This window comes from Spea bombifrons, chromosome 3, assembly GCF_027358695.1.
Source record: "Spea bombifrons isolate aSpeBom1 chromosome 3, aSpeBom1.2.pri, whole genome shotgun sequence".
NCBI classification, from domain to species: Eukaryota; Metazoa; Chordata; class Amphibia; order Anura; family Pelobatidae; genus Spea; species Spea bombifrons.
The window spans coordinates 66,339,712-66,628,069 of record NC_071089.1 but is presented as its reverse complement, the minus strand read 5'-3'; the positions used below and the strand labels follow the sequence as shown (position 1 = coordinate 66,628,069).

Sequence of the window (288,358 nt, the reverse complement as noted above, 5' to 3'; positions counted from 1 at the left end):
AACTAAAGAATCGTGGCTTGTAAGGGTAAAGACAAGGTGGCTTATGTTTTGGTCTATGTTCTTACTGTAAAAAAAAAAACACAATAAATAAGCTAAAGAAGGCTAGCATGTAAGGGCAGAGACAGGACGACTTATGTTTTGGTCTACCTACTTGTTGACAATCACCAAACGAAAAACAGAGACAAGAGACAGTTCAAAGAGAAGCACCACGGAAGGGAACTCAGGATCTCAAGTGCCCTAGTCCAACACCTTACGCATGACACTACAGACACTAGCAAACCTGTTCCCTGCAAACAATCCATTGGTTTTTCACTTCAATGCAATCTTGTAGCTTGCCTTCCTCCCAAACACACCAAAAAAATCAATTGGAGTCAATTGAACCCAGAACCTCAACCATTGCACCACAGGGAACAGGTATCAGATACAATCCTTTAGTTTTACCTTTAGCTAACCTGACTCCCAAACAAATGTTTTGGTCTATGTTCTTACTGACTCCCAAACAAATGCACCTCAATGCAATCTTGTAGCTTGCCTTCCTCCCAAACACACCAAAAAAATCAATTGGAGTGAATTGAACCCAGAACCTCAACCATTGCACCACAGGGAACAGGTATAAGAAACAATCCTTTAGTTTTACCTTTAGCACCGAATAAACTAAAGAATGGTGGCTTGTAAGCGTAAAGACAAGATGGCTTATGTTCTTACTGTAAAAAAAAAACCAAAAAAAAAAAAACTGATACAAGCACAATTGAGGCATTGGGGAATCGAACTCAGAACGTCAAAGATCCAAGTCCAACACCTTAGCCATTACGCTACAGAGACTGGCCATTAGTGTGCAGAGAAACAATCCTTTAGTTGTTAGCCCTACACAGTCCTTTAGCTGGCCTGACTTCCAAACAAACACACTAAATAAATTAAAGAATGGTGGCTTGCAGGGGCAGAGACAAGATGGCTTAAGTTTTTGTCTACGTGGTGATCCATAAGCCTTAGGGAATTGAGCCCAGAACCTCAAGAATCACCTAAACCTAAACTAAAATCACTCTAACGCCTAAACCAATACGCTACAGAGACTGGCACAGTCAAGTATCTCTGGCTTGGCGTTGTGGTTAAGGTGTTGGACTTCCACCACGTTGCTTGCAAGTTCAATTCCAGCTACAGCTGGCTTGCTCCCACGCCAGTAATGTCGCTGTGGCGAAAATGGTGGTAACCGGGAGAAAAACTAGAATGTTTCTCGTTATTAATGATTCATTTAACAATTTAATAATTAATAATAATTAATAAATAATAAAGTGCCAAGCAATATGATACCCAATATGATAATTCTAATGCACCAATCAGGTGGCTAGCCCTGATTGGCTGAGCCTAGTCAGCTGACTCCAGCAACCAATCAGGAGCCGACCCAGGTTCCCCTCTCTCTGATTGGTCAGCCCTGGTCAGGTGACATCACCCACCAATCTGGAGGCTAGGGCTGAGGGGCAGCCCCTGATTGGCTGAACCTAGTCAGCTGACTCCAGCAACCAATCAGGATCCGGCCCAGGTTCCCCTCTCTCTGATTGGTCAGCCCTGGTCAGGTGACATTACCCACCAATCAGGAGGCTAGGGCTGAAGGGCAGCCCCTGATTGGCTGGGCCTAGTCAGCTGACTCCTGCAACCAATCAGGAGCCGGCCCAGGTTCCCCTCTCTCTGATTGGTCAGCCCTGGTCAGGTGACATCACCCACCAATCAGGAGGCTAGAGCTGAGGGACAGCCCCTGATTGGCTGGGCCTAGTCAGCTGACTCCTGCAACCAATCAGGAGCCGGCCGAGGTTTCCCTCTCTCTGATTGGTCAGCCCTGGTCAGGTGACATCACCCACCAATCATGAGGCTAGGGCTGAGGGGCAGCCCCTGATTGGCTGAACCTAGTCAGCTGACTCCAGCAACCAATCAGGAGCCGACCCAGGTTCCCCGCTCTCTGATTGGTCAGCCCTGGTCAGGTGACATCACCCACCAATCAGGAGGCTAGGGCTGAGGGGCAGCCCCTGATTGGCTGGGCCTAGTCAGCTGACTCCTGCAACCAATCAGGAGCCGGCCCAGGTTCCCCTCTCTCTGATTGGTCAGCCCTGGTCAGGTGACATTACCCACCAATCAGGAGGCTAGGGCTGAGGGGCAGCCCCTGATTGGCTGGGCCTAGTCAGCTGACTCCAGCAACCAATCAGGAGCCGGCCCAGGTTCCCCTCTCTCTGATTGGTCAGCCCTGGTCAGGTGACATCACCCACCAATCAGGAGGCTAGGGCTGAGGGGCAGCCCCTGATTGGCTGGGCCTAGTCAGCTGACTCCTGCAACCAATCAGAAGCCGGCCCAGGTTTCCCTCTCTCTGATTGGTCAGCCCTGGTCAGGTGATACCACCCACCAATCAAGAGGCTAGGGATGAGGGGCAGTCCCTGATTGGCTGGGCCTTGTCAGCTGGCTCCAGCAACCAATCAGGAGCCGGCCCAGGTTTCCCTCTCTCTGATTGGTCAGCCCTGGTCAGGTGACATCACCCACCAATCAGGAGGCTAGGGCTGAGGGGCAGCCCCTGATTGGCTGAACCTAGTCAGCTGACTCCAGCAACCAATCAGGAGCCGGCCCAGGTTCCCAACTCTCTGATTGGTCAGGCCTGGTCAGGTGACATCACCCACCAATCAGGAGGCTAGGGCTGAGGGGCAGCCCCTGATTGGCTGAACCTAGTCAGCTGACTCCAGCAACCAATCAGGAGCCGGCCCAGGTTTCCCTCTCTCTGATTGGTCAGCCCTGGTCAGGTGATACCACCCACCAATCAAGAGGCTAGGGCTGAGGGGCAGTCCCTGATTGGCTGGGCCTTGTCAGCTGGCTCCAGCAACCAATCAGGAGCCGGCCCAGGTTTCCCTCTCTCTGATTGGTCAGCCCTGGTCAGGTGACATCACCCACCAATCAGGAGGCTAGGGCTGAGGGGCAGCCCCTGATTGGCTGAACCTAGTCAGCTGACTCCAGCAACCAATCAGGAGCCGGCCCAGGTTCCCAACTCTCTGATTGGTCAGGCCTGGTCAGGTGACATCACCCACCAATCAGGAGGCTAGGGCTGAGGGGCAGCCCCTGATTGGCTGAACCTAGTCAGCTGACTCCAGCAACCAATCAGGAGCCGGCCCAGGTTCCACCTCTCTGATTGGTCAGGCCTGGTCAGGTGACATCACTCACCAATCAGGAGGCTAGGGCTGAGGGGCAGCTTCTGATTGGCTCAGCCCAATCAGCTGACTCCTGCAACCAATCAGGAGCCGGCCCAGGTTCCCCTCTCTCTGATTGGTCAGCCCTGGTCAGGTGATACCACCCACCAATCAGGAGGCTAGGGCTGAGGGGCAGCCCCTGATTGGCGGAACCTAGTCAGCTGACTCCAGCAACCAATCAGCAGCCTGCCCATGTTCTGCATCTCTGATTGGTCAGGCCTGGTCATGAGATGCCACCCACCAATCAGGAGGCTAGAGCTGAGTGGTTGCTAACAATAGCTTTTTTCTCCCTCACCAAACAACAAAAAATAAAAGGTTGAAACGGGGAACTGAACCCAGAACTTCATGGACTGTAGTTTGGCTCCCTAGCCGTTACTCTACATAGCCATATGGAAATAGCACTTTGCTTGTCTCCCACACAAACACAATAAATAAACTAAAGAAGGCTAGCATGTAAGGTAAGAGACTGGACGACTTATGTTTTGGTCTACCTGCTTGTTCACAATCACCAAACGAAAAACAGAGACAAGAGACAGTTCAAAGAGAAGCACCACAGAAGGGAACTCAGGATCTCAAGTGCCCTAGTCCAACACCTTACGCATGACACTACAGACACTAGCAAACCTGTTCCCTGCAAACAATCCATTGGTTTTTCACCTCAATGCAATCTTGTAGCTTGCCTTCCTCCCAAACACACCAAAAACATCAATTGGAGTGAATTGAACCCAGAACCTCAACCATTGCACCACAGGGAACAGGTATCAGAAACAATCCTTTAGTTTTACCTTCAGCTAACCTGACTCCCAAACAAATGTTTTGGTCTATGTTCTTACTGACTCCCAAACAAATGCACCGAATAAACTAAAGAATCGTGGCTTGTAAGGGTAAAGACAAGGTGGCTTATGTTTTGGTCTATGTTCTTACTGTAAAAAAAAAAAACACAATAAATAAGCTAAAGAAGGCTAGCATGTAAGGGCAGAGACAGGACGACTTATGTTTTGGTCTACCTACTTGTTGACAATCACCAAACGAAAAACAGAGACAAGAGACAGTTCAAAGAGAAGCACCACGGAAGGGAACTCAGGATCTCAAGTGCCCTAGTCCAACACCTTACGCATGACACTACAGACACTAGCAAACCTGTTCCCTGCAAACAATCCATTGGTTTTTCACTTCAATGCAATCTTGTAGCTTGCCTTCCTCCCAAACACACCAAAAAAATCAATTGGAGTCAATTGAACCCAGAACCTCAACCATTGCACCACAGGGAACAGGTATCAGATACAATCCTTTAGTTTTACCTTTAGCTAACCTGACTCCCAAACAAATGTTTTGGTCTATGTTCTTACTGACTCCCAAACAAATGCACCTCAATGCAATCTTGTAGCTTGCCTTCCTCCCAAACACACCAAAAAAATCAATTGGAGTGAATTGAACCCAGAACCTCAACCATTGCACCACAGGGAACAGGTATAAGAAACAATCCTTTAGTTTTACCTTTAGCACCGAATAAACTAAAGAATGGTGGCTTGTAAGCGTAAAGACAAGATGGCTTATGTTCTTACTGTAAAAAAAAAACCAAAAAAAAAAAAACTGATACAAGCACAATTGAGGCATTGGGGAATCGAACTCAGAACGTCAAAGATCCAAGTCCAACACCTTAGCCATTACGCTACAGAGACTGGCCATTAGTGTGCAGAGAAACAATCCTTTAGTTGTTAGCCCTACACAGTCCTTTAGCTGGCCTGACTTCCAAACAAACACACTAAATAAATTAAAGAATGGTGGCTTGCAGGGGCAGAGACAAGATGGCTTAAGTTTTTGTCTACGTGGTGATCCATAAGCCTTAGGGAATTGAGCCCAGAACCTCAAGAATCACCTAAACCTAAACTAAAATCACTCTAACGCCTAAACCAATACGCTACAGAGACTGGCACAGTCAAGTATCTCTGGCTTGGCGTTGTGGTTAAGGAGTTGGACTTCCACCACGTTGCTTGCAAGTTCAATTCCAGCTACAGCTGGCTTGCTCCCACGCCAGTAATGTCGCTGTGGCAAAAATGGTGGTAACCGGGAAAAAAACTAAAATGTTTCTCGTTATTAATGATTCATTTAACAATTTAATAATTAATAATAATTAATAAATAATAAAGTGCCAAGCAATATGATACCCAATATGATAATTCTAATGCACCAATCAGGTGGCTAGCCCTGATTGGCTGAGCCTAGTCAGCTGACTCCAGCAACCAATCAGGAGCCGACCCAGGTTCCCCTCTCTCTGATTGGTCAGCCCTGGTCAGGTGACATCACCCACCAATCTGGAGGCTAGGGCTGAGGGGCAGCCCCTGATTGGCTGAACCTAGTCAGCTGACTCCAGCAACCAATCAGGATCCGGCCCAGGTTCCCCTCTCTCTGATTGGTCAGCCCTGGTCAGGTGACATTACCCACCAATCAGGAGGCTAGGGCTGAAGGGCAGCCCCTGATTGGCTGGGCCTAGTCAGCTGACTCCTGCAACCAATCAGGAGCCGGCCCAGGTTCCCCTCTCTCTGATTGGTCAGCCCTGGTCAGGTGACATCACCCACCAATCAGGAGGCTAGAGCTGAGGGACAGCCCCTGATTGGCTGGGCCTAGTCAGCTGACTCCTGCAACCAATCAGGAGCCGACCCAGGTTCCCCGCTCTCTGATTGGTCAGCCCTGGTCAGGTGACATCACCCACCAATCAGGAGGCTAGGGCTGAGGGGCAGCCCCTGATTGGCTGGGCCTAGTCAGCTGACTCCAGCAACCAATCAGGAGCCGGCCCAGGTTCCCCTCTCTCTGATTGGTCAGCCCTGGTCAGGTGACATCACCCACCAATCAGGAGGCTAGGGCTGAGGGGCAGCCCCTGATTGGCTGGGCCTAGTCAGCTGACTCCTGCAACCAATCAGGAGCCGGCCCAGGTTTCCCTCTCTCTGATTGGTCAGCCCTGGTCAGGTGATACCACCCACCAATCAAGAGGCTAGGGCTGAGGGGCAGTCCCTGATTGGCTGGGCCTTGTCAGCTGGCTCCAGCAACCAATCAGGAGCCGGCCCAGGTTTCCCTCTCTCTGATTGGTCAGCCCTGGTCAGGTGACATCACCCACCAATCAGGAGGCTAGGGCTGAGGGGCAGCCCCTGATTGGCTGAACCTAGTCAGCTGACTCCAGCAACCAATCAGGAGCCGGCCCAGGTTCCCAACTCTCTGATTGGTCAGGCCTGGTCAGGTGACATCACCCACCAATCAGGAGGCTAGGGCTGAGGGGCAGCCCCTGATTGGCTGAACCTAGTCAGCTGACTCCAGCAACCAATCAGGAGCCGGCCCAGGTTTCCCTCTCTCTGATTGGTCAGCCCTGGTCAGGTGATACCACCCACCAATCAAGAGGCTAGGGCTGAGGGGCAGTCCCTGATTGGCTGGGCCTTGTCAGCTGGCTCCAGCAACCAATCAGGAGCCGGCCCAGGTTTCCCTCTCTCTGATTGGTCAGCCCTGGTCAGGTGACATCACCCACCAATCAGGAGGCTAGGGCTGAGGGGCAGCCCCTGATTGGCTGAACCTAGTCAGCTGACTCCAGCAACCAATCAGGAGCCGGCCCAGGTTCCCAACTCTCTGATTGGTCAGGCCTGGTCAGGTGACATCACCCACCAATCAGGAGGCTAGGGCTGAGGGGCAGCCCCTGATTGGCTGAACCTAGTCAGCTGACTCCAGCAACCAATCAGGAGCCGGCCCAGGTTCCACCTCTCTGATTGGTCAGGCCTGGTCAGGTGACATCACTCACCAATCAGGAGGCTAGGGCTGAGGGGCAGCTTCTGATTGGCTCAGCCCAATCAGCTGACTCCTGCAACCAATCAGGAGCCGGCCCAGGTTCCCCTCTCTCTGATTGGTCAGCCCTGGTCAGGTGATACCACCCACCAATCAGGAGGCTAGGGCTGAGGGGCAGCCCCTGATTGGCGGAACCTAGTCAGCTGACTCCAGCAACCAATCAGCAGCCTGCCCATGTTCTGCATCTCTGATTGGTCAGGCCTGGTCATGAGATGCCACCCACCAATCAGGAGGCTAGAGCTGAGTGGTTGCTAACAATAGCTTTTTTCTCCCTCACCAAACAACAAAAAATAAAAGGTTGAAACGGGGAACTGAACCCAGAACTTCATGGACTGTAGTTTGGCTCCCTAGCCGTTACTCTACATAGCCATATGGAAATAGCACTTTGCTTGTCTCCCACACAAACACAATAAATAAACTAAAGAAGGCTAGCATGTAAGGTAAGAGACTGGACGACTTATGTTTTGGTCTACCTGCTTGTTCACAATCACCAAACGAAAAACAGAGACAAGAGACAGTTCAAAGAGAAGCACCACAGAAGGGAACTCAGGATCTCAAGTGCCCTAGTCCAACACCTTACGCATGACACTACAGACACTAGCAAACCTGTTCCCTGCAAACAATCCATTGGTTTTTCACCTCAATGCAATCTTGTAGCTTGCCTTCCTCCCAAACACACCAAAAACATCAATTGGAGTGAATTGAACCCAGAACCTCAACCATTGCACCACAGGGAACAGGTATCAGAAACAATCCTTTAGTTTTACCTTCAGCTAACCTGACTCCCAAACAAATGTTTTGGTCTATGTTCTTACTGACTCCCAAACAAATGCACCGAATAAACTAAAGAATCGTGGCTTGTAAGGGTAAAGACAAGGTGGCTTATGTTTTGGTCTATGTTCTTACTGTAAAAAAAAAAAACACAATAAATAAGCTAAAGAAGGCTAGCATGTAAGGGCAGAGACAGGACGACTTATGTTTTGGTCTACCTACTTGTTGACAATCACCAAACGAAAAACAGAGACAAGAGACAGTTCAAAGAGAAGCACCACGGAAGGGAACTCAGGATCTCAAGTGCCCTAGTCCAACACCTTACGCATGACACTACAGACACTAGCAAACCTGTTCCCTGCAAACAATCCATTGGTTTTTCACTTCAATGCAATCTTGTAGCTTGCCTTCCTCCCAAACACACCAAAAAAATCAATTGGAGTCAATTGAACCCAGAACCTCAACCATTGCACCACAGGGAACAGGTATCAGATACAATCCTTTAGTTTTACCTTTAGCTAACCTGACTCCCAAACAAATGTTTTGGTCTATGTTCTTACTGACTCCCAAACAAATGCACCTCAATGCAATCTTGTAGCTTGCCTTCCTCCCAAACACACCAAAAAAATCAATTGGAGTGAATTGAACCCAGAACCTCAACCATTGCACCACAGGGAACAGGTATAAGAAACAATCCTTTAGTTTTACCTTTAGCACCGAATAAACTAAAGAATGGTGGCTTGTAAGCGTAAAGACAAGATGGCTTATGTTCTTACTGTAAAAAAAAAACCAAAAAAAAAAAAACTGATACAAGCACAATTGAGGCATTGGGGAATCGAACTCAGAACGTCAAAGATCCAAGTCCAACACCTTAGCCATTACGCTACAGAGACTGGCCATTAGTGTGCAGAGAAACAATCCTTTAGTTGTTAGCCCTACACAGTCCTTTAGCTGGCCTGACTTCCAAACAAACACACTAAATAAATTAAAGAATGGTGGCTTGCAGGGGCAGAGACAAGATGGCTTAAGTTTTTGTCTACGTGGTGATCCATAAGCCTTAGGGAATTGAGCCCAGAACCTCAAGAATCACCTAAACCTAAACTAAAATCACTCTAACGCCTAAACCAATACGCTACAGAGACTGGCACAGTCAAGTATCTCTGGCTTGGCGTTGTGGTTAAGGTGTTGGACTTCCACCACGTTGCTTGCAAGTTCAATTCCAGCTACAGCTGGCTTGCTCCCACGCCAGTAATGTCGCTGTGGCGAAAATGGTGGTAACCGGGAAAAAAACTAGAATGTTTCTCGTTATTAATGATTCATTTAACAATTTAATAATTAATAATAATTAATAAATAATAAAGTGCCAAGCAATATGATACCCAATATGATAATTCTAATGCACCAATCAGGTGGCTAGCCCTGATTGGCTGAGCCTAGTCAGCTGACTCCAGCAACCAATCAGGAGCCGACCCAGGTTCCCCTCTCTCTGATTGGTCAGCCCTGGTCAGGTGACATCACCCACCAATCTGGAGGCTAGGGCTGAGGGGCAGCCCCTGATTGGCTGAACCTAGTCAGCTGACTCCAGCAACCAATCAGGATCCGGCCCAGGTTCCCCTCTCTCTGATTGGTCAGCCCTGGTCAGGTGACATTACCCACCAATCAGGAGGCTAGGGCTGAAGGGCAGCCCCTGATTGGCTGGGCCTAGTCAGCTGACTCCTGCAACCAATCAGGAGCCGGCCCAGGTTCCCCTCTCTCTGATTGGTCAGCCCTGGTCAGGTGACATCACCCACCAATCAGGAGGCTAGAGCTGAGGGACAGCCCCTGATTGGCTGGGCCTAGTCAGCTGACTCCTGCAACCAATCAGGAGCCGGCCGAGGTTTCCCTCTCTCTGATTGGTCAGCCCTGGTCAGGTGACATCACCCACCAATCATGAGGCTAGGGCTGAGGGGCAGCCCCTGATTGGCTGAACCTAGTCAGCTGACTCCAGCAACCAATCAGGAGCCGACCCAGGTTCCCCGCTCTCTGATTGGTCAGCCCTGGTCAGGTGACATCACCCACCAATCAGGAGGCTAGGGCTGAGGGGCAGCCCCTGATTGGCTGGGCCTAGTCAGCTGACTCCTGCAACCAATCAGGAGCCGGCCCAGGTTCCCCTCTCTCTGATTGGTCAGCCCTGGTCAGGTGACATTACCCACCAATCAGGAGGCTAGGGCTGAGGGGCAGCCCCTGATTGGCTGGGCCTAGTCAGCTGACTCCAGCAACCAATCAGGAGCCGGCCCAGGTTCCCCTCTCTCTGATTGGTCAGCCCTGGTCAGGTGACATCACCCACCAATCAGGAGGCTAGGGCTGAGGGGCAGCCCCTGATTGGCTGGGCCTAGTCAGCTGACTCCTGCAACCAATCAGGAGCCGGCCCAGGTTTCCCTCTCTCTGATTGGTCAGCCCTGGTCAGGTGACATCACCCACCAATCAGGAGGCTAGGGCTGAGGGGCAGCCCCTGATTGGCTGAACCTAGTCAGCTGACTCCAGCAACCAATCAGGAGCCGGCCCAGGTTTCCCTCTCTCTGATTGGTCAGCCCTGGTCAGGTGATACCACCCACCAATCAAGAGGCTAGGGCTGAGGGGCAGTCCCTGATTGGCTGGGCCTTGTCAGCTGGCTCCAGCAACCAATCAGGAGCCGGCCCAGGTTTCCCTCTCTCTGATTGGTCAGCCCTGGTCAGGTGACATCACCCACCAATCAGGAGGCTAGGGCTGAGGGGCAGCCCCTGATTGGCTGAACCTAGTCAGCTGACTCCAGCAACCAATCAGGAGCCGGCCCAGGTTCCCAACTCTCTGATTGGTCAGGCCTGGTCAGGTGACATCACCCACCAATCAGGAGGCTAGGGCTGAGGGGCAGCCCCTGATTGGCTGAACCTAGTCAGCTGACTCCAGCAACCAATCAGGAGCCGGCCCAGGTTCCACCTCTCTGATTGGTCAGGCCTGGTCAGGTGACATCACTCACCAATCAGGAGGCTAGGGCTGAGGGGCAGCTTCTGATTGGCTCAGCCCAATCAGCTGACTCCTGCAACCAATCAGGAGCCGGCCCAGGTTCCCCTCTCTCTGATTGGTCAGCCCTGGTCAGGTGATACCACCCACCAATCAGGAGGCTAGGGCTGAGGGGCAGCCCCTGATTGGCGGAACCTAGTCAGCTGACTCCAGCAACCAATCAGCAGCCTGCCCATGTTCTGCATCTCTGATTGGTCAGGCCTGGTCATGAGATGCCACCCACCAATCAGGAGGCTAGAGCTGAGTGGTTGCTAACAATAGCTTTTTTCTCCCTCACCAAACAACAAAAAATAAAAGGTTGAAACGGGGAACTGAACCCAGAACTTCATGGACTGTAGTTTGGCTCCCTAGCCGTTACTCTACATAGCCATATGGAAATAGCACTTTGCTTGTCTCCCACACAAACACAATAAATAAACTAAAGAAGGCTAGCATGTAAGGTAAGAGACTGGACGACTTATGTTTTGGTCTACCTGCTTGTTCACAATCACCAAACGAAAAACAGAGACAAGAGACAGTTCAAAGAGAAGCACCACAGAAGGGAACTCAGGATCTCAAGTGCCCTAGTCCAACACCTTACGCATGACACTACAGACACTAGCAAACCTGTTCCCTGCAAACAATCCATTGGTTTTTCACCTCAATGCAATCTTGTAGCTTGCCTTCCTCCCAAACACACCAAAAACATCAATTGGAGTGAATTGAACCCAGAACCTCAACCATTGCACCACAGGGAACAGGTATCAGAAACAATCCTTTAGTTTTACCTTCAGCTAACCTGACTCCCAAACAAATGTTTTGGTCTATGTTCTTACTGACTCCCAAACAAATGCACCGAATAAACTAAAGAATCGTGGCTTGTAAGGGTAAAGACAAGGTGGCTTATGTTTTGGTCTATGTTCTTACTGTAAAAAAAAAAAACACAATAAATAAGCTAAAGAAGGCTAGCATGTAAGGGCAGAGACAGGACGACTTATGTTTTGGTCTACCTACTTGTTGACAATCACCAAACGAAAAACAGAGACAAGAGACAGTTCAAAGAGAAGCACCACGGAAGGGAACTCAGGATCTCAAGTGCCCTAGTCCAACACCTTACGCATGACACTACAGACACTAGCAAACCTGTTCCCTGCAAACAATCCATTGGTTTTTCACTTCAATGCAATCTTGTAGCTTGCCTTCCTCCCAAACACACCAAAAAAATCAATTGGAGTCAATTGAACCCAGAACCTCAACCATTGCACCACAGGGAACAGGTATCAGATACAATCCTTTAGTTTTACCTTTAGCTAACCTGACTCCCAAACAAATGTTTTGGTCTATGTTCTTACTGACTCCCAAACAAATGCACCTCAATGCAATCTTGTAGCTTGCCTTCCTCCCAAACACACCAAAAAAATCAATTGGAGTGAATTGAACCCAGAACCTCAACCATTGCACCACAGGGAACAGGTATAAGAAACAATCCTTTAGTTTTACCTTTAGCACCGAATAAACTAAAGAATGGTGGCTTGTAAGCGTAAAGACAAGATGGCTTATGTTCTTACTGTAAAAAAAAAACCAAAAAAAAAAAAACTGATACAAGCACAATTGAGGCATTGGGGAATCGAACTCAGAACGTCAAAGATCCAAGTCCAACACCTTAGCCATTACGCTACAGAGACTGGCCATTAGTGTGCAGAGAAACAATCCTTTAGTTGTTAGCCCTACACAGTCCTTTAGCTGGCCTGACTTCCAAACAAACACACTAAATAAATTAAAGAATGGTGGCTTGCAGGGGCAGAGACAAGATGGCTTAAGTTTTTGTCTACGTGGTGATCCATAAGCCTTAGGGAATTGAGCCCAGAACCTCAAGAATCACCTAAACCTAAACTAAAATCACTCTAACGCCTAAACCAATACGCTACAGAGACTGGCACAGTCAAGTATCTCTGGCTTGGCGTTGTAGTTAAGGTGTTGGACTTCCACCACGTTGCTTGCAAGTTCAATTCCAGCTACAGCTGGCTTGCTCCCACGCCAGTAATGTCGCTGTGGCGAAAATGGTGGTAACCGGGAAAAAAACTAGAATGTTTCTCGTTATTAATGATTCATTTAACAATTTAATAATTAATAATAATTAATAAATAATAAAGTGCCAAGCAATATGATACCCAATATGATAATTCTAATGCACCAATCAGGTGGCTAGCCCTGATTGGCTGAGCCTAGTCAGCTGACTCCAGCAACCAATCAGGAGCCGACCCAGGTTCCCCTCTCTCTGATTGGTCAGCCCTGGTCAGGTGACATCACCCACCAATCTGGAGGCTAGGGCTGAGGGGCAGCCCCTGATTGGCTGAACCTAGTCAGCTGACTCCAGCAACCAATCAGGATCCGGCCCAGGTTCCCCTCTCTCTGATTGGTCAGCCCTGGTCAGGTGACATTACCCACCAATCAGGAGGCTAGGGCTGAAGGGCAGCCCCTGATTGGCTGGGCCTAGTCAGCTGACTCCTGCAACCAATCAGGAGCAGGCCCAGGTTCCCCTCTCTCTGATTGGTCAGCCCTGGTCAGGTGACATCACCCACCAATCAGGAGGCTAGAGCTGAGGGACAGCCCCTGATTGGCTGGGCCTAGTCAGCTGACTCCTGCAACCAATCAGGAGCCGGCCGAGGTTTCCCTCTCTCTGATTGGTCAGCCCTGGTCAGGTGACATCACCCACCAATCATGAGGCTAGGGCTGAGGGGCAGCCCCTGATTGGCTGAACCTAGTCAGCTGACTCCAGCAACCAATCAGGAGCCGACCCAGGTTCCCCGCTCTCTGATTGGTCAGCCCTGGTCAGGTGACATCACCCACCAATCAGGAGGCTAGGGCTGAGGGGCAGCCCCTGATTGGCTGGGCCTAGTCAGCTGACTCCTGCAACCAATCAGGAGCCGGCCCAGGTTCCCCTCTCTCTGATTGGTCAGCCCTGGTCAGGTGACATTACCCACCAATCAGGAGGCTAGGGCTGAGGGGCAGCCCCTGATTGGCTGGGCCTAGTCAGCTGACTCCAGCAACCAATCAGGAGCCGGCCCAGGTTCCCCTCTCTCTGATTGGTCAGCCCTGGTCAGGTGACATCACCCACCAATCAGGAGGCTAGGGCTGAGGGGCAGCCCCTGATTGGCTGGGCCTAGTCAGCTGACTCCTGCAACCAATCAGGAGCCGGCCCAGGTTTCCCTCTCTCTGATTGGTCAGCCCTGGTCAGGTGATACCACCCACCAATCAAGAGGCTAGGGCTGAGGGGCAGTCCCTGATTGGCTGGGCCTTGTCAGCTGGCTCCAGCAACCAATCAGGAGCCGGCCCAGGTTTCCCTCTCTCTGATTGGTCAGCCCTGGTCAGGTGACATCACCCACCAATCAGGAGGCTAGGGCTGAGGGGCAGCCCCTGATTGGCTGAACCTAGTCAGCTGACTCCAGCAACCAATCAGGAGCCGGCCCAGGTTCCCAACTCTCTGATTGGTCAGGCCTGGTCAGGTGACATCACCCACCAATCAGGAGGCTAGGGCTGAGGGGCAGCCCCTGATTGGCTGAACCTAGTCAGCTGACTCCAGCAACCAATCAGGAGCCGGCCCAGGTTTCCCTCTCTCTGATTGGTCAGCCCTGGTCAGGTGATACCACCCACCAATCAAGAGGCTAGGGCTGAGGGGCAGTCCCTGATTGGCTGGGCCTTGTCAGCTGGCTCCAGCAACCAATCAGGAGCCGGCCCAGGTTTCCCTCTCTCTGATTGGTCAGCCCTGGTCAGGTGACATCACCCACCAATCAGGAGGCTAGGGCTGAGGGGCAGCCCCTGATTGGCTGAACCTAGTCAGCTGACTCCAGCAACCAATCAGGAGCCGGCCCAGGTTCCCAACTCTCTGATTGGTCAGGCCTGGTCAGGTGACATCACCCACCAATCAGGAGGCTAGGGCTGAGGGGCAGCCCCTGATTGGCTGAACCTAGTCAGCTGACTCCAGCAACCAATCAGGAGCCGGCCCAGGTTCCACCTCTCTGATTGGTCAGGCCTGGTCAGGTGACATCACTCACCAATCAGGAGGCTAGGGCTGAGGGGCAGCTTCTGATTGGCTCAGCCCAATCAGCTGACTCCTGCAACCAATCAGGAGCCGGCCCAGGTTCCCCTCTCTCTGATTGGTCAGCCCTGGTCAGGTGATACCACCCACCAATCAGGAGGCTAGGGCTGAGGGGCAGCCCCTGATTGGCGGAACCTAGTCAGCTGACTCCAGCAACCAATCAGCAGCCTGCCCATGTTCTGCATCTCTGATTGGTCAGGCCTGGTCATGAGATGCCACCCACCAATCAGGAGGCTAGAGCTGAGTGGTTGCTAACAATAGCTTTTTTCTCCCTCACCAAACAACAAAAAATAAAAGGTTGAAACGGGGAACTGAACCCAGAACTTCATGGACTGTAGTTTGGCTCCCTAGCCGTTACTCTACATAGCCATATGGAAATAGCACTTTGCTTGTCTCCCACACAAACACAATAAATAAACTAAAGAAGGCTAGCATGTAAGGTAAGAGACTGGACGACTTATGTTTTGGTCTACCTGCTTGTTCACAATCACCAAACGAAAAACAGAGACAAGAGACAGTTCAAAGAGAAGCACCACAGAAGGGAACTCAGGATCTCAAGTGCCCTAGTCCAACACCTTACGCATGACACTACAGACACTAGCAAACCTGTTCCCTGCAAACAATCCATTGGTTTTTCACCTCAATGCAATCTTGTAGCTTGCCTTCCTCCCAAACACACCAAAAACATCAATTGGAGTGAATTGAACCCAGAACCTCAACCATTGCACCACAGGGAACAGGTATCAGAAACAATCCTTTAGTTTTACCTTCAGCTAACCTGACTCCCAAACAAATGTTTTGGTCTATGTTCTTACTGACTCCCAAACAAATGCACCGAATAAACTAAAGAATCGTGGCTTGTAAGGGTAAAGACAAGGTGGCTTATGTTTTGGTCTATGTTCTTACTGTAAAAAAAAAAAACACAATAAATAAGCTAAAGAAGGCTAGCATGTAAGGGCAGAGACAGGACGACTTATGTTTTGGTCTACCTACTTGTTGACAATCACCAAACGAAAAACAGAGACAAGAGACAGTTCAAAGAGAAGCACCACGGAAGGGAACTCAGGATCTCAAGTGCCCTAGTCCAACACCTTACGCATGACACTACAGACACTAGCAAACCTGTTCCCTGCAAACAATCCATTGGTTTTTCACTTCAATGCAATCTTGTAGCTTGCCTTCCTCCCAAACACACCAAAAAAATCAATTGGAGTCAATTGAACCCAGAACCTCAACCATTGCACCACAGGGAACAGGTATCAGATACAATCCTTTAGTTTTACCTTTAGCTAACCTGACTCCCAAACAAATGTTTTGGTCTATGTTCTTACTGACTCCCAAACAAATGCACCTCAATGCAATCTTGTAGCTTGCCTTCCTCCCAAACACACCAAAAAAATCAATTGGAGTGAATTGAACCCAGAACCTCAACCATTGCACCACAGGGAACAGGTATAAGAAACAATCCTTTAGTTTTACCTTTAGCACCGAATAAACTAAAGAATGGTGGCTTGTAAGCGTAAAGACAAGATGGCTTATGTTCTTACTGTAAAAAAAAAACCAAAAAAAAAAAAACTGATACAAGCACAATTGAGGCATTGGGGAATCGAACTCAGAGCGTCAAAGATCCAAGTCCAACACCTTAGCCATTACGCTACAGAGACTGGCCATTAGTGTGCAGAGAAACAATCCTTTAGTTGTTAGCCCTACACAGTCCTTTAGCTGGCCTGACTTCCAAACAAACACACTAAATAAATTAAAGAATGGTGGCTTGCAGGGGCAGAGACAAGATGGCTTAAGTTTTTGTCTACGTGGTGATCCATAAGCCTTAGGGAATTGAGCCCAGAACCTCAAGAATCACCTAAACCTAAACTAAAATCACTCTAACGCCTAAACCAATACGCTACAGAGACTGGCACAGTCAAGTATCTCTGGCTTGGCGTTGTGGTTAAGGAGTTGGACTTCCACCACGTTGCTTGCAAGTTCAATTCCAGCTACAGCTGGCTTGCTCCCACGCCAGTAATGTCGCTGTGGCGAAAATGGTGGTAACCGGGAAAAAAACTAAAATGTTTCTCGTTATTAATGATTCATTTAACAATTTAATAATTAATAATAATTAATAAATAATAAAGTGCCAAGCAATATGATACCCAATATGATAATTCTAATGCACCAATCAGGTGGCTAGCCCTGATTGGCTGAGCCTAGTCAGCTGACTCCAGCAACCAATCAGGAGCCGACCCAGGTTCCCCTCTCTCTGATTGGTCAGCCCTGGTCAGGTGACATCACCCACCAATCTGGAGGCTAGGGCTGAGGGGCAGCCCCTGATTGGCTGAACCTAGTCAGCTGACTCCAGCAACCAATCAGGATCCGGCCCAGGTTCCCCTCTCTCTGATTGGTCAGCCCTGGTCAGGTGACATTACCCACCAATCAGGAGGCTAGGGCTGAAGGGCAGCCCCTGATTGGCTGGGCCTAGTCAGCTGACTCCTGCAACCAATCAGGAGCCGGCCCAGGTTCCCCTCTCTCTGATTGGTCAGCCCTGGTCAGGTGACATCACCCACCAATCAGGAGGCTAGAGCTGAGGGACAGCCCCTGATTGGCTGGGCCTAGTCAGCTGACTCCTGCAACCAATCAGGAGCCGACCCAGGTTCCCCGCTCTCTGATTGGTCAGCCCTGGTCAGGTGACATCACCCACCAATCAGGAGGCTAGGGCTGAGGGGCAGCCCCTGATTGGCTGGGCCTAGTCAGCTGACTCCAGCAACCAATCAGGAGCCGGCCCAGGTTCCCCTCTCTCTGATTGGTCAGCCCTGGTCAGGTGACATCACCCACCAATCAGGAGGCTAGGGCTGAGGGGCAGCCCCTGATTGGCTGGGCCTAGTCAGCTGACTCCTGCAACCAATCAGGAGCCGGCCCAGGTTTCCCTCTCTCTGATTGGTCAGCCCTGGTCAGGTGATACCACCCACCAATCAAGAGGCTAGGGCTGAGGGGCAGTCCCTGATTGGCTGGGCCTTGTCAGCTGGCTCCAGCAACCAATCAGGAGCCGGCCCAGGTTTCCCTCTCTCTGATTGGTCAGCCCTGGTCAGGTGACATCACCCACCAATCAGGAGGCTAGGGCTGAGGGGCAGCCCCTGATTGGCTGAACCTAGTCAGCTGACTCCAGCAACCAATCAGGAGCCGGCCCAGGTTCCCAACTCTCTGATTGGTCAGGCCTGGTCAGGTGACATCACCCACCAATCAGGAGGCTAGGGCTGAGGGGCAGCCCCTGATTGGCTGAACCTAGTCAGCTGACTCCAGCAACCAATCAGGAGCCGGCCCAGGTTTCCCTCTCTCTGATTGGTCAGCCCTGGTCAGGTGATACCACCCACCAATCAAGAGGCTAGGGCTGAGGGGCAGTCCCTGATTGGCTGGGCCTTGTCAGCTGGCTCCAGCAACCAATCAGGAGCCGGCCCAGGTTTCCCTCTCTCTGATTGGTCAGCCCTGGTCAGGTGACATCACCCACCAATCAGGAGGCTAGGGCTGAGGGGCAGCCCCTGATTGGCTGAACCTAGTCAGCTGACTCCAGCAACCAATCAGGAGCCGGCCCAGGTTCCCAACTCTCTGATTGGTCAGGCCTGGTCAGGTGACATCACCCACCAATCAGGAGGCTAGGGCTGAGGGGCAGCCCCTGATTGGCTGAACCTAGTCAGCTGACTCCAGCAACCAATCAGGAGCCGGCCCAGGTTCCACCTCTCTGATTGGTCAGGCCTGGTCAGGTGACATCACTCACCAATCAGGAGGCTAGGGCTGAGGGGCAGCTTCTGATTGGCTCAGCCCAATCAGCTGACTCCTGCAACCAATCAGGAGCCGGCCCAGGTTCCCCTCTCTCTGATTGGTCAGCCCTGGTCAGGTGATACCACCCACCAATCAGGAGGCTAGGGCTGAGGGGCAGCCCCTGATTGGCGGAACCTAGTCAGCTGACTCCAGCAACCAATCAGCAGCCTGCCCATGTTCTGCATCTCTGATTGGTCAGGCCTGGTCATGAGATGCCACCCACCAATCAGGAGGCTAGAGCTGAGTGGTTGCTAACAATAGCTTTTTTCTCCCTCACCAAACAACAAAAAATAAAAGGTTGAAACGGGGAACTGAACCCAGAACTTCATGGACTGTAGTTTGGCTCCCTAGCCGTTACTCTACATAGCCATATGGAAATAGCACTTTGCTTGTCTCCCACACAAACACAATAAATAAACTAAAGAAGGCTAGCATGTAAGGTAAGAGACTGGACGACTTATGTTTTGGTCTACCTGCTTGTTCACAATCACCAAACGAAAAACAGAGACAAGAGACAGTTCAAAGAGAAGCACCACAGAAGGGAACTCAGGATCTCAAGTGCCCTAGTCCAACACCTTACGCATGACACTACAGACACTAGCAAACCTGTTCCCTGCAAACAATCCATTGGTTTTTCACCTCAATGCAATCTTGTAGCTTGCCTTCCTCCCAAACACACCAAAAACATCAATTGGAGTGAATTGAACCCAGAACCTCAACCATTGCACCACAGGGAACAGGTATCAGAAACAATCCTTTAGTTTTACCTTCAGCTAACCTGACTCCCAAACAAATGTTTTGGTCTATGTTCTTACTGACTCCCAAACAAATGCACCGAATAAACTAAAGAATCGTGGCTTGTAAGGGTAAAGACAAGGTGGCTTATGTTTTGGTCTATGTTCTTACTGTAAAAAAAAAAAACACAATAAATAAGCTAAAGAAGGCTAGCATGTAAGGGCAGAGACAGGACGACTTATGTTTTGGTCTACCTACTTGTTGACAATCACCAAACGAAAAACAGAGACAAGAGACAGTTCAAAGAGAAGCACCACGGAAGGGAACTCAGGATCTCAAGTGCCCTAGTCCAACACCTTACGCATGACACTACAGACACTAGCAAACCTGTTCCCTGCAAACAATCCATTGGTTTTTCACTTCAATGCAATCTTGTAGCTTGCCTTCCTCCCAAACACACCAAAAAAATCAATTGGAGTCAATTGAACCCAGAACCTCAACCATTGCACCACAGGGAACAGGTATCAGATACAATCCTTTAGTTTTACCTTTAGCTAACCTGACTCCCAAACAAATGTTTTGGTCTATGTTCTTACTGACTCCCAAACAAATGCACCTCAATGCAATCTTGTAGCTTGCCTTCCTCCCAAACACACCAAAAAAATCAATTGGAGTGAATTGAACCCAGAACCTCAACCATTGCACCACAGGGAACAGGTATAAGAAACAATCCTTTAGTTTTACCTTTAGCACCGAATAAACTAAAGAATGGTGGCTTGTAAGCGTAAAGACAAGATGGCTTATGTTCTTACTGTAAAAAAAAAACCAAAAAAAAAAAAACTGATACAAGCACAATTGAGGCATTGGGGAATCGAACTCAGAACGTCAAAGATCCAAGTCCAACACCTTAGCCATTACGCTACAGAGACTGGCCATTAGTGTGCAGAGAAACAATCCTTTAGTTGTTAGCCCTACACAGTCCTTTAGCTGGCCTGACTTCCAAACAAACACACTAAATAAATTAAAGAATGGTGGCTTGCAGGGGCAGAGACAAGATGGCTTAAGTTTTTGTCTACGTGGTGATCCATAAGCCTTAGGGAATTGAGCCCAGAACCTCAAGAATCACCTAAACCTAAACTAAAATCACTCTAACGCCTAAACCAATACGCTACAGAGACTGGCACAGTCAAGTATCTCTGGCTTGGCGTTGTAGTTAAGGTGTTGGACTTCCACCACGTTGCTTGCAAGTTCAATTCCAGCTACAGCTGGCTTGCTCCCACGCCAGTAATGTCGCTGTGGCGAAAATGGTGGTAACCGGGAAAAAAACTAGAATGTTTCTCGTTATTAATGATTCATTTAACAATTTAATAATTAATAATAATTAATAAATAATAAAGTGCCAAGCAATATGATACCCAATATGATAATTCTAATGCACCAATCAGGTGGCTAGCCCTGATTGGCTGAGCCTAGTCAGCTGACTCCAGCAACCAATCAGGAGCCGACCCAGGTTCCCCTCTCTCTGATTGGTCAGCCCTGGTCAGGTGACATCACCCACCAATCTGGAGGCTAGGGCTGAGGGGCAGCCCCTGATTGGCTGAACCTAGTCAGCTGACTCCAGCAACCAATCAGGATCCGGCCCAGGTTCCCCTCTCTCTGATTGGTCAGCCCTGGTCAGGTGACATTACCCACCAATCAGGAGGCTAGGGCTGAAGGGCAGCCCCTGATTGGCTGGGCCTAGTCAGCTGACTCCTGCAACCAATCAGGAGCCGGCCCAGGTTCCCCTCTCTCTGATTGGTCAGCCCTGGTCAGGTGACATCACCCACCAATCAGGAGGCTAGAGCTGAGGGACAGCCCCTGATTGGCTGGGCCTAGTCAGCTGACTCCTGCAACCAATCAGGAGCCGGCCGAGGTTTCCCTCTCTCTGATTGGTCAGCCCTGGTCAGGTGACATCACCCACCAATCATGAGGCTAGGGCTGAGGGGCAGCCCCTGATTGGCTGAACCTAGTCAGCTGACTCCAGCAACCAATCAGGAGCCGACCCAGGTTCCCCGCTCTCTGATTGGTCAGCCCTGGTCAGGTGACATCACCCACCAATCAGGAGGCTAGGGCTGAGGGGCAGCCCCTGATTGGCTGGGCCTAGTCAGCTGACTCCTGCAACCAATCAGGAGCCGGCCCAGGTTCCCCTCTCTCTGATTGGTCAGCCCTGGTCAGGTGACATTACCCACCAATCAGGAGGCTAGGGCTGAGGGGCAGCCCCTGATTGGCTGGGCCTAGTCAGCTGACTCCAGCAACCAATCAGGAGCCGGCCCAGGTTCCCCTCTCTCTGATTGGTCAGCCCTGGTCAGGTGACATCACCCACCAATCAGGAGGCTAGGGCTGAGGGGCAGCCCCTGATTGGCTGGGCCTAGTCAGCTGACTCCTGCAACCAATCAGGAGCCGGCCCAGGTTTCCCTCTCTCTGATTGGTCAGCCCTGGTCAGGTGATACCACCCACCAATCAAGAGGCTAGGGCTGAGGGGCAGTCCCTGATTGGCTGGGCCTTGTCAGCTGGCTCCAGCAACCAATCAGGAGCCGGCCCAGGTTTCCCTCTCTCTGATTGGTCAGCCCTGGTCAGGTGACATCACCCACCAATCAGGAGGCTAGGGCTGAGGGGCAGCCCCTGATTGGCTGAACCTAGTCAGCTGACTCCAGCAACCAATCAGGAGCCGGCCCAGGTTCCCAACTCTCTGATTGGTCAGGCCTGGTCAGGTGACATCACCCACCAATCAGGAGGCTAGGGCTGAGGGGCAGCCCCTGATTGGCTGAACCTAGTCAGCTGACTCCAGCAACCAATCAGGAGCCGGCCCAGGTTTCCCTCTCTCTGATTGGTCAGCCCTGGTCAGGTGATACCACCCACCAATCAAGAGGCTAGGGCTGAGGGGCAGTCCCTGATTGGCTGGGCCTTGTCAGCTGGCTCCAGCAACCAATCAGGAGCCGGCCCAGGTTTCCCTCTCTCTGATTGGTCAGCCCTGGTCAGGTGACATCACCCACCAATCAGGAGGCTAGGGCTGAGGGGCAGCCCCTGATTGGCTGAACCTAGTCAGCTGACTCCAGCAACCAATCAGGAGCCGGCCCAGGTTCCCAACTCTCTGATTGGTCAGGCCTGGTCAGGTGACATCACCCACCAATCAGGAGGCTAGGGCTGAGGGGCAGCCCCTGATTGGCTGAACCTAGTCAGCTGACTCCAGCAACCAATCAGGAGCCGGCCCAGGTTCCACCTCTCTGATTGGTCAGGCCTGGTCAGGTGACATCACTCACCAATCAGGAGGCTAGGGCTGAGGGGCAGCTTCTGATTGGCTCAGCCCAATCAGCTGACTCCTGCAACCAATCAGGAGCCGGCCCAGGTTCCCCTCTCTCTGATTGGTCAGCCCTGGTCAGGTGATACCACCCACCAATCAGGAGGCTAGGGCTGAGGGGCAGCCCCTGATTGGCGGAACCTAGTCAGCTGACTCCAGCAACCAATCAGCAGCCTGCCCATGTTCTGCATCTCTGATTGGTCAGGCCTGGTCATGAGATGCCACCCACCAATCAGGAGGCTAGAGCTGAGTGGTTGCTAACAATAGCTTTTTTCTCCCTCACCAAACAACAAAAAATAAAAGGTTGAAACGGGGAACTGAACCCAGAACTTCATGGACTGTAGTTTGGCTCCCTAGCCGTTACTCTACATAGCCATATGGAAATAGCACTTTGCTTGTCTCCCACACAAACACAATAAATAAACTAAAGAAGGCTAGCATGTAAGGTAAGAGACTGGACGACTTATGTTTTGGTCTACCTGCTTGTTCACAATCACCAAACGAAAAACAGAGACAAGAGACAGTTCAAAGAGAAGCACCACAGAAGGGAACTCAGGATCTCAAGTGCCCTAGTCCAACACCTTACGCATGACACTACAGACACTAGCAAACCTGTTCCCTGCAAACAATCCATTGGTTTTTCACCTCAATGCAATCTTGTAGCTTGCCTTCCTCCCAAACACACCAAAAACATCAATTGGAGTGAATTGAACCCAGAACCTCAACCATTGCACCACAGGGAACAGGTATCAGAAACAATCCTTTAGTTTTACCTTCAGCTAACCTGACTCCCAAACAAATGTTTTGGTCTATGTTCTTACTGACTCCCAAACAAATGCACCGAATAAACTAAAGAATCGTGGCTTGTAAGGGTAAAGACAAGGTGGCTTATGTTTTGGTCTATGTTCTTACTGTAAAAAAAAAAAACACAATAAATAAGCTAAAGAAGGCTAGCATGTAAGGGCAGAGACAGGACGACTTATGTTTTGGTCTACCTACTTGTTGACAATCACCAAACGAAAAACAGAGACAAGAGACAGTTCAAAGAGAAGCACCACGGAAGGGAACTCAGGATCTCAAGTGCCCTAGTCCAACACCTTACGCATGACACTACAGACACTAGCAAACCTGTTCCCTGCAAACAATCCATTGGTTTTTCACTTCAATGCAATCTTGTAGCTTGCCTTCCTCCCAAACACACCAAAAAAATCAATTGGAGTCAATTGAACCCAGAACCTCAACCATTGCACCACAGGGAACAGGTATCAGATACAATCCTTTAGTTTTACCTTTAGCTAACCTGACTCCCAAACAAATGTTTTGGTCTATGTTCTTACTGACTCCCAAACAAATGCACCTCAATGCAATCTTGTAGCTTGCCTTCCTCCCAAACACACCAAAAAAATCAATTGGAGTGAATTGAACCCAGAACCTCAACCATTGCACCACAGGGAACAGGTATAAGAAACAATCCTTTAGTTTTACCTTTAGCACCGAATAAACTAAAGAATGGTGGCTTGTAAGCGTAAAGACAAGATGGCTTATGTTCTTACTGTAAAAAAAAAACCAAAAAAAAAAAAACTGATACAAGCACAATTGAGGCATTGGGGAATCGAACTCAGAGCGTCAAAGATCCAAGTCCAACACCTTAGCCATTACGCTACAGAGACTGGCCATTAGTGTGCAGAGAAACAATCCTTTAGTTGTTAGCCCTACACAGTCCTTTAGCTGGCCTGACTTCCAAACAAACACACTAAATAAATTAAAGAATGGTGGCTTGCAGGGGCAGAGACAAGATGGCTTAAGTTTTTGTCTACGTGGTGATCCATAAGCCTTAGGGAATTGAGCCCAGAACCTCAAGAATCACCTAAACCTAAACTAAAATCACTCTAACGCCTAAACCAATACGCTACAGAGACTGGCACAGTCAAGTATCTCTGGCTTGGCGTTGTGGTTAAGGAGTTGGACTTCCACCACGTTGCTTGCAAGTTCAATTCCAGCTACAGCTGGCTTGCTCCCACGCCAGTAATGTCGCTGTGGCGAAAATGGTGGTAACCGGGAAAAAAACTAAAATGTTTCTCGTTATTAATGATTCATTTAACAATTTAATAATTAATAATAATTAATAAATAATAAAGTGCCAAGCAATATGATACCCAATATGATAATTCTAATGCACCAATCAGGTGGCTAGCCCTGATTGGCTGAGCCTAGTCAGCTGACTCCAGCAACCAATCAGGAGCCGACCCAGGTTCCCCTCTCTCTGATTGGTCAGCCCTGGTCAGGTGACATCACCCACCAATCTGGAGGCTAGGGCTGAGGGGCAGCCCCTGATTGGCTGAACCTAGTCAGCTGACTCCAGCAACCAATCAGGATCCGGCCCAGGTTCCCCTCTCTCTGATTGGTCAGCCCTGGTCAGGTGACATTACCCACCAATCAGGAGGCTAGGGCTGAAGGGCAGCCCCTGATTGGCTGGGCCTAGTCAGCTGACTCCTGCAACCAATCAGGAGCCGGCCCAGGTTCCCCTCTCTCTGATTGGTCAGCCCTGGTCAGGTGACATCACCCACCAATCAGGAGGCTAGAGCTGAGGGACAGCCCCTGATTGGCTGGGCCTAGTCAGCTGACTCCTGCAACCAATCAGGAGCCGACCCAGGTTCCCCGCTCTCTGATTGGTCAGCCCTGGTCAGGTGACATCACCCACCAATCAGGAGGCTAGGGCTGAGGGGCAGCCCCTGATTGGCTGGGCCTAGTCAGCTGACTCCAGCAACCAATCAGGAGCCGGCCCAGGTTCCCCTCTCTCTGATTGGTCAGCCCTGGTCAGGTGACATCACCCACCAATCAGGAGGCTAGGGCTGAGGGGCAGCCCCTGATTGGCTGGGCCTAGTCAGCTGACTCCTGCAACCAATCAGGAGCCGGCCCAGGTTTCCCTCTCTCTGATTGGTCAGCCCTGGTCAGGTGATACCACCCACCAATCAAGAGGCTAGGGCTGAGGGGCAGTCCCTGATTGGCTGGGCCTTGTCAGCTGGCTCCAGCAACCAATCAGGAGCCGGCCCAGGTTTCCCTCTCTCTGATTGGTCAGCCCTGGTCAGGTGACATCACCCACCAATCAGGAGGCTAGGGCTGAGGGGCAGCCCCTGATTGGCTGAACCTAGTCAGCTGACTCCAGCAACCAATCAGGAGCCGGCCCAGGTTCCCAACTCTCTGATTGGTCAGGCCTGGTCAGGTGACATCACCCACCAATCAGGAGGCTAGGGCTGAGGGGCAGCCCCTGATTGGCTGAACCTAGTCAGCTGACTCCAGCAACCAATCAGGAGCCGGCCCAGGTTTCCCTCTCTCTGATTGGTCAGCCCTGGTCAGGTGATACCACCCACCAATCAAGAGGCTAGGGCTGAGGGGCAGTCCCTGATTGGCTGGGCCTTGTCAGCTGGCTCCAGCAACCAATCAGGAGCCGGCCCAGGTTTCCCTCTCTCTGATTGGTCAGCCCTGGTCAGGTGACATCACCCACCAATCAGGAGGCTAGGGCTGAGGGGCAGCCCCTGATTGGCTGAACCTAGTCAGCTGACTCCAGCAACCAATCAGGAGCCGGCCCAGGTTCCCAACTCTCTGATTGGTCAGGCCTGGTCAGGTGACATCACCCACCAATCAGGAGGCTAGGGCTGAGGGGCAGCCCCTGATTGGCTGAACCTAGTCAGCTGACTCCAGCAACCAATCAGGAGCCGGCCCAGGTTCCACCTCTCTGATTGGTCAGGCCTGGTCAGGTGACATCACTCACCAATCAGGAGGCTAGGGCTGAGGGGCAGCTTCTGATTGGCTCAGCCCAATCAGCTGACTCCTGCAACCAATCAGGAGCCGGCCCAGGTTCCCCTCTCTCTGATTGGTCAGCCCTGGTCAGGTGATACCACCCACCAATCAGGAGGCTAGGGCTGAGGGGCAGCCCCTGATTGGCGGAACCTAGTCAGCTGACTCCAGCAACCAATCAGCAGCCTGCCCATGTTCTGCATCTCTGATTGGTCAGGCCTGGTCATGAGATGCCACCCACCAATCAGGAGGCTAGAGCTGAGTGGTTGCTAACAATAGCTTTTTTCTCCCTCACCAAACAACAAAAAATAAAAGGTTGAAACGGGGAACTGAACCCAGAACTTCATGGACTGTAGTTTGGCTCCCTAGCCGTTACTCTACATAGCCATATGGAAATAGCACTTTGCTTGTCTCCCACACAAACACAATAAATAAACTAAAGAAGGCTAGCATGTAAGGTAAGAGACTGGACGACTTATGTTTTGGTCTACCTGCTTGTTCACAATCACCAAACGAAAAACAGAGACAAGAGACAGTTCAAAGAGAAGCACCACAGAAGGGAACTCAGGATCTCAAGTGCCCTAGTCCAACACCTTACGCATGACACTACAGACACTAGCAAACCTGTTCCCTGCAAACAATCCATTGGTTTTTCACCTCAATGCAATCTTGTAGCTTGCCTTCCTCCCAAACACACCAAAAACATCAATTGGAGTGAATTGAACCCAGAACCTCAACCATTGCACCACAGGGAACAGGTATCAGAAACAATCCTTTAGTTTTACCTTCAGCTAACCTGACTCCCAAACAAATGTTTTGGTCTATGTTCTTACTGACTCCCAAACAAATGCACCGAATAAACTAAAGAATCGTGGCTTGTAAGGGTAAAGACAAGGTGGCTTATGTTTTGGTCTATGTTCTTACTGTAAAAAAAAAAAACACAATAAATAAGCTAAAGAAGGCTAGCATGTAAGGGCAGAGACAGGACGACTTATGTTTTGGTCTACCTACTTGTTGACAATCACCAAACGAAAAACAGAGACAAGAGACAGTTCAAAGAGAAGCACCACGGAAGGGAACTCAGGATCTCAAGTGCCCTAGTCCAACACCTTACGCATGACACTACAGACACTAGCAAACCTGTTCCCTGCAAACAATCCATTGGTTTTTCACTTCAATGCAATCTTGTAGCTTGCCTTCCTCCCAAACACACCAAAAAAATCAATTGGAGTCAATTGAACCCAGAACCTCAACCATTGCACCACAGGGAACAGGTATCAGATACAATCCTTTAGTTTTACCTTTAGCTAACCTGACTCCCAAACAAATGTTTTGGTCTATGTTCTTACTGACTCCCAAACAAATGCACCTCAATGCAATCTTGTAGCTTGCCTTCCTCCCAAACACACCAAAAAAATCAATTGGAGTGAATTGAACCCAGAACCTCAACCATTGCACCACAGGGAACAGGTATAAGAAACAATCCTTTAGTTTTACCTTTAGCACCGAATAAACTAAAGAATGGTGGCTTGTAAGCGTAAAGACAAGATGGCTTATGTTCTTACTGTAAAAAAAAAACCAAAAAAAAAAAAACTGATACAAGCACAATTGAGGCATTGGGGAATCGAACTCAGAACGTCAAAGATCCAAGTCCAACACCTTAGCCATTACGCTACAGAGACTGGCCATTAGTGTGCAGAGAAACAATCCTTTAGTTGTTAGCCCTACACAGTCCTTTAGCTGGCCTGACTTCCAAACAAACACACTAAATAAATTAAAGAATGGTGGCTTGCAGGGGCAGAGACAAGATGGCTTAAGTTTTTGTCTACGTGGTGATCCATAAGCCTTAGGGAATTGAGCCCAGAACCTCAAGAATCACCTAAACCTAAACTAAAATCACTCTAACGCCTAAACCAATACGCTACAGAGACTGGCACAGTCAAGTATCTCTGGCTTGGCGTTGTAGTTAAGGTGTTGGACTTCCACCACGTTGCTTGCAAGTTCAATTCCAGCTACAGCTGGCTTGCTCCCACGCCAGTAATGTCGCTGTGGCGAAAATGGTGGTAACCGGGAAAAAAACTAGAATGTTTCTCGTTATTAATGATTCATTTAACAATTTAATAATTAATAATAATTAATAAATAATAAAGTGCCAAGCAATATGATACCCAATATGATAATTCTAATGCACCAATCAGGTGGCTAGCCCTGATTGGCTGAGCCTAGTCAGCTGACTCCAGCAACCAATCAGGAGCCGACCCAGGTTCCCCTCTCTCTGATTGGTCAGCCCTGGTCAGGTGACATCACCCACCAATCTGGAGGCTAGGGCTGAGGGGCAGCCCCTGATTGGCTGAACCTAGTCAGCTGACTCCAGCAACCAATCAGGATCCGGCCCAGGTTCCCCTCTCTCTGATTGGTCAGCCCTGGTCAGGTGACATTACCCACCAATCAGGAGGCTAGGGCTGAAGGGCAGCCCCTGATTGGCTGGGCCTAGTCAGCTGACTCCTGCAACCAATCAGGAGCCGGCCCAGGTTCCCCTCTCTCTGATTGGTCAGCCCTGGTCAGGTGACATCACCCACCAATCAGGAGGCTAGAGCTGAGGGACAGCCCCTGATTGGCTGGGCCTAGTCAGCTGACTCCTGCAACCAATCAGGAGCCGGCCGAGGTTTCCCTCTCTCTGATTGGTCAGCCCTGGTCAGGTGACATCACCCACCAATCATGAGGCTAGGGCTGAGGGGCAGCCCCTGATTGGCTGAACCTAGTCAGCTGACTCCAGCAACCAATCAGGAGCCGACCCAGGTTCCCCGCTCTCTGATTGGTCAGCCCTGGTCAGGTGACATCACCCACCAATCAGGAGGCTAGGGCTGAGGGGCAGCCCCTGATTGGCTGGGCCTAGTCAGCTGACTCCTGCAACCAATCAGGAGCCGGCCCAGGTTCCCCTCTCTCTGATTGGTCAGCCCTGGTCAGGTGACATTACCCACCAATCAGGAGGCTAGGGCTGAGGGGCAGCCCCTGATTGGCTGGGCCTAGTCAGCTGACTCCAGCAACCAATCAGGAGCCGGCCCAGGTTCCCCTCTCTCTGATTGGTCAGCCCTGGTCAGGTGACATCACCCACCAATCAGGAGGCTAGGGCTGAGGGGCAGCCCCTGATTGGCTGGGCCTAGTCAGCTGACTCCTGCAACCAATCAGGAGCCGGCCCAGGTTTCCCTCTCTCTGATTGGTCAGCCCTGGTCAGGTGATACCACCCACCAATCAAGAGGCTAGGGCTGAGGGGCAGTCCCTGATTGGCTGGGCCTTGTCAGCTGGCTCCAGCAACCAATCAGGAGCCGGCCCAGGTTTCCCTCTCTCTGATTGGTCAGCCCTGGTCAGGTGACATCACCCACCAATCAGGAGGCTAGGGCTGAGGGGCAGCCCCTGATTGGCTGAACCTAGTCAGCTGACTCCAGCAACCAATCAGGAGCCGGCCCAGGTTCCCAACTCTCTGATTGGTCAGGCCTGGTCAGGTGACATCACCCACCAATCAGGAGGCTAGGGCTGAGGGGCAGCCCCTGATTGGCTGAACCTAGTCAGCTGACTCCAGCAACCAATCAGGAGCCGGCCCAGGTTTCCCTCTCTCTGATTGGTCAGCCCTGGTCAGGTGATACCACCCACCAATCAAGAGGCTAGGGCTGAGGGGCAGTCCCTGATTGGCTGGGCCTTGTCAGCTGGCTCCAGCAACCAATCAGGAGCCGGCCCAGGTTTCCCTCTCTCTGATTGGTCAGCCCTGGTCAGGTGACATCACCCACCAATCAGGAGGCTAGGGCTGAGGGGCAGCCCCTGATTGGCTGAACCTAGTCAGCTGACTCCAGCAACCAATCAGGAGCCGGCCCAGGTTCCCAACTCTCTGATTGGTCAGGCCTGGTCAGGTGACATCACCCACCAATCAGGAGGCTAGGGCTGAGGGGCAGCCCCTGATTGGCTGAACCTAGTCAGCTGACTCCAGCAACCAATCAGGAGCCGGCCCAGGTTCCACCTCTCTGATTGGTCAGGCCTGGTCAGGTGACATCACTCACCAATCAGGAGGCTAGGGCTGAGGGGCAGCTTCTGATTGGCTCAGCCCAATCAGCTGACTCCTGCAACCAATCAGGAGCCGGCCCAGGTTCCCCTCTCTCTGATTGGTCAGCCCTGGTCAGGTGATACCACCCACCAATCAGGAGGCTAGGGCTGAGGGGCAGCCCCTGATTGGCGGAACCTAGTCAGCTGACTCCAGCAACCAATCAGCAGCCTGCCCATGTTCTGCATCTCTGATTGGTCAGGCCTGGTCATGAGATGCCACCCACCAATCAGGAGGCTAGAGCTGAGTGGTTGCTAACAATAGCTTTTTTCTCCCTCACCAAACAACAAAAAATAAAAGGTTGAAACGGGGAACTGAACCCAGAACTTCATGGACTGTAGTTTGGCTCCCTAGCCGTTACTCTACATAGCCATATGGAAATAGCACTTTGCTTGTCTCCCACACAAACACAATAAATAAACTAAAGAAGGCTAGCATGTAAGGTAAGAGACTGGACGACTTATGTTTTGGTCTACCTGCTTGTTCACAATCACCAAACGAAAAACAGAGACAAGAGACAGTTCAAAGAGAAGCACCACAGAAGGGAACTCAGGATCTCAAGTGCCCTAGTCCAACACCTTACGCATGACACTACAGACACTAGCAAACCTGTTCCCTGCAAACAATCCATTGGTTTTTCACCTCAATGCAATCTTGTAGCTTGCCTTCCTCCCAAACACACCAAAAACATCAATTGGAGTGAATTGAACCCAGAACCTCAACCATTGCACCACAGGGAACAGGTATCAGAAACAATCCTTTAGTTTTACCTTCAGCTAACCTGACTCCCAAACAAATGTTTTGGTCTATGTTCTTACTGACTCCCAAACAAATGCACCGAATAAACTAAAGAATCGTGGCTTGTAAGGGTAAAGACAAGGTGGCTTATGTTTTGGTCTATGTTCTTACTGTAAAAAAAAAACACACAATAAATAAGCTAAAGAAGGCTAGCATGTAAGGGCAGAGACAGGACGACTTATGTTTTGGTCTACCTACTTGTTGACAATCACCAAACGAAAAACAGAGACAAGAGACAGTTCAAAGAGAAGCACCACGGAAGGGAACTCAGGATCTCAAGTGCCCTAGTCCAACACCTTACGCATGACACTACAGACACTAGCAAACCTGTTCCCTGCAAACAATCCATTGGTTTTTCACTTCAATGCAATCTTGTAGCTTGCCTTCCTCCCAAACACACCAAAAAAATCAATTGGAGTCAATTGAACCCAGAACCTCAACCATTGCACCACAGGGAACAGGTATCAGATACAATCCTTTAGTTTTACCTTTAGCTAACCTGACTCCCAAACAAATGTTTTGGTCTATGTTCTTACTGACTCCCAAACAAATGCACCTCAATGCAATCTTGTAGCTTGCCTTCCTCCCAAACACACCAAAAAAATCAATTGGAGTGAATTGAACCCAGAACCTCAACCATTGCACCACAGGGAACAGGTATAAGAAACAATCCTTTAGTTTTACCTTTAGCACCGAATAAACTAAAGAATGGTGGCTTGTAAGCGTAAAGACAAGATGGCTTATGTTCTTACTGTAAAAAAAAAACCAAAAAAAAAAAAACTGATACAAGCACAATTGAGGCATTGGGGAATCGAACTCAGAACGTCAAAGATCCAAGTCCAACACCTTAGCCATTACGCTACAGAGACTGGCCATTAGTGTGCAGAGAAACAATCCTTTAGTTGTTAGCCCTACACAGTCCTTTAGCTGGCCTGACTTCCAAACAAACACACTAAATAAATTAAAGAATGGTGGCTTGCAGGGGCAGAGACAAGATGGCTTAAGTTTTTGTCTACGTGGTGATCCATAAGCCTTAGGGAATTGAGCCCAGAACCTCAAGAATCACCTAAACCTAAACTAAAATCACTCTAACGCCTAAACCAATACGCTACAGAGACTGGCACAGTCAAGTATCTCTGGCTTGGCGTTGTGGTTAAGGAGTTGGACTTCCACCACGTTGCTTGCAAGTTCAATTCCAGCTACAGCTGGCTTGCTCCCACGCCAGTAATGTCGCTGTGGCGAAAATGGTGGTAACTGGGAAAAAAACTAAAATGTTTCTCGTTATTAATGATTCATTTAACAATTTAATAATTAATAATAATTAATAAATAATAAAGTGCCAAGCAATATGATACCCAATATGATAATTCTAATGCACCAATCAGGTGGCTAGCCCTGATTGGCTGAGCCTAGTCAGCTGACTCCAGCAACCAATCAGGAGCCGACCCAGGTTCCCCTCTCTCTGATTGGTCAGCCCTGGTCAGGTGACATCACCCACCAATCTGGAGGCTAGGGCTGAGGGGCAGCCCCTGATTGGCTGAACCTAGTCAGCTGACTCCAGCAACCAATCAGGATCCGGCCCAGGTTCCCCTCTCTCTGATTGGTCAGCCCTGGTCAGGTGACATTACCCACCAATCAGGAGGCTAGGGCTGAAGGGCAGCCCCTGATTGGCTGGGCCTAGTCAGCTGACTCCTGCAACCAATCAGGAGCCGGCCCAGGTTCCCCTCTCTCTGATTGGTCAGCCCTGGTCAGGTGACATCACCCACCAATCAGGAGGCTAGAGCTGAGGGACAGCCCCTGATTCGCTGGGCCTAGTCAGCTGACTCCTGCAACCAATCAGGAGCCGACCCAGGTTCCCCGCTCTCTGATTGGTCAGCCCTGGTCAGGTGACATCACCCACCAATCAGGAGGCTAGGGCTGAGGGGCAGCCCCTGATTGGCTGGGCCTAGTCAGCTGACTCCAGCAACCAATCAGGAGCCGGCCCAGGTTCCCCTCTCTCTGATTGGTCAGCCCTGGTCAGGTGACATCACCCACCAATCAGGAGGCTAGGGCTGAGGGGCAGCCCCTGATTGGCTGGGCCTAGTCAGCTGACTCCTGCAACCAATCAGGAGCCGGCCCAGGTTTCCCTCTCTCTGATTGGTCAGCCCTGGTCAGGTGATACCACCCACCAATCAAGAGGCTAGGGCTGAGGGGCAGTCCCTGATTGGCTGGGCCTTGTCAGCTGGCTCCAGCAACCAATCAGGAGCCGGCCCAGGTTTCCCTCTCTCTGATTGGTCAGCCCTGGTCAGGTGACATCACCCACCAATCAGGAGGCTAGGGCTGAGGGGCAGCCCCTGATTGGCTGAACCTAGTCAGCTGACTCCAGCAACCAATCAGGAGCCGGCCCAGGTTCCCAACTCTCTGATTGGTCAGGCCTGGTCAGGTGACATCACCCACCAATCAGGAGGCTAGGGCTGAGGGGCAGCCCCTGATTGGCTGAACCTAGTCAGCTGACTCCAGCAACCAATCAGGAGCCGGCCCAGGTTTCCCTCTCTCTGATTGGTCAGCCCTGGTCAGGTGATACCACCCACCAATCAAGAGGCTAGGGCTGAGGGGCAGTCCCTGATTGGCTGGGCCTTGTCAGCTGGCTCCAGCAACCAATCAGGAGCCGGCCCAGGTTTCCCTCTCTCTGATTGGTCAGCCCTGGTCAGGTGACATCACCCACCAATCAGGAGGCTAGGGCTGAGGGGCAGCCCCTGATTGGCTGAACCTAGTCAGCTGACTCCAGCAACCAATCAGGAGCCGGCCCAGGTTCCCAACTCTCTGATTGGTCAGGCCTGGTCAGGTGACATCACCCACCAATCAGGAGGCTAGGGCTGAGGGGCAGCCCCTGATTGGCTGAACCTAGTCAGCTGACTCCAGCAACCAATCAGGAGCCGGCCCAGGTTCCACCTCTCTGATTGGTCAGGCCTGGTCAGGTGACATCACTCACCAATCAGGAGGCTAGGGCTGAGGGGCAGCTTCTGATTGGCTCAGCCCAATCAGCTGACTCCTGCAACCAATCAGGAGCCGGCCCAGGTTCCCCTCTCTCTGATTGGTCAGCCCTGGTCAGGTGATACCACCCACCAATCAGGAGGCTAGGGCTGAGGGGCAGCCCCTGATTGGCGGAACCTAGTCAGCTGACTCCAGCAACCAATCAGCAGCCTGCCCATGTTCTGCATCTCTGATTGGTCAGGCCTGGTCATGAGATGCCACCCACCAATCAGGAGGCTAGAGCTGAGTGGTTGCTAACAATAGCTTTTTTCTCCCTCACCAAACAACAAAAAATAAAAGGTTGAAACGGGGAACTGAACCCAGAACTTCATGGACCGTAGTTTGGCTCCCTAGCCGTTACTCTACATAGCCATATGGAAATAGCACTTTGCTTGTCTCCCACACAAACACAATAAATAAACTAAAGAAGGCTAGCATGTAAGGTAAGAGACTGGACGACTTATGTTTTGGTCTACCTGCTTGTTCACAATCACCAAACGAAAAACAGAGACAAGAGACAGTTCAAAGAGAAGCACCACAGAAGGGAACTCAGGATCTCAAGTGCCCTAGTCCAACACCTTACGCATGACACTACAGACACTAGCAAACCTGTTCCCTGCAAACAATCCATTGGTTTTTCACCTCAATGCAATCTTGTAGCTTGCCTTCCTCCCAAACACACCAAAAACATCAATTGGAGTGAATTGAACCCAGAACCTCAACCATTGCACCACAGGGAACAGGTATCAGAAACAATCCTTTAGTTTTACCTTCAGCTAACCTGACTCCCAAACAAATGTTTTGGTCTATGTTCTTACTGACTCCCAAACAAATGCACCGAATAAACTAAAGAATCGTGGCTTGTAAGGGTAAAGACAAGGTGGCTTATGTTTTGGTCTATGTTCTTACTGTAAAAAAAAAAAACACAATAAATAAGCTAAAGAAGGCTAGCATGTAAGGGCAGAGACAGGACGACTTATGTTTTGGTCTACCTACTTGTTGACAATCACCAAACGAAAAACAGAGACAAGAGACAGTTCAAAGAGAAGCACCACGGAAGGGAACTCAGGATCTCAAGTGCCCTAGTCCAACACCTTACGCATGACACTACAGACACTAGCAAACCTGTTCCCTGCAAACAATCCATCGGTTTTTCACTTCAATGCAATCTTGTAGCTTGCCTTCCTCCCAAACACACCAAAAAAATCAATTGGAGTGAATTGAACCCAGAACCTCAACCATTGCAACACAGGGAACAGGTATAAGAAACAATCCTTTAGTTTTACCTTTAGCACCGAATAAACTAAAGAATGGTGGCTTGTAAGCGTAAAGACAAGATGGCTTATGTTTTGGTCTATGTTCTTACTGTAAAAAAAAAAACCGATACAAGCACAATTGAAGCATGGGGGAATCGAACTCAGAACTTCAAGGACCCAAGTCCAACACCTTAGCCATTACGCTACAGAGACTGGACATAAGTGTGCAGAGAAACAATCCTTTAGTTGTTAGCCCTACACAGTCCTTTAGCTGGCCTGACTTCCATAAATCTAAAATGTTTCTCATTATTAATGATTCATTTAACAATTTAATAATTAATCATAATTAATAAATAATAAAGTGCCAAGCAATATGATACCCAATATGATAATTCTAATGCACCAATCAGGTGGCTAGCCCTGATTGGCTGAGCCTAGTCAGCTGACTCCAGCAACCAATCATTAGCCGGCCCAGTTTCCCCTCTCTCTGATTGGTCAGCCCTGGTCAGGTGACACCACCCACCAATCAGGGGGCTAGGGCTGAGGGGCAGCCCCTGATTGGCTGAGCCCAGTCAGCTGACTCCAGCAACCAATCATTAGCCGGCCCAGTTTCCCTTCTCTCTGATTGGTCAGCCCTGGTCAGGTGACACCACCCACCAATCAGGAGGCTAGGGCTGAGGGGCAGCCCCTGATTGGCTGAGCCCAGTCAGCTGACTCCAGCAACCAATCAGGAGCCGGCCCAGGTTCCCCACTCTCTGATTGGTCAGGCCTGGTCAGGTGACATCACCCACCAATCAGGAGGCTAGGGCTGAGGGGCAGCCCCTGATTGGCGGTACCTAGTCAGCTGACTCCAGCAACCAATCAGCAGCCGGCCCAGGTTCCGCCTCTCTGATTGGTCAGACATCACTCACCAATCAGGAGGCTAGGGCTGAAGGGCAGCCCCTGATTGGCTCAGCCCAGTCAGCTGAGTCCAGCAACCAATCAGGAGTTGGCCCAGGTTCCGCCTCTCTGATTGGTCAGGCCTGGTCAGGTGATGCCACCCACCAATCAGGAGGCTAGGGCTGAGCGGTTGCTAACAATAGCTTTTCTCTCCCTAACCAAACAACAACAAAAAATAAAAGGCTGAAGGTGGAATTGAACCTCATGGATCGTAGTTTGGCTCCCTTACCGTTACTCTACATCGCCATATGGAAATGGTGCCTTGCGTGTTTCCCACAGAAACACAATAAATAAACTAAAGAAGGATAGCATGTAAGGGCAGAGACTAGACGACTTATGTTTTGGTCTACCTGCTTGTTGACAATCACCAAACGAAAAACAGAGACAAGTGACGGAGTAAAACAAGAGATGCTAGTTTCGTTTCCTTTCCTTTTTTATTAAACAATACGGTTAGATCTCTCAACTTTTCCTCACACGGTGACCGATAACGGGACTTTCTAAAACTCTCCATTTCGTATTGTGTGCGGCGGGATTTATGTCTTTCTAACACATACACACAGGGCGTATTAACATCAGTATAATTTGATCTCCCGGTTTCCACTCACAATATATTTTTTGTCTACATATGATACACTTACCTTGGAGCCCCATGAAGAAGAAGAAGATGGCCACGAGATAACGAGGCAGCAGACGAACTGACGTCAGACGCACGGACGCCGAGAAACCAAGATGGCGCCGCGCATGAATAAAAGAAACACGAACACACAGAAGATACTCCTGAAGAAGCCACATTCGGGCGAAACACGTTGAGAAACAGCTCATTTTACTTATATGGACTTTTATTACTCTTTTATACAGCAATAGTACCTCCGGTTGAGTACTATTTGTTTATTTTATTTTATTTTATCTATCTATTGGGGCCCAATATAATACTCAAAATACAAAAAAGTGAAGCGCAATATTCTAATTAAATATAAATATTACACCTTCTGGTAAAGTGGTGCTGCAAAAACACAGGAACAAACTCCCCAAAATGTTCCAAGTTAAATACAATCAAAACCACACAAGTGTCTGCGCACCCAAATAATAAGTGAGTGAATTATATGTGCAACACAAAAATAATATGTACAAAAATACCCTTCCAGCGAGAGTTCCCACACACAGTATCCAAAAGGTTCGTATATAAAAGGAAGAGAAAAGAGAAAGAAAAAAAATTATGGTGTAGTATATCAAAGTGTAGTATAAAAAAAACGCTATTAAGCAGATCGGACCCTTACAATTTAAAGGGCATAAATATGCCCATACATAGAGTGTAATGGTCTCCTTAGGAGCTTCTTTATCCCACACTGGTACTTGTAGATAAAGAAGGTAGGCAGCGGAGGGGAGTAGGTAAAAACGATAATTTTAATGTATAAAAGAAAGGCAAACTTGTTGTCCTCCGTTTCGGATGTCACAGAGTCCAGGCTTCAAACTTCGTAGCAGCGCTACCACAAAGAGACGCCGTCTTAGTCCTCTGATCCACTTCCGTAATGCTACTCCTCCTCCCGATGTCGTCAACACGCACTACGCGTTTCGCTTATCGCTTCATCTGGTGCATGCACTTGACGCTCTGCCTACTGGTTTATAAAGCAGCCGGTCTATCCGAATTGGTGTAGGGCCGCTGTGTTATGCCAATAAATTCAAGATCTTTTGGATCTTGGTTATGGTGGGTTAAAAAGTGGATAGGAACACTATGTTTATCGTATCCATTTCTGATGTTTCTCTGATGTTCTTCTACTCTAGTGTTTTTTAAAAACGTACTTTGATATACTACACCAAATTTTTTTTTCTTTCTCTTTTCTCTTCCTTTTATATACGAACCTTTTGGATACTGTGTGTGGGAACTCTCGCTGGAAGGGTATTTTTGTACATATTATTTTTGTGTTGCACATATAATTCACTCACTTATTATTTGGGTGCGCAGACACTTGTGTGGTTTTGATTCTATTGGGGCATGTGCCCGGAATAAATTTTACTTCTACATACACTTTTTTCGGGTGTATTATTAACTGATGCACATCAACACCGGCTGAAGATTAAGTGGGATCCTGAGATTTCTGAGGAAGCAGAGGAGGAACAACATTGAAAGGCATCCAGGTTTACAAGCTCGACACATTTTCATTAACTGTAAGTGTGCATTCATCCTGGTGTGTCCCAGCATATAACGGTACTATACCATTGTGTTTTCGTATGTTCTATGCTTCCCCCCACATATATCTTACACACGGACCCTGAGGTGCTGATCAGGGGAGGGCTGGCAGCCTAAGGCCTGGGGGGCAAGTCTAGTCAACTGGCCCATTGCACCATCAAAGCGGCTGCGAGCGACATTGAAAGCGGCCGTCGTGCGGCAGTCACTCCACCAGCGCCTAATGAAATTAAAGTGGCCGGCATGCACACACCGCATGCCTAAGCTCTTCATCACACCCCTTTTAAGACGTGGGAAGAGGAGCTGAGGCATGGCCATTGGGTCTGACAGCCGCATGATGCAGGGGCGTACCTAGAGTATTTGGCACCTGTGGCAGATCCTGTATGTGCCCCCCCCACACACACACACTTTAAAACTGCATAGTTTCTATGGTTAGGCAAACATTGACAGGGGTACAGCAAAATTGTTATCATTATATACTTAGGGATTATGCGGTACCACCGTCAACGTGTGCCTATACATTGAGCCAGACACTGACAACCCCTATCACTATATACTAAGCCAAACATTGATGTGGTGTAGGCTTACCACTTTAGTGACCGGCATAGTATATAGTAGGGATGCACCGAAATGAAAATTCTGGACTGAAACTAAAAATTCAGCATTCACTTGGCCAAAACTGAAAAAAAAAAAAAAAAAAACCTTATATATATATAACAACAATCACAATCCTATCATGTCCAGGTTCTAGCATGTGCTGGCTGACTTAGCATGATAGGAGTGTGATTGCTGTTTGCAATTATATATATAAATATATATATATATCTATTAATACTGTCATTGAATTATTCTGTCCAATAAAAGTGTTAACACACCGAAGTTGGACCAAAAAATAATTTATAACAGCAATCACACTCCTATCATGCCTAGGCAGCCACTACATGCTGGAATCTGGGCATGAAAGGATTGTGATTACGGACTCCCTATGCCAAGCTATCCCCCAACACTTACACATCCATGCTATCTGAAACCCTCATTCACAAACATTCAGCATAACACCCATCACTCTCACACACTTACATTCAGCATAACACCCATCACTCTCACACACTTACATTCAGCATAACACACATCACTCTCATACACTTACATTCAGCATAACACCCATTACTCTCACACACTTACATTCAGCATAACACCCATCACTCTCACACACTTACATTCAGCATAACACCCATCACTCTCACACACTTACATTCAGCATAACACCCATCACTCTCACACACTTACATTCAGCATAACACACATCACTCTCATACACTTACATTCAGCATAACACCCATTACTCTCACACACTTACATTCAGCATAACACCCATCACTCTCACACACTTACATTCAGCATAACACCCATCACTCTCACACACTTACATTCAGCATAACACCCATCACTCTCACACACTTACATTCAGCATAACACCCATCACTCTCACACACTTACTAATCCACTCTCTCCTACCTTTTCTTCTTTCACTCTCACTTTTCCTCTTCCTCCTCTTCTTCTTCTACTTCTACTTCTTCTTCTTCCTGTCCTGTGCACTGAGCGCGGAAGACGGTGGGCGTGGCTTCAGTGTTGCTGCGCGCACCGTTTCTGGAGGCGTGCCGGCATGGTGGCACCCCTCAGATGAGCGGCAGCCGGGGCGGACCGCCCCCCTCCCTCCCCCGCCAGGTACGCGTGACGGCCGCATTCAATCCTGCTCGCGGCCGCTTAGTTTTTAACTTTGCGGCCGCATTGAATGCCTGTCTGCCGGTCGTCCGTCCGGCCCACCGGCCCGGATTTAGGGCGGCCTGGGGGGCAATTGCCCCCCTGCCCCCCGGCCCAGCCCGCCCCTGGTGCTGATTGATACAAGGCTTGACCATTATACAATACATTGTGAGTGCATATTAGGCTGATCTATAGAGAGAACGCTGTCATTAGGATTTTAGTTTTTTCAGTGAAGAAGCCGGTCAGTTACAGACCGTTCAACAGCATTTTCTTTGCTATGTAAGAAGACTCCACATTTAGATGTAAATTCTAATTTTTCCTCTGAAATCTTGTGTGTGCAATTAAACATGCAAGACTTCAGCGGAGGGGGAGGGGTGACGCAACTAAATTACTTTATAGAAGTTATGAAATACAGCCAGCAATGTATTTATCTGCCTCCTCCATTTTGCAGCAGGGGGACGGATGCCTTTCATCTAGTTTAGGATAAGTCACAATGTACAAAATTCACATTGTGGATAGCTGTATTTCTAACGGTTAATGGTAGTTAAGCTGTGCTGGTGACAGTTCCACAGGTACATTCCATCTAAAAAAGCTTATGTGATGCTACATATTTTTTCTATATGCCCAGTAAAAGGTGTCCCTTTCTGCTAAAGACTCCCTTCATCTTATTAATATGCAATCAAACTATCAACAGCGCACAAGATTGGGCAATTTATTTTTAAATACATTGGAGGATGAAAACACCCAGGTATAATTCTCTGAATTGTTTCGTTTCCAAAACACTGGTGTTGATCATGAGTTTGATTGTTTTGATTTAGATGAAAGCTTAAGGCAAGGTCTTTGTGGATGGCTGAAAGATAAACTGAATCCCAGCACATGAGCTGTAGCAACTGGGTTAATCTGTTTTTCATAACCATATTTTTTCAAACAAAATCATTAAAACCATTTAACATGTCACAGCACATCTTTAGGTCCAAATATTGGACAGCAGTGTGTATTTATAGGAGGAAGGACACGCTATAACTCAAGTAAAGTCAAATGTTGATGAAAAAAAGTATTTGTCCATGTCCCCAGTCCGATCCCCCCCCATATTAAAAAAAAGAAGACTTAATCCACCCAAGTAAGAAACGGCACAGGGCAGACACTGGCAGGCAGACACAGGACTGACCCCTCAATATTAGAAAAAAATAGAATTGATTCCCCAGATTAAGAAAGGTGGAAGAGGACCAGCAGCAGCAGAAGGGCACTGGGCAGTGGCGGAACTACCGGGGTCGCGACTGCGACCGGGCCCCGGCGGCAGGGGGGCCCAAGCCAAGGGGCCGCCCGAAATCGGGCAGGGGCGTCCAACATGCGGCCCGCGAGACCTCGAGGTGCGGCCCGCGTAAGATCGGCAGCCAGGGCAACCGATCTTACGCGAGCCGCACCTCAAGCTCTGCTACTTACTTGTGGGAGGGTCTTCTGGACTGCACAGAGGAAGCGGAGTTCACGTGACATCCTACTTCCTCTGTGCTTTAGCAGAGAAGGCAGAGGGAGGCCGCGCCCCCTGCTGAAGTCTGTGAGCGGCATCGAGGAGCTGCAGTGCAGGTAAGGGGGTGGGGAGGGTGTTTGAATGAGTGTGTGTGATTGAGGGAATGAATCTGTGAATGAATGATTATACGAATAAATGAGTGTGTGTGTGATCGCATGGATGTGTAAGTGCTGGAACCTAGGCATGATGGGACTGTGATTGCTGTTAGCAATCACACTCCTGTCATGCCAAGTCAGCCAGTACATGCTGAAACCTGGCCAGCTGCCCCCCTTGTGTAGTGATGCTGCCAGCATTATAGGGTCTGCACTTAATGCCACCCTGTACCAGCATGTACTGGCTGACTTGGCATGATAGGAGTGTGATTGCTAACAGCAATCACATTTCCATAATGCCTAGGTTCCAGCATTTACTGGATGGATGTGTAAGTGCTGGAACCTAGGCATGATGGGACTGTGATTGCTGTTAGCAATCACACTCCTATCATGCCAAGTCAGCCAGTACATGCTGAAACCTGGCTAGCTGCCCCCCTTGTGTATTGAGGCTGCCAGCAGTATGGGGTCTGCACATCACTTACAGCCACCCTGTACCAGCGTGTATTGGCTGACTTGGCATGATAGGAGTGTGATTGCTAACAGCAATCACAGTCCCATCATGCCTAGGTTCCAGCATTTACTGGATGGATGTGTAAGTGCTGGAACCTAGGCATGATGGGACTGTGACTACTGTTAGCAATCACACTCCTATCATGCCAAGTCAGCCAGTACATGCTGAAACCTAGCTAGCTGCCCCCCTTGTGTAGTGATGCTGCCAGCAGTATGGGGTCTGCACATCACCTACAGCCACCCTGTACCAGCATGTACTGGCTGACTTGGCATGATAGGAGTGTGATTGCTAACAGCAATCACAGCGAGCACAGTCCCATCATGCCTAGGTACCAGCATTTACTGTCATATTACAAGTCATATTGCTAATTTTGTCCAATTGTGTGTTACCTACTTTTATTAAAAATGTGAGTTTTTATTATTATTTTTAAAGGTGGGGGTCATTTTCGGTTTTGGCTAAGTGAACCCTCAATGTTTTGGTCCAGAATTTTCATTTTAGTTCATCCCTAGAATAAATCTAGGGAATCCTGAATTTGTAGTCGCAAAACTTTCTAGGCCCAGAAATCAGTGAGAGGAAGAGTAAAGGTTTTGTGTCATTTTACTTTATTTTAATCTGCATATTTTATTAAAGGCCATATTTTTTGTCACAGTGAAAAATTAGTGCGGCCCGCGCACGTATACAATTCTGATGAAGTGGCCCACTGCAGAAAAAACTTGGACACCCCTGGATTATGCCCTTTGTACATGCGCCCCTTTTTCTTTGATTTTTTTACAGATATGATTCAATATGTAAATTGAATTTGTTGAATTTGTTGAAAAAAAATTGTTGGGTAAAAATCATGTTTTTTTTGGGGGGGTGAGGGGGTGGGGGGGGCCTTAACAGATTCTCGCACCCGGGCCCTGAGGCGTCTAGTTACGCCTCTGGCACTGGGTCAGAGCAAGCAGGCACTGGCAGATGATTATTCACATGCAGCCCCTTGGAGCAGGACTGAATTTCCCCAATATTACATAAATTAAAATAATTGATCATCCAGAGTAAGGATGGTTTAAGAGTAGCAGCAGTAGTAGTAGGGCACTGGTCCTGGGAAGGCGGACATTGGCAGATGCACATACAGCCATGGAACAGTGCCTGAACGTGGCTGCAGCTCCAGTCCTTCAAAGGAACAATCCTGTAACCTGGCTGGGGCTCTTAATCAGCCAGCAGAGCCCTGTTTTTCCAGACAGCACCCTAACTACAGGTGGGATAACACAGGCGGGGGAAGCCCATTGTATCCCTTAATCCCCTCCCCCCTGATACATTGCCTGTGTACTGATGGGATTTGTGATGGGATGTGAGTTGATGGGATTGGGGTTTGGGTTCGGTGCACATTGAGGACGAGAATGTTAATAGAATTAAGGATCCATATAAGTTCTGTGTGGTTTTAATAAAAGTTCTTGTTTTAGTACGAATGGTAGTCTGACTGTTCCTTGGATAGCAGGAGCTATCTGTATGAGGGTGCTGACAGGCCTCCAACAGGGGTACCCAGCCTTGGGCACGGTGACCCTGTTACAGCTGGTAGTAGAATAAGTGCATGGAAATAGTTAACATATTGTCATTTGAAATATCCTGGAGTGTCTAATTTTAAAAAATATATGACCGGCCTCAAATATGTCGCAAATAGCACAATGGCAAAATGGTTTTGAAATAGCAATATGCTACTTGTACCTGGTACCCTATAACTTGCAAAAAGACATAAAAGCATTGGGTATTTCCAAACTCAGGACAAATAGTAGTAGGTTTTTTTTTATTAGCGGTAGATGAGTACAGGTCATAGTTAACCATAGTTAATAATTTTTAATAGTAAATTAGATGATATGATCAAACTAATGGTATCTAAAGAAATCCCTTCTTGTCCCGAAAAACAAACAAACAATATACTGTATTGTGTAGGTTCACTAAATGAAAGAGAAGAAAATTAAACACGAGCACAGCAGAAATGTTTAAACAGCCATTGTCAAAACAGGTACAAAAATATACAATAAAAAACAGCTCTGCCCTTAAGGGGTTCATATGTGTTTATTTAGATTATTATTAATTATGTTTATTTTTGGAGAATGGATGTCTTCTCTACCAATCAATGATTGGGATGTCCCAGGCATCCGATTCCTATAAGAAAAGAGAAAATGATGAAGTAGTTAAATTCTTCTTACTTTACAATATATTGTATACCTTGCTAATATTTTACTGGATGCACTGTCAAATATTACTGTCATCTGTATACATGTTCGCACATCTTTTTTTTTTTTTTAAAAATTATATTTAAGCAAGGCCCTCCTAACCTTTTGTTTTTGCACGTCCAGCAGATTTATGACAGCATTATATTCTTCACAAAGAAATAATATGAAAGGTTTTTAATTTGCAATAGGAAACGTAATAAAAATTATGTAGGATATTAACCCCTTCAAGACCGGGACGTACCTGGTACTTCCTGGTCATAGGTCACCCCCAGACCGGAACGTGCCAGGTACGTCATCGATGATGCGCGATCCAGCGTCGCTATGAACGCTAGGACCACGAGGGGCGGCTGCTACTGACCACTGGTTGTCCCCAGCGATCCGTAGCAGCCACTCCCCCTCAGTTCCGTGCATGTGATCGATTTGAAGCAAATCACGAGCACGGAATTAAAATATTTTTTAAAAAACTGCTGTCTTCAAGGGAAGACGCAGTACGCAAATGCGAGTCCTGAAGGGTTAATACAATAAAATGACATGAAACTGCACAACATGAGAATAACACAGGCATCTAGTGCAGGTCACACACACTGAATAGCAAGCTTGGGCAAACCCTAGCCAAAGTATTCGTAAGAGTTAACCAGACCCGGAAGACTCCATAGTCTTTATCTATAAAGGTACTGATCCATTCTATTTGACGTCATATTCCAGCACTCAGCAGTGAAGCACCACGACACAGCAGTGAGGCAGAGGCCTTGCACTCCCACCGCAGTACTTGAGCAGGGTAAGTGGACTATAAAGGGGGAGGTGGTAGATAGAGTGAGAATGAGTGAGAGAATGAATTAATGTGTGGATTAATTGTGCGATTGAGTGAGAGAATTAATTAATGTGTGGATTAATTGTGTGAATGAGTGAGAAAATCAATTAATGTGTGGGTGAATTGTGTGAATGAGTGACAGTGTGAATTAATGTGTGGGTGAATTGTATGAAAGAATGAATTCATGTGTGGATGAATTGCTTGAGAGAATGAATGTTTGTGTGAATGAGTGAGTGACTCCATTTACTTTTTATACACTGATATAATTTCAGTGCTAAGGTTATTTAATAAAATCCTTTTTCACGAATAGACTCTCTTTTCATGTGTTTTTCTGCTTGGGCAGATAGATGGGCAAATAGTTATTATCTGCTGACACATTTTATATTTCTATGCTTAGAAAACAAACAGACATAATATATATGGGCAAATTGATGCACGCTGTTGTGTACACAATTTTGTACCGAAAAAACTTCCTCTCCATGTTTAATATGCAGTGTTGGCACTTTAAGGTCTACAACTTGGTTTCATGCTGAAAATTGGGCACTCGGGCCCAAAAATGTTCGCCATCACTGTTCTATACCCTTTAAGCCAAAAACAGGAGCAGTAATGGATAGACTGTCACAATACACACATATACACTACTCTTACAAATGAATGCCCATAAACACACATACATGACCTTGCACACATACATACGCATATTCACACTTGCTCTTAAACATAGACATCGTGGCCTTACCCTTGCATGCACACACTTACTTTCCCTAACATACAAGCACTTTCAAAACACACTCACAAACACTCTCTCTCCCCTTTCTCATACTGATTTCCCTTACTCATAATTACCTCAACTACAGGAGAACTCCGTTAGAGCCTCAGATTAGTCTCTTTACCGGGGGGAGACTCACCATTCAGCTTTTTAGTGGTTCTTCAGCATGCCAAATGTGCTTTAAAGCATCTATGGTGCCCACACTAACCACAATTACAGATCTGCATTGGCCATAAGAACAATTCTGTGCTACATAGATGAAAGAACCTCACTTATGTGGCTCTACCAAAAATCCACAGTGTTGCAGTAATTCACTAACAAATGAATTCTTGGTGAGGAAACACTTAACCATACCATGCCTTAGATATGTCTACTTTGCCTTATTGTAAATCCGCCTACATCCCAGTGATGGACAAATAACACCTGACTTAGTTTTAAAAAGTGATGTTAAGGTGATATTTATAATGACCAGTTTCCTAATGATTGGACTATTCCATTGGTTGCTAAGGAGGTACCACTGCTTCTAACTTTGCTCCAGATATGCTCATTATCAATAAACCCTGGTGGGACTCTATAGCTAAAAAAAGAACGCGTCATAACTGCATTTTAAGTTTTCAGTGTCTCATCAAATTGAGAAAACTGCTCAGTGGCCTTTAATGGTGCATGATGAGTTGATTCTCCCCTTTAAGTTCACCACCGATGAAAAAGGACTTGACGATGACAAATCCGGATACCAGCCACTGTGCCTCCTGAAATGCCTTATACCCCTTTATGCCACTCTGCCTCTGGAAATGCCTTTTAACCCCTATATGCCACTCTGCCTCCAGAAATGCATTATACCCCCATATGCCACTCTGGCACATAGGGGGTTAAAATGCATATCATGGGACAGAGTGGCATATAGGGGTATAAGGCATTTGTGGAGGCAGAGTGGCATATAGGGGGTTAAAAGGCATTTCTGGAGGCAGAGTGGAATAAGGGGTTAAAAGGCATATCATGGGGCACTCTGCCTCCAGAAAAGCCTTATGCCCTCATACAACACTCCCCCCCCCCGACTTACCAGTGCTTCTGACTCCCTGGTATCTGGTGGGGGCAGCTGTTGGAGTCCGCCGGAACTTCTATGACCGAGCACCGGAAGATCATGTCACGCCGGTGCTGTGTCATAGAAGCTACGGCGGAAGTGCCAGCAGTAGCGGGGGTTTTCTGCATCCATCGAGCAGACGTTCGCCGGCTGCCAGAGAGAATTCCCCGCAGCACTGCGGGGAATTCTCTCTGGCAGTCGGGGAAGATGCGCGATGCGCATAGACAACCTGCGCACTGCGCACTTTCCCTGACGCTCCGTGATAGACGCCTGGTGGAATGCCAGCAGCAGCTGAGGTTACCAGACAGGAGGGTCCAGGTCCCCTGCAGCACTGCGGGGGATCTGGATCTTAGTCTCATAGTCAGACCTCTATTTGAGGTCTGATTAGAAGACGACCTCGATTATAAGTATTTTTCAGAGCATTTGCTCTAATGAAAACCTTGTCTTATAATCGAGCAAATACCGTATATAGCGTCAGTATTAAGTGAACTTGTACATAATTATGTACAATGTATCTTGTGTTGCATTCAGTCTCTGAACAGTGTTAAAAAGTTATATTGCTGTATCACTTCTCTATTTAAGGGGTAAAAAGTTTGAGGGCAATTTAAAGTGGCAATAGTTGCCAAATTAATAAACATTAAGTGTATCACTTCTCTATTTAAGGGGTAAAAAGTTTGAGGGTAATTTAAAGTGGCAATAGTTGCCATTGTTTTTTCTTTCCATGCATCATCGTTGTAGACCGCCACTGATGCAGTCCTTTTATTGAGAGGGAGTTTAATTTTGTGGTGGCTGTTTGCCTTCTGGCATGCAGAGTTGGAATTAGCACCCAGTGCTTTCTCTGGTAGTAACAAGGTTACGGATTGGACATATATATATGTTGTTTGCCTGGGGTGGGCTGATATACACTGTGACAGTGTGAACCCCAGGGAGATGATTAGCATGGCATCTGAGTACAGCTGCTATGCAGATTATACATATGGGTCCCTGGGGTGGAGCAATTGGAGCGCAGGGTGGGCCAATGCTCCATTCCCCCATTCTGTGGAAACTCCATGCCGGGTTTTCCAGGAGGCAAGAAATCTGCAGGATCCGGTCCGGGATTTCTATGAGGCCGGCGTCAGGCCCAGGTGCTGGGCATTAAAAACCCCTGGAGCCTGATACTCAGGGAGACTGTTGGGGGAAGAGGAAGTTTCCCTGAGCTCCCAGGGCAAGGAGAGGCCCTGAACAAGATCATCCCTGAGCCAAGTGAGGCAATACCTGCCTGGACTCTTTTGTGTGCTGTCTGGGGGAGGTTTTCCAGAGCCTGGCGTAGCTGGGTCTGGTTGGGAGGTTGAGTTAGTGGGTGATTAGGCTGGTCAGTCTAGACCAGCATAGTTAAGTTAGAGAGGGCTCCAATTGGGAGCTAGGTTTTCTTTTTATGATTTGGTTTTTGGGGTTCAAGTGGTTAAAATAAAGCGCTGTTTTGTTTAAAGCTGCTTTTCCTGACTCTGATTGCCCTAGAGGACCGTGCTTAGGACCCCTAAAAAGTGACATGTGTGGCCCTCATGCTACAGGGTTTGTCACAACACATATATAGAGATAGATATTTTAATCCGGATATCTCATGATTCCGGTATCAAAATCGTGAGTGGTGGCAGACTACCTGGGGGGATACAGACAGGATTTGGGGGTTCATTTGATATAACTTATGCCTTGTTAAGGGGTGAAGTTAGTAAATCCAGAGGCCTGATGCTAGTAACCCCCTCATGCCCACGCCCTCCACACAGTCACGGCTTGACAAGTAGTCCTGACCGTGACACACACAGCAGCTCTTGTTCTGCCCAGGGAATCAGGAACCCAGCGGAGTCATGTGAATTTACGTCACGTCACTTGACCCTGCTCCGTTCATGCTTTCCCTGGGTGGGACAAGAGAAGTTGTTTGCACAGAGTGCTTGCACGGAGTACGAAAATGCGAAAATCAGGAAAAGATGGTGGGCTGATTTCGTGGCGCAATGGGCCACTTGACTAGATTTGCCCTCAGGCCTTAGGTCGCCAGCCTTTGGGATGTGGTGGAACAGGAGATTCGCATCATGGATGTGCAGCCAACAAATCTGCAGCAAGTGCATGATGCCATCATGTCCACATGGACCAAAATCTCTGAGGAATGTTTCCAGCACCTTGTAGAAAGTATGCCACGAAGAGGGAGGGAAGTTCTGAAGGCAAAACAGGGTCCAATCTGATACTAGCAAGGTGTTCCTAATAAAGTGGCCAGTGAGTGTATTTGTGACAGGTAACGATAATTGTTGTCTAATAAGAGAGCATTGTGGAGTGTAATCCCACTGAATTCCTGACCATTACTGCCCACTCCTGCAACGTGTGTTCCACTCCTGGCCATTTCTGCAACGTGTCCAATCCTGCAAACATTCTCATTCACAGATACGTATTCCCTGAATCACGCGTACTTGTTAATACACCCTCCCCCACCCCCTTATATGAACTGCAGATCTTTCAGTGCCGCTGGCAGGCTTCTACAGGGGCAACTGCTTCCCTCTGCGTTGCTCACACTCTGTGCAAAGAACTTCTCTTGTCCTGCCCAGGGGAAGCAGGAACAGAGCAGGGTCATGTGACGTAAATTCACATGACTCCGCTGGGTTCCTGCTTCCCTGGGCAGAACAAGAGCTGCTGTGTGTGTCACGGTCAGGACTACTAGCCAAGCCGTGACTGTGTGGAGGGCATGAAGGGTTTAATAGCACCAGGCCTCTGGATCATGTGACGTGATGTAATTTCACGTGACTTAGCTGGGTTCCTGCTTCCCCTGAGCGGCACAAGAGACGTTGTGTGCGCGAGCAACGCAAAGGCAGCCTTGCAGAAGTGTGCGGGATTACAGGGACCCGCAGGTATATTGTCTGACCGCCCTCTGCCCGATGCAGTGCTCTACTGTGTTGTTGTGATGTCTCTATGGCCTAAAATGTTTTAATCACTGCATTCAACAGCAATACAAAATGCATAATGTATATGATAGTTGAAAGACCCCTTTACATTTTATTGTTGTCCTTTAACATTTGCCTCTTCCCTCACCGACCAGCTCCTTACCTTGCATAAAATAAATATGGCTACATCTTGAGCTACCAGATCACATATGCTTTGACCTGTTGTCAGGTCATGAGCTCTGTCCAAACCAGCCACTACTTCTACACCCCTCTGCTTTTAAGTTTCTGGTATTTTTCCCCTTGAAAAATCCTTCCTTTTGCTGAATATGGTTGATTTGATATATTTTGGGGTACAGTGTTACTTAATGGTGCATATCTTTGGGTGTATGAAACTCTGTGTGCAAGGGCTGCAATTACTGATGATATAGTGTAAAGGAGACCTTTTTTTCCCTCACACGAGGATCAGAAATTACATCATATCTGCTGCCTGAATTTGGTTAACCCAGTAAGGAAACAGAAAAAGAAATCTGCTTTCGTATGATAAATCAATATGAAGAAGGCATTATATTATATTAATGTAAATACATTACTTAATTATCTTGAAAACTGTGAACCATTTTAAAAACACAAGATACAGAACTTATGTTAATGCTTTCTCAATGAACGGTTATCAAATAGACTTTGGATACCTTTGAATATGTTTTTCTTGCATAACTCACATTTTTAATGTTTTTGTTAATATAATATAATATTGTATGTAGTGAAGGAAATATACATAGAAATGTATCAGGTGTGCCCGCTCTTTACAAAGCAAAATAACATTCTGGGTCGGTGCAGGCGCATGGATTCTGATGCATAGTTTAGTTTTTCTTCTTGAAAACTTGGAGGCAAACCTGATCTTCACAGGTTAATTCCTAGAACAATAACTTACATTATTACCCCTCTTGCTGTAATTTCCCCCCAAAATGTGTTAGAACATGTTTTTGTTGAAATGGCCCAGAGATAGTTATACTGCAGACAATTTAAGGATCTAATCTACAAGGGCAAAGTTCTGTTCCCTTTTGTTCAGGTGGGTACTGGTGAAAAAACTCGCAAACTTTGCATTTCCCCAAATCACTTAAACATTCATGATAGACACAAACACTTATTCACTCATTCACACAAATCATTAACACATACTCATTAATGCAGTCCCACAAATCATTCAAGCAATCCATCCACACATGAATTCATTAATTCTCATACGCATTCACACACTTCATCCACACGTTTACTCCATCAGCCCCTACATCAATCTGGCCCTGGGCCACCCAGCCCACCAGGAAAATGCCCGATGGCCAGTCCAGGCCTGAGTAAATGCTAGGAACCTCAGGGCTCAAACCAGCAACCTGAAGCTAAGAAGTTGATTACCTGTAACGGCCAGGGATAGTCAGGATCAGTAGCCGAGGATCCACAGTGTAGAACCCATGCACAAACCAGAGGCAGGCAAAATGGTACTGGAGAAGCCAAGGTCAAGGATTGGAGAAGTCAGGATAGCCCAGAGTCAGAGTCAGAGTCAGAGTCAGCGTCAACACAAAACCACAACTAAGCCCAGAGAAACAAAGCATGAAACTCCTCAACAGGCAGTGAGTGGACAGCTAAGGAGCCCTCAAATAGCCCCAGGCAGATAACCCTGCCTCAAACTATTGGCATAAATAAACAGAGAAAATGGCCGGCTATCTTAGTAGTGGCGTGCGCATGCGTGAGGGTCTTGTCCGGCAGTGTCTGCGGGAGGCAGCTATGGCTGTAGCAGCTGCAGGTAAGTCGTTAGCTGTTACATTACCATTTACCACTTACCATTGTCAACACTAGGAGGCTCTGTGGGTACCGCAATCTCAGTATCCCCACTTCCCCTGGACTATGTGCTAAAAGCCCTTATATATCCAGGCTTTTGTGTTTTGCTCACTTTCTCACTACCTTGTTTTGGATCCTTGATTGCCTGGTATTTGACCTTGACCAGGACTTGGAATATGTATTTGTCTTATCCTTGTTCCATGCCCTGGTTCCCTCCATGTATGACATTAGTTAGCCTTACCATGATTACATCTCTGCTATTCGCCCTAGTGCCTGTCCTGCTGATCAAAGATGTGCTCCTGGTGCTTCCTGTCATAGCCTCCTGCTATCTGCCAATCTCCTAATTTGTATCTGCCCTGCCATAGTCACATGTTCACAGGTCATCCTGTGACAAAGGCAGAGGTATCTTGTGTCTTCAAACTAGTTTAGAGCAGATGGCTCTCAAGAGCAAATCTAATCTGCAATTAGAGGCACACAGGTCTAATTGTCCTGCACAGGTGCCTTCCAGAGTTTCTGCGGCTCACCCGATAACTGCAGTACAACTATATATATTACACACACACAGTATTATACACATACTGTTGTTTTTGTCTTGTATGCGTTTCAAGGGGATCTAGACACATTTTTTCAGTTTAGCGGAATTGTAGCTTTTTGTTTATTTACTAATTTATTAATCATCTCCTAATGTCTTGCTACTTGAAGACATTATTGCTCTGATTTGACAAATAGTGATTTTTAATTGACATTAGCATGCATTGTGTGGAGATACAACATTGTGTGTTAAATGTGCACACAGTTGAAAAACTTAGCAAATGTTATATGACTGTACCATAGGAAGTGAGTGGCACTAGGTAGACAGGTCGTTTTATAGGGCCCATTATTGCCATGAATCTTCAGCAATGGCTTGGGTCCCACACAGAAGAGGGAAAAGAGTGTTCACATATGATGAAGCAGTTGCTTACTTGCTTATGGTCAACATTGGTGTAAAGAGCCCCCTTAGAGGATGTGGGATTGGCTTACTAAACCTAGTAGCTGCAGTCGAGGAAACCAGTAAAGAAATCCACATGCTCTAGAGAAAAGTGTTATAATAATTTTCTTGTTTTAGAACTTGCATCCATTCATCTCATCTCCTAAAACAATGACATCTTTAGTTTAAGTTGATAATGCATATCCATTGGGATGAACAAAAAGTTAGTAGTTGAGTGTACAGGAGTTATTCTGTTAAACGTCACAATAAGCGTCGGCTGCTAATTCACTAGCGGTATTGGATACCATAAAAATAATCGATTATGATTTGAAAGGAAATAAAGAATATTTGTTTTGCATTCATATACTTGTACATCCACATATTCCATACCAGACAGACTACTCATCAAGCTTAGGAAGTCACATCAGAGCTTTTATTTAAGTACCTAAAGTCACATTAAAGTAACAAAATCACAAATACCTGGCCCTAAAATAATAATTCAGCAATTTGTATAGGGATGAGTTTCTGACATCTAAAAGGGACAATGTCTGCGTCACTGGCGAACTTTCTTAAAAACCTGTTTGCATACAACGTCTCCAACCCGCATCTCCTGTAGACAGAACACAGAGAAAGAATTCAAGTCTTATTAAACACTTATATGAAAATAATACAATTTTCGTCTTTCAAATAATTTCATTTTAATGTATTCATACTAAATGTTGTACTATACAACTAAAAATGGAAAAGAAAGCTATCGGTCCTTGAAAAAATATCATATATATTGTATGGGTGAATGCAAAATTAAAAAGGACAGTCATGGATATATTACGTTAAATGTATTTATATAGGGCCAGTGGTGCATGAGCTTGTAATGAGTAAAATCTCAGGTGAACAAGTCTTCCTCTACAGGTGCTCAGCAGTACGTGAATACCTTTTTTAGGAGACGGGTCTCTGTGGAGTGCCATGGCTGAGGTGAATGGCATGGGGGGGAGGCGAACAGTTACAGGAGCATTCATGGCCCTTGCTGTCTGTAAGCTGTAGAATGTTGAGGTTTCATTAGGTTTGTGGTGGTTTTTGGGTAGAGGAGGTGTGGGAGGCATGTCAGGGTTAAATGTTAACAGGCTGTGGACAGACATAAGAGAGGGTTGGAGAAATACCATGTTGAACAAAGATGGGAGAACACTCGGTCGATTTGATATTTGAAGGTGCATGGGTAGGAGAGGAGGATTCCAACAACTCCTCGTCGGTCTCCAGGTCTAGTTGTTTGACTAAAGTGCAGGCCATTGTAAGAGAGAGCAGCAGGGGAGGTAGTGTTGGAGGGTGTTAACCATGTTTCAGTGAGTGCAAAGAGATGAAAAGGTGGTTAGAGGTGAATAGGTTGTGAACAGCAGTGAGTCTGTTGCATACAGAGCATGCATTCAAGAGGGCACAGGAGAAAGGAGAATATCTGTTGAGATTGGAAGGGTTGTGGTAGTTTGTTAGTATGGAAAGTGCTGGGGTGGGGGGGGGGTTGTGGTAGTTTGTTTGTGTGTGTGTTTAACAATACAATGTAAATATGCAAAAAAAAAGCCCTAGGTTTTTTGGTACAAAATAACCCCCCACCTAAAGAAGGATTTAACTACCCGTGTTTTTTCCCTTTTGGGCCAGTAGTTCTCATTCATGTTTTCAGGTTTCCTCATTAGTAAAACCAATCCTTGTTTCTTCTCCAACTTCCATTATTTCCAGGTATTTGTAGACAACCCCAACAAGACCCAACCTGTCCTGGACATCCTGCTGAAGAACCAGAGCAAACGTATTGAATTTCTCAGCAAATTCCAGAATGACCGCACTGAAGATGAGCAGTTTAACGATGAGAAAACCTACCTAGTGAAACAGATCCGGGACCTGAAGAGACCCGCACAGCAAGTGGCCTGAGGTGGATGGGGGAGCAGAGGGGGAACCCAAACCCAGCGCTTACTGCGAGAGTATTCACCATCCCATGGACTTTGCGAGCAACGCACTCACTTGCAACGCACTCACTTTCCTGTCTTGCAAATTTATAACACCAGATGGAATTATTTTCCCCATCTTTTCTCCTTGTTGCATCGGCATGGGATTGAGACTTTCATTATCAATGTATTTGGGGGAAGTAAAATAGAGATCGTAGTATCTCAAGTGAGTGTATAGTTATTACTCTGGGTTTTGGATAAGAAGGGATACTTGTACTTTTTTCCCCTTTTTTATGCAAGGCATTGCATGCTTGCAGAAAAATGAAAATCTGGTTTCCATCAGCATATTTGCACATGAACATGTTAGAGAAATCTAGCACAAAACCTGATTCGTGCATAGCTGTACTTTTAAGACAACAATATGCCTTGATTTCAAACCAAAACAATCAATAAAATGCAACAGTGCAGTGCTTTTATCTTAAATAAAGAGGAGCAATGCGCCCCGCATGGAGGAAGAGCAGTGGAAGATTCTGGGGTTGATGTGTATTTTTAAGTGTGAATCGGAGGAGTTTTCTGTAAAGATAAGCGCATATTCCTTATATATGCCTTTCAACTGCTTTCTTGCTTTATTTGATGGTGTGTGCTTATTATTATTTTAGCAGTGTTTATGATGGATTTGAAAAACAGCAGAATCGTATAGCATTGGTGGGAGGCTGGACACAGCATATATTCATCTGAAAGTGCTTCTCCATAAAGTGGAGCTGAGTATACCACACTCTCAACTCATGCAGAACCAGACATTGATCACTATACCATCCTTAAGTTGTTAACCCCTTCAATCCCCTATAGACGTACCGGGACGTCCAAAAAACGCCCACTAAGAAAACCCCTATGGACGTCCCGGTACGTCCAGCCCTTCGTGCAGCGTCAGGGACACATCCCTGCTGCTGCACGGGAGACCAGGCTGTCGTTTGACAGCCTGGACTCCCCACTGACAGCAGAAGCCGGCTTTGCCTGCTTTCTGCTGTCCGATCTCCTGTAACAGCTTCCGGCATGAAAGCCGGTAAGCTGTTACACTGCTGACGTAACCCGGAAGGTCATCGGAGGACAGGATATCCCCTGCGGGGATATCCTGCCCTCCGATGAGGCACAGAGACGCTGCGATCTCCATGGAGGTCTGTGAGGACCTGCATAGAGATCACAGTGTGATCGGTGCAGGGGGATCGCGGGGAGGGGAGTGAGAAACCATCTCTCTCACTCCCCCTCCCGTCCTGTAACAGAAAAGCTGAAGAAAAAAAAACGGTTAGTTATTTAAAAATGATATTAAATAAATCATTAAAATAATAATATAAATAATACTAAAAAAATTATAATGTGAGCTGTGATGTCATTGTGACATCACTGGCATGTTCAGGAGGTCCCTAGGAGGACCTCTAACCATTACTGCGTTAAAAAAAATATATAAAAAATACAAAAAAATTAATAATTTTTTTTTAAAAAAATATATATAAAAAAAGATAATAAAAAAATTCTTTAAAAAACCTTACATCCCATTGCCCTAGCATAACATCTAGCCAATTTAACCCTCCTGCCCCCGTTCACAACCCCCAAACCCGTTAAGCCATAGGCATAAAAATTATACAAAATTGTACACCTAATAGTATGCTCCCTGGTGCTGGGAAAGTCTGGAAAATCTATATAAATTAGGTATTTCTGAAATCAGGACACCTGAATTGATAAACTTGGAGGGGATTTCCCATCACTTTACCTAATTTTGTGAGGATTCAGAGGGAAAATGTAAAAAAAAATTAGTTTATTTTTCTAATCTTCGCTAGTTTTTACTAAATTTCTCATTCTAAATTTTCAGCTAATCATCCAACTATGGTATCAAACGAAAGCTCTATCTCTCCTTGAAAAAACGATATATAGTTTACATGGGTACACTATTCACAGGAAAAGAGAATAATCACTAAACCGACATACCGCAAAAATGGCAAAATTGCTCTAGGCTTTGAGGTACCAAAAACCCCTGGCATTGAAGGGGTTAAGAGTAACTCTATCCGCAGACAACAAAAATAACTTGACTCACTATATCCTTGTATCTTGTCAGATTGTGTAGTTTGGCAAATACTATACAAACCATGCTCCATTATTACACTTTAGGAATGTATAGCTTGCGTCTGGTAAACCCTGCATGGTGTGGGTGCTTATTCTGGGTTACAGATGGCTGGAGACGTCACAGTAGTTTGATGCTAGAGTGTAGGTAATACACAAACCAATTTATGCAGCAGTGTTTTACTTTAAGGTTTACACTCTCTCCCTGTTGACTCGTCAATATTTCCATTGCAGCCCTTCCCATACGGATTTCCAGGGCACTAGCTAAAGCATATGGATTTCTCTCTCCACCTTGGCACCAGCACTACCCACTGCAGTTGAGTCATTTACTTTGCCATGGATCTGGTTTAAGATTTCATGATGACATTTTGAATGCTATTAAGTAGTTTGACTGGGTCAATCTGGCGATGCAGGTTTTGTGGTTGTCATTCAGCATACTGTATGCTTGGCAATGCAGAATGAGTGATTCAGGTCATGCATGTAGTTCTATGTATACCTGTTGGATGCATGAAGTGGGTTGGATAACACAGTATATATATGACATTCCCTTGGAGCATAAGTAAAGTAGTGTCTAGTCAGACGGCACAAGGTATAAGTCCAAGCAGTGCAGTGTACCTCTTCTAGTGCAATATTCCACCAAAATATTAGAATACTTTTTTATAAGTTGCTTTTACTGGCATAGAACAGTAGTGCACCTACAAGCCCCGACTTTTTAAGTTAAGGGTCAAGTCGTTCAAATGTTTCCCTGCATCAGATCTGTTTATTACATGAGGGATGGTCTGCCTGATGCATGTAGTTGGAACAGTGCATGCGGTTTGGTTCCCACCAAATAGCTTCCATTCTTTGCCCCATTATATGATGGCCTCAAACCTTTCACCGGCAACATGCTGAAACCAAAGCCTTGGGTGGAGGTTTACCTTCTGCTTTCACGCAGACTTGCTTTGGGTTTCTTTGGAATCTATGTAAATACATTTTTGGCCTCTCTTATACATAAGGAAAAAATAAACTGTACAGCAACTGAGTGTTCTGATTTTTCTATTCACGTCATGTAAATGCAGTTTTTAAATAATAATTTCATGTATAGAGGGAAAAAACTGTCCAACTGTCTTCTGATGGCTACTTCCAGGATAATGCACCATGCATTATCCTGCTGGAAGTAGCCATCAGAAGATACGTACACTGTGGTCATAAAAGGATGTAGATGGCCAGAAACAATACTCAGGTAGGCTGTCGCATTTAAACGATACTCAATTTGTACTATGGGGCCCAAAGTGTGCCAAGAAACTGCCCCCCCCCACCATTACACCACCACCAGCCTGAACTGTTGATACATGGCAGGATGGATCCATGCTTTCATGCTGTTTACGCCAAAGTCTGACGCTGCCATCGGAATGTCACAGCTGGAGTTGAGACTCATCAGACCAGGCAACGTTCTTCCAGTCTTCCATTGTCCAAATTTGGCGAGCCTGTGCATATTGTAGCCTCAGTTTCCTGTTCTTATCGGACAGAAGTGGCACTCAGTGTGGTCACTTATACTAACTAACCTACCCAAACAAAAACTCATGTTCACACACTCATATAATCGGACATACACTACCATACCCAATGTTCACATAATAAAATACCCAGACACACGCTAAAGTGCCCACACAAAAGGGCATGTTCACACACACTGACATACCCAGTCATACTTTCAATAACATCAGACACAATTTTTTTTAGGATTTGAAACATACACCATAACAAGACCGAAGGGGCAGTTCTAACATTGGAATATATACCGATCAGTCATAACATTATAAGCACCTGCCTAATATTGCGTATGTCCCCCTTTTGCCACCAAAACAGCCCTGACAAGGCATGGTCCACTAGACCTCTGAAGGTGTGTTGTGGTATCTGGTACCAAGACGTTAGCAGCAGATCCTTTAAGTCTTGTAAATTACTAGGTGGGGCCTCCATCGATGCATCCTTTTATCATGTGTTCTCTACCTTCTTCCACTGCTCCGTAGTCCAGTCCTTAGGCTTAGTTGACCATTGTGGGTGCTTTCGACCGTGGACAGGGGTCAGCACTGGACAGGGATCAGATGCACTGTGTGTTCTGACAACTTTTTTATCAGAACCAGCATTAACCATTTGCAGTCCAATTAATTTTCACTAAGTGTGCCAAGTAGGTCCAATTTAATTAAAAAACGCACTTTTAATTTTTATACTTATTATCTTAATTCTTATAACTACAAAGCAATTAATAAATACTATTCTTAAAACATATATCATGTAAGCCTCTATATTTTTTCATTGTATGAAACTTTTTTTATAATCATCTTCACTAATATCACATTCAGAATCACTCTGTACTAATAATATGGCTAATTCTTCCTTATAATAGCAATATCTAGCGGTCACTAGGAAATCCAAAATTGAACCACAAGCTGTAAAATATTGTTCTATAATAGCGACACCTAGTGGTCAAATAGTAAATCCGACATTGGACCTCAAACAGTAAAATTTATTCTGACATTGGACCACAAACAGTTAAATATTTTGTCGGATATATTTCAACATAGGACGGCAAAGGGCTAACTTTTCCAGCAGTAGCTCGTCTGTTGGATTTGACCACATGGGCCAGTGTCACGTTGGCGCCATCGCGCATACCTATCCCTCCCAACCAGGACCCCTCACCTTACTCTCCGGACCCATCCAGGGTCGGCAGACTTCCTGGACTCCAGTGGGAGTCCCCGCCCCACACGCAGCTCCAGCCGCGCTGTGTGCTTGCCAGCCGTGCATCCCCTTCTGCATTCCTCCAGCAGAACGGAGCACGCATAGATGGTTCACTGTGCATGCATAGTATCATTTCTGGCTTCTTGCCCTTATAGGATCTTAAAGAGACATACTTAAAACCTTTCTTTCTCCTCCCTATGCTGCTATTGACTCATCAATTACTGGAGGGATATTTAAACCCTCAGTACTCATTGTACCTTGCCTGTAATAGTGCATCTAAGCCTTTACTAGCATTCCTGCGTTACCTATCCATATTTCCTGGTTCCTGACTTGTGCCTGATCCTCCGCATCCTGACTGCACCGACTTATTTGCTCGACTGACTATTCTCCTGCCTGCTCCCGTTTATTTCTGCTTTGGTTTTCTTGGTTATTTCTGCAAGTGGTTCCTTCACTATATCCTGCTGTGACAGTTAGCCTTCGCCCCACACGTGCATCAATGAGCCTTGACCGACCATGACCCTGTCGCCGGTTCGCGGCTTTTCCTTCCTTGGAGCACTTTCTAAAAAGGTACTGATCGCAGACCGGGACCCCCAAGAGCTGCAGTTTTGGAGTTGCACTGTCTAGCCATCACAGTTTGTCCCTTGTCAAAGTCGCTCAGATCCTTACGCTTGCCCACTATTCCCGCTTCTAACACATCGGCTTTGAGTAAAAAATGTTCACTTGCTGCCTTATATATGCCACCCACTGACAGGTGCCACTATAACAAGATTATAAGTGTTATTCACTTCACCTGTCAGTGATCATAATGTTATGGATGAACAGTGTACATAAAGCATATACGACACTATGTTGGTGTAGATTTTTTCAAATCCCCATTCTATCTGTATATGAAGAGGTATGCAGGTTTATTGCAGGACTCTTTAACCACTCAAAAAGTTTGGTTTATTGAGTAATGCACACTAACTTTTAGATTGCTACAAATTAGGGAAAATTCTGAAGCTGTTTGAGATTTTACAGTAATTTGCTTTTCTATTTAATTTGCTTTAGCCAATATTCTGACACATTTGACGCAATCATTATCTAAAGAAGTTCAATAAAAAGCAAAGTGATGCTCACTAACTGCAGTGTGGCTTCTCTGTTGTAGCTGACAATAGAGGTATCGGAAGTGTTTTTTCTTCAATAACATTTTGGCTTCCTATGGTCCACTTGGCCAGCCACAAATCCCACACATGAACTGGCAATGCATGATGTGTTACGAGAGCAGGGAAATATAATCTTATATAATTTAACCCCTTAAATCCCAGGGGTTTTTGGTACCTCAAAGCACGGAGCAATTTTGCCATTTTTGCGGTATGTCGTTTTAGCAATTATTGTCCTTTCCTGTGAATAGTGTACCCATGTAAACTATATATTGTTTTTTCAAGGAGAGATAGAGCTTTCTTTTGATACCATAGTTGGATGATTAGCTGAAAATTCAGAATGAGAAATTTAGTAAAAACTAGCGAAGGTTAGAAAAAGAAGTTTTTCTATTTTTTTTATTTTTTTTTTATATTTTCCCTCTGATGGAAAATCCCCTCCAAGTTTATCAATTCAAGTGTCCTGATTTCAGAAATACCTAATTTATATAGATTTTCCAGACTTTCCCAGCACCAGGGAGCATACGATAAGGTGTACAATTTTGTAAAATTTATGGCTTAACAGGTTTGGGGGTTGTGAACGGGGGCAGGAGGGTTATACTGGCTAGATGTTATGCTAGGGCAATGGGAAGTAAGGTTTTTTAATAATTTTTTTTATCTTTTTTTATATTTTTTTTTAATTTTAATTTTTTTACATTTTTTTTGTATTTTTTATATTTTTTTTTTACACAGAAATGGTTAGAGGTCCTCCTAGGGACCTCCTGAACATGCCATCACAATGACATCACAGCTCACATTAGAATTTTTTTTAGTATTATTTATATTATTATTTTAATGATTTTTTAAATATTATTTTTTAAATGAATTACCGCATTTGCTCGATTATAAGACGACCCTGATTATAAGACGACCCCCCAAATCTGAATATTAATTTAGGGGGGGGGGGAAAGCCTGAATATAAGACGACCCTATAGGAAAAAAGTTTTATCAGTAAATGTTAATTCATGTAAACTATTTTTTTTTAATAAAAGCTATGATTGAGAAAAATATGTTGCTTTCATTTCCTTCTATTTTCCAACCTGCTCCCCAGTTATGCACATCTGCCCCAGAAATGCCTTATACCCCCTATATGCCACTGTGCCCCATGATATGCCTGTAGCCGGGGCAGCGTGTAGATCCCACGCACTTACACTGCAGCCAGAAGGAGGCGTGGCTAGCAGCGGGGGTTGTCTTCGCCCGTCCATAGGGGTTTCTTAATAGGCGTTTTTTTGGACGTCCCGGTACGTCTATAGGGGAATGAAGGAGTTAAAAACTGAATTGTAGGGTTTTCCTTTTAAGAGGACAACTTTCCTCTTTACCATGCATACCAAACCCATAACATCATCTTCAATCCACAATACTCCAGTCAACAGTGCAAAGTTAGTGCAACAGTTATAGAATACCTTGTCTGTAATGTTACATAATGCACTTTACAATATGTACTTTAATGCATGTCATAGCCGAGTGGTCCATTAACGTGCGTAAAAAGGATTCTGCAGAATCCCTCATATGTATCTGCCTCATCTCCAGTCCCACAGCACCTTGACTACCTGGTGATTTGTTCAACTAAACACATTTCCTCCCATGTCATATACGCCCTGCTTTCTTATGTTCTAATGAGACCCCAATGCACATGCACAGAGAGCACACATGAAAATAGGACCATTAAGCAGGTGTTGTGCTGCATCTCTGGGACTGCAGCGTCTACTAAAAGTGTGTGTGTGTTTTTTTTTAATACAGGTTAACCCCTTAACGACCTTTGCCGGTTCAGGACCGTCAAAGGTCATTAAGTGAACCGTCAAAAAATTAAATAAGCTTAGAAAGTGATCAACGATCACTTTCTTCGCTTAAACGGCGTTACTGTAATGCCTCGATGTCGAGGCATTCAGCAAGGCCGAGGTCGGCATCGGGGGGCCATGTCTGGCCCCTCCCTGGGGCATCAACAGCCGCCATACATTGTATGGCGGCGGACGCCCATTTTAAAAGCGTTTAGGAGGCGATCAACGATCGCCTCATAAACTTAAATGGTGTCGCTGGAATGCCTCGATCAGGAGGCATCCAGCGACACAAAACACTTACCTCTGGATGGGCTGTGACCACTCCGGAGAGCGGTCACAGCCGCAGCTGCCAGTGATCTTCGCCATCAGCAGGATGGCGGCGGCCCGGGAAAAAAAACAAAGATGAAAGAGTTCGCTAGATGGTCTCCAGACCCTCTAGAGAACTCTGGCTCCACTTGCAGGTTGAATACAGGTACTGCAATCAACCATGCAAGTCAATGGAGCCCAGCTTTCTAATCAGAATGTGATTAAAAAAAAAAATTATTATTTTGAGCAAGTGCTAAAATTTCTCAAAAACCTCAACAAAGAGTTAAAATAAAAGCACTTCAAATACCCAAGGGGTGTCTAATATAAAAAAAAAATGGCTGATGGGGTAAATTGGAGTGGCCGAGCTCAAAGATAGGGCATAGGTACAGACTGACCAAAATGGAGAAAAAAAGCGCACTTCCCAAATGTGGCATTTTAAATCTCAAACAACACGACAAACCCATGCATGTCGGGTATCAAAGCACTCAGGAGATGTTCCTGAACACACATTGGGGTGTTGTTTGACAGTGACATATACCAGGACCTGTATATCTATAACTAAAGTACAATTTGTGTGAAAAAAAAAATAAAAAAAATTACTATTACAAAGTTTGACAAAGTGTGGTTGTATAACTGTTGCATGGAAAGGGTTAAAATAACAGCATTTGGAATACCCTGGGGTGTCTAGTTTTCAAAAATATATGGGTTAAATTGAGTTAACGGGCTTCAAAGATGTTCCAAAGAGGAGATGGAGGCAGACTGACCAGACTTGTTAAAAAAGGTTTGGAAATCATAAAACGCTGCTTGTACTTATTGCCCTATAACTTACAAAAAAACAGCAAAAAAACATAAAAACATTGAGTATTTCTAAACTCAGGACAAGTAGTAGAATCTATTTAGCTAGTTTTTTTACTTGCATTTTTAGGTGAGTAAAAGATTTTTCAAATAAAAGTCATAAAATGTGGTTTGTTTTTTTTCACCATGTTTTTTTTATTTTTTTTATAGTAAATAAGATGATACGATCAAAATAATGGTATCTGAAAGCCCATCTTGTCCTGAAAAAAACAATATATAACTTATGTGGGTACACTAAATGGGTGAGGAGAAAATTACAGCTGAACACAAGCACCACAAAAGTGTCAAAACAGCCTCGGTCCCACAGGGTACAAAACCAAAAATGAGCCCGGTCCTTAAGGGGTTAAACAATCGATGCACTAGAAAAAGAGTCCAACAAAGCTTTAAAACAAGAAAGTGGTGGCAAAAATCTGGGCTGCAGCTGGGCTTATAACAGCAGGGTCTGAAGATGTTTTGAAATCTGTATAGCTTATGAGGCTTCGTTACATTCAAAAGGCGTTTGGCATTTTATTTATTTACTTGCATATTTCTTGTAAGAAACCCCCATGACAAAAAAATATTTAATGTGCAGGTACTATGCAGAACAAAGAATAATCACGGCTTAAAACTATAAAAAGTTCTGGTCTTTGGGGTGCAAAATAGCTCATAATATTTTCTTATTTCCTGGATGATCATTGGTTATTCTGTAGCAAAAAGAAATTAAACAACATTCTTTTATGAATAGAAAAATGCATATAGTAACTCTTAAGGGGCTATTCAACAGGATGCACTTCCAGCTCCACTGCTTGATACTCTGGCGTTTTCTGATGCATTTAAGCCATTTTCTTCAATGCGTTTCATTTTTTTGAAGTCTTCATAAACACTTTCCATCAATCCCGGTTGAAATATTATATCTAATGCAGTCATTGCCAAAGCTTTTGCTGTGCGAAGCGCATAAAACTGGGCGTCTTTGGATCCTATAAAAAAATGATTACAAAAATTAATGAAAACCTCTTTTATTTGCCCCTTCTTTAAGCATTACCTTTTAATAGAAATAGCTGTACTTTTTTCCATAGGTGTTCTTCTGTAACATACTGCATGTGGGCTTTCTAATTTTCTAAACACACATATTTGTATGTTACATTTAAACACACAAACAGCAGTGGTAAATTTACTTTTGGGGCTGCCCTAGGCCCAACCTAGGGAAGCGCCCCCAGTCGCCTCCTCCTCTGTGGTTGGTATCTGCGTTACAATAAAAGGCATTGTGTGCCTCTAAGAATTGGAGCACTGGGATATGACTCCATATACCTTAAAAAGTACTCCAAGGAGGCTGTGCTGTGCTGGGTAAATAGTCTGGTTAGGGACATAAAAAAATCTCACTTGTAAGTGGCCCACTGTATGGCTGAATACCGGGGGGGGTCTTAGTCACCGACAAATGGTATTCACAGTTGCCAGGGCAGCATTAAGTCTAGGCTCACTAGGCTTATGGACACTTTTTGAGAGTGAAGGCAGAGACTGCCTACTTGCTCCATTGCAGCACTGAGCCTGAATATGCACACAGATGGCGACCACTGCAGCAATTATACTGAAAGAAGGACCACCAGAAAGGCCTCCACTACAAGGTAATCACAAGGAGGGAGTAAAGGACAAGGATGCATAGTACCTCTTCTCTTAGGGAAGGGGCAGCTGGTGCTACCCTAGGTAGTAGGAAGCATTGCACAAAATACATTAAACAAAAAATCCAGAATCACGCATTTCAAATAAGTTATAAATTGATTTGCAACTTGCATTTGACCCCTTTGCAAAACATGACTTAGTACTTGGTGGCAAAACCTTGTTGGCAATCACAAGGTCAGACGTTTCTTGTAGTTGGCCACCAAGTTTGCACACATCTCAGGAGGGATTTTGTCCCACTCCTCTGCAGATCCTCTCCAAATCATTTAGGTTTCGAGGCTGACATTTGGCAACTCGAACCTTCAGCTCCCTCCACAGATTTTTCTATGGGATTAATGTCTGAAGACTGGCTAGGCCACTCAAACACCCCCAAAGCATAATGTTTCCACCTCCATGTTTGACGGTGGGGATGGTGTTTTTGGGGTCACAGGCAGCATTCCTCCTCCTCCAAACACGGCGATTTGAGTTGATGCCAAAGTTCTCCGTTCATTGGCAAACTTCAGACGGGCCTGTACATGTGCTTTCTTGAGCAGGGGGACCTTGCGGGCACTGCAGGATTTCAGTCCTTCACGGTGTAGTGTGTTACCAATTGATCCAAAAGATCCTCAAGTGTAGTTCTGGACTGATTCCTCACTGTTCTCATGATCATTGAAACTCCATGAGGTGATATCCTGCATGGAGCCCCAGACCGAGGGAGATTGAAAGTTATTTTGTATTTCTTCTATTTGCAAATATTCGCACCAGCTGTTATCACCGTCTCCCCAAACTGCTTGGCGATTGTCTTGTAGCCCATTCCTGCCTTGTGTAGATCTACAATCTTGTCCCTGACATCCTTGGACAGCTCTTTGGTTTTGGACATGGTGGAGAGTATGAAATCTGATTGATTGATTTCTTCTGTGGACAGGTGTCTTTTATACAGGTAACAAGCTGAGATTAGGAGCACTCCCTTTAAGAGAGTGCTCCTAATCACAGCTAGTTACCTGTATAAAAGACACATTGGAGCCAGACATATTGCTGATTGATAGGGGATCAAATACTTATTTCACTGAGTAAAATGCAAATCAATTTATAACTTATACGCGTTATTCAGGATTTTTTTTTGTTATTTTGTCTCTCACTGTTCAAATAAACCTACCATTAAAATTATAGACTGATCATGTCTTTGTCAGTGTACGAAATCAGCAGGGGATCAAATACCGTATTGGCTCGAATAAAGGCCGCACTTTTTTCCCCCACTTTAAGTCTTTAAAGTGGGGGTGCGGCCTATATTCGGGGTCTAGCGCCCGACGCCCGGGACATGCAGTCCCGGGCGCCGGGCAGGCAGCGGGGTTAGGATACAGATCCCCCGCAGCGGTGCAGGGGACCTGCATCCTACTCCTCGATACGCTCAGACAGCCTCCCCTGCCAGCACTTCCCACGGGGGGGGGTGCCGGCACGGGAGGTTGTCTAAGCGCATCGTGCGGACCGTCCCCCCCCCCGGACTTACCGGAGCAGACTTCCGGGTGTCTTGCGGTGCCGGCGGGGGACGTCTACGCAATACGCGTATACAACGTCCGGTGCCGGCACCGGAAGTTGTATTGCGTGGATGTCCCCCGCCGGCCCCGCAAGACACCCGGGAGTCTGCTCCGGTAAGTCGGGGGGGACGACAGTGGTAGCATATTTCGGGGGGGACGACAGTGGTAGCATATTTCGGGGGGGGACAGTGGTAGCATATTTCGGGGAGGGAGGACAGTGGTAGCATATCTCGGGGAGGGAGGACAGTGGTAGCATATCTCGGGGAGGGAGGGCAGTGGTAGCATATCTCGGGGGGGGCAGAGGAGGACAGTGGTAGCATATCTCGGGGAGGGAGGACAGTGGTAGCATATCTCGGGGAGGGAGGACAGCGGTAGCATATCTCGGGGAGGGAGGGCAGTGGTAGCGTATCTCGGGGAGGGAGGGCAGTGGTAGCATATCTCGGGGGGGGCAGAGGAGGACAGTGGTAGCATATCTCGGGGAGGGAGGACAGTGGTAGCATATCTCGGGGAGGGAGGACAGTGGTAGCATATCTCGGGGGGGCAGAGGAGGACAGTGGTAGCATATCTCGGGGAGGGAGGACAGTGTTAGCATATCTCGGGGAGGGAGGACAGTGGTAGCATATCTCGGGGAGGGAGGACAGTGGCAGCATATCTCGGGGGGGGCAGAGTGGCAGCATGTTTTTTGGTGCTTTTTTAAAGAAAAAAACTTTTTCTTTAAAAAAGCACCAAACTTTTAGGGTGCGGCCTATATACGGGGGCGGCCTATATCCGAGCCAATACGGTAATTATTTCCTTCGCTGTATATATAAAACAAAATGGACACTAGTCATATAGCAGGCATTTCTAATATTTGAAAAAAAGGCCATAAACAAGCAAGTTATTTTAAATATACCTACTTGACCACAGATGTCTCAATAAAAAATAACCTACTTCTTTACAGACACAGAATCCCTGGCCTGTTTGCAAGCCTCAAGGAATGAAGTTATTGTAGTGCGTATAATACTTTTTCAACACACCTGAAGCTTCAGTGTATTGTTCCGTGTGATTAAGAGCTTCAGAACCAATATAAAAATAAGGATGAATACCAGGAACCGCAAAGCTCACATTTCCAAAATCTGTGGAACCTACAATTAAAAGACAAAAAACCAATTGTTCAGATTTTATATTTTTTTCTTCATAATGAATGCCAAATTTACACTGTAGCAGTGCATGGAATAAGCAAGTTTAATATGGTATCATTACTTCAATTATTTGTCTCTAACAAGTTAACACAGAATGCAGGTTGTAGTCATCATTCCAGAAAGTGAACACAGGATTGGGGGATGTTGGTGAACACAATTATATTGCAGTTGCACATATTCTATACAAAATCTAATCAAAATCTAAAACATATGCAAAAAAGGTGCTTCGAAAGTGTCAAAATGACCCTAGTTGCACACCATGACTTATCTACTGTTCATAAACATATAATTTCCGGGGGGTAATTGGTATCTGCAGTAACTGCACTATTGCAGTTATTAAAAAAAATGTGATGCACGCCTTGCAATATTTGCCCTATACCGGTTAAAATAGATGAAAATCCTGGCCATATAGGGTTGTTTCCAAATCAGGACAAGTTAATTAATATATTTGGATATTTTTTCCCCATTGGTTCAACATTTGTACAAGATGTACGTATACAAAACTGTTAAAAAATTGTTTTTTCATTTTTTCCCTGCTTTTTCAATTTTATTTCAAACAAAACAATGTATTACCGAGCTTAATATGGTTTCAAATGAAAGTCCTACTTGTGCTTAAAAAAAAAAAGCATGTATGATTTGTGAGGGTGCACTAATTACAGTTGAAGAAAGACATAGCAAAAAACACAAACGGCTCTGGTCATTTAGCGCAAACATGGTAATAAACCCCCGGTCCTGAAGGGGTTGATTGTTAGTATTTACCTGAAAGACTGTTTAGCACCATATCGTTTGTTGTGAATTGCATTCCCAATTTTTTTCCATTTTCTTGATAGGCTCTTGCTAGTGTTTTATTTGGGAGTACATTGTCATAGTCATGGCCAGTAGAACTTAAATCTACCTGCAATCCAGATACATACTTATTAAATCAAAGGGAAATAAAAGTAAAATTAATAACCGAAATGTATTTTTGTATATGTGTTTTTTTCAGTATATGTTTATTTTTCTATGCAAAATAGCTGCTTGCCCCTGCTATTATCTGACTGGCTGGTTTAGCTATGACCCTGATGCACCAGTGGTACAAATGGGTCAGAGCTTGAGAATACACTCCATATGCCTGTGCATGCACATGTTGAAACAGAAAGCTGACATTAAGAAAACATCTCTTAAACAATGATTTATCTAACACAGATTTGATGTTGCAAGCATAACCTTTTTGTGAGGTGCCATTATAACATAACTTTTTCACTTCCACCATGGCTGTCGCCATGCACCTGAGTACAATTCATGAAAAATGTAATAATACCACGGATCCTATGGCTCCATATATTTATAAGTAGCCACGGTATGCATAGTATACTTTTGTGAAGCTTTTTGTTTAAATCCCTTGAAGTGTATACTTTGCATGACCACAAGGTTGACTTTTACACTTAAACACACCGTAGCTTGCAAAACACCTAAAATGTGGTTGCTAGGTGTAACAAACTGTGCATATGCATGGAGTATTTTACGCTTTACGCAGAGTATTACCAGTGAGGAAAAGATCAAAACTCTACAAAGTGTTCTACAGAAGAGAAAAACGCTAAAGAATACAACCCAGATTTTAAAATGATTATACTATGCATTAAAAAGCTGCATTTTCCATCATTGCTGTGCTTTTAGTGCATATGAGACTTTCATGAGAATTTAATGGAACAACAAATACCTATGCTATTTTTTTTAAAGAAAACTAATTCCTCCATTCGAATGTCCAAACATCGGGTTACGTATTTACCTGGCAACCAGTTGCCTCAGCTGCAGATTTAAAACAAGCATAAACCTTTTCTTGTAAGACAAGGAGATCTTTGCGGGATGAAGCGCGCAAATAAAATTCTAATTCAGCGTATGAGGGAATGATATTTGGTTTGATGCCTCCATTTTTTATTATTCCTGGAAAACAAAAACAATATTTATTCAATCCTTGTTGTAGAGCCAAAAGGTGCATGCTGAATGTATTCCAAAAAGCATGAGCAACTATTTAAAGAGAAAAGAAGAAGAAGAAGAAGGAAAAAAAAGGAAGGGTTTAAAATAAATCACATTGATATGCAAATAGGTATCAATGTGATATGTGTTTTATTTTTGCCCCCTTTTGTATCTTGGCCCTAAGTAGATTTGTAAATTTGTGCGCTGAATTGCCTACAGGTGTAAAGCCGTGTCTCCCTTACATTTAGCCAACACCAGTTTTTCAAAGCAGTACAACCGTCTCCGTGGAATAAAATATTCGTATATGTAATAGGTGAAGACTCAGGATTCCTTATGCTGTCTTTATTAGGCATGTACCTTTCTCCATCATAAAACAAACTGCAAATATAAAAAAAAACCTGCAAATATGTTGTATAATAACTTTGAGCCAGCCTTAAATGTGCACACACTCAGCCTACAAGTTTTAGTAAGACACTAAGCAAAGGTATACATACTTCTTTTATTACGGCTTGTGCTGGCATATGAAACAAGACAAGAAGCGGGTTCTCACCATGAACTCTCCAGGTGGGTTTCATTTGCTGTCTTAAGACAGACACATTGTTGTATGCAAGAATAGCAGCATCTAAAGCATTTACTCCTTCCCATGGATATGCAGCAGCATGAGAAGATTTCCCATAATACTTCACAGTCACACTAGGAGACAAAAAGCCATCCATACAGCAACACAAAAATAATCAACAAAACAATTTTCAGTGAATCACAATCTGATGGAATATAATTACAAATGGCTTAATAATCAACATTTTTGTACAGACATTGTATGCAAAATACAAAAGAGGACATCTACTATTCTGCATGTCCCATGCACCCCAAGGAGGTCATCTGAATATCTAGCAGTGATATCTAGCAACTGCATCTCTTTCCAGTGTTGTGTGATGCTATTTGGAACTGCTAGTGGGGTCAGTTCTTTGTTGGTCTCTTTACAAAGCTCAAATAGTTTCAATATATTTACTAACAACGTATTAAACCATTTGTTTTGAGGCCTTATTTAAGACATACACAATAGTATTGTCAGTTACCAAGGAAACTGAGGATATTTATTGTCCACATGTATCCACCTGCTTCTACAGGTTTAGGCAGCCAATCTCACAGATGAGACGACATAATAACCCCTAGAAATTAGAGTTTTTTGTCTAAAATATCAAAGCTGTACTCTGGGAGCGGTTCAGGTGGGTCACCGGTTTTCAGGGTACCAGTTTAGTCCATCATTTCCTTCATGCATTACATTCTGCCTGTTTTAGCTTTGATTAAAAAAACCAGAGAATTTTGTTTTTAAAACAAACCACTGCTTTAAATGGGTTGGATTAATGATAATACATGCAACAGAACTTTCACTGGAAGCTTGTATGAATTTCCTTACTCTTCCATACTAATAGAATTAGTGTCTTCAAAATAAATCTGTGCAGCCATTTGTGTTAGCTTTACCCACAATTAAACGACTTGCAAAGCATACCTTAATAAGGCTAGTGGGCTACCTGAGCTTGTTCTGAAAGAATTTCTGCAGCTCAGCTAGGTAGATTGTGAGACATTAGGAATAGGTGTTCATCTACAATGGCCAAACAGACATTGAATAGCCAGCAAGGGAAAAGGCAGTGATATCTAGAGGAGATGAATAGTTTTAGGGGGCATATGGAAGTTCCAATAAGCTGGGGCAAGCTTCAACAGCATAACTTTTCAAGCAGCTACCCTCAAGATAAGTAGTTATAAGCAATATGCTACACTCACTCATGTACTGCAACATCTGGCAGGTAGGCTGCGTCGTCCTGTCCTGGATGAGCCATGAACACTGCATTCATCCCTTGAAATGCACCAGCATGGAGAAGATCAACTTTGCCTCCACCCTCCTCCTCAGCTGGTGTACCCAAAACGGTCACCTAGTACAAGATGAATACAAAAGACTAAATGATTCTCCTGCGATATATTCTACAAAATCTAGAATCTATGCTCAAAATATAATTACGGTAAATCTTAAAACGTTGTATGAATATTATACCGCTTGCTCTTGCTCTTGAGGGCACGCTACGAGAACCCACAGTAATTTTAAGTCACAGTGTCTGTAAACTGGCCTGAACTTTTATAAATAACAAAAAGGCATTTGAGTTTAAATTACTTTGCTCAGTCTTGGGGTTTAATATAAATATAGAAGTGCAAATAAGTTTTTCTATACAAACACTGAATTGTTTATAAAAAAAACTGCATCTGTTGTATATGTCTTTTTTTTCCATTATTTGTCATACATTCTATTTCCTTTGTAAAGAGCCTAGATCAACATCAACAAAGACAATGTCAACTAATAAGTATTTAAAGACTTATAAATCACAATTGTTCCTGTCAATGCTTTCACATGATACATTGAACTACCCAAGAGAAATGTTCATCAACTCAATACCTGAGGCTGTTTTATATGTTGACTTAATTTATTAAGCATACTGATTGATTGGCAAAACAGAAAGCATGATTGGATACGTATTTCCTGATGGATCCCATTTGGCCAGCATGGATAGAAAAGAGTGGAAAAATGATGTTGCAATTAATTTTCCTTCCAGATGATGTCTTCGAGCAGCTGCTTACCTTGGTCAATAGGGGGCGGCAATCAACAAAAGTGGCATTTAAGCTTAGCCAGCAGCCAGAGATGGCGTTAATGCAAAAAAAAATAACACATCTATAATTTGGACATTGTAGCCATCTTATGCACTTGGCGAGGTTACTTTAAATTGCCATAATGTACCCCCCCCCATGAATGCATGGGGGAGATTCTCCAGAATGTCCTAATACTTACCACCTATTCAGATCTCCATGCTCATGCGTGTTAAAACTATGCATTGACAAGGGGTAAGAATTGTAGGACCACAGAAGAGGGCAGCTGCAGCTTCCACCACAGGGACATACTTTATGATCTGATATGAAAAGAGTACTTTAACAAGCATTTTTCTTCAGTGGGCAGGGCAATAAACCGTCCCTTCAAGCAAGCTAACAAATGTCTAGAGCATTCATTTTTGTATCATATTATAAACATTTGGGAGCTCACGAAAACCCATACATTCTACTCTATCTGATTCATAAATACAAGATCATCGCTATGATTGCAATACATATGGCTGAAATACCTAAAGAGGATGAAATCAGATCTTGGGATCCAAGGCAAATCCGGCAAACATGCTGGACACTAATAATATCAAAGATTTGTGGTTAAAAAAAGCACCAAACCCACCATCATTCTAATCTAGATCACCACCATCATTCTAATCTCCATCACCTCCATCATTCTAATCTCACACAGAGTTCTTGAATTGTAGACATTTCAAAGCATTGTCCTGCAGTGTGCCCAAAAGCTGTGCTTGCCCGTTCACAAGGCTACCACCCATACCCTCCACCAAGGGATAGAATTCAACGCTTACTATAACTTATCAAAATGACAGATATAATCAAGATATAGACGAAGTGTAAAAGATGTAAACGCACACTGGAAGAGCAAAGCATAGAAGGGGAGTGAAGAATATTTGACACTTGGACCAAAATACAATCCTAGGAAAGCACAGCTCATACCTGGACTCTGCACTTAAAGACTCAGAACTGTTTAAACAGACCAGATCTCTTAGACCAGTGTATGTGTGTATATATATATATATAACACAAATATCACATATGCAGCCAGTATGCTAACTTTTATCAATTTCAACAGGAGTAAACAAGTGGCAGTGACATTAGATCAGACTGTTCATGAGTATCATGGGAGTTAAAAGTTAACATATAAAAGCTATTACTACAAGTTACAGGACAAAGGTCGTGTTCCATGTCCAAGAAATCGGGGGTGACATATGCGGTAACCATGGCAACAGCGGCAAGCAAGGCGCTCACACGTACTTTGACAGCTCGAGGTGGCTGAAGGTTCTCCAGGGCGCCCCTCAGACCCAGGGCGGCGGCAGCCCCGACCTCTGCAATCAGGTTATGGCCACAGGCGTGCCCCAAGCCGGGTAGAGCGTCGTACTCGCACAAGAAGCCAACGTGTAGGTACGCAGCCTGGTCTCCCTGCGGCCCCCAGTCAGCACGGAAAGCGGTGTCTAACTTGTACCGCGGCTGCACTTCCCATCCCGCGCGTGAGGAAAAGAATTGTGTGAGTCGGTCGTGGGCCTGATGCTCCTTGTAAGCCAGCTCTGGCTGGCTCCAGATATCCTGGCTCAGCGCTTGCATTTGCTCGGCTTCCTGCTCGATGACTTCGCATGCCCGCTGCTTGCATTGCTCCAAGAGATTTGCGTCCTCCCCGCTCCCGATTCCTGCACGCAGTTGCTTTACCGGTTCCATGGCACGCTTACCGTCTGTCAGATTCTACAAATCCTGGGTTGTGTCGTCGGGTGAAGTTATGTGGCGCGAGCCACTAGGTGACGTCACGAGCACCTGCTCCTGGCCCGAACACCAAGTGGTGGTGGCGGCGGCAGCTGCGTCCAATGTCCCCGGGCCGCATTGGTATGCATGTCACGAGAGTGCTGCTTCTAGTAGCCCTATTCGGTAGTTTTGAGGAGGCCTTTAGGAGTTATTCTCTGCTATTTGGAAGCTATAGCAGGAGAAATAGCTATTGGGAGACAGATGTTAGTGGTAATCGCTGTAGGAGAATGTTATGCTCTGTTAATCCTTCAGTCTGGAGACACTAAACCTTTAAAATACTAGCCTGTCACTAAAATTACGTGCGCCTCTTTTTTTTCTTCTCTCTACCACGTCCCACTATCGCCTTTCTTTCTGCTTTTTTTCTCTGTTCATTGCCCACCTTCTTTCCCCTTCCTCTCTTTCTTTTCTCGTTTTCTTCTTCCCTGTTCGTTCTTTTTTTTCCGTTTATTTTTTTTCTCCTTATCTCTTTGCACAACACTGTTCTTTCTATACACAGCATGATGCAGCATGCCCTATCTTTCCTCCACACAACATAATCCCGCAGCCCCTCTTCTCCCTGCACGTTGGCTCTTGCTGACAATTATCTTGAACCCTGATCTCCCTTCTCTCAGGGAAATGTCCCAACAATGCTAAAACCTTAGATCATATAGTTATGTCCTATAGGTCATCCAGCACACTATTCTTACACAAACTAATAGTAGACCTAACATACGGTACATACTGTACAGAAGATAACAGGGTACGATGAAAAACTCAATATTCAAAAGGAACATAATGGAGATTTAAAGGAACTTCTTTGCTATTGTATGCATTAAAGTGTATATGCAGGCTGGGAAGTGCCTTTAAAATAATATTTCAAGTATATGAGTGGTGCCCATTTAACAACATACCTAACTTATGCACAGACAAACCTTTTAACCTATGACAGAAATACTAATCTGCTGCCCCACCAATGAAGAATGTACATTGAAGTAATTAATTATGCATTATTTAACCTCAATATAAAAATGTAAAAAATAAAGTACCTTTTGACAAGAGTGCAAAACAGCAGCACACCACCTCTCAGTTTTTTATGCCCCTCTTGGCTTCATGAATTAGGCAATTGGTAGCAGAAAAGTGCTTCCATTTAAATGAATGGAAGCACTTTGATCATGAGTCTGGGGTCCAATCTGACTTCTTGGAATGGTTGTGCAAGCCAGCGAGCACATTTCCGTATACGTTTGCTTTATCCTATGCGTCTTTTTCTCTTGAGTTAAAGATAAAGCGAGAAACATAACATTAAATACGTCTATTTGAGTTTGTTGGACATCCCATTCCAAAACCGTGGTCATTAATAAGGAGTATGCCTGTGGGGATTAGTGCCCATTCAGCCAAAAGTGCATTTGTGAGGTAAGGCACAGCAGTTGGATGAGAAGGTCTGGCTTGCAATTAACATTACAACACATCCTAAAGGTGTTCAGTGGGGTTAAAATAAAGGCTCTGTGCAGGTCACTGGAGTTCCTTCAGACAAAACCTGTCAAACCATGTATTTTTGGACCTTGTTTTATGCACAGGAACAATGGTTGGAAGCATAGCATTATCCAAAATGTCTTGGTGTGCCCCCTTCACACTGTCATTCCCAGGAAGCTGTTATAGCTGCAAAGGCGAACCAACTACGCATCAATGTCTATGTATTTAGACTGTACAAAGTCCCTGTTTGTGTAATGGTCAGGTGTCCCAACACTTTTGTCCATATAGTGTATATAAAATACACTGACTGACTAACATAACAATACAGTTCACACACACACACACTGCTGGGCATACAATTGTCTAAAATGACTTTGTATGCTACAACCAGATGCCCTGGTTTTAGGCCTAACCCTAAAAAAGAAGCGCCAGACTACCAGCAGCGGCGTGTTTTTCATCCCTCCAGCCAATGCTTGGCATTGCACATAGTGATCTTCAGCTTATGTACCCATTTCATGAAGCTCTTGATGCACAGTGCATCTACTAATGTTGCTTCCAGTGGCACTTTGGATCTCTGTAGTGAGTGATGCTACAGAGAACAGCCGATTTGTACGTGCTTCATCACTCAGCAGCCATGTGAGTGTGTGGTATATTGCTTTGTGGATGAGCAGCTGTTGCTCCTTGATGCTTCTACTACATGATACGAGCACATAAAATAAATAAAACATTTAAAAGTGTCTTCTGGTGTCACCATAATATCATCAGCGTACCCTATAGTAACAGTGAGATCCTTGGGGTCTACATAGCTTCTAAGGGTATTTCTAGCAATGTTGCACTGCCCTCTGACAAGTTCAATTTATAATGAATAAAAATGCAAAAATATTTTGATTTTCATTTTTGACCACTCTGACATTTCTCTCATACGTCTTAAAGAATGGGAATACTTTCCAGAGATTGTACCTATCCTGAAAATAACAGTATATCATTTGGTCGGAAAATTACGGCACGTGATTGTTTATTCTGAACTGTGTGTGTTGTAAGCACTGCACAATCTTTCACAACACATTTAACTTTGAGGTGTATGATTCCAGAGGGAAACATATGTTGGGGAAGTAAACAAGGATCGACTTGCCAAAAACAAAACAGGTGGACATACAAGTGTAATGACATATTGGCTTTAATATTTGTTCATATCATGACGGCAATGGGGCTTTAAATGATTTAATGCTAAACCAGGAGAGCTATGATTTACGTTCAGTGTGTACACAGTAGCAACTATTTTAGTACCAGTATATTTTAATCACTGTATTTTGAGAACTTCAGGTAATAGTTTTCCATCATTCAAGAGGGAATGCTTGAAGGATTTAATCCATGTTATTTTATATTTGGTTCCCTTTCTTTCGAGGGGTATGTTGCCTTTTTTAAAATCATTTAACTTCCAACTTTTTTTATTGCTGGACTGGTAAATATACCATGGAGGGGTCCAGTTCTCTCGTTTGCTCATAAATAGTAATTATGTTTTTTTGCTGCTTCTGATTTATCCTATTTTAAACAGCTTCCTTTTTTTGTTTAGATAATTTTAGATAACTTTGTGTTACACAGTAAACATGTCTATTGACTTTCCAGTTACAGATCAGTAAAATGTTGCATCTTGCAGCCAGATTGCGTAATAGTCTAGAATTTGTGATATACAAAAATAGCATTTCACCTCTACTATTAGCACGTTATGTAAACCTACTGGAGTTTGTCAATGGTGTAAATGACAGTGTCAGATAAACAACTTTGCCTGTTCCAGGATCATGTGTTCAAAATGACAGTGCTGATCCTATAAATCAGAACTCAAATTTTAAATAAACATACGTCTGATCTATTTGTATCAGAGAATTATGTAGTAAATACGGTACCTACATTGTAATTATTTTACCATCTGTGTTGGCTGCACCAAGTTAGTGCTTTTTAAACTAGATGCAGGGCCAGTACAACTAATACAAGTGTAAGGGCCCTAACTGTGAGAGTGGGAGCAGGGAGGTCGAACCCCCTGCTAGGCTGCAGTGTCTCCACTACCGCAGTAGTAGAGAAAGAAGTGTAAATGAGGCACTCAGGGAACTAGCACCCCTAGGACTAGCTCCACCAACCCATCTCCCTGGACGTACTGCTAGGCTGGTGCTGCAGGCCACACTTCCTTAGGCCCAACACACTGAGCCTGAGCACCAGAATATGACATCATTTTCCAGTGCTCAGACATAGCGTATACGGACTTTAAGGGAGCAGGGCACAGGCCTCCTGCCTCCTGAGACAACAAAGCTAGGTTGTGTGTGTGTAAATAAATAAGTTAGTGTGTGTAAGTATATTGCTATTTGTGTGTATGTTAGTATGTGTGAGTGTGAAAGCAAAGCTGTTAGTCTGTTTAAGTATGTTACTGTATGTGTATTTATGCTAGTGTAAGTACTGTGACTGTGTATGTATGATACTGTGTGTGTAGGAATGTTACTGTATATGAGTGCAAGTAAGTTAGTACGTGTATGTTAATATGCGTGTAAGTATGTCAATATGTTGCTCTGTGTACGTATGTTCATGCATGTGTAAGTGTGTTAGTATGTTAGTGTGTGTGAAATGTTATTCTGTGTGTATACGTATATAGGATTGTTTGTGTAAGTATGTTAGTGTGTGTGTGTAGGAAGAGCTTGAGGGTCACAACCTTACGTCTCACAGGGGGCCACTGGCATTATTTGTTATGCCACTGAGTAGAGAGGCAGCACTGTGTGTATATGTGTACTGTATTGTGTTAGTCAATGTGTATGTTTTATATAAACATTTTGAACAAAAGTGTTGGTACACCTGACCATTACACCAACAGGGACTTTTTTGACATTGCATTCTAAAAACATAGACATTGATATGTAGTTGCCCCCCCCTTGCAGCTATAACAGCTTATACTCTTCTGGGAAGGACAGTATAAAGGGGGCATACCAAAACATTTTGGACAATGCTATACATTGGGTACAGTTTGGAGAAGGCCCTTTTCTTTTCCTGCATGACTGGGCTGCAGTGCACAAAGCAAGGTCCATAAAGAATAAAGACATGGTTGTGTGAGTTTGGTGTTGAAAAACGTGAGCACTGACCTCAACCCCATCGAACACCTTTGGGATGAACTGGAAAGGAGATTGCGAGCTGGGCATTCTTGTTCAACATCAATGCCTGACCTCACAAATTTTGTGGAAAGCTTTCCCTGAAGAATATATATATATATATATAGATAGATAGATAGATAGATAGATAGTGTTGGGTGTGTGTTAGTGTATGTTGTTGGATAGTGTGTGCATGTATGTGAGTGTTAGTGTGTGTACATATGGTGTGTGTTACTGTATAGCATTTGTATGACTGTGTATCTTGTTAGCATGTGTGTGTGCAATTGTAAGATTTTATGAGCATATGATGTTAGTGTCTGTTACAGTATGCTGGTATATATTGTGTAAGCATCTGTTTGTAGCATCTGTGTGTGTTATTGTGAGTTTCTGTGTCAGCGTATGGTGTTTGAGTGTTAGGAGTGAGCTTAGGGTTAGTGGTGCCTGGATGGGAGAAGAGGAGTTGCATGAGAAAGAATGTGTGTTTGTGAGTATAAAGTGGTATAGTGAGTGTGTGTTAAACTGAGTGTGCACGTTAGCCGTAGGGGGGCTTTTAATAAATACTGCACCCAGACACCACTAACCACCGTTCTCATAAGGTGTTCTTATGGGAGGAGCATACGGTGGAGTGATGAGTGGGCTGATGGGAGGGGCATGGGGGCCCAGGCATTAAGCATGTGCTGGACTCCAAGATTTCTAATGGCTGCATTGACTGAAGATGGAGTCCCAGAAAGGAATGCCTATTTAAATAAACAGTGAGTTTTGTATTAACTGCATCTTTTTTGTTTCAGCTGGATAAAAATGTAAGCAGTTGATGTATATAATTCCTGATTTACTTGATGTAGGTGTTAGGTGGCAAGCCTCCCGAAGAGCAGTAGAGAGTGCACATGGAATTAGAAGCATAATTTTGATTTTACATAACTTTTCAGCCCATATAGTCTGCCAAATAGTTCTGCTGTAAAGACTCAAACCTCAATTGGTTGTTATGGATACTGAGCCAGGGATGTTAAGGGGGCCTGGTTTTCAGGGTACAGTCATTTTAAAATGACTTCTGTCTTTTCTGGTTATTTGAACCAGGAAGTGTAGCCTAAACCTTAAACATTTGTGAATTATATTTCACGGTCACCTTCTATTTTGCAACCCATGTCAAATATATATGGTATATATTGTAATCAAATAACAAAAAATAAAATATTCAATTAAAGATCACTGTTGAACAGAATTTAAAAAAATCCACACAAAACATCTTGGATTCTTATATTATTGCTTATTTGTCATTAATGATCAAACTACCGGTAGTTTTAATATAAGACAAGGGCAATGTGAGTAAACACAAAATGCTGCTTTTAAACAATCATTTCATTTATTGAAGGTTAAAGAGTTCATCAAAACCTATACCACCCATGTGAAAAAGTAATTGCTCCCTTCAACCTAATAACTGGTTGTGCCACCCTTGGCTGTAACAACTGCAATCAGACGTTTGCGATAACTGGCATTAAGTCTTTTACATTGCTGTGAAGGAATTTTAACACTGTACATGCACAAATTTTACCACCAGCCTTTGTCAAGGTTTGTGGTAGTATTTTTTTGTGTGTTATTCCCACACATATTGTACGTTGAATTTAGGTATGAATTTACAGCTGACTGTTATTTTATTTTTGTAATGTATTTTATTAATCACATTGTGATAAGTAAAATGGGCTCCATTAACTTGCATGGTTGAATACAGAACCTGGAGAGACCCTTTTAATAACTTTTATGTTTTGGGTTTTTTTTAATGAGGCGTGCCATCTTGCAAGAGGCAAAATCTCTTGTGGTCACAGTGCGCCCAGGGTGCCTTTTCAGTATTGCTGAATGCCTCATTATTTAGGAATGGGAGGGGCCCCTGCAATAAATTTCGATTAGTCTGCGCCCATCTTTGTACCCGGCCAATTCAATTTACCCCATAAAACCATACATTTTTTTACTTATCTTATTCCATGCAAGGATTACAGCGCTAATAATATATATATTTTGTACTTTTTTTTACATTTTGTTGGAACTGGAGGTGATGCTGCATAATTATTTTTAAATGGCTGCAGGGGACTTGGATCCTCCTCTCTGGCGCAATGCGCGCAGACAACCTCTACTGCTGCCTAACACTTCCACTGGAGCTTCTATGACAGAGTGCCAACGTGACATGACCTTCCAGTGCTCAGTCATAGAAGCCCTGGCGGAAGTGTCAGGTAGCAGCAGAGGTTGTCTACGTGCATCGCACAGACGTCCACCGGCTGCCTCAACTAGACACCAGGGAGTCTGAAGCACGGAGGACAAATCTGGGGATGCATTGGTAAGTCTGGGGGGGGGGGAGTGGCATACAGGGGGGTATAAGGCATATTTGGGGGCAGAGTGGCATATAGGTGGGTATAAGGCATATCCGGGAGCAGAGTGGCATATAGGGGGCAGATGTGCATAACTGGGGGGCAAATAAAAGGAAATAAAAACAAGAAATTAATTTTTCTCAATCATAGTTTTTATAAAATATGAAATAATCATTTACATGTGAATTAATATTTACTAGTAAAACTTTTTTTCCTATAGGGTAGTCTTATATTCAGAGTTTTTCTTTTTTTCATAAATTACCGTATATTCCGGCGTATAAGACGACTGGGCGTATAAGACGACCCCCAACTTTTACAGTCCAAATATAGAGTTTGGACTATACTCGCCGTATAAGACTACCCCTCTACCCAGCGTACAACAACCAGCCAATCACGGCAAGCGATGTACCTTACCGGTGATTTGCTGGTTGATTTGCTGACATATACATACATGCACTGTCCTTACACACACACACACACATATATAATATATATATATCTATATATATATCTACACATATGCCTGTCCATACATACACATTTATACACTGCCCTCACCACACACCCCTGCCTTTACACACACATGTATATGTATATGGAAATGTATATATATATATGTATATATATATGTATATATATATACACACACACCAGTATATATATATATATATATATATATATATACACACCAGTGTGTGTGTATGTGTGTGTGTATATATATATATATATATATATTTATATATAGTATATATATATATTTCTCCCCCCTTTGTCCCTTTCTCCCCATCTCTTACCTTATCTTCTGTCTTCTTTCTTCCATCCAGTTGTGGGAGCCCGATGTCTGGCACTTCAGACCTCGGCTTCCCTGCTCTCTAATCACTACGCGCCGGCTATTGATGCCGGGCGCCGGGACATGACGTCATCCCTGCGCTCGGCATCAATAGCCGGCGCCTAGTGATTAGAGAGCAGGGAAGCCGAGGTCTCAAGTGCCAGACCTCGGGCTTCCCTGCTCCCTCATCACTACGCGCCGGCAATTGATGCCGGGCGCCGGGACATGACGGCATCCCTGCGCTCGGCCTCAATAGCCGGCGCGTAGTGATTAGAGAGATTGGTGGCTTCGTGGGAACCTCCGTCTTGGTAAGTACCCGGCGTATAAGACGACCCCCCACTTTTAAGAAGATTTTTTGGGGTTAAAAAGTCGTCTTATACGCCGGAATATACGGTAATATTCACATTTAGTGGGGTCGCTTACAATGAAGCAAATACGGTAATTAGCAAATGTCACACTGTAGAAAAAAAGAACTTTTGTGTTCAGGTAAGATGTTTTTTTCTTTTCATTTTGGAAGAATGCACATTAAAGTACTCAGAGCTCTCACATTCTTCTTTAGAGCAGGTATCAGGGACATTAGACTTCCCTTAAAGCAATAAAACAATGGTATGGAAACACGACCACAAAGTGTGGAGCTGCAGATACAATGAAAGTAAGTGGTTTTTTTTACCTTGCAAGTTAAAGAATCTGTATTTTTTGGAGGCATAATGCTTGCACATTAATATTAACATTGTACAGAGCTACAGAATATGATGGCGCTCTATAAAACAATAAATAATAATGTTATGTCTAATTATTTTGAATACTTTCAATTTTCTTACAAAAATTACACCAATTATACAGCTTAAAACAGCATTGTATTTTGTGCTAAATAGGTCTCTGAAACAGATGCCAGATATACCTTAATTGTGCTCTCAACCAAGTGATGTCAAAAAGGCTGAGCAGGTGACACTGCAGAGTATTAGCCCAGAACAGAACTAGGCTTGGATTCATTACTGAAGAAGCTTCATCAGACTATTCACCTGGTGCTTTGTTACTTCACAGAATTGTATACCCTTTTAAGGATATCTAAAGAAAATATTGACTATAGCCATAGCATTACATGTATATCACAAGACCATGCTTTACTAATGCTTATGTATTTATTGTTTTGATAGAATTAACTAGTCACATTTTTGTAGAGATGCTTTTGTTCACAGTATTTTTTCCTTCGTTTTGGATTTAGCTTTCTTTTCCTTGGAGACATGTTCAAAGATACACTTAATGTAATACTGAGTAGAGCAGTAAATTCCAGAGCTTTGCTTCTTTTGACATCAAAGGTCATCCACTGTCACCTTGTGGGAATAAAAGAAAAGCAATCATCTCTTAAGAACGAATTTCAATATTTATCATGCATGCATTGTGCAACAATCAGAGAGAATATTTGCTGCTTTTCGTGATATTTCAAATATTAACAAAGTATCATGAGTAAAAGGGCATGCTGACAAAAATACATGGCAGCTATCAATACCACCATTGTCATAAACTGCACACAGGTTGAAAGTCATCCAAAACAAGATTGTAGTCGTTTTGGGGGTTCAACATATGGAATCAAATCTCTATAGTCAGTATCCTTGTGGAGGACAAACAAAGGAATGCACCACCAACTCCAGCTGGCTTCCCGTCATTGTTTTTTTATTGACCTTGTTTTCTACTCTACCACAAGAAGTTGGAAAAGACTGCATTAGAAAGAAATCTGGATTTTTTGGGAGAACATGCAAACAAGTTTTATTTGGACTGAAAATGTTCTGATCTAAATCTTATTATCCAAATCTGGTATTTATTGTATGACATGTAGTCAGGTGTCTAAATTTCACTCCCAAATTGTTGTGTACAATTCAAACATTTAGGAAATATACATACGTTTTACTAAAGGATAGAGGATTCTTGTTCTGATTATGGGAATTATGTGAAATGTTTGTATTAAAAGATTTAAATTAGTTGTAATACAAAATGCATAGGTCTGCTATCTTCTAAGTTGTTTCTTCCATAAAACAATTAAGTCACGTACTTGCTGCCACTCTCCAAACAATGGGCAGCTGTCAGAAACCAGAAATGATACAGGACTACAGCTCACTGTATTCCTGGAAATTATCTTCCCATGGACATTTACCAGGCCCTGCATCCTTTCTTCCTACCATAGGGGAGCCATGCATATCCTCCACTAGAGATCTGTTTCCACAGACTGAAATAAAAATAAAAGGGCATTTGAGAAACAGGAGGATATGCTTTAAATTAAAATGACACATTCTAAAAAAATAAAATAAAAGGGAGGCAGAGATAATTTTATGAAATATTAGGCAGCAAAATAATGTATGTGGAGGGGGTAGTTATAATAAATGTTTTCATATTGCATGTTTACAAATTACAAATACTATGTTCTTTTTTCATTGCAGATTTTTTCAACATTTAATTGTAATAAAATAAATTAGAAATATGTTATCACTAAGATGTGTGCGATTATGTATGTTTTATTATTATTATTACCAATATAAATTACTCATAAGGACAAACTAACGTTTTTTCCCCCACAGATTAAGGTAAGATTTCATATAATCGACATTAACGGATATGCCATCTACTTATGTTATAACAGCCTATATTTATCTATTCTATGTATCCCTAATGACAAATGTGAATTAAGTACATGGAATATGCAGTTGAATATAGATCTGGTGTACTGATAGAAGCATGATCTGCACTTTGAATAGTATATTTGCTCCGCTCCTCCTTTGCCCGACTTGTTCTGACATTATTTAATATTAAACTTTTATTTAGGGTATAACCACCCCAGAGGTTGTTTATTAGTAAATCAATTAGATATCAGTAGAAGCAATGTCCTGAAAGTACATGGCTTCTATACATGTGGGTATTTTATTATGTAAAAAATTATTTGAATAATGCAACAAGTCTGAATAATTACTTCACGTTATGATGTGTATATGAGATCTTTGTGGTCCTGTATACACTTACAGCCGTAGATATTTCTCAAGACACCCTGACAAGGATGAGGACAATTGAGAGAGGAAAAAAAACAGATGTAGTTTCTAGCCATACAAATATCAATATGCAGTAACTTGCATGGGAGATACAGTCAAAAGCCTTGTGATATTAACCACAGAGAATCTTTCGTGGAGTCACAGAATTAAGAATGAAAGTTCATAAGGTGCAATTAACTATTACATAAGGTAGGAAAAATAATGTACTCAACAATTCAGGTGTATATGTTTAGAGCAGGTCAAAAGAAAAATTTACTAAATGTGTTTATACATGCAAACAGGGGTAAGCCTAGAATTATTTGCACCTGAATGTGTTTTTTCTAATAAAAAAGTGTGTTATGCGCCCCCCCACACCCAACTAAAACACACATACAAACCAACATACAAGCTTGCTCTAACTTCATGACATTCTAGCACCATACTGTGACACACTCAGGCTAACACCATGTGCTGATACATGCACACATGCTAATACCACACACACACAGTAACAGCATCCTTTCTCACATGCTACCACATGTATACTCTACTGCCATACACTAACACAGTGATCGTGCATACATACACATATCATAACAACACACACTCTCTCTCTCCCCTCATCCAAACAGCCTTCACGCTAGTAAGTATTATGTAAATAAACAAGAAGGAGAAGATACCATTAACCCCTTCAATCCCAGGGGTTTTTGGTACCTCAAGTCCCGGAGCAATTTTGCCATTTTTGCGCTATGTCGGTTCATCGATTATTATCTTTTCCTGTGAATAGTGTACCCATGTAAACTATGTATTGTTTTTTTCAAGGAGAGATACAGCTTTCTTTTGATACCATAGTTGGATGGTGAACTGAAACTGTAGAATGAGACATTTTGTAAAAACTAGCAAAAATTAGAAAAAAACACCTAATTTTTTAAAAATGTTCCCTCTGAATCCTCACAAAATTAGGTAAAGATGGAAAATGCCCTCCAATTCATCAATTCAGGTGTCCTGATTTCGGAAATACCTAATTTATATAGATTTTCCATACTTTCCCAGCACTTATAGGGAACATACTATAACGTGTACATTTTTAGTAGAATTTTTATGCTTATGGCTTAACGGGTTTGGCGGTTGTGAACGGGGGCAGGAGGGGCAGTCTGTCTTGAAATTTTTGCCAGGGAGAATATGCAGTATAACTACCTTGTACTGTTGGGGGTAGTGAAGTTTTTTTTAAAATAACTTTTTACTTGTATTGATAAGGCTAAATTACATTGGGACACTTGTTTTAAAAAATAACAATTTTTTGTATTTTTTTTTTGAACTGTTCTCTATGCAGTATGGCTAGAAATCCCTTTGGTGACATCACTGGGCTCCCTATATCCTCTATCTGATCTTTTATTTGATGATCACACTTCAATCCACAAGCTGGGATCAATAGCACTGCATTGATGATTGCAATGTGTGTGATCAGCCAGCAGGAGGAGTCTCTCCCAGAGAGTTTACTGCAGATGTCAGCATTTACACCTGACATCTGGGGATATCTATTTTTGTAGACTTATCTGCACATTTATGAATAGTCATGAGATTCGTGAGTCATTGCACGTGCGAGTCCATACTGGAAAAGTGATTTTAAGAATCTAGATCAGAAAGTGGCATGCCTTTTTGTCATTTTGTCACACCTGAAGTGGACCCTGTCGCCCACACATTTTTTGATGGCAGGTGTACTTTAACAATGAACATAGCCATTTTAAATACTTAAATGAACCAATTCTTATTTTATTAACTGTATTTACGTAATCGGACTTAAGGTTAAATAAAGTTATTTAATAAAAAAAAAGTGCGCTTATATAGAAATATCCGAATCTGTTCCAATTAGGCTTTGGGAACGCTGCCAGAAACAAAAATGGCCACCCAAGAATAGCAAAGCCTCCATAGGCATCGATAGCAAGTCAACGCCCCCCTACATGGAATACCTCCGAGGCGGACGCCCTGAACGACGGCATTACGCCTGTCAAGAGCCGCCTACGTGGTATTGCTATATCGAGACTATTTTTTTGGTCTGTGTTTTACTCCGCTAAAGTGTGGGTCCGGAGCGAGTGTGACGTCTCTGAGTTTCCCGGTTTCCAGCCCAGGTCTCCGTTTCGCCATGTCCCGATATTCGCGACCGCCCAACACTTCGCTTTTTGTCAGAAACGTGGCCGATGCCACCAGGTAAGCGTACGGCCTGTCAGCTCCGGTATTAAATGCATAGAGGGCGGGGTGCGTCGCGCGGCGGCTTTTGTTCTGTAAAGGCGGTACACTAAGCTTTGTGTGGAGCCGCTCTCCTTTAAAATGGCCGAGGCCACTGGATACGTTACACTGCACGCTAATGGAGAGAGATTATGGTGTAGGTGACCTAGGCCTGAATCGCGCGGGGTACGCGGATTTAGTCAGGATTACGTGTAACGGTGTGAGTTACACGGCTCGGCGGGTCTTTCTACCGCCATAAAAGTAGAACAGTAGAGGCAGCAGGCAGGCTGTGGCATAAACGGTATTCTTTAAACGTAGGAATGTGTTTACCGAATAGTGAGATGTTGAGAAGTCTCCCGCCTCCACATTATGCAGGTCTTGGTTGGTTACTTTCTCAGTTTAATCTAAGCCTTTTTCTTAAAGCAGCGTCCATTACTGCCCCCCCCCCAGAAAACACTTAAGCAAATCTGTTAACTGTATTAATCCCGAGGACCTCTCTGTGGCAAACTGTGTCTCCCGGCCAGCCCAGGGTCTTAATGTTTCGGTATTGTTGGGTTTAGATGACAGCCCTATAAGCAGCTTTATTTTTCTCCTGACGAGTGGTCAACGGAAATCTTTGTGCTTTTTTATATATTGTAATCTCGGCACGCATAAGAAGAGCTTAATTCGGTAACTATGCAAAAAAAAAAAAAAAAAAAAAAAAGGTAGACAATACATATTTCCACAAGCATGCCAACGTTGTAGTCCTGCTTTTGAGGACTCATTGTGCTTCCCAGGTGTACTGTGGTTTGCAAAAGTTCATCGGTAAATTTTTTTCTTTCAATATATATATTATTTGGGGAAGGGGAATCAGGGTGGTTGGGCAGCGGAACCATAACACCTGCATGTTGGCACAAATGCATTAACACGGCTGTGTGCTTCATGGGCTGGTGGCTGATTTCAGATTGGATTTTCCTCCTAACTTTTTTCTTAACGTGTGGATGAAGCTGCTGATGGGTAGATGACCTCTACATTTAACTGTGAACACAAGTTTGATGGAGGTCTCGTGCGTACAGTTAAACAGCCAAAACCTCCTCTCCGGGTCTGGGACATGACTCCGGAGCCTACTGGCAGGAGATTGTTTCTTCTTCTCGCAATCACTTGAGATGTGGGTCTACGCTGCTTCAGGGAAAGCCAAGCAAGCCTGCATGTTCCTCTAATCTAATGCACGGTTTATATATATATATATATCTATATCTATATCTATCCCGATTAGACTGGTCTCCAGCTTTGAGCTAACCATGTTTCATTGACTGACTTGGTATGCAGTAACTGTATTAACGAGTAGGTTGGTTGCCACAACTACTTTGTGTTGTGTTGTTGACACAACTACTTTGTGTTGTTGACACAACTATGTGTTGTTGACAACGTTCTACTGTAAAGTAATATATATGTTTCAGTGACTGGAGAAAACGTTTCTTGCACCTCTCACTACTTTTCATTATAACTGCTTGTTCTGCATAACCTCTGTGTATCTACAGAGGCACAGATCATTCCTCTTAGTTGAGTGATTTTGTTTGCAATAATTTGAGAACGTTTAGTAAATCAAGGTTTCCCTGAATATGATATTGTGGGCATCACTGTGGCTTAAACACTAACTTTCTAAACTTTACAGGCAGCAGGGATTCCAGGTAATACACAAAATATATCTGCCCAGTTTGTATATTTGGGGCTTTTCATTCGTGTTTCAGGATTCCAGTGGACCTCGACTGTGTTGACTTCCTAATCCCTCCCGTTATGTTTCTAGTGGTTCTTTTCTGCAGTAGACAGTTGTGACGAGAATTAATACTGAATATATATTGATTGTAACTTGCTCTCCTAATTGGGCTGTTCGAAGGCCCTTGTATTGGTTTGCCGCATGAAACAAATCTAGTCTGCTTTGTTTCCTCTTATTAGTCTTGGGTAAGTATAGGAAAGCGGGGGAGGGACGCAAAGAGCACAATTTCACTTGTTTATATACTTTCTGTAAGAAAAAAAAAAAAACATTCTGGAGTTCCATTCTAGGAGATTTATTTGTAGCAAAATAGTCCTGTTGTTGTCGTGCCGCAAATGAAGACATCCTGCCAACCATTTTTCTCTACCTTACACACTCCAGGCCGGAGGATTTGCGCCGTGAGTTTGGTCGCTACGGCCCAATAGTAGACGTTTACATTCCACTTGACTTCTACAATCGTCGTCCCAGAGGATTTGCTTATATACAATATCCTTTATGTGCTTGTGTTGATGTTCAGGAGTGTGAACGTGCTTGCATCCTAACTGAATGTGTGTTTATTTCTCTGTCTCAGAAAATGTAAAGCAGTCCACAGTAGCTGGCAAGCACCCCAAGGTTTGAATGAGCCTGGTTAGATAGGATCAAGCGTAAAGCCCACAGACACCTTTGAAGTTGCAGCTTCAAGGAATAAAGAGGGAGGGTGGAAACAGATAATAAAGCTGGAAGAGGGAAAGTACTTGCCAAGCACTAAAGACAAAGCCTGCACCAAGCTGAGGGGTTCACATTTCCTACCTTTAAGTCCAAAGCCAAGTTCGATTTGGTTGATCACTTTCCAAGTTCACCTTTCAAGCCCTAAAGAGTAAAGGTCAAGGTTCAAGATCAAGTCAAATGAGGTAACTGCAAAAGTTTCCTTTCGTATCCTACAAGTATGTTTACTGTTCAAAACGGAGATATGAACAGATATGCTCACTATCTACTGTTTAAAATGTAACTGCTTTAACTGGTGGGGTGCTTTTCAGAGGGCTTGTTTAAAGCAGTAACTATGATCGTCTTTGCATATTGTATCGGAACCCACTTTAGTTTGCGATCTGGAAGTTTTTTGGACGAGAGCTTCCATAACAGCACCTTGGGCATGCCAATAAACACAGATAGGCTGGAGATAGCACACTTATGCCAGTCATTTTGGACAGGCTGTACTTGCTTTAGAGAAGTGCGTCAGGTGCTAGATATTACCTTAAAGATATTTAATTAGGAACATTTTTACATGCCTGCATTTTTATGATAAACGGTTTAGAAAGCTTTTAAAAAGGTGCAAAAGTTCCAAATATAGTTCTCCAGCGTCTTTATTTGGTATTCTTTGAAGCCCAATGACTCGTTTTTTCTGAAGCAATCAATTGTGACTTGTTTTCTGACCGAGCAAAGTAGGCCATGTAAGCATTTTGCATTTGCATCGGTTTCTTACAAGTGGCGCTCACTCTTTGAGCATAATAAAGCTTTCACCCTTGCCGCTTAAAAAATAAAATCTCTTTTAAAAGCAACCGCAGCTCAGAGCTGCAATGTTCTCTCTGTGTTCCCGTCTTCACTCCAGTGAATGTGTTTGGCTGCCAGTGGTGTGCTGGAGCCCTTTTAACGGTAAGTGTATTTTTTTTATTTTCATTTTTACTTTTTTCCCCATGGTTAAATTGTGTATGTTTAGGTACTTGATGCTGCAAACTGTCTCTTAAAAAAAACATTTGATATGAAAGCACTTTGTAAGTACTTCCATGGTGTGGGAATTGTTGCCACCGATTGGGGGTACCATCGCCAAAGTCTTTTGGGGTGCTTTCCGTGCATGTGCACTAATCGAGATCCAATGCCAGGTGATTCACCAAGCCAGGGCTGAGACTTACTGGTCGTAAGTATGACATATCAGGAGATCTCATCTCCAATCTCATCTTCTGCTGGGCAAATGCATATCGGGGTATTCTGTGGAATATCCCATGTATTTGCAAGGGGGGTTACAGCATAAACTTAAAGGGACATCTTGGTTATCATGTGTGCGTTAAAGCACATTTAATTAAGATGCACATATGGACGGTGCCAGTTTTTGTGTGTATGTGTGAGTTAAAATGCTTCATACAGTGCAAAACCCAGTTTCCTGGCGCTTTAGGTGCCCTCGTGCTTTCTTGGATATTTTTGTTTTCAACACAAATAGAGGGCAATTTGGCATCTATGCCACTAACTACTGCTTCTTATGTTACTCTGAAAGATGTATGCTGGAAAAAATCTCTAACCCTGCACCCCTGTATTTTCCTTTTCTTCATATTTCTAACAAATCTTTTTCTGGGACTTCTACCCCTTGGCTTGTATTTCCTTTGTGTTTCTCATCTGTGTTCTGCAGTTTGTGAGTGAGTAGAATCTAACATCCTGTTCAGCTAAAATGCTAGATGGAATTTTGTTTGGCAAAAGTACCATATAATGGCAGTTAGCAGAAGGCATGAGGATGCACACAAACAGAAATACCTATTGCTTATCTGTTGAAAGCAGTCTATGCTTGTGCATAAAGAAGGTAACGGCAAAACATAAACTGATGTTGGCTGCTTACACTGCTGCTTTAAACAGGTTCCTCTAACTATGTAGAAAATACATGAAGTGCTTAAATAAAACACCTTGTACATTTTATATATATTAAAAAAAAAACACTCCTTAACGGACAGTCAGGTTTGAAGATGTTCGTGATGCAGAAGATGCCCTTTATAATCTCAACAGAAAATGGGTTTGTGGCCGCCAAATTGAGATACAGTTTGCTCAAGGTGACCGAAAAAGTAAGTACTTAAGAACTACAAATATAGTATAGAGGGCACTAGGCCACTTTTCTCGCAGGAGCTATAAAAATGACACCTTGCTGTGCCTCAGTTTTTCCTAATGCATTAAATTTCAACAAATTATGCACCTTATCGTTGCTTATGAAAACTGAAAAGGATTTGTTATAAAATAATTTTTTTTTCTTTAAACTCTGTCTTGTCCTCTAGCACCCGGACAAATGAAGTCCAAGGAGAGACATGCTTGTTCCCCTGTTGATCGCAGAAGATCCAGGAGCCGCAGCAGAAGGCGAACACGTAGCCGAAGTTCCTCTTGGGATCGCAGCAGAAGAAGGTTAGGCCGTTTTAGAACATAGGCTGTTGATTAGCGTAATATGCATTATGATTGGTGGTTGGAATAATTTTCCAAAGTTACTATTTCCTTTTAAGCAATAAAAACCTGCTCAATTCAAAACAGTCAGCTGAGTTAATATGGTAGTGCTAGGTACCATACTTGAAGCTTAATTATTTAACTTCAAAAATGTAAGATGATATCAGAATTTAATAGAACATCCATGCTCTGAAATAGTAACGCAGTTAGCTCTATATAGAGTCAGTAGCAGAAATTGAGTAATTAAAACGGTTCATGATACATTTTGGGTTCTGTTTATGTACTTCATTTCTCCTTAATTTTTTTTTTATTTTTTTTTAGGTCAAAGCACAGAAGGCATTCCTACAGCCATTCAAAGTCCCGATCTAAATCTCCTCAAAGACGTTCAAGGACCCCACAGAGACACTCTTTCTCCAGGGGCCGCTCAAGGTCACTTGAGAAGTCACCATCTGGTTCTCCACCAAAGCAGTCTGGATCAAAGACTCGATCTGGCCAGAGGCGTTCTGGTTCGCCAAGATCCAACTCAAAATCACCCCATCATAGATCGTCCAATTCACTTTCTCAGAAGGAGGTTGTACGACACTCTCGCTCACGTTCCCGGTCTAGGTCACGGTGTTACAGGGGCAAAAACAGTCGACAGTCTGGTTCTGAGGAAGATTAGGGCCCTTAATCTCAAAATTTTAGAAAATGTAGGGCCCTGCACGTTATCTTCAGTGCACTGCAGTTCGATAATATGTCATGTTAGTCTTATCCATTAGGCTTCCTGAAAGAACCCAATATTTTGGTTAGAACATAAGATTCAGTAACAAATTTATAAATGGGGCTATACTATATCGATGTTCTAAGTGGTAAAGTTTCATGTCAGTATTACTTTTTCATCCGTAGCCCCCCCTCTTTATTTTTTTTTTTTTTTCTTTTTGGTCCCTCAAAACTTTCAAAGCCTGCTTCCCAGTTTAAAAATATAACAGAACATTTGATACATGCCCCAAAGCTGCTGGACTTGGGAATACAGTTACACGATTCCCTTTCTAGCAATTTCTGTTTGTTTCATTTCTCATATTATGTACTTTAACATCTTTTGATACATTGGCAAAAGCATTTTTATGTAAATAAAAATCTGTCTACTCGTTTGTCTTTAAATATTCACCTATGCGAACGCAAGGTTTTGGAAAATGATTTGCTGAAAGCGTCTTTGAGCGCTTAGATCCTGATTAAGGAATATTTTCGTTTCTTTAACAGAAAACTGGTTGTGTGCATGAAGTATCTTGACTTTGTTACTTTGTTCTTAGGTTTGCAGTGTTGAAGATAAACCTGTATTGCATTTCTTTTGTTCTGTATATTTTAAACACAATAGTCTGACTTCATAGTATGCTTTAGAAGTTGTCCCCAAGTGCTGTTTAAATAGTGTTGGACATAGTTATGTATTTTGTTTAAAAGTTTTAATAAATTTCAAACAAACCAAAACTGGTTGTTTTGCAGAAAGAAATTGTTTTTTTTTTCTCAGCAATTATCTACAAAGTAAGCAAATGAAGGACAATATGTATAATAGATGTGGAAGCCTACGTGCATATCGGTTGGACAGGTTGGTTTGTTACTCCGTAGCACAATTTTGTGAGCGGTTATTGGTAAATTGCAGGAATATGTGAGATAATAGTTGACTCCCTAAAGGGAGAGTGTGATGGAGGGTTATGCTTTTTAACTCTCACTTCACTATTCATTATAAAAGGCCAACAGGTTTCTCCAGCAAGGAGGACAGAGCTGGCTATACTGTCATGGACATTGTGCATGGACACTTTGAAGACATTTTACTGGTTTCAAGGGGAATGTCAACCAATAGTTTTTAAAAAAAAAAAATATTACTAGTTTCATATCAGCCATTTGTGTATATTCTAGTACTGTTACAGCCTGATTTACTGGACCAACACTCCTCATACTGTCTGGTGAACAGTATGATGACTCCGTAGCCAGATACATTGCCCAATGACAGTATGGAGCAGAACAGGCTTTCTTTGCACTACCATAAACAATCAGCTCAGTGTTTGAGCTGGTAAGTCTCCCAAAATAGCATATGACAAGGGCAGCCTCCAGGTCTGCAGATAACCTCTTTAACTATGCTCTCTCTCTATATATATAATATATAATATATATATATATAAATAAATAAAATACGGTACTACACAGAATCTTCTGATAAAACACTTCGCTCTCAGAGATTACCGTTTTCGTTCTCTTCCACTAAAGTAGAACTTTGTGGGAGAGTTGTCGATTCATTTATTTCACCCAGGCAAGTTTTGTCAATTGTGGAGGGCTGAGCTATCATTGAATAAAGCATAGTTCATCAATGCAGATGATCCTTTATAATGCATAGGAATATCATAGAAATTTCAGTGACCTGAAATGACAGCATCCTGGCGGCTGAATTGCGCAAACCCTAATGACTGCACCAGTGGCATATATACTTTGCCTTTTCTTGATAGGGTAGTCTGGTGTTAAAGAAATTAAGGTCGATAAACGAGGGGGCACACACTATGCGTATGCTAAGCAATTTGTATGCAGAGAGGACCTCTGGACAGCCCAGCCAACAGCATTGCTATGTCATTGCTATTATTACTATTTGTTTCCAACATGTGTATTGAAATACGCTTTGTACACCTTTGCATGTTTATGGGAGAGATTGGGTTTATACATTTGCAGGAAATAATGTAAGCAAATTCAAAAGAAAGTGGCCAGGAGGAGGTCCAGTGTGCCCCTGCCCTGTGATTGCTACCAGCTCTCCCCTTACCATTATGGAAGCAAATATGCAAAAGGTGTGTAAAAACTGCAGTTTTATTTGCCACCTTATGAGGGGTTGGTGTGTGTATATAAAAAAAAAAAAAAAAGCCAATGTTGCTTTAGAAAGGTATATACTTTTGCGGGGCAGTTTTGGAATCTACATGTCATTTAGGCAACAGTCCCAGACGTCCTGCAAAACTTGAATCTATATATATATATATATATATATTTTACTAACTGAATGGTGTATATAAAAATGTGTAGTTTAAAAAGAAAGCACTACAGCCAAAAAATATATAATTTGTGTGAGAGGGAAATTAGCACATAGACAGAAAAGCATAGTAAGAACATTAAAATTGATTGTGTTCTCAAGCATAAAATTCTGTGTCATTTAGGGGTTAATGATTTATCTGAGTGGAATATCAACTTTAAATGACCCATCCCCACATCTATATATTTGCTTACTAAGAATGGAGCTATTACCTTAGTTTTTGGCAGAAATTATTTTATTAAATTTACCTGTAGTTCTTTTTTGAGGTTTGACATCATGGAAGATGATCGGCATCAGATCAGTGTCTGCGTGCAGCAGAGCCAGCATTATTCTATCAACCTCCGGTAACTAAAAGCTTTCTCCCACCCTCACAAAGGCTGCCCAAACCCCTTGGCCGCCAGCAACATAATATCAGAGAACTAACTTAATACGGGGAATAATTAGGCAGATCTTAAGAAAGGGAATACATATTTTATACACGGACGTGCCTGGTTTTGTAAAAAGCACCATTATATGTTTGATTTATGTAACTGGAGGATTTAGAAACTGACAGACCTGCTTTAGGTTTCCTTATCTGCTACACAGCGTTCAAGCACCCTTCTTTCCAGGTTCACAGCCATACTATCCACTTTAATGCATATTAAATGGTCCCATTAATTAGTGGCATGTTTACATATGCAGGGGGCATAATCTGCGTAATTCCCCATAATCTACCTTTTGCATATACCCCCCCCCCGTGCTCCCAGTTTGCAGCGCAGGAGACGCATTTGATGAAACATCTCCCGCCACATGGTATGTTTAGTAACGGTCAGCTCAAGCCCTGGCTCGGAGAGCTTTGTAATTGGAGGACTTTTCTGTCAAAAACTGGATGCTATTCTCTCTCACCTGCAAACCGGAACGACACGCCGTTAGAACTTTGCAGAGAAATGAATGCATTGGACATGACAAAAACACACACACGACAATCCAGACATTTTGGGGAGGCCAAATCAATTTATTTATTTTAGCATTGGTCAATTTATAAATTAAGGGGGCATTTTAGTGCATCACATGTTCAAAAGATAGGTTTAAAAACCACAAATTTATTAATCTTGAAGATTAGAATGCCAATATTTCCCAATTATTTGCTCAAAAATTTAAAAATACAAGAGACAAATCAAGATCAAATGAAGCAGTTTGGGTTTCTGCACAAAGGAGACCAACATTGTAATTTCTTTAATCGAACTGTTTTCAGTGCTTCAATATTAGTCCAGAATAAAAAGTAGAATATTTGTTTTGTGTCCACTAATTGCATTTGTGGTTCCTGGAAGGGCCACACACCGTGATTGCACCTACAAAGGTTTAAGGAAATAGGAATAGGTTTACTTAAAAGTTGAACTTATTTCATCAGACTGCAAATCAGCATTATCGCATCGTATAGAAAAGAAAAAAAAACTGGCATGTTAGATCAAAATACATAGTTTTATAACAAAACTAAAAATTTACCTGGAGTATAAACATGGATATACACATGTTACACTGTGTACACTATTTACACAACCATACAAAATATAATACTAGACATCTGTACACAAATGTAGAACGCAAAAGTCGCATTTCAAATGTTCAATGCTTTTTTGCTGGATTCTGGGTAGAGTGATAAGCCTGGTAACAGACAGACAGCAGGGGACGATTATAACTGGACTTTCAGCAAGGCTTTCAGCTGATATGTCATGAGCTCCTTACACTGGTCGGCATATTGAGCTTTCCTGTCCATCCAGTGGCTTGGTGGCTTTGGAAGAACACGTGGAGACGGGGGATCGCTAAATTTTGCTCCTGCATAATTTATTTCCTTATCAATCTCCTTGTCGGGAAATAGATCCGCTTTTGGTTTGAGGTCCCTGACATTTTCAGCGCTGGCTAAGGGCTTCTTATCAAGTCTGTGAAAATAACGGTTTGCGAGTTCAGGTTCTGCTTGGAGATTTTCACTTTCGAGGGGAAAACGTGTCTTTGTATGTTGACTGTTGCATTTGCCCTTTTGTCTCTGAAGGGTCCGTTGCTCACATCTCTGATTGGAAGTGTTGTGGGAAAAGGCTTTTTTTTCAGCTTTTATAATCTTTTTTTCGGTTTTCACCTTTGGTTTTAGCCCCTGTAAGAAAAATGGAAAGTTTCAGTTGCGATTTGCGCATAGGAAAGCTACCTTCGAAACATTTCGAAATACTGTGCCTCTTCACTGTAGCAAAACCTGTCCACTTCCATCCAGAGGCAATAAATAGTTTGTCTTTCATACGCAAATTATGAAATTTCATAATTTCTGGGCCAACATAGCAAAAATATGTAGAGTTACATAAGCTTTTGGCACCTAAAAAAAAATCTGTTCTTACGATGGAATTGGGTGTGTTCATCAGAAGTAATCCTTCATTCTATCTTAATGCAGCGCAGGCGAAAAGTAACCCTATTGATTTCAAAGGGAATGCTTTCCTGCACTGATTGACTGCTTCAAGCGTTAAGATATTTTTCCCCAAGCCTATCATTTATGAGACCAGTGCTGTACAAAATAAAAAAAAATGTTCACAAATGACAGTAAAAAATAAAATTAGTACAGCATGTTTTTTTGTTTGAGAAAAATGAAACTTACTTTAACTAAAGATTAAACAGTAACTAACTAATCTGAGCAAACGGGAGGAATCAGCGAGAGCAGGAGATCTGGGACATACCCACAACAACAACACTTTTGGGATAACTTCTTTGTCTCATGACAGCCAATGTATCCACGTTTATATCGTCCATTAGCTTTTCCCGAGCCCCTTTGGCAAAAACAGCCGCATCCAATCGCCTATTTTGAAACAGCCAGTCAATGGCAAGAACGGTCAGACCATGGAGGAGGGCTGCTGCAACTTCTAGCTCAGGTTAGTTTAGAAGGAATGTCTGGGATGTCAAACCTTTTAACAAGTACCTTAACAAAACAGGAGAAAGTGACTGAATGAGTAGGAATAATTATGGGCCACAAATGCTAACTTGGTCATATAGACCCTGCAGCTTGTCCCTTATTCGATTTTTAATGTTTTGATACTATGATAAAAGAAAGCATTGTATTCGAGCCGACTGTAAACGTTGATGCACTACAGTGGCCCGTAGGGGGGGGAGCATAAAAAAATTTGAGAAAATACAAGAACTATGAGCAAGACAAAAAGGTGGGGTGTTCAGTCTCATAGCACCAATGATGTGCAGCTCCACAAACAGCACGCAGGCACTGTGTACTAGTGATACATTACATTTTATTTCAGTAACCCCCCAAAAAACAGATGTAGTAGTATAAAAATAATTGAATTCAAACACATTCCTGATACTATGACCCTTTAGTGTCATCCACAGTGATGATGATGACGACGACGACAACAGTGGTTCCTCATCCCTGCCAACATATCACGTGGCCAAATAGGGACAGGTTTGTTATTCGAGGTGTGGTTACCATGCGATGTGGATTTCTCAAGACGTTTTAGCTGCCTCTGTGACAACGGCTTATTAGACGCGTCTCAAGAAGAAGAACAGATTTTTCGTAAACTATTTGAAACATATTGTGGCTTTTAGAGCTGTGGAACACACCACGTATTCCGAGGGCCTAGAAAACAGGGACATCCGGTGAGCAAAGAGGGACTTAGGTGCAAAAGACGGCCCTATATAGGGACACGTAGGAGGTAGGGTTCGTACTGTACATTAAAAGCAACCCATGGTGATACATATACATTGCTTAATCAATAAATTACTAGACTGTCACATCTCGGCACGTACCCAGTCGTTATTTATCGTTACTCATTATTGTTTATTGATTTTTCTAGCGCCATCATATTCTGCAGCGCTGTACAGCGGGTGAACAGAACATAACAATAAGTCTTCATGAAACAAAAGAAAAGGCGGACCTTACCTAGAAGCACCAGAACAATTAGGATACTAACGGGAAAACACGGCTAATGATTGTAAGCTTGGGATCAGGGCCCGCGTTTGTCTTATTGTGTCCGTTCTAGTCTTGCTACACCCTTTGGATGCATGTACTGTAAGAAGCGCTGGGTAAACTTGGCGCTATATAACAGGTTATAATAATGACAGCAGCAATTACAGGAAACACAAAGGTCACTGCACTGCTCCCTGGCAATGAAAGGGTTCGTTGTGACAGCCCTGGGACCTCAGCAGGTAGGTAACCCGCCACATCTGATGGCTAACGGGGCGACGGTCTATGCAGTGACACTGAGCTCTTCCCTGAGGTAGCGAGAACCCACCTCTCTTCGCAGTTGACGGTACTGCGCCGCCCTGGCTTGCGGGCGTTCCCCGGATGCCGGGCTGGGGGTCCTGGCTGGTGTGTCTCGGTTCTGGTCCCTCGGCCGCCCCGGCAGCGAGTGGCTATGGTGATGGTAAAGCCGGGTAGGGAATGGGGTCGCACGCACTTTATTCTTCCTCCCTCTCCTCCTGCCGCCACCCCCGGCTCTGCTCACGCCACCCCCGGGCTTTCGCCCTCCTGCCGTTCCCGCCGGCTCAGGCATGACGACCACCCCGTTACACCGGGTGTGCGAAAACCTGACTGCGCCAGAGCCTCGCTGCTATATCTTCCTTGTGCTCACGGTGCTCTACCGCACAGCTTTCCAGGTTTCTTCACTCCGGGACAAAGCGGATCGTTAATCCGGGTCTCAGTGCAATAAGATGGCGACCTGCAAACCACAGCCTCCGATTGTTGTGTTTGTAACTTGACGCGCGCTCCCGACACCAGCTGTGCGCGCCCACGCAATTCAACCTCTCACTGCCTGACAGACATAGTCAGCGACATACCCGCATTACATTAACTACAAGTAACTCCCTATTGTACCGTAACCTGAAATACTTATTTACGTACAGCCCTAAACGCAACGAGCAGCTTCCTTCTTATATCTGGACCAGCAAACATATTTATATATATATATATATATATATATATATAACACATATATAATATATACTTTATTGAATATATATATATATATATATATATATATATACATAGATATAATATCTCGATCTGTTCACATTTGGACCTGACTTTAGCATCAAGTTACGTCTTAGCTACAGAGCCTAGTCGTCCCTCCTGATTGGCTCACTGCTTGGCCAATCATAAGGGACTCTGCTTTGCTTGGCAGCACACTACTGTCACAGAAGATGCATCATGGAAAATTTCAGCAGGCTCTGCTTAATCCCTACATTCGCAGGCTATTGGATTGCTTTGCTTGTGGCAACGCTCATCGTTTTGTAGTTTCGTGTAAGATGAGAATGTTCAGCCGAGGTAACTATGCAAACCCAGGATTTTCGTAGGCATTAAAATTATTCTTTGATTATTTCTGCAGAGATGAATACTGGGCGTACTCAGATATATGGATTCATCACACAATACTTGCAACATCAATAATTAAAACATAACAAAATAAATGTGAAATTAATGTTTTAATACTTCTTTATACTTTGTTGTACTTGAGATGAATACCAATTGAAATGTATGTATAAATGTAAGTACACGTGGGGAAAAGGTTCTGGACAGGTGAAAAACTGTATCCACTTGGGGCAAGATCATCAGGTGGTACTGAAATGTAAAAGGATCTGTGAGTTTACAAAGTATCAGAGGTATCAGAGGCAGGGTCGGACTGGGGATAATGACGTGGCCCAGGAACCTGGAAAAGAGATGCTACAGCAGATCAGTTGTGGATGGAGTGATGTTGTTCAGCGGCCCACCAGGTGTTTGCCCAGTGTGCCAGATGGCCAGTCCGGGCCTCCTGAGAGACAAAAAAAATGCCAGCGAATGCTAAAGATAAAGAGGAAAAATTGAGGCACAGGAGAGATGGGTCACAGATATTGCAGAAATGAAGAATTTGCAGGTCAGTAGTACCAAAGGATGCAGAGAGGTTGAAGAAGGAAATTAGTAGCCTGAGTAAGACCTTTAGGTTTTAAAGGTAAGGAGATCATAACCATTGGGCTGCCTTAGTAGGGACAATAAAAAGCAGACAGGGAGAGGCTTAGGCAATTTTTGTTAAATAACACGGTGCAATATGTCATATGTAATTTACCTGATTTTTAGACCTGCTAAGGAACAGATGATTGTTATTATGTCCTGTTAAGTAAAACCATATAATTCAAAGAGGGTGTACTTTCTTTTTCACGTGGCTGTAAGGTTGTATATAGGCTTGCCACTCAGTCTGAAAGTCTGGCCCATACACCTTCACCTTTCCCTACAGGCCAGTGCTTGATCCTTGTTCCCACTAAGCTAGGGGCGTCCAACATGCGGCCCGCGTGAGATCGCAGCCAGGGCAACCGGGATCACAAGGGCCCTGCTGCTTACCTGTGGGAGGGTCTTTTGTACTGCACAGAGGAAACGGAACCCAGCAGAGTCAAGTGACTGTACGTGACATCACATGACTCTGCTCCATTCCTGCTTCCTCTGTGCAGTACAAGAGAAGTGCAGTACAAGAGAACGCAGAGGGAGGCCTTACCCCCTGCTGAAGTCTGTGGGCGGCATTGAGATAGCTGCAGTGCAGGTAAGGGGGTGGTGGAGGGTGTTTTGAATGAATATGCGTGATTGAGGGAATTAATCTGTGAATGAATGAGTATGTGAATGAATGAGTGTGTGTGTGATAACATGGATTTGTAAGTGGGGGGCATGGTACAGGGTGGCTGTACAGGGTGGCTGTAAGTGATGTGCAGACCCCATACTGCTGGCAGCTTCAATACACAATGGGGACAGCTAGCCAGGTTTCAGCATGTACTGGTTGCCTGGGTATGATAGGAGTGTGATTGCTGTTAGCAATCACACTCCTATCATGCCAAGTCATATTGTTGAATTTTTTGTCCAATTTTGGACAAAAAAATACAATAACAATATTAATTTATATATGATTGTTGACAGCAATAACACTCCTATCATGCCCAGCCAACCAGTACATGCTGGAATCTTGGTATATATATATATATATATATATATATATATATATATAATGATTGTTAACATTTTTCTAGGCCCAGAAATCAGTGAGAGGAAATGTAAAGGTTTTGTGTAATTTACTTTATTTTAATCTGCATATTTTATTAAAGGCTATATTTTCTCTCAGTGAAAAATGAGTGCGGCCCACGCACATATACAATTCTGATAAAGTGGCCCACTGCAGAAAAAACTTGGATACCCCTGCAAGCCTAGCTCTGGCTGCAGGAGTCACAGCCAAGGAGTTACCACCAAAGTACAAATTAAGATCAAGTGCCTATCATCATAACTAGGAATTTCCTAAATGAGCTGACCCTGAGACTCTTTAAATATTTACCCTTTAATGGCCTATCATGCATATTCTATGTAGCAACTCATCAAATGTGTTAACCGAATGACTCTTGATACCTGTCCTCAAGGCAACCTTGATTTGTCATTATTTAAAAATAAACTTAAGATTGAGTTACATGCATTAAAACTAGGATGTTATCAATGACATACTGGTAGCAGAGACACAATTTAGGAATCTTGGATATTAGATCCATGAACAGTGTGAAGCATACTTGCCAAATGTCCCAGGGCATTTGGCAAATCCCAGGGTAGGGCCAATTGGAGAGATTACAGATCTCCCTCTAACTAGCCCCAAATTAAGGCAGCGTGTGGTGGCGATTGATGCTGAGCAGCGGCATATAATATAATTTGCTGGCACTCAGCATTGTACCCGCACAGGACTTAAAGAAGAGGAAAGCAGAGGAAGAAAGGTAGGAAATGAGGAGAATAAAGGGGGAGGGGCAGAAGGAGAAAGGCAAGAGATGGGGGGAAAGGGGGCAGAGGGAGGAGAAGGGGGTGGTAGATGCTAGTGAGAAAAGTAAGAGCTAGAGATAAATGAGAAATAAATGGGGAGGAGACATAAAAAGAAAGAAAAGAGAGAAAGTGTAATGTGAATCAGGAGAGATGGGGATAAAAGAATGGGATAAGGAAAAAGGTATAGATAAAGAAAAGGGGGAGGGTGATGAGAAAAGGGAGAGACAGTGTGTTTGTATTTGAATGCATGTGTGTTAGGGCAAGTGTGTCTATGTGGCTGCAAGGGAAAGTGTGAGCCAGTTTAGTTGTGTGTAACAGCAAGCATGAATATGCATATGTATGTACATCTGAATGGGCAGTGTAAATGTGTCTGTACGGGCAGGCGTTTGTAAGGGCAGTGTAGTAGCAGCAAATAAGAGTGTTGGGTAGAATGGAAGAAATTATTCCATTGAAACAATGAAGCTTATTAAAGTGTCAGGTAACTGGCAGCATAGTAACATGGTCATTTATATTAAGACACAAGTCCATCAAGTTTAACCAATCACCAGATTTAAAACCAAACATTACTTATTATCTCATTTTATTCTCCACGCATTGGCTGCTACTATTAGTTGCATTAACTCACACTGATCACCACACCATGCAAAAAAAGTGCCAACTATTGCCGCTAGGTGTCGCTATACGCAATTAGCAAGTAAACTCATGTAAGCGGAAGTCTCTTTGGTCCGGAAACAGTCTCCTAGCGGGGAAGCTTACCGAAGCGATGCATTATGGGGCCATGGTTCCACTTTGAATGGGGGAAATAGAGACGCGGGATTTCAGTGGGGGACCCGTGTCGTCACACTTCTAGGGGTGACGTCACGCCCTGGGATTGCCACCGAGTAAGTGGTTCCTGGAAGTGTCACGTGGCTTTACAGTCCACCGGAATAATAATAACAACAACAACAACAACAATATACCATCTTTGTGGTTCTGAGCAGTGACATTTCAGCATGGCACACAACAAGATCCCACCTAGGTGGCTCAACTGCCCTCGTAGGGGCCAACCGGTGGCAGGTAAGATGGAATATCCTTTATGAGGGTTGTAAAAAGCTTCATGGACAACATGCTCTGTAACAGCAGTGTTGCTGCAGTGACCTCAGTAAACAGTGACAGCAAATATTAACCCATTGCTGGAGCGTGACATGGAGTAATGATTAATCAAGTGGACAAATGATTTGCAGTGACAGTGATGTAGAATGCCATAAAGAACAGCTGGGTCACCAGCACTGTATGTATGGTTGTGCTTTTCTCCTCCGTGTGTTACTTAAGCTTTTTCTAAAGCCAAACTCCTTGAGCACTGGTTGGTGATCCTAAGATCTTCTTCTAGTAGCCTTTTTAGATGAATAGTCTTCTGTATCTTTGCACAGTGCGTTGTCTGACGGTTGCTCTGATCTTATGTTAGCTTTTGAGTTATTTGATTAATCACCTGTTTTCATTACTGCAAAATAACTGTTCACACAGCCTTTCCCTCCCATTATTCTACGTGACAGTAATGCTGAAACCCAAGCGGCTTTGTTGCTTAAATGTGACATGTTCGATATTTCACTCAAACTGGGTTTCACAAGCTCACGTGGGAAAAGTTTGTAAGAGTCTGTAATGAATTTGGTGCTTTAGCCTTTAGGATATATATTTAAATTGATAGACGTGTTTTAGCATTATTTTGTAGGTTAAAGTTAAATTATTATCCTGCAGATAGCTCTGCGTTGCAAATTCCACGTTGTCATTTATTATTTCTTGTTTTTATTATTACGGTATTATCCTTTATTAAGCGTCAACATATTAAATGGGGTGGTGAACACATACATAAGAAATAAGCTTTGCCATCAAGCCTTTTGGTACTTTTATTCAATGTTCCTTGTAAGAATGGTGGGCTTATAAGGGCCCTGCTCATGTTCTGAACGGTCATGGAACATTATAGGGGTTTATTCCGTTACAGAGACTATGATGTTATGGACCTGTTTATGACGGTATTCCATCAGTGCAGTCCAATTCCCGTAAGGCACTTTATGAGCTCATGCTTCTTGTCTTGAGACTGAGAGCACTTGGTTCCTGTATCTGGCACTCAAACAAGGGTTCATTATAAATAGTGAGGGCTTGCAGGGGCGTCACCGTCTAAACGCACCCACTTAATGAGGCATTATGAAAGGCCAGTTCTGCTACATTTCTCCTGTAAGAAGGGCTAAGCTGCCCCTGTAATGTATCGATGAGCAAGATTATTATTAAACAAACCTTACTTATGTTAATAGTAAGGACTGAGACGTTTGACCGTAGAAATAATTCCTGGAAGGGTTTGAGCAGAGCCGGGAATAATGTTTCTAACGCTACGTTTAGATATAATAAATTCAGCACAGTATGCGTTACCAAACCTATAAATGATAGTATAAAAGTATATACAGTAACAAAGTTCTAATCACAATGTCTATCTGTTTTTATGTGTATAAAGTGAATGTCACATTTGTTGAGCAATCTTTTCCTTTAGATGCTTGTCACCTTCAAGATTTTTCTTAAGGTTCAGGTGTAAGTGATCTAGTATTCCAGGCTATGGCAATATGTTTCTGTTGAACATTAAATCCTGGGCTCAGTCACAGCAGAGAATCACTGGGGATGCATATAGAAAATATATCTTGCAGGCCTTTATTTAAATGAGTATTGCGTCACAGTATACTGGTTGAAATGTCATCTGGTCACCCTAACGCTTTTCTCCCGAAGGCACACATGCCTGCTCTCCTGACCGGTTGGGTTGCTTCACTCCTCTCCCCTACGTGCACTGTTAGTGTTTTTCTTGCAAATTAACTTTTTTCAATAATTTTTTACTTTTTATTTTTCTCCTGCAGGGAAATTCTTACCTCTCAAGACCATGCTAGGCTCCAAATATGATGATCAAGTTCCGGAGGAGAACCGATTTCATCCAAGCATGCTGTCTAACTACTTGAAAAGTCTTAAGGTTTGAAGGATCTCTGCTTACTGGTTGCGTGTGTCTTGCAGTAGCGACTTGTTTGTGATGGCATACAATTACATGAAATGCTTTATCTGAGGAGCCTGTATGTTGCAGGTTATATGTTGTTTTTCTTTGTACTAAAAAAAACAAAGTGTGTTTACTTTTTGTAATTTTGGCCTATAAAGCAAATTACATAATCATTACGTTTCACATAAAACATACACAAAAACTAACCATATGCTATGTGTACATTTTTAACAATCCCTATGGAAGTTTTCAAGATCTCTACTGAAAAAAATTTTTTTAGTCCTGATCCATTTGGCATTTGCCAATACAAAAACTCTTTGGAATTACTTGGCTTTTTGAGTATATTGGTCATTTAAATTGATCTAATCTTGAACTTAATGAACACGCAGTCTGCTTCAACTAATAATCTCCCAAATAATTATACAGTTTAATGTCTTTATTGAACATCCACAGTGGATGGTGGAACTTGTGAGCATTGACTTTAGGACCCATTGACTTTGTGTTGAAATTACGCTTGAAAACAACATAGCAAAAACGTTAAAAACCCATAAGTGTAAAAAACCATAATTGTAAAAAATACTCTTAGTTCTTAAGGGTTTCAAAATAAAAAGTGGTGTCATCACCATGGCAATGTGCTTACTAATGATATTTGAAGTTATATAATGCCTACTTTTTTATTTTATTTCCTTAGGTAAAGATGGGGTTATTAATAGATTTGACCAATACAACAAGATTCTATGATCGGAATGATATAGAGAAAGACGGTATAAAATATATCAAACTCCAGTGTAAAGGGTAAGCTGCATGTTCCGTGATTTTTCATATGCCGCATACATTCCACCAACAGAATACCGTTATTTAGACTTCAATACACAGTAAAATTAAGATCCAGTAACTGTTTATGGGTTGTTTGTTGTGTGAGATTGGTGGTGGAGAATACATGGCCTGTTGGGGTTGAAATGTTGATGAAGCCTATATGTATGCTATGTACATCTATATGAAAAATATTTTCTTTTTAATTTAAGGTTTTTGTTTGTATTGTTACCACCTTTGCGAAGGCAAATTATTTGTTGCAGATGTGCTATAGACTTGTCATGAAATACCATGAAAATATATTTCAGCTTGAATATTTACCAAATTGGTCAAATCGGTTAAGTCTTTTATGGAATCTCGGGATGGTGTTCTGTCCAAGTATGAATTTTGGGGCTGGCCTAAAAAACAAAAGGCTGTTCCTTTACACATAGTAAAGCCCTTTTATCCACTTAAGCTGTTGCAGGACCTCGGAGATTGGTGATTTGGAGAATGGTGAACAATTGGAGAACTGCTTGTCTTCTCCATTCTATTCAATGGGGATCAGCATAGCCCTGCTGGACACCAGCACTCCTATCACACCTCCCATACTTGTTCACATTTTCTTTGATGGGAGTTGTTTTTCTTTTTCTATGGTTCTTTAGTGCTCATGCAGCTGTTCCTTCTCCTTGGTGTTCTTTATTGTATTTTTCTTGCTTTAATGTGTCTTTGACACAACATAGTGTTTGCTGGATCCTGGACCACTGTCCACTAAGAGAAGACTGTGCAGCTACTGCCCAATCAAAAGGACATGAAAAGATCCATCGCACAGTTAGTTATTTTAAGCTCTCCTGGAATATGACTGCATATTCGTATCCAGTCATTCTGTACCCTCGATCGTGGCAGCTGGCTGATGCTGATAAGGGGTTTCCCGAAGATACGTGGATTCTTTTAAAATCTTGTAACTCAAATTTAATCGCATGAACATGTGTCTGGTGTTATGTTATTTCAGGGTATCAGTTTATGGTTCCTATTTGGAAGCCTTGATTAAGCAGATGGCTGCTTTCAAAGGACAAGAGCCAGCACTGAAACGGGTAACTTTTTTGTGGGCCCGAAAAGTCTCTCTCAGAGAGGATTTATCCAGTCTGCTAGCCTTCTCCAAAGGGAGAATTTAAGAAAAAGGAAGCCTTATTGATGCCAGGCAATCTCAACACCCTATTGGAGGATGGCTGGCATTGTTTCTTCAGCAATGGGGGTGTGTTATTACAGACCAGTGGGTGTGGAACATTATCAAACAAGGTTACATTCTATACCTGAATTCATGTCCTCAAAGATTTTTTTGTATCTACTGCCAGATCTTCAATATGTCAATTAAGGTTGGGAGAAGCGGTGAACAAGTAATTGCAAAAAATGTAACGGAAGAGATGCCTCTGCACCAATTACAGGTTATTCCTGGTTCCAAAACAAGACTGTATTCCATCGTATCCCAAACCTTACATTTGTCAACAAATCTATGAAGCAAGAACGTTTCAAAATGGAATCCATGTTTTCCACAGGCCAATTTCTCTCAAAAGGAAATGTATCATTCTTCTGGATTTAAAAGACACCTATCTCTATGTCCCTATAGCAGTAACTCGCAGTGAGTTCCTCAGGTTTGCAGTATATCTTAACAATGTTTTGTTCCATTTTCAGTTCAGAGCCTTGCTCTTCATAAAACTAGTTGTGGTTATGGTAGCTCGGTTGCATCGGCAGTGTTGGCATTATGTCTTGCCCCGATGACTGGCTTATCAAACAGATTCCAGGACTTTAGAAGTCCGTTCTTTATCCAGTGTCTAGAAAAACACTGTTCGGTTTTAAAACTTGACAAATCTGTGCTTGTACTTTCAAGATGTCTTCAGTTTCTGGGAGTAGGACAAGGCCTTGAATATTTGTCAGGAGATGACCAGATTCAGACAGGTCTCAAAATCAGTTACGCAATGTTAATTTTGGGCTTGCTAACAGTCATGATTCTGTTCATTACTTGTGCTGCTTTCTGTGAACCTCAAACAGGAACTGCAATGGTGGCAGAATATCTAGAACCTTTTGGGTGGGAAATCCTTACCACTTTATCAGTGCTGGATTCTTATCACAGATGTCTCTCTATCTTGATGTGGAGCTCATCTAGATTTCTGGAGTGCGGGCAGATTATGATTGTCTTGATGTCTTCAAATTTTAAAGAACTGGAAGCAGAATGGTTGGCACTTTTAACATGTGCACCTCAGAATGCTCAGGATACTGTTCAGATACAGTTGGACAATACAACAGTGGCATATATCAGGGAGGTACAAGGTCTCCCAGACTGCAAAGGCTAGCTTGTCAGATTCTTTCTATGAGAAGAGAAGAATCTAGCTCAGATATCTCTGGTTAATATTCTAGGGAGCTAAAATATTCTAGCAGACAGACAGAGCAGGGTTTATTATCCCAAGGATGAATGGTTTCTCAATTTAAAGGCTTTCCTGATTTATAATGAACAAAATAACAAATTGGAATGCAAACGTGGCCTACTTTGAGTCTCTAAACAAATTGGGGCATCCAGCAATTCTAGTTGCTCTGTTGGACCCATTACAGTGTACCAGTCATTCTGATTGTTCCGTATTGATCCAACTTCTGGCTGTAAAAGGATCTTCTTTAGACTTCATCTAACAGCCTGGTTTCTGAAGGGGATTTATAAAGGAATCATGGTCTAGACACAAAGGTCATTTGTATTTTGCTCCTGGCAACAAAACAAAGCGACATCTAAGGTTTATTTCAGGATTTTCTCAGCTTTTGGACCATGGTGTGCTATCAAGAATATGAAACCATATTAAACCGTTATCTGCAACTATTCCTATTTTGCAATTTCTTTTGGAATAGTTTTGAAAAAGATATTCAGCCAAAACACTGCTGCCTTAAGTGCCCTCTTCTTCAGGAGCCTAGCTGTTAACCCCTTAATCAAACATTAGGCATGCTAAAAATTAGACGCTGATCTGGGATGTTTTGCCAATGCGTTTACCCCTTTAGCCCCCTCATATTCTGTGCAGGAGATGTGTTCGGCTGAACATATCATCCATGCAAGTAAAATGCTTACCTCCAGTGTTGTCTCTGTTCAGACTCCTTTAAGTATACACAGAAATTATTTTATTGGGAGCGCTTTTCAGCTTCTAATTGGCTAATTTTAGCAACTACTTGGTCATAAGAACCATTGGGTCACGGAGAATGAGAGCAGCTGCAGATCAAGTAAGCGCTTTATTTTTATGTCCCCCCATTTTTGAAGAATGCATTTTGGGGTACTCGCAGAGGGCTTTAATATGCGTTCTTCAGTGGGACTGTCAGACACAGTAAACTGCCCCTTTTTAAGGACATTTAACAATAATTGTATATTTCAAGATTAAAAAAAAATGTTGGTGTACCTCTTCTGGCTGGATCAAATATTTCTATTGACTCTGCCCATTTGGGTATGATAAAATACAGGGCATATCTCGGCATTATTACAGTGTTGCGTTGTGCTTCAACATATTGGGGTCATTAGTAACGCTACAAGTTGATTCTAATTTAGTAAGTTATAAACAATTATGTAGCAAAACTGTGATGTAAAATAAGTTATTCCAGTCTAGTTGTCTACGTGATAAACATTGGTGAGCTATTCATTGTTTTGTTTTCACACTTGTGTTAATTTAAATAAAATTATGAAATCCATTTTTATTGAACATCCATTTAAAGAACAAGCTTTCGAAAGGATCAAACTCCCTTTTATCAAGTCAAAAGCAATATCAAGCAAACAATTAAAAAGAGACCTCTGCAAAGTGTTTTTGTGAATGTGTGGGTGCATAGATTGTTTAAAGTACTCAAAATATGCTGCCAAAATGAGTATTTTAACGAGGTGGCACCGGAGTTTTGTAATGAATGTTAATTTCTGTCTTGTAGACATGGTGAGTGTCCGTCATTGGAGAACACAGAGACCTTTATCCGGCTGTGTGAACGATTCATTGACCGGAATCCTGATGAGCTAATAGGTATGTTTTCATAGTATACGTAAAATGTAAAAAACAAACAAAAAAAACAACTAATTTATTATACATTGATATGTCACAGTGAGTCTGAAAGGCCACATCTTTAAACTAAAATTACTGTGGTGTTGCATGTGCCATAATTTTGCAATGTGCAACTCAGCGTGTGTGCGTGTTGTTTCTAACTACCCTCTTAAAGAGAGCCACTTACGTTTAAGATGTTTGGGAATTTTCGCTAGTTCGCTTTCTTTGGCAAGCAACATGGGTTTCCCCTAAATATAGGGTTCATGATTGCTGGCGCTACTCATGCCAATGGCATGCTGGCGCTACTGAACAGCTGGGATGGGCTGAGGCAAGTGGCTCTGCAGTTTTACATATAATGGGAGAACAGTTATGTTAACAAAAAAATAAAAAAACTGGAACTTTGCAGTTGTGAATAGAGACATGCAAGCTTGCCTTCGCTAGGGATGAGATATGCAGGCATCTCTAGTGCAGTGGTGGCAATATAAACAGAATTACTCAGTAGTACGCAGAAAGTAAGCCATAGCTTTTCTTCGGTTAGAGATTCCCAAAACACTCTGGCTTTCTGGTGTTCATAGCAATATTGCCAGATGGCCCCTGAAAATGCCCCTTTAAATAGGATAATCATTTGTGACTATATTGCCATTTGTAATTCAGAATAAGCCCATCAGCTACTCTTTATGTGCTGATGTAGTCTACTTTTATGTGAAATTAGTGCATTTACAGGGAACTGTAAATGTGCTATTATATGTTGTAAAAGTGTAATCTGGTTCAACATCTGCTGCTTTTCATTTTAGAATTAAAACCTCATTTTCAATTTGAAGCTTTGCTGCTTATGTGCTGAATATGATAACTATATGGCATATATAATTGATTCTTCATCGGGGAATCCATGCCAGGTTTCAGCATTTATGTGAGGTTTATTGCGTGGAGGTTTATAAACATGGATGTTTAGAATTTTTAATATAAACATCTTTTTTTTTACAACTTAGTTTGAAACTTCACATGTTGTGTAAACGTTGGCTCTTCATATTAAATATATTTCAGTAGCGTGTGTGTGTCTGATAGAATCAGGAAAAATGGGCAAGCGTAAGGAACTGAATGACTTTGATTAGGGCCAAATTGTGATGGCTAGACAACTGGGTCAGCGCATCTCCAAAACTGCAGCTCTTTTGGGGTGCTCCCGATCTGTAGTGGTCAGTACCTATCAAAAGTATTCTAAGGAAGGAAAAGAGGTGAACTGGGTGGGTGGCCAAGGCTCATCGAGGCACGTGGGGAGTGAAGGCTGGCCAATGTGGTTAATAGGGCTGCAACAACTAATCGATAAAATCGATAATAATCGATAATGAAATTCGTTGGCAACGAATTTCATTATCGATTAGTTGAATCGATTATTATCGATTATAAAATGAGGGTTTTTTCAGAGCAAACGCTCTGAAAAATCCCCCTCATTATATAATCCGTTTAGTCTGACTCACCGTCTCACAGCAGCAGCTCCTACTTACTCCCCCTCCCTGTAATCACTGTGACAACTGGCCCCGCCCCTTCCTTCTCCAGGCCAGAACCACATGGCTGTGACACTCATCTAACTGTAAGTATATGTGTATATATATATATATAATGTGTGTATATATATATATATATATATATATATATGTATGTAATATATATATATATATATTTGGGCTACTGAAAGTTAGGGGAGGTGGGGGTTAATTTAGGGGCAGTTATGGTTAGTGGGGTGTTTAGGGTTAATTTAGGGGCAGTTATGGTTAATTGGGTGTTTAGGGTTAATTTAGGGGCAGTTATATTAATAGGGTGTTTAGGGTTAATTCAGGAGCAGCTATGGTTAATGGGGTGTTTGGGGTTAATTTGAGGCAGTTGTGGTTAATGGTGTGTTTAGGGTTAGTTTAGGGGATGCTGTGGTTGATGGGGTCTTTAGGGTCAATTTAGGGGATGCTGTGGTTAAGGGGGTGTTAAGGGTTAATTTAGGGGCAGTTATGGTTAATGGGGAGTTTAGGGTTAATTTAGGGGAATCTAAATCCTGGGGGCAGTGAAGTGACATATCTGGGGGTATAAGGCATATACAGTATATAAGGCATATGTGGGGAGGGCAGTGTGGCATGTCTGGGGAGGACGGAGTGGTGTATCAGGGTGTATAAGGCATATCTGGGGGTAGAGTGGCATATCTGGGTGTAGAGAAGTGGCATGTCTGGGAGGCAGGGTGGCATGTCTGGGGAGGATGGAGTGGGGTATCAGGGGATATAAGGCGTATCAGGCACAGTGGCAGATGTGGGAGGCAGCGTGGAGTGGCAGATGTGGGAGGCAGCATGGCGTGGCATATGTGGGGAGGGCAGGGTGTCATGTCTGGGGAGGATGGAGTGGGGTATCAGGGGATATAAGGCGTATCAGGCACAGTGGCATGTGGGAGGCAGCGTGGAGTGGCAGATGTGGGAGGCAGCGTGGCGTGGCAGATGTGGGAGGCAGCGTGGAGTGGCAGATGTGGGAGGCAGCGTGGGGTGGTATATGTGGGAGGCAGCGTGGAGTGCTGTGGTAGGCAGCGTGGCATATGTTGGGGGGCAGCATGGCATGTCTGGGAGGCAGCGTAGCAAGCCTGGGCTCAAATGTGCATATATTGGGGGGCTGGTTGGGAAATAAAGACAAGAAATGTATTATCAAAGTTTTTTATTCTGCTGTTTGTATTTAACATCATTTGTTTAGTAAATTATTTTAAATAAATGAAAAATTTACATTTTTTTATCCGATTAATCGATTAATCGAAAAAATAATCGGCCAACTAATCGATTATTAAAATAATCGTTAGTTGCAGCCCTAGTGGTTAAATTCAACAGATGAGCTACTGTAGCTCAAATTGCTAAAAAAGTTCATGCTAGTTCTGATAGAAAGGTGTCACAAATCACAGTGCATGGCAGTTTGTTGCGTAGACACAGAAAAGTGCCTACAGTGGACACGTGAGCATAACAACTGGAGCAATGGAAGAAGGTGACCTGGTCTGATAAATCACTTCGTCTTTTACATCACATGGATGGCCAGGTACGTGTGCGTTGCTTACCTGGAGATCCTTTTTTTTGGAATATCTGTAAATACGTTTTTGAATATAATGAACATCTGGAACATCTTCACTCTACCTCCTACCGAAGAAGCAGCGGCGTTCTTATAAGAGAAGGCGTACTGTCTGCTGGGCTACTGTGTCAAAATGGTCACAAAATGAAGCTTGAGTATTTTCTGGGATCGTAGCAAGTACTTGTCAGATGAAGGTCAACATCCGCATCAGAAATTGGTTCAAGCATAGTCATCTACCCTTTGTGATAGCCGTTCTTTTCTTCTATTGCTGGGCCAAGGAATTGAACAACTACATGAGAGAAGTCTGCGCTAACTACCTCATCGAACTATCAAAACAGAAGGAGGTGAAGGGTACGTTTGACGAGAGCTTGTTCACTAAGCGTAAGAACAATGCCGATTTTAAGTCTCTTAAAATTACAATCCCAGCTCCTTTAGAACCTCAGTGTTTATTTTCATTGAAGATGTGATGGCTTTTGATTACTTGAAGTGTTGTATGGAAATTGTATCCCTGAATTTATTTTGTCTGTTCTTTCTAACTGCTCTTGGAATACCCTGTGTTGTATAAAAAAATTAACGTCTGTGAGTTACTTGACTGTCATATGCAATAAAATCCCCAAAAACCCGTATCTTCTCAGAAACAAAAAATATCAGCTGAACTGGCTGCATTCTGTTGCCGTTATACTCACATGGAAACACGGGGTGGCAGTATACTACTGCAAAAGAAGAAATATGTTATTTGTGGTTTATAAATATGAGTAAAGAAGCATAGACCATTTGGCCTATATATTTTGTCTTTTTTTATTGATGTTAAGACTCAAACCTTGGTCAGTCCTATGTCTCCTTTTAGATTTAGGCTAACCTTTATGCCTGACATGCATGCTTAAATGCCCTTACCGTGTGAACCTCCACCACTTCTTGTGGGAGGCGACTCCTATCTCGAACTCTCTTAGTAAGGTAAAGCTTCCTTGTCTGCCCATTTTGTTTTCTGCTGTGAAGAACTCAAACCTTATTTGAACTTTAGCCTGGTCTTATATTCAGGAGAGACTTATGCATATTCCATTGGTGTTCAGTCTCCTCCTCCCCTCATGATACATTCTAACGCTACCCTCAAATAGTGTGAGGCTGTCAATCAGAGACAAGAAATGTAAGTGGTTTATCTTTCATTTTTCTTTCTTTTGAAAGAATGCATTTTAAACCAAAGAGTACTTTAATATGGATTCTTCTGTAATAATGCTGTCAGGGACAGGCTTGTAGGTTTCCCAACGAATTCAAAGCACATCATCTCAAACAACTAAAATTTAGAATGGCAATTACACTTTAATGCTACCCAGAAGAGTAATTTGACTTAACGCTGTTATTACTAAGATTCCACTGAGACTTGATTCTATAACAAGAAGCATGATAAGCACTGCTTTGTGTTTTCATAGGTATGTTCATGCTTTGTCCCTAATTATGGAAGCCACCATTTTATTTTCAAGTAACCGCTTTCTGTTCAATGACTTGCATACTTGTTATATGAAGACAGTTACCCGGCTGTTAAAATTTAAATATTAATATTTTAACCCTTTTTGAGCCTCAACGTTCAGCAACACTGAGATCTGCATCAGGGGCTATGTCTGGCCCCTCCCCGGGGCATCAACGTCCGCCATACAGTGTATGGTGGTGGACGGCCGTTTTTCAAGAGTTTAGGAGGAGTTCAACGATCCCCTCCTAAACTTCAATGGTGTCGCTGAAATGCCTCAATTGCAAGGCATTCAGCGACACCGAACTCCCATCCCAGGACGTGCCGTGACCGCTACAGAGAGCAGTCACAACCGCCACTGGCAAGATGACGGCGCGTCCTTTACAAAAAAATAAAGGATATGAAATATTTTCGAAGAATAACTCCATACCTTCTCCATACCCTCCTGAGAACTCTGGCTTAGGTACTGCATTCAACCATTCAAGTCAATGGAACCCAGCTTTCTAATCAGAATAAGTAAAATAAATGCGGAAAAGAATTATATAAAAATATTTTTATGAGTATCTGAAATACCCTGGGGTCTCTAGTTTTCAACAATATATGGTTTTATAGGGCACATTGAATTGGCCAGCTTCAGATGTACCAAATAGGGCATGGGCCGTGGATCACCAAATGTCAAAGCTCTATATTGAAAAATGCACATGCCCCAAATGTGGCCCTTTTGCCCACAAACAGCCATGCAAACCCATGTATGGGGGGTATCACTGTACTCGGGGGATGCTGCTAAACACTAGGGCTGCAACTAACGATTATTTTCATAATCGATTAGTTGGCCGATAATTTTTTCGATTAATCGGGTAAAAAAAAAAATGCAAATTTTTCGTTTATTTAAAATAAAAACGTAGAATTTACAATGGCATTTCATGATTTGCCTTCTTAGTTTACTGACATAATAATTAAAGCTATATTTTAAGAAGAACCCCAAAAATAACAAAAAAAGCTTTACTAGTAAATATTCATGTAAACCATTTTTGCCCAGTTATGCACATCTCACCCCCAGCTTGCCTCTCTGTTCCAGAAATGCCTTATACCCCCTATATGCTACTCTGCCCCTATATATGCCTTATACCCTCCTATATGTCAGAGATGCCACTGTGCACCCTTATACCTCCTATATGCCACTCTGTCCCCTGATATGCCTTATAGCCCCCTATATGCCACTCTGTCCCCTAATATGCCTTATACCCCCTATATGCCACTGTGCCCCCTGATATGCCTTATATCCCCATATATGCCACAGTGCCCTGAAATGCCAGTGCCCCCTGATATGCCTTATAGCCCCCTATATGCCTTTTACCCTTGATATGCCACCATGCCCCCTGATATGCATTTTACCCTTGATATGCCACCATGCCCCCTGATATGCCTTTTACCCCTATATGCCAGAGATGCCACTGTGCCCCCTGATATGCCTTATAGCGCCTTCATGCCACTGTGCCCCCTGACACGCCTTATAGCCCCTTTATGCCACTGTCCCCCCTGATACGCCTTATAACCCCTTTATGCCACTGTCCCCCTTGATATGTCTTATGCCCCCCGATATAAGAAAAAATGACATCGCTAAAATAGGTTTTTTATATTTATTAAATATAGACAAAAAAAATAATACACAATACAATATACATATATATAAATATATGGACAATATAAACAATAAATCAAATATTACAGACATCAAAAAAAAAAAAACACAAATTAAAGAATGCACATAATTAATAGATCCCGCAAAAATTATACCTGCCCCGCCAAGGGTTAATATATCAACAGAAGAAACACAGGGCAAGTAAAATAATTTTTAAGTAAAAGTCAGAAAAAGTTATTTTTTTTCAAAATTTTTCACCATATGTTATACCTTTTTAATGGTAAATGACATGATACAATCAAAACAGTGACATCTAAAGAAAGTCCTTCTTGTCCTGAAAAAAACAATATATAACTTGTGTGGGTTACAGCTAAACACGGGCAGCACAGAAATGTTAAAACAGCCTTTGTCACAAAGGGTAGAAAAAATAAAATCGGCTGTTGAAGGGGTTAAAAATAAAGCTATGTTCAAACTTTGAAGAGGCAGGCTGTCCCTGTTGCAAATGCACAGAGAAATTTGGTAAAATCCCCCAATATGCACCTTTTCCACACTGAAGCTACCTGGCACACAGGAGATGCTGCAATGTTTCAAAACATGTAGCAACCAGTCAGCATCAGGAAAGGGCCCTGTTAAAATCAATAGAAATAGTTTCTATGCCTGCGCATATGCCTTGTTAGATTCACTTCCTCCCAGAACATTCAATGGAGCTGACCGGTGGTAAGTTTACCACATGACTGGAGATGTGTTCAGCTGGCATATAGTTGGGTAGGGGGGGGGGCAGTTAATCGGCGGGAAATGTATATGTGGGGATTCTGCAGAATCATGAACGTTTAAAGGGACCACTCAGCTGTCATGCGCATTAAAATGCATGTTATTGTTGGCATGTCCCTTTTACTTGTAATAACGTTGGTTTAGAAAGAGCCACATGTTTTAATGAGTTGTACAAGCAAAAGTTTAACTGTGAGCAGTTTGAGTATTCTTATATTGTGTTATGAGCAGTGCCTGGAAATAAAGTTCTGTCAAGTGGGAGAACTGCTGAGCTGACAGCCCAGAAAATGTCCTGTCGTTCCTCTGGTTCAGGTTCAGCATCTACGTAGACCTGCTGATTGGATAAAGAATTTGTATTCCCTCAATTGTGTCTTTAAGTGCTACAGCCAGTGAAGTGCTATTAACATGTGACAGTTTGATATGGAAAATTCATATTCTTCAAGCATTTAATTTCATGCTGGCTGAACCAAGGCGTGATAGATGGTGCTCACTAGATATCCTTTACTTCCCTTGATGTCTGATATCTCTTCGGACCATAGCTATGCAAATCTATGTAATTTGTGCCATCATTTTGCTTTGGTATTCTAATTACTCTGAATATGCAGGAAGGTTAAGGTTTAGTAAGACCTTTGTCTACTGTTAAAGAGATGCATGGCGTCTCTTATCTGGACAGCTCACAATCAGCCAGAACCGGTTGTGATAAAGATATATAATGTAGAAATATTATGGCTTCAAATGCAGAGTTTAATTAGACTATGCTGGGATTAAGCCTGTTAACCTAACTGTTGAGCTCATGAGGCGAGTTCGTAATTGTTTCATGAAGAGGTTTGTGTTTGTGGATGCAGTCAGAATAGCTATAGGCTATAATGTAAGCATTTGGTAAAGCTTCCTTCCTCATAGGCCTACACGGACAAATGTCACCATTGTTAAACTAGTAGTCTCTTTTTATGCTTTTTAAAATGACATTAAATTTTGTGTTAATGTGAAAATGCCACTAGATGGACCCTCAACACACCTAAATAATTAAGCAATACAATCCAAAGAAGGAAATATTATTGAAATGCATTTAATTGATGATGATGACAGTCTGGAAATGTTCTATAAAGATGATATCAAAATGTTTTTGTTTTTATGCATTTAGCCCTGAGAACAGTAGGTTGTTTATTTCTTTAAAGTGAGAATTTTCATAAGTTAGAGGCTCTCAAATGTATGAATGCTTGAACTTTTTGTACAGGGTAATCTTATCTTATCTGTTTGTTTATTATTTAGGTGTCCACTGCACTCATGGCTTCAACAGAACCGGCTTCCTTATCTGTGCCTTCTTAGTGGAGAAGATGGATTGGAGGTAACATTGCACTTTTATGTTGAATCGTAAATACAAAACTGACAGCATTTTTAATGGCCACTGCTGCCTTATCCTATCTGCATGAATGGTACACTGATTTTTAACAGCTGCTGCTTTAGCTCCTGTCGCACCTAGGCTAAACAAGTGTTTCATTCTGTACCCCATTGTCAAAAAATTACATGCAAGAATTAATCATCGGGATACTAAGCTAGGTTCTCAAAGGGCTAAGAGACAGGGTCAGATTCCAGGAGATCGGTCAATACAAACGTTAAGATGTTAAATGCTACAAAGTCTACAGCTGAGCAAGAATGAAGAGAAAGAATGACACCTCCACCTCCATGGACACCATCAAAGACCAGAATAGAGCCTTCGGGTGCCTGGAGCTGAGTAACTTCCGATGTTAATCTTAAACTTCGGTGCTGAGTGTACGAGGCATTGTGAATGACAATAGTGCACCCCTCTGGTGTGGGACCTTCTGTGAGATGCCACCAGCGGTCTGAGTCAGGAGGCAGCATGAGCATTGCGTGTGCGCTCGTGACAACTACGTTTGATTTCTGCCTGCGTCATTTAGTCCCTGGTCAAGGTGTCATCCACTTGGTGTTGTAATAGATGCTGGGACATCTTAGCTCTGCTAAAGTTTCCTTTCCCTAGCCTAGTTTCAATATGTTTAATCAAGCAATTACATTGAAGACACAATTCAAATGAGATATCCCTAAAGCTAGGATAAACACAGATTTAAGTATTTTTGTGCTGGGTTACAAAGCATTTGCAATGCTTACTGAGAGTTCCTATTGTTTTAAATGTATCTCCAATATTAGGTATATTTTTAATCATGATAAACTGCTTGAAAGGTATTAAAGTATTTTTAAGTATAACATAAATGCATCTCTGTATTAGTCTAAATTCTGTGTAGATTGGTACCCAAGAACATATTGGTCAAAATGTGAATTTCGGTTACCTGTAAAAACGAAGCCACCTGGTTAGCCGGACATGTTCACAGTGCTCACTGCATGTTATACTCTGGATGTTTTGTTGTACATGCACACTTTATGATAGTTCTGTGAGTGTGACTTCTTTTGCGCTGCCTTAGTCCCTATTGCTTTTCATACAATGTGTTTTTAATGTGTACAGAGAGCGTGAGACTGTCACAGGCTTACCATCTGGTAATTTCCTTTTTTCACGAGGCAACAGACAACCTGAGACATATGTTTTGGCCTCTTCTGGGTCTCGTCGGTGAGGTGGGATTGGTATGATTTCCAGGCACAGTAAGCAACAAAGTCCTCATCTGGACTTGCTTTTTACTGTTAGGGAGAGATTCCAAAATCAAGAAAATATGTATTTGATAGTTTGAGTTTGATAGTAGATTACATGAGGATGGACAATTTTACCTTGTGTTTTTACAGAGAACTGTGACCTGTTTCCTCCTTGGCTTCAGACAGTTCTTAACCCCTTTGTGATAGATGGGATTACTCCACTAATTGACCTGAGCTTTTTTCCCATTTTTAGCGTATCTTTGTATACCGATGATTGCCCTTTTTCATGTTAAGTGTACCCACACAAATTATATATTTGTTCTTTCAAGGACTGATAAGGCTTTCTCTTTATACCACTTGTTAGAATAGTCTTTCATTTAGTGTAAATAATATGTTGACAAACAGCATAAAATATGGAAGAAGTTTAGGATTTCATCCACAAATTAGGTGCCATTGGTTATACAAAAAATACCCCCTATTTATATCCTGCAACATCCCTTGAATAGGATAATATCCCACATGCATAGGTTTTTAATTTTTATGAGGGAGCAAAATGTCCCCTTACATGCTACACTATTTTACTTAAGTTAGAACCTTGATTGGGGGCAAATAGGTTTTTTTAATGTAGGTTTCTAGTGGGAGTAGTAAGAGGTGTTCAAGCACCTATTTTTACATTTTTTTCTCTACTTTTTTTTGTAAACTTTAGATTTAGATTAGATTTTGACCAAAATCCCTTTAATACCTCAGGTGCCTCTCTTGAAACTGGATGTACCCCTTATGATGTCATGAAAACATAGCTGGAGACAGTTTACTTATTAATTTGTAGATGTATTTCATTTTAGTTTTCTATACTTTTTAATGTAAAGGGAGAACAGAACGGGGTCCTTGGAGTCTTGGGTACACCAACTGAGAGGGGAGGGAAGTGTTACTGGAGACAGTGATGCTGAAGATAAAAAGGTAGGATGTGAACCAGGAGAGAGCAGTGTCACAAAGACCAAGATCATGAAGAGTTTGAAGCAGAAGAGGGGGGTCCAAGGGTAGTGGCCCTTGGATTTAACAGTGAGCTAACCTTTAAACATAGTCATTTCTAATGAGTGATTGGATCTTAGTTGATCAAGAAATGTCATAAAGCAATAATAGGATTTTGTCTTCTGCATTGGTTTCAGAAACACAGAGTGCTGTGGAGGCTTGGCTAACAGTGGCTCTCCTTTTGATACCCTGAATCTTACTAACTAGCTGTTTAGTGGTTTATTTTATGCATATCTCCTTTTAAGCATTACTTAAAGTAATTGTGAAAATAAACATACAGTGTGTTCCATTTTCAGTGTATTTATTGCCAAGTTTTATTCTTTCCTTGTCAGCATTGAGGCAGCTGTAGCCACGTTTGCTCAAGCCAGGCCTCCAGGTATTTATAAAGGCGATTACCTGAAGGAACTTTTCCAACGTTTTGGGGATGTTGAGGATGCTCCTCCCCCTCCTGAACTCCCAGACTGGTGCTTTGAGGAAGACGATGTAGATGATGATGATGATGGAAACGGTGTACTTCAGGAAGCAGAGGCTGGCTCATCAGGAGGTGCCTTTCACAGAAAGAAGAAGGAGCGTTTAAAACTGGTAGGGTATCACTTTTACTTGATGTCATACAGGATATGTATTTTCTGGGCCCTTTTTTTAGGAAAATAAAGATGTTTGCCATCGCAAAGTACACAGATACAGTTAATTTTGCTGAGCTTAGTTGGTCTTTCTTGGGATCCTTTTTTGGTTTTCCAGTGAACTGATCTACAAGTAGGAAATATATGAAAATGTGCAGATGCCTCACCAGTTGTCAATAATGAAGCAGCATATCTTATTAAATCATTTTGCTATGCTGATCCTTGAAACAAACAAACAAACAAACAAAACAAATCTTGAGCATGTTGAACCAAATAACACTGCAGTTTTACCAAGAAGAAGTAAAAGTCAGCAGTTGGTTCCATGGAGCAAGCAGCCAGTGTGGCTACTGCACAAGCAAAGAAAATGTACAAATGTGCTTCAGCCACTATGATGACCACAGTTGTAGCCTCCCAAAGTACTAAGTTTCTATCGCTTTTACTGTTTTGTTTGGACTTTTCTTATGCGTTGCAAAGTTTGCCTTAAACTAGGTATCTGTAAATAGCCTAAATTGTCATGAAAACAAAAGTGTATAGGTTTGTTAATGCAAAGTGCAAGCACTTTAAGACTCCCACATGTCACCAAACCATGAAACTTGGCCTGGCCCACAGGGACAGTTGTACCCTGATACTCCGCAGTCAAAGGGGTAAATCCAACATTTAGAAATCATGGGAGGCATCAAACTTGAATAATTACCTTGTGTAGAAATTGTAATAGAAGACCTTGATGGCAGGCCTTGCGTAAATACAGCAGAGTGAACCATCATGGTGCATGCCTGATTTTTTCATGCAACGCTGCATACGTTAACATTAAATGCTTCCAAATATTTAATGTTATTAGAGCAGGAAGACTGCAGAGGGTTTTTAATGGCTGGCGGCTAGCGTTTAATATCGCTCATGGTGATATTGCACAAAGAGGTTAAGCTCAAACCAAGCTGTTCCTTTCCAACCCTTCACATTTTATATGTCACATTTGGTTATTCTATATACCGCAGCCCCATCAAGTAAACGAATTCTAAATGTTAATTGTGATATATATACTGTATAAACTGTATATACTGTATAAACGCACACATATACATATACTGCATTGCACCCTCTGGATAATGTTTGTTCTGCTTCTCTTCAAGCTTCTCGCCCACCCTTGGGGTTTGTGTCCTTAAGGTGTCACTAAAACAGATGGTTACTCGATATGGCATAGTCTATCCACTGGGATTCCTCTGATGCTTGAAATGAAACTGCGTTAAATTTGTAGTTTCTGCATTTATAGCTACTGTAGACCATCTGTATCCACGCTTCCAAGTATAGCACATTAACTCTCTGCGTGTCAGCCAGGTTTGCTAGCGGCACTGGAAATAAATCATAAGCCCCACTAATTGCATTAATTGAATAGAATGTTAACATAACTTAGATAAAAACAAGATTTTTTTTCTGTATAATTTACAGCTACAGCTTACTGACAGTGCCGGCATCGTCTTACTTTCCTCTACCTATTGCCATCCCACAAAATGGAATTAATTTATGCTATCTTTTGTGTTTGAGCAGTAGAAGTGATGTTCATCCATCTAATTTCGCAGAGTTTGCAGAGCTCTTGAGTATCTCTAGGATAAGACTGAATCGTGCCAATTAGTCATTTTGCGATATAAGTAAAATGGAAGTGACCTGTTATTTAAGGAGCTGTCAACAGGACCAAGGTGGCATTTCTTGTGGAATTTGTCTAAAGAATTCCCTTCCAAGGAGGGGATTCTTTACAGTGAGGACAATAAAGTTATGGAATTCACTTCCAAGGGAGGTGGTGTTATCCAATACATTAGATACCTTCAAAAGGGGCCTTGATATTTTCTTAGAAAGGCATGACATACAGGGATATAAATAGAATAACATTAATATTTTAGAGCTTCTTGATCCAAGGAGAAATCCGATTGCCTCTTGGAGTCAAGAAGGAATTTTTTTCCCCTGATGGCAGAATTCGATGTAGCTTAATTAGGGTTTTTTTTTTGCCTTTTTTTGCATCAAGAATAAGAAGGTTAGGTAGAAGGGTTGAACTTGATGGACTTAGGTCCTTTTTCAACCTTATGAACTATGTAACTATGTCTCACGAATGAAGGATGGAGCCCAAAACATACTTGTGTCTGTTATTTTTCTTTTTTTAATTGCTGTGCTCATCCTAAGCATAGGGTACAAGCACCTACTTTGTAGGCTCAGATTGACTCAGAATGACTTTGTTCTCTGGCATAAGGAATGGTTCATTTTTTGCCTATGTGGGGCACTACAGCTGAGAGGTCACCATAAATTCCTGTGTGTCCCCCCCCTTTACAGATTCAGAATGCCCGTTTCCGCACCGGGCAGCTGAGAGAAAAAAGGAAAAACCACCTTCATGTGCATTCAGTGTCCAAGGGGCACCCTGGGAAGTGCCCCTTCAACTCCTTGATGACTGAAAGGGTGTACATTAAAAAAAAAAAAAAAGGAATCTTATTTCTTGAAGTAAAGTGAACAATTACACATTACCACTACCAATATATGAAATTAACAATAACATTGCCACACAACATACACTTATGTTTCAGAGATTTCAATATAGCGTGATTGAATCCCCAATATTTATGCCTTTAGATTTTGTGGCAGCCAAATTTTGTGGCAGCCATATTATAACCTAGCTCTTCCAAAGTCGGTGGTAAGTAGCTGTCATTTTACATCCTGACCACCAGGTCACTGGCAGGGATTTAGCTATGGTGTCAAGGACCATTTTTTTTATATATATATCCCATACGTCCACGACCAATAAGGGGTTAAAGGAAAATAATATAGTTACCATAAAATTAGTGTAGGGAAGATCCATTAAAGGTCAGTGAATAACTACTCCCTAAAACTCCTGTTACTGTAAACGTCCTTGTGGCTGTAATGATCTGCAAGCAAAACATGATAAAGCATCAGGTAGTGACCCCAACTCTTTAATTCATAGCAGTCTGTTCTCCTTGCCAACCCTCCGCTACCAAGACTATGCCAGATAGCTGCATTATGAACGCTTGAAAGTGAAAACAGTGCCTCTAGCTGTTATGAACTAAAATGCTCATTGTCCTTGACTATAGATTTCCCATCAGCCTTTGTGTGTTTGTATAGCTAGATGGGCATATTCTATCATTAGCTTTATGTGCCTTTGTGGCATATCGGTACCTGTTTAACAGTGTTAAATTGCTATCAGTAGAAGGGAAAAAATAAAGCATCGAGATAGGGCTGCAACTAACGATTATTTTAATAATCGATTAATCGGCCGATTATTTAATCGATTAATCGGATAAAAAAAAACAATATGCAAATTTTTCGTTTATTTAAAAGAATTTAATGAACTGGATGTTAAAAAACAACTTAAAATTTACATTAACATTCTTATTTTGTTATGATGTAATAAAAAACAATATTTTCAAAGTACAAGAACCCAAACACAATATTTATGAAACAAAATAACCCCAAACATTCTGAAAAGAGGTGGACTATTACTGTTCAAGAAACTTTGCCCCAGCACTTTGCACTTTGCACCCAGCACTTTGCACCCAGCACTTTGCACCCAGCACTTTGCACCCAGCACTTTGCACCCAGCACTTTGCACCCAGCACTTTGCACCCAGCCCTGGCACTTTGCACCCAGCACTTTGCACCCAGCACTTTGCCCCAGCCCTGGCACTTTGCATCCAGCACTTTGCACCCAGCATTCAGCACTTTGCACCAGCACTTTGCACTTTGCACCCAGCACTTTGCACCCAGCACTTTGCCCCAGCCCTGGCACTTTGCACCCAGCACTTTGCACCCAGCCCTGGCACTTTGCACCCAGCACTGGCACTTTGCACCCAGCACTTTGCACTGTGCCCCTGCACCCAGTCTCTAACTCTGCCCTGCACCCAGCCCTGCCCCCACATTCTGCCCTGCCCCCACACTCACACTCTGCCCTGCACCCACTCTGCCCTGCACCCACACTCACACCCTGCCCTGCATCCCCACCCCCACTCTGCCCTGCACCCAGTCTCCCACTCTGCTCTGCACCCACACTCACACCCTGCATCCCCACCCCCACTCTGCCCTGCACCCAGTCTCCTGCCCTGCACCCCCCACCCCCACTCTGCCCTGCACCCCCACCCCCACTCTGCCCTGCACCCCCACCCCCACTCTGCCCTGCACCCACACTCACGAACCGCTCTGTGCGAATGGAGCCACTCGCACAGAGCGAACCGCTCTGTGCGAATGGAGCCACTCGCACAGAGCGAACCGCTCTGTGCGAATGGAGCCACTCGCACAGAGCGAACCGCTCTGTGCGAATGGAGCCACTCGCACAGAGCGAACCGCTCTGTGCGAATGGAGCCACTCGCACAGAGCGAACCGCTCTGTGCGAATGGAGCCACTCGCACAGAGCGAACCGCTCTGTGCGAATGGAGCCACTCGCACAGAGCGAACCGCTCTGTGCGAATGGAGCCACTCGCACAGAGCGAACCGCTCTGTGCGAGTGGAGCCACTCGCACAGAGCGAACCGCTCTGTGCGAGTGGAGCCACTCGCACAGAGCGAACCGCTCTGTGCGAGTGGCTCCATTCGCACAGAGCGATTCGCTCTGTGCGAGTGGCTCTGTGCGATCCGTGCACATAGACATGAAGAATACTTACCTCCGGAACGCGTCACATCCGTCACGTAGCTGAAAGAAGGCGGAGACTGCAGAGCGTGTAGCAGAAGCGGGGAACGCTCGCGGAGGTAAGTAAAAGGAGCCGAGTGCTCCAACAACGAATTGATCACTCGATTAATCGATAACGGAAATCGTTATCGATGATTTCCGTTATCGATTATTATCGATTTTATCGATTCGTTGTTTCAGCTCTACATCGAGACATTATGAAGAATATATATATATATATATATATATATATATATATATATATTTTATTTTTTTTTCCTTAAAAAAAATGGTGTTAAGGGGAATGGAACACCAGATGTGTACTTTATTTAATGGCAGATGAATCTGGTTTAGCAATTTGATGCCGTAACATATTTTTTTGTATGTACAGATTGTTAGCCGCGTTTAGGTTTTGTATTACGAGTATGTTCGTCTAGTTACTCTTTTTCAGAGAATCATTACATCAGCCACTCTGAGCAAGTACACAGCTTCTCCAGACACAGTGACCTATCTTTCTGAAAGAAAATTGGTTCTGTCTCGTTCAGTTTTTTTTTTGTATTTTACTGCTAGAACATTAGGTTTCATTAGCAAAAGTACTTAAAAGCTCTGCAAATGTTCATCAATTTCCCAGAGCCCCAAAGGGTTAATAGCTTGGGTACTCATTCTTGATAAGGAACTTTTAAGGGAAGCTGCTACATATTTAATATGTTGTAGATTATAGATTTTTTTTTGCTATGATTAAGATAAACAGAATGTGTTCTTCCTGAATGCAAGTCACATGTGGAGTAATATGTGAGGCTTTAGTAAATATACAAGCTGCCTTTTTGATTGACAGTGCTGTGGAATCTGATGGTGCTATATAAAATAATTGGCTACCTGGGAAACATTTATCTTATATAGGCGTAAATAGTTTGGATTTAAATTCAAGTAAGATCCTGTTTGTGGAGTCTTGAAGTTTGCAATTCCAAGACGTTCTGAAGAGCACAGTGAATTCAAGCGTGATACTGAGATACAATGCCGTCTTTACACTAAATCAGTTCGTGAAATTTCATTCCTACTATAGATACTTTGGACAAAGTTCGGAGAAGGGCTACTAAACTGGTTCGTGAATTAAAATATACAGCCTGGAAGAAAGACGTGACGGGGGAATATGATAGAAACATTAAATACTTAAAGGGAATCAACATGAAGAGAGTTTATTTAAAAGAAGAAATACAACCGCAACAAAAGGTCATAGACTTAAGCTACAGCGGCAAAGTTATATCAGGCCATGTATTTAGAGGGGCCGAATGGTTCTTATCTGCCGTAACTATCTAGGTGTCTGAACCATTACACTTTTCTGTTTATTGTGGGGCAAAAGCAGAAAAAATGTCCATAGGAAAAAAATATATATATGTATTTCTTTTAGACAATATGTGATTATGAGAAACTGATGTTGTTGTATTTTGCAGTAATCCTAGTAATTTCCATTTATCTGTCCAGGGTGCAACATTTCTAGAAGGTGTAACAGTAAAATATGTAAATCAAATAACAACTCAGCCAAAGCTTGGAGAAATACAGCGGAAATGTCAGCAGTTCTGCTCCTGGGACAGGTATGAGAGTATCAGCCTATTTTTTTTACAACCTTCTGACTTTCTTTTTCTTTATAAAGTACAATATTTCTCCCCAGTACACACAAAGTATATTTTGTTATTTTCAGGACAAGTAGGGCTTTCTTTTTAAATCATATTCATCTATATAATTCATAACTAATATATATATATATATTACAGTTATACCTATTATAAAAGGGCAAATAATAAAAGGTGCACATATATTTTTTTTGCAAGTATTTTGTGATTTAGTATTCTATGTTTATATTTGTTGCACAGTTCATTTTTCCACCAATCTAATGTGAACTTGGAACGTAAACATTTTTTAAAAAACATTTTGCACTGATGGGGTAGTATTTATCTATTTAAAATTTTTCTTTCATATATTGTGCACTCTTCTATAGGAGAGCAGTGCACCATAACTAGAGGCCACAGGGATCTCTTTTGAAACATGGGAAACATTTGTGATATGGTGAGATCACCAGAGGGGTTTCTCTCTGAGAACAAAGTGCTCATAGAGTACTGTACATTTTTGCCTTTTTTTGTTTCCCCTCTTCCAATACTTCTGCAAGCTGCTGTGGCAGCCTGTTGCAGTGCCTACAGCTTCTCTATCTCTGATAACACTATGATTAGAAGGCATTGTAGCCCTGCTGTCCTCATCACACTGAAAAGTGTGCTAGGAGACCCTATCGGGCTCTCTTCAGAATATAGAAGTTGTGGCATTTAAATCCTCTGAATGTGAAAGCTTGAAAGCTTGTCGCGTTAGACGACTCCACTTTGGAACATAAAATTTGGCCCTAGCCTGATCTCCTGTACTCTGATGCTTAAAAAGTCAGGATGTAATAGTATGTCATCCTGTGTCAACTGCCAGAATTTTGTAATGTACTATTACGTCCATCATCGGGAAGGAATTAAGATATTACTGTGTGTTAAATGTTTTTTTTTTCTCTCAGCTGTCAGATTTTTTTTAAATCTTATATTGCACGGATCATTGTACAATACATACATACATACATACATACATACATATATATATATATATATATATATATATATATATATATAAATAATGGTGGTTTCAAATCAACATATACGGTATTAGAAACCAAAAATAAAATAAAAGGCATGAGCATTTAGATGGATTCAGTAAGTGAAAGGAGTTGTCCTCAAAGCTCTCACAGTACTGTTTTAAGCCCTAACTGTGCTTGGCTATGTGGTCCCTGTGTGTCCCATCATGCATACTCAACTACCAATATGTGAACTGTTATAAGCCATCATTGGCCCAAAAACGAATAACATTTACTCAAAATGTGCAAGTCTTGTATTTTGTATCTGCATTCAGACTCTGACACATATATTATAGTTTTTTTTTATGTGCTTTATAACGTCAATTGATGTCATGCTTTTTCTACCATAAGCATTCTCAATAGTGATTTAAAAAAAATTAAAAAACCTTACGATAGCTCCTCTCAAATGCCACTTATTGTCTTAAAGCAAAAGTAATTCCTCCTCTTAGTACAAAATTAGTACAAAATGTATTTGCTTGTTGCACTGTATTAAGTGAAAATATTATTTTAGATCTGGGTTCCCTGGAGCACAGCCTGTATCCATGGACAGGAACAATCTGAAATTTCTGGAGCAAAAGTCATATAAAGTAAGCTGGAAAGCAGATGGCACCCGGTAAGTCAAGCTTGGAAAAATTGTATTGGTATTCCTGTGCACAAGCCACGATATTGGAAGTTTGTTTATTTGTGCAAGGACATAAGGTTAGGCTGCCATATCAGTGCTGCTAACGTAATACATCTTGGTAGTCAAGTCAGCACACCAGTGAAGGAGCGGGAAGAGGATACATAAAACACAATGTAGTGTGCATCAGCGTGTACGTTCTCTGCATCATATGTTTCCAACTTCTTGATGAATGTGAATCGGTAAACACTACTTTTCTTGCTGGATGTTTCCTAAACTGCTGCTTTGGTCGTAATATACCATAAAGAACTTGTGTGAAGCTAATGATGCTGTCTGGATGGCATAGATTGAGTGGTCCTTTTCCTCGCTCATTTATAAGGTCAAATCTTTTATCAAATTAGAAGCAACAGTTAATAGAACAATCTGTTTACTGACCACATGACATCAGCAGGATTAGAAGGTCCCAGCAGCTTTTTGTATCGGAAGCTCAGCAAACAAGCCCCGGTTTGTTTTAAGACCCCTTTTAAATAATGCAAGACACTTCAGACTTCGTGACAGGTAGTAGGTGATATCGAAGCTCTTTATTTCCCCGTATGTAATAAACGTGTAGCTGATATACCATCCCAAATAAAACATTTGGTGATAAAATGTGTCTGCTTATCCTCTAAACATGATATAACATCTGAACAGCTCCCGTTTCTCTACTAATGCAACAATGCACAATGTAATAAACATCAAACCTAAAAAGCATAGGTACATTTGAAATAAACTATAATAGTATAATAATAAAAGTAAATACTATTAAACCGAACCTAAGTGAAATGCAATGAAGTATTATTATTACATTTGAGTATTTTTTCTCGGGTGCAGGAAAGCAGCTGTTTTCCCTCCTATGGGTACGACTTGTACTGGAAGTCAACTTGATGAATCTCATTGTAGTTAGCAGAAATCCTGCTGATATGGCAGGAATTTACAAGTGATACCTGAAACAGGTGTAGTGAATTCATATTAAATTACTTAAGTAAGCATTCATTGTTCAGGTGGGTGCATGGCATACTTGGATATTTTGCTTCATCAGTTTTGCTCCGTCCTGGCCATTGGTTTATAAACTGAATTACATTTGTGATTGTTTTTTTTGTTATTTGACATGCAGAAATCTATGTATCTACTAGTTTTACTTCCCTTCTACAGATGATTGGCAAACCATGCCAAAAACTGTTAGAAGGATAAGAAAAATTATACATGAGTTTCGTCCCCCATCATGTGTTCCATTCAGAAAGGCTGGAGAGATTAATTTAGAACATCATTTTTGTTTATCGCTTACATAGTTGGTGTGCCTTCTTTATTCGCATGGATGACATTTAATGAATGAGTTGCGTTCTGTGAATAACAATTGCTACAATATGTTTGGAGTTTTTTTCTTTTTTAAAGCCGTTGGCTCTTATACTAATCAACGGGTTAGTGTCTTGCCTTCATCTCGTCATTACGTCTCTCATTAACGACGTGTGTAGCAGATGTTTGTTCTAATGAGTAGAGCCGAATGTTCAGACAAGATTAACAAGTATATAGTAACAAGGCAGCAATCTGGAAGAAAATTAGCTTCTTATGAAGAGAAATATTAGAAGGTGCTAAACTTGTTTGCTACAGCATGTTAGCAAAAGTAATGTCTTTTGAAGACACGTTACTTAAATCTGTGCAAGAGTCATTTATGTTCTATAAATCTCTCAGTATAAGAAGTAGTGCTTTGGAAATGCAAATGGTTGAAAGGACACGATGATTGCACTCCCTGACTTTACTTTAAGTAAATTTCAGTGAGCTGAGAAGACATTTGACAGATTCAGCTAGGTTTTTCTGGAAGAAACTCTTAAAGTTTTGGGATTTGTCCCCAATATATTAAAAGCAATCCTATTGATATATACAAATCCATCCGCAAAAGTAGGCGGTCAGGAAATGGAATCCAACTGGCCCGAATTGCATAACGGTATGCGACAGAGCTGCCCCCTAGCTCCAATGTTGGGGGAAGAGAATATAAACTGCCAATGTATGCCGATGATGGAATTTTGACACTGGTTGACCCGCTGATCTCACTTCTGGCATTAATAGAAGAGATTGAAACATTCGGTTTCCTATCTAATTATAAACTTAATACCAATTAATCTCAAGAGACTTGTGTGGCGAGGAAAAAGCCTAGGGTCAGGGTTAACTTTTCAAACTTAACTGGAGTTCCCATCAATTCTAGTTTTGCCCTACCCCCTTGAATAAAGTGCATTGGATGAATTGCTGCATAAATTGTTGTTATATAAATAAAAGATAATTATAATAAAAATAAAACGGAGTACAGGAGCCACTGATTTCTACATGCAATGTCTTTGTGACTTGGCCCACAAGTGTCACGGTAAGAACACAATGGTACAGTAGGTGCACGAAGAAGTCAGTTGAGCAGCTATTGGATGCAAAGAAAGCTGTCTCATGGGTTTATTTTCCCAACCAATATATACGTTTATATATGTGGCTGTGATATGAATTGGGAATAAAATACTTCTTTTGGAAGTTTGTGTGACCTAATTATCTGAACTGCTGACTTCTGAAGTTCTGCTATATTGCAGTAGTGTGTGTATTGTGACACTTCTGTGCCCCAGCAAGCTTTCTCCTTCTGTGTGCTATTTATTATAGGCATTATTGAAATATAGCATCCATTTCCTTGGCAAATCTTCTATATTTCATTGGTTGGGAAAATTACACAGTAATAAAAATGCTGGCAGTTTTTCCAGGTGCAAATATGTTGTTTTCAGAGTTAATAGAAACAAACCTATTGAAACTCAGAGCTCCAAATAATTTGACCTGCCAACTTTGGGTCAATGCTTTGCGGCATTTCAGGCGCTGCAGCTTTAGGCTTATACTTTCTCTGCCTTTTAAGCAATGGAGGTTTCTACGGGATGATGTAGAGTTGTATTTGACATCCTACCCTTTAGTGACCATGCACGGCTGCAAACACTGTCTAAATATGCACAGAAAGGGGACTTAGAGGATGCTGGGAAAATATTATTTCTTATTTATTCTGCTCATTTGAGGTTTAAATATGGCATTATAGCCTTTCACCCAAAGCAAGGTTTGATTATGAGCAGCAGAGCTTGTAATCTGCTTATATCTTTATATTTGTGAACGTATACAATTAATCTTCCCTGAGGATACTGTCTGCTTTATCACTATCACCAGTGTTGTCCTTATGTAAAAAAAAAAAAAGTCTGCTCCGGAGCTACCTATAGTTAATCATTCCTAAAATGTCTCCATTGGGGAAAAAATCATCAAGTTAAGCCTGTGATATAATCATGGAAAGGGAGAGAGATTTAGTGTCTTGTCTTTTTTGTTTCTATTGGATTTTCTTCTTTTGACTAAAATGTTATATCCGTTCTGCCTCCAAGCAAATTGGAATTGAGCACAGTGCTAAGTGATTTTTGTTAATAGGTTTTGTGTGGCTTTCGTTTTTTTAGGAGAGAATACTGCTTATCACTGCTAACGGATTAGGTTACCTGGACTTTGTGTAAACCCGACCTTGCCTTAGGAAAGTGTTCCAATTCAAATCAGTGGGGGAACTTTCCACGCATTGACACGGTGGTCTCTTTAGACCTAATTGAGCATTCACAGAGCTACTGCAGGAGCCGACTGGCAGTAAGTCAATATCCCCCCATTTAATGCATGGGGATAGGGACAAATGTGCATGGGGGGTTGTGCAGAATCCTCCATGGAGCTGCAATGGGACCATGTGTAAATCTAAAGGGCCCTTCTGCAATCAAATACATTAAAGTGTATATGATGGTTAAAGTGTTCCTTTGAAGTAAACAACAGGAATCTGTTTCAAATCAGAATAACCAAAATATACTTTTACATAATTACAGAATGCAAGAAGCACGTTATGGCAACCAGGTCAGAATGGGGCAGGTTTAAATGTGTAGTGTAATCAGTCTAGAAGGCAGCCTCTACTTGTGAAAAAGGCTTTGGACATAAACAATCAGAGATACAAGGATTATGAGGTAAATCTAATTTCCGGATGAGTGCCCTGGTCTTAGATGGAATTTAAATGCCTCGTTCACAAAGTCCTATGCCTGAAACTTGTGGATTTCTTCCACATTCACAATCTAAGCTTTTTGCTTTGAAACTGTGTGTGGTGCTTGGTAGGAGATGCAATGGTAAGTTACTACAGTGGAGAACAGTAAACGGGACACTCCAAATACACGCACTCTGTTGCATTTTAAAGCATGTAAATCATTGCACATGTTCCCTTTTCATGTTCCTTCATCCAAGTGCGGTTCCCCTGAAGAAGTCAGTGTTCTTAGGCTGTAGGCATCACATTTGAAAATTGACGGACCATATCCTTGTAAATTGTAATCAGTCTTATTTATTAGGCTGGAGGTGACGCTTAACATTAGTATAATAGAAGCCGCCATGAAACCTCTTTGACAATTGGAAAGACCTTATGTGTTCCTCCCTGTCTGAAGAGCTGTCACGTTTTGCACTGTGGACAACCTGTTAGTCTGATTGCCTGTCATACCAAACAACTGTTTAATAGCTCGAGATGTGTTGACACACTTATGATACACTTCATAGTTTGTCTTGATGAGACTACAGCTCATCCATTGATTTAACCTTTCATTATGCAGTGGATGTTGACACTTGTGCTGTCATAGCAACACGCCTCATCTATATGATACATTTCTGGTGTCAAATGGAGGAAGCATTTTACACGATTCTGTTATTTCTGCTTAGGTGTCCCAGTTGTATTTGCATCACATGAATATATATCTTCTTAATTATTCGCCCAGTCACAAAATCATCTTGCATGTTTCGCCAGCATCTTCACCACGTTAATAAAAAATCCTGCCAACGTACAGCTTTTTTTTTTTTTGCTGCTTGTTGATTCTATTTTTGGCCATTCATCTGTAGGGTGCATTTCCATGAATTTACATTACGTTCAAGGGATGACTTGTCACCTGTAAGAGTATAGACAATACTCTGAGTGGCACTGTGGTATTAGGTACTGTCTTCCGTGTGTGTGTGTGTGTGTGTGTGTGTGTGTGTGTGTGTATATATATATGTATATGTATATGTGTATATATATATATATATATATATATATATATATATATATGTATATGTATATGTGTGTATATATATATATATATATATATATATATATATATATATATGTGTATATATATATATATATATATATATATATGTGTATGTATATGTAATTAGTACACTCTAGCTGCTGGATGAAATCTGTCCTGGTTTCCTTGGTAACAAGAAAATGGTGCTCAAGCTGATGAGACTTCCATCAGATTCTGTAGGGCTTTACAATCAGAGGCGGTAGGCTTGTGGAACACGTAAGCTCCCGTAGAACTGTCTCAAATGCTCCCTGGCACTTAGTCTAATGTGAGCCTGTCAGCTTACAAGATATGCCAATTGCTCCCATTTGATCTCCTACATTAGCTGGATTGGTTCTCTTTGTATTGGTATACTTGAGGCATCATGTGTAGTCTTTTTTGGGGATGATTGTATTTCTGGACATAGAATGCAGATTAAACTTTTTGGATTGTCAAATACTGTAGCAGTTTAGAAGAGAGGAAGGTTAGTAGTGAATTAGTCCTCATTTGTTAATTTCTGTAACAAATAATAATTTTGATAAAACTCAATACATGGATTCATCTCTTGTTGGTGGGTGTCTATTTGATGGTGGATGTATATTCTGGAAGACAATGCTTATGATTCAGAGAATTGCCACCATGGAACCAAATCTAGTTTAGCTAGCTCTCTCTGCCTGTGTATATTGCATCAACAAAATTAACACAGAAATAAGGAAACAAGAATATAAAATAAAGGCCTGCTCTACTTCTCCAGGTGTTAACAGCTTCTCAGTTTAGATTAATGTTACTCAGCACTTTGTAACAATTCGCAAGTAATCCTATTGTTCTCTAGCGTATCCTTATTTTTAGCATTTTTTTCTTAAAGTAACAGTAAACTCACTTAGTGTTATGAGAAGACCACTTTTTATCAATTGTTACAAGCAGAGGAATGCTGACAGCTTATTGTTGACTTATCGTCAATTCCAAGGCAGGTCTTGTTGTAATGGTATGGTAAGGATTTATGTGATCTATGAGAAAATGAAATCCCCGTATAATGTCTATTTAAGTCTTGCTCTTGCAGATGTCACTAGATGGCAGCAACGTAGCTCTCCAGATTGATAATTTCCATACACACTCAGAGGAAACCAGAAAATATGTCTTTCTTAAGAAGAGAAAAACAACTGAACGGTGGACGTGAGCACTGTGTCTCAGCAAATTATCACGAACTCCTTCATGGCTGAGGACAGCTGTAGTTACTTCTTGTCTGTACCGTGTCAGTAAGCACCATTGTAGGTCTGCAATTTTTAGCTAATTAAATGTGGAATCTTCTGAGCTTAACAAAGAGAAGCAAGTCTTAACGGTCATATTTACTGATGTTGTTCTGTGTTAGCAGCAATAGCTAACTTGGATAATAACGTGTTTGCTGGGGTCAGGTGATTCCTAATGGCTTAACTCTGGTCCGTAAACAAAACTCTTCATCTGGCTTTAGTGTTTGTTTTTCATTTATGGTTACTAAGAAGAATAGGGTGAAATCTTTAGTCATAACTGTGATATCTTGATTGGGATTAGAAGGAAAAATAGGGTTGAATTTGTGCGTAGGACATCAGACGTACATTTGTCTGATGCTTAGTACACATTTAACCTTTTCAATCTGTCCTAAAACCCTCTATCTGTGCGTTTCCCTAAAGAAAACATCTAATTAACAAAATGTGTACCCTCTGAGTATGATTTCTGATTATCTGCTATAAACCTCCATGTTTTCTGCTCTCTGTTCATAGTTGAATGCAGCACAATTGAAACAGAGTAGAGTATATACACAGACATAACTTCTGTGTTCCCAATTCCTTCTGAAGGTTATCTGTTCTTATTTCAACTGTAAGCTGTGTGGGGTACATGGATATGCAGCAGTTGCACTTTTTATATCACTCCTTTTTACCTCCCAATCTCTTGTTCTATTAATTGACAAGCATTCCTTGGCTTTCTGTAACTTATTATTCACTAGTTGCCCTGTAAAAAATACATTACAGTCCGGAACATACTAGATAAAGATCCTGATAGGATTGAGTTTCCACAATTGCATGAAGGCGAAAGGATACACAATTCAAGTAGTTTGTGCTATCTAGTGACCCAAGAACTGTTGTGTCCCCAGAGTGATGGTCCAGGACTTTGAGATGCAAAGCAAAAACTAATGACCTGCATTCAGGACAGAAGGTGAGCAACAACACCAGGAGGAGATGAAGGGCCAGTAACAATCCTAGTAGAATGTCTAGCACTGTCAACATGTATGAGTATAAATAGCATGAGTGGAAACAAAGATTCTTAAGGATGCGTGGCAGAGTTTTTTCCGTTTTCATATAAAGGCATTAGATGTAAGGTGGTAGGTAGTTGTACATCTACAGCTTAACATTTGCAGTCTTGACTTGAGCCGCCCATTGTCAAGAAACAAAACTTGCCTTAGCAGGTAAAGCTAATTGTGATAAAAACACAAACCAAAAAAACAATGAATATCAAACATGTTGGTTTGGACACCACTTACCATGCATCTTCACCTTGGTGATAATGTACAACAATGTTTCAGCCTTTTCTTTTTATGGTGTCATGGAGCGGTGAATTAGCACAGTCCTGTGCCACAGTTGGAAAATATATAAGCTGCACATTAGGCAAATAATATAAGTATTAATATGAGTATTTAATACATGGGACAAAAATATCTTATTTATTTTCTTGTAAGATGGAAGCTGCACACTACTATTTAGGGTTGGATATACATTTTAGACAACAGCCCCCGGTGTTCAATTGGTAAAAACTATGAAAAGCTGGAAGATTTGGTCTATGATGAATGTAACACATGAGAGCTTGCAGTTATAGGATAATGCTTAGGCTTTGACACCCATCCCAGTGGGCTCACATCTAGGGTTAGACAAAAAAGACGTTTTAAATAAGTATGCCCTTTATGTATAGTTCAGATTTTCTAATGCTAATAAATCAAACTGTTGGGTGTTAAAGAAAACAAACCAGTTTACATTTGAGTATCAGTGTGTACGTTTAGTTTTCTATTCAATAACGCGAGTTTTTAATTGGCTATCAACCTTTCCATCTTCAAGAAAAATGGGCTGGTTTGGATTCTGGTTTATTGATCTACAAAGCGTCTCTGTTGCTATGATTGTGTTCGAACGTTGTCCTCTGAAACCACTTCCATACCAGTTATTCGGGCCCTAATTATAGTCTAATCCATTAACCTGTGGTTCCATTTGTTCTCTGACAGAGTGTGCATGTGAAATCTGGTTTGTTTGAGGACAGATTCTGCATCTCCTGTTCTGAAGATGGCTATTTATAAAAGTAATTTGGTAGAAAAGATTAGCAGCCTCCTTTTACGGGCAGTACCTGTTATTTTGCCGGAAGTTGTACATAAATGCCAGCGGGTCATGACCTACAATGCGATTCTGCTCTAGGTATATGAAATGAGCAGATCATTACCACTGGTGCACTTATAACACTGAGCAGAACGGTAAAATTGTGTCTTGTTAGATTTGTTCAGCCTTTATTCACCAAGAGCATCAGGTATTTCTTCACCTGTGCTTACCCAGGCACCATACACAGGAGTGTGTGAAAATATTTGCACCCTTTCAAAGGTTCTGCCTTATTATATATCTGTGTCGGTGCTCATGGCTCTGCCATCAGAAAGACACATGGTAAACAGTGGGGTAGATGGTAGAGTAGAAAGGTAGAGCCCATTGCCCTCTAATAAAAACATGAATGTCTGAAATCACCTGGATACTCCTGAGTAGTTGCAGAGGTTTCTGGGTAACATGGGTCCCTTTATTTTGTCTTTGAATTGACAAGCAAATATTGTCTTAAAGGGACGCTCCAGCTACCATATGCACTTTAATGCATTTGATGGGTGCATGGTCCTGTTAAAAAAAAAAATAAATAAAAAAAAAAAATTGCGTGGTCTGCTTTACAAATACATAGAATTCTGCAGAATCCGGCAAATACTTTTGGCAGCTTTCCCAACCCTCAGCTGATTGCCCTGCAGCAAATACATTCGAGCAAATACGGCTCCCTGCACTTGGTAAATGCTGCATGCATGCATGCAGGATATGTTTACCCCAGTGCACCCGACGTCAATGGGAACACTTTCCTGCCACTGGTTCACTGCTTATGGTGTCAGTCAGTGACAAGGGAGTGTTCCCATTTATTTCAAGGGAAGTATTTCCCTGCCACTGATTGACAGCTTCAAGCAGCCAGTTGGTGACAAGAAATGTCGGATCACGGGGGAAGAATGCCAGACCTGTCTGTCACTCTATACCCCGTAGAGATGCTGTGGCTGGACCTGCTGTTCTCTAGAAACGAGCGGCCAAACATTTCTCCACAGAGCTGTGAGGCTGATCGGTAACTAAAGGAACAGTTTGATTGCAGTTATTAATGCTAAAGGAATCCAATAATTTACTTTTTCACCCAGGGACATTCAATGCTGCATGCATTTTTTCAACCACTTCATAGCCAGGTTTCTCACACAAGGTTTTTGATATTTTTACCATATATTTGTTTAATCAGGGTTCCCCTTTTCATGTTTAATGTACCCACACAAATACTGTACTCTTACAATTACAAATAGGGATCATTTTTCATACATACTATTTCTTAATCTACACTCCAGCAAAACAAGTTTACAGTCTAGAGACAAAACCCTTTGTCTGAATTTCTGCCCTGTTGCATATATTTGGCATGTAAGGTTATCAGATGAAATGTAATGGTGCTTAGCATGAGTGTCACTATAGGACTGAAAAGACGTATGAGGAAGATAATACACAATATAAATTTGGATATTAAGCTGTGTTAAAGGCACTCATGCCAACACCATTACATTTCATCTTATAACCTTAGGTGCCAAATATATATGCAACAGTGCAGAAATTCAGATTTTTTTCACATACAGTGGATATAAAAGTCTACACACCCCTGTTAAAATATCAGGTTCTTGTGATGTTAAAGAATGAGACAGATAAATCATGTCAGAACTTTTTCCACCTTTAATATGCCCTATAACGTGAACAATTAAATTGCTAAACAAACTGAAATCTTTGAGGAGGAAAAAAAAACCTCACAATAATCTGGTTGCATAAGTGTACACATCCTCTTATAACTGGGGCTGTGGCTGTGTTTAGAATTAACCAATCACATTCAAACCCATGTTTAATAGAAGTCATTACACACCTGTCATCATTTAAAGTGACTGATTAATCACAAATAAAGTTCAGCTGTTCTAGTAGAATTTACCTGACATTTGTTTAGTTGCATCTCAGAGCAGAAGCCTTGGTCTACAGAGAGCTTCCAAAGCAACAGAGGGATCTCAAGATATCAGTCAAGAGAAGGGTACAAAATATTTTCCAAAGCATTAGATATACCATGGAATACAGCGAAGTCATCATCAAGTGGAGAGAATATGGCACAAGAGAGACATTACCAAGAACTTGACGTCCCTCCAAAACTGATGAAAAGACGAGAAGAAAACTGGTCAGGGAGGCTTACAAGAGGCATACTGCAACATTACAGGAACTGCAGGAATTTCTGGCAAGTACTAGCTGTGTGCTACATGTGACAACAATCTCCCGTATTCTTCATATGAATGGGCTATGGGGTAGGGTGGCAAGACAGAAGCCTTGGAAAAACATCCAAGCCCAGCTGAAGTTTTTTCAAAAACAAACATCAAGTCCCCCAAAAGCACGTGGAAAAATGTGTTATGGTTTGATGAAACCAAGGTTGAACTTTTTGTCCATAATTCCAAAAGGTATGTTTGGCGCAAAAACACTGCATGTCACCCAAAGAACACCATACCCACAGTGAAGTATGGTGGCGGCAGCATCATGCTTTGGGGCTGTTTGTCTTCAGCTGGAACCGGGGCATTAGTCAGGGTGGAGGGAATTATGAACAGTTCCAAATACCAGGCAATTTTGGCACAAAACCACAAGGCGTCCGTTAGGAAGTTCACTTTTCAGCACAACAACCCAAAGCACACATCCAGACCTGAATCCAGTTGAACATCTGTGGGGTGATCTGAAGAGGGCTGCGCACAGAAGATGTCATCGCAATCTGACAGTTTTGGAGCACTTTTGCAAAGAAGAGTGGGCAAATATTGCCATGTCAAGATGTGCCATGCTAATAGACTCTTACCCAAAAAGACTGCTTGCTGTAATAAAATCAAAAGGTGCTTTAACAGAATATTAGTTTAAGGGTGTGCTCACTTATGCAACCAGGTTATTTACAGTCCCTCCTCAAAGATTTCAGTTTGTTTTGCAATTGAATTGTTCACGTTATAGGTCACAGTAAAGGTGGAAAAAGTTCTGACATGATTTATCTTTGTCTCATTCTTTAACACCGCAAGACCCTGGCATTTTAACAGGGGTGTGTAGACTTTTTATATCCACTGTAACTCCATGTGCTTGAATGCTTCTAGGGGCTGGCATTAGCAATGAACCCACTGGCACCTCTTGTTTTCTTTCTGTATTGAATGTCTAATTCTAGACTCTACTTTGCAAAGCATGTACATGCCTAGAGGAGGTACTTACAGTACATTACCATTTTATTTATATAATAAAATTAAAATCCTAAATGAATCACTAATGGAAAAAAAATTGTAGTTGTAGACAAATTAGAGACAAGCATATTGAAGAAAATATGAAATATGAATCCAAATATTCAAACCAGAGCTGAAACAACTGTTTCATACCCATGTTACATTTCTACAGAGGTTAGTGAAAAATAGATGTGGTTCACCTAAATGGAAAGCTTTAGAACACAAAATACAATATTCCTTGTAATGTGTTCTTGTCACTGATTTCCCTTTTGCTTTTTTGTTTTGCTCACCTGCTCACAGACATATAGGAATTATGTTAACAGAAACATTATAATATAGCTTGTGCGTTGACAAATGTGACTTCAGTTGGATTAGTTGCTAACTTACGCATTTATCTTTTGAATTGTCTTAGAGGAGGAACGATGCGTTTGTAAAAGTGTACTCTTCTTTGCCTGCGCCAGTTTCTCAGCCTTTTTGAAAACCCCGGATTTACGAAGAGGGCATATGACTACTTTAAAGTTGTTTTTGTTTCTTTAGTTTAAATGTTATAGTTGCTTAGTCACCCATACATTCTATTTTTTTTGGGGGGGGGGGGTTTGTTAATCTTATACATGATATTTCTATGTTCTAAAAGTTACACCTTTGATTTAAGTCACGTCTTTCCTTCTGTAAAATGTTCAGAAATATTTTACTCGTATTTTTACTTAGAGAACCTCCATCCTATGCCATTAAATTGTGGTTGATATGGGAGACACTTTGTAGGAATATTATCAATACCTAAGCCATGACGCTATCTAACATTGGTTACAGAAAAAAATGTTTGTTAGAATCATAGATTTTTAACCCCTTCAGTCCCCTATGGACGTACCGGTACGTCCAAAAAAACGCATCCCAAGAATCCCCTATGGAAAATCCATATAAATTAGGTATTTTTGTGTAATCTTCGGTTGCAGTATTTGACATAAAGTCGTGTCCGCCAAATTTATCTTCTCAGCAAAGGGTGGTTTCTCAATTTGAAATTATATTTTTATATTTCTCCAAGTTGTTCCTGATATTTATCAATTTCAGCCTACTTACCCTGTTACCCTAAAAATGAAATGTCTATTAAATCCAATAAGTAATTACATGACATTAGGTAATAAAATTAAAAAAGCTAATACTGCCAAAGTATATTTAGCATTACATACCGTATTTGCTCGATTATAAGACAAGGTTTTTTCCAGAGCAAATGCTCTGAAAAATACCCCTCGTCTTATAATCGAGGTCGTCTTCTAATCAGACCTCATTCTGCTTCGGCCGTGCTGCTTACCGGGCTTTGATCGCGAGCAGCGTCTCTGCTATTAGCAGCAGGAGAACAGGAAGCTAGCAAAGTCCTCACATAACTCTACCTCCCCCCTCCTTCCTCTGGGGGCGGGGCCAGAGAAGTTGCTCGCACAGCCGGGCCCCTGCAGAAGTCTGCGAGTGGGAGATCTGCAGTTCAGGTAAGGGGGTGGGGGGTGGGGGGTTTGAGCGTGTGTGTGTATGTGTGATTAATGGAATGAATGAGTATTTAAATGTTTGTGAATGAGTGTGTGTCTGTGTGTGTGTGTGATAGCATGGATGTGTAAGGGGGGTGGGGGTGGTAGCATGGCATAGGGAGGCTATAATCACACTTCTAACATCCCCAGGTTCCAGCATGTACTGGCTGCCTTGGCTTGATAGGAGTGTGATTGCTGTTAGCAATATATATATATATAGCTCCAGAAATGCATTTTAACCCCCTATATGCCCCTCTGCCCCATGATATGCCTTTTAACCCCCTATATGCCAGAGTGGCATATAGGGGTATAAGGCATATAGGGGGTTAAAAGGCATATCATGGGGCACAGTGGCATATAGGAGGGTATAAGACATTTCTGGAGGCAGAGTGGCATATAGAGGGTTAAAAGGCACATCATGGGGCAGAGTGGCAAATAGGGGGGTATAAGGCATTTCTGGGGGCAGAGTGGCAAGCCTGGGGGCAGAATTTAAAATTAAGGGGGTAGTAGAAGCATTAAAGTATAGTTAGTACACCAAGTGGACAAATTACAACTGATATTGCTGATTTGTGGCTAACATTTTGCTTCAGTGAGCACAGTGAAGGCTTCAGCTGTGATCTTCTATGAAAAATTGGAAACAAACATTAATAGTTAGGGTGGATTGGCTGGCATTGCTGGTATCTATTTCTGAAGGCGGTAGAAACAGATAATAACAACAAAAAAGTTGGCTCTGAAAATTATAGGATTCTAGGAAAATGCTGAATGAATAGTTTAATTATAGACTTTAAGTCGTGAATCTCAACTTGTTAATCATTATCAAAGGAAATTGATTTTAATCAATGTCAAGTCAATATAAAGAGATCATTTGAAATTCGAAGGCGCCCATGCAGTATGTTTTCACCGGACTGCATTCAGTATAGAGATTGTTCTTTAAATGTATTACTTTTATATATGTGTGTATGTATATAATATGGACTGCAATACGTTCACATATTGACAGCAAGGCTCTTATTTAAATGTAAAAGGCTTAGCTTTGCATACCTTGCCATGACTGCATTGTTAGGCTTTTATTCTTTAACTGAAATAGCATAATAACTCCTGTCACTTGTGTTGGATGCAATCATACCCATATGCCACCTCCTGTTTATTAAGTGACAAATACCTATCATGTCAAACTTTTTCATGTGGCCACAGAGCTTGCTCTGCCCATGCGACAAGCTGAGCATTTCTGGGTATCTGGGGCATTGTCGTCATAAAAACATTCCTAAAATTTGGTAGATTCAGGGGCCCCTTCCTTCTAATAACATTTTTAAACTCTGATTATAACCCTTTAACCAGTCTTATTTAAATTATGAAAGTAGCCAAAGAGCATCATGTTGGAAATGGTCTCAAAAGTGTGATCAACCATGTTTCCCTGTATTTTTTGTACATTACATGCTTAGAGTCATCGCAAGCAGAATGTTTTGCTGTTTGGCGTCTTATTGCCAAATCGGTACCCTGTCTGCCTAGCAATGAAATTGTCAGTTCAATATAGTACATTTATATGCACGTGTTCATAGAACTAATAATTCGAAAAATATACAGCTCGCTGATGCACTGTTTTTCTGTTTGCAGATATATGATGCTGATTGATGGCAAAAATGGAGTATTTATGATCGATCGGGACAATTCTGTTTTTCATGTTTCAAACCTTGAATTTCCATTTCGAAAAGATCTTCGACTTCATTTGGCAAACACTCTTTTGGATGGTGTAAGAATATATACATTACTGCTATTTACCTCTGATGCTGTTGTCACATACAGGAATGCGTTCAGATATTTCCAAAGCGAAGGATTTGTCCATTGCTTTAACATTAATGACTTTTCATCTATATTGACATGTGAGCTGGATAGTGTGCAATACTAGGGTACGCTATGAATACAGTAGAGTTTTGAGGCACAATTATTTAATTTATGTTAAATCGTTAAACATTCTCATAGGACTGTTTGGGTAGTCTAGAGCATTAACAACATGTAACCGCCCTACAGTGTGTGCTGGCAGATATATATGTCTCCAAAAATATTGGCACGCTTAGTAAATATGAGCAAAGATGTCGGAGAAATTTTTTTATTTAACCTTTGAAAAACTCTGCTCTCCTGGATATCAAACAAAATACAGGTTTATAAAGAAACTGTTAATTGTTAAACTCAAACAAAAATAAAAAATTGTCAAACTGTTAAAAAATTGTTTTTAGTATACCTAGGACTAGGATAGGAACAGAAAATTGTGCAACAATTACAATGCAGGTGAATAAATCTTATGTAACACATAGGTCAATCATCGCAAAGGGTAAGACAAAGGAATATAGCTGTGATGTACGGCAAAAAGTTGTTGAGCTTCACAAAATGGGAAGTGTCTATACGAAAATAGCAGAAGCATTGGAAATGCCCGTTTCCACCACAGGGCAATAATTAGGAAGTTCCAGTCAATTGGGAATGTATTTAATCAACCTGGACGTGTGTCTATATTGTTTCAACGCACTGGGAAGAGGATGGTTTGAGTGACCAAAAAGTCTCCCATACCATATGGAAAAGTACGTCATGCCCAGAGGACTCAGAGGGCATTTTGTTAGAGCCCATGATGCCATGCATCCTATAAAATATCAACAGATATTAATACCTCTGCCTCTGCCAGAAAGCTTAAAATGGCCGTGGTTGGATCTTCCAGCAGGACAATGATTCAAAACATACCTCAAAATCAACATAAAAATGGTTTACTGGTAAGAAAATCAAGGTTCTACCATGGCCATCAGTCACCTGACTTGAACTCTATAGAAAACCCGTGGGGTGAAGTGAAGAGGAGAGTCCACTAGCATTGATCTTGAAAATTGAAGGATCTGGAGAGATTCTAATATGTAGGAATGGTCTAAGATCCCTTACCATATATTTTCCAACCTCATCAGGCATTATAATGTAGAAGAAGTCTCAGAACTGTAATATTGGCAAAGGAAGGTAGCACACAGTACGTACTAAAAGGATGCCAATAATTGGAAAAAATGCTCTAAAGTAAGATAGCTTTCAGAAATAGACATGTTAATAGTATATTTTTACGATTTAACCAAATGCAATGTGAGGAGAAGTAAAATCTAAATCAAATCAATTTTTGGTGTGACCACCCTCTGCCTTTTTAAAGAAGTCGGCAAGTAGGTTGTTCCAAACAGCAGGGAGAACTAACCACAGTTCTGTGGATTTATGCAGCCTCAGGTGCTTCTCTCTTCATGTAATCCCAGACAGACTCGATGTTGAGGTCAGGTCTCTGTGGGTGCCATATCATCACTTCCAGGACTCCTTGTTCTTTACAGTGAAGATAGATCTTACTGACTCTGGCTTTGGCTGTATGTTTTAGGTTGTAATCCTGCAGAATGCATCTCGTTGCCAACGCAAATGATAGGGCCTCTAGTATTGTTAGATATTTACTTTGTCTGATTCTGGGGCCACCCAATTCTTAGCTTTTCTTGGTAAATAATTAGACCTGACGGCACCATCTCTGCTCGTACTAGGCTTTTTTTGCATTTCTGCCAAAGCTGTGTCATTATAATGGCAATATTTGTTTACCAAATCTTGACAAGTTTGTGACTTGCCCTGATTACTTTGAAAGCAAAGTTACACACGTACCCCTAGCGATCAGCTATAATATAGGTCCAAGGGGGCTCACATAGGATTAAAGGTCAGTTGAATGAAAACTAAATACGTACCTTTGTTCATCTCTCTGCAGGAAATGATTATCGACAAAGTTAAAGGGCAGGCTGTGCCTCGTTACCTCATATATGATATTGTCAAGTTTAATGTAAGTATTCATAGTAGTTTTTCATCTTTTTAGTTTGTACTTTACATATGTTATGCATTTTAACTCTGAGTCCTATATACAGGGATTAATGATCTCCACAGGAATTTTTCTTGATATGTTTTTATATTCATCCTGTTCTAAGTGACACATGTTCATGTAAGTTTATGTTTGATGGAATGTGTATTGTCATCTTAAATCCATAAGCTTTATGAAATTAAGGTTGTCAGAAAGTCCTTGATTCAAAACAATTCTTCCATAAGCACTGAATGATGAAAGGTAATCTGAAGGTGTTTAAGTTGTGCCCCATCTTTGTCATAAACTATAGATATACGAGGTGAAAGAGCTTCTGGTTGAAATATAAACTTTTTAAAAGTATTAGAATAAGTTGAAAACGCACCATCTAGCTGTACTTCTTACCATAATTCTAAATGAGTTGGTAGAAGAGCATCTTAGAAAATACAATAATTGAGGAGGAATCAAAATGAACAATATTGTACAGATGTTTTAAGCGAAGAAGGGTGTATGAGCAGCCCATTCCTTACAGGCAGGATGATGTGTAATACACAGCTAGCAAAGCCTGTTATTTGTTGACTTGCACAGAAATAATCAACCTGTCCTCCATAATGAGCACTTCAAGCACAGAACTAAACACCTGTGCTCTATATTTTATAGTACTGGCTATGGAGTAAACTTGCTTGTTTATCACTGTTGGCTGGTGCTCTTTTTCCCCATTCTCATCTGCTCCACAACTGCAGTACATACTGCAAAGCGCCATTGTGCTCATTTCGTTTTTAGTCATATGGGTTTATATTTAATGCTAGACGTGATGTTGCAGTTCATAGATTTCCCCACTGAATTTGAAGTAGCTACCATACCCTTTCCTAGGAATGGTTACAGTGAGTGTCTGACCATACTGCAATATGTTCTTTGCATTAAGTAGTAAAAAGCTAAATACATACATCTCACATCAGTAGTGCTTGTTGAATTCCCGTATTTGGACAGCGTTGTACCCAGGTACAGCTCGTTAGGAAATCAGTACACAAAGGGTTAGAATTAAATGGCTCCAGTTTATGTATTATCCACTTTTTATAGCAGGTAGGTAAGTACAGAGGGATCACTGTCATGACTGCAACAGTAGCTGGGCGCTCTGTGTCTGCGCTTGAATGTGAATAAAGAAAGGCAATTTATATAATTTCTAATGGAAAATAGAGCTGCATATTGTTGAAATGGGAGTTATTGAGCTCTAATTATCTGATTCTCCAATCTGTAATTGAGATTCACAATTTAGAACCTTTCTGCTCTTTCATTAAGCCACAAATCCAATAAGCTTGGATGAAGTCATGGAAATGAGAATATAGAATATGGCTCCATTATTCCTTGGGAGCAAATTATTTCATTTCAAGTTAACCCCCACACTCCTTTAGCCAGTTAGAAGGTATTAGGGATAGACGAGATTCGACAGTGGCACCAAGTCACATATATAGCTATGAAGATAACATTTGTGTGTGTGTGTGTATAGTGACATATTCTAGCCCAGGACTGCTGGGCCAATGGGGCAAAAGCCCCTGTGTGGCTTTACTAAGGGCCAGTTACCCATGGATGATTGGCCTCTCTATTGCGTTGCAGCTTTTAAGGATCAAAAATCTCCCCTTAAACTGGCCCATTTATATCTTTACATCTTCTCCATGGTGACTAGTGCCAAGCACCAGGGAGGATAAGGCATCCTATCCCAGTGCTCTGCAGGAAAAAGACCCATGGCGGAGGAGGAGCACCTTTTTGACCCCCATAAGTGCACACACAATGTATGCATACAGAGATAAACTTTTATCCTTAGTTTTAAGGATTTACAGAGTGTAATGTATCCTTAAACCGAAACACATTTGTATTAGATATTGCAGTTATAGGACACTGAAAGTGAGCTAGTAAATTGGGCCTAATGTTTCTTATTGAAAATATCCTTCACGTAATCTTGTAGTTTGTCTTAACACATTAGTCTGCAAGACCGAAAGCGAGATATGTGTAGAAGTCTCAATTGTAAAACAAGGGGTTTACTGAACAAGTTTAAAGGATTGTAGCATTTTGATTCGGATTCGTGTTACAGCAAACTGTAAACAAAGGGGTGAGGTTAAGAAGTAAGCGTTGAAAATAAAGGTTAGATAAAGTGTGTTAATGCAATAGGACTATATTCTGGAAACAATGATTTACAATTGCTTAAATTGGTCAAATTGGTGTTTCACCCTCGGTTGCATTTATCTTGTTTTTTTCCCATGACCTTTTTTGAATAACCATCATGGTCACAAAACCGTGTGCATAAGATTACATGCTTCAAATACAATTTTATTGTACAATTTGTAGTTCAGTGATATTTGAAAATTGATAAAGGGATCTGAATATTTTGGAAGCTGCGTATATCATTTTTTTTTTTGTGTTGCAGTTCTTCTCAAATTACATGAAAGAAAATTCGGCATTTAAAATAAAAATATTTCGTATATTCATGAGAAGTTTCTAAAACTAAATAAAGTTGTATAGTCCAGGGTCTTAGATGCTAGCGTTTTTCATTAGCTAAAATATGCACAAAATCAAATCAAAAGACGCTTTAATGCTTACATGATCATCTGACGTGTTTAACTGGTGAGCTCTGAGAACTAGATATCAGTTCATGTGATTCTTATAACATTTGGATCCTTTTATTATTTAAAACAATGTAAGTATGCTTTCTGTAAGTAGAACAATGCTCATGTGGCTGCCAAGACCAATACAAAATGTGTGAAGTGTGCAGCCAACTGATATTGGACATGTTGGTTTTACATTAGACAGTGGAAGAAGCCCTCTAACTTAGGATCTGTAGTGGGTAATAGATTGAGTAGATTTGTTTTGGTTCATATTGACTTCTCTCTGGCTAAACATCATGAATTCATATACTATACAATCTGTGGATTCAACCATTTTATCAAAAATTTAAACTCTTCAAGAACACCTCTATTAGTGTTGATGAATGGTGGGAGTGTGAGAAAAGTCAAGGTCTCTAACAGTCAGTAACTTCCTCAGCCTTTTAATGTATTAGTATGAATGGTATGGTAAGTGTGCATATAAAAATTATTACTTTAGCATTTCATATCTATCTGACCAGAATGCTATAATGAGGCAATTTGTGCTTATTGTTGACACGCATACCATTATGTGATATGAATGAATACAATAATCATTCTCCTTTGTACATGCGTGTTATTAATGTATTGTGTTATTGTATAGTGTATGCAATGCACGATATGTTTGTGGGAATAAAATTAGACTTTGTTTTTTATTCCTGGAAGTTTTTGAAGAATAGACAAATTTGGTACTGAGAGCATATAACCAGAATAATTACCTAATTAAGTCCCAAACTGATTTTCTGTCATGGAAATAGACATTAAAGACCCCCCCCCACACTCTCCCACACAGAAAGTGTGGCCAGCTTTGCCTCCGAGATGAAGCTGACCTCACAGACTGCAGTGCACTTCACTCCAAACATTGCCCGTTTTTCATGCTATATATCCAATTGTACAAAAACATTTCTGTATCGTGAATCATATGTTAGTTAAGCCTATCCAGTATGGAGCACATGGAGGGCTTTTATTTTCATTTGCTAAAAGGTAGCATTATAAGCTGTTTCTATCTTTCGTCCTAGACCCGTTAAATCGCTAGTTAAAAATCTAGTGGTAAATGAGTGCTTGAGTGAATTTTTCACTGAAAAAAACCCGTCCTATTATTGAGCAAATACGGTAATTTTTCGTTATGTTGAGGGGGAAAACTTTTAATGGAATTTTGGCTGCGAACTTTGAGATTTTACTATATAGGTACCATCTAATTTTATCAAGGTGTGCTGTAGATCTAACAATGAGGGATTTGTAGACTGTGTTCTATTAAAACAGTGAAGTTTCTAAGAACTGAAGAGGCAGTAGCAAATCGCAGGTGAGGAGCTTTGGAGCGTCACATGAACAGTCTTGGATTTACAGCGCCATGTATGTATGTAAGATGTCTTGGTGTCATTGTAGCTTGGTCTAACAAAGGCAGCAGAATATGACATTGTGAAACACACCAACAGTGGCCTCTTTTACTTTAGTCTTCATGAAACTTTTGTTTTTTTTCATTTTCAACATTGTAGCTAGACTTACTAAAGTGCTTTAAAAGCAATTTTACAGAACATGGACAGACCCCTGATTAGCGTGTTGTACACTTTGTTGGCTGCACACACCTTTTTAATATATACTATGAAATTTAAGGAAAACACTAATATGTTAAAATAGAAAATTGTCTGCCGTTTTAGGAAGTTAAATTGTGATGTTGTTCTTGAGTGAAACTTCCAGTAAGTGTTTAGCTATACACAAATGTGAAAAGTACATCTAAAAGAAATTGCCCATGCTATTTAGGGGTATTACATATGTTCTGCGGAAATGTTTATTCCCTTGACTATTAAATAGAAATTATGATGACATTTCCATTTGGAAATGCAGATGTCAGCTGCATACTCTGAATTGTCAGCGATAATGTTAGCTCTGCTAATAATAATAATACAATCTGTACTTGTTCAATATCATTAAAGTTGCTAAAAGACAGTTGTGACATGTTCTTCTCTGGGTTAGTAAATCATGCATTCCAGTTGGCCATGCATAACTTGCTTTTAATATGCAACAAATCAGTTAAGACTTTATTTTATTTTTGGGAACATAGAGAATTTGTAGAACTGATGGTTCCCCCATTCCATAAAATAAAGGACAATAAAAGCAATTCCACTTGTATGGGGAAACCCATGAGGCTGTGATCAGGGGACAACTTGTCAGCATAGGATCCTACGCTAAAAGGGTTTGAATTTATCCCTAGAATCCATAATAGCAAAAACTAGTTGATTTATAGGACAGATCAAAGGAATGCTTCCTGAAATTCTACCACTCACTATACAATATTGCTCCTTCCCCCCTGATCTGCACAAACACTTAGGTTTCCAATTAAAATCTGAGGATGGGGGAGACTTTGGACATGGATATAATACAGGAGGAAGCAGAAGAGACTGGGACCAGATGGCCTCACCATTACTTACTACAAGTTATTCCAACTCCGTACTTTAGAAGCACATTAACTCTCTAGCCCAGGGACAAAAACTACCCCCACAATCACAAGAGGCCCATATCACAGCCAAAGCCTGGCAACAGCCCAGAGCTATGCTCCAGCTTTAGTTACATTCCACTGCTAAATGTGGACAAATCTTGGCCAAGAGTTTAGAAAGCAACCTTCCTGACACAGTGGAGAGAGAACAGGACAGATTGATCCCAGGCTGACAAAGGTCCTTAATGTGATCCACCGGGCGAAACTTTGGGATACATCGTGATTATTCTTTCAACCAATGCCAAGAAGGCTTTCGACAAGGTCAGCTGGACTTTTCTCTTTACAACTCTCAGGCACATAGGGATCGGACCTCATATGCTTAGCCTTATACCACACTCCTTCTGCTCGTATTAGAGTCAACAGAGAACTATCATGGCCTCTAACCCTGTCAAACTGGAACTAGGCAGGGTTGTACTCCACCACACACCCATGGCAATAAGAGATCATTAGTCATCCACCTGCTTAATGCGGCCAAAGCTTTAATACCTATACATTGGAGGCAGAACTCTATCCCACTTTCAGGGAATGGGCAGAGGTGGCGGATGAGATTAGGACCATTGAAAATATCACCCACACATAGATAAGAAACTGTGCCACTAATTAGCTGAAATGGCTCCGCTGGGCACAGTTGCTGAGCTTGAGCCAATTGCGGGAAGCAATGCTTACTTGACCATAGGGGCTGTATGAAAGTTTCTAAAACATGCACACTGCACCCCATGAGGAGACGGACAGCCACACTCCCCGCATATAGTTTTCAGGCAAGCCACAGGCAAACACGTAAACAAAACAAATCTAAAAGGAAAACCCCATATGCAAGGCAGCATGCTAGGTTTATTTACTTGATTGTTTAGCTTTTTTTTTTTGTACGGCCCCACTTGGGTCTGAAAACGGATGCCAAATCTAAGTGGGGGACAGGTGTTATCCTTTTACTATGACACTTCAGATTATGGGAAAAGGCTGTCATCTACTGGATTTAAATAAAAAGATACTGAACAAAAACAATCCCACTGAAAGATATGTTTTAAATGGTGCCTTTTTTATAGATTTATTTTTTTTACATGTTTAGTTGCTTTGTGGTTGACTTATTGTAGTTTTATAATAATAGAGATCGAATGGCTTTACCTAGTCTTGTATAAAAAAAACAACCCGATAATTTTGGGCATCTTGTCTCTCAGTCCTGTATTTGTGGAAGAATACAGCTGGTAATTAGAGTCCTTTGGGTTTGTTTTCCTTTGTTATTCCATGTTTGAGTAGGAGCCTGTGCCATTGCTCCTACCTTCTTCCCCCATTGTATCTCAAGCACCCTGTGTCATTGTTACCTTGTTTTATGATTTGTGGAAGGTTCTTTACCCTTCTTTTGGGTTTCCCAGTGGCCTGTGCCATTAGCCAGTGTCGGGTCCCAAAATGTCCTGTGCTTTGTTTGCAATTCTTAGGCTTCTTTGCAATTCAGGAACTGTCTTTGCTATGTTTGTTCCTGTTCTCAGTTATTGATTAATAAATCATTAATGAACTCCTGATTAAAACAACAAGTAAACAGTGTGGTTTAATCCACCCTTTCCTAAATTGGTTTTTAAAACTTAATTTTGAAAACAAGCAGAATGCCAGAGATATTGCCAGCAGCCTGACTGATTTTAATTTAGCTATATCTTGCAGTATATTTGAGAATATTGTCATGCAACCTTTTTTTTTTTTCTTCAAATGACAGAGAATAATTTGTGCTCGGATTGCGTGAAGCATGTGTGTATGTAAATGTTTATTGCGGGCAAGTGCTGAACTCCGTGCTGGAGACGGGTGTTTTTAAGGTATCATGGGTCAACCCCAAAGCAAATTGAGTTTATGACAGGCTTTGTGTATTTCTCATTTAAAGAAGTCAACACTGTGGCAGGGAATACACAAAGCAACCAAATGAATTATGTACTTAGAATCCAACAGTGATATACCCAAATACATCCGATATAACAGAGAATGGAAGGTTTGTGAAAGCTGACATTCCGACAGAAAGTAAATGTTTGTTTGGTTGAACCCAGACCAATATCTTTCTTTAGTATTATTAATTACATGGCTGATTGCTTTGTGATAGACTGATCATTGTCTATTATATTCTGTATTAAGGGTCCTGAATGGGAAATACTGTGTTTTATTTCATGGTGGGGGGGGGGGAATTTGCAAATTGTTAGAGTAGTAGGGATATTTATGCATGCTCAAAACTCAGAATTATATTATTCCTTGAAATAATCTGTTTAGTTTTTGTTTTATGTGTTAAGATCTGTGCCCACTTATATTTTTCCTCATTGAACGTTGTTTAAGACGTCTCTTGTATAAGCACCTTCTCAAAAGCGATCACCGGCAAATATCGCGTATATGTACGTGGATTGTCGTTAAGGGGTTAAGAAGCATATTGTTACAGAACTAGCAAAATAATTCTGCATGCGATACTGTTTTTTTTTTTTTTTGTTTTGTTTATACACAGTGCTTTTGGCATCCGCATGGTACCTAGACTATGAACTTAGGTAGCTTTTTTTGGGCAGAAAGGACATTTAAGACCAAATTAACATAACGGCTATATGGTGAAGCCTTCATCCTTTCTTAAAACATTACAGGATCAATGCTTTTTTCTAAGTGCTGTACTATTCCCTGTCTGCCCTATGTCTTGCTTGTGTGTGCTGCCTGCTGCAGTAACTTTTACATGAGAAGCACATGATTTCTGCCGTACATTACAGATTTGTTTGTGTTTTAGTCTTTTATATTAACACTGCCTGATGGAGATTAGGGTGGGTTTTTTATAGATCTGTTCTGCCTTTCCAGCAAGAGTCGGGGCCTGTCTTTGCTCCCATGGTATCAGCAAGGGATGAGAATTCTTAGGTTAATAATTTAGGCTTTCCCTCCAAGTGCTGACTTTTAACATGATCCTCCATGACAAGGGCTAACCTTGAAGGTTATATAGCCATGCTATACCCTTCTGTTCTTCAAAATGAGGCAAGTGGCAAGCATCCGATACATCAATTTTTTCTGTTTAATCTGTTAAATGTCATTGAAAACACAGATGAAATGTATTTTATTTTTATATACAGTATATATGAGGCTAATCAGGACAGATGCCTTTCTTTTCTAGGGTCAACCTGTTGGAGAGTGTGATTTCAACATCCGGCTGGCTTGCATTGAAAAAGAAATTATATTTCCCAGGCATGAGAAAATGAAAACAGGGCTAATAGACAAAGCACAAGAGCCATTTAGTGTCCGGAACAAGCCATTCTTTGATATCCATGCTGCAAGAAAGGTACAGATTTAAACTACGCATTAAAAGTAATGACTGTTTAGTGGACTTGCATCTGATGTAATGTGTTAAATCACTGTTGCATGCTGAAAATCCTTTGCATTATAATTCAAGATATGTACACTCGCTTTCCGAAGCTTTCAAGTGAAAGTTGTTTTGCTTTTAGTTTTCAAAGTATGATGAGTCCCGTTAAGGGCGTTACAGCTGTCCTTGAGTGGTGAGCTGGCTATTGTACCTCTTTCCTGGGCTTTGTTTAAAGGCTGTCTAGTGCAGCAGACATTTGCTCAATGTAGGTCCATGTATAAAGAGGATATAGAGGCAAGAAAGGTGATCATTGTTAACCTTAATTGCATATACCTACCTAGGATCCCTTACAGTAGAACTAAGAGATTTCTGTTGGAAAAGCAAATCATCTGGCTTGTCCGGTTGATGTTAATGAGTGTTTAATATTACCTATACACAAAAGAGCAGGCCTTAATAGGAACTATTAACCCTATCTGAATTTAACAATACACAATATAGTAAAAAAAATATATATATATATATTTATATATATATATATATATATATATATATATATATATATAATATATAGTTGTTTTGCTATTTTTTGTAATGTTAAATTCAGATAGGACTGTCTTCTTTAGTTCTACCTACATTTTTAGAAACTGTTTAAAAGTATTTCCAGGCTTTTGGAAGTTTTAGACCTCTGGTATAATCAATAAACTCAGACAAGAATACAACAGATTTTTGGATATTTGGTTGGACTAGTTATATTGTAGATGTAATAGGATGAAGATTTTGGTTCTTTGTACAAAATCTCTCCCAAAAATGAAGTTGCCTTGCCATTTAAAGGTGAAGTGTAGGAAGGTTATGTAAGTGCTACGATCTCTCTCTTTTACCCAGTGGTTTATTAACAAAGGGTGCAGCACCCAAGGAGCTGTCTCCGTTTTCAGAATTGCATATCTCTTGCAAGAAGTGTAGAGATATAGCATCACATCCCGCTGCTCAGCAAAGAAACGCAGGACATTAGGTATTATGGAGGCTTTGATTGGTGGGAGATTGATCTTCGCAATAGGCTCATTCAGTAAGCAACGTACCAAAGAGCTGTATAAATATGCAAGTGAGAATTATGAAAAACGCTACCCATTTCAACAGTGTTTCCCCATTTCTCGTCGTCGGCATCTTGTGGCAGTTCTTGAAATGTGCATATGTTGTTTAACCATATAAAAATTGTTCTTTTTAATGCATGGATTCTAAGTAAATGTACTACTGCAACTTTAAACAGCTTTCTTTGGAAAGCTTGATACGTTACTGCTTCCTAATATCTCAAATTCAAGCCAACAATATTAGCAATGTGGCCTTGTCAGACAAATCCATTTTTAATATTTCTAATTTCACAGACCAGTGGCTCTGGTGAGGGGATGAAAAAAGTTTGGAAGTTTAATTGTATGAAAATGAACAAGAAGAAGTAAAAAATCTTACCTTAGCTATACTGCAGTATCTTGTTTTTTTCCTTCACGTTTGACATCTTACTTTTTAGAAGTTGCTTGCTGTTATATAGTAACGCTAGTGATTAAGTACAATGAAAAATGCACTTATCCTAGCTCTGTAGCTCTAGATGGGAACAATTGTCTGCCGATACATGTCCTCAGTGGAGTCAATTTCAATGCAGTTGGAATGCTTCTATCATTTTTATTGATACTACATTAAGGTGAATGTAGAATCAATTGCATCATCAAGCATGAGCCTTTTGTTACATGCTTTAGACCAACATAGTCTTTTTAACTGTGTAGTTAACACTACGTGGCTCTTCCGCTTTGTTAAAAGTTGGACAGAAAGGATGCAGCAGTGGTAACAAATGTCTTCAGTGGATATATTCATTACACTGTAACATAAGTCTTTCTGTGATCCTTCTGTTATGCATTTGTACACAAAACAGCTGAACATGTCAGTCATTTTCAGTGATTCTGTGTACAGAAAACAGCATTAACGACTTCAGCCATACAGAGTTCATCAGCTACAGTTTTCAGGTTGTACCTTGTAACCAGGACCATTACTGTTTTCTGTGGGCATTGTGCCCAAACCTGGCGTGAAAGATTTCACCTGACATGTCTCACCATAAGGTGTATTCATAAAACTGGGAAGTCAATCGTTCCTTGGCTTCATCTGAGATTGAGGATAGTCATAGGCCTATGCCAAGCTTAGTTGTACAGAATGAATAGGAAAAAAAGTAAGATGACATTCAAATCTCTTGCAAACTCCTAGTTAGGGCTGCAACTAACGATTATTTTAATAATTGATTAGTTGGCCGATTATTTTTTCAATTAATCGATTAATCGGATAAAAAATGCAATTTTTTTTAATTTAAAATAATGTAATAAAAAAAAACTTACAATTTACACTTTCATCTCTTTATTGCAATGGCTTCTCGCTATTCACCTTCTTATTTTACCGACATAATAATAAAAGCTACAAGAACCCAAACACAGTGTTTCTCAAATTAGGTTTTAATACAAAGTTTTTAGTAAATATTAATTCATATGTTAACTATTATTCATATTTAATAAAAACTGAGAAAAAAGCCTTGTTTATATTTTCTTTTATTTACCAAACTGCCCCCAGTTATGCATATCTGACCCCCAGCTTGTCACTCTGCCCCATATATGCCTTATACCTTTTATATGCCAGAGATTCCACTGTGCCCCCGATATGCCTTATACTCCTTATATGCCAGTGATATCCAACTGAGACCCCTGATATACCTTTTATCCCCAGATATGTCTTATGCCCCCTGATATGCCTTATAACTTCCAATATGCCACTCGCCCCCATTTATGCCTTATACCTCCCTATATGCCACTGTGCACCCTGATATGCCACTCCGCTCCCCATAAATGCCCTGCACCACCCTGAAATTCTCCCTGATTCACCACTCTGCCTCCCCCAGATATGCCACTCTGAAATTCATTATACCCCCCATACACCACTCTACCTCCCCTATACACCACTCTAACTCCCCCAGATATGCCATTCTGCCTCCCTGAAATTCATTATACCCCCCATACACCACTATAACTCACCCATACACCACTCTGCCTCCTCCCCCCTCCCATACACCACTCTGCCTCCTGCCCCCTCCCATACACCACTCTGCCTCCTCCCCCCTTCAATACTCCACTCTGCCTCCTCCCCCCTCCCATACTCCACTCTGCCTCCTCCCCCTCCCATACTCCACTCTGCCTCCTCCCCCCTTCAATACTCCACTCTGCCTCCTCCCCCCTCCCATACTCCACTCTGCCTCCTCCCCCCTCCCATACTCCACTCTGCCTCCTCCCCCTCTCCCATACACCACTTTGCCTCCTCCCCCTCCCATACACCACTTTGCCTCCTCCCCCCTCCCATACACCACTTTGCCTCCTCCCCCCTCCCATACATCACTTTGCCTCCCCCCTCCCATATGCCACTCTGGCTCCTCCCCCTCCCACACACCACTCTGCCTCCTCCCCCTCCCATACACCACTCTGCCTCCTCCCCCTCCCATACTCCACTCTGCCTCCTCCCCCTCCCATACTCCACTCTGCCTCCTCCCCCTCCCATACTCCACTCTGCCTCCTCCCCCCTCCCATACTCCACTCTGCCTCCTGTCAGCAACGGAGGTTCACAAGACACAAGGGAGCCGGGTAGAGAGGCAGAGTGGCGTATGGGAGGGGGAGGAGGCAGAGTGGTGTATGGGAGGGTGGCTCCCATACACCCCTCTGACTCCTCCCCCCTCCCATACACCTCCCATACACAGAATTGTTGAGAAGAAATAATATAGTATTGGCAGGACATTCATTTTAAACACCTTACCATACCAAGAGACATGAGGCAAAACATCTACGCAGACCATTTTGAAGGAACAAAGGGTTACCAAGAAAGTTTTCCTGGTAAAATGCACCAAGGTCCTTTGGAATTCTCACACCAGGTGTTTCAAGCTGGGTTACATCACTGGTACTGGAAGGCAGCACGGATAGCTGAGGCCTTTGCAGGGGAACGGGAGGTATCCAACACCTCAGAATTTAAAAATTTGAGAACGAGCCATATTCCGCAAACACACCATGTGTGTTTGGAAAGGAGATCTCTGGCTGGGACACCACAAAGAGCAAATTGTCTGCATATGTCTTTTGCTGGTGCCACAGGCGTGTCAACCTGTATATGACAGGATTGTCCCTTAAAGCCTGCAGAAAGGGCTTCATGTCTGTAGACAAGAGGAGAATCCTTTGATCCATAAACTGAGTAATATAATTTACTTTTAATGCCTCGATTGTGCTGTTCCGGGCACAAAGCCTGTCTGATCTGGTTGAATAAACAGTGGAAGCACTCTCTGCAGTCTAATTGATAGTACTGTTGAAAACAGGCACATGGGCCTGTAAATCTGACAATCCAATTGATTCTTCCCATCCTTGAGAGTCATGATAATTGAGGCCATCACAAAATGGGTATGCAGCTTGACCCCCTCCCCCCATCTGATGGTCAAGCAGAGATACATAAGGAGTATTCGGATACCTCCAATAACATTTTATAGTATCTCAAGGGGACTTTATATTCAGGCGCTCAGCATGAAATGCCAGGAAAGTGTCCAGGACAGATGCTTGTCACTCCCACCGTCCGCGGTCAGGAGGCGCACCAATGCTTTTGGTGGCAGGGCGCGGAGGAAGCAGAAGGGCTCTGAGCGGTTGCTCGGCGCCCCTCTCTCTCCTTCGCTCCCTGCCACCTGGATGCCATGCTCCCTGTGCACTCGGCGCGGCCCTGTCCTTGGTGATAGGACGGCCACCTGGCGCCCCTGCTGCTGTGGTGCCCCGTACGACTGCACACCCCAGAGGCCTGGCCAGTCAGCAACCTGGCCACGTGCCACAACTGAAGGCTTCATGTGCCCATTGTGGCACGTGTGCCATAGGTTCGGCATCTCTAGTTTAAGATATAGATGCACTTTTATATCTAGATGCATATATCTGTTTATAAACAACCTTTTTTTTTACTTACATTAGACCTGATTAACCCCTTGGCTGCTAAGCCATTTCACACCCTGGTGCTAAGCTAGTTTTCGGCATTTTGGTGCATCTCACGTTTAAACGTGTTTCAAGTAAATTTCTTGGGAATAAACTATACAAACCATATATTGTTTTTTTCAGCACACCCAGCAGATTCCAAATATACCATTTTTATATGTGTATGTCTCATTAGGTTTGCAAAATACAACCAAAAATGGGAAAAAAGTCTAATTTTTCACTTCCAACTCAATAAAAACTAGTTTGTAATGTTATTTTTCTAAACTCTAATATCAAAACCTGTGTTGCTAAATATTTGTAGTAGGTAACCGGTCTAAAATAAACAGACATTGAGAATAGTAGACTGTGTTTTTCTAATATTTTATTGCTAAAAGTTAAATTTATTAGACTATCACAAAATTCATCTTTAAATTTAATGCATGGCTGCCATCAATTAAACAGCTCTAGCTGCCCGGGATGTTAAAATATGCCAACAAAACTAAATATTTTTAGAAACTACACCCCCAGCCGCAGCCAATGAGGTCTTATTTGTATTTGTATCACAAATCTGACTTGCACAACAAATAAGTGAATATCACACAAATAAAAATAAAAAATAAATAAAATTAAAAGCGACAAGTTCATTTATGTCTTCCGCACTCCAGGTTTGTCCTAGAAACACATGCAGCCCCTCATTTGATGCGCCAAGGGGTGTAGTTTCTGAAAATATATACTTTATGTACCATAATTTAACTTCCCAGCTGTCTAGAGCTGTCTAATTGCAGGCATCACCCCTAAATGTTTTAAGACAATTTTTTAACAAGATTCTCCAATCTGCCATATCTGAAGTTAAGGTGGTCGAGACATCTGGGAAGTTAAATTAGGGTACATAAAGTACACATTTCAAGAAACTACACCCCTTGGAGCTTCAAATGAGGGGTTACATGTATTTCTAGGACAAAAGTTAAGTTCACAGATAATGATGGAATATGTCGCTTTGGCTAGAAAATATGTTTTTTCTAACCATAGCGACATGTTCATTTGTGTTTTGCGCACTCCAGGTTTGTCCTAGAAACACATGCAGCCCCTCATTTGATGCGCCGAGGGGTGTAGTTTTTGAAAATATGTACTTTTTGTGCCATAATTTAACTTCTTACGTGAGCAGTAATGCCATGTCAAGGCTTCAACCCTAATTACTGATCATTCACACGCCTTTCATATCTCCATTCACTCGCAGAAGCACACACCATACTTTTCATACATTCACTCACAGAAGCACACACACCATTCTTTCCCCTTACAATCCCAAAGAGATGATCGTAAAGGGAGAAAAAAATCACTTTTACAGCAAAAAATAAGTTTTGCAGTAAAAATGCAAGGGGCTCCAGGGATGACATGGTTAACTTACGTACTACAGGCTATATGGCAGATTTTTGCAGTTCATCTGGATTTCAAAAATTGCCTTCCTCTACCATTGGCTAAATTTAACCCCATGATCAAAGGGATCATGGGGTTAAAATTTAGTATCGACCATTTTTAAAAAGGGAATGTGACTTTTTATAGCTGTATGATCGCTGTGGTAACATTGGCTACCACAGTGATCATTTAGCTAGAATACTTAAACTTTTTTTTTTTTAAAGTTAAACCAGTTTATATTTAGATAATTTAATTTGGGGGTCTCTAGGCAATTTTGATCTTTATTTATCTGCCTTTAGAGACCCCCAAATCATTTTTTTTACTTTTTTTGTACATTTTAATTTTTTTAACATAATATTTTTTATTCTTTTTTTTACAGGCATTATACCGTTGGAAAGGTGAGGCGATTACCTTTCCAACGGTATATGTTGGGGGTCTGTAGCTGCTCAGATGCCTGAGATACAGGCATCTAAGCAGCATGCCCCCATACCGTGAAAACTGACAATTGTCAGTTTTCAATAAAGTTGCGCGGTGACGTCATCGCGTCATTACGCGCGACGTCACCGGCCGGATCGGGTGGTCCCAGTGATGCCCTTCAAAATGAGGGGCAGATCGCCGGGCTAGGTGGTGATGGGGGTCCACAGACCCCCATCAAGGTAGGAGAGTGCTAGCGACGGCATGGTGCCGTCGTTAGCACCTGACTGGGACTGCTAGCGACGGCACCATGCCGTCGTTAGCAGTCAAGGGGTTAAAATCCTACCTCCCTTCTGTAAACAATTTAAATGAAGTAATGTAATTCACCATGTGCAATGCAGGGGTTTTTTTTTTGCTTCACATTTATATAACTGTATCTCATTACAGATATTGTCCAGAGGGTTTGAAATGAATTCTTCTGTTTTTTCCCCTCAAAATACTATGTATACTGTACCTGCATTGTCTATTAGCTGAGCCAGTTTGTCATCAGAATCATCATCATAAATGACAAATGTACTGATAATTAGCATTTTTGTCATTTAAGCATTTTATCCAAATAATAATTGTCTTAATCAAGGTGAAGGATTAAAAGAACAAATATGGCAAACTTTTATTCTTTCATAGCCTGATTAGGCAAACATTACATATAATAGACGAAAGCATAATTCACCTGGATATTTACATAGAGAACTGAACAATACAAATCCCAGACTTCACTTACCAGCCATCAAGAAAGTTAAATGAGTGAGACAGAATGAGAAAAACCCCTGAATTAACTTATGCAGGGTCATCTTAGCCCTTAAAAGGAAAAGCCTATGGTCGGCATCATCCTTCTTATTCATCGATACTAGTGGCTATGTCTGGTTCAAAAGCTAGATATAAGAGGGCTACAAAGGTGTATCTTCACTAAATTGGGGGGTTTTTAGATTATTGATATTTCACCATGGATTATAAAACACCAATCAACTAGAAACCTCCCAAATTTGGTAAATATGCAGTTTTGCAGTCGTCTTAGCCTTTGAACCAGCTGTAGCCAATTGTTTGTTTTTTTTAAATCCCATGGCATCAGCCATGACTTGTTGATGTATACAGTGGATATAAAAAGTCTACACACCCCTGTTAAAATGCCAGGGTCTTGTGATGTTAAAGAGCGAGACAAAGATAAATCATGTCAGAACTTTTTCCACCTTTAATGTGACCTATAACGTGAACAATTCAATTGCAAAACAAACTGAAATCTTTGAGGGGGGGGGCTCTCAATAATCTGGTTGCATAAGTGTGCACACCCTTAAACCAATACTTTGTTGAAGCACCTTTTGATTTTATTACAGCAATCAGTCTTTTTGGGTAGGAGTCTATTAGCATGGCACATCTTGACGTGGCAGTATTTGCCCACTCTTCTTTGCAAAAGTGCTTTAAATCTGTCAGATTGTGAGGACATCTTCTGTGCACAGCCCTCTTCAGATCACCCCACAGATGTTCAATTGGATTCAGGTCTAGGCTCTGGCTGGGCCATTCCAAAATGTTAATCTTCTTCTGGTGAAGAAGCTTTTGTGGATTTGGATGTGTGCTTTGGGTCGTTTTCGTGCTGAAAGGTGAACTTCGCCCCTTTCTTCCTCCCTGCAGTCACTGACGATTGGCCCCGCCCCTTTCTTTCTCCGGCAGTGATTGCAGGGAGAGACTGGTAAGTAGGAACTGCTGTGAGTCACAGACGGATTATAAAACGAGGGGTGTTTGCTCTGAAAAAACCCTCATTTTATAATCGATAAAAATCAATTCAACTAATCGATAATAAAATTTGTTGGCAACGATTTTCATTATCAATTTTATCGACTGGTTGTTGCAGCCCTACTCTGGTTCAATTTTCTTTAATCATTACAGCAGTATATTATTCCTAACAATGCAGCAAGATAAGTGAAGTCATCCAGTGGGGTGGGATAAAACAAGACTATGTAGAGGTTGGGAGATAGACAAACAGCTATCATACAATACTATCATACATTGTTTAGATATAATGATAATATAGTGGGTCTTATTTTAACATTTAAACTGGTATGAATTTCTATACATTACATGTAATTTTAATACTTTTGAATTTACAATAATGTACAAAAATAGCGTTAATCTGTTGGACAAAAAGAATAAAATCAGAAATCCTTTTTTTTCTTCTTGAGCTTTTGGATAATCTTGTAAAAAAAAAGTGCTTCAATAAGAGTTTTCTGGTAACCGTGTCTAGCACACTGGGCATATAGTGCTGTGTTTTGATGTCTTTCTTACATGACCCGAACCGTCTACATGGTATGTGATAGGCCAGTGCTTCAGACTTCCTTGTAATTTACTGCAATAAAGGAAAGCCAGACTTCTCAGCTCTCATTCTGTGCAGAACAAAGTACTGTAGAATAACTGAATGTGGCTTGACAAGTCACTTACTCACCCAGAAGCCCACATTGGTCATGTGGAAAAACTACAGCAGCTCTTTCTAAGCATAATTAAAGTGGACTATCTGTCCTAAAGACAATGTCACAGTCAGAAAGGTGTTTACAAGGTTTTTATATTATGTCCTTGATGAATTGTACCCTAACTGGCCCTGGAATTCATTGCATATGTAGCACTTTTTTATTAAGCCTTTCTACTATCTTAAGAAACCATATCTGACTTAAGTATTGCTTTTGGTTATTCAGCTGTTTACACAAATTTTTAATAGCAATCAAAATGGTTAACCGCCAACTGTAAACTCCTTAGTAGTTGTTACGTAACCCCCCTACTTTTTATACCCTCTTGAATTTTCTCCTAAATGATTTTTGGCACATTATCTTAAGAATGACTTTATACGTAACCTTTACCCTCCAGAAGAAGCACAAAAGCTACATATCATTCAAAGTTGCTAGGCTTCAAACTAATACTAAGAATCAGCTTTTAGAATAATAAGTAGGACCTGATGAAGTTCAACAAACTTCACTATCAAGGGTAAAACACATATTGAAGTTGCCACATGGTAGATATATGGTCAACATATAGCAGTTGATGACTTTCTTGTCATACTTAACTGTACTATACCAGCTAAGCAGTTGCCCATTACAAATGGCCTTTACATCCATCTTCTCACTGTAACAAAAACATGGAATTCGCTCTACTGGAAATAATGGCCCTTCTATGCACGTAATGAATTACTGGATCTGTGATGTGGATACAAACCTCAATAGTCCCATAGCATGCCTTGTCATGGTTTAAAGACTTCAATGTCCCCTCCCATGGGGGGTTATTATAGAAGAGCCAGCCCTCCTTGAGGCACCCACTCCATGTTGTCTTCTCTTAGATTTTGCATTTTCCTAACGGATATTAAAAGATATTTTGTAAAAATATTGTGTAGCTACTTTTTCTGACAATGTGATCCAACTAAAGGTTCTATTTTATACAATAGAACAAGTAAACCCTATAGCTTTTCAACAGTTTGGGATACGGCCTAACACAAACATTTGATGCTTTTCTGTTTGAAGCGGGGTATTCCTTTGTTTTCTTGGCTGCATGTACTGTTCTCTTAGCATCAGCATCTTTATTGAATTTGAATACAGGTGTTATAATTGTAATTTATTGTCATTAAATGAATTCTGCTGCGTCCAAGTCTGTTTAATTTTGTTAATTGAGCCATTATTGAGTATAACTGTGTTCGGTAGTTCCCTGGGCTCTCGACCAGTTAGTCTGTTAAAGACAGTATCCAAAGTCACGTCAGCATTTTATTCGGCCACAGAAGTGGTTTAGGGTCTGTGGGATAATTTGATTGAGAGATTGAAATCTACTAAAAATATGGTTCCATTGTATTTACGCACTGTGAATAGAAAGATTTCCAGTACAACAAGCTAACAATAGAAAATCAATTAGTCCTTTTTGCATGTGTTTGGGCAGGTCTACATGTTTTTATTTGTCTAAAGTTGTGATCCATCTTAAAATATATTACTAAACCAAGCTTCTAAATAGATTATAAATAATTTTTATTTGAAATTCAATTGTTCTAATAGATAACCAAATGAAACTATGGTATGGGCTCATCATTAAAAAATACATAACTGAAAATCTCTTTTCCCCCTTCTCACTCTCTCCAGTTTCTTTCTCCATATCAGTCTCTCTCTCTCTCTCCCCCTGTCTTTTTTTCTGTTCTTTTTCTCTCCTTTTAATTATTTATTTTGTCAGTCACCCTTACTCTCCTTGACTTAATCGTTTGGAACCTGCCCCAGATTTTCTTGGATGTCATTCAAGGGTCAATTTACTCTTGTTCCATTTTATTGGATTCATGCGTTTCTCTGCCAGATGCCCAGATTCTATAGAAAGGAGACCGATACACAATTGCCTCAGAACTTCTTAAATAATAAATGCACATAAGAAGCAAAATTGAAAGTATGTAATTTATTCATAGTGGAGGAGGCTGAAGGGAATCTGTCTAAGAACAGGGAGAGGGACACAAGGGAGAGTTGGAGGGGATGGGTCGGCTGCCCGAAATCTAATCTAAACGGCCGGCGCTACTTCAATTCTTTTTTTTATTAAAGTATTAAAGCAGCGCCGGCCGGCGGCATCAGCACTCAGCGGCCGCGTGTGATGGCCGCCTACTGATGGGAGCAGTGTGAGGGGTGAAAGCTCCGCCCCCTCGCAGGACCTTTCACCCCTCACGCTGCTCCCATAACTATGCGGCCATCAGATTAATGTAAATTTAATCGAAACGGCCGATGCGTGCTGACACCGCCGGCCGGAGCTACTTTAATACTTTTTTTTATTTTACTTTATATGGCAAGCCGATCCGGCATATTCAATTTAAAAAAGCACGCATCGGCCGTTTCGATTAAATTTCCATTAATCTGATGGCGGCATAGTGATGGGAGGAGCGTGAGGGGTGAAAACTCCGCCCCCTCGCACTCAGACTGCTGGAGCACCGGATGTCCTGTCACTGACATCCTGTTTACATAGAAAATGGCGGCCTGCAGCTACCAGAGGACGGAGGCCAGGATAAAAAAGCCCCAAAGTGGAAGAAGTAGAAGGTCAGTAAACAAATGTATTTTTTAACAAACTGTATAATATTTTTTTTATATAAAAGCCTTATGCCCCCCATATGCCACTCTGCCTCCCTGATATGCCTTATGCCCCTTTATATGCCACTCTCCTTCCAGAAATGCTTTATACCCCTATATGCCACTCTGTTCCATGATATGCCTTTTAACCCCCTAAATGCCAGAGTGGCATATATGGGCTACAAGGCATTTCTGGAGGCAAAGTGGCATATAGGAGGTTAAAATGCATATCATGGGGCAGAGGGGCATATAGGAGGGTACAAGGCATATCAGGGAGGCAGAGTGGCATATGGGGGGGCATAAGGCTTTTCTGGAGTGCCCCATGGTATGCCTTTTAACCCCCTTTATGCCACTCTGTATCCAGAAATGCCTTTTAACCCCCTATATGCCACTCTGCCTCTATAAATGCCTTTTAACCCCCTATATGCCACTCTGCCTCTATAAATGCCTTTTAACCCCCTATATGGCAGAGTGGCGCATAGGGGGTATAAGGCATTTCTGGAGGCAGAGGGGCATATAGGGAGTTAAAAGGGGGCAGAGTGGCAAGCCTGGGGCAGATGTCTGGCACTCCACCAGAATTGATCTGTGTTTTTTTTCTGGATGTACCCTGCATCAGATCATCAGATTCTACTAACTTAATCAGGTTCTATTAACTTAAGTAATTGAAAGCTCCTTGACATGGGGCTCTGTGCAAAAGAAAATAAAAAGGGGGTAGAAGGGGCTGTTGGTAACCCTATTAGAGGAAGGGAAAGATTGCATCAGGTTCTGGGCAACAGCGACTCGCGTGATATGCCTTTTAACCCCCTATATGGCAGAGTGGCATATAGGGGTTATAAGGCATTTCTGGAGGCAGAGGGGCATATAGGGGGTTAAAAGCGGGCAAAGTGGCAAGTCTGGGGCAGATGTGCATAACTGGGGGGGGGCAGGTTGGCAAATAAAAGGAAATATAAACAAAAACAAAAAATGTCTCAATCTAAAAATGTTTGCAGTAGTAAATGTTTTGATTCCATTATGTGTAATATATATTCATTTATTAGGGCCTTTTAACACTTTTGCTTTCTGGTATTTTAATACAAATAATATGATAAAAAGAATGTTTTATAGTTATTTGTATTGGAAATAGTGTGACTCGGGTATGTATAAGGGGTGCGTGTGGGTATAAGAGCTCAATCGCGAGATAAACTATATGGGGCTGCTCTCCAAATGTTTCCAGGGCTGCTTTTCAGTCCCAGTCCGGCCCTGAATATAATAATAATAAATATAATCATAGTTTTTATAAGGACCCCCCAAGATTCTTGTTATTCTTGCTTCAGGAGTGGCATATAAATATGTATATATGTATATATATATATATATATAAATAAATTATATATATATATATATATATATATTATATATACATTTATATACAAACTATAATATGATTATATTATAATAAATATAATCATAGTTTTTATAAGGACCCCCCAAGATCTTGAAAGCACGGTGTTCTGCAAGCGAGCCGTTAACTGCAACAAATATTTTGTTTTCAGAGTTAAAAATACATGATTTTTAAATTTGGCAGCGCTAGTTGAAAAAAAAAAACAAATGAAAAATACAAATTCCAGAACTCTTATGTCTTCTCATGACCTACATCACATCTGTTGTCAGAAGTATGTTTTCTGCTTGAGAAATCTTGAAAAATTTGACAAAATCTTACTTGTTAATTGAGGCAAGAAAAATACGCTCCAAAAATATGGCTTTTGCTACAGATGTCACTTCAGTTCAACTTCAATATTTTTAGATTTATTCCTTAGTCGTCGTCGTTAAGGTTCTAGAAAAGCTAAAGAGCTAGCAATCGGTTACGTCTGGAGTAGAACACCTTGTTGCTGCATCAATCCGGTAATTACCCCAATGCCCCCCGTCTGCACTCGTTATTGGAAGACCCCCTTTCTTCGAAAACAAGAGTCTGTTTGCCTACTAAGCATTCAGCTATCTAGTTAGAACCTGTATTTGGCCATTAATTGCCAGACGTGTTAGCCCTGAGTATTAAGGTCATTAGAAAGTGTCATTCTAAAGGGCCAGAGGCTTAGATGTAAAGTAAAGAGATTTTAGTTTAGTGACAGGGTAGTAGATGAGTGGAACAGCCTCCCAGCGGAAGTTGTAGAGGATAATACAGTGAGTGATCTGCCGGCAGGTTCCGTGTTTTTTACGTTTGCTGTAAAGTAGGGTTTTTTAGTAAATGGTTGGACGGAGCAGGCAGAGAGTTCTGTGGGGTTGGTCCTGGTGATGGAAGGATCTGGTGAGAATTTGTTGTTGAGTTTCACAGATAATATAAGACATAATCCTGTGTTTAATGCAACGCAACATTTTTATTTTTAACATACTAACTTATTCTAACGTATTCTAACTTATTCTAACTTATTCTACAAGCAACAACAAATGTGATGATTTAATCATCCACACGCACGCCCTTCTTCATAATCCTCCTATTCCAGAATGACAGGAGTCTGCCCAGGAGGCCAGGTGTTTTTTGGCTTGATCTGATCTTGGGTCTCCATTTGCAGGGAAAGCACCCATGTTTGCCAGCCTCCTCTTCCTCATCCTCCTTCTCCTCCTTTTCCTCCTCCTCATCCTCCTCTTTCTCCTTATCCTCCCCATCTGCATCATCATCAGAAATAATGATATCATCATATTTTGGGTGAGGAGTAGGGAGGTTGTTGTTCTCCTCCGAGTCGTCCTCCTCCTTGTCCTTCTCCTCTGTGTGATCTGGCATTAAGAGGAAAATGTCAAATGGGTAAGGAGTAGGGAGGTTATTGTCCTCCAACGACTCTTCCTCCTCCTCGTCCTCCTCATCTGTGTCATCTGGCATAAAGATGTAACAGTCCTCCTCCTCAAAGCCAAATGGGTTAGGAGTCGGGAGGTCATTGTCCTCCTCCAATTCTTCCTCCTCGTCCTCCTCCTCTGTGTCATCTGGCATAAAGATGTAACAGTCCTCCTCCTCAAAGCCAAATGGGTTAGGAGTCGGGAGGTCATTGTCCTCCACCAATTCTTCCTCCTCCCCGTCTTCCTCCTCGTCCTCCTCCTCTGTGTCATCTGGCATAAAGATGTAACAGTCCTCCTCCTCAAAGCCAAATGGGTTAGGAGTCGGGAGGTCATTGTCCGCCACCAATTCTTCCTCCTCCCTGTCTTCCTCCTCGTCCTCTTCCTCATCCTCATCTGGCATTAGGATGTAACAGTCCTCCTCATTTAAGCCAAATCGGTTAGGAGTCGGGAGGTTATTGTCCTCCACCGACTCGTCCTCCTCCTCGTCCTCCTCCTCCTCTGTGTCATCTGGCATAAAGATGTAACAGTCCTCCTCCTCAAAGCCAAATGGGTTAGGAGTCGGGAGGTCATTGTCCTCCACCAATTCTTCCTCCTCCCTGTCTTCCTCCTCGTCCTCTTCCTCATCCTCATCTGGCATAAAGATGTAACAGTCCTCCTCATTTAAGCCAAATGGGTTAGGAGTTGGGAGGTTATTGGCCTGCGAATAGAAAGAAAGTAAATCATCTTTTTCTTAAAATTATCATGAATTCAAAATATTGAATTAAATTTATAAAATTAAATCATTAGTAAATTATTTAAACAGAACCTAAGAACTGACCGTATGGGCCCAGGGAGTCTCTATTTCTTCCAAGGGAGGAGGCTCAGGGTAATATCCAGTATCATCCTCCTCCTCCTCTTCATCACCGGCGATGGTAATGATGGAAAGGCCATCTCTGGTAATGGTTGTGATGGAAATGCCGTAGACATTAACGGTAAGGATGAAAACACCGTAGTATGAAATGTTCATGATGGAAAGCCCATCGTCCATATAGGTGGTGATGAAAATGCCACCTTCAGTGATGGTAAGGACAGAAAGGCCTTCCTCATTAACACCAAACAGTGGAGGTGTTGTGAAATAGTTTTCCTGCAAATAGAAAGAACATAAAACATCCTTTTCTTCACATTTTGATATCTTCATAGAAATAATCTTTGTGTAGAAATGAAATCTGGCCCAAACCATTCATACCTCATCGTATCTCTCATCCATGGTTAATCTCCTGAAGAACACGCTAAGAGCAATGGTACCAAAGCTAGATCTGTAGAACACTCCTGACCACCTGCTGCTCTACTGATGGAAAGCTTTGTCTGACTTGAGCTTACATGGGTATCAACAATGACATCACAAAGATTCTATGACATAATAGTAGGAGCTTGGTGTTGTGAGCAGGGCTTAGTTACTAGATACCAGCAGGATATTTTCTGAATGTTTTAATAATAGAATCAGACTAATTGGACTTGGAAGAGCAAACATTTTTTTGGTTGTATATGAAATAAATAACTAATAACAAAGTAACGATTTACATTCATTGCCTGTATTAAACAGAACAATTTATAAAGATGTTTTATATAGGAGATAGTAAAAGTAATTGCTTTCTTTATTATATGCTTTGGCTGGTGTGGGTTGGAACATTTACCCCCCGTATGTATTTACAAACATTTGTATATTTACCCATACGGTGAACCTATGGATGGTAGTAGATACATGGAACTGCCGAAGGGGTAGAGGTATGCCAGTGACAAGGATTGGTTTGCCGCGAAGGTGAGATTCAAACCTTTAGCCATGGCTGGTAATCTGAATGATCCGATAGATAAGTGGACACTCATTTTGTTACATCAGAGGGACCGGAATATATATATATATATATATACTGTATATGTATGTATATTTATGTTTTTTTCAATGGAATGATTTAATAGTGGGAATTATTAATCCCCCCCTCAGTTTTGACTGTGGTATCTAATGTGCCCCCCCCATATATTGTTCCTACAGTGCCCCCCAGCTATGGTTGTTTAGTGGAAATGGTTAATATGCAGCTGTCTGCGAACATTATATATAATGGGACGAAAACCATAACTGGGTAAAACATTGTTTTAATCTGATACCAGTCATAAATAATATATAATAATAATAATAATAATAATAATAATTGAAAGCTCTGTTGAAAGTGATGAAGATGGTTCGTTGATTAGATGGTTGGGAATCTTGAGATATTCTTAGCTGTAGTCTTTTCCAAAAAACCATACAGAACATGGGAAATACGGTGAATTAATATATGACAAAAGCAGGTCAATTGTTCTTTATCCTATTTATTTATATATATATATATACTTTGTAATAATTGATGAATCGCACACATCCTGGATAATTAAAAGACCCTTAAGATAATCCCCCAGTGCTGTATACAGTAATAACCCCCCCAGTGCTGTAAACAGTAATAACCCCCCAGTGCTGCATACAGTAATAACCCCCCAGTGCTGCATACAGTAATAACCCCTAGCGCTGTATACAGTAATAACCCCCCAGTGCTGTATACAGTAATAACCCCTCCAGTGCTGTATACAACAGGGCTCCCTACTGCCTTTCATTCGGCTAATGATGAGACTTTTAAGGTTCTATAAAAGCTAAATAGCTAGCAATCGGTTACGTCTGGAGTAGAGCACCTTGTTGCTGCATCAATCCGGTAATTACCCCAATGCCCCCCGTCTGCACTCGTTATTGGAAGACCCCCTTTCTTCGAAAACAAGAGTCTGTTTGCCTACTAAGCATTCAGCTATCTAGTTAGAACCTGTATTTGGCCATTAATTGCCAGACGTGTTAGCCCTGAGTATTAAGGTCATTAGAAAGTGTCATTCTAAAGGGCAAGAGGCTTAGATGTAAAGTAAAGAGATTTTAGTTTAGTGACAGGGTAGTAGATGAGTGGAACAGCCTCCCAGCGGAAGTTGTAGAGGATAATACAGTGAGTGATCTGCCGGCAGGTTCCGTGTTTTTTACGTTTGCTGTAAAGTAGGGTTTTTTAGTAAATGGTTGGACGGAGCAGGCAGAGAGTTCTGTGGGGTTGGTCCTGGTGATGGAAGGATCTGGTGAGAATTTGTTGTTGAGTTTCACAGATAATATAAGACAAAATCCTGTGTTTAATGCAACGCAACATTTTTATTTTTAACATACTAACTTATTCTAACGTATTCTAACTTATTCTAACTTATTCTACAAGCAACAACAAATGTGATGATTTAATCATCCACACGCACGCCCTTCTTCATAATCCTCCTATTCCAGAATGACAGGAGTCTGCCCAGGAGGCCAGGTGTTTTTTGGCTTGATCTGATCTTGGGTCTCCATTTGCAGGGAAAGCACCCATGTTTGCCAGCCTCCTCTTCCTCATCCTCCTTCTCCTCCTTTTCCTCCTCCTCATCCTCCTCTTTCTCCTTATCCTCCCCATCTGCATCATCATCAGAAATAATGATATCATCATATTTTGGGTGAGGAGTAGGGAGGTTGTTGTTCTCCTCCGAGTTGTCCTCCTCCTTGTCCTTCTCCTCTGTGTGATCTGGCATTAAGAGGAAAATGTCAAATGGGTAAGGAGTAGGGAGGTTATTGTCCTCCAACGACTCTTCCTCCTCCTCGTCCTCCTCATCTGTGTCATCTGGCATAAAGATGTAACAGTCCTCCTCCTCAAAGCCAAATGGGTTAGGAGTCGGGAGGTCATTGTCCTCCTCCAATTCTTCCTCCTCGTCCTCCTCCTCTGTGTCATCTGGCATAAAGATGTAACAGTCCTCCTCCTCAAAGCCAAATGGGTTAGGAGTCGGGAGGTCATTGTCCTCCACCAATTCTTCCTCCTCCCCGTCTTCCTCCTCGTCCTCCTCCTCTGTGTCATCTGGCATAAAGATGTAACAGTCCTCCTCCTCAAAGCCAAATGGGTTAGGAGTCGGGAGGTCATTGTCCGCCACCAATTCTTCCTCCTCCCTGTCTTCCTCCTCGTCCTCTTCCTCATCCTCATCTGGCATTAGGATGTAACAGTCCTCCTCATTTAAGCCAAATCGGTTAGGAGTCGGGAGGTTATTGTCCTCCACCGACTCGTCCTCCTCCTCGTCCTCCTCCTCCTCTGTGTCATCTGGCATAAAGATGTAACAGTCCTCCTCCTCAAAGCCAAATGGGTTAGGAGTCGGGAGGTCATTGTCCTCCACCAATTCTTCCTCCTCCCTGTCTTCCTCCTCGTCCTCTTCCTCTTCCTCATCTGGCATAAAGATGTAACAGTCCTCCTCATTTAAGCCAAATGGGTTAGGAGTTGGGAGGTTATTGGCCTGCGAATAGAAAGAAAGTAAATCATCTTTTTCTTAAAATTATCATGAATTCAAAATATTGAATTAAATTTATAAAATTAAATCATTAGTAAATTATTTAAACAGAACCTAAGAACTGACCGTATGGGCCCAGGGAGTCTCTATTTCTTCCAAGGGAGGAGGCTCGGGGTAATATCCAGTATCATCCTCCTCCTCCTCTTCATCACCGGCGATGGTAATGATGGAAAGGCCATCTCTGGTAATGGTTGTGATGGAAATGCCGTAGACATTAACGGTAAGGATGAAAACACCGTAGTATGAAATGTTCATGATGGAAAGCCCATCGTCCATATAGGTGGTGATGAAAATGCCACCTTCAGTGATGGTAAGGACAGAAAGGCCTTCCTCATTAACACCAAACAGTGGAGGTGTTGTGAAATAGTTTTCCTGCAAATAGAAAGAACATAAAACATCCTTTTCTTCACATTTTGATATCTTCATAGAAATAATCTTTGTGTAGAAATGAAATCTGGCCCAAACCATTCATACCTCATCGTATCTCTCATCCATGGTTAATCTCCTGAAGAACACGCTAAGAGCAATGGTACCAAAGCTAGATCTGTAGAACACTCCTGACCACCTGCTGCTCTACTGATGGAAAGCTTTGTCTGACTTGAGCTTACATGGGTATCAACAATGACATCACAAAGATTCTATGACATAATAGTAGGAGCTTGGTGTTGTGAGCAGGGCTTAGTTACTAGATACCAGCAGGATATTTTCTGAATGTTTTAATAATAGAATCAGACTAATTGGACTTGGAAGAGCAAACATTTTTTTGGTTGTATATGAAATAAATAACTAATAACAAAGTAACGATTTACATTCATTGCCTGTATTAAACAGAACAATTTATAAAGATGTTTTATATAGGAGATAGTAAAAGTAATTGCTTTCTTTATTATATGCTTTGGCTGGTGTGGGTTGGAACATTTACCCCCCGTATGTATTTACAAACATTTGTATATTTACCCATACGGTGAACCTATGGATGGTAGTAGATACATGGAACTGCCGAAGGGGTAGAGGTATGCCAGTGACAAGGATTGGTTTGCCGCGAAGGTGAGATTCAAACCTTTAGCCATGGCTGGTAATCTGAGTGATCCGATAGATAAGTGGACACTCATTTTGTTACATCAGAGGGACCGGAATATATATATATATATATACTGTATATGTATGTATATTTATGTTTTTTTCAATGGAATGATTTAATAGTGGGAATTATTAATCCCCCCCTCAGTTTTGACTGTGGTATCTAATGTGCCCCCCACATATATTGTTCCTACAGTGCCCCCCAGCTATGGTTGTTTAGTGGAAATGGTTAATATGCAGCTGTCTGCGAACATTATATATAATGGGACGAAAACCATAACTGGGTAAAACATTGTTTTAATCTGATACCAGTCATAAATAATATATAATAATAATAATAATAATTGAAAGCTCTGTTGAAAGTGATGAAGATGGTTCATTGATTAGATGGTTGGGAATCTTGAGATATTCTTAGCTGTAGTCTTTTCCAAAAAACCATACAGAACATGGGAAGTACGGTGAATTAATATATGACAAAAGCAGGTCAATTGTTCTTTATCCTATTTATTTATATATATATATACTTTGTAATAATTGATGAATCGCACACATCCTGGATAATTAAAAGACCCTTAAGATAATCCCCCAGTGCTGTATACAGTAATAACCCCCCCCAGTGCTGTAAACAGTAATAACCCCCTAGTGCTGCATACAGTAATAACCCCTAGCGCTGTATACAGTAATAACCCCCCCAGTGCTGTATACAGTGATAACCCCCCCAGTGCTGTATACAACAGGGCTCCCTACTGCCTTTCATTCGGCTAATGATGAGACTTTTAAGGTTCTATAAAAGCTAAATAGCTAGCAATCGGTTACGTCTGGAGTAGAACACCTTGTTGCTGCATCAATCCGGTAATTACCCCAATGCCCCCCGTCTGCACTCGTTATTGGAAGACCCCCTTTCTTCGAAAACAAGAGTCTGTTTGCCTACTAAGCATTCAGCTATCTAGTTAGAACCTGTATTTGGCCATTAATTGCCAGACGTGTTAGCCCTGAGTATTAAGGTCATTAGAAAGTGTCATTCTAAAGGGCCAGAGGCTTAGATGTAAAGTAAAGAGATTTTAGTTTAGTGACAGGGTAGTAGATGAGTGGAACAGCCTCCCAGCGGAAGTTGTAGAGGATAATACAGTGAGTGATCTGCCGGCAGGTTCCGTGTTATTTACGTTTGCTGTAAAGTAGGGTTTTTTAGTAAATGGTTGGACGGAGCAGGCAGATAGTTCTGTGGGGTTGGTCCTGGTGATGGAAGGATCTGGTGAGAATTTGTTGTTGAGTTTCACAGATAATATAAGACATAATCCTGTGTTTAATGCAACGCAACATTTTTATTTTTAACATACTAACTTATTCTAACGTATTCTAACTTATTCTAACTTATTCTACAAGCAACAACAAATGCGATGACTTAATCATCCACACGCACGCCCCTCTTCATAATCCTCCTATTCCAGAATGACAGGAGTCTGCCCAGGAGGCCAGGTGTTTTTTGGCTTGATCTGATCTTGGGTCTCCATTTGCAGGGAAAGCACCCATGTTTGCCAGCCTCCTCTTCCTCATCCTCCTTCTCCTCCTTTTCCTCCTCCTCATCCTCCTCTTTCTCCTTATCCTCCCCATCTGCATCATCATCAGAAATAATGATATCATCATATTTTGGGTGAGGAGTAGGGAGGTTGTTGTTCTCCTCCGAGTCATCCTCCTCCTTGTCCTTCTCCTCTGTGTCATCTGGCATTAAGAGGAAAATGTCAAATGGGTAAGGAGTAGGGAGGTTATTGTCCTCCAACGACTCTTCCTCCTCCTCGTCCTCCTCATCTGTGTCATCTGGCATAAAGATGTAACAGTCCTCCTCCTCAAAGCCAAATGGGTTAGGAGTCGGGAGGTCATTGTCCTCCACCAATTCTTCCTCCTCCCCGTCTTCCTCCTCGTCCTCCTCCTCTGTGTTATCTGGCATAAAGATGTAACAGTCCTCCTCCTCAAAGCCAAATGGGTTAGGAGTCGGGAGGTCATTGTCCGCCACCAATTCTTCCTCCTCCCTGTCTTCCTCCTCGTCCTCTTCCTCATCCTCATCTGGCATTAGGATGTAACAGTCCTCCTCATTTAAGCCAAATCGGTTAGGAGTCGGGAGGTTATTGTCCTCCACCGACTCGTCCTCCTCCTCGTCCTCCTCCTCGTCCTCCTCCTCGTCCTCCTCCTCCTCTGTGTCATCTGGCATAAAGATGTAACAGTCCTCCTCCTCAAAGCCAAATGGGTTAGGAGTCGGGAGGTCATTGTCCTCCACCAATTCTTCCTCCTCCCTGTCTTCCTCCTCGTCCTCTTCCTCATCCTCATCTGGCATAAAGATGTAACAGTCCTCCTCATTTAAGCCAAATGGGTTAGGAGTTGGGAGGTTATTGGCCTGCCAATAGAAAGAAAGTAAATCATCTTTTTCTTAAAATTATCATGAATTCAAAATATTGAATTAAATTTATAAAATTAAATCATTAGTAAATTATTTAAACAGAACCTAAAAACTGACCGTATGGGCCCAGGGAGTCTCTATTTCTTCCAAGGGAGGAGGCTCGGGGTAATATCCAGTATCATCCTCCTCCTCCTCTTCATCACCGGCGATGGTAATGATGGAAAGGCCATCTCTGGTAATGGTTGTGATGGAAATGCCGTAGACATTAACGGTAAGGATGAACACACCGTAGTACGAAATGTTCATGATGGAAAGCCCATCGTCCATATAGGTGGTGATGAAAATGCCACCTTCAGTGATGGTAAGGACAGAAAGGCCTTCCTCATTAACACCAAACAGTGGAGGTGTTGTGAAATAGTTTTCCTGCAAATAGAAAGAACATAAAACATCCTTTTCTTCACATTTTGATATCTTCATAGAAATAATCTTTGTGTAGAAATGAAATCTGGCCCAAACCATTCATACCTCATCGTATCTCTCATCCATGGTTAATCTCCTGAAGAACACGCTAAGAGCAATGGTACCAAAGCTAGATCTGTAGAACACTCCTGACCACCTGCTGCTCTACTGATGGAAAGCTTTGTCTGACTTGAGTTTACATGGGTATCAACAATGACATCACAAAGATTCTATGACATAATAGTAGGAGCTTGGTGTTGTGAGCAGGGCTTAGTTACTAGATACCAGCAGGATATTTTCTGAATGTTTTAATAATAGAATCAGACTAATTGGACTTGGAAGAGCAAACATTTTTTTGGTTGTATGTGAAATAAATAACTAATAACAAAGTAACCATTTGTATTCATTGCCTGTATTAAACAGAACAACTTATAAAGATGTTTTATATAGGAGATAGTAGAAGTAATTGCTTTCTTTATTATATGCTTTGGCTGGTGTGGGTTGGAACATTTACCCCCCATATGTATTTACAAACATTTGTGTATTTACCCATACGGTGAACCTATGGATGCAGGGCCGGACTGGCCCACCGGGATACCGGGAAATTTCCCGGTGGGCCGGAAGGTCCGTGGGCTGGGCGGCCGGCAGACTAACCATGAAGACAGCCGCTGAGCGCTGCAAATTGCATTGAACGCCTCCCTCGGTGCCAGGGGCGGGCTGGGCAGAGGGGCAATTGCCCCCAGGCTGCCCGAAATCTAATCAAAGCGGCCGCTGGGTGCTGATGCGGCCGGCCGGCATCAGCACCCAGCAGGCATCAGCACCCAGCAGCCGTGTGCGATGGCCATCTATTGATGGGAGCAGTGTGAGGGGTGAAAGCTCCGCCCCCTCGCACTGACCTTTCACCCCTCACGCTGCTTCCATCACTATGCGGCCATCAGATTGCTGGGAATGTAATCTAAACGGTCGGTGCGTGCTGATGACGCCTGCCGCCTCTGCTTTAATACTTTTTTTTCTTTATACGGCAAGCCGATCCAGCTTACCATATAACTTAAAAAAAGTGTTAAAGTAGCTCCGGCCGGGGGCATCAGCACGCATCGGCCGTTTAGATTACATTCCCATCAGTCTGATGGATGCATAGTGATGGGAGCAGCGTGAGGTGGAAGCTCCGCCCCCTCGCACTGCTGCAGCACCGGATGTCAGGTCAATGGCATCCTGTCAGCATAGAGGAGAACAGTGTGCAGGTACCAGGAAGTCAAGAGAAGTAGAAGGTGAGTAAAATAATGTATTTTTTGTACTGTATAATGTTTTTTGTATTTGTTAAAAACAAAAAAAATCGGCGTGTGTATGTAAGTGTGTCCCCCTATGTGCCACTCTGCCTCCAGAAATGCCTTATACCCCCCTAAATGCCACTCTGTCCCATGATATGCCTTTTAACCCCCTATATGCCAGAGTTGCATATAGGGGTATAAGGCATTTCTGGATGCAGAGTGACGTATAGGGGGTCAAAAGGCATATCTGGAGTCAGAGTGGCATAAAGGGGGTTAAAAGGTATATCATGGGGCAGAGGAGCATATAGGAGGGTATAAAGGATATCGGGAAGGCAGAGTGGCATATAGGGGGCATAAGGCTTTTCTGGAGGCAGAGTGCCCCATGATATGCCTTTTAACCCCCTTCATGCCACTCTGCCTCCAGAAATGCCTTATACCCCCTATATGCCACTCTGTCCCATGATATGCCTTTTAACCCCCTATATGGCAGAGTGGCATATAGGGGGTTAGAAGGCATATCATGGGACAGAGTGGCTTATAGGGGGTATAAGGCATTTCTGGAGGTAGAGTGGCATATAGGGGGTTAGAAGGCATATCAGGGGGGCAGAGGTGCATAACTCGGGGGTAGGTTGTCAAATGAAAGGAAATAAAAACCAAACATGTCTCAATCATAGCTTTTATTAAATATGGAAAAAAATAGTCTACATGAATTAATAAAGAAATAAACGTTTCTTACCAGAATATCGTGAAGAATAATGTGATCAGTGTTTTGTTCCACTGAATAAAATGGAACTCTTTCATCTAAAAATGTTCGCAGTAGTAAATGTTTTGATCCCATTATGTGTAATGTATTTCATTTGTTAGGGCCTTTTAACACTTTTGCTTTCTGGCATTTTAATACAAAGAATGAGATAAAAAGAACGGCACATAGTGTGACTCGGGTGTGTTTAAGGGGTGCGTGTGGGTATAAGAGCTTCACCGTGAGATAACCTATATGGGGCTGGTCCCCAAAGTTTTCCAGGGCTGCTTTTCAGTCCCAGTCCGGCCCTGATGAGTGGGATAGGGGCAGAAGGGCCAAGCCAAAACACTTATCCTCATTGCCATTCATATTTGTTGCAGGACAGGGGCCAAGTTAAGATATTTCACAAGTCGTACATCAATATTTAACATTTTATTTGATAGACAAGCAATGCATTATTTTTTATAAGAGAATTTATTTATTGTGTCTATTATGATATGTGTACAATTTGTACAGTTTGTACAGTTTGATATCTTTGTCACTCCCTTGTTTTATTTTCTTCATCAATGTAATATATTCGCATTAATTATTTATACAAAGGGCACATATTTCAAAAGTTAACTTCCATTTCGAGTTCAACCTTGAATCATATTGAAGCAGAAAATGTAATTTGGAAATGAAACCAAGAAAAAGCAGAAGAAAAAATAAAATGTTTTGGAAATCAATATTCTCTGGCTAACACTCCAAGTCCCGTTGGCCCCTTTGCCCCTTTACTCCTCATAACTAACACACATTGACACATGCTCTCGCAGACACATAATTAAACACACACACACGCTCATGCTAATACATGTATACAGATACATTAATCCTAATACTGTCACACACACTCATTCTAGCACACACACTTGCACATATCCTCTAGCATGCATATATCCTCCCTCCCTCCTAGTAAAATGCAAATAGGATTGGGGTGTTTCTTTAACTTTGATTCTTTTAAGAGTATAAAAATGCATTTAATTGCTATTTACATTGGTTTAGCAGAATGTAGCAGTGTCTGTTATTGATAGTTGGGCATGTTGAAGGGCTGAAGCTGAGAGGTAAAGCGAAGGATTAGTTGATGGTAAATGACACAGAACATACATATCTGCTTTGTTGTTATAGAATTTCAGTAGTTATTCAGCCTTGAATCACAAACAGTGTGGACTACAAACATTCCATTTTTAAGTTCATGTTTTAATATGACCCGCATGTGAAATTGAAACATTAAAAGTGCTATATAATGTGGATGGAAGCATTGATTTAGTGATCCTTTGTCCACAAGCTATGGTCTATTTTGTCTTCTTTGTATTTCTTTTAACGTAGGTGAGTGCATATAGTTACAGTGTCAAGTGGAGGGGAGCATTTTGGTTGTGCTCAATAGAAATATATAAAAACAAACAAAAAACAGAAGCAAATTCCTCCTACATAAACTGTATTTGGAGAGAGGAAAAAAATAAAATAAAGCAGTCTCTAAAGCTTTAAGGCTGTTCCTTTGACGGTGAACGAGATACACTTTGTCACAAGCCTGTAATTCATGTTTGCTGGGTAACATAATCTGGTTGGATTTGGCGAAATGGAAAGTGTCTGATTCTATTCATTACAACCTGAAATTGCTGCACTCCCTTAGGCAAGACGCTCAACTTGTCCAGTGCCTTCCTTTCAGGCTGCAGCAATTAGGTGACATCAATAATGTATTAACAGCCGTTGCCATTTTAATGACTGTAAAGACTTTAGGATTTAATACTGCAAAGGTGTTTTAATTCAACAGCAAGTGAAATTAACATTGTGGCCTCTGTTAACAATCTGTTACTATAAAGGCCATTTATTAATTGCAGATAAAAAAAAAATCTTCACTTGGTATTACTTTCCCTTGATTTAGGAAACAGAGAATGCTAGCTACAGTTATTCACAGAAATGCAGCTAAGTGTTGTAATCCAGGATGGACTATGTGGACAGTTCTGTGTTAGATGAGATTGCTGAATGTAAAGTGACCCTTGTACCCCCCCAATGGCTATAACATAGAAACATAGAATTTGAGAGCAGATAAGAACTATTTGTCCAATCTAGTTTGCTCATTTTTCCTGATGTAAAGACCTTCTGACCTTTATGCCTAAAATTCCCTTACTGTATTTGCTTCCACTTCTGCTAGGATGCTGTTCCACTTATCTACGTATCTCTCTCATTAAAGTAAAACATCCTTAAATCGGGCCCAACAAACCCTGGGCGCCAGGTCACCATGGTGTCTAGAAACCACTTCCTGTGCCCAGGGTTTTGTGGGACAAGTGGGTAAAAACCAACCAGGGCTACCATTGTGAAATGTTTGTGATAATGGGCAATGAGTCTTATATGTCGCTGTGGGGGAGTTTTGCCACATTGGATAGTTCAATATGAACTCACTTTTTAAGGTCATGCCACAGCATCTCGAATCAGATTTAAGTCAGGACTGTAACTTAGCCATTCCAAAACATTACTTTTGTTTATTTTGAGCCATTCAGAGGTAAACATGCTTGTGTGCTTCAGGTCATTGGCCTGGTGTATAACCCAACTGTGCTTGAGCTTAAGTTACGGAATTGTTTTCTGGTACAGCAGAATTCACGGTTCCTTCAATTATGACAAGTCCCCCAGGTCCTGAAGCAGCAAAGGAGCCCCAGACCATCACAATACCGCCACTGCTGTTTGACTGCTGGGATGATCTTATTGTGAAATACCATTAGCTTGAGGGGTGGGGGTACTCAGAATGTTTTCTTTGGCAAATATAAGATACACCTTTGTGTTCTTTTTGGTTAGCAATGGTTTTCACCTTGAAAGCCCTGACACACCGTTTTTGTGCCAGGGCTGGCTCGTTATCCCAATCCAGGCCACCTATTAAGGGAATATCTGGTACTCTTTTTAGGCATGCACAGTGTTAATTACTGCTGTCCAAATATGTCAGGCCTTCTTGGCAGACGTAAAATGTATGTGATAGCTTCTTTGAAGATCCCATAGATCTATTGTGAAAATATTTTAGATGTTTACCAGTTTTACATTTCACAGTATATTTAAGTCTCAGGAGAAAAAAGGATTTGATCCATATTTTTATATGTGTTTTGCAAAAAGCACTTTCATAAAGCCTTCACAAAGACAGATTAGATGTTTTAAGTTAAATAACTAGGATTGCTGGAATTTGAAATGAAACCGATTGTTGACTCGAATAATGAAATTCAAGATTAAGTTGTTTTCCAAATCCTAAACTCTGGAAATGAATATATTTAAAATCAATCATCGGTGTATTAAATATGCAATTATTGCAGTGTGGATTTGCCTCCAAATTCTAGATAAAAGCAACATTGCTGCAAAATTATTTTGTCAGAATAATTTCTTAAATCAATCAATGACAGTCTGCTTCTGGATTGATTTTTTTCTACGCCTGTAAATTTCCCTTCTCATGTCACTATTGTGTATGTAAGTTTGAGCTTATACCGCTTATATTGACACTTCATACATGACAAACGCATTGAATTATGTCAAACGTAACCGAGAGCTGTTTCTTTTTTTAATGATCTAGATATAAAAAAACAGGCACCTAAAGTCCCAGAAATAGTTCAATGGTTTTGCCGCCAGCTGTGTGTGACATTGGTGAAAATGTAGTTTATGTTCTTATTGGCATAGAATGGTACTGCCCTACATTTAATAATTCATTGAAAGATGAAATTCTTTATTACAGTGTTTAATGAACATATTCAGAGAACTCTTTTGCCTCTGGGGCACTAGGTTTCTCGGTTTATTGAGGTGCCTACAAGGTCATACTCCAAGTGGTAAGGTGTCATCTTCTATAGCTTTCCTTGAGGAGCACGACCGGACCACTTCCCGCCATGTCTGGCTGTTCTGTGCCCCATTTCACTAGTTATTAGCTCTTTAATATATTTATACAATCATAATGGTATTGCTAAGTGGTACAGTGTAGGATATGTGCCTCCTATTTGCATATATCAGCAGCTAATGTTTTGAATTGCAAACAGAAATAGGAACTCAAGCAATGTAACTAATGATTAGTGATGAAAGCTCTTCCATTGGGAAACTATGAACAAGACATTTAAGTGTATTAAAAGAAAAAAAATATGTTCCACCCAACTAACAAATAATGATTGTAATGCATCTGGACAAACTACTTGATTATGAAGAAAACAGGTGTTGCGTAGGAAATCATTGTTTGTGGCTTCTCGATCCATAGTGATTTATACCCTTATACCAACCTTCCACATCTAACAAGCAAGTTTCCTTATAAGAGCAACCAATGGAGAGGGATCCCTGTGCATATAATAATGAATATTTGTTCTGTCAATACAATCCTATCTAAAATAAGCTTTCACAGAAACACAAAAGTAAAGCTATCTCGTATGTTTGCTGTATTTCTGAGCGTTACGGTCATCCCTTTCAAAGTGGCAAATAATGTGAAATTTTGGATTTGCCAAATTGTCAAGTAGTGTCTGTCTGTTAGAATTCTGCATAGGCATCCATCTGTGTAGTAAGCTTATCATTTGAGTGTAAGAAACAAAAGGTTATGGGTAATATCTATTCATATGTGCTCTAGGTTATGTTTTTTATATCATATCTATTCAGACCATTCTCTTTTCTACGCAGACATTTATCTAGGGCGACTGATGCTGTGATCCATGTATTGTGATGTTGTGGTCTGTGTGTGGTTCACAGGTCTGCAGTGTATGTACCCAGTAGTACTGGAAAGTATTTATAAGGGCTGCAACTAACGAATATTTTCGATTAGTTGGGTGATAATTTTTTAGATTAATCAGATTAAAAAAACAATATGCAAATGTTTCGTTTATTTAAAATAAAAACTTATAATTTACATTAAGATGTGTCATTAACACTGGCGTAATAATTAAAGCTATATTTTAAAGGAACCCAAACACACAGACAGCCTTCGCTTCTCCCCTCTGCTTCCGTTGGGGCTTCCATGAGGGAAGTCGCCCCGGAAGCTCACGTGACACCTGCGTTCAGTAATAGAAGCCCCAGCGGAAGTGGAGGGTAGAAGTGAAGGATGTCTGCGCGTTTTGCACAGACCCTCACCGGCTGACAGAGGGGAGAATCCAGGTCCCCTGCAGCTCTGCGGGGGATCTGGATTCTATTGTTATAATCCGATCTCTGTTTGAGGTTGGATTATAGAAGGAGGGGAGTTTTTCAGGGCATTTGCTCTGAAAAAACTAATTTTATAAATTGATAAAAATCGGTTCAACTAATCAATAATGAAAATTGTTCACAGCGATTTTCATAATCGATTATTATCGATTTTATCGATTCGTTATTGCAGCCCTAGTATTTATACCCTTTATCCCTTTCATTACAATTTGCATAGATAAAACAGTGTTTATGTTTTTAAAGCAGAACTTGATAAATTTAGCACACTCTGAACACTTTCCATTTATATTCAGGATAAAAAAACACATTGTGAGACCTATTAGTATGCTCCAAATTAAACTTGTCTAAAATTAATGGTAAGTCTACAAAACATTAGAATTAACTTCTAGTTTGGTGATCCTGGGTGCAAAATTTAGGATGAGACTGTGAACAATAACATTTTCTGTAAGCAGTTTTTGCCCTGTGAAAAAATGTATGCTGTCAGGTTTACAGAAAGTACACAGCCAAAAAGCCCTTATTTTTTTCTTGCTAGTTTTTAATTACGTTGTTCTTTTTCACACCATGGTATCTTACAGTGCCCCCAAGCACACGGCTTCAATTATGGGCATCTTAATATAAGTAAATTATTTCCAATCTAATTATTAGCCCTCAGCTGGAGGGACAGGGAAAATGTCATGTTTTATAGACTTATGAATGCCTTTTCAGATATTGCCATTGTAATGATCATCGACCAGAAGATAAGTATTTAAAGTTAGCTTGTATCTTGTATTGACAACGGAACACTGTAAAATGAATGACCAAAATGTAGACTCAGGCGGTTTGGTCTCTGTTTGAGAAGGTCCTCTTATTAGGCATGCTATCTGTAATATAGAAAACACATGTCAGTATTCTCGTTTTAGTCTAAGATAAAGTTTCCCATTAAGATATTCTCTGATGGACACAAATTGCTCAGTCAGTATATAACTTGTACCAGACGCTCTCCTATAGTTCAACAAGAAACTGTAAGTGTTTTAATACGATATATTTTGTATTGAGTTAACTGGGATTTGTATACCTTTGCCTAAAACCTCTTGCTTATAATATCCTATATTTATATGACAAGCTGGTTGTTTCTAGTTAAAGGTAAATTGGCCCCCAAAACTACTGTAAGTAACCAAAGCTCGTTATTATAGACTAGATTTTTTCTGGACCCAACATTTACTTCTAGGTTGAACTCTTTTACACCAGTTGCTAAAGACTTGCGTGTTTTACTTGGAGCCTCTGGCTTCTATGCCATTTCTCCAGGTCAGTATCTTTAGTCTCTGGGCAGAGAAGTACAATTTTATCATGCCCACCCCCTTGGCTAGGTTCCACCCGTGTCCCGGCCTTTCAAAGTGGAAACATAGATTGCTACAGCAGAAGAGAACCAATGAGCTCATTTAGTCTGCCCATATAGAAAGACTTATTTATTCTTTAGGATAACTTTATGCAGGTTATTCTTGAAATCCTTTACAGGGTCAACACACACATCTACTATCCATCCTTTCAATTTGAATGTCCTTAGTCTAACCGGGGCCAGCTCTGTCCTCTTATGATAACCACATGTTATCCATGCCTTCCATAAGGAGCAGGAGAGGGCGAGTTCTGCAGCGCCATCCCTGAGTAGTTCCCATGGATGTTCACCAGAGTAGTGACCTATGCAGGTGGCTACAGAGCCCGAGTATAGACCAAGCTAGGGCCAGTACCTCTGTCGTGTTTGAAGCTGAATGGGACTTTGTTGTTCAGCATTTACCACTTGTCCCAATTTGCCCTTTATAGGAATGGCCTTTTGTAACAAAGAAGTGCTGACTTATGTTTGTTTTTGCAACTTGAATGGAAGCTTTTCTTTTGCCCAGAATATAGCAATTTAAAAAGTCATACCATCATATAAAAAGTCATTTCCGCGGTTTTAACGGCAAACAGGTTATTGGATGAGGGAAAGCAAGAGGCAAGTGATCAAGACAACATAATACTACTGCTTTTGTGCAGAGGGTTTCTGAATGCTGTGTAATAATAATAAAACTTTTACAAGTCATCTCTGCTGTTTATCAGTTTTTGTTGTCTGCAAAGGGGTAATTCTTGTGTATGTTCAAGAAAACTCAATTTACACTGATGCATACACCTTTATGAGGCAACCAGCTGGCTGATTATTCATTTTCTTGCTTCAAGAAAAAAAAAAATCACACCTGAACGGCAAAAAAAACTTTCATCACCATTAATTACAGCATCCAAACAACTCACACAATGAAAAAGAGATATTTTTCCCCAGTGATTTTTTTCCTGCATCCTCTCAATGTTATTACAGTTGTGTAATTTATCCTAGAAATTATATGTGATGGCTGACAGTGCTCGTTTTTCATAGGGATTGCCGTAGGGTGATGATGGCTTATATACATGTGATTATGCCTTTTCAGGTGCTTCACATTTCCGAGGCCTTGCATTTAGCCTTATTGTTGTTCAAAAATGCAAAGGGTTTATTTAACCTTTTACTTAACATTTGGAAGATCTGAACACCGAGTATCCTGTGTTTCCGATTATCTTCCCACATAAAGGATGAATGGATATTATCCATTGCGTTATTTTGAGTCACTCCACAGTATTAATCTGGTGTCGTTTTCAAACAAAAAGCAAGTGGTTCAGATTTTAAACCTATTTTATACATACATTTTGTTGTAACATAAGCACTCTCTCACTTAGTCAATGTTTTTTTTTTTTTTTTTTTTTTACTACATCTAATATTTTTAAGATGAGTTCATCCTCTTGGAGGTATGTAAGGAAAACCCTTTGGCAGGGGTAAGAAGCAATACGCTATGCATATGAATATTGAAACAGATGGGATTTAGCCTTATTTCAGTGATTCTGATTCGATGAATGTTTAACATCAGATTCTACAGACAGAAGTTCATTGTCACATAATTATGTGCCCTGGTGTTTTTTTTCCAGTTTCCAAAGATTTTTTGTACTTACAGGAAAATCAGGCAGTAAAACTGCATACATCAACCTTTAGTTCTTGTGGTTTGATGGTCGATTTCAGGGCACTTCATGAGATGCTTAGTGAAAAACACTATTAGTTATTTTTCTATTATACAGAAATAAAATCTGCTTTGGCTTGATTACATCTCTGGTGCAAGCTATGGTACCAACCCACTAGCGCTCTCGTTGCTTCGATACAATCACTTAAAATATGAAAACATTGAATTGAATGGTGGATAAGAACCATTAGGCAAATCTAGCCTGCCTGTTTTTATTCTTGCGCAATCCTTAGTCAGTTCTTGGTCTCATCTTAAATTCAGCATTGCTATATGCCTGTACCTTTCATGTTTAAGTTCTGTCACTATATTACTGCCAGGAAAGCAGTTTATGTGCTTGCTAGTTCCTCTCCATTTTTTCAGGACTGGTCCTATGTAGTAGTTCCCAAACAGAAATGTGTGAGGGAAACATGAAGAAATAAATTGTCAGTGATATAGCAAATTTATTTAAACAATGATGATTGCCCGATTATGATTTGCTTTCATGTTCCTTGTATTACTACTTCATTCAACCAGTACACATTTTTATTGCTACAAACAAATATGAGTATGTTTCTTTACATTTTCTTGTTCAGCTACTTTTATCTTGTTTAAACGGCATTATAACTTTAAGTGAGCTGGATGTGCGTGTGTGTGTATATTCATACACACACACACACACATACAGTGGCAAGCAAAAGTGAACCTATAGGAATAAACCAGAATTTATACATAAATGCGTCTTAAAATATGATGTGGTCTTCATCTAAGTTACAGTAATGACCAAGCACAATCTGTTTTAACTAATAACACACAACTTATTGTATTGTTCTTGTCCATATGGAATACATCAATCAAACATTCACAGTGTGGGTGGGAAAATGTATGTGAACCCCTAGGCTATAAAGACTTCAACGAAAGCTAACTGGAATTAGCAAACCTGGTGTCCAGTCAATGGGATTGGATGTGTGTTTTAGAGGTACTTAAAACAAATACTCAAACATTTTGAGTTTCCTGAACCGTGACTCACAAAAAAAGAAATCTCAGAAAACCTTTAATCAAGAATTATTTGCATACAGCTAGAAATGGCCACAAAGTAATCTGAAAGAATTTACATCTTCATCAGTCCACAGTTAGACCAATTGTTAAATGGAGGGAACTTAGTATTGTGGCTACTCCCTAGAGGACTCCCAAGGACACACAGAATTCTCAATGAGGTAAAAAGAACCCAAGAGTAAAGGCTGGAAGGAATCATTGGAACTGGTAAACATCTCTGTTTATGAGTCTACCGTAAACACCACAGAAAAAGCCATGGCTCTCCAAAAAAAAAACGCTCCACAACGCTTTTATGAACTTATGGAACTGAGGTTCAACTAAGGTTGACTTGTTCAGGCAAAGCACACAGCACTACTTACAGGGCATACAAACATAAAAACAATGAATTCCCAAGTTTTTCAAGGTATCATACAGGGTAATGTCAGGATAGCTGTCCACCTGCTGAAGCTCAGTAGATGTTACAGCAGGACAATGGCTTGGCCACAAATGTCATTAGTGCCAGCTTTAAATGTACAGTATAACTTATGCGGCCTTACATGCCCCAAAAACTGTCCACACACTTGCACTGTGGGAGCGCTTGTTGCCACACTATACTATGCGATTCTACAAGTTCTGTGTGTCCCGATCTAAATCATACAGAGCAAATCACTAAGAAACTGGAATCTGATTCTGATTATTTTTTCTCTTGAAGTCATCCATAAGTCAAATACGTTATAGTTTGTGGACTTATTTACTGATTTCCACCGCATATTTTTAAGGCAGACAGGTTGCTTATTTTTGTTTTGTCTGATTTCAAGTCCTGTAATTTAGTAATTATCACAGGCATCGTCGCTCAAAGAAAATCATACTAATGAAGCTTGTATGAAATTAGATGTTTTTCTCTGAAGATCCGCGCCGATAGGAAAATCTCTTCGATAAGCAGTGAGGGTATTAACGCTATAGGATGTCAAAATGAAAGTGCTTTATAGATTGGGATTTTAATTGTGGCCAGTGTATCTTCTTAGGTGAGCTTACTACTGGAGAGAGACAGAGGCCTGCGTTCAATTGCTATCACCTCTCCTTTTTGCCTTTTGCGGGTTTTCTTTTTCACTTGTGGACCTTTATATTTATCTTCCAATTACATTTTTTTTGCAATTCTTTTTTCCATATAAAAATGTTGACGTATTTAGATATCATTAAAGCTCTCCAAGGGCAAATTGTATTGTTTTTGTTTGGTTTTACATGTATGTACCTGATGGAACCCTGTTGGCTATGACTTTGCCAGAAGACACCTGCCCTACACGCATCGTCCAGCCAAACAAATAATTATAAGAAAGAGAACAATTTGTTTATGTAGAATGTTAATAAATAAATGTTTTATTATAAACATCATTCAGTCCTTGATAGGGATACTGAGAAAACTAGGGACACAGACATGCTTATAGAACAATCCATTATGCAAAATGAAATGTACTCGCCCACCACCAGCATGACAAACCACGAACCCGTTACCCTGAAACTCAAGTGTACCATAACTAATAACACTCACCCAGTGCCATAGCAACCGTGAGCAAGTACAGAGGAACATTGAAGCTTACAATAAACAAACATCATGTTACCCATCATCTGCATTCCTGTTCTGAGAGGTGCTGTGATGTATTTTTCACCGTGTAGTCTGATAGACTAGCTTGCTGGTTTAGGTTCAGCAGATCGTGTTAGTCGTATGTATGCATTGAAATTTTAGGACGTTAATATTGGCTATTCCTGAGAACACCAGTGTAGGGTACCCACTCTGGTTTTGGAAAGCAGCAGGGGTAGCTGCATGTATGATTGGTAATAGTCCTAGGGAAGTGGCTTATAAGTAGCAAGAAGAATACTGAAAGAGTTCAGTTTAAAGAAGGCTATGTTAACTCTCTTGAAAGTGAGTGTATTTTCCTTTTTGGCAGATGACAATCTGTAGACAAAAAAAAAATCATCACCAATTTTCAAGAAATTACTTGCTAGACAATCCCATTTTAAGTCACAGATGGGCAAAATGTAATTCTCTGCATGCGCTAGTCCTATTTAAACGTGCTTCACAGGGGATTTACACCTAGATGTCTGTCCTTCCTTTTTATTTTCTTTCTACACATTACTTCATGGAAAATTGCCCATTGTGACTTTCAATGATTGCTTTTGATAGAAGAAGAATAATAGCAACGGTATATTTTATTAGGGAACACGGCTTTTGTTGTAAAATGAATTATGTCTCCTGATTGTGTGTATTAACTACATATTAATGTCTATGCATTTAGAATGCAATGTCATAAAAGTCCCTGTTGGTGAAACGGACAACACATACCATATAGTGTATATTAAAATGGACCACAGCTTGTCCCCTTTCTTGTCCTATTTCTTACCCTTAATGGTTTTAGCATTGCATATGGTATCAATGCATAACACTGTGTATCTCACTTTGCCATACTCCCCCACCTCCTGGATCTTAAATTTCCATCTGTCTCCACCATCTTGTATCTTACTTACAAGATCTTATCGGCAGCTTATTTCCCTTTTTTTTATTTAGATTTTTCCTATATATTCACAATTCTCACTAGCCAGCAGGTTTCTCACCATTTACTGGGTTTGTTATTTTATTAATCCTTCAGTAGGTGTTATTGTAAATAAACGAAATTGTACCAAAATGTTATGCAATATAAAGGTTTTCTGAACAAAAATGTAATCTCACCTGTGTTAAATAAAGGATTTCAGCTATATGAAGTATTAATGGGGGGAGTTGACCTTTAGATTGTGCTTATACATCCAGGAACCTGATAATAGAGTAAAAATGTGCCATATACCCAAACTCCCTCGTTTTCTCCAACCTTACTTGAGCACATTTTTTCATCTTGTAAAGTACATTTGTTTAGAGTACTTAAAGCAAAAAGAAGTACTTGTCAGATGATCAGCTATTTGTTGATATCACAGGCTAATGAACAATCTTAGGTTTTCAAAGCGCCTCTTTAGTGTTAGCTGGACAAGTGCCAGCATAATATCTGGCACATATTCTGTTACATGCCATTCATGCTGTAACTGTGCTGCTAAGCATCCACTTTAATGCATAGACACTAGATGATCAAGACTCTGCTAACCCTGGAGCATCCAAGCTCCATCAAGTTCTTATTATATGCCAACAGTGTCTGTTGGGTACGTCACTAAACATGGATCTACAAAAGACTTGCTTGGTGCTAACTTGACGTGCTGATTACTGTTGCTGGCCCAAGAGGGTTGTTGGGCGCTGCATGCTTGAGCATGTAAACTTCTTTTCCAAATGTGATGTCTTCTTTTCTGCAGCGCTGAACAGCAGGCTAGGATTACGTGCTCTGCCATGAGTAACATTGCAACGATAGAAATGGGTACCGACAGGACTGTTGCTCTATTACACATTTTAGCATTTTTCTGTTTTTTTTTTTTTCCCCGAGAGACTTGGTAAATTTCTTTGCAGATTCTAAAGTCTGAAAAGAAAGGTCAGACATTGTGCAGTGTTCACGAAGCCGCTATGAAATTGAAGTCTGAGTTCTGCCTAAGAAATGTACATTTCGCAATAAGTAAGATTAATGAAGATTTGATGAAACCCAAACTAAAGAGCGTGTTTTACAAAAAAGAATTTTAAAAAGGTGGCACCTCATTAACTACTACTATTCCTGGCAGTGATGGATGTTTTTCTAATGGAGCTGGATGTTGAGACTAAAGCAGTAGAAGGACGTGAACACCTTTTTACGAGGGCATGAATGTTGTGATATCTACTGTATCAGAGCACCCATCTGAGTGTTAAAGGGCCATTCACACTTTGCATGCCTGTGGTATGTGGCCCAGCACACGTTATTCACTAATTAATTACCAGTTTTTGTCCTGAAAGAAAGACTGGATTGGCCTCATACGCAGATAATTTCAACGTGCTGTTCTATTTATTTCTCTGTAGCTCACCCTGCATTTCCCTGTGAATTAACACAATATTGGCTAGTGCCATAACAATTCGGCATAAAGTGCATTCTATTAATGTTAAAACAGTTGCTTCACTTTGTGAAGCCATTAGGGACACATATTTGCCCCCCAACGGGTATTTTGACAGTGGCTTGGCAAGCATAAGGCCAATAATAATCCTGTGCAGTAACATGGCCATTATAATTCAAAAGGCAGGAATTCTAGACACAGATGTACTACGGGGAACAAACTTGTTGCATTGATGTTGAAAGTTATCTTTTCCAGGTACACTGTTCCAATATTTAGAGGCTTATTGGTAAATAATACACTGAATACATTTATAACAGTATAGGCTTGTACAATGCGTTGGTAAAGTGATACAAAAAATGGCCATTATTTTGTTCCCCTCTATACATTTGAGTTTTTTCAAGCATAAGTGAGCTTGGGATAGCTAATGTGTTCCTGTGCCTGAAGCCAGATGATATCAATGTATTGTAGCAGCAGAATTTGATTGTAATAGTTTATGATTTTTCTTAGTCCTAAAGCGTTGCTTAATTCATCAAAAAATCCTTTGTGACAGAGCCTGTTGTCTGCTGTAGCATAATACATTGGCTCTCATGTATAGCGCTATGGGTTCGTCTGTGTTCTGTCGGTATGAAGAAGACAGATGTTTCTGAGGATGCACTATTATATCCACAGCATAAGTTAAATGTGCATGGAAATTATACACACAGCTGTACGTTGAAGAAAGTACAGAAGGTAAATTGTAAAACTGCTTTTACCGCAGAAGTAAATCCTAGAGAAAGCAGTTGCAGAGAAACGCTTAAGGAAAGAACACGAATACATTTGAATGAAATCTGAATTCTGGTTGACTGCTTGGTTATTTCAGTTTCTCAAATCTTTTTTGTATTTCAAGTATACGTGGTCTCTGGACCTGGTTGGAGAGTCTCTGTATGTGCCTTCATGCCTGCACCCTTTTGACACCCATTTAGCGTTGGTACATATAATAGAGGATTTATTTATTTAGAAAATGTTTAACAAAGAAGAATACACTGAGATTTATATCATTTTCAAGTATGTTTCAGAGGGCATTGACATGTCTGACCTTAAAAATGCAGATCAATTTACACGTACAAGGCATCACCATAAAACATTCTTTTGGAAATGGTGGCATGAGTCACAAAGTAGCCCGACTTATTGTCTTCTCTGTTTCTTGTGTATGCAAAAGGAAGCTGATATAAATTAGCAAAGGCTTGTGTGTGTGTGTGTGTGTTTCTTACCACAAATTATGACTATTATATATTTGGAAGATTACAACTTCAGCTTACATTATGTGTTTGTTTCTGTTAATTCTTCTTTTGTTATAGTGAGATGTTTTGTCTTGCAGTTACTTGAAGGAAGCTTTGCCAAAGAGGTTAGCCATGAAATGGATGGACTCATCTTCCAGCCTACTGGGGTAAGTTCACTACTTAAATGGTTATATTGGTAAAAAGCTGTGTCTTGGCTGAAGGATGAAAATGAGAGGTCACATTTTAGGACACTGCTAAGGTACTTATCTCATTATATTCTTGTCAAACATAATTAAAGAGATGTGTTGTAATGATTGTCAAGCCTGTGAAATATTGTATTTTAGTATGTATAGTTATATTTATTTTGTTATTACTGCATCCCTATGCGTTGTCCCCACAAACCCTCAAAGCACACTTGCTAACTAGATTCTGGCAATAATGATATTGAAACCTAATCTATTAGAACCCCAATTAATTAGCTACAGTAGCTTTCTTCCCACAAGGTTGGAAGCATATCATACCAAGACATTTTGGACCATGCTATGCTTCTAACTTTGTGGGGACAGTTGGGAGAAGGACCTTTTCTTTTCCAGCATGACTGTGCCCCAGTGCACAAAGCAAGGTCCATAAAGCCATGGCTGGTTCTAGAAATGTAAGTGCACATGGGATATAATGTATTAAGAAATGACTTTATAGTAGGCATATGAATTTGCATGCTCTGTACTGAAAACTGGTTAATTTTACTATTCCCTTATCATAAGCCTTTCTAATTTTTCTTAAGCCTGCTTCATTCATCTGAAAGTTGTGTACACTATGCTATAATTCCAGATTTATATTAGCTTTTCCAATTTTCCATTTGTCGGCTTGCACAACCATGCAGGCCCCAGGGGTAGCTCTGTGACAGGACAGATTGCTTAATCAACAAGTAATCAGTGATTTAATAATTTTGATTAAACAACCTGTAGGACTGCAAAGGTATGCCTTTACTGATGTCTTCCCCAAAGGGCTTCACGTTGGGATGAACGGATCTAAATTACCAGCTACTTCTGGAAAGATACACAAGTGAAACTTTTTTTTCTCTTTTTTCGCTTTCAGTATCCGTTTTCCCATGTTCATGAAAGCTGTGCAGCTGTATAACCATTTTACCAATAGTGATGTTTGAACAACAACAACGTTGCAATTATGAATTTTAAAAAAATGTATCTGCTGACAATATAACATTAATTAATATCTTATACTTCTCCACAAAACATAGAATTGCTCTTGAATGCCAGCAGCTGTTTTTGTTATTTTTGGGAGGCTTTCCACTATTTTTTGCAGCATGTCACAATTTTGCATGTTTCAAAGCAAATTATTTTAATTACAGCCTTTGCTCCAATTATCGCCTGAATCTTCACTTCTGCTCTTTGTTCAATCGACTTTAATTGATTCCATTCAAGTTCTAAATTTGCCTGTTATGTGTCGGTTTTAATTGATATATCATATTTCACTGTCTCAGCATAACCCAGTACAACCATATATGAGCTAAGTATGTTGTGCCAATAGAGATCACACAGCTTGGCGACTAAAACCACCTTAGATTTTAATACGCCCTGCAAAGCCAAATAATGGTGTTAACACATTGAAGTAACCACTGTATAAAGGTATAATAAATCTTAAAACCAGTGCATAAATCTAAATATTACTAATTTTACTGGTGGGAACACTAAGTAGACCCATGAACTGGTTTGTACAGATTAAGAAGAATGTAAAACCGGAATTAACTAATATATATATATATATATATATATATATATATATATATATATAATATATTGCATACATATGGAGCAAACATCTTAACTTTCATTGGGATTAGCTGGATTACAACAAATAAACCAGGTCCTGCATTATCCATCAAGGACTAAACCAGGGCTGAGCTATCAGTACCGTTTCTGACTGGTGTTAAACTAATTCTCCCATGATGCTTGGCCCTCTTCATGAGAGTTGTAGTTCTGCAATATATACTGCCGGTGTCGACGTTAAGCTGCTGTTGCACAAGCCTTATTTTCAGCACTACCCATTTCTACTCTCGTGTAGATGCTGTAAAACAGATCTTTTTATTTTCATACACGAACATTCATTTAAATAGCATTAGTGGTCTTATTGTCGCTTGTTGTGTGTACGCACATTGTATGGAGTTAATGTATGTTTAATGTGGAATTAAAACCATACCTGTAAGGCCTTTCTCAATATTAGGTCATTTCACTGTGTCGTTAGTATTAAAGCAGAAAGGCGCCATCAGTCCCCCTGGTTATCAGATGTTTTCGGCCCCCTTAGCTTTGATCCTGTGCATGGGCATCATTGCCTTACTTGCCTGCATTTTGCATGCCCCATTTCATTTCTGCTAAATGAGCATCTGTCATATTTTATAAAACTGATTTTTGTTATTTGAGATTTATCTCTCTTATGGTTTATGCCCTATTAAGTTTATTCTTTTGTTCAAGCCCCCATTGACATCACTTAGTATGTGATTGTTTATACATTTCATTAGCAAGAGGTTTTGTTGCACCTAAGTCAATTATCCATCACGGATAATCCGTGTAATACGGACAATGCACAAAAATGGATGCAGATACCTGAGCTGTAGCTTTTTGAGCCGTTTTGGAGGATTCTCAGTGTGTCTGTGGCGATTCAGTGCTTGTTTCAAGCCTTAAGAAGCGTATGATTAGCGGGCACTGTGAAGCCGGTAGTACTGTATAGATGAGCCTGTGGTTAGTTTTGGAAAGCCGCCGGTCGCGCCAAAAAAAATAAATAAAAAAAAAATTAGGACACTCCAGCCACAAAATGCAATTTAATGCAAATGAGGGCTGTTCCAGTGATGATTAGTTTGATGGCCCCCCTCCCCCAAGCAGACCTTTAAACGTGTATAAAATTACTTATAGGAATCTTAGATTTGGTTTCATGTATTCTACCTGTATAAACAAACTGGGCATGGGGGGCAGGTAGAGCTGTCTGGTTTTTCTATAGAATATAAGCCTAAAACCTATATTCATTACAGAGCCAAAGCTTCATATCGCTCATAGCTGACTATACTATTTCTTCAAGGGGGGGGGCAGCTTTTCCTTCATTAAACTTAGATGGATTGTCCAAAGCTCATTATTTTAATTACAACCTTTGCTCCAATTATTCCCTTGCATCTTCATTCCTGGTACTTATTAGTATTATTATTATTATTAGCCAACAAGGCTTATTTATAGAGGGCAATTCTGGTGCAGGCTACTTATTTTAAAGCAATTCGGAAAGAATCCATTGATTTCATGGTAACATAGTTTTCCATTTAGTATCACCACCTACCCCTGCAACAGCTGCCCACGTTCTAAAATGTATTTTTATATTGTACTATCTAGAGCACACAAATTAGTTGGATTATTGTATTTTGCCGGTGCTCAGTAGAACTTCGCCGGTAGGCTTCCTATTTGACAAAGTAAGAGATAAGAAATACTTTTTAATTTCTTTAAGCTGTAGTTTGCATGACTCTCGGGTAATAAGCAGTCACGTTGGGGCACTGGTAGCTTTTCATTTAACCTGCATCTGCTCTTCCCGACAAATCTGCAAAGTCCAATTCTGCCGGTTTGCATGGCTCTTTGACAGCGTAATCCCCAGGTAATTTCATGGCACGCAGGAGCCATTAAGAATAGCAAGTTCTCCCAGAAATATCTGCTAACTTTTAAGATATTAAAAATAGGAAAATACTTTCCAGGCAGACCCAATGTTTCAGGAAGTTTTTTTTTTCTGCATATTAGTAATTTCTTTACATCATTGCTTGTATTCAGATATTAATGCTAACATTCCTACATAAAATGTGTGATTTGACACAATCATATGCATACCGAATGAACCCATCTTGATTATCTTTTTTCATTGTGTATATATATATATATATATATATATATATGTATACACACACACACACACACACACACACACACACACACACACACACACACACACACACACACACACACACTACAGTGAGAGTAAGGATGCTATAGTACACATTTGTTTCAATTACAAAATGAATGCACTTTGTTCCGCATGAGCAATTTCTTTACGGTAACTGTGGCAGCCAGTTTGCTTGCAAATGCATTGGTAAAAAATGTTATTACGGGGGAAATTGCTGTTATGGCTTCCCTGTTTGCTTCCCTGATGATTTAGTCACATGAAAACAACCCATTAACTTTAAACATGGTGACACCCCATAAATGTCTGTTTTTGTGTCAAATGACAAATAACTATTCCCAGCAAACATTTGAATGATCCAAATTTTTAGATGGTTTAAGTATTATTTCTGGTAAAGATTTTGACATTCTACAGTACTAGGAATGCTATTTTACAAATACCAGTAGTTACATAGATGTTCAATTAAACAGAGTAGGTAGAAACTTTAAAAGGACAAATGTGGCTGCCTCGAACACTGGAGTGTGCCTTTAATACAATATTTTCCAACAATATGTCACACTCTCACCTGTCATGAATGTCTCAATGTTTTGTAACTTTGGGTTTTTAGTTATTTTTCCACAAGAACAGAACATTAAATCTTCTCAAATACTGGAATAAGATGTATATTGTACTGCTGACTTTTATGGGTATGAATGTCTATTTTGAGAGGTGTTTTGTTGTATAGTTCCAACTCCACACAGATTTTAACAAAAGCAGTGAATTTCTTGCAGTGGAATAAGATGATTCAACAATCCTGTCTCAATAAAATCTAAACGTTATAAACAGAGCCGGCCTTAAGTGTTCTGGCGCCCTGTGCGGAATACTCCTCTGGCGCCCCCCCACTCTGCCCCTTCTCACTATCTACCCCCTCTCCCTATCCTTACTTACCTTGTTGCCGGAGTCTTGCGGTGGGATCGGGAGCCATCCGTCTTTCCGCTCTGCCGCGGTGCGCACTTCACAGTCAAGCGCCGGAATAATTCCGGTGCTCAGCATGAAATGCCGGAACCATGACGGAGGGTGAGGGGCACCGAGCGGTCGCTGAAAACTTCACAAGCGAAGCCCCTGCCCGAGACTTAAATTAAAACATCGGGGTTTTTTGTTTTTTAACTTTATTTAACATCCTCCATGTTAAATAAAGTTAAAAACTTTATTTAACATGGAGGATGTTAAATAAAGTAAAAAAAAAAAAAAATGTTTTTAAGTCCCGGGCAGGCGCCCCTGTTGCCATGGCGCCCTGTGAGGTCGCACACCCCTAAGGCCGGCCCTGGTTATAAATATAAATGGATTACCATTAAATACATCTTGTGTATTAGTTTTTTCTAAGGGTTAAAATACTGTCATTTTGTTACTGCACACCATGACACTACCATACATGTAAGGGTTTACATCAGGTGTATATTTCCATGCAAAATCATGTTTACCGCTTATCTGCTAGTAATGAAATCGTGTCACAGACTTGTGATTGCAGCCCATGCAAATGCATCAACCTGTGATACAGAGGGAAATTAAATGAATACAGGAAATCTTTTTTTTGTGAATGTTAAGTGTCCACAGATGTAAAACATACTTCCCAAGTGTTTCTCTTTGGGACCCAAAATCCTCCGTTCCTCTCTCCTCCCTGATAAGCCTTTTTTTCTTCTTCAACGAACTCAGGATGCGTATATAGAAGAAAAAGGGTCTGCAAACATGTAATTCTGAAATACATTATTCCTCTAAATTCAATAAAACATTAATAGATATCGGAAGTTCACAAAGTTTCATAAAAGGTATCAGGAAAGCCCCTGCCCCTGTACCTATTTGGCCATTTGTAAAGTTTGGTACAGCATTTTATTGTGATATCAATGGTGGTACTTAGAGCTCAGTCAACACACTAAAAAAATATCAAACATATTTTATTTTCCAGTTAGAGCAACACCGCTTCCACAATTATATCTCGGAATCCACAATAACAATGTCATTTTGTCTGTATTCAAAAAAACAAAAGTACTAGCCTATATGTCGCAACCTGCTTTTTTTTGTCAAATATATGTGGATATATTCTAACATAACTCTGTGTATTAGACTGTGTATTAGCACAGCAGAGCTGATATTAATAACAAAGGGAAAAAAGGAGGTTAACAACAGCGGGTTGAATGAAATGTCAGAAACAAAACTACTACAGGGATTTTAGCGTTAAAAACACATACTAAAGTAATTACTCTTAGGGAATCACAATGTGTATTTTCTTTACTTGTCAACACAAATGTTTTTTTTTTCTAGAAAACATTAAAAATAGAATAATACCTTCCTGTTTGTACCATGTTCTACCAAAACAGACAGCTGCACAAGAAAGTCAGCCCACATGTTTTATTCAGCTAGCGATATCCCTGGGAAATCCATCATGCATAGTCAAACTGCCTCCTACCCAAAGACACAATTTTGTTGGCTTTGTCATGATCCCGTGGTTAGTAAGGACATGTTGGTTCATTACTTTGCTGGGCATCTGGCTCTGTAGATATTCATATTGCGTGGCCACCTCTATGGATACGGAGGTAATGCAAGATAAAGTGTTGTTCGTCTGTAGTTGTATTTTGGTAAGTAGGACCCCCCAGTCAGGTATAGGCAGGTTTCCAGGACTATGCATTTTTTTGCAATCTTAGTAATCAGATCATGAATGCTTATCAGACCCTTAAGCCTAATTTGTTCTTTCAAAAGTAAAAAAATATATATATTATTCAGTAGATTCTCATAAAATAACAAAGCTAATGGATTTGAACACAGTCAATAGGCAAACTGCTTTACAAAAATAAATAAAACCATTGAATAACAAGTGACAATCGCAGATAAGTGGAGCAATTTGTATTACAGGTTTTATTAAAATTTTCTGGACAGTGGCCATGATAGCATGTGACACAGTGAGTGCAGCATATAAGGGAAATTTAGAGTTTGTTAAAGTTCACTCTTATTTTCGGATGAACATATTACACTAACCGGCTTGGCAAATAATAAGCTGCATTGAAGTTGAAGTTCCACTTTATTTGCACTTTGTAATATAAAGGCAAAAAAAGGCATCGGCACATCTGTCATTTCAGTTTATTTCCCTCTGAAATTGACTGTCAAAAATTAGCAAACATTATGCATGAGAATCATCTTATATGATTGAAGAGTTATGTGGTGGAAATGTTTCTGCTTTCAACGGTGCTGGCAATTATGTTTCCTAGCGTATGTGGTACAGCATATTTAATGGGACAGTATAATGCCTGCTTAAAGTACTCTGATATATATATATATATATATTTAAATAATTTCAAACTTGGTAATTGGATGTGATGAGTGAGGACGTAGTACGCGGCACGCGTCACGCTATGCGTGCAACGTAACCACGCCCGCGGCTAGTGCCGGCTAATGGAGACGCATCGAGTACTGAACGCTACTATCTACCGTGAACGGGAGAACTCGACGGACTCGATCGACCCGATGGTTAGAAACAATTCACAAGAGTGCCTCTGCGTTTCTGCGGATCGTGACGGATCGTTACGGATCTGAGTGCTGTCTTCGCGGTGCTTTTTCTCCCTCCTACTACTTCCCCTAAAAGTGTGGACTCTGGCTTCTCATGCTGGGCAGGACACCTTGACTTCCAAGAATCTCTAAAGCCGTCTTCACGCCATTGAAAACTCAGAAGTATGGACCCTCTGTACACGTGGCCCACTTATCAAGATAAGTGATCTCACTGATTTTTTCTTTCTATTTATTGATCTATTCGGAACTTTATTATTTGATTGATTTTGGTCTTGGTACAATATAGCCGTCTACAAAGCTAATACGTGATTATATGGATAAATATTACTTATTGAAGATATTATTGAAGATATATTGAAGACTAAGGGCTGTATAAATATACAAATTAATAAAGCTGAGAAGGAAAATTAATATTTTTGAAAAGAGGGGACGGATTGTAGACTGGAGGGAGGACAGAGAAGGAGTGGAAAGCCGAACACACACAATACAAAGGAGAAATAAAGAAGAATATAACCGATAATATATCTAAAGAGTACTGGATAAGGTGAAACAAACAATTAAGGAAACGAAACGAAAAGGCGGGTAAAGATATAATTGATATAATGCCGCCCAAAAAAGAAAAAGATCGAGAAAAGGAAAGAGAAAAGGATAGGAGGATAAGTTTGGACAAATCTAAAGTCTTGACGACATTCTATTCTCCTAAATCCTTAACATCCACTGCTATTCATACATCCAAACGCCCTCCAAAGGACTCCTTGGATGCTTCAGCTGACCTCTCCCTGGACATTTGTCCAGACACTATACAATCTGACATAACTTATTCCACCAAAATTGAAAACATAAATGATTTATACTTAAAACTTACGGCAGAAATGAAATCCAACACAGTTTCTCTGAAACAGGATATTGCTTCCATTCTGGCCACACTCACTTCTCAGGCAAATTCTATTCAGTCACTACAGCTTGAATTGGGTACTGCTAGAAAAGAGACTAAAGTTTTGAAGGATAAAATTCAATCTATGGAAATGAAGCTTACGTACTTGGAGGACAGATCAAGGCGTAAAAATCTTAGGATTAGAGGGATCTCTGAAAATATTACTAACCTAGAAGAATATCTAAATGGTTTGGTATCCATTTTTACAAAACAAGATTGTTTGGTCATTCAACCATTTGAAAATTTCCACAGGATTCCGAAGCCGAAAGATTTGAACACTGAGACCCCCAGAGATGTAATGGTCCGCTTTAATAATATACACTTTAAGATCCTCTTTATAAAAGAATTTAATAAAGGCAAAACACAAATGGATCAATACAGGGAATTGAGACTGCTCCCAGACTTCTCCATAGCGACACGTAACTTCAGGCAACAATTTTCTATAGGTGTCAAGAAACTCCGTGACCTGAATATAAGATATAAATGGGGTTCCCCCTCTAAACTGATCGTGTTTAAAGAGGGTGGACCGCATATAATTAATAATCCTCTTGAACTTGACGACCTTTTAACCACTTTAATTTCAACTGAACGGCATTAATGCTCTGAGTAGCAAACTTATTTACACAATTTATATGCATCATGTGGTTTTTTTGTTTTTTTTTAAATATCTATTTATTTATTTATCTATTTATTAATTTATTTATTTATCTATCTATTTTTTATCATTTTTTTTTTTCTTTTTTTTTTTTTCTTTTTTTTTCTTTTTTTCCCTATAACGTGCAATTACTGCACCTATATGTATTGAACACCAATTGATTTGCACTAAGACACTTTATTCGTAGAAATGGTATTTTAGTTTTGTTTAATTAACACATACTTAATTAATATTACTATGAATTAAAATTTTACTTGCTCAGACATTCTATATTAACATATTAAGCGATTTTGCACATCAATTCATGTCGAACAGATATTATGTATTTATTTATTTATAACTTATTTACACATAATCAGTTAACTAGATATACTGAGCAAGTACTGTACTCACACACATTGAATATTAACGGTTTTTGCACTAATGTCACTTTTCTTGTGGAAACTGTACTTTCCAGCTAGTTGAAAAGCACATTTTTATGAAATAGACCTCTTTTTATATAGGTATTTAGTATCCTCACATTATGTGATTTGCACACTAACTTAAGAAGAATGGGAATATTTATTTATCTATATATTTATTATCTTTTTCTCTGGAACTTGTTACTTCTATATTATGTGATTTTGCACATTATTTATGTACAACGGAAATATTTATTTATTTACATCTCTATTTATTATGGATTAGTTATATTGTGCAAATATTGCATTTATATATACTGAACAATATCTGAATGTGCAATCACTGCATCTATATGTACTGAACACCAATTGATTTCCACTAAGACACTTTATTCGCGGAAATGGTATTTTAGCTTCGCTTAAATAGCATATATTTAATTATTATTACTATGAATTAGAATTTTATCTGCTCAGATACTTCATATTAATATATTAAGTGATTTTGCTCACTAATTCATGTCGAATGTGAATTATGTATTTATTTATTTATAATTTATTTATACAAATTCAGTCAACTAGATATATTGAGCAAGTACTGCACTCATACATATTGAATATTAATGGTTTTTGCACTAATGTCACTTTACTTGTGGAAATTGTATTTTTCTGCTAGTTGATAAGCACATACTTATGAAATAGACCTCTTTTTATATAGGTGTTTAGTACCATCATATTATGTGACTTGCATACTAATTTAGGAAGAATGGAAATATCTATTTATTTATATATTTATTATCTTTTTCCGTGGAACTTGCTACTATTATATTACGTGATTTTGCACACTAATTTACGTACAATGGAAATATTTATTTATTTAAACTTTCTACCTATTATGGATTAGATATATTGTGCAAATATTGCACTTATATACACTGAACAACATTTGATTTGCACTTTAGTTACTTTATTTATGAAAAAGGCACTTATTTTTTTTTTTTTTTTTTTTTTTTTTATCAGCATTTTTATTTTGCACACTGATTTAAGATGAATGGGAACTAAATAACTATTTATCTATTTATTTCCTATCTTATTTATTATTATTATTATTATTTTTTTTTTTTTGTAATATAATATTTGACTAATTAGTGCTACAGGACTTAATTAGATGATTGTACATGTTTGGATATTAATTGTTCTGCACTAAAGTCACTTTATCTACAGGCACTTTATTATAGGCTGGATTAGTATATATTTATTACCACGAAACAGATTTCACACATGAAATGGAACGGAATTATTCATTTCATTATTTCTATATACATATATATAATTTTTTTTTTTTCTCTCTTTTTTTCTTTTTTTTTTTTTTTTTTTTTTTATATATTTAATATCTATTTAAAGTATACTTAATTTGTTTACTTTATTCTATATAACCTCATGTTTGCGATGTCTCCACTCGTCGGCACTTACGCATGAATATAGCCCGATACAATAAATGGGGCAACAAATGCATGAATTATTTTCATGTGTAACTTGTATGGATGTAAATGTATTGTTTTTGATTTTTTGTGTATGTTTATGTTTATGTTTTGGCGGTAGACCAGATCTAGGGGGGGAGAAGGAGGGAGTAATAGTATTTAATATACATGACACTTAAATTAGCATCTATTAATTGCCAAGGATTAAATTCTCCATATAAGAGAGGCTTTTTATATGATATGTTAACTCGAGAGCAAGTGGATATATGTTTAGTCCAAGAAACTCATTGGAAGACGGATGACTTTCGTTGTTGGAAATATAAGAGATTTCCTATTATTGCCCAAGCTAGTTTAACCGGGACAAAAAAAAGAGGTGTTGCAATTTTGATAAATCAAAACATTAAATTTGAACAGCTATATCTGGAAAATGATCATGAGGCAAGATACATTATTCTTCTTTGTAAATTGAACGATGTATTACATACACTCGTTAACATATATGCTCCTAATGTATACACAGTAAAATTTCTGGAAAAGATCTTAGACAGAGTTCAAAATATTACAAAAGGTTTTTTATTGATAGGCGGAGACATGAATTGTATTTCAGATGTTAAACTAGATAAAAGCTTTTTTTATGGCTCACATCCAAATTCAACTTTGAAATCTTTGGCTAGAGCTTTTTGTCTTTGTCTTGCTCGAAACAAATTATATGACATTTGGAGGGCACAGAATCCATCTGTGAAGGAGTTTACTTATTATTCTGCTGTACACCATTCTTATTCAAGAATTGACATGTTTCTGACTGATATTAAGTCTATTGAACGTTGTGATTCCTCTAGCATTGGAAACCTATCTTGGTCAGATCACGCACCCATTTTTATAAAAATTAAAAATAATGAAGACTTTAACACAAGATCTAATTGGAGATTAAACGAAACTCTTTTGTCCTCCCGAGATTTTAGTGAACAACTTCGAAGGCTAGCTACAGAATTTATGGAGATGAATGACAATGGTACGGTCTCAGATGCGACCTTATGGTGCGCTTTTAAAAGCACTATGAGAGGCCACCTTATAAAACAAGGTGCATATATTAAGAAATTGAAAGGGGCTACTCTTACTGACCTCTATATTAAATTAGCACAGTTAGAGGCTGTTAATAAATTAAACCCTTCAGTTCAGATTTACGATGAAATTAAGGAGATCCAATTTAAGATTAACGAAAGATTAACGGAGAAGATTAACAGAAATTTAACATCTTTGAAACAAGAGTGGTATTATAGCAGCAATAAAGCTAGCAAACACCTAACGAATAAAATTAAAAATAAAAACGTCAAAAATAAAATAAATAAGATAGTATCAAATGGGAAAACATTTTTAACTCCAAAACTAATTAGTGAAGCCTTCAAAGAGTATTACAACACACTATATAATCTACCAGTATTAATGAAAGATAAAATGCAAATGAATTGCTTTCTTAACACTCTTGACTTACCAAAAATCTCTGAGATAAATCTACAAAAATTAAATTTACCGATTAATTTATCTGAGATAAGTAAAATTATAAAAAATCTACCCTCGCATAAAGCTCCAGGCCCAGATGGATTCTCGTCTCGTTTTTTTCAAAGTTTGGAATCTATTGTTTCTCCTTTATTACTAAGACTATTTAATGGAATATCTTTAGGGAATAATTTTCCATCTGAGATGTTACAGACTATAATCACTCCTATTCCGAAAAGCGGGAAAGATCCAACTAAAGTGACGAACTATCGTCCGATATCACTGATAAATTTAGATATTAAAATATTCTCTAAAATTTTGGCTGATAGACTTAGTTCCGTTATGGGTGAATTAATTCACCCAGACCAAACAGGATTCCTCCTGGGCAGAAGCGGTGAAGACAACACGCGTAGAATACTAAACTTAATTCATGAGATACATTTAAATAAAACGCCAGCCATCTTTTTAGCGCTCGACGCCGAAAAGGCGTTTGATCGCGTGAGTTGGCCTTTCTTAGAACAAACACTAATTACCTTTGGTTTGACTGGTCAATTTCTAACTTTCACCATGGCACTTTATAAGAATTTACATGCAAAAATCTCAGGACCCAATTTAAACTCTACGAGTTTTCCTATTAACAACGGAACAAGACAAGGGTGCCCTCTAGCACCCTTACTATATGTTCTCTCAATAGAGCCCCTTGCGACACTAATACGTCGATCGAATAAAATCATAGGAATAAATACTGGTCCGTACGAGCATAAAATTTCCTTATATGCTGATGATATTTTACTTACCTTAGTCTCACCTGAAAACTCACTTCTGGATGTTCTGAATTGTATTAATAAATATACATTGTACTCTAACTACAAATTAAATCTAGATAAATCACAAATTATTGAGTTCAATATGGAACAATCTCGCTTTCAGCATCTTAAGAATAAATCTGCAATATTTTGGAACCAAAAATATATTGACTATTTGGGTATTAAAATATATCAGAATCTTTCTGCTATCAAAACTAATAATTACTCGATCCTTCTAGATTCCTTTAAAAATCAATTTTCTCAATGGAGGAACCTAGAAATCTCTTGGATGGGCAGACTTAATATTCTAAAGTCATATATTTTACCAAAACTGATTTATCTATTTAGAACCATCCCTTTATCAGTCTCACTGAAAATTCTAAAACAATTTGAAACAATGTTCTCATCATATGTATGGATGGGTAAAAAATCTAGAATTTCACGTTCCATTCTTAACAGAAACCTTTCAAGTTCTGGACTTAATTTCCCCAATTTGCGTATCCTACACCAAATTTGTTTATTTAACCATTTTATAGCCTGGGATATAAAACGGAATTCGGAACTACCTTGGTACAACTATGAGAGGTGGAATTGTCAAAATCTAGACCCATTCCTTTTATATTGGTTTAATAAAAAAGATATACATAGACTAAACTCTCTTAGTCCAATTGTTTCCAACATATTAAGTAACATGATTATTTTTAAGGAAAAATTTGGTAATACGGAACTCTGTTCGCTATCATCTCCGTTGATAGCGGTACAACATATGATAAAGGACATAGATTTAAAATCCTGGTCTCTCCAGGGTATTGATACAATTTCAGACATAAGCACTTTTTCCCATTTGGTTTCATTTAACGAAATTCAATTTAAGTATAACATACCAAGTAAAGAATTATTTTCCTATTTAAGAATTAGAAATTTTATTAAAAATAATCCATTAACTTCTCCGACTAGTTTAGATAGGTTCATAAATGCTCACCACAAAAAAAACTTAATTACGAGATTAAGAAATCTGTTGGTTCAAGAGCAAGTGTTAGATAAACCAAACACTATTCTGAAATGGGAAAGAGATCTGGGCGTCTCCTATTCTCTTGATATATGGTGCGACTCTTGGAATAAAGTAAGAAAAGCAATACATTGTATAAATCTCCAAGAACAGTACTATAAACTCCTTCACAGATGGTACTATGTGCCAACCTTACTACATAAAATGCATAATACTACTTCCAACATATGCTGGAGATGCAAACTAGAACTGGGCTCAACGTTACACATTTGGTGGGAGTGTGATAAGCTATTAAATCTTAGATCTGAAATTGTCTTACTTTTTAAGAGTTTATTTGATATAGACATGGTTTTGAATCCGCAAACTTTTCTTTTCCATATTGATCTTCCTTGGAAAAACAAATTGAAACTGTACTTGGCTATTAATGTCTTGGCAGCAGCCAAAATCTGTATAGCTCGACTATGGAAATTAGATCAGTCACCACTTTGGCCCCAAGTTATAGCCCAAATAAATTACCAGTATACAATGGAGAAGTATTTCTATCGAAAACATAATAATATTAAATATTATGAAGCTATTTGGTCTCCATGGAAAAGATGGCTTTCTGGAAACGGTTATACATATCACATTATTATATAACCTTGGCAATGCTAGTTAATTTACTATGCTAATATACATATACTATTAATACCTCCCTCTCTTCTCTCCCCCCTAGCCGATATGGTAAACAACTTGGTCTCGATACTGTCTTGTATTTGAATGTTTTAATTTTACCTTTTTTGTACTGTTTTGTACATTATCAGGATGAATGTTTGTATGTTAATGTCTTTTTATTCTCTGTTATAAAATAAAAAAAAAAAAAAAAAAAAAAAAAAAAAAAATAATTTCAAACTTAAAAAAGGTATTTACTTTATGGACAATCTGCAGCTCCATTCCTCCTCCATATTCTTGATGTTCTGGTCACTGACTGGCTGCTTCAAGCAGCCAATCAGTGGCTTGAAGCATTCCTTTTGGAATCAAAGGGCAAATGCAAATGAGGGAATTCTGCAGAATCCCCCAGTGCATTAACAAGGGGGTACCATGGTAATTTAAATCCATCTCTCAACTATCATATGCATTAAAATGACTTTAACACAGGCACCATTGTTGGGGACTGCAAATCAGCTGAATAATAATGCACCAGCAGGCAGATAAATATCGTACTGTTTGATAATATGATTAGTTTTAAATATGGTTTCTGCTTAGAAAATTGCTGAATATGAAAACCAATTCTGTTTGCTTATAACTCATTTAATTGATATGCTGGTTTGTGCCGGTCTAAAAAGTAAATATGTAAATGTTTTTTTTTTCTTCTTCTTCTGCATTTACCATGTACAATTCAGGGTGCTGAAAAGGTATTTAACAGTCATATTTATAGTTTCAATGAAATCAGGGACATTACAACTGGAAGGTCTGTTTTAGTTAAAGTTGCTTTTAGCAATATAGCAGGAAGAAAAATTCACAACTTCAGAAACCAAGTCAAAACCCCCAAGTGCTTCTCACTTGTCATAGAAGAGATTTTTGTTCGCCTCTGGGAAACTAATATGCAAGAATTACTTCAGTCCTTTCCTATAATCTAATGAATAATCAGTAAATGCTAGTCAACACTTAATTACACAGTATATTAAATATTTCTTGCATAAACATGCAATGATTCCCATGATTATGTATGAACATTATTAAATAGCAGTAGCTTTATCCCCTTTGCAAATGCATGTCATGTTTCTGCAGAATCCCCCCATATGCATTTGTCATGCTGGTTGCCACTCAGGAGGTGTGTTCAGTCCAGCACATCTCCTGACATGTGGCATCCTTAACGTTCGCTCCCGTGTTGGGTTGCTGAGTATCGCATATTAATTTTAAAGTTGTCTTGTGTCCTCTAAAGGATAATGGTTCCTTTCTATAGGGGCCCGTTCAAGTGCAGAGCCAACACTCCTTAATAGGGATAGTTGTTTCTGAAGATCTTGTTTCATTATGTTTAAAAACATCACAAATAAACCCAGCAGGTCTTTTGGCTCTTAAGGCCGCTCTACTTTTGGTTTACACCACCCAGGGCTAGAATCCGCATGCTTTTATTTGAATGCTGTGAGTTTATGTTCCTCAGCAGTCACGCAGAATAAGCTATTGATGACCTGTGAAATGAAAATGAGCTCTGTGTAAATATGCTGTCAAAGAGACTATTGGAAAGTGGCATGCTTATCTGTAGTAATTGAGATGTTACCATGGTGAGAGCTTTTGTTTCCATGACATTTCTCTGTTGATTTGAGGGTCTTCATGTATAAACGATAATCAGTTACATCACTTTTTATTTTGAGAGGGGAGATATAATTTGTTTAATTGTCAACATGAAACACAAAGTTCAGAAATCCCTTAAAGAACCTAAGTTTGTTTCTAAAATGGCTTTGGGGTTGTTTGAGTCGTACTTGTCTTGAGTGTGAAGAATTGCATCTTTGGAGGTTTCCCGTAGGCATCCGTAGTGACTTGCCTGGTTTGTGTTTCTGAGGCTGAGGGCTACTCCACTTGAGCTGTGACATTTCAGATTCTTTATGATAATGTATTCTCCTCATTTCTAAGCATGGTGGATGCTGTAAAACCCACAGTGTTGTGGTTTTCTTGTAGGCTCTGCCGCACTATACAATGTCATTTAAATGTCACATAAAATAAAGATTGCATTAGATACTGTAGTGTAACTGTAGCTGGCTTGTTCCTTCTTAAAGGAGGTATTTCAGCTACAAATATTTGTATGACAATGTGGTAAACTTAAGTAATCAATAGGCATGGGAAATTTGTAGATATGCGGTATGTTTCCAAATATTTTAAGGTACATCATTGTGAAACTGCGTTTGGTTTCTTCAGCATTTTAGCCATTTATTTAGACTGGGTAGAGTACAATTTTTAGGCTATGAAGAAGCATGATGTTATGGTTTGTCAGTTATAGTTTAGTCGGAAAAGTGTCAATTGTGTAAGAGAAAAAAAATGAAGTTGCAAAAAATATACAAAGTATACAGTAAAAGAAAATGACTTAAATGAAGACATTTTGTGTCTTGTGTACACCATAGAGTTTAACATCTATCGATGCTCTAAGACATTACAACATGTCTACGAAGAAAAAGTAATTAGATGCTTCGACACATTTATAAAGGCTAAACCTAAAGTAATTTTAGTCAGTGTAATAGTTTCCAAGGTGATTGGAACACATTTAGCACACCTCCTTAAATATGGCCTTATGTAGAAATCTCTGTGTGCATCTTAGTTGTCGACTTGCTGGAGACCATAACTTATTTTCTAGCCATTCACTTTACTTTGATTACAATTTCCCCTCCTTCTTTCTTTCAGAAGCCAGGTGTACTCCAGTTGAATTTAATTATGCATGTATATGGTAAATATAGCTTGTGCAATTATCTTAATTTGTATATTTCACCGCTGCATGCCAAAATGTGATTTACTTTATAATTACTCATTGAAGTGTGATTTCCAAGCATATTTTAATCCCCGTTTGGTCTGATGAAATATTTTGGTTGTCTGATTTCTGCTAAGGTTTATGAATATTTAGCTTTACATGTCCCAGTCATTTTGTAATATCGCCTTGAGAGCTAATTCCGGTCATCTTCTACCATGTAAATAAGAGAGGTCTGTTCCAGCTCTGCTTCCTCTTTCTGGTTTAATTAAAAAAATGCATCTTCAATCATGATTTCCCAGTATCGGCATGGATGGAAACAGACATCCAAAGGTTACGAGATCTGTTTATTTCAGGGACAGGCATTGGAGTCCTTTTCAGAGTTAAATGGACACTCCAGTCATGATAAGCACTTAAATGCATATCTAAATAATGGACTTTATATTTCCGTGGTGCCTTCCCTTGCAAACACATCGGGAGATTATGCAAAATGCCCAATATGCATTTGCCCCTTTCCCTATCCTCACGTATTTGCTGTGCAGGATATATCAATTGGCTGATCTACTCTGGCTCCAGGGACAGACTGGTGACGGTTGGGTGGCCCTGGCAATTTGTCTAGCCAAGACTGCCATCTAAAATCTGTGTGTCTCTCATCAGACCGCCGCATGTCCATCCCATTGCTTCACCCATCACTCCACCCATCACTCAGCCTTAAGATCCTCCCATTAGCACAAAGGCGAGTGTAGGATTAGTGGGGCCTGGGTGCAGTATTTCTTCAGGTCCCCCTATAACACACAAACTTACTCTAACACCGCATACTTACATACATATACATTCTTTCTCCTTCTCTTCATCCTCTCCTAGGCACCACTATCCGTAAACTCACACCTGACACTTCAACACCATAGGCTGACACACAAACTTAAACAAAACATCATCCACTGACACCTACCTACACCCATGCTACCATCATATGCTCACAACCACACCTTAAAGTAACACACCCATATGCGCACACCATACAGCAAAACATACACACAGTAACACTATATGTGGATATACACATTCATGCTAATGCTATACAGTAACACACACCACTGGTTTCATTGTATCTTTTCTTTGAAAATCTCAAATAAACATGAAACATTGTAAAACGCTCACATCCTGTGGCGCAAACGCACATTGTTTTATCTGCAAATGTTTGTGCTCTAATCGAATAGGGTTCGAGAAAACTGGCTTTTATGTATTTTGTAATTGAGGTTTCTAGTATCTCCCAGAGCTCACACTCTCTCTTTATTAAAAAAAAATAATGAAATACATTAGGCTGCTGACATGAACCTGTTGTGTTAAATCACGGCAATGTCTGATGAATCCCACCGCGCCGTTCTGTGACAGCCTGCCATGGTGGTGGTTTCCTCTCTTTTTGTTCTTTTAAAACTTTGTGGTTATTAACGTGTAGCATGCACAGATAATTACAGAACACAGAAGTTACACTCATTGGGCCGAGGAAGCAAGCCTTTTTTTCTTCTTCTACTAATATATTGAAGCGCTTTGCCTCGAATTTAGTAAACACAGCCTGATCCTTTGGGAATAATTGATCGAGCAGCGTTAAGGTTTGAATGTCTTTCCGAGGACGTGGAATGGCTGAGGACATTGATTTAACATGTTGCTTTATGCAGCTATACACGTGACAAGCTTGTGTCTGACTGCCCTTTTTCACAATGTCCCTAGTGCTTTTTTTTCCCTCTTCTCCCACTCAATAATGTTATATATTTGTAGAACCAAGGACTGCAGGATAATTTAGTTCTATTCTACTTCCCGTGTATGCAGTTTTTCCTCTATCCATAAGCTTTTGTTAAACTGCAAGTAATAAATGTTAACATTTTTCGTAGATGCCGCTTTTCATCTCCGCCATAGTCAGCCTTTAAAAAAAAGTTCTTTGTTATATGGCTGTTGTTAAAGCTTTCCTTTTATGTTTAAACTGATTGATTTTTTCCCCCTTCCTTGTATCATTGTGTTGCTATTACCATCTTTGTCTCTGCAGATGAAATGGCAGCTTTTTTTCACCTACCCTTGTGCTGCAGCGCTGCAGAATATGATGACACTATATAAATAATATAAAAAATTACAATAAAACCTTTCCCCTCTTCTTTGTTTTTGAGCTTCTAACAAGCAGTAGTAACGAGTCCACAAGCCTTTTTGTCTTTTTTGACTAACTTTCAATGAAAATTTAAGTCGTCACATGCTCTTTCTCTTTTTAAATTGTTTCGATTATTAAGTTGCCCCATCATATATAGTTTGGGACTTAATTTGAAAATATATTTTTTGTTTTTTCCTTCTACTTAGTTCACAAGTGTAAGGTCCAGCTGAATTAACTTAAATGGACATTGCAGCCACCATATGCCCTTGAATCCATGCGATATATGAGTGTCCCCTTTAGATTATGGTTTTCTTCCCTTGCAAATGCATGTGGTAATTCTGAAGAATCCCCCCTCCCCCTTATAAATGTGCCTCTTTACCCCCTACCCCCGGTTCCTAGGCTTGTAGGAGATCGTTGTTCCGCCAAACACATCTCCTGCTCGTGGAAGTGCATACATGCTATCCCCACTTCCAGTTGCAACTCGATGTGATTACAAAAGATTATCCATTCTTCGTTGGATGAGATGTGTGAGACAATAGACTGTCCCCTTTTAAAGTGTAAAATGATCAATGTATTTTAATTCATCTCATGGAAACCAAGATCAACAGTAAGGCAAGCGTTATCTAGTCAAATACCTGTCCTGTAGGTGACATGAAGTCCTTATAATCTTCTGCTCTTTTCTCTGTGTTGTCAAGGGTAGTGATATATATATATATACATACATATATATTTATACACACAAGGGACATATTCCCCAAAAAGATCAACATTTCAGCTGTATAAGCAATGCTGATTAAATAAAAAAAAAAGAAAAAAAAGAAAACCCTTGCAGCTTTAAATGTGAATTGACTAAATAATTTTAACAGACTAGTTCTTCGTAAGCCTTATGTGTATGCTGATATTTAAAAGCGCAGTGCAATCTAATCTCTCATTATTTAAATGAAGCTGGATATTAACAGTATATCTGTACATGTCACTCAGCCTGGCTTTCTGATAGTACCACTTAATGGGATCTTTAAATAGAATACAGCCATTATTGTATCTAGCTAGCACAGCTCTGCACATTATCGGGTGCCAAGGCGCTGAGTGGTGAAAGTCTATTGCTGATCTGGGGACTAATCTGGGAATTTTTATTCCACCGGAAAATGAATATGCTTTATGCATTTTAGCATAATTTAAATGTATGATTCACTCTTTTCTTTTAAGCCACAGGCGCTGATCATCACGCTAACATATTTTCTCCCTGAAAACTGCTGGATCTAGTTAAGAGGGGCAAACAGGTCTCAATACATAACGTATATAATAAAAATAAATCATATGTAGATAATCATCAGTCTATGTACGTTCCAAGAGTAGCATCTGCAGATTATCTTGATCATGTGCCCATATTTTTGGGGTTTATGGACTTCAGTGACGTGTCACAGCACTCAGATTTGTACAATGCATACATCAAAAGCATGCTTATTCAGACGGCACAGTGCCCTCCTTTATTTTGATGCTTAGAATATGTACTGTGTATGATTGTATTATAGTTTTCTACAGCCCAAAAACCTGCAGTTTTCCATGTAAAAGTAGCAGAAAATGTCCATAAATTGTCCATGAAAGTGGAAATGAGATCCATAATTTCAAACGCTTTATTCATTTACATAAATATAAGTCAGCAGGTCAAAAAGTGACGTAAAGCTGACCTGGTAACTGCTAACCAAGCATCTTAAAGCATCGAACCCACAACCGCCACCACCAGACCAAAAGCATATATTTTTTGTCCATTTGAAGTCATACTTAACACGTTTTTTAGGGTCCCACACGTGCTCATCCACTGTGATGACATCATGGGCGATACTTCTCATTTTACACCCCATCTTCATCTGCCCTTTTCCAGCATTACTAATAAACAGGCTTTCCCTGGGACACCCGACGGCTGAGGCATGGGGAGCAAGACGTAAACTAAATGTTTGTGGATTTAAACTAAACCGTTGCTCCAGGGAGAGATGGAACTATAGTGAGGCTAAATTGCCAACATTGCCTCCAATAAATTCCTGTTGCTTTTCCAGGCTAGCATCTTGTTTGTCCAGGTTAGAGTCTTTGTAAATGTGCCAGCCCTACATTGTATAGGCAGCCAAGAGATGAGAGAGGAGTAGCTGTTGCCAGGTGGTTAGAAAACAGACATCAAAGGTTCTTTTTTTATATTCATGGCTTTGAAACGGCAACAGCCGTATAATCCTTGTATGCTGTGTAATTTAGTGACTTGCGCATGCCCAGAGGCTCACGGGTTTGAGAGAGGGTTTCTGTTCTGTCCTTCTCTGGCACTTCGTTGATCTCTATATAGGAGAGGGTACTTTGTGCTAACATGCCATGAGTTTATGCTTCTTTATTTTATTGACTAACCGCAAATGGTCTCTTAATCTGTAGGAAAAAAAACATGCAAAGCTGCATAAAGCTCATGATTTTGTGCAGGATTTCAGTTATATTCTACAGATTTACTGCTAAGAGACTATTACCATATGCTTAAGTTCAAGAGGTTAGTCAAGGCAAGTGATGCTTTTTGGGTAAGTGTTGATTGTGAACCCTTTGTGGTGAGTAATAAAACTAAGCCAGGCACATTGCCAGATATGTGAGTCATGCTATATTTTTTTTTTTTTAGAAAAAAAGCCTTTTGACATGTCTGATGGCTCTGTGGATAACCCAGGAATTATTTGAAATATTAACCCTTCCACATCCCATGAGTATTTTCAGCACCTGGATAAAAACCTTCTTGCCTGAGCAACACCATAGACTTTCTAAAAATGTCTCTTGCTTATAATATAAGGGAACTTATAAAGGATATAAATAACAGCGCATATCAAATCATTTTCATAGAAAATACCATACCTTTAAGAAAGTAAGCATTGAACACAGTCCCTGCAGAGGGTCCCTAAGGAGCAGAGTTAGTCATCGTCTACATTGCATTAATAGCGCAGATTGCGTAAGAGAAGGGCGTTGTGACACTATGGAACTGTCATCACATTCCCTTTGTGAATCATAACTAAAACATAATTACACTTTTGTGTGTATATATATATATATATATACACACACACACGATATATTTACCCACATTCCTCGAAATAGCTTCTCGTTTGTAATATACTCCGCTCTTTGCCACGTATATGACATCAGCGCTGTTTAGTTATCATTATATGATTGCACAGACTGGCCTGGTTTATTTTACAGTCCCCCCCCCCCCCACACACAATCTCATACTGGGAGGCTGTGAAATAGGTTCCTGCACCGTACTCCATTGTTTTCACGTACACGTACTCCGTGTGTTTTCTTTTCTTGCCACCAGGGTTCTTTCTTTCAAACACCAGGGCCAACAGTGACTTGTTGGTAGAACAAGCAGTTTGTCTTTGCCATTATTTAATTCCGGATAATGACAATGGCTATTTTTCTTGCTCCTTCTGTGTAACGCTCACTGAATGTACTGTTTGAATTTTAATTCTTTCTGCCCTTTGTTGAGTAAAAGATCAGTATGCGGCGCGTGTTAGTAATGTAATTTAGTTCTGTATTCCATTTAAGTACTAATTATAAGGCTAATAGAGTTTAGCTTAATACAAACCTTAAAGCGTATCACTTTGAAATGCCCGAAGAGCTCAGCTTTTTTCTTCTTCTTAAATGGGGATGAAATATTCAAGCTGAACATGCACTGTTAGACATATCTTTTTCCAGGTTCCTAAAGTGTTGTAATTTATTTAGCACTTAAAATTCCTATCCTGACGTCCAAGTCTGCATACTATGAGACACGGAAGGAACAACTGTATAGCAAGACTCGGGTCCTAGGTCTTAAACGTTGGGATATGTAAATCATAAAAACGTATTAATTGTAGCTTAAAGTGAAAGTACTTTAGGCGTTAATACTTGATGGATTGTTAGCCAAAGCCTCTTAGATACCTTTTACTTATATATTTTTTTCAGATGTATTCATTGATTTTCCCTTGCAAATAAATTGGGAGAGTCATCTTCCTTCAATGCATTTGTTCTCCTTTGTTGTTCTCCATTGCAGAAGGTGCTTTTGGTCAAACACTTTTAATTCTTTTTGGCAGTAATTGCAGACACATGGATGCTTCATGCCAGACACCTAGTCCTGACTAGCATGAGATTTTGAGGGGTCTGCTGAAGCCCACTTGAGCAGTAAGTGGTCCCATTGATTTTAATGGGGGCACATTCCTGTAAGTGGTTGACTGCTTTAAGTAACCAAAACTGCCCCGAATAGTGGCACATAGAGGGGCTGTGTGCTGCAGTATCTTCTAAAAAGTGAAGTCTTTTATTTATTATTTTTCCTTACAGGTAAAGAACTTTAAAATGCATTTTTGTTGATGAGGCATTAACCGTCCCTTTAGCAATCCTGAAATCCCTTTCCATGTAGCCATGCTACTAGTATCATTCTGTTCCCAGTGGCAGGGAAACAGATGTTAAAAAAATCTGCATACAATTTTTTTGCACATAAAATAAAGCCAAATGTTAATATTCCTTTGAAGCTGAAGTGATTTTCATCAAGAATTGTGTCCCTTTTATGCTTTAGAAATACAAGCCTGGTCGATGTGATGACATTTTGAAATGGAAGCCTCCTAACTTGAATTCCGTGGATTTCCGACTGAAGATAACAAGAGTTGGAGGTGAAGGGTAAGCAATATTTACGCAGATAACAAAAGCTAACGGCCATTCCATTAAGTGGCACAGTTGGAATCAACAACCGCCAGGGCACGAAGCATTGCCAAATGAGCTGATATTTTTTACATGCAAACTGTTTAAGACTTGTGGTTTAAGAACAAGGAATGTCATGAAATAATAGTTAACAGATATAATCTTGCCTCGTACCTTTTGAAGACTTGACTGTGTGTACGAGGAAATAGTTTTCTGAGTATAATTGCTTCTCTTTGTCATTTCTATGCATGCTGTGCTTGTGGGTCCAGTTAACCCCTTAATGACAAAGCTTGTACATGTACGGGCTCAAAATGCATTGTTTTCAATGGGTTTAGGGACCGCCCATTGTCCTTAAGGGGTTAAGAGAGAGGTGCCTGGGCCTATTTCTATTCCCGTTACATATTCTCATGTTTGATGTTATGTCCCTAATACCTGTTCGCATAACCTGGGGCCTGATGCATTTCTCCAATCCCACAGCTAGTCAATAGGATTACATTTCCCTAGACACACGATGTAAATCATGATGTGCATCAAACCAATGCTATATGATATCGTCCGTTTTTAATGCTGTGTAAACCTTATGTGTATAGCATGGAGAAAGGTATCTTACCTTTTTCTCATGGTCTGAATGATTTTCCATGGTATGCTATCTCCCTTTTGTAAGAGTGAACTGAAGAGTCTGGATCGAACGTCAGATTAGATACTAGTTGTGCCCATCCGTGACACATCTCCACGAGGTGTGAATGTTTAATTACATGGATTAACAAAAGGTAAAAGCTACAGGTAATTAATAATTTCAGTTATGCTAAAAGTTGTGATGGCAACGGTTTGTCCTTAAAGGTGACGCTATTCAGATTCCTATTGAAATGCCACATGGATTACAATTCCTATCTCTGTCTAATCCATGGAAAACCTTATTTTCTACTAATGCTTGTTACATATTCATTGGTCAGCAAGCAGCATACATGTGATACAAAGAAATACTAAGAAGAAAAATTGTATAAATCTGTTCTTCCGTGTGTTATGCTTTCTAGCTGACACGATCAGAATAAGTAAAATGATCTTTTCGCCTATCAATTTGCTGCAGATAATATCTGTGAAACTCTCACGTTGGCAGAGGGCTGCTTTTTCATGTGATTTTTTTTTTGAGCTTACCGCCATTAAATCCATAGGTTGGTTCTGTGGGCCAGAGTTTGTCCTTCTCTGGGGACATCCTTCTGTTCTGCTAGTGTCTTGGCTGTTTTGGATGCATTTATCACCAGAGTAATAAGCTCAATAGGACACAGACACTTATTTACATCTTAGGCTTGTTTCACCACAGTTCTAAGTGCTAAGCCCTTAACAGCAGACAAAATATATTTTTTCTGTTACATCTTTTATGCATTATTTAATATATATATATATATAATATATATATAATATATATTATATATTATATTAATATATATATATATATATATATATATATACACGTAAGATAATTTTATTGTACAAAGGGTATTTTCACATACACACGTCAGTCCATAAAAACAAAGCCGGTGTGGGTTAAACAAAAGCACCTTTATAAGTATAATTATCGTCTATCTCTTGTTGTTTTTGTTATCTGATCATGCTAAGATCTCTATTATCAGCTATATTTTAGAAGATTTACTAAATGTCTAAAATACACAACAGCATTTTAGGATGGTCATCAGGATAAGACTCCTTCCAACACAGTAGAATCTTTCATTTTGCCAACTAAAGGTTTGTTGGGTGCAGCTAAAGGGAACAGATATTTAGGAATCCTAGAAGTATAGTTTTGATGAGAGAGCAATATAAAACTAATAAAATCACTATTTTCTGAGTGTTTCAGCATCATCCTAAAACACTTTCTATATAATTTCCCTTTTAACCCCTCTGTTCATCTTAAATTTTTTTAAAGTTTAGATTCACGTTTCATTACCCAATAGTGTATTGTAATACTACGTCCTAATACTACGTCGTACAAAATCCTTATAACTTACATTTAATTACTCCGAAATACATTTTATTTGACACGTGAAGTATGTACCTTCTGCAGATTGTATCCTGATCTAGCGCTTTCATTTTCACGCTATACGCCGTGGCATGAGCTAGTCAATAGGATTATGTTTCCCTAAACATGTGATGTAAATCACGATGTGCATCAAATCCATGCTAGATGATCCATTTTTAATGCTGTGCATCTCAACGTATTTCAGTATTGCTGTGGCATAAATAAGCCTACAATTTGACAGAATTACTAGCTGCTATCTCTATTATATGGATACCACAGGAAAAGGCTGTAAAGCTATGATATATTTCTAGCTGTTTTTGCTGATCTTGCATTCCATCCTATACCTTTGTTGTTGTAAGGCCATATATCTGTGATTCGTCCCAGTGCGCTTAGATTACGATACATTTAAATGCATTAGGTCTTTATTGTAATAAATGTAATACGGTATAAGTTTGATTTAGCAAACTTACTTGGTTTATCATAATGATAAATGTGGCAGAGGGCATGAATGTGTTTTTCATTATTTGAGTTTGAGTCGCAATACATCGACACTTCCATTCTGGAAGCAGCATTATTATTGTGGGTTGTTTTTTTTTGGGGGGGGGGGTGTTAAGAATCTATACATACCATTTGTATGTTTATAGAGTAATATGCAATCGGGTCAGTTTTATGTCTTGGGGATGTCAATCAGAAAAGCCATACTGACCCTGTAGTCTACTCTTTTTGAATCACATCTTGCTTATTAAAGGGATAATAAAGGGGCAATCCAGCGATTCATATGGACTCTAATGTAAAGAAAAAAATATACAGAAAGGAGGCGCGCACAACCTAAAAAAGCATGAAAGACAAACACATTCAGATTCCTGGGTTGCTGCTAGAATAATAAATGACCAGTAAGTGCACAAAACAAAACAAGAATTCTGCGCAAATCCGGCGAATACCCAAAAATTACCTATCTGAGGCATCAATCACTGGCCATATATTGCTCAGTCTGCCACTATGGCAGAGTACCCCATGTTTGGCTATATTGCTTATCAGGGCGCTGAATCAGTAGGTATGCACTGCATTTTAAAATGAGACTCTCTGGACACCATCGATAAGGCACCTGTGTGACTGCTGGGGCTGCTCGCAATGTAGCCATGAAAAATTAGGACTCTCCAAACTTGGGATACTTTGCATAGTGGCAGGCTAAGCAATATATGGCCATATAGTGTGACAAAATCCCCAAAATGTATAATTAGATATGTGTTTTTTGATTAGTATTCGCTGGGTATGCACTGAATCCTTGCTTTGTTTTGTGGACTTTAATTTATATGATAGCTGATTGGCGCCTTTAAATTACATTTTTATTCTACCTTGCAATTGCATAGGGTGATTCTCACTAAAAAAAAACAAAAAAACTTTACATTTAGGATATAAGTACTTAAAAAGTATGTAGTATGGGACACTATGTTAAAACTGGCATATGCCCACATCCGCTCTTGCCAGAGAAAATCCTGACAACTTTGGTCCTAACTAATGGACTACCTTTCAGGTCTCCTGTTTTCAGGTAAGTTCCACCCATTTCTTTTTATTATCTGTCCATTTTCTGCCAGGTACTTTTCAGCCTAGAAATCCAGCCCTACCATATGAGTGCAGAGCTTCTCATAGCACCTTGTCTGGCTTCTCAAAGTTGAATTTTTTCACTTTACACATCATTGAGCAGAATGACACCGCTGTACCATAACGAATAAAGCAACAGGAGCGCCCATGATGGCATCAGGTTATTGCCCTTTTACTAAAATGATCATGAGCTATTTGTAAGTGTTTTTTTTATACATTTAATATCTTGATAAGAACTGAATGGATCGGTGTGTTTTACTGTTTATTTGTAAGTGGTATTTCTTGTAGGTGTTATTTAGCCACTGAAGTGGAACTTATTAATAATACTTATTTCTTATATCTCCCGGCAAGTAAATCTCTACAGAAGATGCTATTTAAGCTAAAATCAGTAGATATGCACCTCATATCCCTGCAAGCTTTAGACTTTTTTGATTTGTTTTCAGTTAAAACAAATACATTCTGCTAGTGCGATGAAGCGTGACGGTAGATAAGACAGAGAAGATGTTTTCAAGCTGAAATTATTTCCAGCAATCAATATAGACCACTTCATCCTTTGCATAGACTTCTCTAAGCAGAGATGTCTAATGGGTTCCCACGTCTTCTGGAATGCTATGTCCTGCCACTGCAGCAGATATGTTAAGAATTGCAACCTGAAGGGATTTGAGAAAAGCATGGACAGTCTGGTGAAAAAGTATTTGCCCCTTCCCGATTTCTTCTATGTTTGCATATTTGTCTCACTTAAATGTTTCAGATCATCCAACTACCGTATTTGCTCGATTATAAGACGACCCCCCAAATCTTAATATTAATTTAGGAAAAAAAGAAACAGCCTGAATATAAGACAACCCTATAGGAAAAAAGTTTTACCAGTAAATGTTAATTCATTTAAACAATTTTTTTAATAAAAGCTATGATTGAGAAAAATATTTTGGTTTTATTTCCTTCTATTTTCCAACCTGCCCCCCAGTTATGCACATCTGCCCCAGAAATGCCTTATACCCCCTATATGCCACTGTGTCCCATGATATGCCTTTTAACCCTCTAAATGCCACTGTGCCCCATGATATGCCTTTTAACCCTATATGCCACTGTGCCCCATGATATGCCTTTTAACCCTATATGCCACTCTGGCACTTAGGGTTAAAAGGCATATTATGGGGAAGAGTGGCATATAGGGAGGTTTAAGGCATTTCAGGAGGCAGAGTGGCGTATAGAGGGTTAAAAAGGCATTTCTGGAGGCAGAGTGGCATTAAGGGGGTTAAAAGGCATTTCACAGAGCACCCTGCCTCCAGAAATGCCTTATGCCCCCCATTTAACACCGGTGCGGGGAACTCTGATCTTTGACAGCCGGGGAAGGTCTGCGCGATGCACGCAGACAACCCCCGCTGCTAGCCACACCTCCTTCCGGCTGCAGCGGAAGTTGTCTACGCGACTCCCTGGTGTGTAGTCGGGGCACGTGCCGTTAGCAGCGGGGGCATAAGGGGGGTTAAATGGGGTTAAATGGGGGGCATAAGACAGGAGGATCCAGGTCCCCTGCAGCGCTGCGGGGGATCTGGATCTCAGTGTCATAGTCAGACCTATTTGAGGTCTGATTATAAGATGACCCCGATTATAAGACAAGGGGTATTTTTAAGAGCATTTGGTCTGAAAAAAAAAACTTTTGTTATAATCGAGCAAATACGATACAAAATGCAGTATAGAAGGTAAAAAGCTATCCAACCCTACCTGGCCCTATGTGAAAAAGAAATTGCACCCTTAGTTACTAAATCAACTAATTAACCAAATTTAGTTTATAAGGAAGGACATGAGAACAGAGCACCAACAAAGATTATCAGATGAGCAGAGAGACAGAGTAAGAGTGTATTTTGAGATAGGTTAGGAGATGGTAGGTAGAAGAACTGCTGTATAGGTGAGAGCCAGGATTTTAAATTGAATCCTGAAGTATACAGGCAACTGTTTAAGAGATTGCCAAATGAGATGCTAAAAGAACTATGGTCAAGCAAGGTAAGCCTGCACCATTCGCAATGAATTTTAAGGGGCCAAGATGGCTATTAGGTAGACCAGATAAGACACAGTTGCAGTAGTTGAGACTGAAGATACGTGAGTTGTAAATATGTGAAGTGTGAATGTGGGCAGTGTTTTTAAAATATTGACGGCAGTTTTCTTTAACCATACTGGATATGAGAGGTGAATAAGAGATCTGAGTTAATGGTGACGCAAAGACAGCAAGAGTGTAGGTACGGGGTGATGGTTGCACCATTGGCAGCTTGAACAGGTTAATCAGTGACACAATCAACACTTGGAGGTATGGCATGAAGAACCATTAATTGTAAGCATCTCCTATCCCCGTTTTTGCATCTGTGTTGCATATTACCTAGACACATAACCGTTAATATCACGGTAAATAATTATGCCGCTGTCCACTCAGGGCATCCCATTATACTGGTTACTATAGCAATACCCTGAATTTTGCATTTGATATGTTTTGCATTTCAAGCAATATGCTTCCATAAAGATTTGGAGTGTTTCTTTTAACTGCGTATGAAATGCTCTGAGGGATATTTAAATATGTGTAATTATCAAAAACTTTAAGAAATGGCTGGCATGCATTAGTCTCGCAGGTCATCTCCTCCAACGTACACGGTCTTTTGTCAGTGCAAATAGTGAGCAGTGTAGTTGTGTGTCCTGTAAAGCGAGGGTGTTTTTCATAGCTTCATAAATTCTTCCTGCTATTCATTTTGTGCACGTAAGCAGCGGGTTTCATGGAGTTCTGCAGACAAGCATTCCATTAATTGACGCTGCTATAAATTTATGCTCTATTGAAAAGTAACTGTGTATCTAATAGAAAATCTAATTTCAGCTTGTAAACAAAATAGCTTAAAATGTAATCTTTAGCTGTCCCTATGTGCACATTCACAAGAGGTTATAAAACATTTGAAACAATTAAAAGTGAAACTTCCATAGCTTTGCTTGGGAATTGTAGGAGGGGAATATAATTAAAAATGGAAATAGAGTAATGCAATTATATAGAGAGCGGAAAGCATTGTGACTAAAGTGGCAGTCCCATCTTTCTACAGCAGCGATAGCCAAGAAGTGGGTCTCCTGCTGTTCTGACGCTGTGACTCATGTGTTGTTGGCTACGATTGATGGGATTTGTTGTTTCGTAGGATTTGGGTAGCTACATGATGGGTACAACCCTGTTCGCCAAGTTTTGCAACAGAGATGGAGCCCTGCTTTTTAAAACCATATATGTAGAGATGGATCTTCTACTGCATTTATCGCAATCCAGCTTTAATCAGCCTTATGAAATACTATTTTCCTTTTTGTTGCACCTTACAGAAGGTCACAAAGCGTGGTGGACTGGAAGTGTACGTCGATCGTCAGTAAATGGCCCATGTACTAAGTTGAGCAAGAAAAAAAAAATAGGCAATGCAAATTGCAAATTTAAATGACATTTATCTGTCAGTTATTTAGAAGCACAGTTGTGTACCACAGAGGCTTTCAACAGTGTTAACGGTAAATTTGTGTAAATAATCCAAATTTCCAAAGGAGAAAGAATCAAAACATGACAGGGGTTGTGACTTCACTGTACTTAATGAAGGTCAGAGATGGCTGACCCGGTATGATTTCTTTAGTCTCCTCATCCATTAAATTATACATTATGCAGGCCAGCTCTCTTATTCTTGCTGGAGGAACGTAACATTATGAATAGTGAAGTGAGGGAGTTGCAGACTTCCCTGCACACGCACCATCAGTGAATAGAACACACTGTATCTTATAGTAGAGCAGACTTCTTAATAGGGGAACGTATTCTTTTTCTGTTATTAATTAAGGAAACAAACAAAAAAGACAAATGATCTAGGAAAAGCAGAGATAGTTGGATGAGAGGGAAGTGGTAAAAAGCAAATTCACTAAGATAATAAGATATTCAATAATGCAGTGTAATAATAATAATAAAAAAAGCCTGTCTGAAATAATACACCATTACATATTTAACCATTTGAGTGCCAAACTATAAACACAGCCAGCTTAGAGCAGGTTACTGACAGCATATTCCATCATCAACCATACTTTACATTAAGCATTCAAAACAGACGGTCTTGGGGCTTGTAGGGCACCGAGTAGGTTTAATAAAATAGCATGGGGCAAAATACACCTCACATCCTAAGCTTTTAGTGTGGGGTCATAAAAATACAAAATGGATTTATCTCCCTGACCAGCAGGGTCAGAAATGCCCGGGTTTTCATGTTTCCAACACTTAGATTTCTTAGTTTCTGTCTTTAGAAAATGTTCCTTTTTAAAACTATTTTTAGTAGTCAGTTATGTATTATTAAGTAGATCTTGCTGATATAAAAAAAATGGAGGCTTTTGTCTGGTCCTGCACTTGTTACCAATAATTGTCTTCACAATGGAATCATTTTTATTACCATCTGTTCTTTCTAAGAAATTGCTTATATTTTATTCTTAATTCGGGGCAGTACTGCTTTAATTACAAACCTCTTTAACCCCTTAATGACAAAGCCTGTACATGTACATGCATTGTTTTCAATGGGTTTAGGGACCGCCCATTGTCCTTAAGGGGTTAAGAATGGCATCTAGTTTTTATTTTTAAACTATTGAAGTTCCCCCAGTTTTCCTGTTTTTTTTTATGCTCAGGGCAGTCCTATGTTTGAATATTACTGTTTTAAAATGACTTTGTGGCCTGTGTATAGCATTACATTAGAGAACAATGACTGTGTATGCTATTAGTTTAGTTAATACATGTTTGTGCTCTTTTATTACTCATTATTGTGCATCTAAAGGTAAAAGGAGAACATAAAAACATCAAAAATGTAAAATTATAAATGAGGTACAGGATAGAGAGTGATTAACAAAACTGCCTTTCTTTTCCCTGATGTAAAAACCCACTTTATGGTTGAAAAAAGCTTTTTTTTTGCTGTAATTTCTATGGTTTGTGAATAAATATTTAACACAGAAATATAGAAACATAAGAAAGTCCTTATGTTACATTTAAAAGTCTGACCCTCCAATTTTAGACTATGGCCCCTTGTTCTAACATTTCTTGTCTGAAATAAGTATTTAAATGTTTCTATACACCATTAACTGCAACCTTCAACCTCCTGTCACTCCACAATTGCCTTATCCATTCATCTATTTTGACATCCAAACCCAAAGACTGCAATTTATTTGTAAGTGCCTTACTAAAATCTAAAGGCTAGATCAATAGGGTATATCAACAGCTCCTCCTTGGTCTATTATTTTAGCTACCAACTCAAACAAATCATTTAAGTTAGTCTGACAGGATAAACAGTAAAGCCATGCTGTTTCTTGCCACGCAAACCATTTACATCCAGATATTTAACAATCCTACCCTTTAGCATGGATTCCATTAATTTGCCAACTATTGACATACGGCTTACTAGTCTTAAGGTTGGCCGAGTCTTCACTACTACCTTTTTGTTTGGAACTACTTCTGCCAATAGTGACTGGCTAAATAAGTCTGCCAATGGTTTTACAGTGAGGATGGTAGATAATTTGAACTGCAGTAGTAGGCTAATACAGTGAGGGAATTTACACCTATCTTGATTCTGGGACAGGACTAGTAACTAATTGGGGTTTGAGTCCTTACAAAAAGTGGGCAGACTATCTGCCGTCATATTCTGTGCTTCTATACCCCTTTTACGCACCTAAAGAGTGGCATCTGGGAGATATAACATGTTTTCGGTAAATGTTTGTATTCATTTATTATTCATTTATTAAGTTATTGCTTTAAGTGTGCACTGTGGTCCACTCTTCCAACCGACAAGTATGGGTTATACATATTACTTTTCTTCTGGCCCTATCAAAAAAAATTGCCACAACCTTCCTTAGCAGTGCACTTGTATTCCCAGATATCTGCAGTCCAAGCACACACTTCCCATAGATTATCATCTAACTTTCGGCACAGAGCACACAGCCGAGAAATACATCCTCTGCTTCCTGTTCGTTTTAAAACAATCTTTTATAATAGATAGCAAGCGTATATCTTAACTCAATCTATATTGATTTCATTTTGCTTGCTTGATGTATGCCACACTGGCCTCTGCTTGTTACTGATATTGGAACAGATGCTGTTATGCATAGTTAACAGTGAAATAGCTTAGTACTGTTTTCTGTAATCGCATACAGCTTGAGTCCTTGGAGAATACTGGCACCATAGGTACATTTTCTTGCATGTTTACTTTCTGATGTGAGTTGACCTGTGCATTAAGAGGGTATTATTGCATTCTCAATATTTTAACAAGTGCAATGCATGTGCATACCTTTAAAATGCATAGGTATACCTTTAAAATCTTCTGATATGGACCATGTTTGAAAGGTCAAGTCAGATACGGAAGTGCTTATCACCCTTGATAATTACAATTAAAAGATGGAAAATGAATGTTGCCCATTGTCAAGCAAGAACAGGTTATGGAATCCAGTGATGGCCATGTGTGTTTCAGCTGATATCTCGTTAGAACGAGAAAGGGAAAAAGTGATATGGAGCACAGAATTTTGTGATTGTACCTACCCCAACCTACTTTTTTCTGTTTGTTACTTTTTTGCACGTCCCATTATGTTAACACAGTCTTTTAAATGGTTTCATAATTGCATTACAATTTGATTTGCACAATGCATCTCGAACAGTGGCGATCCAACAGCGGAGCATTATTCTTCATGTCTTCACAGTATGATGTGTACACATAACCTCTGCAGGAAGAAATGATCTCTTGATCTTGCCTCGGTCACTACATGGTTCTGAAGAAGAGGAGAAAAACAATAAACATTTGTAAGATATATTAATAAGAGAAATTGCAGGTGGTATTGATTCACAGTAAAATGCGGAGAAATCACCTGACTGAGGTTTATTGGCTTCTTTTACCTCTAGCGCAGCGTGCTAATAAAGCAGCATTAAATGACTTTTTAAATAGTATATCTGCAGTTTCTTTATAATAGAACGATGTCTGCGTTTCTCATGAATTACATGGACGCCGCTAAGCAGAGTGTTTTATAACACCTTCTGCCTCTGTTTCAGTTATTACCAGAAATTACTGCGGGTGTCCTGTTTTATGCCTGTGCTAAAATACCCGTGCGGCAATTTCTCTTGTCTTTGCTTCAAGCATTTCAAAGAGGCCCCATTGTGAAATAATGTTGATTTTCTTATCTTTCCTGTAGAAAAATACTGTTTCACTTATGCTGTTGGTCGAATAACCATAACTCTTGTTAATGACTGTGAGTTGTGGATAGCATACACATTGTCGCTCAGACCCCCTGCCCTCAAAGGCTGTCATGTTATTGGCATCACCAGTTACTCCACGTCTATATTAATGTAAGTTTACTCGGGTACACTGGGTGTGCTGCAGACTGACCTGCTGTGTAGCAACCGTGCATGGAAAGATGAATGTGCTATGACTTTCTCTTTAAGACAAACCTCATAGCTGCTTAAACTCCCAAACATTCCAAAAAACCTGGATTTTAAGCCATCTGTTGGCCTACAACAGCAGCAGACAGAGTGCTCTGTTTATTTTAAAGTGGAGAACAGAGGTCAGTCTTAAACTAGATAGTCAGGGGCACAAATTAATCATTTAATTATTATTAGAACCTTTTACGCAAGGGAAAATGGGCAGAAGAGATGGGTCGGATGGTTCTTACCTGCTGTCCAAGTCTCTTGTTTTTATAAACTTTGCTGGCACAGTACCTTGGTTGAACAGTATGTGTGTGCATTTGTGATAAAAGCGGTAGAAAATGGTTCGGTGCACTGGTATTATATCACCGCGCGCATATAATGGCTGCGCCTACATACCATCACTAATGTTGGAGTATCCCATTCTCAAGGCATGAACAGTAGATCCAACTTTTGCGTCGTGTGGCGTTTTCATTGTGGATCTTTAATATAAACTGAAACAATGTAGTCATTTGATGTACAAAGAGAGTTTCAACAGCAAGAATACTAATTGTAGTGTTTTTGTGTAACATACGGCATGTCACTGGGGTGATGCAGCTTTCTGATGCCGCCGTTGAATCACCTAGTATGTGCTTTCTTTCTCTAGCACTGTGATCATTCTTCAGAGGTCTGGATGCCTTTCATGTCTGGCTTTATCAATGCGACTGCGGTGCTTGATTTCTGATTCCTTGGGGGTTTTTTCTTTTGAGGGATGACTGAGCCTTCTGATCTTTTCATTTTCCCCTTTTTTAATTCGGAGAAAATTTAGCATCTATGTTTATTCTTCAGTAGCACTGTGACTTTAATCCCGTGTTGCCAGTAGTGTTTGCCGCTAATAAAAGATATGAGAATTCTTTTTGAGTCATAGGAGGTGGTTATCTGTTTCATTTTCAAATCTGAAAGGTCACGGTGAACTCTGGCTCTCGTTACATTAGCTGTATGTAAAGAATATACACGCACTTATTTTTTTTTAGTGTTCTTGGGGTTTTTTCTTTCTTTCTCCGGCGCAGTTCCATCATTCATTTCTCCCTTGTGTGTAGTATAACAGATACGGTTGATTTCTCTTTTGTGGATTAGCAATAAAACATACATACAAATTGCAGAGTTGCGAGGGGAATTGTTTAGAAATTTTCTGTATTATTACTTCCACTCCCTTTTTGCCACAGAAATGCTGTTAGATTGCTGATCTGAAATACAAGGAAAGTTTTCTCACTAGTCCCTCCCTTGCTAGCAACAGCAACACATTGTTTTTTCAGTTCATCTACATGTAGAAAATCGTGCAGAGCACGGATGGATGATAAATCTAATTAATTAAGCTGTTCTACCCAGAAAACATTGTAAAAAGAAATAGAATAGGTCAACTTGATGACACCTACCAAAGCTGCGTAAGCAAAGCTGTGCAAATGATATTGTATTGAGGTAAAGAATACATCATATATTTGTCGTGTATTTTTTAAATCCACACCATGTGAATTAGAAATTCTACCAATGGATTCTGTGAATTTGTTGGGCATGGATGCTACAGAACAGATTTCTATATATTTTGCAAGCCCACCTATTCTGCTGCTAATGGTTTTATCATGTATTGTATTAGGGTGACTTGTGGCTCCGTATGGTATGTAGATAAATTCCAAAATGGCACTTTTGTAATAGTATGTGGAGCCAAGTTTCCTTATGTGTTTTACACATTCACACTTTTTTTTCTTTCTTTTAATATCTGTGTGTAATACTTCAATTTGCTATATAATGGCCCTTTTACAATCTCAGTAATTCTCCTCTCTCTTGTCTTATTTGACAATTTTATACCTTTTTTGATAAAGGCGTTGTGGACATATTGTTGGGTAAAAAAGTGTCACCTTAAAGCCTTCTTATTGTTGGAAATGTTGTTCTTGGCGGGGCTTAAAGTTAGGTTCGCTATGATTGGATCTTTGCTTTATGCCCCACCCCATGTAACAAAGAATTTAAAGCAAAGCTCTGCCCAATTGTCTTGTGTGCTTAGAGGAGAGGACTGAAGAAAAGTGTTGTGCACAGCAAGAGAGAAAGGAGCTGCACGATGGTGCTTGGTGGGATAAACTGAAAAATCATAGGTAGTGAAGAAAGAAACTGATAGTGTTGGGAAGAAGGAAAAAACAGAGGCATAGCAGAGCGAGTGAGAAAAAATGCATGTAATTTTGCTAGTTCATATGCTAGTTCATAATAGTAACATGATATTGTGTAGCTCCCCCTTTTGCCACCAAATGATCCCTGACCCATTGAGGTATGGACTCCACTAGACCTGATGGTGGGCTGTGGGATCTGGCACCAAGACGTTTGCAGCAGACTCTTTAAGTCCTGTAAGTTGCGAGGTGGGGTCTTCCATCAATGTATGTGTTCTCCAGGTAAGCGACACACACGCGCACCCGGCCATCCACGTGATGTAAAAGAAAACATGATTCACCGGACCAGGTCACCTTCTTTCATTGCCTTGTAGTCCAGTTCTTATGCTCACATGCCCATTATAGATGCTTCCGGCAGTGGACAGGGGTCAGCATGGACATCCTGCCTGGTCTGTGGCTACCCAGCCCCATAGGCAACAAACTGTGACACAGTGTGTGTTCTGACACCTTTCTACCAGAACCAGCATTAACTTTTTTTCAGCAATTTGAGCTATAGTAGCTCGTCTGTTGGATTTGACCACACGGGCCAGCCTTCACCCCCCAAGTATCTATGAGCCTTGGCCGCCCATGACCCTGTCGCAGGTTCACCACTTTTCCTTCCTTGGGCCACTTTTGTTAAGTACTGACCACTGCAAACTGGGAACACCCCACAAGAGCTGCAATTTTGGAGAGGCTCCGACCCAGTCATCTAGCCATCACAATTTGTCCCTGGTCAAAGTTGATCAGATCCTTATGCTTACCCAGTTCTCCTTCTTCTAACACAACAACTTAGAGGATGAAATGTTCACTTGCTGCCTAATATATCCCACCCGCTGACAGGTGCCAGGATAACAAGATTAGTGTTATTCACTTCACCTGTCGGTGGCCATAATGTAATGGCTGATCGGTGTATTTGTCTATAGTTATTCTACAGCTATGGGGATGTTAAGTCCCAGCTGGCTGCGCCTTTTGTAAGCACTTAGTTTTTCAAGCCACATGTTCCAAATGATTTCCTCAACCAAAACATCTTTATAACTGAATACTGCACAATTACCATGACTGTTTTGCATCTAGTTATTTGTGGAGCCTCAAACATGGCATTATGTGTATGCATACCATGCTCATACGTACACATTGATGTTATTTTGTATAGGCCCGCTACAAAATCCAGTCACGAATTTAACTGTGACAATTTTGAAATATGCTTTTTTTTCTTGATCTAGTACGGGTTATTGTTCAATGTGAGGTTACAATCAAATATATTAATAAATAAAATCATTATGTATTGTCTAACTACCCCTCCCACTAAACTAACATATAAAGTCTTGTTAGCCTGCCATACAAGGTGCATTCCAAGGTGCATTGGGTATGTGAAAACAAAACTTGTTGGCAGTGCTAATGTGAGCTCCAATAAAACGTAAAAAGTGATAATAGTCCTGGATGAAAAATGTATGTGTTTTCTGTTAACTTGTCACACATTCTCTGTAGCCTAAATGATCACAGATGAATTTATTTATTTCCCCCTGTCAGAATTAAGTAAATACCCTATTACTTTTGAGAGAGCAAGCTGACATTGTCATTGTGTCATCGGTTATCCGTGCTGCTGCGCTGCTTAATAAGTACCAGAAAACAGGGACTGCATTGTACATATTAACCATTTTTATTGAGAAAATAAATCATGCACATGTCTCGTGCTGTGTTTTTAATCAAACATATTTTATAGACCGCTAGCCTATGAATTGAAAATAATCTTATAAATAGTTGACTCTGTTCCTAGTAATCTTTGTGTTATTTATTCTGATTATTTATAAAATTCAAACTAAATGGCATTGCTCAAATTGTCTACAATATAAATAGGGACACATCCCCCAACATTTAGTAGAATGTTAACTCAATCTCGCTACAATAGATTTTGTTGTAGATTGGTTTTATTTTTCATTGTAAATTAATATTCACTTGATTTGGGTTTCATTGTCCACAGTAACTAATTGACCAGCCTGGCCACATGAGCCACATCACCTTGATGCTGAACCCTGTCCTGGATCGAGTCACCATTATTATTGTTAGCCAAAAATATTCTGTTTCTGTAATCATAAAGCAAATTAGGATCTAATCTGAGAAGATAACCATGCAACTCTCTGGAGATTATATGTGTTAATATGCCCTTTTCACACTATACGTAAAAATGTTTTTGCTAGATTATGTTATATGTGGCACTGAGTTGTCGGTGTACATTTGTGTGAAGAATTATTTTCCCCTGGCTGGTTTTCTTCATTTCTGTATATAAGGAAGGTTATTAGATCTTGAACCAAATCTTAATATAAGTAATATATAAGGGAACATGAGTGAAAAAACACCTTATTTTGAAACTTTTTTAATAAAGAATTGTATGTCATACCCAGTTTTAATGTGTAAAAAAGTAATCACCCATCAGTTTCAAAGCCTTGCTATGCCAACTTTAGCAGCAGGAACTCCAATCAACCGCTTCCTGTAGTTGTTTGCTTTTTGACAGATGTTAAGGGATGTATATTGCTCAGAAAGTTCTACTCCCTGTCCATAGAATGTTGTTGCAAATCCAGATGCTATTGGCAAACTCCAGACAATCATTCATGTTCTTTTCTGCCTGGTTAATTTGCCATGAATCCCATTTTTGCCAACTATCCTGATTGTGGACACTTAGCTGAGCTGAAATGAAATAGGGTTGTGACCTGGCTAATATTGGCTAATTTCTCCAGCCTTCTATATTTGATTAATATGACTCGTTAGGTTAGTGAAGCTCATGATGTGGCATGATGTGCCTTTGGAAACTCGTCAGGTTCAGTCTGCTGCAAGGGCCAACATTAGATTTATACAGAACTGGCCTGAATCGGCTATGAATATTTACCAAGCTCTTCAGACACCTGTGCTTAACCCCTTTGTGGCAAATGATGCACCACGTACATCATGAAATAATGTCCCTATAGAACAAGTGATGTACCTGGTTTGTCGTGGGTTCCAGGTCAGTTGATATCAGTTATGGCACTGCTGCATTTCAAACTGCTGCAGAGACGATCAACAGTAGGCTGATGATCATCAGATCTCCTAACCATCATGACAGCCACTTGATGCCTCCTCACCTCCCATCAATGACAGCTGCCCTAGATAGGGGGAGAGAGTTTAAAAATAAAAACACACAAATTATTAATAAAAAAAAAATCGTATTTTTTTATACAGAAGTATTACTAACTAACCTCTTAACCAAATATCAACTTTAAAAAAATGTACTTTTGTTTAGTAGTTTTGCCTTTTTTCTGGCTATTATTAAGGTCCAACTCCCACTCTATCACATGTTTTTCTTTTAATCTGATTTGGAAACAGTGATGCACATCTATCCTTCTATATGCCACTGTGCCCCTAGATATGCCTTATACCCTCCTATATGCCACTGTGCCCCCAGATATGCCTTCTGCTCCCTGATACGCCACTCTTCGCTGCTGCTGCTGCCCGGCACGTTCTCTGGAACTTCTATGATGGAGCATTTGCTCTGAAAAGTCCCTCATCTTATATTCCATAAAATCGATTCAACTAATCGATAATAAAAATTGTTGACAAAGATTTTCATTATCGATTTTATCGATTAGTTGTTGCAGCTCTATTTTTGTTTTCCACCTGCCTTCTTTCTGGAACATTAATTTGCTCTGGAAAAAATACTATGCACATCTGCAGTATAAATTGGCTGGTTTCAAGGGAGCTCTGCTTGCAGTTCCTAGTAAGTAGCTCCAGGTGCTGCCAGCATAGTCTAGAATACATAACTGTCTAGAATATAAGCTAATGAAACTTTGGTATTGCTTGTTTTCTCAGTCTACCTCTATATATTACTACACCACACAAAGTGTGTTAGCCATTGTGGGAATGTAAGAAACAAGATTTATTTCCCAACCTGCACCCATATAATTGTTTACCTGCATGGAATACACAGTGGCATATAGGAGGGTGCACAGCATTGTGTGACCTGGCGGGTAGTAGCAACACAGAGAGTGAGAGCTGTGCTAAAGATAAAGCTCTGCGCAAGTTAAGAATAGTTCTGCAGGCTGCTCTGATGATGGAAGAGTGAGGGTATTGTATAATGCTAGACAGGGGCGTAACTAGAAACCTCAGGGCCCCGGTGCGAGAATCTGTTAAGGGCCCCCCCAGCCCATCTATCCCTTTCTCACTATCTCCCCTCTCCCTCCCTACCCCCTCTTCTCACTATCTCCCTCCCTACCCCCCTCTCACGAGCTACCCTCTCCCTCCCTACCCCCCCTTCTCACGATCTACCCTCTCCCTCCCTACCCCCCTTCTCACAATCTATCCTCTCCCTCCCCCCCACTTCTCACGATCTACCCTCTCCCTCCCTGCCCCCCCTTCTCACGATCTACCCTCTCCCTCCCTGCCCCCCTTCTCACGATCTACCCTCTCCCTCCCTACCCCCCTTTGTAGGTCACTTACCGTCAACTCCTGTGTTGGGAACGTGAGGCGTTTGTCTCGGGGGCCGGCGCTTCACTGCTGAGTGCCGGCATATGACGTTATATGCTGGCGCTCAGCTTGAAGCGCCGGCACCCGAGACAAACGCCTCACGCTCCCAACACTGCACTCTGGGCAGCGCTGAGGCAGGCGGCGCCAGCAGCTGCAGCGGCGGGGAGCAGAGGAGTCCTGGATTTCTGTCAGTCAGGGGGGCCCAAGAGGTGCCGAGCGGTCGTTTTCAGCAACTGCTCGGCACCCCTTGGGCCCCCCTGACTGGCAGAACTCCACCACTGTTCCGCCACTGATGTTAGAGCCATTGTGTGTTACAATATGGAGGTAGAGTTTGTGTGTATGTTGTGCACGTTTATGATGATAGAGTAATTGTCTTTGTATGCTGTTAGAGTGTATGTATGTATGTATGTATGTCTGTATGTATGTGTGTGTGGTAAACATAGTCCAAGCACCATAGCAGCCACAGAGTATTCTCACTAATTTCTCCACTTATGTCACTTATAGTATTAGCTGATCTCCTTAATCACTGGTATCACTAGTACTGTACTATGTTCTAGAATTGCAAAGACCACTTCTGGTAATCATACATTTGAATGATCTGTATAATTACGCCGATCAGGCACACACTCTGGCCTTGAGGCTTTCAGTAATGTACTGTAATACTGGAAGGAAAGCAATGCAACTGGTTTAGAATGCCTTGGTTCTCTTATATTAAAGTAACACTTTCAGTAAACTTTGGATTGTATGTAATGTTTTCTATGTGGGATACATAGTTGATACTCAATATACAAGACAGACATTGGTCAAGTTATTCAAGAGCGTTATTCAATGTCAGTGCTATGTGATATACATTTGAGTTGATCTTTTTTCCATTGGGCATTGATCTTCTTGTATGTTCAAACTAAGGTGTCCTAAAGATGACCTTCTTTGACATCATGGTAGCAAAACAGTGACAATGGAGGATCCAAACCAGTGTGATAAGTTTTAATAGCTTCACTGCATCTGGTAATTGGCATAAAACCTTTACATTTCCTTTAGTAAATTAATCCTAAGAAACATATTCAATAGAACTGTAGTTACAGTGTCAAATAACTTTGTTTTGCTGGAGAAATGTAAAATAACGCAGTCATGTGGCCACCGTCAAGCCTTGTTTTTGTGCTGCCTCCTTAATCAGATGTATTTTGTTCTCTTCCTGTTGCTCTTCATGTCCCCTGTGCATTTGCACTCCCGTCTTTTGTCTGGCTCTGCCCAGTCAGTACAATTCTCACTTTCACATTGTCACAGCAGAGTATCTCTAGTGAGAATGTAGCTATGATAATGGTAGCGAGGCGCTGCAATCAGCAACTTGTTCTATATTTTATACAAAATCAGATCACATTCAAGTCAAGCAGTATATTTCAGGAGTCGAATGCGCTGACACCCCCCCCCATTCTAGGACAGCACCCAAAGCATGAAGCGCTTAGGGGGGCTACTTTTATTTTCGAACATTATCAAATCATTTGCCATGTTTAAAATTTCTCAGTAATGATTCCCTGTCTGATGCATTAAAAATCCTTGCAAATAAACTGTAGACTGGTTGTATTATATATACGAATCTCTGGATACCTCTGCTGAAACGTTTTTTGTTTTCAAATAAGTTCAAATCTGGATTTAAAAAAAAGCTTGTTTAAAAAAAAAAATAGGCTATTAAAATAGTGGGGTTGATTTGAAAAAGTTGTATTAGTTTGAAATGCTTGCAAATGTAATCAGCATGGCTTTCAGGGGTGGAAAGGTAAATGAGCAGACATGATTTATCTTTCTAATAGAGTTTCTGGGTAAGTGTTCAGTCCTCTGACCTGCTTCTTTCGCCAAATGAATTATATCTTGCTGTAGTATTGCTTTAGATTAGTTCTTTATGTAGCCGAACACTTATTGTCCCGGGTCTTGTGTATTTAATCACAAAGGTTTGTGGGCTTTAGGAACAGTAAACACAAGAAAAAGTGAATATACACTTGCCTGAAAGCTGTGCTTATATATAAGGCCCTCGATGGCTAGATTTGGACAGCTCTGCTGGTGTACATTACATGTTTCATATTCACAGTTAACATTCTGCATTTGTAACCTTGAATATTCACTTTGTAATGGAGCTCTTTGTGAATATTTAGTTTTATTTAATCTAAAATATGTTGATTTAGAGAGATTTGAACTCTGTCTTGATGATACATAAATTCCATACGTTTTGCATAAAATAATCAGGTTTTCAGATGTTGCAACATAAAAATGAAGCCTCTGAACAATAGCAAAGCAGGCAGAGGATTTAGTCAGGTGCAGGATACCATGTGTTGAAGCTTGTAGGGACTCAAATGAGGACCTTGATAGCATCGTACACTGATTTATCTTTCTGGTCTGCTAAGATCCCCCCAACCAACCCAATACACACACACACACTCAATCCACAACTTTATAGTTTTGTACACTAAAGAAACAATCTATGTTTAATAACCACTTCTAGACCAGTGCTTTTTGTGCTGTAGGACCAGAAAAAAATATGTTAGTACAAGTAAGTCTCTGTAAGACGAGAACAGAGACAGTGCTTACATGCAATGTATTTGTCATTTTACTTTATCAGCGAAGCAGTTGGCTACTGCAGTGACCCCGCAATAGTGGCAACGTGGGATAGTCATTGGTCCTCTAGTGACATCTTGTTACCTGGTACTTCATTGGTCATGAAGGGGTTAAAGCTGATCTTATGTCTGTCATGTGAGCTGCCATATTAACTTTCCTTTCTTAGATTGTGCAAGATTGTTCCTTCCCTGTTAAATTTCTGGTTATTGACTGGAGAAGGGCGAGAACTTGAAGATAGGGAATTGATTATGCTGACTTTACCACTTAGAGACCCAGATTTCTCCAAAACAATTACAACAACGGAAGCACTAAAATCACAAGCCGTGAATAGTTTTAATTAATTTAATAAAAACTATTCATTAATTAAACTGGTCACAGCTTGTGATTTTAGCGGTGTGGTCTCTCTAAATTTTCACAGTGTTCGTTTTGCAAATGCATTGGGGAATTTTGCAGAATCCCCAATATTCATTTGCCCCTTCACCCACTCCCAGTGCTTGAGTCCACTCCGTCGCTGGATTGCAAATGCTGTGGGTGGGGGCATATTCAGATTTCCATTAAAGTGCTTTGGTGGCTCCAAACAGCCAATCAGTGGCAAGAAATGTCAGACCACGGACGAAAAAGGCAGCAGCAGCAATAGGGGGTGGAACTTCTAGGTCAGGCAAATGTTTTCTTTTTTTACTTTGAAGGATGCATAGTAAAGTGCTCACAGAGTACTTTAGTATACATTCTTCTTAAACAGTGTTTCCAGGGACATTAAATTGTCCTTCTAAGTGTATTTAATGGTTTGAGCCAAGGAAAAGTCATAAGTGCAGACACAGAAGGGAAAACAAGTACAGTAATTTATGTGCAAACGTTTCATGGCACACAAGAAATTGCTACATACAGGACAGGTAGACTAACGGCAGTTAATACATTGCTAGACAATTGTAAATTTCTAAGGTTTTACATTTTTTTTTATCCTAACAAAAGAGACGTACAAAAGGTAACCTTTAGATAAAACGCTGGTTGGGAAGGTTGTAGTAAACCCTCTGAAGTATTATAACTTAAAGTGTGTTAGGTGTGTTCAAGAAAAGCAAATGTTAGCCATAGAGAAATTAACCCCACGCTCCCCAAATGGCATCGTGTTCCATAGTTGAAATTAACCTCCATGCAAAAAACACAACTTGATTTTGTAGAATTGTTACTGTGACAAAATGGTAGTAGGTTTTTGGCCCAGTGTCGGCATGTTGTTGCACCGATGTAATTCCAAAATGTGACACATACAGTGTACATTGTGTAATTACACAGTATCCACATTTATATGTTACATGCATAAGAGAAAGGAGTGTTTACATGCAATACTGATGGGAGAAGCCCAGTATTATCTAAAAGCTCTTGATGTTGCACTAGGTGACCCTTAATAACATATAGAGGCAGACTATAAGTGAGATGACCATTGCACTTTAATAAAACTTGTCTGATTTTTTTCTTTTGATTGGTAAAGGTGCCTGGCAGGGGGTTTTATCTCACTTGAAAGAGGATCCTCGCTGCTTTGATGGTTTTGCACCAGAATTGGGAATGTGCATACGCTTGGTTATGATAATCTAATACTGAGCTTATTTGGTTTCACTGTATACAATGAGAAACTAATATGCCACGAACAGTAACTCTAACTGAACTAGCTGCAGGGCATTTTAGATTTCTGCTAGGCAGGGAGCCACTTAGGACTTAAAGAAAGAATTGGAAGGATTACAATAGTTTCAGCAATAAACCTCAACTCAGACATCATGAAACTCCAGTCAGCATAAAGTGACATATGTAATTTTACAAAGTATCTGGATTTCGCATCTTGAGTACTAAGGTATTTATAGTTTTATTATTGTGCCAATATGTATCTGTTTTCTTAATCTTCAAAGCAATAAGCCGGCATCAGCCTTTCCGAAAAAAGAGAAAATGGATTTTTGGTATTTTGTAATACTACTAACACTAAATCACATTATAGGTGTTAAAGAAATCAAAGTATACAGCAGTCACTAAACTTACCGTAGTTGCAATAGAATAGACCAGTGGGAGGAACTCTGGCAACCTACTCCATTCAGTAGGCTGTCGTGCCGAACATGATGTGGTACAAGCCAAGTTCGTGGCTATGGAAAGTCTGAGAAGGTTTCAAACTCCAAAGGGGAGGAGGTATTTTAGTGAGCTTAGCTCCAGTTATCACCATTTTGTCAAGCTAGGCCAAGCTTGGCTTTGGGGTCAAGCCAACACCAGCTCACCAGTTCTACTTCTCACTCTTTGACATCATTGCAAACAGAACTTCTAAACTCCAGCATATTATTTAATATACACTGTGAGATGTATGTTGAAAGCTCCCCCGTTTTTACCTGGCCCCCTTAAATCTCCCCAGTTCTGCTAGGGCTGCCTCACCCAGTAGTTTGACAATGTTGTCCGTTATACCTGATCACCTAGAGGCTACTAGTTGATTTTTAATGGACATTACTTGTGTAATGGCTTTTGTATTTCCTCAAACCCCTGCAATATAGTGTTTGCATTTAACTTTTCCTTTCCATTGATTTTCTTGGATGTGAAGCAGTGCAGTCAGGGGCATAACTAAGAATTGATGAGGTTACAAGGGTACAGCGTTTAGCGGAGATTCCCCATTCTTTCACCTACAGGGCTGTAGTGGAGTTTGGTAAATGCTTCTCAAATGAATAGTGTTATTTGTAGTCAGGCAATACATTCAGTACTATTGTTATACTTTGTTCAGCACTCAATAAATCTGTGCCAGGAACAAGGACAGCCCAAGGCCGTTGAAGGTGCTGTTCCACCTACTCTGTCAAATGTAACACTTCTGTAACTAAATGCAGCATTAAAAAGATCATTCCATGTACTGTTGAATGCCCAGACCCCATCCAGCTCTAAATATTTAATCAGGTTCGCTTTGTTTAGATTTTTTGTTGTGAACACTTATTGTGGCATAAAAGTAAGTCTCTGGTTATTACCATAGTAACTGAAAAAAAACTTATTGAAACTTTTTTGTGATTAAACCTTCAGAGAGAATTGTTAATGCCGTTAATGTTTTTGACTAATTGGAACACAGATATTTGATCCAAATTAGCCTGAAAAGACCTTTGTAGACATTTTATATCATGCCTTTATGGTTTTCTTTTTTCCTTTGTATGTGTATTTTTAGCACTGGTCTGAATCGGGTAAGACAAGATCTCTAGCTTCTATAGTACAAGCAGGTAGTTTCTGATTTTTAAATTGAGTTTATAGCTCACCCAAATCCTACATTAGATAATCCAGTGTCTAATCCTTTATTATATTTCTGTTTTGTTCACGCATACAAATTACCAATGCATGTATTAGAATGCCCTTGTACAGCTGCTGCTTCTTGCAGTCTTACAAGGAGTTAAAGGAACATGAGGTAAATTCAGGGTATAAGACGTGGGTATGCCACGTGCCACTTAACCCATTTTCTTCTGATGTAACATAGCACCTACATTTTAACCCAGCTATCTCTAAAATCGGTAACATGAATGATACTCGATAGACTCAACTAATTGTCAGTTTTAGTAAATCCATTCTAATATTTGTAAAAGCTGTGAAAGTAACATGTCAGCATCTGAAATGTCATACTTTTTTTGTTACTTTAATTTCATTCTGGTCACTGAGCCTGAAATGAAAACAGTCATACAAATTAAGGCTGCTAAGTACATGCTATTGTACTGTCGTGTGGTTTCATTTTTAACCTTCAGAACTAAATACAGCATTAGACCCGTCATTTCTAGTACTCTTGATTTCCAATGTCCTTCCTGGTAATACGTCTTTATCATGTTGAAGTGTTGCAGGGAATATTTAATTTTCATGTGACACGAAAGCAGGCACTGATTGGCTATTGCCATAGAAAAAGAAAAAAAAAATGCATCCATCTTATACATTTGTGTTGTTTTTTGTGTTCAAGCTTTTTTTTTTTTAATTAGGAAAATAAACAGATCTGCCAAGATTTATTGGTTTAACACCAGAGGGAGCTTAATTAATGTTTAGTCCAACAGCTCCTGTAATTAAATCATCCCCACACTGCTAGAGCAAAAAACTGCTGGATAGAGGATAGCGTATAGAATAATATGTTATTCCTTTAGGTTTGTTATACGGTAGACTGCAGTGCCCTAAAACCCTGATGTGTTCCCATATAAATATGCATTTAAGAAACAGCTGTCTGATTCATGCTGGATTGCCACACACAATTACATTTCACTGGCCTGATGATATATAGTTTTCCGTGTTGCTTGGAGATGGCGTGGTGAGCAATGCAGAGCACGGAGTTTAAGGAGCTGGAGTCCTAGTCTGGTTTGAGCTTTGTAGCACATCAATGGGAATTGGAATTCCACTTTGCCTGCAATCTCAGCCCCATATTCTATATTATCATGAGAATGAAGTACCTGCTGGCTGACAAGAAAGATTCTTCCATTATGCTACCATTTTTACTCGCCTCTGCAGCCTGGGAGATTTCTTGTCTTTTGTTTTTTTTCCGCAGCGCTTTCTGAGGCTGGTAGAGGTTCTCCTTCGCTGCTATAAATTGAGAACACTTGTTATATAAATTGTTGATGTTCCGCAACAGGCAGACAGGTTCCTAATTGTTTTTTTCCCTAAAGGCGAGAAGTATTATTTGTAGGCTGCTGGACGTATAATAAATTCCGCTTTAGTAACATGTATGTGGTTACCTAGTACAGATTTATTTGCATTTTCTATTTTTTAATCACTTTTTTTTTTTTAAACGTACAATTATAACTAGTTCATTCTTTACTATTAATTTATATTCTTCTTTTAGGTTACTGACTCAGAATGTTGGACTGCTTTACGTTGGAAGCTACGACCGCCCCTTTTCCCAAATAAAGGTATGTCTACAAAAAAGTTATTGAACGTTGTATCGTAATATATATATATATATATATATATATATATATATATATATATATACTAACATATATTACTACAGAGTGTCGCTTATCATAGATTTTTCATCTTCAGTTAACTCTCCTCACTTAAATACTATTTGCAATCAGTATGGACTACTGTAATCCCAGTATCTCAGCAGAAATATGTCGCATTATGCTGATGTGAAACATTGAAAATACCTGGCTTGGCTATGTATATTCCATGGAAAGTCTTCAAAAAAACACTTTAATCCATACTGAACATCTAAGTATGGATTAAGCAGATTAAAACAGCTAAACATCAGCTACACGTTGAGCAGAAAACCAGGGACTTTATATATGAGAACCCACTTTTACTGACAGACACGTTTTAGTATTTTATTTAGTGCATTGGGTTCTGTCCTAAATTTCTGATCACCTTTTTTACTACTTTGAAGCTTTGATGTTGCCTTACATGAAGATCAACATCTTACCTTAGAGCGCTTTTAAAGGAGTAGCTTTTGCTCTTCTCATCTGTGTTTCCCTTTTGTGTTTGGCTATGACTTTAATAATCGTTTTGCTGTGCAGCGATAGGGGACAGGCAGCCAAACTAGTTGCTATATGATCCGATTCATCATTCCTGGCATCCATTTTAGGTGATAGAGTTGGCGGTTTGGTACATTTCTATAGATGTATTGCACTGGAGAGCTTTTGATCAAAAAGTACAGAATTCATTGAACAGATACACACACAGACAGAGTGGCATTAAATTATAGCTGTTATCACTTCAGGAGAGATAAATGGAGCCAAGCCACACTCCAGACACTAAATATCCACACACGTTAAAATAAAATTTCAAAAAATGCACTATTAATGTGTTCTAAAATATATAGAATTCTGTAGAAGTGTCTAAATTAAGCTGGAGCTAAAACATTATATACCCTTCAAGTTAAACAGCCAGAACCAGTGGCAAGCCTTGAGCTACACGGAAAATGGAAAATAAAACACATTGCTGTGGAATCAACCACCCGGCAACTTTGTAATGTTCAAAAACGATAAAGTATCCACACAAAATTCATCCTTTTTCAAGGAATCGTTACATTTTTTACATGGAGAACTACCGTATTTGCTCGATTATAAGACTAGGTTTTTTTCAGAGCAAATGCTCTGAAAAATACCCCTCGTCTTCTAATCGAGGTTGTCTTCTAATTAGACCTCAAAAAAATGTCTGCTGGGGCCAGGCTGCTTACCGTTGCTTTGGTCCCTAGCAGCGTCTCTTCTATTAGCAGCAGGAAGCTAGCAGAGTGTCACATAATTCTGCCTCCCCCTCCTTCCTCTGGGGGCGGGGCCAGAGAAGTTGCTCGCACAGCCGGGCCCCTGCAGAAGTCTGCGAGTGGGAGATCTGCAGTTCCGGTAAGGGGGTGGGGGGTTTGAGCGTGTGTGTATGTGTGATTAATGGAATGAATGAGTATTTAAATGTTTGTGAATGAGTGTGTGTGTGATAGCATGGATGTGTGTGTGGGGGGGTGGTAGCATGGCATAGGGAGGCTGTACTCAAACTCCTATCATCCCCAGGTTCCAGCATGTACTGGCTGCCTTGGCTTGGTAGGAGTTTGATTGCTGTTAGCAGTTATATATATATACATCCAGAAATGCATTTTAACCCCCTATATGCCACTCTGGCATATAGGGGGTTAAAAGGCATATCATGGGGCAGAGTGGCAAATAACGGGGGATTAAGGCATTTCTGGGGGCAGAGTGGCAACCTTGGAGGCAGATGTGCATAACTGGGGGGAGCAGGTTGGCAAATAAAAGGAAATAAAAAAATATGTATTTTTCTCAATCATAGCTTTTATTAAATATGAAAAAATTGATTACATGAGTTAATATTTACTAGTAAGACTTTTTTTCCTATAGGGTAGTCTTATATTCAGGCTTTTTGTTTTTTTCCTAAATTAATATTTAGATTTTGGGGGGTCGTCTTATAATCGAGCAAATACGCTATTTCCCCTTTTCTGCATTGCTGCATATATTTAGGACCAACCAAATCCTTATATTCTATGAAAGAATCCTGAGTGAAGAAACAACATAAAATTTTTTACATTTCTGTCATTTATTTACTAATGAAATCAATGCAACGCCTAATTCCAAATCCTCAGCAGCAAAATGTGGTTAACTCCGGTTTTACTAGGGGTATTGGATAACCCAAAACCCAAACATTCTTGTGATATGTTTGTTCAATTATGATTTCCCTTTTTCATTTTACCCCCTTATACATCGTTTTTTGAAGGGCAGATTTCTTTGATACCACTTTAGTGTTTAGTCCAAATGATAAAAGGCCACATTTTTCATGATCCTGCTTTGATAAACTCACAAACTACCCACAAAAGGGTTACTAGCACCCCTGTGCCCTAAAACACACACATTGGCCTCTTTCAGCAGGATAATGCCCCCTCCCAGAAAGCAAAAATGGCTCCGGAATGGTTTGAGGAACACAACAACTAGTTCAAAGTGTTGACTTGGCCTCCAAATTCCCACAATATTAAGCAGGTGGTCATAAAGTAACCACTGATCGGTGTACATAATAAAGCAAAATATGTTGTGCACAGGCCCGACAAAGTAATCTATTGCTGGAGAAATCGGCCAGTCTTCACCTTTCGCAATATGTAGTGAAGTGAGCGAGCTGAAATGACAACCCTCCTGCAAACTTCCCCTGGAATGATTAATCCCCAGAGTGGGTGTTATGTGACAAAATTGCAAACGTATGACATGTTGCATTTGGACTGATTATATTGTTGAAAAGGAATGTTCGTCTGAGAAATATGGTAGACAGCACTGCCTGTTGCAAAGCTGCGGACATTTCAAAAGTTAACGCGCTGTGTGCTTGAGCTCATTTCATGGGTATTTGAGTCATACATTCTAAAAATAAGCCGCTGAAACCCTCCATGGTGTCACGTACAGTCTTAGGCTGCATATAACATTTATAGCAGCTGGTGTTCTAAACTATTGTTGTGAATTCTGCAATTTATTAGATTGTCTTTTAAAACAAAAGACAGCTTTACAGTTACAGCCCTAACCACTTAGTCCAGTAAATTAGCAGCCAAAAGCACTACAGACGGGTCCACTAATTTTCTCAGCACATATTCAGTATAACTTATTACATTGTAGCTTGCGTAGTAGAGGAGAGGATGGTGCCTGTAAACCAGTCTGTATAGCAAAATCACAGCCCTGGGGAGAATTGCCTCCTAAACCTTTAGACAATTTATTATCGTGAAATATAATGGCACTGTTGATAGTGAAAGTAACCAGTAGTTTGCACTGGGAGCCAGGATATGAAGTAGTACCCTAGCCTCCCACTCTTAAGGACACGTGGCACAGGTGCAGCATTATCTGGAGGCTATGCCTGCTAGGAACAGATCTTCATAGTGCAAATTGCCGATTACATTTGATTTCTGATCTTCCCACTGAGCCTATTGAGTAAGAGGTAGACAAGCAATCCTGAACTTCTAATGAAGCAATATGCCAGTGGTTATGTGGCGGATGTGCTGCCCCCACCAAGTGACCTGCCACCCAAAGCCTCCCCAAGGCCAAAATATATCATTGAAAGTAACAGTAAAAAAGTTTAATCCCCATAGCTCAGTAAACTAAACTTGGATAGTTGGTCACTGCTAATTATTTTTTTAATTATTGGTAGCTTTTAGAATTCCAGTGGATCTCTACATTTCATTTATGTGTACACTTATTTGATTTTATTATAATCGTTTCTGAATGCCATAAACATCAGAGTTAGTATGTTTACTAAAATATAAGCAATCATTTCTTAACTGCCATAAACTTCAGAGACAGTATATTGACTAAAAGAAAACCAATCATTATATATACTCATTTCTGAATGCCATAAACATTACAGAGATATTATATTTACTAAAATATATATACTCATTTCTGAATCCCATAAACTTTACAGAGATAGTATATTTCCTAAAATATATATACTCATTTCTGAATACCATAAACTTTAAATAGTATATTTACTACAATATATATAAGCATTTCAGCAAATAAATACATAAAAGTCATTGCATGCAGCAGACTGTCTGTGAGCGTGTTTCCTAATGGTATTGTCATTAAGTAATGAATATTGTAGGCACCCAGATCAGAACGTGATTTGAGAGCAGAACTTGATTGGACTTCCGAATGAATGATGAGATTTAAACACACTGTTGAGGCTGACTTTTGTTTCCCACAGGCAGAAAGAGGCCATAATTCATTCTGTAGAATACACACTGCCACCTTACTGTTATTTATATTTTTCTCTTTTGTAACAGATGCTTGTTCACCTCTAAGAATTGCTTTATTTATACCCCTATGCAACTTTCATGTGCGAATTGGAAAAAAATGGCTTTGTAAGAGCCAAGTTTTTGTACGTGACTGGATGCTCCTATTGCATTGCTGATTTGGTTAAGCATGCAATGCCATTATCCTGGCTCAGTAGAGATGACAGTATTTGTATATGTAAAATATGCAGGTGGATCAATACATTATGCATCCATCCAGGTTTCTAACAGTAAGGAGCATTGTCTAGCATATGTCCTGTGGCCATTACCGTAAACTCACAGTCTATAGTATCGACAGTTGTTTTGTATCATGTGATATATTTTACAGCTATTTCTGTAAGCACCATAACAGGCGGTGTTAATCAGAGCTGATTATCTCTGGTGGGAAAGGTGCGAGTTGTGTGTGGCTTGGGGCATGCTGTGGCAGAAGCAGGGAGCACACCGAACCCAGTTGCCGCTGCAGCCTAAGCGCACACATGCTGATTCTAGTTTTCAGTGGTGCATACTGGTCTGTAATGTCCAATTCTGTACATGGGACCATGTGTTATAACATCCTGTGACCCCATGCAAGCGCCATAAGCTGCCTGCGAGGAACTTTGAGAGGCAGAGAATCATGATCAAACAGGACATTGCAGTATATGAATTAATGTGTGTTATTTAATTTTCTGTTTTGTTTAGTTACTGTTTAATATATTACTTCATTACTTCATGTAACTATAATTTGTATTTGTTTTACATCTACCTTGGACTGTAATTCCATAGGGTATGCAATAAATCTGGACTTTACAGCATATTTCTATTCTAAATGACCAAACGTATTTAGCCACGTCTCCTAGTTATTGCGTTTTTGGTGTTTCAGCCGCACCCAACAGATCTATAAAATCAGGCACATAGGCAGCCATCTCCGTAGACAAACACTGGCAGTAGAATGGGGTCATACTGATGAACTCAGCTACCTTAAACGTGGCACTGTCATAGGATGCCACCTTTGCCGCAAGTCAGTTCATAACATGTATGCCCTGCTCCACTGTAAGCGCTATTGTGAAGTGCAAGTGTCTAGGAGTAACAACAGCTCAGCCACTAAGCAGTACACCAAGCACACTCACAGAGTGGGGCTGCTGAGTGCTGAAGCCCATAGCACTTAAAAATTATGTGGCTTTTGTAGCATCACTAGCTACAGAGCTCCAAACTGCTTTTGGAAGCAGCATCGGCAGAAGCACTGTGTGTTGGGAGCTTCATTAAATGGATGTGCTGGTGTCGAAGATCACTATGCGCAAAGCCAAGCACCAGCTGAAGTGATATAAAACAGTGCGACTCTAAGGCAATGGAAGAGTGTTCTCTGGAGTGGTAAATCACCAAAGTCTCAGGGACAAACCTGAGTTTGCCGGATGACAGGAGAGCTCTATGGAATACACAGTGCCTACTGTAAAGTAGGAACGCCGATTGTGAGCAGGAAAGTGAAGGGACACAGAGGCCTGATCTCAACATTGAGTCTGTCTGGGATTACATGAAGCGAGAGAAGCAACTAATGCTGTCTAAATCCACAGAAAAACTGTGGTTAGTTCTCTAAGATGTTTGGAACAACCTACCTGCTGAGTTCCTAAAAAAAAATAATCTGTGTGCATGTTTACCTAGAAGAATGCTGTTGCTGTTTTGAAGGCAAAGGGCTGTCGCACCTGCTTTCAAGTATTGTGTAATAAAGGCTGTTCAGTTCTCAGGTGGTATAGCATTCCACACAAAAAAAGCTCTTGTGACCTTCTCTAAATTTAACAAAGTTGAACTATTTTTCATTAAGTAAACCTCTGAAAGATGCATGTTACAATTACAGAAAGCCAGATATGTGTTATCCCTGTGCAGTGATAAGCGATGAGGGTAGGTTGAGGCATTGCTCTCGGTCAGGCCTAAGACAACCCTATCAAAATATATCACCAATCATCAATCATGCCTTGTTTATAAACATTTATGCTCTCTCCCTAACGTATGCATAGTGTATTGACTACAATGTATTTTTTGTATGTCCTTGACTATTTTTTTTTTTATATATTTGTTTTATTCTAAAACAAAATACACTTTCTACATGAAGCGGTCATACAGCTCAGCCATGACAGGGTTAATCAGGGAGCTTGCAAAAATTGAAAGACAAGACTTTTTTTTCCCTATTTTAGCATAGGTTTGTTACATGTTAGTGCTAATAATTGTTATTTATGTATTTCTATGGTTTCAAAAGAACGGCAAGACTTGCCCTGAAAGAAACATAGAAAAAAAGAATCATGCTTTATCAAACAAATGGTAAACATTTCAAAACAGCTCTGGACTTTAGGTTAGAGGTTAGAACACTTGCAATTTAATCATTTGGGCTTGGAAGCGGGCTAGGAGATTTCTACTAAATTTGCTTTTGTCTGCAAGACCACATAACATCCACTTTACAAGATTTCTTGATCTCTGAAGAGCAACCCTGAACTTTGTAACCCCCTTAGATTTCTGATAATGCGTGGGGAATTGTCATGATAGCGGAATTAATATGTTTGGCATCATAAAATACCTAACTTGAAATAGAGTGTCTTCAAAATGTGTTATGTATTTAAATTAATTTAAAAAATGCAAGTGGATTTGGTTGTATTATGTTTAAAACAAATAAGTTAGTAACAATAGTAAAAGAAGCAAATGGATTCATTATCCTGCCTTAGGATATATCAGGAGTTATGTGTAAATAGTGAATCTGGTACAAATTGGATACCAGATCAACCATCTGCAAGAGCATTGTACTGGTTGCTCTGTAAACAGTGCATGTCAGGAGGTCAGGATGCAGTATAAAGCTGAGTGGATGAGAAAAGCCTCAGATTTTACTAATTATTTATGATAGTTATAGGAAAACCTGTGTTACTAAGAGGCATGGCTGAAAAGTCTTTTACGAATAGTACTTGGGAAGAAAAAGATTGAGAAGCGCTGCTCTGTAACCTTCTACATTAGAGAGACCTTAGTAAGTAAATAATGTGAGTGTACATCCCTCCAAGACGTATTTTAGGAGAGACTGTAATTAGTGTTTCATAAGAGCCCACGAACCAAAGAAATGCCAATGGAAGTCAGAGAAAATGGGCTAATTATAAACATCCTAACTAGAGTTTTAAAGTACTTTCTAACACACCCCATTTGCTATGTTCTGTTTTTTTAATATAGAATTGATCTTTGGTGACAAATCATCTTTGCGAATGTTCACTGTGTGTTCTGTTTAATGCATTTTGAATACGGTTGTCTGGAAGAAAAATCACTAAGTTTATAATTTAGTCTGTACTTAATCCATTTAAAATGTCAATTTTGCAGTCAGTTTAAGATGACCTTTTAAGCTGATTTAGCTTAAAAAAACCATAAAACTTTTTACTTAAACTTTCTTTTTTTATCACCTAAGTGTCATGTTTGTTGATGAAGTGGAAAGGCTTTGGTTTTCAGTACAAAAGCTTTTCATGCCACCTATGTGAGTGATCTTCAGTCATTAAACTCGGTAGTGCCAGAGCATCAAACTACACGTATGTCTACAATTCGGTAGTTGGTGTTGGAGCATATTATTTAATGGATGAAACACAAATTGGTTTGATTTCATATCTTTGTTTTCATTTGTAGTACTCTGTTAGACTTAAAGGGGGACACCCACCATTTTATCATTACTAGTATCAGATAAAAAATACTGTATTTGCTCGATTATAAGACAAGGTTTTTTCAGAAAAAAGGTCTCTGAAAAATACCCCTCGTCTTCTTATCAGGGTCGTCTTCTAATCAGACCTCAAATGAGACTAAGATCCAGATCCCCCGCAGCGCTGCAGGGGACCTGTATCCTCCTGTCTGGTAACCTCAGCTGCTGCAGGCACTTCCACCGGGGCTTCTATCACAGAGCGCCGGTGAAAGTGCGGGCAGCAGCGGAGGCTGTCTTGCAGCGCTGCGGGGAATTCTCTTCTCTGGCAGCCGGCGAAGGTCTACGCGATGCATGTAGACAGCCTCCGCTGCTGCTGGCACTTCCGCTGGGGCTTCTATGACGGAGCACCGGCGTCACATGACCTTCCGGAAGCACTGGTAAGTCGGGGTGGGTGTTATATGGGGGGGCATTAGGCTTTTCTGGAGGCAGAGTGCCCCATGATATGCTTTTTAACCCCGTTATGCCACGCTGCCTTCAGTAATGCCTTATACCCCTCTATATGCCACTCTGCCTCCCTTATATGCCTTATACCACCCTATATGCCACTCTGTCCCATGATATGCCTTTTAACCCCCTATATGCCAGAGGGGCATTTCTGGAGGCAGAGTGCCATATAGGGGGTATAAGGCATTTCTGGAGGCAGAGTGGCATATATGGATTAAAAGGCATATCATGGGGCAGAGGGGCATATAGGAGGGTATAAGGCATATCAGGGAGGCAGAGTGGCATATAGGGGGTATAAGGCATTTCTGGGGGCAGGTTGGCAAATAAAAGGAAATAAAAACAATTTTTTTTTCTCAATCAGTTTTCATTATTATTTACTAGTAACAGTTTTTTTCCTTTTATGGTAGTCTTATATTAAGGCTTTTTCTTTTTTTCCTAAATTAATATTCTGATGTTGGGGGGTCGTCTTATAATCAGGGTCATCTTATAATCGGGCAAATACGGTAAGTTTTCAAAAATATTGTGTTCCTCTCTTAAAACAGTTCTAGTTTTTCAATAATGTTCTCAGGCAGCTGTATTAGCCATTGATATATGTTCTAGCTCTGTAATTGTAGCCCAGTCTACTGAACAAACACCCTCACACCTTGTCATACTACCTGTGGTAAACAATAGAACGTCTCAGTCGTAATCACCCAGCTGGAGACTCATATAATAAAAGTCTATGGAGGAATGGACTTCATTAGCATTGCCTTACAGAATCAGCCCAGTATGGTGTTTGAGCATTCACAACAATGGCAGCTTCCAGGTCTGCAGATAAAGGAAGTTCATTGGAACAGAATGAGAGAAATCCATTTTCTCCTTCAATAATAACCTACATTGCTGTACACAGTACTATAAGAAGAAGAAATCTTTTTCCATTTGACTTTGTCTTTAAATGGATGATATTAACCATTGAAATGATCTCCCATTTGCAACATTTTATAACTTAGTTTTTACTGCCTTTGCTGCTTGAATGTAATATATTTGTGTGAATTCTTAGTACATTAGAAAAATGCCTTTATTAATACACATACATGAAATGTAGAAGGTGCCAGTACATGACAAAAGCATTCACTGACTGCTGTGTCCTCTGTTCTAAAAATCATGGTGTACAATTTCGGCAGTTTGGCTGTATATCTACATTTACCTAAATTGTATTTATCCGAACATATCTCGGAAGCATTAGTTACAGTCAGTTTTGATCCTGAACCATGTACTTATGGGGGATTACCTTGTATACAAACATGTAGTTTGAAAGAATAAGATGGATTTAAACGTGTATTAAAATACAAAAGGCACTGTTTTGGGCTCCTAAATATTTACTTGCTTGTTGCTTAAAATACACACGTGTAACAATTAAATATGAACCCCAAACATAAGCTAAACCTGAACACGAGCGGGGTACACTCAATCAAGGTACACATTCCACCATCAAAATTTGTGATACCTTTTATTGGACCAGTGTTTATTTTTATGCTCGCTGCTAAGTAATGTGTTTGCATCCACTGGCTCCCAATTACCTTTAGAATTAAATTTAAGATCCTGGTACTGACATATAAGGCCATCCACAATACTGCTCCTCCGTACATTTCTGACCTCATTAGCAAATACTCTCCTACTCGATCCCTACGTTCCTCCCATGGGCTAAGGCTCTCCTCCTCACTCATCACCTCTTCCTTTTCCCGTCTACAAGATTTCACTCGAGCTGCCCCATATCTCTGGAATCTGCTCCCAAGGAACCTTCAGAATTCACCCTCCCTCCCGACATTCAAGAAACATCTAAAAACCCACTTCTTCAGAGAAGCATACCATCTTAGCTGCTAGAACATCCTTGTCATTGATACCCCCACAATACCCCTCACCCTTTCTCTATGCCTTATGTTTATCACCCCATTTTCCCTCTAGATTGTAAGCTTGCGAGCAGGGCTCTCTCCACCAAATGTATCGGTTTGTCTAAGTCTGTCAATTCTTGTCTTGTCATATCCCTTGAATTTATGTATTGTATTAAGCGCTGCGTAAACTGTTGGCGCTATATAAATAAAAGATAATAATAATAATAATTCCCTGTAAATTATAAATGCTGTGTATTGTTCAAATAAGGAAGCCAGGATGAGACCTTAATTAGCATTCTAAATCAAGACATTAGTGTTTCATTTAGTCCGCTGCTGACGGTCTGTTCTTCCCATACGTTTTTGGTGTACATTATAGTCACAGCTCAGCTATGGTCTCGTGGGAATAGTTAATCATATGCCTATAGTTAATTATTCTTTTAACATCATTATGCGTAATTAAAGTACGTGCATCAAAACTTCGAGCCACTTGCACTGATGTAATGTATATCATAACCAGCTGGCATGTTAGAAGAAGCCAATCGTTACTTTATTCTGCGATGCAGTCATCATGTGAGTAATGACTGGGTATAAATTCGTACATGAGCAATGTGTGACTTTGCCTCTTTCCGAAGGCTTCGATAGCATTACTTGACCCATACTTCATTTCTTTCTATATTTAGTTTCTAGCTATATCAGTACGCATGGCACCATTGCCAGGCTCATGGCCAGTTTAGTATCGACTAGTGATTTTAAGATGTGGTTGATACGGATTGGATGTGTAATGTTCGCTTCAAGATTCCGAGAGTGAACATTTTTTATATTTTTAGGAGTGTGAAATGATACATTCTTACGCGGTATAATTACCAACCTACACAGTTGCTGACTATTCTGGATCTAATTCCAGGAAGTAAGCCAAGTAACACAGGCCTCCTCCATCTTTTTTTTTTATTTCTTCAAATATATTTTTATTATTTTGCAGTGCGTTGGTGCTTTCTGTCATTAGCGCTTACGATTAATATTATTAGACTGAATAAAGATTTCTGACAGGATGCAACATTTATTATTTTGTTTTTCCACAAATATGACTGTTTTATATGCGCTTTGAATCAAGAAATGAGAATTTTTAGCAGTTGTCAGGTGACAGACAAGTTGTTTTGCCCAAACATACATTTACAAATATAGAATTAGAAAAACATCATGTATTCTGCTTTGACATCACTAGGAGCATTTAAAGGACTGATGCAATGGAGGCTCTATGCCAGTGCCACCAAACCTCAGTCCCAGCGACCTAAGTCACAAAGGAGGGATCTAATGTAATTTCTTGGTGCTCAGACGCAAGCAGTGTGCGAGGACCCCAAGGGAGCAGCATTGGTGTTGTCGCTGGTGGACTACCCACTCCTGAGCCAAAAAAGGCAGTGGTAGACAAAAGTGTGTTAGAGCTTGTGTTGCTATGTATATGTATCTTACTTTGTCTGTTAGTATGTGTGGAAATATGTTACTGTGTGTGTGTTAGTATGGGTGAGTTAGGATGTTACTGTTAATGTGTGTGTCGCATCACAATATGTAGTTATTTGTATCTCAGAAACCCCCATATTTTTTGTTTCCAAGCATATTCACATGTGGTTGGATTTAGCTGACTCCTAGATCCAAACCAAGTTTTTCCATACCTGATCTACAACGAGAAGATCAGCAGCTTAGATGTAATGTAAGGAAGTTTTACTTTACTGAGAGTTAGGCAGAGCAGCCTCCCAGCAGAAGTGATGAGAGTTTAATACTGTAAGCTAATTTAAACACGTTTGGCATAGGCATATGGCTATCCTGAATAAAATAAAAGGCCAATGACCTATGAAGGTTTTAGTCTTTACATCAAGAATAATGGGGAAGCTATATGGGCCGAGTAGTTCTTATCTGCTTTCAAGCGTAGAGTTTCCAAGTAGGCTTGCATTAAGCTTGCATGGAAGTGTACAATAACATGATATGATGGGATGTAAATGTATAATGCACAATATGATGAATTGTTTGCTTCAATGTAAAGCCCCCCCAAGATTGACCTGGCATTTCATGACCTACCTTCCAAGTGACCTTGTTTACGAGGACAATGCTGCCTTTGGGAGCCAGATTCTTCTTTCTTTTATTGATGTCCCTGCTGTCTAGAATGTTTGCTGGGTATGAGAGAGGGTATCAGAGTTTTACAGCCCAAAAATCTATAATAATGATAATAGAAACAGTAGAATTTTTTTTTAAAAAAAACTTCTAAACCGTTTTGTTATAAGAATTGCCTTGGGGAAGACCTGCCCCTGTAGCAAAACCCCCTTTTTACCTCCTAAAATAAACATATCCCTTATTAAAATGTTTGGGGGCTCAGTGTGATTGTATTCTCTGTACCGTAGATTTAAGAGGGTCTGCTTGCTTCTTTAAACTGCAGTGCCCATACTCTGCAGGTAAAATATCCATATTCAAACAAAATAGAAAAATCCCTCTGTAAACATCTGCCAAGAACAATACTCCTGTTGCCTGCCGTCTCCAGTGTGATTTACTAAAGAGAGGTATGTTGTGAGTTCTTCTGCAGAATATCTAATAACACAAATGTTTAACTTAGTGTATTCATTGCATGCAAATGGGGGGAAATAATCAGTCTCTTGTGAACGAAAACATACCGCAATTATCGCAGTTTATCCGGAGAGTAGCAGGGGTTCCACTTGCTCACTCTTTTGCTGCTTCTTAGTAGCAGTAAATTGATGCTGTGCTACATATTGCCGTTAGGCTTGTATTGTGTGGTGTTGAATGCAAGGTAACATTTGTGTGCGTGTGTACACTGTATTTACCATGCATGCACACAGGGTCATGTACACCTACTTGCAGGCTTGTGCTTCTGTGTATTGTGGGGACTGGGCTTCTCAGACAGTGATGTTCCCGCTTTATAAGATATTAGAAGATATTACTGTTACCAATGATATTAAGCTTGTTTGAGCAGGGCCCTCCTCACCTGTTGTCTCTGTACATACATACTACTTGTTATGTCCTGTCCACCCATTGTACCGCGCTACGGAATTTGATGGTGCTATATAAAACAATAAGTAATAATACACTGCTCAAAATAATAAAGGAAACACTTAAACAACACAATGTAACTCGAAGTCAATCACACTTCTGTGAAATCACACTGTCCACTCAGGAAGCAACACTGATGGACAATCAATTTCACATGCTGTTGTGCAAATGGAACAGACAACAGGTGGAAATTATAGGCAATTAGCAAGACACCCCCAATAAAGGAGTGGTTCTGCAGGTGGTGACCACAGACCACTTCTCAGTTCCTATGCTTCCTGGCTGATGTTTTGGTCACTTTTGAATGCTGGCGGTGCTTTCACTCTAGTGGTAGCATGAGACGGAGTCTGCAACCCACACAAGTGGCTCAGGTAGTGCAGCTCATCCAGGATGGCACATCAGTGCGAGCTGTGGCAAGAAGGTTTGCTGTGTCTGTCAGCGTAGTGTCCAGAGCATGGAGGCGCTACCAGGAGACAGGCCAGTACATGAGTACATGAGGCCGTAGGAGAGCAACAACCCAGCAGCAGGACCGCTACCTCCGCCTTTGTGCAAGGAGGAGCACTGCCAGAGCCCTGCAAAATGACCTCCAGCAGGCCACAAATGTGCATGTGTCCACTCAGACGGTCAGAAACAGACTCCATGCGGGTGGTATGAGGGACCGACGTCCACAGGTGGGGATTGTGCTTACAGCCCAACACCGTGCAGGACGTTTGGCATTTGCCAGAGAACACCAGGATTGGCATATTCGCCACTGGCGCCCTGTGCTCTTCACAGATGAAAGCAGGTTCACACTGAGCACATGTGACAGACGTGACAGAGTCTGGTGACGCCGTGGAGAACTTTCTGCTGCTTGCAACATCCTCCAGCATGACTGGTTTGGAGGTGGGTCAGTAATGGTGTGGGGTGGCATTTCTTTGGGGGGGCCGCACAGCTCTCCATGTGCTTGCCAGAGGTAGCCTGACTGACATTAGGTACCGAGATGAGATCCTCAGACCCCTTGTGAGACCATATGCTGGTGCGGTTGGCCCTGGGTTCCTCCTAATGCAAGACAATGCTAGACCTCATGTGGCTGGAGTGTGTCAGCAGTTCCTGCAAGAGGAAGGCATTGATGCCATGGACTGGCCCGCCCGTTCCCCAGACCTGAATCCGATTGAGCACATCTGGGACATCATGTCTCGCTCCATCCACCAACGCCACGTTGCACCACAGACTGTCCAGGAGTTACATAGTTATATAGGCTGAAAAAAAGACATGCCTCCATCAAGTTCAGCCTTTCCTATATCTGTTAATTTGTTGCTGTTGATCCAAAAGAAGGCAAAAAAAAACCCCCGGCTTCGCTCTTTCCAATTTTGCACTAACCAGGGAAAAAAATTCCTTCTTGATCCCAAAATGGCAGTCAGATTTCTCCTTGGATCAATAAGCTGTTTCCCCATAATTTAAAAATTAGATCCCTGAATATTATGTTTTTCCAGGTGTCCATCCAGTTGCAGTTTAAACGTCTGTACAGACTCCAATAAAACTACCTCTGCAGGCAGAGAATTCCACATCCTTATTGTCCTTACTGTAAAAAACCCTTTCCTCTGCTTTAGTCTAAATCTCCTTTCTTCCAGTCTGAACGCATGACCACGTGTCCTATGCATAGTCCTGTTTATGAACAGATTTCCACACAATGGTTTGTATTGGCCCCAAATATATTTATATAACGTTATCATATCCCCTCTGAGGCGACGTTTTTCTAAAGTAAACAGATTTAAATTAGTTAACCTTTCTTCATTACTATAGTGCTCCATTTCTTTTATTAATTTTGTAGCCCGCCTCTGCACCCTTTCTAGTTGGCGGATGCTTTAGTCCAGGTCTGGGAGGACATCCCTCAGGAGACCATCCGCAACCTCATCAGGAGCATGCCCAGGCGTTGTAGGGAGGTCATACGGGCACGCGGAGGCCACACACACTACTGAGCCTCATTGTGACTTGTTTTAAGGACATTACATCAAAGTTGGATCAGCCTGTAGTGTGGATTTCCATTTTGATTTTGAGTGTGACTCCATATCCAGACCTCCATGGGTTGATAAATTTGATTTCCATTGAGATTTTTTGTGTGATGTTGTTGTCAGCACATTCAACTATGTAAAGACGAAAGTATGTCATACGATTAGTTCATTCATTCAGATCTAGGATGTGTAATCTTAGTGTTCCCTTTAATTTTTGGAGCAGTGTATTACCTTTTTAAACATGATCTGTTTCCTGATCCCACACACAACTTTTTGCTGTCTCATCGTCAGAGTCCTATTAATTGTAATATTGCCTCTGAATTGTATGTTATCGATGCATATATATATATATATATATATATATATATATATATGTATATATTGGAAGACAGGTGTTTGGTTTCTTTACTGAAAATATATTTTGTTTGTGGTGACAAATCTCTCTTGTTTAGAGGTAACACGCTGTTCCCAAGCACTTTACAAATACTAACAATACCCAGGTGTCATTCATTTTTTGAAGGATTTGTCAGTAAACAGTATTTAAAAAAAAAAAAAGGAGAGCTGAGTCTCTCTGAATGTCAAAGAGCCATTTGCCAGCAACAAAACAGTAGTGAGTCTTTGTGGACGCTCATGCAGTATTCACAATCAGTGTTATTTGTTGCTTAAAAAATATATTTACACATTATAGTGTTTTCAGATTTCAAACAATGTTGTTCCTTTATTCATGTTTTTAAGCAATGTAAAGCAAAGGGTTGCAACTTAAAGGTGCTGTTCCACCAAGGGTGCCTCTTAAAATATCCCCAGCTAAGTGCTGCATCATATAGAGTTATGTGTGCCGGAGTGGGGGGGGGGTTGTGCATTAGATGTGATTGAGTGCTGTATTTTGTGTGCTAGGAGTTATTTGTGATAGATGTGAGGGGTTTTGTGTGATGAGTGTGAGGGAATTAGGTGTTTTGTTTGATAGATGTGACGTGAGTGAGATGTGATGGTTGTGAGGGGATTTGTGTAATAGTTGTGATGGGAGTGAGTTGTGATGGGAGTGACGGAGTGAGGTGTATTGTGTAATAGTTGTGATGGGAGTGAGGTGTCTTGTGTGATAGATGTGAAAGAATGAAGTCTGATAGGTGTTAGGTGTGATAGATGCATTGTGTACTTTAAAACCATTCAAATGTTATGATGTTTCAACAGCTGTTAGATAATTGTGCTTCAAAAGAAACATAGATCCTTTTTTGAAAGAAATCACGTATTCTTCTAAATTAAAGCATAATTTCATGATTTGGCATAGAAAAGGAATATATTGTTCTTAGAATATTTATCCAATGTTCTACAAATGGAGGCAGAAGCAGCACATGATGCATTTTCAGTGCTATTCTGCCAGACACGCTCTTTGCTGTGCTACCCTTGCCATCACTGAACATGGTTAAAGATATTTGTAAGAATGAGAAGAGAGTTATAGAAGGCACCGATTACACATGATATAATGTGTCAACCACCTCCCTAGCATCTAGTGTTAAATGCTATGCTTTTCTTCAATCCATGATTTTCTCACTTAATTGATAGGACTTGGCAAATGAGCCGCATATGAAAGCATTCAAATACTGGGAGTATTTCCAAGTTTGAGATGCATACAAGCAGTCCAAGCTAGAATCATGTTTTTTTCTTTGTATCTTATTTTATTCTCCATGTAGTCCTAGAAGAGATCATATTTAGTTGAGATGTTTTGAATTCCTATTTTTTTTTTTGTGTGCGGGGGGGGGTAACACTAGGGAGGTACATTTTGGAATGGTGGGTGTACGTATAATATCTCATTCTGTTGGTAGTTGATTATTATTTATATGATACAGCACTACTAATTCTTAACGGTGAATTGAGGCTTGTGTATCTTCATGTTGCAATCTTATCTGATGCTTTTATGTACAGTGCCCCCCCCAAGCCACAATGAAATCTGCCAATCAAAATATGGTGCTCGATTTATAACCAAGATTGATCACATTAGTACTTCAAAGTGTCAGCCTGCCCTCATGTCCACTTTCCTTTGTCTTCAGTAATCATAATCCCCTTGGTTGTTTAAATTTTCGCTTTCATGAGTAGTATTTTTCTACCTGTGTTAGTCCAGCTGCTCCCAACTGCCTGGATGTTAATTGCCTGAGATAAATGGCAGGATGTAATACCTCTGACGGATGTGGCAGCGCATAATCCCATTCTCAAAGCTGTGTGATCATATTTGCGGATGTCTCTCTGTATTGGAAAATGGATTACCTGTTATAAAAATGCACGTATAAGAAGTGATGTGCAGTAAGTCAGCCTATACATTAGCATGAGAAAACCTATGTCAAATGTTATAGTGTTGGCAGTTTCTTAACCAATAGCAAACAGTATACACAGTTTATAGTAAATATATATGTGTGTGTGTGTATATATATATATATATATATATATATATATATGTATATATACTTTTAATCTAGCGTTATATAGGGGATATTCAATAAATAGAGATTTTGCTGGGTTGTACATTTCAGCTCGCCAATAACATTATACACATTGAAGTGCAGACACCAGTGAGATGTCTAGAATTAATTATAAAAGGCCAGCTCAGCCTTTTCTGCTCTAGATCGTCACTGTCCTTTGCCCTTCATTACGTGCAGCGTTATCAGATTCTGTGAGGTTTTAGTATTAACGTTGGTGACCAAATATATTTAAAGATTGAGGGTTTTTTTTTTTTTTTTACATATGTATTAATGTGAAATAATTTTAAGGTACAGATGATGATAAAACCAGCAGTGAAACTGAAAGCAGAACACTGATGCACTTCAGAGGGGTATTATTGCCCTTATACGAGTCCCTTGCAATCCGGTTAATCCAGTTTACGAATTAGCTTCTCTAAAGGCAGAAAATAACATAGCCATGCTTCCAAAACGGTAAGATATGTAGAACCTTTGGCAAGAGGCAAATTTCAATTATTGTGGTAGGAGCAGGAGTGGAACGGATGTCTAATGCGCATCGTGATTTTTCTCCCTATAATAAACTAATTGCTACAACATGGGCTTTTTACAGGTTATGATTAGCTGTTTTTTTAAATGAAGATTTATTTGGTTCAGTGCACTAGCAGCTATTTTCTTTGTGAATGGGTTGCTCTCGCATATTGCTAATCACCGGGCCAAGGAAGTACATAGTTAATAATACTGATTAATTGCTGTGGTCAGATAGAGCAACTGCATAATTTACTTCTATTTTGGTACCATGAGCGCAATACCATGGGAAATCTCATTAAAGCATGAGTCCACAAGAAAAAAAAAGTGTACTTGCCAGCTATACTTTGCAGTGTGTTGATACTTTGGGAACTAAATTCTCTGTGCCTTTTCTCCAAATTTTGATTAATGTGCGCTTATTGTAATGGTGATCAGAAATGCATTGATAAATCCTTCAGAATGCAGGCTTCTGCGTGCATACAGAAATTTGGATTATCACTCTGTATTGCAGCATTAACATTTATGCCAAATTATGTATTTTACATTATGTTTGTAAACGTCGCGGCCTTTATTATTTCCATCGTTCTTTTCAAGGTGACAAAGGACTTAAAACAATATGACAACAAAATAATTGAATGCAAGTTTGAGAACAATTCCTGGGTCTTCATGCGGCAGAGAATTGACAAAAGCTTTCCAAATTCCTACGACACTGCTCTGGGTATGTACAGCATTATGTACGAAATTATATTTTTAACTATTATCCTGTCACACAGAGAATACAGGAAAAGTGCTTTTAACTCGATTAACAGCCACACATTCTCAAACATCTATATATCCAGGATTCTTTTGCTACCTATTTCATAATGTAATCTGGCAAACTTTTGTAAAGCGTTATCCGTTTTTGTAACAGGTTTATAGGGAAATAACATCATGCCGTTTATAGTGTCTAACATACCGTGTTATTTCCTTGCAAACGTGCTATAAAATGAATCGCGCTTTATAAATGCTTGATTTCACTGAAACTATTTCCATCCATGGTTCAAGTCTAGGAGTAAGCCTCTCTGATGACATAGTTATCTGTTGACGGTTATCTTCTAATGAGAACTCTTGAAGCAACAGGATTTGTTTCTTCAACTACCAGTTTTGTTATAGAGCAGGTTAACTCTCTAGCTCCTTATGTAGAATCCTGGATATTATCTCTTTACGTAAATGTGAAAATAAGAGAAATGGATTGATAATAACGTTTAGGTTTTTTAGAAAACAGATTACGTAAATTCATTTCCAGGCTTGTTTAATACATACTGTCATGGCAAAATCGTTTTTGTCCTGGTACAGACAATTTAATGTTGCAAACATTTTTTCACACAAAACGGTGTTCACAAAAGGACTTATTTCTACACTGTATGCATTGGTGAATATGTTAGCCATGTATTGCTGGGAAGCACAGGAAGGTTTATCTTCATTAGAAAAGCTAAGGATTAGTTCCTCTATGGCTAGAACATCATTTTTTAAATAACTTATATGTATTCTTGGGGTGCTGTTAATTAGTTTTTGGTTTTTTTTTGCTTTGTTGTGTCATGTTATAGGATAAATGACAGAAAGTTACTAAACTTTGTTATTCCGGTTTAACACAACTAAAGGAATTTTAATTATTTTAAAAACAATTATATTTTTTAATGACTTTTAATTACGTTTTATTTACAAAAATAATTGTGAAACTAATGCAATCATCTTAATGAGCTGTAAGGTGAATTTTAAATACACTCACACACATTCCTGATTTTACTCTTTTTGTTTTTCCTTCAGCGGTGTGTAATAGCATCCAACATCCAGTAACCAAGGACATCCTGTTTGAGTTAATTGACAGATGTACTTCAGGAGTTCAAGGCCAAGATCGGAAACATCCATCGGATTCTGATGCAAAGCTCATGCCACCACCTCCCCCTAAAATGCCCCGTGTTCTTAATTGAAAATTCCACATTTCAGAGGCATCATCCCCCATCCGAAAAACAGCGACATTTGAAAAGCATGTTCCATATGAAGTTTACAATAAGATGTTTTTCCTTTTCATTTTGTTTTTTAAGACTTTTTTTGTGTGCAAATAGCTAATATTTTAGCTTAAGTACAAAGATTATTTTTGCCTCAAACTGTCATCGAGATGATTTTCTCCTACCTTGGAACATATATGGGAGTGTGATAGCTATGCATAAAGCATTAGGTTTGGATACTTTGGAATATAGTACAAAATAAAGTACAACCACCTTTAAAACTTAACTTTTGTACATATATGGATACTTTGGACAACATCGCTTTTACAACATGATCCTTAAAAAGCTGAAGAGCATATGAATTACATTTTTCTCAAAGTATTTTTTTTTATTTAACTGATGTCATAACTCTGTGTCATAGCTTTAATTTAAAATGTTTTTTTCTTAATATTTGTTTGAACAACAAGTAACTGCTATAAATATTGTTTGAACTGTAAAGTATGAAACATCATTGTCTAGGTAGGCTCCTTTTAAATCTTGCTTCGTATTTTGACATATTAAAAAATGAAACTTTATTTTTTGTACTTTGCATAATTTCCTTAGTTTATGTTTACAGATCAGATACCTAAATCTCTGGTGTAACCATATTTTTTGGCGATGGTGACTTAAATTTGTGCTGCCATTAAAAGGTAACCTACAAAACAAAAATGTAATTCACAGCTTTATGCCGTTGGTTAATGCCATAATTCAATATGAACCTATATTGTCCTTTGTTCGTTGACGGAAACGTCACTACTTCACAATGTGGCTAATGCCCAGATTCCTGCATCAAGAAATTACATTTAATGACTCTTACAGTTATCATGATCAGTTTTACTTTTAGCAATAATACACATTGGATGGCTGCACATGCAATCACTGTGGTCCAAAGGTGGTCATTAATAACAAACAGAAGCCGTACCCTCACTTGCTCCCCCACGGCACTTTCCTCACTCCAGAGCTCCGGGATATGAGCTCATATCTTTGTGCTCACCTTTTAAAGCAGTCTGTGGAGGCTGTGCCAGCTTAGCACAACATCCATATAGTATTTAGTAGAGCGCACAAACAGAATTAACCTTCTTCTTAATGAAAGGACGGGACAGATCTCAAGGTTCCCATGTCTCTGCAGTTACAATTCTAAGATGCTGACCTGCATGGGGAAAGGTCTGAGCTGGATGAACAGTGTAAGCTAACAGATGTGAAATGGTTAATTACACATACCAGATATCTTGTATAATATATAATATAATGGATTGCCATCTGTGTACGTATAAACCCCTGCAACACATGAAATGTATGTGCGTTCTGGAGGAAACAACCCTTTTGGCAACGCTAGCCTTTACCAGAGCGGTCTTACATTGTTCTACGAAAAACAGCCCTTTTGCCTTACGTTGCACCGCTTTCTCACACTGTGTGATTTGGTCCCAGTGCTTAGCATCCAGAGAATGTATGTAGTGGCTGCACTATTATATAATCAGATGAAGCAGCTACTTATGTTTTGGGCAAATTAGAATTGAATTGAACCTCACTGCCATTGATTGAGTGAGTGCTTTGTTCTGGTTATGTTTGCCTGCAAAATAAACAAATATCAAAAACATCTATTTTTCTACATCCCTATAATAGCAAAAATAAAACATCTTAAACTCAAATACCAAGAAAAAGAAAAATGTACACCTAATTTGTACATAAAGCAGACCGACCAGTGGGGCAGCTACTTAGGACAGCACCCAAATTTTGCACTGTCCCATGAAAACCAGGACTGTTGGTAGGTATACAGTACGCTCGTGCTCACCAAATGGAATGAGAGCCTAGGAAAGAGGGGCAACAACAGCAAATTTGAGTACTAAAGATAGACTATGCTTTCTAAAGAAGAAACGTTTAAGTGCCATAACTAAGGAAATTGGGCAGATTTAGTTATCTATTTAAAGGTTGTTTTGGTGCAAATTTACCAGCTGATGAGATGGAAGTTTGGTTGATATAATGATAATGTTTTATACCCCCATAGAACTAAAATAGATGCTCTATGCATTAATAACCAATATCTAGCTGTTTTAAACCTTCATTGCTTATGTGCTGGATAATGGGAGTTGTGGTTTAATATACAGAGACTTTCAGGTAGCAGATCAATTAAAATATAAACAGTAAAATATACTTCTGTTGCAAGACACCCTTAAACTTTCTTAAGTACTGAGGTTGCATCTTATAATTTACAGCTTTTCAGGCCATTTGTATTGATTTACAGAATGGTTCTCTATATAGCCATAAACACGTAGAGTTGCCTTTAGCAACTGTACATCTCCTCTATGATAAAACTGCCATTAGTACATCTTGTAGTAGATCTGCCATCATAAAAATGAAGGATATACCCCTGACATTGTAAAGTTTGGAAGGCATTTAGCGAGGAACCTTTCACTGTTGCTGATCATCAACAGAAGCAATATGAATTCTGCTCCATTTGTTAGGTAAGGGATTCTCTGTACAAACAAACAAACTTGCTCTGTTAAGTTAAAAACCAGAAACTATATGAAAGTTAACAACACATTGTCTTCACTGGCTAGTCATAAACTGTGAATAATGCACAGGGCATGTTTGATGTTGAGGGCCATAACATTTTTACTGTAACTGCCCTAAAGACCTCCACATAAAGTATCCCCGGGTATGGCACAAATACATTTTCTTCACCTTCCTGGTAAAAAGTAGTATATAGAAAATTGATATTAACACATGCTTATAATGAGATACAGTTGTAAAATCTTTTTTTTTTTGCTATAATGCTATGCAAATTGAAGCAAAACCTAAATTTAAGCAAAATATTCTTGAGATTAATATCCATGTGAAACTTTGTAAAATCTCAATTTACTCTATGTTTTGTTACAAAGTACTGGAGTATATCGCTTTATATTTTCTTATTCTGTTACAAGTAAAATCCTTTGAAACGCCTGACTACATTATAGTAAACATAGAAAGCCCAAGGCTAATCATCAATATCTCTATGAAACGCGTTGCAACGAGTTAGTCATTGACACATCAACTCCTGTATAAAGCCCTACAGCAGAAAAGCAATGAAGTAAGATCAAAGTTGACACTGGTCAGGTTACTCAAGTAAACTACTAGGCAATTACACCAACAAAGATTTTTTGTTCACAATGGTATCCGTTAAATTCTAAATGAGTCATGTTTGTAAAGAGCAATTTAGTAGTTATAAATCTGGAGCAATAGCCATGGAAACTAGTGGCTGTGTAAACTACACATCATGTGATCAATATACTCTTCTTTTTTTTGGTAATATTGGTTTGTTAGGATACATGACATCGTGGAGTGTATCAGATTTCAACTTATATTAAATGAACACCTGACTGCCTCTACCAGAAAGATAAAAATGTGCTGTGGTTGGATCTTCCAGCAGAACGATGATCCAAAACATACTGTACATCAAAATCAACACATTAATGGTTTACTAAACATAAAAGTAAGGTCCTACCATGGCCATCCTGTTCCCCTGACTTGGACCATATAGAAAACCTGTGGGGTGAACTGATGCCACCAGCGTCAACCTGGAAATTTGAAGTATCTGGAGAGATTCTGTATGTTGGAATGGTCTCAGATGCCTCGCCATGTATTCTCCAACCTCATAAGGCATAAAAGGAGGAGCTGTCATCTTGGCAAAGGAAGGTAGCACAAAGTATTGACGATTGTGCCACACATATACAGTATTTCATTTTTTAAATGTTTTTTTATAAACCTGGATTGTGTTTCCAATTGTTTGATAACACACAAGAGCAGAGTATTTTTGTTTATTTATTGAAGAACAATGAAGACCATGTTTCATAGCCTTCTTTGCTCATATATAGCAAGGGTGCCAATATTTGTGAAGGGCATTGTATATGTTTGATTGTACCCGCTCCCGAGCAGTTTCTCCAGCAAAGGTTACTTGTCCCCTGAAACATTTTAGCTAAATGTTGTGGGTCCAGAAACTACCTCATAATAACTTTTCTTTGGTTAGAACAGTGTGGCATTCCCACCAAACCTCAACCAATTCAACCAATCACCCCACCACCTGCAATTCCTTTTCCCACACTTCCATGTATTTTATCATGGGGGAACCTATGGTGGGATCATCACCTCCCAACAGCATATTATAACACACAGATACACTCTTTGGGCAAAATGGTGCATTTTCCCATAATTGATCAACCTATTGGTCATACCTTTGCCTGCAGACTCTGGGTCCCCAAGCCTGGGGTCAGAAAGTAATCACACTGGTTTATCCCATATGTAATTTTCAGACAGAAACAATTGTATATTCCTTTGCTCAATAAATATGCTGTGTTAATCCTCTCTGTTGCCACTTGGGTATATGCAAAGCTTGGATATGTAAAGTTAGTGCTGATAGTGGGGTGGCATAGGGAAAGTGTAGAGACGTTTTTAGCTTTCATAACTTGTCTGTCCCCAATCTCAAGAGTGGTTTACGAGCAGGGTAAAACACTGGCCAATAACAGTCTTCTAGCTTTAGGCACCCATAGCGATTGTGCACGTTATATCCTCTTCTATTCAAATGCCAGTGCAAGATCTAATTTTGAAATGGTTACATAGGCACATTTACTAAAATGATTCATTGCAGTAGGCTGCTATTTTTCTGAGCATACCGTAAAACATTTTTATTTTCATTAATGGAGATTCATAAACTAGCTTGCCTAATTGGTTCTAAACCTCACTGGCATTTAATTAAATATATTATCTGATTTCTAGAGCAAGTAATGCATTGAATAATGACAGGGTACAATAATGCCGTGCAATAAAGTCTAGGGCAGCAAGACTAGCAAGGCAAGATCGAAGATAAGCATATAAACAAATACATAAAAAATAGTATGTAGCAATATAAAATGTTAGCCCCAAACAAAATAGTAGTATCGATAAGAGGGATACCTCTAATAACTGCAGTCACTAAAATAACACCTTAAGCAGTTGCATGCAATGAGCATTTGTCCATGGACCTCCACTCAAGAATTTTGACAATATAGTGCTGTCTTTGAGTATATGTACTTTGTACCAACTAGTGGGGGGGGGTGTAGAGAGTGTCTAGCGCAAATGCATAAGGAGATTCTGATCCTTCCATCCATTTGCAAGGGGAAAACATGCACATGATGGTTGGAGTGTCTTTTTAAAAGAAAATTAGTTGTAAATAGAAGACAGTTTTAGGAGGAGGTTTAATGAACCTATATTTTTTTAAATTATTTTTGCCCATATGAACTCTTATTCTAATAAAAGAATCCAGTACCAAGCACAGGATCTCTCATTGTAGGTACTAATGCTCATTAAATTAAAATGGATTCTTCTGCCGCATCCTCTGTGAGCTACTTTGCAAAGGCTGAATAAAACATCTGAAGCCTTTCCTCTCTCTAGAATAACCCACATGGGAAATGAACAATTAGAGGTGCCACCTACCGAGATTTAGTCTATTGTTCAACAAATGAGCATACTGGACCTATTTTTTTATCAATAGTGAAGGTTCGCAATACTTTTAATAAAGTGCGTGATTATTCAATTTTATTCCTTCAAAGCAACTTTCACACCAGGATCTGCTTTCCTCTGGCAGGAGCTGTGTCTGAAGAAGTGAATATCTTTTACGTCTTTAGCATGCGGTCTTGTTAGTGAATTGAATAAGACATCAATAGATTAATTGACAATACACAGAATATTATTTTTGCCTTCTATAAGTAAAGATTTGTATATATATATATATATATATATATATATATATATATATATATATATATATATATATATACAGTATATTAGTATTATATAATATTTCTTGAGAAATCAGCAAGGAAGAGTGAAAAATTGTCTGTATGGATTTTACAATACGGCTGCTACCTAACAGTGCTACTGTATGTATGTTTGAATCCTGTTCTGGTTCATAGATGCTGTATCTTGGAACATGTTGAATGTGTGAAATTTGTGTTTCTTTGTGGAGCTCTTTGAGATAGTCAGGGCGATTGGATCCTCCAGTCCAGTCCATGACCCCATTGCCCACAAAGGTGGTGGACAGTGGGTCAGCCACGAGATACAGCAACTGAGAACACTTGGAAGGTGTGCTATCCTACAGATGAGAGTAAGGACAAGAATTAATTTCTTCCAGCTGAGTGAGGCTGAAAAGAGCTGTGTGTCACTGGAGACAAAAGGTTTGTGCGGAGCTGGCTGCAGATGAGAGTGCTCAAGAATTAAAGAATCTACTGGTCAAACAAGTGCTATTTTAGAAACATTGTTCCTTGAGATATATGGTGTTTGCCTTTTCCCATAAAGAACTTCTTAGCAGTGTTTTGGTCAGTACTGTCAAAGCAAAACCCAAAAAGTACATTGCCATCCCCTTAACAACAAAACAATGACTTGCTTATTTCTAACTAGCTATGAAATGTCTAAAGCAAAATCGAGTGTAATCTGCAGGAAAAGGAAGAAAACCCCCCAGCACCTATAGTTTGCTAATTTTATTAATACCAATTACAGAGTTGCAAATGCATTTATGAAACAAGCTGTGCAACTTTAAAAATATATATCTGGGAATAATTTCTCTTTAATCATTTTGCAGTGCGAGTTTCACACACATGCTGTGATTGTTTATTAGTAGGAATCTAAGAAAGACTTCAACATTAAACACTTTGGTTTAAGATTTACATATGTTAAGATAATTATGCTGTTGCCCAAATCCTTTACATCCTGCTGTTCCATACTTATTTTTACAAATGAATTAAAGGAATGTTTTTTTTCTGGTATGATGTAATCAAAGAACTAGGCAGTTTTAAAATGCAAATAATTGCTGGAGACATTGCCTAAACAGCATGGCTCAGGTAATAGATTGACATGACTTGGGGTGGAAAGGAAAAGTGATAATTAATGGTATAAACTTGACTGGTGCTTTTGGAGGAAGGCCATGCTGTCAGCTAATGACCTTTAAGTGTAAGAAAAAACGTCCTAAACATGGTTAAGAGTGCACATTTCTCTATGTGAAGGCAATGGCGCACAAACGGAACTGTCGGAAAATAAGGCCATGTGTAAAAACATGCATGCTATGACTATTAATTGTCAAATATTGAAATATGATCCTTCCATTAAAAGATACTTTATTTTTTTCATTCATGTCTGGTTTGTGAGAGTCTATTGTTCAGGTATATCTGGTTCAAGCCTATAGAATGGTGGCTATTAGGATAACCTTGACATATCTAGACATAGCCATATTTAAAAGAACTGTAATGTATAATTTAGTGCAAACAACTAAAAGTGAAAGATTTGCCATATGTGTTGCAAAATGGACTAGTTGAGTAATGTTGCAGTGGCATACCCCATGTCCCATGTCATTCTGCTCCCCATTTATCTTAAGTGATATCCAATGGTCTTTTAAGTATTGGCCAATTATTATTCTCTACCCTTTTTCCATCAGGTTTTCCCAGGTCTACAGAGACAAGGCTGGACCAGAACCCTTCACGGCAGTTTATGTTTTTTCATTGAGCACTAAAGAGGCTTTCAGCCACATAGACTATGAATGAAGTTATGCTAGAAATTATATGTAAACGTAGTTTATCAAGCAACTACACATTTTTTTGAGTAATCAGAGGATTTATCATGATTAGGCAGTTCTACTTTGCCAGTTCTCAATACTATCTACTATCAGCCAGCTCATCAAAACACCTCTGCTGAACTGTGTTGAAATGAAGCGAGTTAATTTCTAGATTACCCATTGACGCTCATCAAGGATTTGTCTAGTTGGGCTTTATGTTTTACAAATAAATCAATTCCTACTTATCTATTGATTTTAGAAGCTGGTGATCTTTATAGATGTTGGTGCTAATAAACCTGCAGTGAGCTCATTATTAACCGTGAGCGGCTGAATAGCTTTTATAATCAGTCATAAAAAAGCTTTGGCATCAGATTCAAACTGTGGATACAAATATATATACGTCTACTGATGTCAGAAGGTCAATTTACATGTCAACTTTGCAATTAGGTCTTATATAGAGTATTTGAAACAAGATAGGACCTGGAAAACATTGCTTCATGAGTATATGTATTTCACATAGAGACATCATCTTAGACATCAATCAACACGTTGATTCAGCTTCATATGTCTTATTTAAAGCTTATAGGTTCAATTTATAGGTTATTTGCCATAGCCTTGGCATTTTTATTCTCTCTCTTTTTTATTTTTATTTTTACATTTTTGGAGGTTTGGAAATATTTTCCGTAGAAAAAATAAAAATTACATTGATCCCAAGAAATCTAGAAGAAGATCCATCTGTTACAAAAAAACTGACATATTTTATACATGCTTGTTAATTCCTGCTTTGCACTTGCTTTTTCAGAGGAACATAGCATTCTATTTCCTATCATTTTTTATAGACATCATTCATCATGTATTCTCCATTTCTGAATACAGTGAATGTGTACAATAGCTATTTATGAGCACTTGCTTCGTTGTGTTTTCAATGTGATTATTATTGGACATGTGGAAAGGTCAAATAGGGCAGAACGTATAATGGCAAAAAAAATGAAGGTCGCCAGGTTAATTTATTTCTTAAGAGGCACTTCGACCCTGCTCATGCATCCCTGTTTAAAGAGAAGCTCAGGCTGATGTCTAAGTAAATGGGTATTGGCATTTGTTAAGGTACATAGAGATTAATGGGCAATTTAGTACTGGTGGAAGTGGTCAACACTCCCAATTTTAAGGATCAATTAACCCTACCATTTAATAGTGAATTTAAAAATATTTAATAATGAGATACCCTCATTTGAATAATTTTGAAAAAAATAAAGCTTGTAAAAAGACAAAAAAAACTAGTATTAAAAAGTTTAACAGTGTTGTTTACAGCACCAAAAAGCCAATGAAAGCATTCTTTATCTGCACAAAAAAATGCACCTGCACCTCCCCCTCCCCCAGAAGCAAGCGGATTACACGTGCATATGCACAGGGTGCCTCATTAGACCCCCTGGAAATCCTATGTGAACATATTAAGTGCACTCAGCTATCATTTGCATGCAAGCGGAATGCAGTGACATTTCTACCCATCTCAGCCCATTGATAAAGTATGCCAGATAACTCAGGCTATGGGTACCAATTACAGATCCTTGCAAACCCTAGGACTCTATCTAGAATCCAGTTTGGCTTGCATCTGGATGTTCCCCACCAGCTCAGCTCAGAATGCAATAATAATAATAGCAGTGATAACAATAATAATCTTTTACTTTACAGAGCTCTAGATTTTCAATTGTAGTGTGCTACTCAGGACCATGGACAGCGGTAATATGTGCCTGGAAATATACCGTATAGGCTCCATTATAAGATGAGTTTTTTTCAGAGCAAATGCTCTGAAAAATATCCCTCTTCTTATATTCGAGGTTGTCTTCTAATCAGACCTCACTGCAGGGGATCGGGATCCTCCTCTCTGGCAGCCTCTGCTGCTGCCAGCACTTCCACTGGGGGCTTCTATGACAGAGAACCAGCATTACATGACCTTCTGGTGCTCCACCATAGAAGCCCCGGTGGAAGTGCCGGCAGAAGCGAAGGTTGTCTGTGCGCATCCCACAGCCGGTGAATGTCACAGACAGAAATGGCTCCGTTTAAAGTGACCAGGGGCTGCCACCCTCCCCATGCCTGCTGCCCTAGCCTAGGCGGACACCACTAGTACTGGGTACTTAGACACCATTAAATTGAATGTGAAAAGCACCCCCATGTCTTTCAGAAATGCAGTGGGTATGGATAACAATGATTTAAGAGGAGGCTTTAGAAATGTAGTGATAATGGCAAAAAATAAGGTATTGTGATTGAAATATTTCCCCTTTCCAGGGGAGTTGTAGGGTTAAACCATTCAACATAACATGAGGCAGATGGCAGTATAATAAGACATAATCACTTGCTTGAAATGTTACTTTGAATAAGATTTTGTTTTGTTCTAACATTCTGGGTGCTAGAAGACAATGGGATTTGGTTGGGCCTAACATGCCACAAGACTGCATTCTATAAGAATGAAAGGAGGTATTAATAAGAGTTTAGGTAGTGACAAGGTGTGGTGCGTCACTGATGTGTGACAGCCAGATACGCTTAGACAAAAGCCTATTTTATAAAATGTTTTCTTTTCCTTATATCCTTAAATATAAAAAGCATTTATTTTTTGTCAGATCCTTGAAGCATACTAGCAATAGGTAATTATAGTTTGCATCATGCAGAACATGCATTAATTTTTCTTCAAGCGCAGCCATGTAGCTTTGAAAATACAGCGTCATGTGTTCAAATTTAACACCTATTGGCTTTTATGGGACTAAGCAAAAATAAAAAAAAAATTATTTTTATTTCAGTTACTAATAGGTTAAAACTCAACTTGATGTCAATTTAGTAGGCGTAATAACATTAATAAATTAGCACAGGAGTCTGCAAGTTGACTCTCATGTCACCTCCATATAATTTTCTCATTTGACGTCAGGGTTTGCTCTTGTCAAGCTAATCATTGGAGCAATTTCAACGATTAAAGATGGGTAAATGCAGAGTGACATAAGCAGGCTTCCCATTTGAGACTAAGATTTAATTTACATTGATTGTCTAGGGTATTATGAAACATGTTAAACAGAAATTTATCAGTGGGAAGACAACCTCAAATTATCTGCTGCTGTATAAAATATGCAGTTAAAGTATTGTGTCCTCTGCTATATACAGATTAATATTTTGTGAACATTGTAGTAAGTATATAAATCAGGCAACTGCATCACTACAGAGACTGAATGAGATTTCATGTTATGTTTATTAAGGTCATTAATCTATATGGCAGGTGAAGTCATTAAAAGGTGTGGAAATCTAATAACAAATAGTAATATTTTTAACCATATTATTACAAAGTAGGATCCTAATGGGGGTTTCAAGGGCCCTATATCTAGTCATAGGATTCCATTTAACATAATTTACTTGTAAGTAAGTGGTAAGTGTAACTGCAAGAATTTGCAGTCCTCAAGACATAGTTGGATGAGTGTGGAAGAACTTCACTGGCCTGCACAGAGCCCTGACCTTTACCCCATCGAACGCCTTTGGGATGAACTGGAATGGAGATTGCGAGCTGGGCATTCGTAAACATCAGTGCCTGACCTCACAAAAGTGGAAGCTGTTATAGCTGCAGTGTGGGGTGTTATTGAATGGTATTTGCTGTGCACACACTGAATTCATGCTTTGTGTACTTATTAGTCATTATTTTTCTAGTAGCAACCTGGGAATATGAATGTGAATGCCATTTATAATTCTTAGGTTGTTCACTCCGCTAGTTTGTATTTTTTTGTATTGTGTATATTTGCAGGTTTCCAACCAAACCTTAGAGTGGAGCACCCCCTCCTGCCACACAGGTGCCTCATTAAAGGAGTCCACAGAAGGCTTTAAGTTGCTTCAGTTTGGGTTTTTAAGTTTGGCTTAAAATACAGTGCAGTCACACTGATTTAGCACATGGGTAAGTAGTATAGCCATGGAAAATTAGATAGGTCTCGGCAAACTTGGGGTACTTTGATATAGTGATGGGCGTACCAATATATGGCCATATAGTGTGATGGGATCCACAATATGTATGCCTAAGTGTGTTCAAATGTGTTTGCTAAAATATTAAATGACATGGATACATTTGACATGATACTCTTGCTTGGAAATGTAGCTGAAGTGGCATCATCCCAAGTGGACTCTTTATAAGTGGACAGATAAGAGTTACACTGGACTATCCAGACATCCATCCCTGGTCTTCATGCTTTCATCCGACTACTTACTTGGCAGATTGTATTAATCTCAACCATTTCTCTCTCTTACTGGTATGGTTATGTCATTGCATCTGATCCACCTCTGAACCCCTCATCTCCTGCCCAACAGGTTAAATCATTCACGGAAATATCAAGTCTGACATCCCTCCTGATCCTCCAAAAAAACAAAATGGAGGTATAAGTGGCATTATTAATGCCACATTGGTTAATTAAACACAGTGAAAAGCATATAACCAATTAAATATAATATATGTCCAACATAAGATCAGAATTTCTCTTGGGAGGTCTGCTCAGGGGGCAATTGTTTTCATCCATGTTGGCTATCACATGCTGGTGCTCCTAGTGAAGCAGTGTACCACCAGGGCAACCCAAAAGACACTATCTATGGACACCATCCACAAGGGTAGCACCCTAGCACCAGCTCCCACCACTGCCCACTTACAACAAGCCCCTCTAAAGAACAGACGCTCCTGACACTCATGAAATCTATATGACCCCTCGTGCATTATAGGCTTTCCACACCACAGTCACCTGCTCCAGGTGGGCCTGAATTTTAAACACCCACGCATCCAGAGCCACTGAACTGAGGTGAGCCATCATTTTCTAACAAATCTACGTCAGCCTGGTCTTATTTCAGGTGATGAACCACAATGGGTATACAAATGGTTCTGTGGCCAAAGGGATATGATGTCATCTAAAAGGTCAACATAATGATTGCATGAGGATCAGAAAGCCACTTGGTCCTATGATTGATGTGACAAATCATCCCGGTTCCCCCGATGTAAGTGCCTTACAGCCCATGGCATTTGTAAGTGGCAAGTGCAAAAGGGCCTAAAATATTTCGGAAAAAGTCTTCAGTTCATTTTAGGCCAATTACGTTCCCTGTCCATTCAGTTCAGGAAAATCAGGGGGCATTTTTAATTTGAGAACGAAATTTGTTACACAGTTTCCACATTCACACTCTCATTCTTGTTCACTGTCTCATGCTCTTCTCTGCTGACCACTTCTGCTTAATTAGAACACTGTGGCTAATGGTAACGCCCTGCCTGCTGTATGATCTCCTCCACTTTTTTTGCTACTAACAGGGTGCCAACCTTTAGGATTGATTGGTACACTCGGATCACAGCCATTGATATGATAGGCCCCATACAACTGAGTTTCGTCACCTTGGTTGTTTGGCAAGAGATACTGCATTAAAATTTGAATTACGTGTACCACAGAGTCATTTATCTATATGATCACTTTTCCATGTGGTCTGTCCTACATCTGTAAAAAGGACCTCACCCCACATGATCTGGTCAGGAGTCATAGATGTTTTGTCATGCAAGTATCCTATGCAAGTGGGTAGATTACCTTTTAGTCCTGTTACATTACTTCTGTTTTGTTTTTTCCTTAGTATTTTTAGATTATGTTATATATATTTATACAGGCTTTTTCTTCTTCTCCCTGGCTCTTAGGGGCATAATTGTTTTGAGGTGGATTTTGTTTACGTTCTTGGCTCATCTATTCTGTTTGTATCAACTTGGACACTAAGGAGGTTCCTCTTTATAACTGTGTCAATCACATGACAATAACTATTATTATTATGTTTTTCATACTATTTGGGATAAAGTGACCAGTAGACATGATAATTGATGAACACTGTGTTTGTTATGTGTTTATAACGGTTACTATAAGAAGATGGGCAGGGCATCTTACATCACTGGGTTTTCCCAGGAAACTTCCATTTTCACATCAGGTGCTTTTTAAGTGCTGTCCAATATTTTGGTGTTATTTTGTACTGTTTAGTTATTTTGATAAAGGAGCATGATGTGGTCCGAAATGTTGATCTGATCTTTCTAGAAACTAGTTTGGAGACCTGTGATTGCAGGTCACCATTACTAGACTTTGCATGCATCTGGCGACAGCTGCGCCCAGGCAGATAGTTATGGCTGGTTTGTAGAAGCTGGGTACAAGGCTTGTGGACTTATATTTTTACACTAGTTGCAGTTCTCACAATAAATAGTTATCAAAAAGCTATAAAGAGGGTCAAGCAGTAGAGAAGCAGATTTGTTTAAATATCACACTTAGTCCGAAAACAAAGACGCTAAACTAAGGTATAATTGGAGCTTATTTTCTTGAAAACTGCTATAAAAGCAAAAACAGAAACCATTGAAATTTTTGCTAAGTGCTAAAGTTTAACACATTTTTTTCCAATGTAATAATCCGATGAATTTAGATGGAATTGATTGCTGTATATTGAAGAATGTTCTAAGACTCTTTTGTGGTTTCATAATGAATTTAATAATAATAGATCTGCAGCATACAGCAGAATAAAAAACAAATAGTTTGATTGAATAGCTATCGTATTAAGGCTGTGGTATAATGTTCTGAAGTTGAATGCGTTCAGCCTCTATTTAACATAGATGGTGCTTTTCTTTCCACTTAGAAACTGAAGGTTAGCGTATTGTTGTTGGGTGTTGCAACACATATAATTGTGGCCTTGAAGGGGGCTTGTGCAGTTAAGCAGTAAATAGCAGAGTTGATTCTAATCATGTACAAATGTTCTGGAAATCTACGTTTATAGGGGTAAAAACTGGCTTTATACATAAATGTCAAAGTCCCTTGTAAACAACACGGTTGGAATATAAAGTATTATATTTATGTTCCACTAACTTCTGTTTGAGATTGATCAACATAAATAATTGTAAAGTAAACGAGTCTCAAGCATCTAGTGCTGCAATCACCTGACAAATACCCAGCAGAGGATTTGACTGTATGTACTAACCTTGCAATACTAGGCTGCGCATAGAATTAAATAGCCTGACCTGGAACACACCAGACATGTTAATATATTTGTATCATCTAACAAAAGGCAAAGGGTGTGCATAGAAGAAAAATATAAATTTGGAATGATCACACTTTGCCTTCAAAATAACATCAATTCTTCTAGGTACACTTCTTGGGGACAAATTGGCACCAAAAAGCTGTTTGGAGACAAAGTTGCCATCAGGAAGCTCTTTGGGACCAAACATGGCAGAGAAAAGTGGCTTAAGGACAAAAGATAGCACTGTTAAGATGTTTGGGGACAAACATGGCCAAGATAAGCTGTTTGGGTACAATGATGGCACTGTTAAGATAAGCTGTTTCTGTGCAAAGTTGACACTGTTAAACAGCTTGAGCACAAATAAGGCATTGTTAAGCTGTTTATGGACAACAATGGCACTGTTAAGCTGCTTGGGCACAAATATGGCAGAGACACGTTGTTTGGGCAGAAAGAAGGTACCAGGAAGCTGGTTGGAGACCAAAATGGGTGGGACCAAAATGGGAAGGGATGGATCATAAACAGGAAGAGGTGAGGAATGGACAGGCAATTTAAGATTAGAAGGTGTGTGAGTTTAGTCAGGCCTGTGGCAGCACAAAACCTAAATACACCACTCTTGGTCATCAAATATAAATCAAATTTGATTTATATTTCTCCTCTGTTGACTCACTTTGCATTTTGCTAAACAATAAAATAAACTGTTAACACACACACACACATATATATATATATATATATATATATATATGTATGTATATATATGTATATATATATATATATATATATATATATATATTTGAAAGCATTCCTTTTGTATGGTACTGTGTGTATATATATATATATATATATATATATATATTTTTATATATATATATATACATACACACATATATATATATATACACACACATATCTTGAATCCATGAAAATTAGGCAAAACTCCCCACGAAAGTACTGAAAACAGAGGAAACATATATATAGATCAGCTATCGTGTAGTTACCCCTTTTGCCGCCAAAACAGACCTGACCTGTCGAAGCATGGACTCCACTAGACCTCTGAAGGTGTGCTTTGGTATTTGGCACCAAGAAGTTATCCGCAGATCCATTAAGTCCTGTAAGTTGCGAAGTGGGGCCTCCATGGATGCATCCTGGTGCCATATGTTCTCTAGGTAAGCAATGCACGCGCACCCGACATCCACATTATGTAAAAGAAAACATAATTCATCATACCAGGTCACCTACTTCCATTGCTCTGTGGTCCAGTTCTTATGCTCACGTGACGATTGTAGGTGGTTTTGGTAGTGGACAGGGGTTAGCATGGGCACCCTAACTGTTCTGCGGCTAAGCAGCCCCATACGCAACAAACTGCGATGAACTGTGTGTTCTGACACCTTTCTATCAGATCCAGCATTAACTTTTTCAGCAATTTCAGCTAAAGTAGTTCGTCTGTTAGATTTGATCACAAGCTTTTACCCCCACCTGCATCAGTGAGCCTTGGCTGCCCATGATCCTGTCGCCGGCTCATCGCTTTTCTTTCCTTGGACCACTTTTGATAATGACCACTGCAGACTGGAAACACCCCAAAAGAGCTGCAGTTTTGGAGATGCTCTGACTTAGTCCTCTAGTCATTACAATTTGGCCCTTGTCAAAGTCACTCAGTTCCTTATGATTGCCCATTTTGCCTGATTCTAACGCATCCACATTGAGGATGAAATATGGAATTGTGTGGGCTCATTCACCCCCACTCACTCTTTCACATTATTATTCTCATTCTCCCTCTCACGCTCTCTGAATGTCTCCCTACCTTCTCCTCCTCTTCATATTCTTGTTCTTTTGTCTTCCCTCTTCTTTCTTTTTTTTCCTTCCGCATCTCTGCGGACATGACCTCATGGTGAACTTCAGCAAAAATGGGGGAGCTGCCAGTGACATCTTGTTCCCCAACTGGGGGATCGAGGGAGAGGGTGTGCCTAAAAGCCCTGCCATTTTGCCCAAAGATAACCTTCCGTGAATAAAGAAGAAGTGGCGCTGCAAGACACAGAATCACGGTGGAGAATGTAGGGCTACATTCAGTGAGAGAGAGTGAATGAGAATGAAGGTGTGAGACAGTGAATGTGGCCGTCCGACAACAAATTTAATTTCTTTTTGTCTGAAGTGAATGGGCAAGAAACATAATTTGTCATCTCAAAGTGAATAGGCCAAAAAGAAACCAACACATTTGTATGAATAGTTTTTGTTCCATTTGCAGATGTCTACTATCCATATATGCACATACACAATGCATTAGCAAGCCATTTACTGCTCAATAGGATTACTACTTTTCTTAGTAACCCATAGACAGTTAGAATGGGATTGGAACACTCCAGACAGTATCATGCACAAGCATCACATTAAAAGGGACAGAAACAAAACCAAGGGGCATCATGCACAGCAAGTTATTGTTCCCACAAACCTACACAAAAGTTACTCACGTAACTGATTACCCATCAGATAACATGAAAAGAAATATTTACATTTGCATTGGAAGCTACTTCTGTCCTCGTGCTGCAACACGCTTTGTAATCCCGAGCTTCGTTTCAGCCTCATACTCAAATAAACAGAAAATCTGTTGGATGTTTTTGATTACTAGATATATATATGTATAACATACAAAAAATCAGCCGTGGCAAGTACCTATCAAAGTGTGATAGTGGCATCTGTAGGTAAGGATTTAGGAGCAAAATGAGCTGGAGCAATATCTTTTAGTTCACTTTTCTTACAGTGACTTACAGTGCAGGCATTCTACAGATAAACATTAGGAAAACAGTTGGATTATTTATTGACGCTGACTGAGGTATCATTGCCAGTATCATGATGTAATTAAAATCCCCCAAAGAGCATATCTGACGATGCAAAGAAACACACCACTAGTTCCCGAGTGGACAACATGAACATTTACAATCATGTCACTTTGATGTCAGATACGCATGATTTTTCCCTTTGTGCTCCCAGGACAGTTGTTGGGAGTATTTCACTTTCCAGGCAGTTTTCAAACTTTAAAAACCCAAGACACGATTCTTTCATTTATTTTAAAATAATGCACACAAGACGATAGAACATTGAAAGGTCAGGTCATTAAGCTGCAGATGTGTTAAGAATAAAATGTTTGCTAATGTCAAATATCACTCACTTTTATTAGATTTCATTGTAAGTACAAATGAAACATCTCTAGAATAATTATTATTTGATGTATGCAATGAGGGTGTTTTTGTGATGCATGTAATTGGTTTTCAATTAGTACTTCCACAAAACATGACTGAGTTAGCATCAATGTGGGGCCCTCTTTTAAAGACACAAATACAATATAAAGACACAAAAAACACCATAGTCATTTTAACAATGCTTTATTATAAAGTCGACTATGGATAATTTAGGGCACGGTGCAGTCCGCTTTTTGCCTTCCACACCATGACACGGATATATAAAAAAACTTTATTATAATAAAAACATACAATATTTGAAAACACATGATAAACATGATGTAATATGGCAATACACTAAATGTCCAAGCCAACATCAGAAAAATGTATCCCATCCCACCTAAACAAACCCGCGGGATCCCCCTCCAACTCAACATGCTTTACGATGACACTACTCTGATGATACCATCTCGATCCCTGTGTGAGAATTAGCCCCGCGCCACCGAATACGAGGAACAATATCGGACCACACAAAAAACGATAGGAGACCTGAGAGGGACCTGTCCCAAATCAGTCCCTCCAACATGCAAACCGACCAGAAAATTATGGGGCGCAGATACATATAGGGAAAAAAAAAACAACAATATAGTGTAGAGTGTAAGATCAATCTTATGTGGAAGTGAAGTGTTGCACTCACAAGTGAAACAGATGATCCAAACCTATCAGAGTGAAATGCAGTGATATCTTTAATGATCTTCTTGTTGAATCTAAAAAATAAGCTAAAATGGTGCAATATCTTAGGTAAAAAATCAAGTTCACCGATAAAAATGCACTCACATTTAGTCCATGCACTCAAAGTGTATAAAAGCGTGTGTGTAGAAAATCCACCGATTGTGGAATATAAAATAGTTCAAATAGATCCTTCCAAACGCGACTTGGCTTCCTCAGTAGAAGTATAATCGATCCGGTCCAACATGCAGCAACAGGACCTGGGGCACCCCATGCAACACAATATGCCGTGACAACCGTCCCACCGCAGACCCCGGAAACCACCACCACCTTAGATGGGTCGAAACCAAGCTGTTTACCTGCAGGATGAACAGCAGCAGGCCTCGCTGCCCGATACACAAAGGAGTGTCCCAGGATCCACACGAGAACTTTGCCTGAACCTAAAAGAAAGAACAAACACATAAGACACAAAGCTGACCAAAACAATAAAGCACTCACAACAAATGCGGGCGAACATAAGAGCGGAACCTAGACGTTTCCCACGGTCCAATCCTCATGATAACATCCAGGTGAAGACCCAAACAAGCCGCCTCAGTAGCAGCCCCAATCCGGAAAGAGTGAGTTAGGATAAATGTGTGACACTAGAGTGAGCTGGTAGGAGATGTGAGGGGATATGGGTAAGTGGGCAGGTGGTGAGGTCGGACAAAAGGGTTCTAGAAACCTCACAAGGGGTGACACGATTAAAGCAGCTGAAGGTGGCTAATGGCAAAGGGCAGGGTTGAGTTTTAGATTAAATAGCATCATGGGGGAGGATGTTATCCCTGATGTTATTTATTTTATAATGATTATATATGAGTGCGTTAAAAGTGGAAAACTGAAGAGAGTATAAAAACACTATGTTTGTTTGGAGAAATGGCGAGCAGAGCCATAGGAAGGTAGCATTAATCTGTGGGTATGCAAATCAGTAAAAGTGATTTCCTCCACAGATGCGCTGTGCAGTGTGAGCACTTTTGGAGGTGGTGGACCTGTTTGGAATTCCATTTCTCAGGCGAAAGGCGTATTGAGCAACCTCATCTAGGATCAGAGCTGTGGCAACATCAGGAAATAAAGGTAAATATGATAAAAAGGAAAGGCAGATGTGTGTTTTAAGCTGTAGAGGTAGACGAGGTATGGGAGGTATGTTAAAAGGTTGTAATTACGAGAGAGATACGAGACTGGAAATTCCGAATTTTTTATCGGACTATTTTGGACTCTTGGCATTTAAGCTTTTGTGCACAGCTTTCCATGTTGTGCCACTGTTGACCGCAAGTGTATCATGATTTGTTATATAATTTTATCCAAGATACCACACCATTGTAGACTGTCTATTTTACAGATTTTAAGAAGCCATTAAAAGGAATTTTTAACTGAATCCTCTGATGGGTCCGATTCATCAAGATTTCATAACTCTTTGGCTTTCTCCATTCAGACAATTTGTCAAAGCTTGGTTTATTAAATACAAGAGCACCTTAATCAAGCAAGTTAAATATTTACAGTGTAAAGCTAATTAGGATTTAATATTTTATTAATCAAACACAGAAAGATAATACATTATATTATGGAAAGTAGGCTGTTGAAGTTACTATATTTTTATCAATTCATATACTGGAACATATTAATGGATAAACAATGAGTCTTGGCTAACTTATATTTCCCCAGTTGGCCTTGCTAGCTGCAGATGATTTCACACTCGGATCTATGATTTAATGATTTCTGTGTATTTAACAGAAAAAAAACAACCAGCATGTGAAGGGGAGTCTGTTCACTACACATCCAGTTGTAAATTATTATAGAGATAGTTCAACGGAACTTCATAGCATAGCATTTTTAGTCTCCTAAATCACTGTAAAATTGCTTTGGAGGGCTTTTGAGTTGCTTTCAGGGACAGTCAACTCAAGTCATCTTTAAACGTTATTGAGTCAAATAACCTTTCTTTATTAATTTGTATTAGTTGGGTTGCTCCAAATCAGCCAACTCAGTTGACATTGGGTTTAGTAGTTGAATGAGCTCCATAAAAAAGGCATGTTAGTTCTCATTTTAGTGCGATTTACTAGGTAATCAAAAACAATTTTTGTGGTTTTACAAAACTAAGAACCATCACTTGCATTGTGGATTTTTTGAACTTTTTAATTGTTCAAATGCTTTTTTTGCAGTAATTATCATTATTTGACATTTATATTATTACATTAAATTCTATATATCATTTACATTTTTGAATTACTACTCAAAAACATGCAAATATGATTACAATGTCTATCATTTAAAATGTGTATGTAACAGTTGTATTTGTCTCGTATCAATTTCTGTTCACATCAAACAATCATCTGGACATTTTACGGCTTCTTTAGCTTAAATGAATCTGATCTGACAAGAAGTAATTTTCAATCAATTATTGTGTTTGTTGTGAGAGTTACATGCGCTAAACGTACATGTGGTTAAGTAGTTGGATCCAGTCACTAATAAGTTGACTCGACCAGACATGCCTTAAGACACATGCCCTTGTATGCTAACACTCACAAAACACCTTGCAGATTCACTAATCTGTGAGTTGTTTGCAAAGGTATACAAGTGCCTGCAACTTTAAATTATGTTAATTTCAGGTAAAGGCATGCAAGTTCAATGTGAACTAGCACACCCTTACCTGAAACTCACAAAATTACTTTCCCCTAAAAAAAAAAAAAAAATTAGGGACCCCTTCTTTACCAATATGGGGGCAGCGGTGATTGCTGAAGGCTTTATTGACATACACTTAGGCAGAGTTTATATTTTGTGGCTGCTAGTTACCGTAATCTAGTTATAGAGTACCAGCAGATTCAGTTGCAATGTTGCAATGAAAGTGAATACAACATTGCCAATCACATTAAAACTCCCAATATATGTTAACTATGAACACACATAAAGCATACTAGTAGAAAATTATTACAATCTTTTAATTCAATATGTACTAAGATGTGAAACGGAAGCTTTAAACTTAGAAATGTAAAATCCACTGGGATTTGGTTTGGAGTTTGATTATGTATAGCCCAGAGGTAGGCACCAGCATTGCTCAGGGTGGCAATTTTCTGGGGTCTGTGGTGGTCAATTTAATGATGTTCTATATGCCATCACAGACCTTGACACAGACACAGCCTAGCACTAGTATAACCAATGGTTCCTTTATAAGATGTGGTCCTAACCTTCAATGTTCTATGTTCTCAGTTAGTTGCCCATTGCCTCCTGACCTATCCTAAAGAGCACATATATCCAGACTCCTTCTGTTACTACTATAGAATAATTTTTAAAAAAACAAGACACAAAACTATCAGCACAGAAGGGGAATTCAAAAGCAAATACACAGTCAAAATAAAATGTGGAAAAATACGTACCAGTTTCATTTTCTATAACTATTGTACCATTCAGTTTATAAATTAAAAGTCTGAGATTTTCTGTTGACGTTTTTATGTTCCACTGAAGAGTGAAATTACTACCCATAGCAATACATATTGCAATGTCCCTCAACTTATATTATTGCAGGGCTGTGTGAATCCTGATTTTATTGCCAGAGGTTAATATTTTATCTCCATTGTCTAACGATTCTCATTTATTCACGTTTCCTCCCATAAATTATGACTTATAAATAATAAATTGTATTTCCTGCAACTTTTGCAATAGTATTCCAAAATAATACCACACTAAACCATTTTGCCTTTGCCTCAGATATAGTCCTAAAAAAATAAATAAAAAACTACTGATAAATATATTGTGCCACTTATTGGGCTCCGTGACATATTAAATAAGCATATAATTGCACTGTGTTCCCTGCAAAGGAAAAAAACACATTTTGTACTGATGCCTTTTTGGCTGAATTGCAATAGATTTTTGCATTTCTGTATCTTTTATATATATCTAGATACTCTGCATTAGCTGTCTCCAAATTACTGTATAAGTGTGAGTGCTATTTCAGCTTCAATGTATTACATG

The 288,358-nt window shown here is 40.6% G+C and overlaps 4 protein-coding genes across 4 annotated transcripts; 2 read left to right on the top strand and 2 right to left on the bottom strand.

The window, feature by feature from the left end:
- Positions 1-64,616: 64,616 nt before the first annotated feature.
- On the bottom strand, positions 64,617-75,040 carry PM20D2 (peptidase M20 domain containing 2). The gene is made up of 7 exons (XM_053460653.1): positions 74,479-75,040; positions 72,340-72,488; positions 71,105-71,247; positions 70,367-70,521; positions 69,358-69,493; positions 68,434-68,541; positions 64,617-65,206 (listed from the first exon to the last, which is right to left on the bottom strand). The coding sequence occupies exons 1-7, from the start codon at positions 74,914-74,916 to the stop codon at positions 65,007-65,009; spliced, it is 1,329 nt and encodes a 442-aa protein (XP_053316628.1). The 5' UTR covers positions 74,917-75,040; the 3' UTR covers positions 64,617-65,006.
- A 12,765-nt stretch (positions 75,041-87,805) lies between these two features.
- Positions 87,806-94,410, top strand: SRSF12 (serine and arginine rich splicing factor 12). The gene is made up of 5 exons (XM_053460654.1): positions 87,806-87,985; positions 90,138-90,242; positions 92,454-92,557; positions 92,765-92,888; positions 93,246-94,410. Exons 1-5 carry the CDS (start codon positions 87,921-87,923, stop codon positions 93,583-93,585), a joined length of 738 nt encoding a protein of 245 aa, XP_053316629.1. The 5' UTR covers positions 87,806-87,920; the 3' UTR covers positions 93,586-94,410.
- Positions 94,411-96,940: 2,530 nt separating this feature from the next.
- PNRC1 (proline rich nuclear receptor coactivator 1) lies at positions 96,941-100,701 on the bottom strand. Its single transcript, XM_053460656.1, has 2 exons — positions 100,224-100,701; positions 96,941-98,095 (listed from the first exon to the last, which is right to left on the bottom strand). Exons 1-2 carry the CDS (start codon positions 100,482-100,484, stop codon positions 97,640-97,642), a joined length of 717 nt encoding a protein of 238 aa, XP_053316631.1. The 5' UTR covers positions 100,485-100,701; the 3' UTR covers positions 96,941-97,639.
- A 3,788-nt stretch (positions 100,702-104,489) lies between these two features.
- Positions 104,490-266,412, top strand: RNGTT (RNA guanylyltransferase and 5'-phosphatase). The gene is made up of 16 exons (XM_053460652.1): positions 104,490-104,797; positions 106,618-106,727; positions 107,440-107,543; positions 111,480-111,568; positions 119,809-119,884; positions 122,499-122,748; positions 128,920-129,029; positions 130,608-130,709; positions 145,547-145,682; positions 147,687-147,758; positions 156,013-156,177; positions 195,876-195,944; positions 220,174-220,274; positions 245,414-245,480; positions 264,444-264,567; positions 265,656-266,412. Exons 1-16 carry the CDS (start codon positions 104,734-104,736, stop codon positions 265,817-265,819), a joined length of 1,803 nt encoding a protein of 600 aa, XP_053316627.1. The 5' UTR covers positions 104,490-104,733; the 3' UTR covers positions 265,820-266,412.
- Positions 266,413-288,358: the final 21,946 nt, after the last annotated feature.

Excerpts from the sequence above, each read along its gene's own strand:
- RNGTT (XM_053460652.1), top strand. The coding sequence starts at position 104,734 with ATGGCACACAACAAGATCCCACCTAGGTGGCTCAACTGCCCTCGTAGG. Across the intron at positions 104,798-106,617 it reads TAGGGGCCAACCGGTGGCAG|GGAAATTCTTACCTCTCAAG; the intron begins GTAAGATGGAAT and ends TTTCTCCTGCAG. Across the intron at positions 145,683-147,686 it reads CAAACACTCTTTTGGATGGT|GAAATGATTATCGACAAAGT; the intron begins GTAAGAATATAT and ends ATCTCTCTGCAG.
- PM20D2 (XM_053460653.1), bottom strand. The coding sequence starts at position 74,916 with ATGGAACCGGTAAAGCAACTGCGTGCAGGAATCGGGAGCGGGGAGGAC. Across the intron at positions 70,522-71,104 it reads ACCCACCTGGAGAGTTCATG|GAATAATAAAAAATGGAGGC; the intron begins GTGAGAACCCGC and ends TTTGTTTTCCAG. Across the intron at positions 69,494-70,366 it reads CTGAGGCAACTGGTTGCCAG|GTAGATTTAAGTTCTACTGG; the intron begins GTAAATACGTAA and ends TCTGGATTGCAG.
- SRSF12 (XM_053460654.1), top strand. The coding sequence starts at position 87,921 with ATGTCCCGATATTCGCGACCGCCCAACACTTCGCTTTTTGTCAGAAAC. Across the intron at positions 87,986-90,137 it reads AACGTGGCCGATGCCACCAG|GCCGGAGGATTTGCGCCGTG; the intron begins GTAAGCGTACGG and ends TACACACTCCAG. Across the intron at positions 92,889-93,245 it reads TGGGATCGCAGCAGAAGAAG|GTCAAAGCACAGAAGGCATT; the intron begins GTTAGGCCGTTT and ends ATTTTTTTTTAG.
- PNRC1 (XM_053460656.1), bottom strand. The coding sequence starts at position 100,484 with ATGCCTGAGCCGGCGGGAACGGCAGGAGGGCGAAAGCCCGGGGGTGGC. Across the intron at positions 98,096-100,223 it reads ACCGTCAACTGCGAAGAGAG|GGGCTAAAACCAAAGGTGAA; the intron begins GTGGGTTCTCGC and ends TTTTTCTTACAG.